The sequence below is a fragment of the Bubalus bubalis genome, chromosome 13, assembly GCF_019923935.1.
Source record: "Bubalus bubalis isolate 160015118507 breed Murrah chromosome 13, NDDB_SH_1, whole genome shotgun sequence".
Classification (NCBI taxonomy): domain Eukaryota; kingdom Metazoa; phylum Chordata; class Mammalia; order Artiodactyla; family Bovidae; genus Bubalus; species Bubalus bubalis.
The window spans coordinates 57,229,836-57,518,193 of NC_059169.1; the positions used below are offsets into that span (position 1 = coordinate 57,229,836).

The 288,358-nt window shown below is 45.4% G+C and overlaps 3 protein-coding genes, 2 long non-coding RNA genes and 1 other non-coding gene across 8 annotated transcripts; 4 read left to right on the forward strand and 2 right to left on the reverse strand.

The window, feature by feature from the left end:
* Window positions 1-60,502: 60,502 nt before the first annotated feature.
* Window positions 60,503-150,449, reverse strand: LNX2 (ligand of numb-protein X 2). 3 transcript variants are annotated; one of them, XM_025262869.3, is made up of 12 exons: window positions 150,291-150,449; window positions 149,275-149,382; window positions 105,328-105,471; window positions 102,629-103,150; window positions 93,003-93,229; window positions 91,342-91,541; window positions 87,238-87,606; window positions 85,049-85,189; window positions 81,164-81,341; window positions 75,670-75,901; window positions 64,404-64,562; window positions 60,503-62,728 (listed from the first exon to the last, which is right to left on the reverse strand). In XM_025262869.3, the coding sequence occupies exons 4-12, from the start codon at window positions 103,033-103,035 to the stop codon at window positions 62,593-62,595; spliced, it is 2,049 nt and encodes a 682-aa protein (XP_025118654.3). In that variant the 5' UTR covers window positions 103,036-103,150; window positions 105,328-105,471; window positions 149,275-149,382; window positions 150,291-150,449; the 3' UTR covers window positions 60,503-62,592. The 3 variants fall into 3 exon arrangements, with proteins under 3 accessions (XP_025118654.3, XP_025118655.3, XP_025118653.3); XM_025262870.3 differs by lacking the exon at window positions 105,328-105,471 and adding an exon at window positions 120,703-120,746; XM_025262868.3 differs by lacking the exons at window positions 105,328-105,471; window positions 149,275-149,382 and having other exon boundaries at window positions 150,291-150,448.
* Window positions 150,450-150,646: 197 nt separating this feature from the next.
* LOC102400385 lies at window positions 150,647-151,723 on the forward strand. The gene is made up of 3 exons (XR_006639895.1): window positions 150,647-150,729; window positions 151,267-151,352; window positions 151,494-151,723. It is a non-coding gene; the product is annotated as an uncharacterized LOC102400385 (transcript).
* Window positions 151,724-152,013: 290 nt separating this feature from the next.
* Window positions 152,014-184,934, forward strand: POLR1D (RNA polymerase I and III subunit D). Its single transcript, XM_045162561.1, has 3 exons — window positions 152,014-152,180; window positions 174,017-174,091; window positions 183,914-184,934. The coding sequence occupies exons 1-3, from the start codon at window positions 152,155-152,157 to the stop codon at window positions 184,176-184,178; spliced, it is 366 nt and encodes a 121-aa protein (XP_045018496.1). The 5' UTR covers window positions 152,014-152,154; the 3' UTR covers window positions 184,179-184,934.
* On the reverse strand, window positions 152,607-161,763 carry LOC123464851. The gene is made up of 2 exons (XR_006639897.1): window positions 161,643-161,763; window positions 152,607-152,651 (listed from the first exon to the last, which is right to left on the reverse strand). It is a non-coding gene; the product is annotated as an uncharacterized LOC123464851 (long non-coding RNA).
* A 9,209-nt stretch (window positions 184,935-194,143) lies between the features above and the next one.
* On the forward strand, window positions 194,144-196,002 carry LOC123464850. The gene is made up of 2 exons (XR_006639896.1): window positions 194,144-195,560; window positions 195,743-196,002. It is a non-coding gene; the product is annotated as an uncharacterized LOC123464850 (long non-coding RNA).
* A 68,158-nt stretch (window positions 196,003-264,160) lies between these two features.
* On the forward strand, window positions 264,161-266,316 carry GSX1 (GS homeobox 1). Its single transcript, XM_006068034.4, has 2 exons — window positions 264,161-264,625; window positions 265,080-266,316. Exons 1-2 carry the CDS (start codon window positions 264,214-264,216, stop codon window positions 265,460-265,462), a joined length of 795 nt encoding a protein of 264 aa, XP_006068096.2. The 5' UTR covers window positions 264,161-264,213; the 3' UTR covers window positions 265,463-266,316.
* The last annotated feature ends 22,042 nt before the right edge of the window (window positions 266,317-288,358 follow it).

The following is a 288,358-nucleotide window of genomic DNA, read 5'->3' on the forward strand; positions in this document are numbered from 1 at the left end:
GCCGGCAGGTGGGCGGCATTGGCCTTCCAAAAGGACGACGACACGGCCGAGCGCTAGGCTGCAGGCCCGCCCCTACGACCCCGTGTTCCCGCCGCAGGTCCCCTCACTCGCGCAGCGCCCCTGGCCTTTGGCTTTACCTGTACCGAGCCGCTGATTGATGAGGTTTGGCGGCAGCAGCCCGCAAGCGGGCTCCCCGGTGAGACCCTCTTCGCCTTCCGTAGTGGGAGGGGCCTCGACTCCCGGCTTTAAAGGGAAGGCGACGTTAGGAGGAGAGCGTTTCCGGCTGGCGGCTTCAAGTCCTCCGACAGAAAAGGGCGCGCAGTGGCCGCTTCCCTGGCTCCAGCCGCCGCAGGTGGTTCGGCGATCGGAGGCCCGCTTCCCCTCGATCCCTTACGTTGGCGCCGACCTCAGTGTAGCTGCGTGCCCAGTGGGCTTACAGCTTGCATACGTCTTTCTTATTTAATAAAATACTACTTTGATAGGATGGTTAATCAGTTCAGTCCAGTTCAGTCGTGTCCGACTCTTTGCGACCCCATGGACTGCAGCACACCAGGGCTCACTGTCCATCACCAACTCCCGGAGTTTACTCAAACTCATGTCCACCCACTCGGTCATCCTCTGTCATCCACTTCTCCTCCTGCCTTCTATCTTTCCCAACATCAGGGTCTTTTCCAGTGAGTCAGTTCTCATCAGGTGGCCAAAGTTTTGGAGTTTCAGCTTCAGCCTCAGTCCTTCCAATGAACATTCAGGACTGCTTTCCTTTAGGATGGACTGGTTTGATCTCCTTGCTGTCCAAGGGACTCTCAAGAGTCTTCTCCAACACCATAGTTCAAAAGCATCAATTCTTCGGCGTTCAGCTTTCTTTAGAGACCAACTCTCACATCCATACATGACTACTAGAAAACCGTAGCTTTGACTAGACAGACCTTTGTTGGCAAAGTAATGTCTCTGCTTTTTAATATGCTATCTAGATTGGTCATAACTTTCCTTCCAAGGAGTAAGCGTCTTTTAATTTCATGGCTGCACTCACCATCTGCAGTGATTTTGGAGCCCAGAAAAATGAAGTCAGCCACTGTTTCCCCAGTCCTGGGTGTTCATTAGTAGGACTGATTTTGAAGCTGAAACTCCAATACTTTGGCCACCTGATGGAAAGAGCTGACTCATTTGAAAAGACCGTGATGCTGGGAAAGATTGAGGGCGGGAGGAGAAGGGGACAACAGAGGATGCAATGGTTGGATGGCATCGCCAACTCAATGGACATGGGTTTGGGTGGACTCTGGGAGTTGGTAATGGACAGGGAGGCCTGGCGTGCTGCAGTTCATGGGGTTGCAAAGAGTCAGACGTGACTGAGTGACTGAACTGAACTAAACTGAGTTGGTCATAGCGTTTCTTCCAAGGAGCGAGCGTCTTTTAATTTCATGGCTGCAGTCAGTGACAGTGACAGGATGGTAACAAGCTATTTCGTAAACATCTTTATACTTACTGTGAGTTTTGGAGCCCTGCCTCAAAGTTCAGGTGGACAGGCAGACTTGGGAAGTAGAGGCTCCCCTTGTTCCCAGGTTAGGGGCGCTAGCCACCTGCAAGAGCACTGGGCCAGGTGGGGAAGGCCCGCATGGCCCGCCACCCAGGAGAGCTCAGAGTGGTCAGCGTGCAACCAAGGGGACACGCGCATGGCAGGTGCTGGCTCCAGGGACAGCTCTAGCCTGGAGGGGCCAAGTACCTGGTCTCTTCCCTCACTGGCTTTGGGGTCCACAAACCTGCAGCCCGCCTGGCCAGGCCTGCCCCTTTGGCCTCTTCTCCATAGGAAAGTCCTCAGTGGCAGTGGGAATCCCTGGCTGGGGCTCTCTGAACCCACCTAGGTAGAGAATCCTCTGGTTTATTTCAGAACCGGTGACTTCTTTAGGGTACTTGTAATCCAGTAGGATGCATCGGTTTATTCTCATTAAATAGCTCCTCAAGCATTACCTCTTTGATCACAGATGAGGAAACTAGGTCAGTCTTGAATAGCTCCTTGAGAGCAATGAGCCAATTTTTTGTTTGCTCATCAAATCACGGGGTCCGGCCCAGAAGGTGAATATGAACAATGAAGTGGTAAACCCAGGAAAAACTATCTGCCTCAAAGGCTGATGGTTAGTATTTGCATATTGACCTTTTTGAAGTTAAATAAGAAAAGTTAAAGTTTCAGTTTCATTTTACCAGGAATATTCTTTAATAACAACGTGGTTACTTACTGTAAGTCTGGGAATGGAGTGACCAGCACAAAACTTGGGAAATAGTGGGTGCTGACCACTGTGCTCCATGCTTTCCTTCTATCAAGTCGTCGTCTGCTGCTGCTGCTGCTAAGTCGCTTCAGTCGTGTCCGACTCAGTGAGACCCCATAGACGGCAGCCCACCAGGCTCCCCCGTCCCTGGGATTTTCCAGGCAAGAACACTGGAGTGGGTTGCCATTTCTTTCTCCAATGCATGAAAGTGAAAAGTGAAAGTGAAGTCGCTCAGTCGTGTCAGACTCTTAGTGACCCCATGGACTGCAGCCTACCAGGCTCCTCCATCCATGGGATTTTCCAGTCAAGAGTACTGGAGTGGGGATCAAGTCGTCTAATCTTCAGGAAAAGCCAATTACCCCATTTCACAAATGGTGGAACGAAGCCTGAAGAAGGTAAGTATTAATGGTTTGCCCAAAGTCTGGCAGCTAATAGACTCAAAAAAAAAAAATCCACCCAGGCAGCCCAGTGTGAGAGTTGGTGTTCTCAATGCTGAATGTCTCTTATGAAAAGAGTGAAGCAGTGGGGTTCAAGTCTGTGAAGATACTAAGTGAAATGTGTGGAACTGAATGAAGAGTTTAATACCCAAACTCAGGACATAACAGTTTGGTGAGATTATGACCAAGTCATCATCAGTAACTGGAGCTTCCTGTCAGCACCCCTTTTGCAGCACCTCTGAAGTACGTGTAGCCAGAGTGGATGCTTTGAGGAGTTTTCTAGACTGCCGGTGTCAGGTGTCTCAACTTCAAGAGACAGACGTTAGTGCTCCTGGAAGGAGATGAGCAGAAAGGGTGGGTGTCACAGACATGCCCTCAGAGAGAGAAACAGGCTCTTTTTATCTCTTCTGAACTCTGCTTTGACCTCAGCTGAAATGGGACCAGACGGCTTTCAAAGAACCATTGAGAGCTTTGGACTCAGCCCCACTGGGGGCCGACTTTAAAGGCCCTTGACTAACGAAAGTAGAGCGGGCAGCTGGCTTTTTCAGGACCCCTCCCTGTATTTATGGCCTCTGCCTGCTAAGGCTCCCTCCTTGGTTTGGGCATGTTATGTGACTAGGCCACAAAGCCCTTGGAAGCTGTCTGATTTGATATGTGCATGGAAGAGGGTTCTCAGTATAGAGAGCTTTCCCAATTGTTATTGTCTCTACCTATAATTCACCAAAAAAACCCTACAAAGCCCAGAATGTAAAATTGTAACTCCATAATATGACTCACATCCTGGTGACTAAAATTCCTACATTCTCCACCACAGCGTAATTTCCACGTTATTTCCTGGTTGGTCCCTGAATGGCACATTTCCTCACATACTGCAGATATTGGTGTTTTTGCCCTGAGGAAGGATTAAAGGAAACAATTCTGTCCCTCTCCTTGCCTGTTAGCTTTCGGAGTCCCTTCTCTTCCCCCGTGATGCAGAGGGAGGCATGGGAGACAGTTGCTTAGCCCTGGTCGTTGAGGTTCAGGAGTCTTTACTCTGTGATTTCATCAAAAGTTATTAACTGTAGACCGTATCTTCATGATGCCCCAGTGACTGCAACAAATTAAGAAGCTAATCTGATAATAGTCCTGTGTTTAGTTTGAAGTTATGTGGATGTGGCAAAGCCTGTCTGGGGTCAAATACTCAGCCTATTCTTCAACAAGTAGCTATTAATGGATTGTAGGTAGTTTATATACCCTCTTCCCGCCATCCATTAGATTGTAAACTCCCATTAGAACTGTTTTGCTAAAACAAAAGAACTGGAGTCTATTACGTGCAAGAACCTGTACAGTGCAGACTGAGTCCAGGGAGAGTGTTGGCTTGAATGGCAGCCACTGTCTCATCTCGGAGCCATTTAGTAACGGAGAAGAGCTGTGCTCTGCTCTCTTGAGCATGTGTTTACAAACTTGTGGAAAGGGGCAGAGAAAGCACGGCATGCTCAGGACTTTGGCTGACAGAGGGTGACTTCAAAACCTCAGCTCTTAACACCTGAAAGCCGGAAGCCTTCTTATGGCATCTCTACCATTATCCCCAGGCAGGACTGCGATGAATCCATTCTGAACATGTAATCAGCTAGACACTTAAAAAACAAAGCACCAAAACCCAGGCAAGAAGACCCAGCCCTCCATCAGGAGCTCATCTCAGTGTTTTAAGGGGCTCAGGGACTCCTTCTTTACGAACCTAAATCCATCCGGCAGCTACTTCTGCTGGTTCCTCAGAAGAGCTGCACCATCTGGTGACCACGTCTGTGTCAAAACCCTTCACATACTCTTAAATTATTATTAGATTCAGAATAAATTTCTTTACCATGTGAAAAGTTTCCCATAACATTAGATTCCAGATTAATCGTTTCTCTTACTGAAAGTGATGGCACCAGACTTCCCTGGTGATCCAGTGATTAAGACTCTGCACTTTCACTGCAGAGGGCACTGGTTCCATCCCTGGTCCAGGAACTAAGATTCCACAGGCTGTGTGATGTGGTCAAGGAAAAAAAGTTATAACACCAATAATTAAAACATGACAGTGGTTGGGAATGACCAAAACAAATTTGTCAAATGAATGAAATTGTGATGAATTTTTTTTAAAAAGTTCTCATGTCTGCCAAGACATGGACGAGATGGTTGGATGGCATTACCGACTCAATGGACATGAGTTTGAGCAAGCTCTGGAAGATGGTGAAGGACAGGGAAGCCTGGCGTGCATGGCATCTATAGGGTTGCAGAGTCGGACGTGACTCAACAGCAGAGTCGGACTCAACAACAGGTCTGCTAAGTAAAAACATGTTTATATATGAAAGGTCCTTTAATTGTCTGTGAGACAGCCTGTTATGCAACCAAATAAAGCAGAAAATCGGTTCAAAATTCTCCTTTGGAGAAACAACAGGGCCATATGCTTCCATTTCAAAGATGTTCCATTCAGGAGTGAGTCAGCTAACTTTGGTCATTTTGAAACACTTGATGAAAATAATTTCTGTTACCATCATGAGACGTCGTGTAGAAACACGAAGAGCTGGTGCAGAAACCCTTAGGAAATGTGCGTTGTCTTGTACTGTGAAGTCAGCCTAAAGCAGGACCAAGTCATGAGTATTCTCTGTGATAAAATTCACTAATGTGTTTAAACACTCACATGAGATCTTCTAGTTACAAGGCTGCTTAAAGAAGTAAGGACTAACAGCAAATATAATGTTAGTGGTGAAACAAACTTGTGCTCCTGCCGCTTCCCATCTTTGAGGGACATGGAATTAAAAAATGGATCATTCCATCTTGGAGAGTCCTCGGCTGCGGAGTTTGATCAGTTCACTGCGGGGAGGAACACGTACAGTCCCACTGTGCGTTTCTGTCATGGGCTGCTTTCTCCCCTGCAAGTTGTTCAGTTGCAAAGATTTTAAAGGGTGATTTGCTGGCAGCCTGGGATGTATCCATGACCTTAGCAAAGTGGAAATGAAAGCTCTCAGTTTTTCTTCTTTTCTTTCTTTTTTTGCAACAGTAAAACTACCAATTTTACAGTCAGTTGAACAGCAATAGATGAATTTGTTTAAAGTCTGTGTTCACAAAGAAAACCTGAACTTCAGTGGCTTGAATGCCTGACGCTGCAGCGCGATCTTTGAAGGGCAGACACTCTTACAGCTTGCTCTAGGCCACTGTCACCTGCTTCTCTGCACAGGTGCCGACCCCTCGGTTGATCCGGGGCCTCCTGGCAGGGGAGCAGGAAAGCTGGGCCTTTGTGTGCTGCAGAGAACGCTTTTCCAAGGCCTGTGCCAGTTTTCTGCAACGGCCACAGGAAGCAGAAGAAAGAAAAGGTTAAGGGCCACAACTAAGGTCAGAGGGGGTTTAAATTTAGTTAACGTTGGCGGTTATAGCTTTTAACAACAGCTTTAAGAAAACTGATTCGAAGATGCAATTTGTTTCTTCTTTGTCAACTGTTAATTTTTTTTTTATCCTATTGATAGTGACAGCTTAACAAAGTTTTTATATGCTAGAGGTTTTCATCCTTTTAGAGGATAAAGGCCTGTTCCTAAAAAGAGATGCAGGTGGAGAACTTTATAAAGCTTCCATGACTTTCAAATTGGGAGCTTTAAAATAGACTCCCTGCTTGGCTGAGTCAAAAATAATCTGTGAGGGATGTTTAAAAAAAAAAATCTCTATTGGAAATGGGGGACTACTTTGGCAGTCCAGATACAGAGGCTCAGATTTCTAGAACCTTCTTTGTATTTTGCTTTCAGCCATTCTAGGATAGTTTTCCAAGTTTTTATTCAAAATTACCAAAGACACCTCCCCTTATCTTTTCATATGTGTATTTCTTTAAATTTAGAGCATGGTATTATTCATTGTATCTCTGTGTGAGCAAAAGAGATGGCCACAGATTTCTGTTCATGCGCTCTATGTTCCCGTCATTCTGTTAGTCCATGTTTTCTATTCAAGGATGGAAATGTTGTGGAAATTAGTCTTTCAAAGGAGAGTCATGTAAACTCTAGCTTCTCAATGGGAAACCCACATCGTTCAATAGGTATGATTACCCAGGGCTGACGTTGAATGTCCTGTATCACACAAAGGCCTTGTGTATTATTTAGCTGCATTTCTACCATATGTAAGAGGCTGGACTCTCTTGGAATGGGTTTCATACATTTATTTAGCTGGAGTTTTAAAATGCTGAGCTTGGGTCTATAGAGCTGTGCTTTCTATTGTATGTTGAGCAGGGTGAATGTGACCTGTACATCCAACTGCTGTCCTGTAAATGCAGCCATGAAATTAAAAGACACTTGCTCCTTGGAAGAAAAGCTATGACCAAACTAGACAGCATATTAAAAAGCAGAGACATCACTTTACCAACAAAGGTCCATATTGTCAAAGCTATGGTTTTTCCAGTAGTTGTATACTTATGTGAGAGTTGGACCAGAAAGAAGGCAGAGCACTGAAGAACTGATGCTTTCAAACTATGGTGCTAGAGAAGACTCATGAGAGTCCCTTGGACAGCAAGGAGACCAAACCAGTTAATTCTAAAGGAAATCAACCCTGGAATATGCATTGGAAGGGCTGATGCTAAAGATGAAGCTCCAATATTTTGGCCGTCTGATGCAAAGAGCTGACTCTTTGGAAAAGACCCCGATGCTGGGAAAGATAGAAGGTAGGAAGAGAAGGGATGAGAAGATGAGATGGTTGGATGGCATCACTGACTCGATGGACATGAGTTTGAGCAAGCTCCAGGAGATGGTGAAGGACAGGGAAGGCAGGCATGCTGCAGTCCATGAGCCTGCAAAGAGTCAGACACAACTAAGTGACTGAACAACAACAACAACAACAACAAATGCATATATTTGACAGCATAACGATTTCCAGTTTGGTGAGGATTCATTTAATTATTATTTTGGAAATGAAATTCTTTGTATAAGAGATGTTAATCTTCCAGATACCTAAGCGTACCTCTCAAGTGAACACAAAACTTCCTAACATTTTGAATAAAAGTGTTTTATAGAATCTATTACAGACTTTACTGCTTTCTGACGCATGGTATAATGAATATTGTTCTCAAGAATGGGAGTATCCTCAGCCATTAAAAAAGGATGAAATAATGCCATTTGCAGCAACATGGATGGACCTAGAGATGGTCATACAGAGTGAAGTCAGAGAAGGAGAAATATCGTATGACATCTCTTATATGTGGAATCTAAAAAGAACTGATAGAAATGAATGTACAAAATAGAAAGAGACCCGAAGACTTAGAGAATGAACTTATGGCTGCCAGGGGGAAGGGATAGTTAAGGAGTTTGGGGTGGACATGTACACAGTGCTATATTTGAAATGGATGACCAACAAGGGTCTACTGTATAGCACAGGGAGCTCTGCTTCATGTTGTGTGGCAGCCTGGATGGGAAGGGAGTTTGTGGGAGAATGGATACATGTCTGTGTGTGGTTGAGTCCCTTCACTGTCTACCTGAAACTGTCACAACATTGTTAATCAGCTATACCCTGATACAAAGTAAAACGTTTAAAATAATAATGAAAAAGAATGGCAGTCTTGCTATGACTACACGTCTCCATATGATGGTGTATATGGCATTCCCATCATAATCAATGCTGCTACATGCCCACACTGGCATGATTTTGAATTTGTGATTCTTCTTTTTATAGAGTTTCTTACTCCTCTCTTGCCATTATATTACCAGCTACCCCCTGTTGCTCTACATGCCTTTGCATCTTTAATAGTTCTAAAGTTCTGCTCAAGGTCAAGTTCAATCTCGTCTGGCCTCATGCAGGGGCCCACCTTATTCCAAGTCAGCCCACACACTGCTGCCAGGGTAATCTTGTTTTAGTAAAAAGCTCTGTTCACACCAGTGCCTTGCTGGAGACACTGCCGGTGATTTTGCACGGCCTGCCTGCTGAAATGGACTGTGAGTTTCCACTGCAGGGTTTCTCACCCTCTGCGATGATCCATTAGCCTTTTGTAGTCGACAAGCTGCTCAATTTGTTTGTTCTGCCCAGACTCCTTTTTCCATCTTGGCTCCTGGACATGACCCCTGAGAGGGGAGCCTCACAGTCCAAATGTCCAGCCTGCAGACCCTCTCCAGTTCTCAGCTCACTGGACCAAGGCAGGACCTACAGCAGAATGGTCCATCCGCCATGACAGTTTGCGGTCAACCTGGGAGATTTGCTGGGTGTCAGAGGGCACTTGGGGCAGAGAAACTAATTCGATATCCATTCTCCTCTCCCAGGTTTTAGCTGAGCACATTTGTTGTTCAGTTGCTCAGTCACGTCCAACTCTTTTCGACCCCATGGACTGGAGCACTCCAGGCTTCCCTGTCCTTCACTCTCTCCCAGAGCTTGCTCAAACTCCTGTCCATTGAGTCAGTGATGCCATCCAACCATCTCATCCTCTGTCATCCCCTTCTCCTCCTGCCCTCAATTTTTCTCAGCATCAAGGTATTTTCCAATGAATTGGCTCTTTGCATCAAGTGGCCAAAGTATTGGAGCTTCACTTTAGCATCAGTCCTTCCAATGCATATTCCAGGGTTGATTTCCTGTAGGATTAACTGGTTTGATCTCCTTGCACTCCAAGGGACTCTCAAGAGTCTTCTCCAACACCACAGTTCAAAAGCGTCAATTCTTCCGTGCTCAGCTTTCTTTGTAGTCCAACTCTCACACCCATACCTGACTACTGGAAAAACTGTAGCTTTAACTAGACAGACCTTTGTTGGCAAAGTAATGTCTCTGCTTTTTAATATGCTGTCTTGGTTTGTCATAGCTTTTCTTCCAAGGAGCAAACGTCTTTTAATTTCGTAGTTGCAGTCATCACCTGCAGTGATTTGGGAGCCCAAGAAATAAAACTGAGCACATAGCTGCCCAGAATAAAGACAACTCGAATCCCCTGGGGCCCACAGGGTTTCATTTCCTGTCTTTGGATAACTCTTAGGCAGATTTTCTTTTTCTTTTTTCTTCCCTTTTAAAAGCATATTATTTATTTCTCTATCTTTAGGCTGCACCACAAGGCTTGTGGGATCTTAGTTCCCCAACTGGGGATCAAACCCGTGCAGTGGAAGCTCAGACTGTTAAGCACTGGACCACCAGGGACATCCTGATGTGGATTTTCTTATCTGTCTGTCGATTGAAACCAAACATCTTTACAGCTTTAACCCTCTTCACCCTCCTCTGCCAAGCAGCCAGACCATGATTTGCTCCTATCTTCCTTGTGTTTTCTGTGTCTGCCATTCACACCCTGCCCTCTTTCTGGAATCCAGCCCAGCACCCTGTCCTCACGGAAACCTCCCTTCACCCAAGTGGGTGAGTTTCTCCGTTCTTCAGATCCTGTTATTTCTCATATGCTTGTTCTGTGCCATTTATTTTTCTCTGTCTCCTAATGCGTTTACGTGGACGTTGGCACATCCCACCCTCTACAGTGTCAGCACCTTCAAGGCTGGGCCCCTTGGTCCCTGTGTCCTGCAGAGAGGCCAGCCTTGGACCTGCATTTCTTTAATGCACATTAAGACTCTGTTGTGGGCTGTGAAGCACACACCTAAGCCTTTTCAGATGGGGGTCTCTGAATAAACTGTAGGAGCTCTGCTGCAGGATTTCATGTCTTCTAGATGTTTCCCCCCTCTCTGCTCTCTTGGAGCTGACAGTCCTTAACCAGAGACCACAGGTGCTGGGTCACAATTTTAGGAGGAAACTTTCTAAACCACTTGGGAAGCTCTCTGAGGTTAGCATCTTTTGTTGAAACAAATTGCTATGTTCAGTAGCATGCCTGCTGAATTAGAAGCATGAACAGTCTATAAACTATTTATGAAAAAAGTCACAGGGAAGCTCAGTGTCTGTAAAGGGGTAATAGCTGGGTCTCCAAACTTTTGTGCTAATTACCATGTTATGGACTCTATAATTGCAACTGACATTCTGTATAATCATCACGCATGTGTGTATACTCAGTTGCTCAGTCGTGTCTGACTCTTCTGACACCATAGAGTATAGCCCACCAGGCTCCCTTGTCTATGAGATTCTCCAGGCAAGAATATTGGAGTGGGTAGCCATTCTCTTCTCCAGGGGATCTTCCTGACCCAGGCATAGAGCTGGGTCTCCTGAATTGGCAGGCGAGTTCTTTACCACTAGTGCCACTTGAGAAGCCCATAGTCATCATAAGAATTGTCCAAGGATTATTAAACCATCAAACATGTATAACCTTGGGTTGACCTTGCTGCCTCTAAAACAGAAAGTTCACAAGGAACTAGAACACCCAGTCTTAATCACTTCTTTAACTTTCTGTATGTGGTTGATGGGTTTTTACGACTGTCGTGGTCAAATGTTTTGATAACATGTAATGCACTCATATTTAAATACTTTGAAATTTTATATTTCATTTCCTCTTTAAATCAAGATCTACCAAGATATTTTCATTTTATTCTATAGTATGCCAGGCTTTTTAAATGGATATAAAGTTGTGTATCTGAAAGTATCAATTTAGATCAAGCTTGTTTGTTATTTAAATTCTTTGTGTACACTTTTCATCTATTTGAATTTTTATTCTCCATAAAAAACAAAAACTATCTAACTATAGAAAAATTTTTTGCAGCTACTTTTTTTCCCCCCATGAATTAGGCATGCAATTGAATCTCTCCCCATTGCCGCCATTTGTATTTTGTGATAAAAACTTGATTAACCTCAGGCCAGAGAAGGCAATGGCACCCCACTCCAGTACTCTTACCTGGAAAATCCCATGGACGGAGGAGCCTGGTAGGCTGCAGTCCATGGGGTCGTGAAGAGTTGGACATGACTGAGCGACTTCACTTTCACTTTCACATGAATCTCATTATAAGAATCAGACATCATATAACAGGTCCATGTGTAATTATAATTGTATCTTTAAATGATCACTATGAGGGCATGCAACAGAATAATGAGAACTAATGAGAAGAAGAACTGCCCTGAAGCATGTGGGATCTTCCCGGACCAGGGATGGAACCCGTGTCTCCTGCACTGGCAGGCGGATTCTTTATCGCTGTACTACCAGGGAAGCCCCCTCCCCGCCCCACATTTCTGCTGCGTCCTATATAGGCTGTGACTGATGGCCTTTCACAACTTCTAGTATCGCCTTTCACACTCAGCCATCATGTCAGGATCCACTGGTGTAGGTGAGTGTTTTACACTAGCAATAGTTTAAGTCATAAATGTTGCCACTGACTTTACTATTTGCAGATTAGAATGGATTTGAAGTTACTCCTTTGCTAATTGGCTGCCAGCTCACTTGCTCTCTCAAGTCGGGGAGAGTCGGCTGCCAAGTTACAGCAGGGGGTGCGTCACTCCCCAGACCTGATTAGGCCAGGCTCTCGCTTCTTGCTGGACTCCCAGAGTGTGGCCAGGGGTGCTCCCATGGGAGCTTTGCACACTTGCAGGGCTGCCGCAGAGGGGGACACCTGTTTTCCTAAGTGTCCAACTCTCTGTGACCCCACAGACTGTAGCCCTCCAGGCTCCTCTCTCCATGGGATTTTCCAGGCAAGAATACTGGAGTGGGTTGCCATTCCCTTCTCCAGGGGATCCTCCTGACCCAGGGATGGAACCCGGGTCTCCCGTATGCAGGGAGACTCTTTACCATCTGAGCCACCAAGGAAGCCCAAAGGTGTTTTTTTTTCCACTGGTGCTGGCATCAGTGGAAGTATACACCCAGACTGAGAGACACATTCATACAGTGAATGTGACAGAGTTGGAGAAGAAAACGCAGGACGGCAGGGATTCAGCGTGGGCAGGAGGTTGGGAGAGCCCCAGGCCGGCACTGGGCCAGGGAGGCTGAGCTGCCAGAGGGTGCACCCAGGGACAGGTGGCAGGGGAGCAGGTTTGCTGCCTCATGAACTGCAGAAACGTGATGGTTGGTGAAAGAAGCCAGTCACAAAGGAACACGTATTGTTTTTCCATTTATAAGAACCATCCCCAAATGACAACTATATGGAGACAAAAAGTAGATGACGCTTACTTAGAGCAGGGGCTGGCAATGGGGAAGGATTGTGAATAGAAAAGTTTTTTCTCTAATTAGGTGATGGAAGCATTTCTAAGATTAGATTGTGGTCATAGTTATACAACTCTATACATTTGCTAAAACTCCATTGTAAAAATGGGTGGACTTTACAGGATGTAAATTTTATGGTGTGTATTCATATTAGGTATCAATAAGGCTATTTTGGGGATGTTCCAGATGGCACAGTGGTAAAGAATCCAGCTGCCAATGCAGGAGACACAAGAGACGCAGGTGCAATCCCTGGGTCAGGAAGATCCCCTGCAGTAAGAAATGGCAGCCCACTCCAGTATTTTTGTATGGAAAATCCCATGGACAGGGGAACCTGGTGGGCAAGTCCATGGGGTTGCAAAGAGTCGGACATGACTGAACACAAGGCTATTTTTAAAAAGCCAAAGGATTTATTATTTTAATAATAATCCAAGCTCTTCTAGGAAAATCTTTATTATATAAAAATATCATTTTACCAAATTTCTGTTCTTAGTATTACATCCATTTTATCTCACTCAGTGACCTGTAAAATGCTCACTGGGATGTTAAATATGAATGGCATTTTAATTTTTCTAAAATTATCATTCTGCAAAAAGGCAGCATGTATTTATTTCAATTCATATGGTATTAGATAGGAATATATTTATTTTCCCCAGTGAGTCAGTATTCCGTGGAATTGAGGGTGGTCAGATTTTATACTTTTGCCTTAGCAATTATGGCATTATAGCAGGATTTTCATAACTTGAAAGTATAATTGGACTGCTGCTGACAGGATACTTTATTACATAAAATGCAAATTAAAATACAGCTACATTTTGCATAAGTTTTGAGTCAGTTTCAGTGAGAGAGATTTTATAAATTCAGCCTGAGTGTAAATAGGATTTCCTTTACAAATTAACCTGTATAAACAGTAATGCTTATTATTCCACAAGAACATAGGTTTCATATTTTCTCCACCAGTTGTCTAAACATTCTCATCAGAGGAGGCTGCACTTGAGTTGACCCTTCATATCCAAAGTGTGTGCGTGTCCAGGGCGCTCTGTGGACACTGGGCCTGGACATCGGTCCTGCAGATCCCACAAAAATCTCTATGGTCATCAGACTCTTTAGGGAAAATCTTGTCTTGCTGGTCGGCAGGTCTCCCTCCTGGTGCTGTTATTGAATCATTCTCACCTGCCCTGAGGACCCCTTCCTAAGAGGGAATCAGGCCTCAGAGGCCAGGAACTGTTTGGTGAACTGTGTCCCTAATTCCACAACAGAACGCCCCATGGGCTTCCTGAGGGGGGCAGCACACACAACCATTAGCAAAGCCATGCACAAGAAAGCTGTGCAGGAGGGGCTCTGACCACAGCAAGGGTTTGTCAATCAAGCACCAACACTGAGAAAAACAGCCCAGACAAAGGGAGTGCACAGGGCTCAAACCACCCTGGGAAGCAACTTCCTGAAGTCCAGCACCTGGAAGTAGTAACCTACCCCTACCCCCACCTGCTCCCCACCCCCCGGCCACCACACACACAGCCCCAGGCCTGGGGATGCCCTTGGTGTAGCCCAGCATGTTTCATTGGACTTGGTACTGTATTCACTGGACGTGGTGTTGTTCAGTCCCTGGATGTGGCATTGTGTAGTCCCTGGACGTGGCGTTGTATATTCACTGGATGTGGTGCTGTGTATTCACTGGACATGGTGTTGTGTAGTCACTGGACGTGGGTTTGCAGTCCCTGGATGCAGTGCTGTGTATTCACTGGACATGGTATTGTGTAGTCACTGGACATGGTGTTGTGTAGTCACTGGAGGCGGTGTTGTGTAGTCATTGGACGTGGTGTTTGCAGTCCCTGGATGTGGCATTGTGTAGTCCCTGGACGTGGCGTGTATTCACTGGACATGGTGTTGTGTATTCACTGGATGTGGTGCTGTGTATTCACTGGACGCAGCGTTGTGTAGTCACTGGACATGGTGTTGTGTAGTCACTGGACGCGGTGTTGTGTAGTCACTGGACACGGTGTTGTGTAGTCACTGGACGCAGTGTTGTGTGGTCACTGGATGCGGTGTTGTGTAGTCACTGGATGTCTAATTTGCAGCTTCAGCTTCTTGGAAAGGACACTGTAACTTAGCCCCAGCTGGGTGACCAGCCTTGTATACAGATCCAGGAGGGGCAAGATGCCAGCCATTTGGGGGCTCAGCCACCGAGGACCCCCCAGCACTTCCCACCCCCTGCTCTTCCTGGCTGGCATGGGTCTGCTGCACCCCACTGCCACCACCTGGGGCTGTGGCTTTTCCTGCCTCCGTGGCCAGGGCTGGGTCCCAGCTGCTCTGCGAATCCTTCCCTGACATTCTTTTCTGAGGTCGCCTACTCACTGGTCTTATTGATAGAGGGATTCTGTTTTGTTTTTGAGAATTCTGAGTCAGAAAACTAAGCCTTGACACCTAGGAGTCCTGGTCTGAATCAAGGCCCCCTGTAGGTCCTACCTGACCCCGGCCTGAAGGCTGAATGGCTTCAGGGCATTAGTAATAATAATGATATAATATGTGATATATCTACACACACATATATGTATACTGCCTACTGTGTGTGCCAGCCGCCCTTCTAAACATGTTACATCTATTGACTCATTTAGTTCTCATAAAAACTTTCTGATTAAGTACTACTCTTGTTGTTATATCAGTTCAGTTCAGTCGCTCAGTCATGTCTAACTCTTTGCGACCCCATGGACTGCAGCACACCAGGTCTCCCTGTCCATCTCCAACTCCTGGAGCTTGCTCAAACTCATGTCCATCGAGTCGGTGATTCCATCCAACCATCTCATCCTCTGTCATCCCCTTCGCCTTGTTCTTATATATTCTTTCATAAATAAGGATGCTGAGACAAGAGAGTTTAAGTAACTTGACCAAGATCATACAGCTAATTAACAGCAGAGCTGGGATTAGAACCTCAGAGGTTTGTCTCCAGAGTTCATGCTCTTGCCTACTGTACTACCAGTGAGAGTTAAAATAATATTTTATCTATGTATTTCATTTTATGTGGTATTTTATCTATGTAATAATAAAAATAGTGACATTATCAAATTGATTATACACCTATGTCTGACTTAAAGTGAGTTATAATCCCAGAACTTCCTTTAAAAACTTGTAGGGAGGTGATACTGAAAATCATTTAGAGAGGAATATTTATGTTAGTTTATACTTTATTTTCAAAATTCTTTGTCTTCCGTGTGGAGGACAGAGCTCTGTTGGGAGATTTATTTGCCAACTCCATCTTTTACCTCCTAAGGTTCCTTGAGAAGTTAGTTTTTTTAAATATAAATTCATTTATTTTAATTGGAGGCTAATTATTTTACAATATTGTAGTGGTTTTGCCATACATTGACATGAATCAAGTTAGTTTTAAATCTCTGGACCCTTGCTTCTTCATCCTTAAAATGGGATAATATTGTCAAAGAGTGCAAGGATAAAACAGGATAAATTATTTTGGAAACTATAAAGCGGCATAGAAATGTAAAGATATTCTTCATTTCCTGATCCCAGGTCCCCTCGAAATACTTACCTCTGAGCATTTGCTGGGCATGAACTGATAAGGGGATAAGCTAGGTGGACCAGTGCTACTCCAGGTGTGGTGTGGGGACCAGTAACACTAGCAGCCCCTGGAAGCTCCTCGGAAACGTTGTTTCGCGGTTTGTTCTCAGGTTTACCGATTCAGAAATTGATTGTGGGCACGGAGTCCGCAGTCATGCTTAACAAGCCCTCCAGGTGATTCTGATTCACGCCAAGGTTCGAGCAGCACTGGTGTGGAGTACGTTTAGTCCATTCGTCAACAGATATTGATGGAGTATCTCTAGAAGGGGCCGGTGGCTGGGTCTGGAGGGTACGACAGAGATGGTCTCCTCAAAGAGGTCCTTCTCTGTGAACCCCTTCTCATCCTTCAAGATGCTGCTCCAGGGCCCCCTGGAGGCCCCACTGTCCCTGGTGGGCGGGGCATGTGGGCCGCCTCTTTGTGGCCCCACCTTCTCCTCCACCCGTCCTCCCACCTGGAGGTCCAGCCTCCGAACTGCTCCTCCCAATCGCTCTGTGTTCGGTGTGGCCTCCGTGCTCCTGAGCTCCCTGGCCTCTGCCCGGGCAGCCTTCCCTCTCCTCCTCCTCCATCCTCCCGGGGGCTCAAAGGAGGCCTCCCTGCCCTCCAATAAGTCAGCCACGTGTCCGTCCCTCTGCACCCACTGTGTGCCTCCACCAGGTCTTTCTCAGGTCATAAGGTAAGGCGTTTTGTGTCCAGTTTTCCCCTAAACTAGAAGCCTGTGTTTTAAATTTCTAGATCTCTGGAGCTTGATAACGTTCACGGCGGGAAGACCCAGGAGGTAGTGGGAGACAAAGCAGGGAAGTGGGGCAGGAGGGTTGGCGGAGAGCGGCGTTTGCCTTTTTCTTTGGAAGGCATCACCTCCATTCACCTGTTGTGCAAACCGGGTGATTTTGTCTTCCACGTGGAAGGAACCTTTCAAAGCCCAACTCTTGAAATGACCCACAAATGTAATTAAACTCTAGCTGTTTCTTTCGCGTCTTCTACCTATAAAGCACGTGGTAGCTGCAGTGAATGGTCCTGCCCTCAGGCAGCTCCCCATGGAACAGAAAAACACAGGGCCCAGCACCCCCGACCCAGCCAGAGGGGTTTTTTTTTTTTATTAGTTGGCCACTTGGAACCCTCCGGAAGACATTCTAAGTCTTCGCAGCCTTCCTAAACATAGGGCTGGTGCCCCGACTCTCTGCTAAGTCCCCTGTTCATTCTAGAAGTTTGTGCTGGGAGCCCTGGCTGGGTGTGCAGTCCTGCAATCCTGGTTGCCTGTGCAGGGGCTGCTCTTTTGTTTGGAGTTGGGAAGTGAGAGGAAGATGGTGGTGGGGAGATGATGTGGAGGAGACGGGGGTCGGTGGGGGAGGCGGGAGGGCCCCAGGGTGGGGTGATAAAACAGAGTTATGTTTCCAGAAGCACTGCGGTTCATTTGAAATATTGATTCCTGTGGGGAGGTCACAGCCCAGCCTTTGTGGTGCTTTCAGAGGAGCTATTTATACATTTTGGTCTTTGTTTTGGAGTCAACTCCTATATTGGTGACACTCTGGCTTTGCTGAAGTAGTGTTTAAAAAAGAAAGTAGTAATTACTAACTTCATCCATGGAACAAAAGCTTTCTCATAAGCGTCTACTCCCACTGCTCGGGGAGGGCAGCTGGAATCCTATTCCTCTCTAGCTAAAGCAGCGTTCTTGGAATAAATTAAATAAAGACTCACATGCCCTTGAAATCTTGAGTTTTTGGGCCCATATAATGACTTTTCAGGCTTCCCTGGTGTCTCAGATGGTAAAGAATTTGTCTGCAATGCAGGAGACCCAGCCACTGATCTCCCTATGGGCCTGTGCATGGCCATCCACGAGCAGGCTTGGCACAGACCACGGCCAGGCCATGATGCCGCTTAAGTGGAAGGCAGGAAAGAGTGTGAAGAGTACATGAGCACCATACATAACACTACACGGCAGTGTCTTTGGTGTTAAGTGAAGAAAATTTAAAATGCGTGTGTGTGTGTTAGTCTCTTGGTCACGTCTGACTCTTTCTGATCCAATGGACTGTAGCCCGCCAGGCTCCTCTGTCCATGGGACTTCCCAGGCAAGAGTACTGGAGTGAAAATGCATGCATATGATGACAAAAATAAGTAAAAATGTTATCATGTGGACCACAAATGAGATAGTATCTTTCAGTGACCCAGTTCCAGGGACTGGCAGAGTTAGAATGCTCCAGAGGGAGGCAAGGGTAAGTGCTCTTCCACAGGTGGTTCATCAGAACTGAGGATGTGGGGGACTTCAGGGTAAGTCCCAGGGAGAATGGGCCCCGGGTATGTTAGAACCTTAGGAAGTAAAGTCAGGAAGGTCCTGGGGAGTGTTTCCTTAGCGAATCTTTATTTTGTGGACCATCAGTGTGCTGAGAATTCTTTAGGTAGCCGTGCCTGCTAAGTGATTGCCCCAGGTTTCAGCATCTGTAAAATGTAAAGCTTCAGTCTCCCCTAAACAAATGTTACATCCTTTTCTGACCTTTAATCACAGGAATTATTAAGGGTGATGCATTGTATCTTTTTATAATTTTGTATAAGAGAGAAATTAGTAGAGTCTAGATTATCTTTGTGATAAAATAAGGATCAGTTGAGTCACTCAGTCACGTCCGACTCTTTGCGACCCCATGGACTGCAGCACGCCAGGCCTCCCTGTTCATCACCATCTCCCAGAGCTTGCTCAAACTCATGTCCATCAAGTCGGTGATGCCACCCAACCATCTCATCCTATGTCATCCCCTTCCCCTCATGCCTTCGATTTTTTCCAGCATCAGGGTCTTTTCCAATGAGTTGGCTCTTTGCATGAGGTGGCCAGAGTATTGGAGTTTCAGCTTTATCATCAGTCCTTTCAATGGATATTCAGGACTGATTTCCTTTGGGATGGACTGGTTGGATCTCCTTGTAGTCCAAGGGACTCTCAAGAGTCTTCTCCAACATCATAGTTCAAAAGCATCAATTCTTTGGCACTCAGCTTTCTTTATGGTCCAACTCTGACATCCATGCATGACTACTGGAAAAACCATAGCCTTGACTAGACGGACCTTTGTTGGCAAAGTAATGTCTCTGCTTTTTAATATGCTGTCTAGGTTGGTCATAGCTTTTCTTCCAAGGAGCAAGCATCTTTTAATTTCATGGCTTCAGTCACCATCTGCAGTGATTTTAGAGCCTAAGAAAATAAAGTCTGTCACTGTTTCCATTGTTTCCCCATCTATTTGCCATGAAGAGATGGGACCAGATGCCATGATCCTAGTTTTTTGAATGTTGAGTTTTAAGCCAGTTTTTTTTTTTACTCTCTTCTTTATTTAACACTAGTGTGTTATTTGGAGAAGGCAATGGCACCCCACTCCAGTACTCTTGCCTGGAAAATCCCATGGATGGAGGAGCCTGGTAGGCTGCAGTCCGTGGAGTCGCTAGGAGTTGGACATGACTGAGAGACTTCACTTTCACTTTTCACTTTCATGCATTGGAGAAGGAAATGGCAACCCACTCCAGTATCCTTGCCTGGAGGATCCCAGGGATGGAGGAGCCTGGTGGGCTGCTGTCTATGGGGTTGCACAGAGTCGGACACTGAAGCAACTTAGCAGCAGCAGCAGCGTGTTATTATGCCAGACTTGAGGCTAGTGTTAAATAAGGACGTTATTTAACTAGTGTTAAAATAAGGATGATCAGGATGAAATTCATAGTTTGACTTTGGAGAGTATTTTATTGGGAGACTACTAATTCTTTTTTTAAATTTAATTGATTTATTTTTGTCTGCACTGGGTCTTTGTTGCTGTGCATGGGCTTTCTCTAGTTGCTGTGAGCGGGGTCTACTCTTCGTTGTGGTGCCAGGGCCTTTTATCGTGGTGGTTTCTCTTGTTGCAGAGCTCAGGCTCTAGAGCATTCGGGCTTCAGTAGTTGCAGCACATGGGCTCAGTAGTGTGGATCCTGGCCTCTGGAGCACAGGCTCTTGCATCATGTGGAATCTTCCTGGACCAGGGATCAAACCCATGTCTTTTGCACTGATAGGCACATTCTTTGCCTACTGAGCCACCAGGGAAGCCCTGGAGGATATTTTTGTTTCAAAATAATTTTTTTTTAAGGTTGAGGCAAATCACTACCTTTAAGTCAAATAATGAAAACAATTCATTCATTGCTCAAATCATGGGCACCCACTACCTGCCAGTGTTCTAGAAGCTGTGCACACCACACAGAGGACCTGTGTAGGCACGTCGGAACTCAGCTGCCCCACCCCGAGTTTGAAGCTTGAAGAGAATGAGTAAGTGTCTCAGGGTTGGGCCAGCTGCAGCTTGCTGTTTCATTGTGGTTCTGACTTCCCGTTTGGAAGGTAGTTAGCGAAGTAGGGTACAGTTGATTCCAGCATCCAGGAAAAGACAGATATCGGAGACAGAGAAAGGGCAGTGGCTGTGGGGGGCTTGGGAGAGGAAGGGATACATAGCAGAGCTCAGAGGATGCTGAGGGCAGTGAGAATACTCCGTGACCCCGTGATGGTGGGTCCATGTTCTTATACCCACAAGATGGACCCCACCAAGGGTGAAGCCAGCTAAACACTGGACTTTGGGTGTTGATGAGGTTGATTGATGTAGGTTCATTGATTGTAACAAAGGCACCACTCTGGTGGGGGTGTTGATAGTGGGGAAGGCCCTGGCTGTGTGGGGATGGGAATTCTCTACTTTCTGCTCAGTTCTGCTGTGAACCTTAAAACTGCTTTAAAAATGTATGTGTGTGTTGGGGGTGGGGTGCTCAGTTGTGTCTGACTCTTTGTGACCCCATGGACTGTAGCTCACCAGGCTCCTCTGTCCATGGGATTCTCCAGGCAAGAATACTGGAAGGGTTGCCATTTCCTTCTCCAGGGGATCTTCTCGACTCAGGGATTGAACCTGTGTCTCCTGCACTGGCAGGCTGGTTCTTTTACTGCTGAGGCACCAGGGAAGCTCGCTCTAAAAAAATAGTCTATTGCAAAAACAAAACAAAACCTCAACAATGTGGAGTTCAAACCAATCTTTAATGATGGGTTAGAATATTCTGTGTTTATTATTTATGTTCATACATATATGTATGACATATGAAGTTCTCAATCAAAATAGTTAATCAGCAAAAGAAGAAACAGTTCAGAAAAGATGAGCTAGTCAGGTTTAGATGGCAGCCACCCTACTGTGTGGAATAATGCAGATCTGAATTTGGCTAACAACCTGACTGTAAGGACAGAGAGAAGTGTTTGTCTGGATACCAAGGTCTGAGCACCCTGGCTGTGGTTGAAGCCCCATGGAGCACTGGAAGCTGGGCACGGTATCTGCATTGCAGTGGAGGGAACTCCAGTGGCCCCCTGGACCGCCTTGGACTCATTGGATTCTCAAGGCACAGCAGGTGGGGTCCTTGGGTCCAGCAGCATCGGTGTCCCTGGGGCTTGTTGGAAGTGCAGGGACTCAGGCTCTGCCCCAGCCCTGCAGGGTCAGAATCTACGTGAAGTGTGAGATGCTCGGCTGGGGCCTCACCAGGAGCAAAGCCGAGCCTGTGGAGTTGGGGGCTGGACCTGCACAGCTCACAGTGCTTCCTGACCTTCCAGAGAGCACCTGTCTCCACGGGAGCCCAATGATAAGGGAGTACTAACCACTGGGCCTCCCTGTGGACGGCTGCTCCTTGGGTGTGGGGGACCCTGGGTTTCAACACGGCCCTGTTTACTAGAATCCACAGTATCCTCCTTGAAGTGGTCACTCTGAGACTCACCCCAGGAGACTGGCTCTGTGGGCACAGAACCCAAGAGCTGAAATGATCTTATCTTAAAGAAAACACTGAGATTGCTGCCTGAAAGGAGCTTTGGATCTTATCTGCAGAAGGCTTGTCTGTGTAAACAGCTACAACTGGAGACATCTGCTCCTTTAGGTGAAGTTTCCTGTGACCCTACCTCTGCAGCTCAGAGCTCTGTGGGGCCTTGTGGTTTTCTATCACTATCCTTCAAGGGGCGTTTCAGGTGGTGCTAGTGGTAAAGAACCTGCCTGCAATGCAGGAGACCTGGGTTTGATCCCTGGGTCAGGAAGATCCTCTGGAGACGGGAATGGCAACCCATTCCAGTGTTCTTGTCTGGAGAATCCCATGGACAGAGGAGCCTGGTGGGCTACAAGGTCACAAAGAGTTGGACACGTCTGAAGTGGCTTAGCAGGCATGAGCATCCTCCCAACCTTCTGGAAGATAAGAAGCCCCTCCTAACCTGTACATGTGGCTAGACTCCCTCCCTGCAAGCCTCTACTAGGAGCAATACCTCTTATGAGTACTTGCCAAAGCTCTCGCAGCCAGAGGGGATGGAAGTGGATGGAAAGCCAGGTCTGGGTGCAGAGCTTTGGAACATCTGCTGTAATTCTTCTGAGCGTGAGTGAGGGCACTGTGGGGGAGGGGCCAGAGCACACTTGCTCCCCTAAGTGCCGCCCACCTGCGGTGCTGCTTCCCAGGGAGGGAAGGGTGGGAGAAGGCTCTGAGTTTCCGGGCACCTTGCGCCTTCGTGACCTGAACCCTTCCCCTCGCCTCCATCAGCAGTCCCCCATAGATGCTAATGCTAACAGGAACAAGTGTGGGGAGGCAGAGGGTGGGGCAGCTGGTGGAAATCCTCGCCAGAGGATTTGACATTGAACTTGACCATTGAACTGTTCCTGCCATGAGGAAGACCCAGGTGATGGCAGAATGGCACCCCTGGTTTGGGGCATCCTTTCCCATTCTCCCTGGCACTGTTCTCCCGAGGGTGAACTGAGAGAGCCCAGAGCATCTGCAAGCCTCAAGCCTGGGGCACTGGGCTCCATGGAGAGCAGTGCCCTGGGGGGTTACCAGGCATCAGGAGAGCAAAGGTTAGTATCGATAAAAACACACAGACGACTGCAGAATGAGGAATGTAAGGCGAACGCAAGCCGGGCATTCGGGTAGAGAAGGATTTGTTAAAGGAAGAAAGGAAGAAAGTGACTGGCTTTAGAGGGAAACCAGTGCCCTCCCTTTACAGCCAAGCCTTCTTATACGCTATCAATGGGAAATCGTGCCCAGAAGGGAGGGGGCCTTAGTTTATCTTTAGCCTGCAGCTGGGGTCTTGTGGTCACGTAGTCAAAGGGGTCTCACAGTCGGGTGGTCACGTAGTCTTGAGAAACTGGCACCAGCAGGGAGAAACAGGATATCGCCTTAAGGAAAAAACAGGATGCCCACCAGGGCAATGTGGCCACTGTGACTTCATCCCTTGTTTGTCAGGTCACCACAATGGGCCATTTTTAAACTATATGCTATGAGCCCCTTGCGAACCCTAACAAGGAGCGCGGTTGGAAATGCTGGTGTGGAGCTTGCAAGCGTTGGTCGGTGAGGGAGAAACCGTGAACTCGCTATTTCAGACGCTTCTTTCAGATTCAGGGCTGACAAAGGAAGCTGGGTTATGTGGGGCATCTCCACTGGGATTTCCTTTTTGAATATCAGCCGGTCAGCTTCCTTCTATGCAAATCATTTTGAGCATTTATCCTGCTTTTCATTAACACACTCTCCCTGGCCATCACCCCAGCCTCTCTCCTCTGAAACATTTCACAGGCGAGAAAAACTCAACAGTGGTGTGGGGCAGATACTGCGTTTGTGGAGTTTGAGTTTTTATTCTGTCTTCTCTGGCTGCAATATGTTATTATATACTATGTCCACACCCAAGAAGCTTTTTTTTTTTTTTTTTTTCAGTGAAGAACAAAACAGAGTCACAGACAAGAGAACAGACTTGTGGTTGCCAAGGGGGAAAAGGGTGGAGGAGGGATGGAGGGGTGGAGTGGGAGCTTGGGGTTAGTAGGTGTGAAATGTTGTATGTAGAGTACATGAAAAGCCAGGTCCTGCGGTATAGCACAGGCAACTATATTCAATGTCCTGTGTGTGTGTTAGTCGCTCAGTCGTGTCCGACTCTTTGTGACCCCAGTGGACTGTAGCCCACCAGGCTCCTCTGTCCATGAGATTCTCCAGGCAAGAATACTGGAGTGGGTAGCTATTCCCTTCTACCAGGGACCTTCCCGACCCAGGGATCGAACCTGGGTGTCCTGCATTGCAGGCGGATTCTTTATCGCCTGAGCCACCGGGATGTAATGATCCATAATGGAGAGGAATATGGGGGGAGGGGAGTGGGGGAGGAGGACAAAATAAAGCTGAGATTAGCTACTCCTGGGTCAAAAAGCCCCAGAATCTCAAGGGAGATCTGAATTCTCCCAGCAGCGTGCTCTACAGGATGCTACTCTTGTCACCCCTCTGATGGGCCAGACACTAGGTAGCACATGAAGATAACTTGTGCAGGAGATGTGCTCATTGCTAAAGACAGTTACTGAGGACCTGTCAAAAGGCAGGAACAATTTTAAGGCTTTTGGAAAAAATTGACCAGTTGTCCTTCAGAAATATTGTACCAAGTATATATTCTCATCAGCAGGGTATAATAACAATTTCATGGACTCTTTACCAATATTGCTTATTTTAAGTTTCAAAAACTTAGCCAACTTGCAAAACAGAAGGATATTTGAGGGTAGCAGTTCATTAATGATGAAGTCAAGCATTTTTTCCCAGATGCTTGTTTTTGGCTATTATGAAGATATTTATTTGAGACTGTAAAACAACTTTTGGCTATTTATATTACTTTTGAATGTTGTTCTACTCTATAAATCCTTTACTAATTTTTCTCACAGAGACTTAATATTTTTCTTGTTGATTTTTGTGAGCTTTTTATATGTGAAAGATACTAATTCCTTATCCTAGTTAATTCAAATATTCTCCCAGTTTCCCTTTTGCTTTTCAACTGTGCTTTTTGACATGCATTCAGTTATTTGCCTTAAAATTTTCTTACTTTGTTATGAATAATTTTTAATTTATAAAAGTTAAAGTAAAAATATTTTAATTGTCAAAAACAATTTGTCTTAAAATTTCTTGCTTTATGCTTATATAAGTTTTTTCCTTGCTTTATTGAGATATTATTAATGTAAAAGATACACACATTTAAAGTGTACAGTGTGATAATTTGACACACATTTACTGTGAAATAATTACCATAATAATGTTAGTTAAGACCTCCATTGGCTTACATAATTACCTTGTGTGTGGGGTGGGGGGTGAGGAACAATAGTTAAGATCAACTCTTAACTTCCTGACATATCCTATAGTACTGTTAATTATAGTTGTTGTTAAATAAGTTCTTATCTATTTAGATATCAGATGTGTACATTTCTCATGTCTTTTTGTTTATATTTTACGCCATATTCCCCCTCTCCAAATAAGTAATAAATTTTACAATACTGAAACATAAGTCCTGAGCTCAAATCCTGGCCTAGTCATGAATTCCTATGTGACTCTAGGCAAGTTAATGCATCTATTTTATAAATAGTAGTGTGTATCTATTGGAGAAGGCAATAGTGACCCACTCCAGTACTCTTGCCTGGAAAATCCCATGGATGGAGGAGCCTGGTAGGCTGCAGTCCATGGGGTCGCCAAGAGTCGGACACGACTGAGCGACTTCGCTTTCACTTTTTCCTTTCATGCATTGGAGAAGGAAATGGCAACCCACTCCAGAGTTCTTGCCTGGAGAATCCCAGGGACGGGGGAGCCTGGTGGGCTGCCGTCTATGGGGTCGCACAGCGACTTAGCAGCAGCAGCAGTCTCTCAGTCGTGTGGGGTGCCATCACCTTCTCCGAGTGTGTATCTATTAACCCCAAATTCCTAATTTATCCCTCCCCCTTCCCCTTTCAGTAACCATAAATTTGTTTTCTGTGTCTGTGAGTCTATTTCTGTTTTGTAAATAAGTTCATTTGTATCAGTTTTTAAGATTCCACATGTCAGCAGTATCATATGTTGTCTTTCTCTGTCTGACTTATTTCACTTAGTATGAAAATGGACCTTATGATGGATCTTAGTCTAGGTCCATCCATTTTGCTGTAAATGGCATTATTTCATTCTTTTTTATGACTGAGTGATATCGTGAGTCTGAGTGAACTCCAGGAGTTGGTGATGGACAGGGAGGCCTGGCGTACTGTGATTCATGGGGTCGCAAAGAGTCGGACACGACTGAGCGACTGAACTGAACTGATATTGTATTATATATATGTACCACATCTTCATCCATTCCTCTGTCCATGGGCATTTAGGCTGCTTCCATGTCTTGGCTATTTTAAATAGTGCTGCTATGAACATAAGGGTGCTTGAATCTTTTTAGAATTTTTCTAAAATTGAAGGATAGTGGATTTACAATGTTGTGTTAATTACTACTATATAGCAAAGTGATTCAGTTATACATATACATGCATATATATACACATGCATTCCTGCTTTTTAAAATATTCTTTTCCATTATGGTTTATCATAGGATATTGAATATAGTTCTCTGTGCTCTATAGTAGGATTTGTTGTTTATCCATTTTGATATAAACCCTTAGATCTGCTCACCCCAGCCTTTCTCTCCATCCCTCTCCCAAGCCCCGCCCCCTTGGCAACCAAAATGTGTTCTCTAAGTCAGTGATTCTGTTATAGCTTCACAGACAGGATCATTTGTGTCATATTTTAATTCCACATATAAGCGATATCATATGATATTTGTTCTTTCTCTTTATGACTTAGTTCACTTGGGATGATAATCTCTAGTTGCATCCATGTTGCTGCAGATGGCATTCTTTTGTTCTTTTTTATGGCTGTGTAATATTCCATGGTATATACGCACCACATCTTCTTTATCCGCTCATCTGTTGATGGATCTTTAGGTTGTTTCCATGTCTTGGCTGTTGTGAATAGTGCTGCTGTGAACATGGGGGTGCATATATCTTTTTAAAATAATTTTTATTTAGTTAGTTATGTTTGGCCGTGTTGGGTCTTTGTTGCTGTGTGGGCTTTTCTCTAGTTGTGGAGGCTACTCTCTAGTTGCGGTGCTCGGGCTTCTCATTGCCATGGCTTCTCTTGCTGCAGAGCATGGGCTCTGGGGCTGGCGGGTTACATTTACATTTGCGGGTTAGCAGTTACAGTTCCCAGGCTCTAGAGCACAGGCTCAAGAGCTGTGGCCCTTGGGCTTAGTTGCTCTGCAGAATGTGGGATCTTCCCAGGTCAGGGATCAAACCCATGTCTCCTGCATTGGCAGGTGGATTCTTCACCACTGAGCCACCAGAGAATCCCCATATATGTTTCTGAATTAGAATTTTATCTGGAATATATGCCCAGGAGTGAGATGGCTGGATCATATGCAATTCTATTCTTAGTTTTTTAAGGAACCTCCATACTGTTTCCACAATGGCTGCACCAATTTACATTCCCACCAACACTGTGGTGGGGGGGTCCCTTTTTGTCCATAACAAGGGCTGTAGTTTTAATAACTTTGCAAAGTTATGGAACCCCCAATCACAGTAAAAAACAAAACAAAACAAAACTGATTTTCATCAAATACCGATTCTGTTTTGATCACAAATATCTTCACAAATAAGACAACCTTAAAATGTTCTGTAATGTGGTGTGACACCGTTATTCTGGTGCTTACCAGGAAGTGGAGTCGACTCTTCAAATTGTACTTTATTCACCAGAAATAGGGACTTCTTTTTGCATCCTGTGAGGAGCCGTGACATGATGACAAGACACCCTAGCGCTGGCCAAAACCACAAAGCTCCATATTTTTGGATCCATGTGGATATTTTAAAAGTAAACCCCAGCCGTAACAAACAGCCTTCCCTCCTGGGGCCCAGCCCATGGGCCCTCTGTGCCCTCCAGGTCCCCTTCGCTGTTCAGGCCTCAGGCCCTTTGCTCTGGTTCCACTTTGGTGTCTTCTTTATACCTGAGACCCAGCACTGTGTGGGGGAACGGGTGCTCACAGAGGTGTTTCCTGACACCCCTTTAAACATTCTGTGTGCCCAGCTCGTATTTCCCTTTGGCTGCAAATAAGAGTATTTGCTGAATGCTCCTGAAACCAGAAAGATAAGTATTGTTTATATAAAAAACAAGGCGGCGGGCAGCACAGGGATTGGTTGGCACCTCAGTAAAGTCATGGAGTTCTGGCCCCTTCTGCCGTCCTTGGGGTGCAGTTTGCTTTGTGGACACAAGTATCGGCTTCTTATCCAAGAAAGAAGGAAGGGAGTCAAGCTTTCTCTCTCTCTCCCTTCATCTCTCTTTCTTATAGAAGCTCCCCACCCCCGTGTTTCTCCGGGCACCTCACTGCCCATCTTGGGCCAGGTGCCCCACCTTAGTTTAAATAATGTCAAGGAGAAAAGGAGATGAGCAAGGCTCTTAGACCAGTGGACAGAGCTCACCATTGACCAGACCACATGGTTCTATGCATAAGAAAAGGGGACTAGTTATCTGGAAGGAAGGTCATCTCCAGTCAGCTGAGGATCACTTTTTTTCTTGCCTTTTCCTTGAAGGTAGACCAAACATCCCAAGGCGGGCAAAGGTCCTGCCTTCTGTGTCTTTGTTGTCCTGTCTTTGAGTGGCTTGTCTGAAGGAAAGCTAAATAGATAGTTTGAAAATCATAAGTCCTGGGGCTTCCCTGCTGGCTCAGTGCTAAAGAATCCGCGTGCCAATGCAGGAGATTTGAGTTCAATTTCTGCTCCAGGAAGATCCCAAATGCCATGGAGCAACTAAGTCTGTGCGCCACAACTACTGAGCCTGTGTTCCAGAGCCCAGCAGCCACTACTACTGTGCCCTAGAGCCCGTGCTCTGCAAACAGAAAAGCCACCACAACGAGAAGCCCACACACTGCAACGAGCGAAAAGCCCGAGCTGCAACAAGGACCCAGCACAGCCAAAAATTAATAAGTAAATAGATAAATAAAATGATTAAAACTATATATGTTCTGATATCATACTCAGCAGTAAAAAGACAAAATTATTGATAGATGCAATGACGGATGGATGTCACAGAGGGTTTTGTTATGTTGAGCGAAAGAAGCCAGACACTAAACAGTGCATCCTCCATGGCTCACCTCTCACGTAGATCTAGAACAAGAGAAAGTGCTTTTAGGGAAAAAAACTCAGAACATGGTGACCTCGGAGAAGCGTGAGGATTACCCAGGAAGGGATACAAGGAAATTTTCTGGGAGAAGGCAGTGTTCTGTTTTGTGACACAGGTGTGCTTCCCAGGTGGCTTAGTGATGAAAAATCTGCCTGCAGGAGATGCGAGAGATGTGGGTTCGATCCCTGGGTCGGGAAGATCCCCTGGAGAAGGAAAGGGCAGCCCACTCCAGTGTTCTTGCCTGGAAAGTTCCATAGACAGAGGAGCCTGGTGGGCTACAGTCCATACCGTCGCGAAGAGTCAGACACGACTGAGGACGCACACATACCTGAATTACAAGCTGTGTGCATTTCAACAGACATACATTTCACAATCGCCTTTGGGGTGGGCTTGGGGGGAAATGTGTGGATGAAACTAGAATGGCAGGATGTTGCTGGATGATGGGATCCTTCGTCATTTGTTTTTGTTTATGTGTTGAGTTTTTCAAAATTAAAAAAAAATAAGTATTTTCTCCTATTTCTTTCATTCCACCTGGGTCTTTAGTGTGAATTCCTCTCACTGAGGTCCTTCTCTGTGAACATCTGGGTCAGTGGGCAGAGGATGGGGTGCAGACTCTGCCTCCAACACACCCTGAACCTTTGCAGCTTGCAGCCTGTGGACATCTTGAAGCTGAGACGGTGGCTCCTCTGTGTGTCCGGCCCAGTGCACAGAGCCCTGCCAGAGGGGGCGCTCACAAAATAAATATTTCAATAAATGAATAAGTTAACAGGAGAGTTAAGCCTCTTGGTTTAAGCCTCTTAAACCGCCTGGAGGGACTGAGATGAGAAACTGGCCCCAGAGAGCAGAGTGGCACATCAAAGGAATCATTTCAACAATCCCAGACTCTTGTATCTTCCCAAACATAGAAAAGAGAGGTAAATTCCTTACCTTGAGACATCTGGTTTTCTTTAGTTAGCAGGAATCTTTTGCTGTTTCGACTACCTGCTCTCTGTTGCAAAAACTCTGATCTGTCCTGAGCAGTCCCTCAGAACTACCCAAGACGCTGTGTCCTGGGCTTAAGTCCTCAGTTTCGTCCACTGAGTAAAACACCATTCTCAACTTTTAGGTTGTGCATCTTTTTTTTCAGCTGACATTTTCCTTTTTTTTTTTTTAACTTTTTTATTGAAGTGTAGTTGATTTACAATGTGTGAATTTCTGCTGTACAGTTGAGTGACTCAGTTATACATATATATACTTTTAAAATTATTTCATTATTTTATTTACTTATTTGTATTTTGGCTATCCTGGGTCTTCATCGCTGTGTGCAGGCTTTCTCTAGCTGCGGCGAGCTGGGGCCACTCTCCGGCTGTGGTGCCCGCGCTTCTCATTGAGGTGGCTTCTCTTGTTTCAGAGCATAGGCTCTAGGAGGCTTGAGCTCAGTAGTCAGGGTGCGTGGGCCCTAGAGTGCAGGCTCAGTAGTTGTGAATGGGCTTATTTGCTCCACAGCATATGGGATCTTCCCTGGACCAAGGATCGAACCTGTGTCACCTGCATTGGCAGGCAGATTCGTTACCACTGGACCACCGACACTTCAGTGGGAAGCTTTGGAAATACGTCTAATCCTTCCTCACCCTTCATGATCTCTGCTTTCTGCTGGATGAGAAGGGCCTGTCGGACCACCTGGATGGTGGGGAAGAGGAGATCAGAGGAAGCCATGAACGGAAGCTTGGCTGTTCCATCCTAAGTTTATTTCTTAACTCATCCCAGCCCCACGGCTAAGCTACAGCAGTGTTGGCTGGATGCTCGGTCCTCTCCTCGCTGGAAGTATTTCCTGCTGAGATAACAGCTGTCCGGGCCTCCCACAGAGAAGGACAAGGCCGCCAGCCTGAAAGCGGTCCGAACAGTGATTTGGTTCCAGCATCCAAGGGTTCTTCTGCCTCTGCTGTTTTCTCTTTTTAAATCCGATAAAGCTAAGGCAGGAGCAAATCTTACTGTAATAGGAAAAAATGAAAACAACCCACCACAACCCAGCCCTTGGGCCTGTGGTTTCAGTAATTAGCTCAATGTGTTAATGAGAGTCTTCAGGGAGAACGGCATTAATTAATGGGTGAATCTCACTGTAATAAATGTATAGGCAATTTTCTAAATGCAGATGGCCGAGTCTGCCCTGATGGTCTACCTAGAGCCACTCAATACGGTAAGTGTTGGAGGAAAGTGGTCCATTTGTGAAATACTTCATGATCCTGATTAGGAGTGAAATCGTGCTGGTGTTTGCTCTCCTCTGTATTATTAGTCTCTCTGGGCTGTGGACCCATTCTTCCCCCACCTCTGTTGCGTTCTAAGGCTTTTTATTGCTCCCCTTGTCCTGAATGGGGAGACATGTCTCTCCTTCCTGGGGGGCTGAGCTGGACCTCCCTGCTTTGTGGGCTTTCTTTCTTGGTTTCTCAGCCCCAAGCCGGCCGGGGGTCTTTATCTCCTCTTTCTGTGAATACCATAAGTGGCTAGGATGTGGTCCAGTTGGGGATCAAGACACCATTTTAGAAAAAGTAGCTTCCAGGATATGTGACACTCCAAAGCCACCATTTCTTTAAGAAAACATTTGCTATTAGTTGGTTACAGACACTTAAAAGAGACCAGTAAGGGGACCTCCCTGGTGGCGAGTGGATAAGAATCCGCCTGCCAGCGCAGGGGACGCAGGTTTGACCCCTGGTCTGGGAAGATTCCACATGCCGTGGAGCAGCTAAGCCCATGTGCCACAGCCATTGAACCTGTGCTCGAGAGTCTGGAACCTTAAGAGCTGAGCCCATGCTCCCCAACAAGAGAAGACACAGCACTGAGAAGCCCACACACTCAGTGAACAGTAGCCCCAGCTCACCCCAGTGAGAGAGAGCCGGCGAGCAGCAATGAAGACCCACCGCAGCAAAAACAAATAAATACATAAATTAATTAATTAAAAAATTTAAAACATAGTAAGGACAGGGCACGAAGAAATGAATTCCTCTTTCCTTTTCACTAACCCTCTGGGTCAGATTTGCCTTCTGGCTTCACTTTAGAACCTGGGCTCAGATTTAAGAGTGTTTCCAGGCCTGCCTTTGGACCTGGCTGTCTCCTCAGGCTTCTCTTGGGCACACCACGGGGACGTCACAGCCACATTCCAATTCAACTGCTCTGGATCAATAAACTTGAAAAATGACAAGAAGTCAGAATTCATCGCCACCATTATCTAGACGATAAATCTGTTTAACAAATCTCTATGCACAAGATTCAAATTAATTGGAAAACCCAGTTAAACAGAAATGGCTTGGCTTGGCTTTCGACTCCGTGTTTTAAGAATCAAAATGGGAAACTGCTGGATGGTCACTGTCGTTGCTTAGGACGAAGACCACCTGTTTGCCCCTGGACCAACTCCTTCTTCACTGGGCGTTTCCCACACTCACTGCAGACACTGAGTCACCATCCTGTGCTTGGTGAACCTGGGAGGATGTTCAGGAGATGATGGAGTGATGGTGGTGGAGGATGGAGGATGTTCTGAGGCTCTTGCGCCTGCCAGTCTCTGTCTGACGCCCCCTGGAGGGAAGCTGAAGCAGCACATTCCAGGAACACCTGTTTGTACATGAGGTGGGATTCCCCCACCCCCACCCACAATGAGGAGTAAACTAAATCAATCAGACCTTGTGTCTGATGAAAGGATTCTGAATCCAGCACAAAAATCCAGGACAGTCACAGAAACTGTATGGTCCTGGAATCAACACATTATTTTAAAAAGCTTTTTGTTTCGTATTGGGGTGTAGCTGATGAACAATATTGAGCTCATTTCAGATGAACAACGGAGGAACTCAGCCATACATATCCATATCTCCATTCTCCCACAGACTCCCCTCCCATCCAGGCTGCCACAGAACTCAGAGCAGAGTTGCGTGTGCTATGCAGTAGGTCCTGGTTGGTTATCAATGAATTTTTTTTTAAGCACCAAAATGGAATTTGAGATTATGGAGCACTCACAGCCCAGATGAGAAGAGGTAGACTGAAGGGATTGGGATACTTGTTTCAAGCCAACTGGACAGAGTGGAAGGAGGCCCAGACCAGCTCCCAGCCTCCAGAGGAGCACACAGGTCTCCTTGACCCGGGAGGGGGCTGAGGCTCCCCGCTTACTGTTTTCTTGCCAGCCCTGAGGTGTGCACCCTTCTGGGGCCTGGCCACTGATGCACTGGCCTCGCTGCGCTGGACCTGGCCTAAGCCTCGTCTTTGGAGTCAACAGGTTGCTAAATTTAGACAGGAGCAGCAGATTTAGCAAAGTGAAGAAGCCAGCATGGCCAAGCCAGGCCCTCAGGGGCTTAACCGGATGTAGTCCGTGTGCCTGCCACAGCCTCCCACCCAGTGCCTGGGTCCTGGGGAGGCTGGGAGGCAGCAATCCACGTAGCAGTTACTGTGGGCTGAGAAGAAAGAGGCAAGTCTAACTCCCTCCTGTGCCGGTGGTTACTGGAAGCCGAACACGTGACAAACGGTGTTAAGAAAATCCTTGCTGGGAGTTTGAAGAGACACTGTGTGCAGGACCAGGAGACAATCAGCCTCCCGCCTCCCGCTCCCCGGACCCTCCAACCAGAACCAGGTGTGTGCCGTCCCCTCTGCTATGAGAAAGCAAGGACCACGGACACTCAGCCTCCAAGCCTGGGCTGTGTCGCACATGCTTGCTGATCTGTTCTGAACAGTTCCATGACCCGAGTGAGCATTGAGAGGGAGACCATTGCCAGTCCACTCCTGGACCACATTCAAGTACCACGGAAACAGTGCGGACCTGTGCTGGGCACCCAGCCAGAGAGCTTCATCTTTTACCATAATTCTTTTATTCAACAAATCTGTGACCGTCCACCTTCTTATCCCCCCAGGCACCAGTGCTGAGGATAAGACAGTGGGGAATGTGGATGCTCTTCCTGACCTCATGGAGCACATGGTCCAGTGGCGGAGAGCAGGTAAAACGATTAAGTCACAAGGCCCCTTTTGCTTGTCCGATGAATATACCCAGTGATTTGTTACAGGGGCTTTTGGGTGCTAAGGGGACAGGTCTGTCTCCCTGAGGCCAGGACCAAGGATCTAGCCAGACTGCAGGCCCTAGATGGCAGAGGAATTGAGGGTACTTTACAGAGTTAGACTGCCTAGGTTACAGTCTTGTCCCTGTCCCTCACCGTGCTGCGGTGACCTCTGCCAAGTCTACCGTGCACATCTGAGCCTGTTCCCTCCATGTAGAAGTGTGCCCAGCGCCTGGCCTCTGATGGGGCCATGTCTGTGCTGGTGTCCAGTGCCAACTGGGTGTCTGGCACACAGGAAGTGTTAACTGTTGGCTTGCCAAGAGATCTTGGCCTGAAGTTTTAGTTTACTGAGGGCAGTTCAGTTTATTTGCTTAACAGTAACAACAATCTTGGCAGCTAGGGGGCCTGGTAGGTGATCAGGGAATATGATTGCAGAGTTCAGGCTGGAAGGGCAGGCAGGTCAATGGCTGTCGCAAAGAGAGGGGTGGCCCTGGACCCCAGGGCTGCCCCGAGACTCTGTTCGGCAGTTCCTGAGACTGCAGACTGGGGGTACCTGGGGCAGCAAGAGAGAGGAGTGCTGGAAGCTACTGTGATTATGAAATCAGAGCGCTTTCCTGACTTTTCCGTCTCTTGTTCACCTTTAGGCGGAAAAACTGAACCGGGGCCGGGCTCACTCCTGTGTCTGAGCCTGGCTTCTCAGAGGAAGACAGGACAGGATGTTTTCCTCTCATTTTCACTGGAAGTGTGAGGAGTGAGGATGCCCGTCCTGAGCATGTCCTGAGGAGAGTTTAAGTTCCTAGTTTAGGTTCTAAAACTGCAATCTGAGCCCATTAGAGAGAGCCTGGGCTGCTGACTCGCACGGGAAAACAGTGCATTAGCCTATTTCCTTCCCGTAAAGACCTGTGAAAGCCAGTGTGATTTTTGCAGAATGAGGTTATTGCAGCCAGTAATCAGCTCGGGCAGCACCAGCAGGCCTGAAATCAAGCAGATGGGGTCAAGGCAGGCCTGTGTGCTGGAAAGGGGGAGCAGGGAAGGAGGCTGTCTGCCTGGTGTGGGACGTGAGCGAATTTATCTGCATAGTCACAGTCACCCGAGGGCGTCGGGATCAGCCCCATTTTACAGACAGGGAAGCTGAGGCTCAACCCTCTTGGATTCTGGTCCCTGGCACTGGGAGTAGAGCAGCCTGAGGGAGGAAAAGCCTCCCAAACGAGATGGCCCAGGCTTGAATCCCTCCTCCACACCCACTGGCCAGGTGATCTGGGGTTGCATGTTCTTGATTTGTGGGAACCTCAGTTTCCTCAGGGGCAGAAGGGAAGAGAGAATGGACGTTGACAGTGGAGACTGGAGTGTGAGTTTGAACGGGGTGTGGAGACAAACGTCCTAAGTAACGTGGTTGGCTGGTCACGCTGTCCCTCTTCCGTTTGAGGCCCTCTTCTCTGTGTCTTCTTAGCCGTTCTGTTGTTGTGTGAACATCTCACATGCTTTGAGTTCTTTAGAGACCTGGAATATTTGTTGGTGTCCCATGTGTTAGAATCCCGAATGCCCGAACCCTTGTCTCAGCTGGAAGAGGGTAAAGATGGTGGGTCTGGCCAATGGGCAGTTATTGAGTGATATCCACAGAGCAGCCCACCCCCTCCATCCCATCCCTCTGGGCCATCACAGAGCACCAAGATAAGCTCGCTGTGTTATATATAGCAGCTTCCTACTAGCTATCTATATGATAGTGTATATGTGTCAATGCTACGCTCCCAATTCGTCCCACCCTCTCCTTTCCCCGCTGTGTTCACAAATTTGTTCTCTATGTCTGTGCCTCTATTCCTTCCCTGCACATAGGGTCATCATACCATTTTTCTAGATTCCATATATGTGTTACTATACAATCTTCGTTTTCCTTTTTCCGATTTACTTCACTCTGAGTGACAGACTCTATGTCCATCCACGTCTCTACAGATGACCCAATTTCATTCCTTTTTATGCCTGAGTAATATTCCATTGTATGTATGCATCACAACTTTATCCATTCATCAGTTGATGGACCTTTAGGTGGCTTCCATGTCCTGGCTACTGTAAACAGTGCTGCAGTGAACACTGGGGTACATGTGTTTTTTTGAATTATGTTTTTCTCAAGGCATATGCCCAGCAGTGGGATTACTGGGTCATATGATAGTTCTACGTTTATTTTTTTTTTTAGGAACCTCCATACTGTTCTCCATAGTGGCTATATCAATTTGCATTTGCACCAACAATGCAAGAGGGTTTTCTTTTCTCCACCTCCTCTCCAGCACTTATTGTTTGATTTTTTAAATGATGACCATTCTGACCACTGTAGGGTGATACTTTTTGTAGTTTTGATTTGCATTTCTCTAACAATGAGCGACATTGAGCATCTTTTCATGTGTTTTTTGGCCATCTGTATGTCTTCTTTGGAAAAATGTTTATTTAGGTTTTAAACCCATTTTTGGATTGGATTGCTTGTTTTTTTTAATATTGATCTGCATGAGCTGCTCATGCATTTTAGAGAGTAATCCTTTGTCAGTTCAACAAGGTATTCTCAGCTCCTCTAAGTGGCATTCCTCCGGGCCCAAGGAAGCGACCTCAGAAGGCTTAGCAGGCCGGCGTGCCTGGGAACGGGGTGCGGGGGTGCACTCCCATGCCATCCACTTGGTGGTTGCCCTACTCGCTCGAGGGTGTTCTCTGCAGAGCTTTTCACCTGGTGGGTCACTGTCCCGTCTGGAGCTCCTTGAAATGAAGACCGTCCGTGCCCGCATGGTCCTCTCATTGTTGTCTCTGGTCTGTTTACTCCCGACTCTCTTTGGGGAGGAAAATGCTAGAAACCACATCGTAATGGGCCAATTAGTCCCAGTGCTGTGCGGTGTTGACTGTTTAGTTACCACCATATTGTGTACAGAACTAATTGTGGTGAAAGCAAATGAATGGTCAGGAAACAAACAGGCTACTAGAAAATAATTACTTGGAGTGTTTCTCTTTAGTACCTGTGCAGGGAATTCATTATAGTCAACAGCCTCTAAGCTGCTCGAAATAGTGGTATTTGTCATTTTCATAGAAACTTGATAATGACATTAATTTATCTTAATGGCCTGTTCTATTGTTATAAATAGTAAAATTAGCTCAAATTGTCTTGCTTCTGCTGGTTTTGGATGGCTGCAGAGGGCCCCACAGCCGCCGACGAGTAGATAATTTGGTGTACTTGACAGATTTCCAATAATTTGTTATGTGGAACATGAGTAATGCTAGTACCATTAATGTTCATTTTCCTCTAAATTCATTACTGCCCTTTTCCCTTTTATCTTTTTTAATGTCTGGGCCATTTTTCTGTATTTCAAGTGGAGCCACAGAGCCTATTCGTATTCAGCCAGCTATTAACATTCTGCACATAGCGAGCATCCCATAGAAAACAACTCTTTATGAAATGATGAGCCCGGTCGCTCTTTATGACAGAAAAACAGGCAGAAATGGGGTGCTTACTGGTATCAGGGCCTGGGTGTAATTAAGTCAAATGTAATTTTAAAGAAATTTAAATGTTTTCATTTTATGGCAAAGGTAAAATATACTCAAGGGAGACTCTAAGAAGGTGTAAATGCATTAACCACACTTACACCTCCCTTCCACATCACTCTTGTCTCAACTTCCCCGGGGCATTTATCAAAGGTGAGCAGGCAGTGTTTCCTAACAAATTCCATTGTAATTAACCCCTAAGAAATAGGACGACTCATTTCATTTCTGTAAGCAGATATGTTGACATAATATCTGAAACAAATGTGAAGGCTCTTTATCATCTGGAAAACTCCTACGATTTGGTTTGTTCGCTTTTTCCAGATCTTTGTCTGTATTTCTCCCATTTACTGGGAGAGATCATAAAATCAGTTGCTTCTGTCCCTCAGCATTTTCTAAGTATGCATCCTCTTCTTTTGTGTCATCATGTGAAGGCTTTCAAATAATAGTCCGATTAGAGCTTTTTATCATTTTAATAATGGATATATTATGGTTCAGTTCAGTTCGTTGTTCAGTCATGTCCGACTCTTTGTGACCCCGTGGACTACAGCACGCCAGGCTTCCTTGTCCATCACCAACTCCCGGAGCTTGCTCAAACTCATGTCCATTGAGTCAGTGATGCCATCCAACCATCTTATCCTCTGTCGTCCCCTTCTCCTCTTGCCTTCAATCTTTCCCAGCATCAGGGTCTTTTCCAGTAAGTTGGGTCTTCACATCAGGTGGCCAAAGTATTGGAGTTTCAGCTTCAGCATCAGTCCTTCCAATGAATATTTAGGACTCATTTCTTTGAGGATTGACTGGCTGGATCTCCTTGCAGTCCAAGGGACTCTCAAGAGGCTTCTCTAACACCACAGTGCAAAAGCATCAATTCTTTGGCACTCAGCTCTCTTTATGGTGCAACTCTCACATCCATACATGACTCTTGGAAAAACCATAGCTTTGACTAGACGGACCTTAGCATGAAAAAAAAGTGTGCACTGTTTACTCTGGACAAGAGAAAAGCCACTGCAATTCCAGGTGGGTTTCTTTTTCCATCCTGGGCAGGTATGTGCTAATTCCTAGCCTGAGTGCCTTGACCCACCCCAGGTTGAAATGCCCATGTTTGGTGAGAAACAGGCTTTGTATTAAAGCTGCATCTTTTTTTAAAAAAAGAAACCTGACCAAAAAGAAAGACTGACTTTCTCAGGATGCTTTCTTTTCAAGATGAGGGGGATGCTCCTTGCTGTGTCTATGCAGAGCTCACCCCAGGCTAGCACGGTTCTACGGGAGATGCCAAGGAAAGAAGATGCACTGAGTTTTTAAAATGAGACGCAGGACACATCTGTCAAACCCACAGTCCCCAAAATTATGACTTTCTCGCTGAAATAGCAAATCAACATTTAAAGAACCTTTCCTGGTTCCTAGTCCCTTTCATGGGACAAGATGATTTCTTTTCTCCACGGATACAAACAGATTTTAAAATCGGCTTGTTCAATAAAATCACCCAGATGCACTCCTGAGTGTATGTAGGCCCAGGCCCTGCAAACCCTGGAGAGGAATGACAGATAATGTACTAATAATGTGATGTATCGGGCGGGGGGGGGGGGGGCGATTCATAAAATATTTATCCTAAAGCAGAAAATGTGTCTGTCTGCCTTGTTCATTTATCAAATAATAGTTTAGGGGAATTAGGTACCAGCTGAATCCCTTAGTCAGTGTGGTTGGTCTCACCCAGAGTCCATTAGACCAGGTCATGTATCTGCTGAGGACGAGGCATCCTGTCAGCAGGGGTGCATAATGGATCATGCAAGAGAAATGGGATTAGGCAATTGAATAATTAGAGGAGCGCCCACCAGCACGGTTCTAAGTAAAGGGCCGCAGGGATTTCCATTAGAAACCTCCATTTCACTGGTTAGAAATCCATCTGGGAAAATTTGACCAATGCTGAAAGTTGGAGCCCAGTGCGGAACTAAGGAAAAAGAATCTCCCCCAGGGAGTATTCTGGCACCCAAATGCCAAAGTAGGGGTGATCTAGGAGACAAGATGCTGGCGAGCCTTGAGCCTTGCCCCCTTCCTCCACCTGAGTAGGTCTCCCAAGCACCTGATTTGACGGAATTGAGCATTTCCCTAGAGAAGGGGGGGTCTGATCTGCTCCTCTGTCCTCAGGCTTGGAGCCCTCGGCCATGCCTTAGGGAAGGGCTGTGCTGTGAAGGCTGTAGCCTGGGGTTATACAACTTATACAACCGTATTCTGTCACCCTCCAAGGGCGAGACCGCCAACACTGAACATGGTGCCTGGCACATAAAGGCTGCTCAAAAATATTTAATGAGTGGGCCTCCCTGGTGGTCCAGTGGTTAAGAATCCACCCTCTGGTGCCAAGGACACAGGTTCAATCCCTGGTCTGGAAAGATCCCACATGCCATGGGGCAACTTAGCTGTGTGTCACAACTACCGAAGCCTGTGTGCCTAGAGCCCATGCTGTGCTTAGTTGCTCAGTCCTATCGGACTCTCTGTGACCCCAGGGACTGTAGCCTGCCAGGCTGGCTCTGTCCGTAGGGATGCTCCAGGCAAGAATACTGGACTGGCCCTTCTCCAGGGAATCTTCCCAACCCACGGATTGAACCCAGGTCTCCCACATTGCAGGCAAATTCTTTACCATCTGAGCTAGCAGAGAGCCCATGCTCCATCACAATAGAGGCCATCATGATGAGAAGCCCACACACCTCAACTAGAAGGTAACCCCGGCTCGCTGCAACTAGAGAAAGCCTGCATGCAGCTAAAAACATCTAGCCCAACCAAAAATAAAAACAAATATTTTAAGATATATATCTGATAAGTAAACAGCAGATGATTTTGACCTTTGCTGAATTCAGTGAGACACAAGAGAAGACAAACTGCAAAGGTGGCCCCACGCTTGACAGAGAAGTCAGTGAAAGTCGCTCGGTCGTGTTCGACTCTTTGCAACCCCGTGGACTATACAGTCCATGGAATTCTCCAGGACAGAATACTGGAGTGGGTAGCCTTTCCCTTCTTCAGTGGATCTTCCCAACCCAGGAATCGAACTGGGGTCTCCTGCATTGCAGGCAGGTTCTTTACCAACTGAGCTGTCAGGGAAGATCAGAAGCTTTTCTGCAGATACAGGCTGAGAAGAGAGTAAAATCTCAGGGCTCTTTTTAAGAAATGCAGAATGCATTTCCTCACTCAGGATGTATGGGGCAGCTACAACATGCTGGGATACAACATGAAATGCAGGCTCCCATCTAAGGAGCATTGTGTCCACTGGGGGGATGCCATGCCAGGAGAGAGGACTGTCCCCCATGCAGGGAGCCTGGGCAGGAGTCCCGCTGGTCTGGAGGACCCCAGGAGTCCAAGCCCACCTGTGTGCTGTGATGCCCGCACAAACATTCCAATGTCTTTTTAGTCCAAAGGTGTTGAGCTTTATTCCAAAAGCCACTGCTGGAAGGAGAGAAGATGTTTATTAAAGCTGCCACTATATGCAGAGGGAAAGGCAAACTCTCCTGGCCTGGGGTGGCCTCTGATCGGCTAGGGGGCCTGGGCCAAGACACCGACCTTAGGCTTTAAGCCCAGTCTCCCCAGTGTCTGGGGAGTTGACCTGTCAGCCCTCAGGTTCCTGGGATCCAGAGAAGGTCAGGGGCCCGAGTGTGCGGTGAACGTGGACTCTGAGCATATGCGGTTTGCTTTGCCCATCCCCTGGACACTAACACCAACCCTGCGGCTCTCATTCGTCAGACACATACACCTTATCGTCCACCACACGTGTTTGAGTTTGGTCACACTGGTTCTGTTTTATATTATAGAGAATGAGACTTAAGAAGGTGCAGCAATTTGCTCTCATCTGACAGTAAGTAATGACATAAGTGGGACTGGAACTCAGGTCTGCCTGGCACAGGGGCCTTTGGGCCTCGGGATTTGTTCAGCCTGCATAGAGGGGAAGTCCTGCATGACTGGGGACATGCTGGCCGCGTGCATATGACAGTCTCTGTGTGCCAAGCTCTGCCTGGTGGGGACATTCCCAGGCACAGGTGTTCCCAGGAGATGCCGCTGGAGACCTTCTCAGTGTGTGCAACCCATCTCCTGGATCCTTTTCGTCCTGAAAGCCAAACCCTGCAACTCCCCGTTCCATTCCCCCCAGACCCTGGCACCCACCATTCTTTCTGCCTCTGTGAACTTGACTACTCTAGGGACCTCATATAAGCGGAATCACACATTATTTGTCCTTTTGTGTCCAGCTTACTTCACTGAGCATCATGTCCTCAGGATTTATCCACTGTGTAGCCTCTGTCTAGATTTCCTTCCTTTTTTAAGGCTGAGTAATATTCCATTGTGTGTTCACACCACAGTTTGCTTATCTGTTCATCTGTTGATGGACACTTTGGTGGCTTCTACCTCTTGATTACCATGAACAATGCTGCTACACACACACACACACACACACACATATACATATATATATATATATATGCTTTCTTAGATTCTTTTCCCTTATAGGTTATTACCAAATAACCTCGTTTATCTATTTTATATATAGTAGTGTGTATGTGTTAATCCCATCCTCTTAATTTATCCCCGCCTCCACCCTTCCCCTTTGGCAATCATCAGTTCGTTTTCCATGTCTGTGGGTTTTAGCAGGGCTTTCGAAGATTAACTGTTTGAACAACTGGGTTGAGGTTCTGTCCTCACTGTGGGGTGAGTGGAGGAGCAGTGTGGGTTCAAGAGCCTGGGTGTGGACTGATGCTGTGGGGGTGAATCCCACCTCTGCTGCCAGAGCTGCTATGTGACTTTGGGCAAAAGTTTATTCACCCTCTTGGCGACTCAGTTGCTTCATCCATAAAATGGGAAAGCAATAGAACATGCCTCTTGAAGTTGTTAATAGGATTAAATAAGTTATTGCACTTTTAGAATAACCCCTGACACTAAGTACATCAATACTTACTAAATATTGGCTATTATTGTCACTCAGTTTCTGCAATGATGTTTATTAAAAATTGCTCCCTTCCCCTTTGTTTTCTTTTTCCAGCTGATCCTAGTAGTTTAGGGCATGTATCTGGAATCTATGCTTTATTTGGTTGGTTATTTTTTCTGTTCTTAAGCCAATGTCACTGTCCTATTGATTATCATTTGGTTATATATTTTATAATTATCTGGGAAGTGAGTTCTGATTCTGGAGAATTTTATTTTCCTTCCCCAATGGACTGTTCTTAGCTACTTAATTTTTCAGTTGGATTCTTAGTAAAATTCCTGTGAAAATTTTTAATTAGTTTTTGAACTGTAGACTTTTTAATTAATTTTAACACAATGTAAAGGTTACTCTCCATTTACAGTTATTACAAAGTATTGGCTATACTTCCCATTGTGTATAATACATCCTATCTTACACCCAGGAGTTTGAACTTTATCTGTAACTAATTGTAGTTTTAAAAATCTTTACTGTGTTGTATCTTCGTAGCTTGAAATAGAACCCAACACCCAACTTTTTAAAACTTCCTTTATTTCTCTCACAAGAATTTTATATTTTTCTTTCAACAGATCTTGAAATTGCCACAGTATGTTAATTTCTAAGCATTTTTTTTTTTTTTTTTTTGCTGTACCACACAGCATGTGGGATCTTAGTTCCCCAACCAGGGATTGAATCTGTGCCCTCTGCATTGGAAGCACAGAGTCTTAACCACTGGACCACCAGGGAAGTCCCCTTCCAAGCATATTCTTAAAGGTTCTGTGAAGGGGATTGCCTCATTCACTATGTTTTCTGTTTATCTCTTGTATATTAGAAAGCCACTGATTGTCGTAGATTTCTGTCAGTGTGTCGATTCTGGGAACCTGAATTACTTCCAGTAGTTTTCTGTTGGTGGTGGAGACAGCAAATTACAGTGTGTAGAACATGGGCTTTGGAGCAGACCAGTCAGACGTACATATATCTCCTCTCGTGACCTCTGTGAGACAGTTAGGGCAAACAGCATCTTCCCTGAGTGATGGGGGCAGCAATAGCTAGGAGGCCTTGTGCTGGAACTCTGGAACTTCTTTCTTTTTCAAAAACCATGTAAGCTACTGGGTAGACACTGAAAAGAATCAAAAGTAGCGTCTCAAAGAGATGTTTATACCTGATGTTCAGAGCAGCATTTTCCACGGTAACTAAGAGGTAGAAGAACTCAAGTGTCCCCGGATGATGGATAAACAAGATGTGGTCTATCCATACAGCAGAATATTGTTCAGCTTTAAAGAGGAAGGAAATTCTGACACATGCAAAAACATGGATGAACTCTGAGGACATTGTGCTCAGTGAAACAAGCCAGTCATAAAAGATGAATACTGTAAAATTCCACTTACACGAGGTACCTAGAGTCATCAAATTCATAGAGACAGAAAATAGAGTTGTGACTGCCAGGGGCTGGGGGAGTGGGGATATGGAGTTGTGTTTAATGGGAACAAAGTTTCACTTCTGCAAGATGCAAAGCATTCTGGAGATAGATGGTGGGGATGGTTGCCCAACAACATGACTGTACTTAAGGCCATTGAACTGTACACTTAAAAATGGTCAAGATGGGGAATTTCGTTATGTGTATTTTATCAAAATTAGAAAATAATTCTTCAACATTGTAAGTCAACTATACTCCAATAAAAAATTTTTTTAAGTAATTCTTTTAAAAATATCATAGGGCTTCTCCGGTGGCTCAGTGGTAAAGGATCCACCTGCCAATACAGGAAACACGGGTTCGATCCCTGGTCCGGGAAGATCCCACATGCTGCAGAGCAACTAAGCTTGGGCACCAAACTACTGAGCCTGTTTCCTAGAGCCCATGCTCTGCAATAAGAGAAACCACCGCAACGAGAAGCCTGTCACCGCGACTAGAGAGCAGCCCCCACTTGCTGCGGCTAGAGAAAAAGCTGCATAGCAACGAAGACCTAGCAGTCAAAAATAAATGGGTTAATTTTTTTAATAAGTAAATAATTTTTTAAAACATCATAGAAGCTGAAATTCATTCTGGAAACACATCCTTAGCAGATGGGAGTTAGTGCAATGAAACACACACTGTGCCTCAAAAAAATGTAGAGCTCAGGTCCACGAACAAACATGCAGTTGTGCAGTTTGCTGGTATGCAAGAAAAGGAATCATGTTTGCCCCTTCCTTAGGTTAGGCTGAATCTAAAACTTGACGTAGGCGTAAAGAATCAAGAATAGACAAAGAATTCTCAAAGAAGGAAAAAACAGAGGGACTTTCAGATCAAATATAAAGTCTCATTATATAGCTATAACCATAAGAAAAGAACGACATCGCCCCCCCTCCCCATGTGACACCACGCCCAGAGGTAACTTCTGATGAAGAAAGACTTAAACATGAGAAGCAAAACTTAAATAAGTGCATGAGGCAGTGTAACCTAGGCATACAGAAGAATCCCGTCAAAAATTCCCTCAAAGTACTAATTATATATGAAAAGATTGTAAATGCAACTACATTAAAATTAAGATCTCCAGGCATGAAAAGACGACATAAAGGAACTTTATATGAAATTCACAGTGGCATCCTGGCTTGGCTCTTGAAATGGCAAAAGGACATTGCTGGGGAAAGTGGTGAAGTCTGAGTGAGGTCAGGAGGACTTTGGGAGGCGGGCAGCCAGATGAGAGCCTGGAGCCCTGTCATAGCAACCAGGGGGACTGGAGTGCCAGGTACAGGAACACCGCCTCTGTCACCCTATCTGCTGCAGAGCAGGGTGGTGGACCAGGGTCTGCTGAAACAGTAGGGAAGGAGGTTCCAAAGTTTCCAGCACAGCATCTGTGCCCCAGAGGGGATTCGTAACCAAACACCTCCGGCAGCACCAGGCCACAATCTTCCCTGTGACTTTTTTCTGCTCAGAAGGACTGAAAGACACCTCCAGCGATGCGGGCTCCACAGCTAACAATGGATTAATGGGAGTGATAAATAAACAATGCTAAATCATGTCAGTTGTGTCTGACTCTTTGCAACCCCGTGGACTGTAGTCCACCAGGCTCCTCTGTCCGTGGGATCCTGCATGCAAGAATACTGGAGTAGGTAGCCATTTTCTCCTCCAGGGGATCTTCCCAACCCGGGGATCAAACCCACGTCCCTTACATCTCCTGCACTGGCAGGTGGGTTCTTGACTACTAGCACCACATGGGAAGCCCGTGTATGTGTGTGTGTGTGTGTGTGTGTGTGTGTGTGTGTGCCACAATTTCTTTACCCGTGCATCCACTAATGGAGGCATAATTGGTTGCACCAATTTACATTCCCACCAACAGTTCACAAGGGTTCCCTTTTCTCCATATCTTCACCAATACTGATTTCTTGTTTTTTGAGATATTAGCCTTCTGACAGGTGTGAGGTAAGATCTAATTGCAATTAGGATTTGCATTTTTCCCAATGATTAGTGGTCTTAGGCATATTTTCATGTACGTCTTGGCTAAGGGACTCTCAAGAGTCTTCTCCAACACTGGAGTTCAAAAGCATCAATTCTTCGGTGTTCAGATTTCCTTATGGTCCATCTCTCACATCCTTACATGACTACTGGAAAAACCATAGCTTTGACTAGACGGACTTTTGTCGGCAAAGTGATGTCTCTGCTTTTTAATATGCTGTCTATGTTGGTCATACGGAGAAGGCAATGGCACCCCACTCCAGTACTCTTGCCTGGAAAATCCCATGGATGGAGGAGCCTGGTAGGCTGCAGTCCATGGGGTCGCTAAGAGTCGGACACGACTGAGTGACTTCACTTTCACTTTTCACTTTCATGCATTGAAGAAGGAAATGGCAACCCCACTCCAGTATTCTTGCCTGGAGAATCCCAGGGATGGGGGAGCCTAGTGGGCTGCCATCTATGGGGTTGCACAGAGTCCAACACGACTGAAATGACTTAGCAGCAGCAGCAGCAGCAGGTTGGTCATAACTTTTCTTCCAAGGAGCAAGCGTCTTTTGATTTCATGGCTGCAGTCACCATCTGCAGTGATTTTGGAGCCGAACTTGAGCTTTTTCATTGTCAGAGGAGGTCCATCTATTTGCAGGCCTCCATGCCCCATGCTCAGTGACTTACCTTCCTTGTCTGGCAGAGTAACAGGCAGACCCAGGCGTCATTACTCATCTGTTAAATAGTTCAGTTTTTATTTTGGAGGAACACTGAGTGTACATAAGAAAGGTTTGCATAGCATGAATTATTTTCCCATTGGAGATTCAGCAACTCACTCAAATGGCTTCCCAACCCACATTGTACTGAAGTATCCTGTTTGTTCCATTAAACTATTCACGGGGAGTCAACCGGGGAGCTGCTGTTATTAATTTCAATGGAAAGCTAAAAGGCGGTTCATTTTCTGTAATTGCAGGCCCACGGCCTAAAGAGCCAGCAGAAGCTTTTAATCTGAGGCATTTTCCGAGGAGGATGATCAGAATTACATGGAACGTCTTTTGAAGGTGCATAATTATGAAAACCTCAATCACATTGCCATTCAAAGAGCCCCAACTATAGATGCGGGGAACTCGCATGCCGGGAACGAGGCAAATTGCGGTCCTGGAGACTCAGGACGGAGACGCGTCCACGGGGAAGGTCGGCAGTGTTTGCACACCTTGCTGTCTCTTGCACTGTGAGGATGTGAGCTCTCGGTACCGCTCCGGAGGAGGATGGAGTGCAGCGTTCCCGTCTGGAAGATCCCCGCCGCCCGGGTGCGCACGTGCGGTCCCTCCGAGGCCTGGCCTCCTGGTCCCCGCGACGCCGGGGTCACAGGCGCTCAGGCGGGCAGGGGGGTGGGGGGGAGCGTCGCCCTCCGTTGGCTGCCATGCCAGGAGCACAGACCTCTCCCCGCCCCCAAAGAAGGAAGGACGCTAAGAGCGCAGGGGGGCGTCCCGCTGCAGCCACCTCGCTGCCTCCACTCCTGTGGGGAGGAGGAACCACGTGCAGGAGAGACGTCCGCGCTCATTCGGAACTGAAATTCAATTTACACACCACACACACACACACACACCCCACACCCCACACACGCACACACAGACCTGCCACAGGAGCGGCCCAGCAAGGGGGCCACAGACATGGGGCGTGCCCCTGACTCCCCCCGCAGGCCTGCCAGCCCTGCGCCCCAGTTCAACCTTCCTTCCCTGCCTCCCTAGGCGGGTGATGCTCAGGCCTTGGGCGGTGCAAAGTCAGTAAGGGTCACTGAACCAGCTGCGATCCAGGGTGGAGGGAAGCTGAGGGACAAACAGGAGAAAACGCGGGGGATCCGCAGGGATTGTCTCAGGCAGGTCTCCCAGGAGAGCAGGGGTCAAGCCCCACAGGCAGCTGGAGACCAGCAGGTGATGGGTCCGCAGCCTTAACCTAAGTTAGGCTAAGGAAAAGTGAAGAAAAAAAAGTGAAGGAGTGAGTCACTCAGTTGTGTCCTACTCTTTGTGACCCTGTTGTCTGTAGCCCATCAGGATCCTCTGTCCATGGAATTCTCCAGGCAAGAATACTGGAGTGGGTTGCCACACCAGTAAAGATCCTCCAGGGGATCTTTCCCACCCAGGGTTCAAATCCGAATCTCTCACTGTCTCCTGCATTGGCAGGCGGGTTTTTTACCATCTGAGCCACCAGGGAAGCCCTGCTGACTCCTCAGGTCACTGAATAAAGTCCAGATTCCTTAGCCTGGTGGCTCAGACCATAAAGAATCGGCCTGCCATGCAGAAGACCTGTGTTGGATCCCTGGGTTGGAAAGATCCCCTGGAGGAGGGCATGGCAACCCACTCCAATATTCTTGCCTGGAGAATCCCATGGACAGAAAAGCCTGGTAGGTTACAGCCTATGGGATCTCAAAGAGTCAGACACGACTGAGTGACTAACACTGAGGAGCCAGCAGCAGCTTTCGAGCTGGGGAGTGATTGACCAGGTCTGGCCGGGCCTTGGCTGTCACCACGGCGGCACGCAGGGAGGGGGCAGTTTCTCCACCATGCAGCTGGGGAAATATGAGGCAAACACTCACGCCCATGGGTGCTCAGTGGAAAATGTTTTTCAGGTGGCTGCTACTGCTGCTAAAGTCACTTCAGTCGTGTCCGACTCTGTGTGACCCCATAGACATCAGCCCACGAGGCTCCCCCGTCCCTGGGATTCTCCAGGCAAGAACACTGGAGTGGGTTGCCATTTCCTTCTCCAGCGCAGGAAAGTGAAAAGTGAGAGTGAAGTCGCTCAGTCGTGTCCGACTCTTAGCGACCCCATGGACTGCAGCCCACCAGGTTCCTTCATCCATGGGATTTTCCAGGCAAGAGTACTAGAGTGGGGTGCCATTGCCTTCTCCATTTTCAGGTGGAGATGGCTATATTTCTGCAGTTCTCCAGGTCTTATACTGCATTTCAGTGTCAGGTTCTTCATGTGTGCAATCTCGGAGTTCTGAAGTATGCTTGAGGCTTTCCAAGACACGGTTAAGGTCAGTGCTAAGAGCAGAGGTTGAGAAGAGGCCTCCAAGGACATTCTCCTGGTTAGAAATTAAAATGAGACATTTTGACAGCAAAGAGCTCCGATATGCAGGATGGGCTGAACTCTTTAGGTTGGACACTATAAACCAAGAAAGCCAATCTTTTTCAGAATCAAGGACAAGAGGCAGTTACAACATAGACTTAGCATAGTTTGCAACCTTGCTGCTCTCCTTCTCAGCAGAACTTTAACTCCTGGCTTCTCCGAGCTCCAGCAGAACAGGACCATCTTTTCTTCTGACTTGGTCTGTATTTTTCCATTTGCCAGTTTGGGGCAAATAAGCCATTGGACCTCAGTTTTCTTCAGCTGTGAAATGGGAATAATCTGTACTGAACAGACCCCATAAGGTGCCTCTGAGAATCAAATGGAAAATGTGTGATACATGCAGAAAGTATGAAAGTGAAGCTATGATATGTATGAAAAATTATTAGACGTGTGGGCTTCATTGGTGTCTTGCACTTGAACGTGTGGAGAGACAAAAACCAGCGAATTTGCCTAGAAATGATGTCCGAATGGGTAAGCGAAAATAGATACACCACACCTGTGTTTCCTGTGCAGACTCACAGTTCCAGTTTCAAATGGCCAGTGACAGCTTTTTTTTTTTTCCTCACTTCCAAACTTTTCTGTTGGTTGCTTTGTTGCTGTTAAAATGTCAAACATCCCTTACTCCCTTCTGTTCCCTTATTTCCATACGTTCTTCCTTGTTTGCTGGACAGTTTGAAAGAAGATCCCAGATGTCATGTCATTTTGTCCACAGATACCTGCATGTCCGCCAAATGTCTTGCCAGTGCAGCCCGCATCTTCCTTGGGGGGCTCTATCCCCTCCCTTGCCCTCAGCCCTGGGTCTTCCCAGCCTCAGCCCACTGTGGAGTGTGTTCTCATAAAAGTCACCGAGGATGTGATCCAGAGATGGCATCACAGTCTCATCCTCTGCTTCCCACCCTGGTGAATGGAAATGGGTGAGCCAGGCACTGTCGGGTGTGGCAACCGACCCCCACTCCTGCAGGAGCTCACAGCCCCTGGGGGCACAGCCCGAAGGACCAAGGGCACTGGAGGGACAAGCAGGAACGGTGAGGGGCGGGCAGGGCTGCAGGCGGGGGGTCAGAACTGGACAGGCCATTCTGCAAGCCTGGCATTGGGGCTGGGCTGGAAGTATCCGCAGGGCTTGAGGGGCTGGGCTGGGGTGTCCGTGGAGGGGTCAGTGCAAGCACAGCCCGGCCAGGGCAGATCTCGGCAACACGTAGGGAACAGGATGCAGGTCTGTGATTCCAGGTGCGTGAGTGATCCTGCAGATCAGTGCATCGTGTTCAGGAAACACGCACTATTTGGGGAGTAGACGAAAGCTTGAGTTCAAAGGAATCTACAGTAGAGAACTCACTTGCAGCACGATTCCTGCTCATTCTCTCGGTGTCAAGGCGGCATCACCTCTTTGCGACATGCTTCACCGTTCTACACGCACCATCTCTAGAGAGGGCAGCCATCTAGTGAGGTGAGTGGTGTTCTCCTTTGACACATGAGACGCTGAGGTCAGAGGTTGAGAACTGCCCCCTCTTCTTGGGGAGGCAGTGGCCACAGCAGATCTAGGGCTCTGGCTCCATCCCCTGTGAGGAGCAGATACCCTCGCTCTAGGTTAGTGTCGTGTGTGGACCGGCCTCCGTCGGTGCTCCTGCTGCAGAGCCTGAGTAAGAAGTGTGTGTGTGTGGCGGGGGGAGGGGGGTCCACAGCATGCCCCAAGCTGGAGCCTCTACGTCACCACTGCTGTCCTGGAGTGAGGTCGCCTGTGAAGGGATAGAAGCTTCCCGTGGTCAGTACACAGTTGACACATAGCACCCAACCTGCAACAGCAGCCCTGTGTGTCTCCTTAGAGAGACCTCCCCGACCCCCTCTCCACCCAGTGCATTTCCATCTCATGTTCTCCAGGTACCTGGCTTAACTGTCTTCATAGCATTCATCACCATCTAAAATTACTTTATCCCTTCATTTGATTGTTTGTTATTCCCCTCTGTAGAATATAAGCTCAGGAGGTAGCTTTGTGTTGGTAACTGGTGGATTCTGAGCATAGTACCTGGCCTACGGTAGATGCTCAATAAATATTTTCTGGGTGAAAAGAGGAATCAGTATTTTTTGTATGGTACCTGCCTGATATTCATTTAGATATTAAAAGTAGATATTCATTTAGATATTAAATGGAGAGACTCACACCCCAAATTTCCCAAATACACCCAAATTTCCACACTTTAGCTGGGAAGAGGGACAGGGACAAACTCTAATAAACTCTAATAAAAAAGCCACTTACACTTAGAAATGAAGTAGTGAGGTCCCTGTCATGGGAACATTCAAGCAGGTGTTAGATAACCATTTTATAGACGTGATTCCCATACCAGAAACAATTTTAAGGTTCTATGATTTGGGGGTCAATAGTGGGGAGAATCCCAGGGACGGGGGAGCCTGGTGGGCTGCCGTCTCTGGGGTCGCACAGAGTCGGACACGACTGAAGCGACTTAGCAGCAGCAGCAGCAGCAGCAGGGATAGACTTTAGTATATAGGGTGTGGGGACTTGATAGACACAAGGACATAATATTCTTTGAAATGACTTTATGGATGAGAGTGAACCATGGGTCAGTTCAGTTCAGTTGCTCAGTCATGTCCAACTCTTTGCAACCCTATGGACTAAGCTCGCCAGGCCTCTCTGTCCATCACCAACTCCCAGAGTTTGTTCAAGCTCGTGTCCATTGAGTCAGTGATGCCATTCAACCATCTCATCTTCTGTCGTCCCCTTCTCCTCCTGCCCTCAATCTTTCCCAGCATCAGGGTCTTTTCTAATGAGTCGGCTCTTCGCATCAGGTAGCCAAAGTATTGGAGTTTCAGCTTCAGCATCAGTCCTTCCAATGAACATTCAGGACTGATCTCCTTTAGGATGGACTGGTTGGATCTCCTTGCTGTCCAAGGGACTCTTAAGAGTCTTCTCCAACACCACAGTTCAAAAGCATCAATTCTTCGGCACTCAGCTTTCTTTATAGTCCAACTCTCACATCCACACATGACTACTGGAAAAACCATAGCTTTGAAGACAGACATTTGTTGGCAAAGGAATGTCTCTGCTGTTTAATATGCTGTCTAGGTTGCTCTTCAAAGGAGCAAGCGTCTTTTAATTTCATGCAGTCACCATCTGCAGTGATTTTGGAGCCCCCCAAAATAAAGTCTGTCACTGTTTCCACTGTTTCCCCATATATTTGCCATGAAGTGATGGGACCAGATGCCATGATCTTAGTTTTCTGAATGTTGAGCTTTAAGCCAACTTGTTCACCCTCCTCTTTCACTTTCATCAAGAGGCTCTAGCTCTTCTTCGCTTTCTGCCATAAGGGTGGTGTCATCTGCATATCTGAGGTTACTGATATTTCTTCTGGCAATCTTGATTCCAGCTTGTGCTTCATCCAGCCCAGCGTTTCTCATGATGTACTCTGCATATAAGTTAAATAAGCAGGGTGACAATATGCAGCCTTGACGTACTCCTTTCCCAATTTAGAACCAGTCTGTTGTTCTATGTCCAGTTCTAACTGTTGCTTCCTGACCTGCATACAGATTTCTCAAGAGGCAGGTCAGGTGGTCTGGTATTACCATCTCTTTCAGAATTTTCCACAGTTTATTGCAGTCCACACAGTAAAAGGCTTTGGCATAGTCAATAAAGCAGAAATAGATGTTTTTCTGAAATTCTCTAGCTTTTTCAATGAGCCAACAGATGTTGGCAATTTGATCTCTGGTTCCTCTGCCTTTTCTAAAACCAGCTTGAACATCTGGAAATTCATGGTTCATGTACTGTTGAAGCCTGGCCTGGAGAATTTTGAGCATTACTTTACTAGCGTGTGAGATGATTGCAATTGTGTGTGTGGTAGTTTGAGCATTCTTTGGCATTGCCTTTCTTTGGGATTGGAATGAAAACTGACCTTTTCCAGTCCTGTAGCCCCTGCTGAGTTTTCCAAATTTGCTGGCATACTGAGTGCAGCATCATCTTTTAGGATTTGAAATAGCTCAACTGGAATTCCATCACCTCCACTAGCTTTGTTCATAGTGATGATTCCTAAGGCCCACTTGACTTTGCATTCTAGGATGTCTGGCTCTAGGTGAGTGATCACACCATCGTGATTATCTGGGTCATGAAGATCTTTTTTGTATAGTTCTGTGTATTCTTGCTACGTCTTCTTAGTATCTTCTGCTTCTGTTAGGTCCATACCATTTCTGTCTTTTATTGTGCCCATCTTTGCATCAAATGTTCCCTTGGTATCCCTAATTTTCTTGAAGAGATCTGTAGTCTTTCCTGTTCTATTGTTGTCCTTTATTGCTTTGCACTGATCACTGAGGAAGGCTTTCTTATCTCTCTTTGCTATTCTTTGGAACTCTGCATTCAAATGGGTGTATCTTTCCTTTTCTCCTTTGCTTTTCACTCTCTTCTTTTCACAGCTATTTGTAAGGCCTCCTCAGACAACCATCTTGCTTTTTTGCATTTCTTTTTCTTGGGAATGGTCTTGATCCCTGTCTCCTATACAATGTCACAAACCTCCCTCCATAGTTCTTCAGGCACTCTATCAGATCTAATCCCTTGAATCTATTTCTCACATCTACTGTATAATCATAAGAGATTTGATTTAGGTCATACCTGAATGGTCTAGTGGTTTTCCCTACTTTCTTCAATTTAAGTCTGAATTTGGCAATAATTCCAAGATCATGATCCAGAGTTCATGATCTGAGCCACAGTCAGCTCCCAGTCTTGTTTTTGCTGACTGTATAGAGCTTCTCCATCTTTGGCTGCAAAGAATATAATTAATCTGATTTCTGTATTGACCATCTGGTGATGTCCACATGTAGAGTCTTCTCTTGTGTTGTTGGAAGAGGGTTTTCTTGGCAAAACTCTATTAAGCCTTTGCCCTGCTTCATTCTGTACTCCAAGGCCAAATTTGCCTCTTACTCCAGGTGTTTCTTAACTCTCTACTTTTGCATTCCAGCCCCTTAATGAAAAGGACATCTTTTTTGGGTGTTAATTCTAGAAGGTTTTGTAGGTCATCATAGATCCATTCAACTTTAGCTTCTTCAGCATTACTGGTCGGGGCATAGACTTGGATTACTGTGATATTGAATGGTTTGCCTTGGAAACGAACAGAGATCATTCTGTTGTTTTTGAGATTGCGTGGAAGATTGCATTTCGGACTCTTTAGGCCTGCGCAGAACTGTAAACCTCACCTTCCAATCACCTTTCCCCTTGCCCACAGCCCCCACGCCCGAGCGCCTACCTTTCCATCCCTCTTCACGTGAACACCTCACCCCTCGCCTTCGGTGGAACAGGTCTGAGGCTTGGTCTGCCATCTTCTTGCTTCGATACCTTGTGGATAACCCCCACTTGGCTGCACACCCCGGCGTCCCTGTGTTGTGGCTCCCCATGTGGCAGGCACCCGGACCTGGTTCATTTCTGTAACAAGGTGAGACAGGAGCTCTTTTTCCCTGAGAACATTTATAAATTATGCGCAGGCCAACTCTGCTGTTGGCTGGGTCCACAGGCTGGGTCCCAGGAGCAGGAGGCTGGGGAGGGTGTGGATCTGCACAAACGGCCCGGGGAGAGGCAGGGGCCAGTCCACACCTCCCGTGACCTTGGACACTCTCAGGTTGGTTCTGAGTCCTGGGCGACAGAGTACTGTTTCATTGAATCTAAGCAAAGTGGAGAAAAACTTTGCTTTTTAACAGCTGCCTCCACTCTTGGAGCCTCCCGTTGGGTAGTCGTTGCTTCTCTTCCATCAGAGTCTAAGCAGCAGCGCTTGCCCGGCCTTTCTAGGACTGGTGACCAGTCTGTGGGCAGTGCCAGGAGGTGTGGTTGTTGGTTCATCCCTAAACCCGAAGCTCTTGGGGAAGCAGGTGAGAACTGATCGAAGTTGGTAAATAGGCCAGCTTTCATGACTTGCAGGTGAGAGGGAACAGAGCTGGGGGAGTTTTCTGTGCTCACTGCGGGGTGGGGGTGTGTGTGTGTGCAGCGCCCTCCGGGTGGGAAGTGTGCCCCGGCCCACGGGCAGGGGTGGCAGGGCCCCCATGGGCTGCTGGTCTGCTGCGCTGAAGAAGTTTCTCCATCTCTTGCTTAGCTCTGTACAGACAGACCCTGGGCCCTGAGCGTCTGTACCTTACTTCCAGAGAGGTTCCACGTTGCCATAGAAACTAATTGGTAGCTTAGTTAAATGGCACAGATTTACACTACAAAATAGCAAAGAGCTTTCTAATAAGGACTCTGAGGAGCTGAAACCTTCCCTTCAGGCAAAGAGACTGACAGGAAAAGCTCCCTTTCTGAATTCCCAGCCTGCGACTAGGCGGCAGTCTAGTGACTTGACTCCACCAAGCTGGTGGAGTCTCTAGGGCTTCGTGTATCACCGAGTGCAGACAAACAGAGGAGAGTCTGGGTTATGAAAGAGGTAGTCAGGTGTTCTAAGGCAGTGATTCAGACCCGTCTGTGTCTCATGCACACATAGGTGCTAGATAAAATTCTTCTTTAAAAAAACCACGTGGAAAAGAGACCCTTCAATCACTTGAAGGTGCTTGGGTATTTAAGGCAATTTAACCAGTGTATGTCTGCATGCAGCTTCAACACCCCGCCCTCCACTTATCTGACACCTTGACTTCACTTGGCACTTTAAGAACAGTTATCTTACTTAAGCTCTAAGCTTTAATACTGCAAACTGGTTAAATCTGAATGAATGGAGTTTCACTCTACATGGTAGAGTTTACTGCACCACTAGAGTTTCAGGCAGGATAAATGGGATGATGCGGCCTTAGAAGCTATCCAGGGTGGTTAACTTCAGATTTCATTTTAACTATCCATTTGAGAGGCTTCCCTGGTGGTTCAGTGGTAAAGAATACACCTGCCAGTGCAGGAGATGCACGTTCAACCCTTCAGTTGGGAAGATCCCCTGGAGAAAGGAATGGTAACCCACTGTAGTATTTTTGCCTGGAGAACCCCATGGACAGAGGAGCCTGGGAGGGCTACAGTCAATGGGGTCACAAAGAGCCAGACGCGACTGAGCACGCATGCACACATCCATTTGAGAAATCATAAAGCAGCAGTCCACTTTAACACGCAGGAGAATGGAAATCGGGAAGGTGCAGCAATAGAATTTGGAGGCGCCGTGGTCTTGTAGGGCTCCGTGGTCTGAAAACCAACCCTCCAGATCTGCCTCCCGACTCTTCCTATGGGACCTGTCTCTGGGCTTAACACAAGCTGTCCTTGCTCTGGACAAGCTGCTGACAATGATCTATGCAACTGCCCCCTCCCCCGCATCCCCTGCAAATGAAAAAACTGCTTTAGTGACTTCATACAGCTTGGAAGCTGGCAACGAAGTGACCACGGCACTGCACTCACACTTCTCTGAAACCTCTCCTGACATCTGGGCTGTAGCACCAGCTGCCAGATCGTCTAGGTCAGCAGTCCCCAACCTTTTTGGCATCAAGGACTGATTTTGTAGATGACAATTTTTTTTTTTTTAAATTTATTTCCTTTTGGCTGTCCTGAGTCTTCATTGCTGTGGGTGGGTTTTCCCTAGTTGCCACAAGAGGGGGCTACTCTTCTCACCTAGGCCGCTTCTCTTGTAGAGCATGGGCTCTAGGCCCATGGGTGTTGTTTCTCTGGGGCGTGTGGAATCTTCCCAGACCAGGGATGAAACCCGTGTCCCCTGCATTGGCAGGCAGATTTCTTTCCACTATGCCACCAGGGAAGTCCCATGGAGGACAATCTTTCCACAGACTAGGGTAGGGAGGTGGTTTTGGGATGATTCAAACATTTATTGTGCAATTTATTTCTATTGTTATTACATGGGCTCCACTTCAGATCATCAGGCATTAGATGCTGGACGCTGGGGACCTCTGGGCTGGGTCAATATGTTGCCTTTATTCCCCTTCTGGCCTGTTTCCTGCATGTGTTCTTTTTTTTTTTTTTTTTAAGGTATAATTGTCCTGCAACTTTAGCTTCAGGTGTACAAGATTTGACATTTGTATACATTGCAGAATGACCACAGTAAGTCTTGTTAATGTCATCACTGTGCATGGTTAGAACATTTTTCCCTGTGAGGAGAACTTTTAAGATCTACTTGCTCAGCAGCTCTCAAATAGAGAAATAGTATTAACTATAGTCGCCATGCTGCACTTTCCATCCTCATGACTTATTTTTAAATATTTTTTTAAATTTTATTTTGGAATATAGTGGGGCTTCCCAGGTGGTGCTAGTGGTAAAGAACCCACCTGCCAATGCAGGAGACATAAGAGATGTGGGTTTGATCCCTGGGTCAGGAAGATCCCTTGAAGGAGGGCATGGCAACCCACTCCAGTATTCTTGCCTAGAGAATCCCATGAACAGAGGAGCCTAGCGGGCTACAGTCCATGGGGTCACAGAGAGTTGGACACGACTGAAACGACTTAGCACACATAGGTTGTTTTACAGTGTCGTTTCTGCTGTATCAACACAGTGAATCAGCTATGTGTATACAAATATCCCCTCCCTCTGAAGCCTCCCCCGCCCCCCGACTTATTTTACAACTCCAAGTTTACACCGTTTGATCCCTTTCACCTGTTTCTCCCACACCTGCACCCCAACTCGGGCAGTCTGTTTTAACATTCCACATATGAGATGGTTTGGTATTTGTTTTCTCTCTGACTTATTTCACTTAGCAAGATGCCCTTGGGGGTCCATCCATGCTGCCCCATATGGGAAGATCTATTTATTACAGCTGAACCATATTTCACTGTTTACATACACCGTCTTCAGCCACTGATGGACAGGTAGGTGGTTTACAGGTCTTGGCTTTTGTGAATAGTGTGGTGGTGAAGATGGGGGTGTCAGTAATTTTTCTCCTCGTGTTCCTTGTGGGACATGATGGTAATAAGAACCACTACTAATGGTAGAACTACTACTCACGGTGCTGGTGTCAGCTTTTCTGTATTTCATGTAGTTATAAACTAAATCTAAACAAATCCTGTCTGTTCAGAACAATCATAACGATGAACTGGAGAAGACAAGGAGGGACCACAACAGTGGTCCCCATGTTAGACTGCAGGGGTGACTGGAGTCGACAGTACAGGAGGGACAGAGCTTGGGGGTGGAGGGAGGCTTGGAGGGAAGAGCACTTCACTGTGAGAAGCCGGACACACTTGGGCCAGGAGGTCAAGGGCAGCAGCGGGGTTCATAAACCCTGTTGACAGCAGGTACCTTCGACGGGACATGGGGACATGGTGCTCTTACTACCCCAAACCACAACCCACCTAATCACGAGGAACAGCAGACAATGCTGATGGAGCATGTTCTACAATGTCCCTGACCATCCTCTTCAACACTTTCAAGAGCCTCCTAAACAAGGGAAGTCGAGAGGAGCCTCACAGCCAAGGAAAGCCTAAGGAGACTTGACAACTGGTGGTTCATGGGACCCTGAAGCAGAAAAGCCCAGGAGGCCCACATTTTCCCTCTGGGATAACTTGGGTTCTTCAGAAGGTACAGAATCTGGTATTTAATGTCTAGTTTTAAAAACTGCTTGATCTGCCTGATAAGTTTTCCAGTGCACATCCATGTCTGTTAAAAGTTTTGTTGTCGCTCAGTTGTGTCCAACTCTTTGCGACGCCATGGACTGCAGCACACCAGGCCTCCCTGTCCTTCACCATCTCCAGGAGTTTGCTCAAACTCACGTCCATTGAGTCAGTGATGCCATGCAACCATCTCACCCTTGGTCAACCCTTTCTCCTCCTGCCCTCAATCTGTCCCAGCATCAGGGTCTTTTCCAGTGAGTCGGCTAGTAAAATCTTTTAGAAGACAGGAGCTCACCCTGAGAGATTGATAATGATTTCTCAAGTTGATGTCACTTGAGCCAGGCCAGCCACAGTGATGCAGGAAGGTAGGGGGTGGGTATGGGTGGTGGGTTAGCAGAGAGGCAGAGAAGGCCAGGGCCAGGTGTTGGGGAGCCTGTCACGTGGGGCTGTCATTCTGACAACACAGAACCAGTGGTCTTGTGAACGGGGTGAGGACGTGGTCGGTGATGACTGGGGTTGGGGTTTAAAGTTACGCTGATGGAGGGGAGTCTGGATTTAAAGAGTGGAAGCAGGCAAGTGCTTGGGAAAACATGTTTCAGGTTTGGAATTCAGGGGCCCTATAGCAGTAGGGCTTCCCTGGTGGCTCAGAGGTTAAAGCATCTGCCTGCAATGCAGGAGACCTAGGTTCAATCCCTGGGTCGGGAAGATCCCCTGGAGAAGGAAATGGCAACCCACTCCAGTATTCTTGCCTGGAAAATCCCATGGGCAGAGGAGCCTGGTGGGCTACAGTCCACGGTGGGTGGCAAAGAGTCAGACACGACTAAGCGACTTCACTTCACATAGGAGTAGGATGCTTGGTCTACAGACTATAGGAGTTACAGGGCATCAGCGTGTTCAGAATGCCAAGGTGGCGATCAAAGATGGTGCTTAGAACTATGCCTGGAAGTAGGTGATCGGAGCCATAAATACCAACACAAAGGCCTGCTGAGAGTCATCACATGGAGGTTCATTCTCTTGAAAGTGGGGAGTGGAGATGGAAGTGGGCAGCATTCAAGCTATGCCTCCAAATATGGGACCATGTGAGCAGGCAGAGAAGGGACAGCATTACAGGGACACAAGAGGGAAGATGACCAGCGTGCGTGAGGGTGGGACCTGGGGCACCTGCTGGAGTGATGGGGGTAAGTGTGGCTGCAGAGCCATAGAAATCCTGACTGAGGTTGGACCAGAGGCCTCGGTTTGAGCTTACTAGGAAACTGGGAACCAACTTTCAAATAAAAATAACCTTTTTTTTTAAATGCAGGCAGTACCCAAAGTTCTATAAGGATGGAAACCCCAGTGAGGACCACCTGAGAGGTGCTGTGAGAGGAAGGGGTAAGGAGACCAGCGTTGCGTCCAACAGAAATGCAAGGTGAGCCACCCTCGAGATTTACTTTCCTAGTAACCACATTCAAAAAATAACAAGTTGGTGAGGTTAATAACTTTATATTACACAATACATCCAGGGTATTCGCACTTCCGCACGTGGCACCTGCCACGTTTCTGGTGCTCAGTGGCTGCCATCCAGAGGTCTGGCACAGGCTGACAGCCCGACAGTCAGAAGGGAGCGAGTGGGCTCCGCCTTCGGCAGTGATGATCAGAAGACGGGTGTGTGATCCCGAGGCGTCAAGCTTGGGATGCTGTAGTGTGACGCAATGCCACAAACAAAAGTAAGGAGCACACGAGTCTGCACCTGCGGTGCAAGAAAAGACAGTGCTGCGCTTGTGGAAAGGATGATTTTTATTTCCATCCTAAATGATTATCACATTATTATTTAAACACATTTGAAAAATCCTGAAGTAATGTAAACTGAAGGCACAGAACAAATCAACACATTTAACTGAAGCTTGAGATGAGGGAATTCGAGTATTTTTTTTCAGTAACAATAAATTATGAACAAGTATCCATCACCAAACATCATTCTGACCAAAAGCTCTGGTCTTTCATAGTAAAATCAAATTAGCTTAAGTTGACTTCAAGATTTCCACAGTAAAATAATATTGGAAAAAAGTCGCCTTTCAAAATACTCATTTGACCCCTGGGTCCGCTGTAAGCCTTTTACTTATAACAAAGTGGTAGTCAGGATGTTTGCTGATGGACTGCCACTCGCCAAGGATGACACATTCTTTTAAAATGTTTTAAAAAATAGCAAAACGGGCTACAAAATTCTGTTTGGGGAACAGGGGAAAAAAAACCCAAAAAACTTGTTCCATGTCAATTAGAGTAACCAGCAGCAATACCAGACTGCTTCAGAAGCCAGTCACCATAGGACAGTGACCGGCCGCAGGGGCCTTCCATCTGTCTTGGTTCCCTATTGCCCTTAGAGTGTCGTAACAGTCATTGTTGCCATTTCTTGTTTAGTAAAGAGATATGTTTAAAAAAACAATTTAAAAACTAACTGGAATAATCTGTGACACGCTACAGAAACGATGCGATGGCTAGGTTTTAAAGTAACATGGTCATGCTTCACAATATACTGTAGTGTTCTAAAATACATTCTCTGATCATTAACACCGTTTATTACAGAGGGCACTTGTAAATTAGCTCAGATTCTGAACTAGGTTTATAAATGAAACTTTTCAAGTATGCATAATATCCATAAGGTAGAGACTTTCCTCTTATTCACTCCATGTGTTCTTCCAGGGGACAACTGTGATGATTAAAGGATAAACAAAATGGGCTGGTCAGTTTTCAAAAACATGTCAAAAAACATGAGACAGTCTAGTGATCAAGGACTGACTGAAAAGTTTTTTTTTAAAATCTGGAGTAGGTGGTTTCAGACATTAATATCTTTCAGACTTTTTCCTGAAACAAGTAAGTGTATAACATAAGTAAAGCAATAATGGGGGAAAATAAGGGCTTCTAAAACACTCAAGAGAATAAAATTTAAAAGGCCTATCTTCTACTTAGCTGTGATATATGAGTGTGCATTTAATAGCAATATGCCTTTATTTTTATCATCTAATTGCATAAATCACAAAAACATTCCCAGCCAAGTTTGCTGATAGAAGTATAATACAAACTCTAGAAAATGATTTTTAGCAAAAACTGCTTCAAAATTTTCCTACATAACAAAACATTCCTTTGGAAATGAAATCTTTTAGACTGTCAAGTAAATGCAGCTTTTACCATCTCTAGCACTAAACTATAATTACCTCCCAAATTCTTTTTTCATTGGATAATATTATCTTTTATTCTGCAGTATTCTAATAATGGTACATTATTTAAAAAAAAATGCCTTTAGTGGTCTCAGACTTATGTCTTCATCTATGAGTACTGAGATGAAAGTAGATACAAAATAAGCCAGAAAAATGACCTTTTAAACAGTATAGTTTGAAATGTTGGCACAGATGAAAATGGGGAGCGGCTTTTCCACACTGAGCAGGCGGCCACTCATGGCACTGGCCACCCAAGTGACAGCCCACTTGGCCTGTCTCGGGCACATGAAACTCATTTTATGACTCAGTGACTGAAAACAGAGCTACTGGAAGCCACCTGATGCAGCCAGCTGGCTCACGGTTTGGGCAGACTTCATTCTTTATGACAGCTCACATTCTGACAACTGAGAACCTGGATTCTGAAAATGTGACCCCACGAGGGTTAGGGGAAGACGGGTTCTGAGCTGAGAGAAATGTGACAAACTCGGGGGAGGAGGCATTTAAATATTAATAACAAAAGGACAAGCCTAGTGGGTTTGGCCCTGTGTGTCCCAGCTGCGTCAGCAGGCCCTAACAGAAACTTAACAAAACCAAATGGGTCTCTTTCCAAGACCTAAAAAAAAAGGAAGCTGTTCGACTTAACACCAAATTCAAAATCTACACCAGGCTGCCAGGCCAACAGATGACGGTCAGCGTGACTTTGTTTCTCTGCTCCTTCAGCATGGGGACCAGCGCCGAGTGGCTCATGCCCACGGTCGACAGGCCGTTCACAGCCACGATCATGTCTCCACATCTGGACAACGACAGACAGAAACAGTCACTGTTTTTACGGTATCAGAAATGTTGTCCTGAGATTTGTTTGGCACACTTACCCATTAACTGTCGATGATCAGGCTATATGACTTTCTTTGAGAAATATCTGGGTGATTTTTAAGCCTATGTTGGCTTTCCCTTGTCAACACCCCCGTGCCAGCCTCTCCTGTAACTGGTGGATGATTTCAAAGGAAAGCACAGTAATTTTCACAGAAGCTTAAGCAATGTATAGTTAAGAGAATAAATCTGCTGCCTCCTTTAAAAATATCACATGGTACATTTGGAGGGGGCTGCTATTTTCATTGTTGATTTTTTACAGCCCATTCATTCGAGGCTTCAATTAAATGAGACCCACACCTCTTTCAGCCAAGGATGCTCACTGTCCTTCGGCTGAATTATCACAAATGGATGGTGAATCTGAAGGCCTTTCTATCTTTTATAATTTTTAATCTTTATTTTGAATATGAATATGTTACTTTCTTGTGATCTAGTTCAACTTCTTTTAGGAAGTGGAAGTTAATTAGTCTAAAATTTACACGAGACCCAGACTGGTTGAACCCTTGGCTAAGAGACGGTTTTTTCATCCCCGCCTCCCACTCTTTTCTCTGAAGTGATTTTTCCATCTCTACCAGGTGATAGTGGGGTCTGGAGCACACTGACCCTGATGCATTTTCCTCTATATTCTCGAGCTGTTGTTCTGTGTTTGCAAAATGTAAACTCCCCGATTTGTGCAGCACTCTGACTAGGATGTCAGCATCCACTTTTTAAGAACTGTTTCTTGCATCCAAAATTAGGTCCCAAGAACTTACAGTCACCCCTCTCCTCTGTCTGTATAATCTCTTGATGGAATGCCTCTTTCTTCTCATGGTGCCTGAGCTCTGAGAAAGGCGGCACGGAGGCTGAGAGGGTACTTTTTGCCCAGTGGTGACAACAGCAGGGGCCGAATGGCCAAGACTCCTAGATTAATTGCTGTCAACGACTTCCAGCTATTTGACTATGGGCAGCTTTTTAATCCGAATCTTCAGTGTCTTGCTTATAAAATAGGAACACCAGCAGCACCTACCTCGCGGGCCCATAGCCAGCACCTAGCACCACGCCTGGCACGCACATCATCCATCAATACTGATGAGACCTCTACTACGAATGCAAGGCCCCACACTGGCTGCCAGGGATCTAACACAAAATGTGACAAAATCCCTCCCACGTGGACTTGCATGAATTGAGCGTTATGTTGACATAAGTGCTATAGAGAAAGTCACCTAATGACAGGACTGGACTCAGGTGCTCAGGGCAGCTTCAGGTCACGATGTGTCCGCATGACTCTGCGTTACTGTTAATCTCACAACAGGCACTGACCTGTGGTACCAAGATGCTTCAGTCTAGATCAGGCCTGGCAGATCTGTCTCTGTAAAGGCCCAGATGGTAGGTTACCATCCCGGGCTCTGTGAGTCACTGGTCTCGGGACTGGCCACTTGGCTCTGCCATCACATCTCAGAAGCAGCCCGGGGAGATAGGTAAACGAGGGAACGTGGGTATGTTCCAATAAAACTTAATTACAAGGATGGACAACAGGCTGGACTTGGGAGCTGACCTTGGTCTAGACCGTGTCCATCACAGTAAATGCAAACCACATCATTAAACACAATAAGACTCACTTTAATCTTCCATCGTAATAAGCAGGGGTCCCCAGGACGATGGTTTTGATGAAAAAAGGCTGATTGGTGTGGTTCTCTTCGTATCCGCCGACAATACTAAAGCCCCAGCTTCCCAAGTAGCTTCTTCGTAAGACTATGTCATGGCAGCTATGAAGGGCACTGTCAACACAGAGACCAAGAAAAATTAGTGTGAGGGCCTTTTATAGCCTGTTCATCTTTGTTGTAACTCCACACCATGGTCCGTGCATCCATTACGGACGGGGAGCAACATACAACATGCTAGAACATGTGCTCTGGTTTCTTAGCTCAATGAGAAGCATTTAAAGAACACTGACACCAGTGGGCTGTCATCTGGGGCAACAGCTCTGCTCTCCCTGGTGGGGCGGGGGTGGGGGCGGGGGCCCTTCCACTGTGTGTGCTGGCACGTACACACACCTGCTTATTTGCATTGTTTGATCTTCTGCAGAAGATTCAGAATAATGAAAACAACCTGTACTGTCCTAAAACATCAGGCCAACACATGGGACTCCTCTCTACTGGAAGCCTTTTTACACATTAATGACCAGAGATGTAGTAACACCACAAGCGTGGTGGGATCGCAAAGAGACAGACGCAACTTAGTGACCAAACACCACCACAGTTGATTTATAATGTTGCTTTAGGTATACAGCTAAATATCCCTTGTTGCTATGTTTCCCCTTTGGTAACTGTAAGTTTATTTTTGAATGTCTGTGGGTCTGTCTTGTAAATAAGCTCATTTGTATCATTTTCTTTTTAGATTCCACATATAAGTGACATTATGTGATATTTCTCGTAGTCTGACTTCACTCATGATAATCTCTCGGTCCGTCCATGTGTCAGCAAGTGGCATTCTGTTCTTTTTGTATGGTGAGTAATATTCCACTGTGTTGTGTACCACATTTCATTATGTGTTCCTCTGTAAGTGGACGTTTAAGTTGCTTCCATGTCTTGACCATCGTGAGAAGTGCTGTTGTCAACACAGGAGTGCGTGTATCTTTCTGTATTATAGCTTTGTTTGGATATATCCCCCTAGTGGGATTGCTGGATCCCATGGTAGCTGTTTTTAATTTCTTGAGGAACCTCCATACTGTTCTCCATAGGGGTTGTAGCAGTTTATATTCCCCCCCACAGTGTAGGAACTTTCCTTCTCTCCACACACTCTCCAGCATTTATTAGTAGACTGTTTGATGCTGGTCATTCTGTGAGGTGGTACCTCACTGTATCTTTATTTGCATTTCTCTAATAATTAGTGATGTTGAACACCTTTTCATGTACCTAGTGGCCACCTGTATTTCTTCTTTGGAGAAATGTCTATTTAGATCTTCTGCCCATTTTTTGATTGGGTTGTTCTTTGTTGCTGTTGTTTCAGTGTTTAAGCGGCTTATATCAATACATTTTAGAAATTAAACCTTTGTTGGTCACATGTTTGCAAATATTTTCTCCCATTCTGTAGGTTGTCTTGTTTATGGCTTCCTTCGCTATCCAAAAGCTTGTAAATTTGATTAGGCCCCACTTATTTTTGTTTTTATTCCTATTGCCTTGGGAGACTGACCTAAGAAAACATTGGTATGATCATGTCAAAGTGTGTTTTGCTTATGTTCTCTTCTGAGTTTTATGGTGTCTGGTTTTAAGTCTTCAAGCCATTTTCAGTTTGTTTTGTGTCTGGTGAGTGGATGTGTTCTAACTTCACTGATCTGTATGCAGCTGTCCAACCTTCCCAACAGTACTTGCTGAAGAGACTCTTCCTCATTGTACACTCTCGCCCCCTTGGTTGGAGGTTACCTGGTTGTAGGTATGCAGGTTTATTTCTGGGCTCTGTTCTGCTCCATGACCCATGTGTGTTTTTGTACCACTACCATGCTGTTTCAAGCACTGCAGCTTTGTAGTATTGTCTGATGTCTGAAGGACTATGCCTCCTGCCTTGTTATTTTTCTTCAGTATTGCTTTAGCAATTCTGGTATTTTATGGTTCTATATGAATTTTAGGATTATTTGTTCTAATCCTATGAAAAATGTCATGGGTAATTTGATAGGGATAGCATTAAATCTGTAGATTGCTTTGGGTAGTATGGCCACTTAAACACATTATTGACCAGAGACGTATTAATATGTCTTTTGTCACACAAAAGTATATTTGACCAGAGACATTTCAATATTCACTTACATAACAAATTGCCAGCCACAGGTGGTGGTGGTGTTCAGCTGCCCAGCTGTGTCCGACTCTTTGAGACCCATGAACTGCAGCACGCCAGGCCTCCCTGACCCTCACCATCTTCTGAAGTTTGCCCAAGTTCATGTCCATTGCATTGGTGATGCCATCCAGCCATCTCATCCTCTGACGCCCTCTTTTCCTTCTGCCCTCAGTCTTTACCAGCATCAAGGGCTTTCCCTGGAATTCCCTTGCTTTCTCTATGATCCAATGAATTTGGCAATTTGTTTGGTTTTGGTATCAGAGTGATGGTGACCTCACAGAACGTCTTTGGGAGTGTTCCTTCCTCTTCGGGGTTTTGGAAGAGTTTGAGAAGGTATGGTTTAATTTCTTCTTTGTATGTTTGGTGTGAAGCCATGCGGTCCTGGACTTTTGTTTGCAGGGAGTAGATGGGAGGAGAGTTGAGGGAGAACATATACATGCATATATACGGCTGAGTAACCTTGCTGTGCACCTGAAGCCATCACAACATTCGTAATCGGCTATACACCAATATAAAGTAAAAAGTCTAAGACAGTAAAATTACAGATTCTATTTCACTTCTAGTAATCTAAAATTACCTATTTCTTCTTGATTCAATTTTGGTGGGCTGTATGTTTATAGAAACTTATCTGTTTCTTCTAGATTGTCAAATTTGTTGGTATTTTATTATTCATAGTATTCTCTCATGTTTTTTTGTATTTCTGTGGCATTGGTTGTTATGTCTCCTTTTATATTTCTTATTTTGCTTATTTGGGTTCTCTCTTTTCTTCCTGGTGAGCCTGGCCAGAGATTTGTCAATCTTGTTTATCCTTTCAAAGAACCAGTTCTTGGTGTTGATTTTTTCCTAATTTTTTTTAAATCTCTATTTTATTTCCTCTCTGATCTTTTATTTCCTCCTTTCTGCTAACTTTAGGTTTTGTTTGTTCTTTTTCTAATCTTTTCAAGTGGTAGGTTAGGTTGTTTATTTCAGATTTTTCTTGTTTTCTTGAGGAAGGTCTATATTGCTTTGAACTTCCCTGTAATTTTGCTGCATTCCCAGATTTTGTATGACTGGCTTTCTCTCTCATTTGTCAAGGTATTTTAAAAAACTTCCTCTTTGATTTCCTTGTTGACCCATTGATTTTTTAGTAGCATGTTTAGTTTCCATGTAATTGATTTTTCTTCTTTTCTGTGGTTAATTTCTAGTTTTGTACCATTGTGATCAGAAAAGATGCTTGATATAATTTCTATACTCTTAAATTTCTTGAGGCTTATTTTGTGCCCTTGTATGTGGTTAATTCCTAGAGAATGTGCCATGTGCATATGAAAAGAAAGTGTGTTGTGGGTTTTTTTAAAATGTAATATCCTGAAAATAGAAATTAAGCCTAACTGTTTTGTTGTATCATTCAGGATTTCTGTTGCCTTACTGATTTTCTGTCTAGAAGGTCTATCCATTGATGTCACTAGGGTATCAAAGTCTCCTACTATTATCGTATGCCCATCAGTTTCTCCCTTTATGTCTGCTGGTATTTGTTTTCTGTATTTGGGTGCTCCTGTATTAGAGGCATATATGTTGACGAGTATAAAATCCTGTTCTTGTATTGATCCTTTTATCATTATATAGTGTCCGTCTTTATCTTTCTTTATAGCCTTTAAAGTCTATTTTGTCTGAGTACTACAGCCCCCACTTTCTTGTGATTTGTTGCATGAAATGTTTTTCCACGCCCTCACTTTTAATCTATGTGTCCTCTGCCCTAAAGTGGGTCTCTCATAAGCAGTATATTATAGGCTCTTGTTGTTGTTTTTTTTTTTTATCCAGCTGCCACTCTGTTTGACTAGAGCATTTAGTCCACTGATGTTAAAGGTAATTTACTAAGATATGTATTTTGTTGTTAAATTGATCACTCATGTCTGACTCTTTGCTACGCCACGGACTGCAACGCGCCAGGTTTCCTGTCCTTCACTATCTCCTGGAGTTTGCTCAAACTCATGTCCATTGAATCAGTGATGCTATTTAACCATCTTATCCTCTGTTGCCCCCTTCTCCTCCTGCCTTCAATCTTTCCCAGCATCAGGGCCTTTTCCAATGAGTTGGCTCTCATTGGAAATTTTACAGTTTGTTGTGATCCACACAAAGGCTTTAGCATAGTCAATGAAGCAGAAGTAGATGTTTTTCTGGAATTCCCTTGCTTTTTCTACAATCCAACAAATGATGGCAATTTGATCTCTAGTTCCTCTGCCTTTTCTAAATCTAGCTTGTACATATGGAAGTTCTCGGTTCACATACTGTTGAAGCCTAGCTTGAAGGATTTTGAGCATTACTTTGCTAGCATGTGAAATGAGTACAATTGTGTGGTAGTTTGAACATTCTTTGGCATTGCCCTTCTTTGGGACTGGAATGAAAATTGACCTTTTCCAGTCCTGTGGTCACTGCTGAGTTTTCCAAATTTGCTGGCATATTAAACACAGCACTTTAACAGCATCATCTTTAACGGTTTGAAATAGCTCAGCCTGAATTCCATCACCTCCACTAGCTTTGTTCTTAGTAATGCTTACTAAGATCCACTTGACTTCATACTCCAGGATGTCTGGTTCTAGGTGAGTGATCACACCATCATGGTTATCTGGGTCATTATGATATTTTTTGTACAGTTCTCTATGTATTCTTGCCACCTCTTCTTAGTATTTTCTGCTTCTGTTAGGTCCATACCATTTCTGTCCTTTATTGTGCCCATCTTTGGTCAAAATATTCCCTTGATAGTTCCAATTTTCCTGAAGAGATCTCTAGTCTTTCCCTTTCTATTGTTTTTCTCTATTTCTTTGCAAAGTTCACTTAAGAAGATTTTATCTCTCGTTATTCTCTGGAACTCTGCATTCAGATGGATATATCTTTCCTTTTCTCTTTTGTCTTTCACTTCTCTTATTTTCTCAGCTATCTGTAAGGCCTCCTCAACCAACCATTTTAGCTTTTTGCATTTCTTTTTCTTGGGAATGGTTTTGATCACTGCCTCCTGCACAATGTTATGAACCTCTGTCCATAGTTCTTCTGGCACTCTATCAGATCTAATCCCTTGAATCTATTTGTCACTTCCACTGTATAATCATAAGGGATTTGATTTAGGTCATCCCTGAATGGCCTAGTGGTTTTCCCTATTTTCTTTAATTTAAACCTGAATTTGTCAATAAGGAATTTATGATCTGAACTACAGTAAGCTCCTGGTCTTGTTTTTGCTGACTCTACAGAGTGTCTCCATCTTTGGCTGCAAAGAATATAATCAATCTGATTTCGGTATTGACTATCTGGTGATGTCTATGTGTAGAGTCATCTCTTGTGTAGATGGAAGAGGGTGTTTGCTATAACCAGTGCGTTCTCTTGACAAAACTCTGTTAGCCTTTGCCCTGCTTCATTTTTTATTCCAAGGCCAAACTTGCCTATTACTCCAGGCAACCCTTGACTTCCAACTTTTGCATTCCAATCTCCTATGATGAAAAGGACATCATTTTTTATTTTTATTTTTTTTTTTTTTTGGTGTTCTAAAAGGTCATTATAGAACTGTCCAAGTTCAACTTTTTTGACATTAGTGGTTGGGGCACAGACTGGGATTACTGTGATACTGAATGGTTTGCCTTGGAAACGAGCAGAGATCATTCTGTCATTTTTGAGACTGCACCCAAGTACTGCATTTTGGACTCTTTTGTTGACTATGACAGCTACTCCATTTCTTCTAAGGGATTCTTGTCCACAGTAGTAGACATAATATTTATTGTAGTATATATGTATTTATTGTCATCTTAAACTTTGTTTTCCCATTGATTTTATATTTCTTCTTTGTCCCTTGTTTTTTCTTTTTGTTTTTCCTTTTGTGGTTTTTCTTTTGTATTATATTTACATTCTCTTCTTTCTGGTTTCTGTCAATCTATTTTATATTTTTGATTTGTGGTTATCTTTTTTCAAGTATGTTACCCACTTCCTATATCTATTTGCCTTAGACTGGTAGTCATACAGCCTCAAATTCATTTTAGAGGGAAAAAAAAAAATCTACATTTAATTACTCTCCTCCCCCACATTTTATATAATTTTGATGACCTCTTTTATATCTTCGTGTTCATTCTTTTGTTGTTCAGTGTGGTCATCACTTTCATGGAATTATTTTTTATTTCTTTTTTTAACATATTATCGACTGGGGGGGGGTTCTTTGCAGAAATTTAACACCTGTGCTAGCAATTTGTTATGTAAGTGAAGATTGAAACACCTGCATTTGAGTAAACTCAAATCGTATCAGCAACTTTTTTTGCACTTAATGTATTTATTTGAAACTTTGTACATGTCCTACTGTAAAGCTTTCTAGTATTTCATTAAAGCATGGCAGGCAGTGTGGCAGATTCCTCTGTTCAGGGGATCACAACATCTATTACAAAAACATAAGTGTTTCACTGTGCTTTTCCCTGAAAAAGCAGATGCTACACTTTCTGGTGGCTTTTTTTTTTTTTTTTTTTAGTCCTATGGGTGGTATTTCCTCTAGAATATGTTCTTTTATCTTCCACAATAGTAAACAAAGTGGATCTTTGAGAAGGGTTCTTTTAGAAACACAAAATTTCGTGATGCATCAGTTTTGAAAGGATCTGCCTGCCAATTCAGGAGACATAAGAGGAGTGGGTTCGATCCTTGGGTCAGGAAGACCCCCTGGAGAAGGAATGGCAACCCACTCCAATAAAGTTGCCTGGAAAATTCCATGGACAGAGGAGCCTTGCAGGCTACAGTCCAAGGGGCCACAGAAAGTTGGACACAACTGAGCACATTAATTGTATTATTCTCTAAAAACATATGTCTCTGGTCAATGATATGTTAATCTGTGTACTGGCTTATATAAGTGATTTATTTTCCACTTATGATTTTCTCTTTCCTGTAGATTGTTACTTTTTTCTATTTAGAGAAGACCTTTCGATCTTTCCTTTCAGATATGTTTTCAGTTCAGTCGCTCAGTTGTGTCCAACTCTTTGCAACCGCATGGACTGTAGCACACCAGGATTCCCTGTCCATCACCAACTCCTGGAGCTTGCTCAAACTCATGTCCATCGAGTTGGTGATGCCATCCAACCATCTCATCTCTGTCATCACCTTCTCCTCCTGCATTCAATCTTTCCCAGCATCAGGGTCTTTTCCAGTGAGTCAGTTTTTTGCATCAGGTGGCCAAAGTATTGGAGTTTCGGATATGTTTAGTATTGCCGTATTCTTTAGTTTTTGCTTGTATGAGAAATCCTTTCTCTCCCTCTGTTCTAAATGATAATCTTCCTGGGGAGAGCATCCTGGGTGGTATGGTTTTCTCTTTTCAGGACTTTTGAATTTATCTTGCCACTCCCTTGCCTGCTGCCATTTCTGCAGAGAAGTCAGTTGATAGCTTTGTGGGGGTTCCCTTGTAATCAACTTTTTCTCTTGCTGCCTTTGGGATCCAATCTTTAACTTCTGTCATTTGTATTATACTACGTCTTGGTGTAGATCTGTTTGGGTTTAGATTGTTTGCAACCCTCTGTGATCCCTGAACCTGAGTATCTATTTCCTTCTTTAGGTTTGGGATATTTTCAGCCATAATTTCTTCAAATACATTTTGATTTCATTTTCTTTCTTCCCCTACCAGAGTCCCTACTATGAGTAGACTGGCACACTTTATATTACCCCATGGCACTCTTTATTGCTTTCACTCCATGCCCCCCTCCCCCCTACTTGGCTCTCTGCTGTCTTGACTGGGTAATTTCCATTATTCTTTCTTCCAGGCCATTTATTCATTCTTCTGCATTATTCATTCTGCTATTCATTGCCTTCAGCTCAGCTTTTGTCTCTGCAAATGAGCTTTCTTATTTTTCTCGGTTTTTCTTTATATTTCATTTTTACAGTACTCTGCATTTCTGTCCATAGCCTTTCTTAATTCCTTCAATATTTTCATCATCTCCTTTTTAAAACTGGTGTCTATTAGACTGAAGAGGCTTTCATTGTTTGTTCTTTCAGGGGAATACTCTTGGCCTTTTAACGGGAAATGGTTCCTGTGCTTTATTTTACCTCTACTTCTCTTATTCTGAGTTTAGGAGAAACTGTGGTCTTGGGGGCCTATTTATATGAGGGGGCATCCCTGTGTCACTTGTGAAGGTTTAATATATTTGGTGCGAGGGCTGTCTTTAGCATGGATGCCTGCCGCCTCTCCTCAGCATGTGCCGGTCGTGTCCCCTTGATGGGGGTGTACAGATGCAGTGGCTGGCCTGCTCCTGGAGTTGCTGGTGGCAGGGGTGGTTTGGGTGCACCCCCAGAGCACACGGTGGGCGTGGAGGCAGCTCGAGACCACTCCTGGAGTCCCAGGGGAGCAGCGATGGTGGTTTGTGGCTGTTTCTGGCATCTGGGCAGGTGGTGGCTCACATGATGGTGTCTTGCGACCACACCTGGAGTCCGAGAGGGAGATGGCAGCAGCTGTGACCCTCCTGGTGTCTGGGCGGGCAGCAGTGGTGGCTCATGGCGGCTCCTGCATCCTGTGCAGGCTGTGTCCTGCCCTCTGCAAGTGTGCATATGGGGAAAATGGCGGGTCTTGCCCCTCGCCTTGCACATCCCCAGACACTGGCACCTGGTCTCAAGGGTGGCCAGCCGTCCTCCGTGTACACCCTCTGCAGTCGCAGCAGATGCCTACCACTCCCTGGCTGTTTCTGCACAGCCAACCCCAGTCCTCTCCCGGGTCTCATTTCTGAAGCCCAAGATTCTCTTTGCCCTTTCAGCTCTCTGAGGTCGTCTGCCAGCATCCAGCAGGCACTCTGTGAGACTCAATCCATGTGCAGATGCATTTTTGATGTGTTTGTGGGAGAAGGTGAGCTTCAGGTCCTTCTACTCCACCATCTTGACCACTTATCTGTTTTTCGTTCTCAGGATTGCTCTGGCTATTCGAGGCCTTTGTGCTTCCATACGAATTTTAAAACTTTTTGTTCTAGTTCTGTGAAAAATGCCACTGATAGACATTGCATTGAATCTGTTTATTGCCTTGTACTATATTGTGTATTTCTCACCTAAAATCTTTGTTACTGTTCCTGGCACATCAGAAAATGCTCTGAACACAGGAAGAAGTGCTGACCCCAAAACTAGCCTGGGATAACAGAAAAGGGGAGCTACAAGTAGCAGGGGTGTTTCTTCAGGACTTCACTGGTCCTGTCCTGTCCAGAGGCAGAGGTACCTGTTCAGAACTGCTCAGCATGAGGGCACAACTTCACACAAAGACTTTTGGGATAAGTGTTTATAATCAGTTAGGCTCTTTCTCAGGGCCAACACCTCACAACTTAGATGGCATGTCTGTAGGAATTGAAAAGCATTATAGCTATGTTGACTTTTTAATGGGCGGAAAGATCACTTTTGGTGCTTGAAATAAACCTATGAAGCAGTTAATCATCTCTGTTGTAAAAAAAAAAAATCTTTCTCCACAAGAGCCCTATAGGTCTCTGTGACAGTAATTCTATAACAATTTTGGGCCTTCTTTTTTTTCCGCTTCTAACTAAGTTCAATAATGTTCTTACTTTTTTCTGTTATTCTTTATGTGAAAATACTTTATAAACCGTACAGCACCATATAAATGCTAACTATTAGTAATTTATTCCAAATGAAACCAGATGGCTCAGAAACTGGTACATTCTTACTACTTAAAGAATCAATCATTTTCACACTGGGTTAAAAGAATGTTCTGTCATAGTTCAATTTCAGTATTCTTCTCTACAGTAAGAACCTAAACTGAGCTGGAGAAGAAGATGATAATGTAATGGGCATCCTCTCTGCCTCAGTACCAAACCACACAGCCATGGTCTGGAGGTCCCAAACGTCTCATGACCAGACACTAACCAGCTGAAGAATGTCCTGGCTGGTCAGCTGGTCAAAACCCGTGACCTCTTTCTAACAGGGGTTAAGAGCACGTACTCGTGAACATCAGTGATTTGGCCTACAGACTCTCTATGTCCAGTAAAAACTCAGTTTTATATTCCTTTTAAGGAAGAGTTAAAAGGAGTAAGAAAGGGCTTTTAGAACAGCTCTGGGACAGGAAGACACTTTGACCTGGTTTTCCCAGTGGAGAATACACCCGAGTCTCAGCATATGTCAGAGTGAAGGTAAAGGACAGTCTTCTGAGCAAGGAGAATGAACGCCCACTCTCACGGTGGCCCACGTGGGAGCCTCTAGTAGCATGTGTCAGCACCTCCCAGCAGCGTGTCAGAGTAAGGCTGGTAAAGGACAGTCTTCTGAGCAGGAGACCGAACGCCCACTCTCACGGCAGCCCACGTGGGAGCCTCTAGTAGGGGTCATTTTTATAAGCATATGTAAATCTCTTCAGCTTAGTTCTTATTGTTAAATTTACCTTTTTGACTCTAATAACCTAAGAAAAACTGGGGGCTTCCCAGGTGGTTCAGTGGTAAAGAATCTGCCTACCAATGCAGGAGACATGGGTTTGTTCCCAGGGTCGAGAAGTTCCCCTGGAGTAGGAAATAGCAACCTACTCCATTATTCTTGCCTGGGAAATCCCATGGACAGAGGAGCCTGGTCTACAAACCATGGGGTCACAAAGCACGAAGAAAAACTGACCTGATTTGAAGTCGTAGCTGCTGCTGCTGCTAAGTCGCTTCAGTCATGTCCGACTCTGGACAACCCCATAGACGGCAGCCCACCAGGCTCCTCTGTCCCTGGGATTCTCCAGGCAAAAATACTGGAGTGGGTTGCCATTTCCTTCTCCAATGCATGCATGCGACCCCACAGATGGCAGCCCACCAGGCTCCTCCATCCCTGGGATTCTCCAGGCAAAAATACTGGAGTGGGTTGCCATTTTCTTCTCCAATGCATGCATGCATGCATGCTAAGTCACTTCAGTCATGTCCGACTCTGTGAGACCCCACAGATGGCAACCCTCCAGGTTCCCCTGTCCACAGGATTCTCTAGACAAGAACACTGGAGTGGGTTGTTACTTTTATCTAACTAAAGCCTCTTTCCTTCCTCATTAACTTGCTGTGCTACACCCTGATAAAGGCTGTAATGACAATTTTCCATAAAAGAACAGAAAAGCCTCAGCACCTGGGCAGCCCGAGCCACATGACCCACGATGGGGACCAGCTAGCGTCGTACTCGTTCTCGCTGACGGCGCTGAGTGGCTCGTCCAGGCCCTGGGCAGCCTCCTCCACCACCTGCACCTCCAGCGCTTTCAGGGCCACTGTGGGGGATGTGGCACTGGCTTTCAGCATCGCCACAGCCTCACTGTGGCTTAAATTGGTCAAATCAATGCCATTGATGTTCAACAAGATGTCACCTGTTCAAATGAAGAAACAAGGAAAATGAGTTACCAAGTAATTACTTCCCTATGAATCCTGTTATCTGTAAACTAATCAACAAAGGTTAGGTCCAAAATCTCTGATGAGATAAGAGACCATTTTTCTCTTCTTTGTAATTCTAGAATACTGAGGAAAAATCCAGTTCACAGAGAACACTCCCAAACAATTCAAAAAAATTTTTTTTAATGTAGTAATATACAGGAAAAGTTGTGGCTGTGGGATTCAGTTGGGTTCATATTGTCAGCGCTGGTGTAGCAGCAGACAGGCCCTGGACACTGTCATTTCTCTATCTACAGTTCCTTCCAATTAAGAAAATGATTTGATCTTTTGCCCTTAGAAATGGATTTTTAATACATTCTAGTTTATATTTATACAGTTTTATACATCTAGACAGGTCTACATAGCTCACGCAGTGCAAACCTATCAGAGTATGTACAGAGGGTATCCTTGGGCCAACACAAATGAAATTCATGATTCGAACATGTCCTGCTTGAGGAAGAAAAACTGTCTGTTGCTAGGCTGAGTAATATAATGAAAAAGAGCAATGCAGCTTATATAAAAGGTTAGGAAGGAAAGGATTAGTTTTATAAGCAGCACAAACATTTGTACTAAGAAAGTCCACAGTAATCCTCTCCCAATTCATCATTTTTCAGATTATTAAAGCAAACATTCTCTTTGTAGAAAATTAAATATATATATATAAACAAATAAAATTACCTCAAATTCCACAACAGAATGAATAACTTTAAAAAAACAGCCTTATAAAGATACAATTCATATACCATTCAATTAAAGTCTGTAATTTTATGGTTTTATAGTCAGAGATGTACAACAATCACATGTCATTTTTAGAACATTTTTATTACCACCTCCAAAACCCTGTACCACTAGTCTTAAACAACTACTAATCTATTTTCTATCTCTAAAGATAGATATATAGACATATAATCTGGATATTTCATATATATGGAATCATGTAGTCTTTTGTGACTGGCTTCTTTTACTTAGCATGTTTCCAAGATTCATTTCTACTATACAATAGAATGTGGGAATACATCATTCTTTTTTATGGCTAATTAATATTCCATTGTATGGATGAATCACATTCTCTTCATCCATTCACTAGTAAATGGACATTTGGGATGTTTTTACTTTTTGGCTATTATGGAAAGTACTGCTATAAACCTTCATGTACAAGTTTTTTGTGAACACGTTTTCATTTTTCTAGGAATGGAATTGCTGGGTCATATGAGAACTGTTTAACTTTTGAAAGAACTGCTAAACTGTTTTACAAAACAATCGTACCATTCTGTATTCTTATTGGCAAATTATAAGTCAGTTTCTTTACATCCTTGCCAATGTTTGTTATTGTCTTTTTAAACTATATTCATCCTAGTGATGAATTTGCATTTCCCTAATAACTAGTGTCACTGAGCATCTTTTCAAATGATTATTGGCCATTTGTGTATCTTCTTGGGAGTAATGACTATTCAGATCCTTTACCCATTTTAATATTGGTTTATCTATTATTGAGTTATAAAGGTTCTATAAGTACTCTAGATACAAGCCCTTGATCAGATACATGATTTATAGATATTTTCTCCGATTCTGTGGGTTGTTTTTTCACTTTAATGATGTATTCTTTGCAGCACAAAAATCTGTGATTTTGATAAAGTTCAGTTTACTGTTTTAGATTTTTAGTTGATTTACAATGTCATGTTAATTTCAGGTGTACAGCACTGATTCAGTTTTATATATATAAATACATAGATCTTGAGCATCTTTTCACATGCCTTTTGGTCATCTAATGTCTTCTTTGGAGAAATATCTGTTTAGATTATCATCTGCATGTTTTTTGATCGTTTTGTTGTTTAGTTTTTGATATCTGAGCTGTTTGTATATTTTGGAGATTAACCCCTTGTTGGCTGTATCGTTTGCAAATATTTCCTCCCATTCTGTAGGTAGTCTTTCTGTTTCGTTTATGGTTTCCTTTGCTGTGCAAATCTTTTAAGTTTAATTAGATCTCAATTGTCTTTATTACCATTACTGCAGGCGATGGATCCAGACATTGCTTCAGTTTTCATCAGTGTTCTGCCTATGTTTTCCTCTAGGAGTTTTATAGTATCCAGTCTTACATTTAGTCTTTAACTCATTTTGAGTTTATTTCTATATATGGTGTTAGAGAGTGTTCTCAATTCATTCTTTTACATGTAGCTGTCCAGTTTTCCAAGCACCACTTACTGATGAGACTGTCTTTTCTCCAGTGTATATTTTTCCCTCCTTTGTAACTGACTATAGGTATGTAATTAATTGACTATAGCATTTATTTCTGGGCTGTCCTGTTTCATTGATCTATATTTCTCTTCTGTGCCAGTGTCATACTGTTTTGATTACTGTACCTTTGTAGTATAGTCTGAGTTCAGGCAGCCTGATTCCGCCAGCTCTGCTTTTTTCTCAAGGTTGCTTTAACTATTCCAGATATTTTGTGTTTCCAGATTTTTACAGTTTTTTGTTCTAGTTCTGTGAAAAATGCCATTGGTAATCTGATAGGAATTGCACTGAATCTGAAAATAAACTCCTTTTGACAATACTGATTCTTCCAATCAAAGAACATGGTATCCATCTCTCCATCTGTCTCATTTTTGATTTCTGTCATCAGCATCTTATAGCTTTTAGAGTACAGGTGTTTTGCCTCCTTGAACAGTGAAAGTGTTATTCACTCAGTCGTGTCTGACTCTTTATGATCCCACGGACTGTAGTGTGCCAACCTTCTCTGTCCATGTGATTTCCCAAGCAAGAATACTGGAGTGGGTTGCCATTTCCTTTTCTAGGGGATATTCCCAACCCAGGGATTGAACCCTGGCCTCCTGCATTGCAGGAAGATTCTTTACTGTCTGAACCACCAGGGAAACTCGTTAGGTAGGTTTATTCTTGGGTATTTTATTCTTTTTGATGTGATGGTAAATGGGATTGTTCCCTTCTCTTTTTTTTATCTTTCATTGTTAGAGTTTGGGAGTGTTTCTTCCTCTGCAGGTAATAGACTTATTTCAGTGTATAGAATTGCAACAGATTTCTGTGCACTAATTTTGTATCCTGCTACTTTACTGAATTCACTGAAAACTACTCCAATAGTTTTCTGGTAGCACGTTTAGGACTTTCTAAATATTAATATGTCATCTGCAAAAAGTGACAGTTTTACTTTTTTTCCAATTTAGAGTCCTTCTATCAGACTGTTGTAGCCTGGACTTTCAAAACTATATTCAATAAAAATGGTAAGAGTGGACAACCATGTCTTGTTCCTAATTTTAGACAGAATGCTTCCAGCTTTTCACCACTGAATTTGTTAGCTCTGGGTCTGTCACATATTGTCTTTATTATGTTGAGGTAGGTTCCCTCTATGCTCATTTTCTGGAAAGTTTTACCATAAATGGGTGTTGCATTTTGTCAAAAGCTTGTTCTACATTTACTGAAATGATCATATAGTTTCTATCCTTCAATTTGTTAATGTTTATCAACCTGATTGATTTGCAGATATTGAAAAATCCTTGTACCCCTGGGATAAATCTCACTTGATCATGGTATATGATCCTTTAAATGTATTGTTCAATTTGCTAGTCTTTTGTTAAGGACTTTTGAGTCTATGTTCATTAGTGGTACTGGTCTGTAATTTTTATTTTTTTGTGGTATTTTTGTCTGGTTTTAGTATCAGGGTGACAATGGCTACACTGAGTTTGGGAGTGTTTCTTCCTCTGCAGTTATTTGTAATAATTTCTGAAGAACAGGTGCTAACTCTTGTCTAAATGTTTGACAGAATTCCCCTATGAAGTCACTTGGTAATAGACTTATTTACTGGGAGTTTTTTTTCTGACATTCAATTTCAGTACCTGTAATCAGTCTGTTCATATTTTCTATATCATCCCGGTTCGGTCTTAGGAAATTGTACTTCTCTTAAGAATTTGTCCATTTCTCCTAGATTGTCCATCTTATTGGCTTATAGTTGCTAGTGTAGTCTCTAAAGTCCTTTGTATTTGTATATCTGTGGTGTTGGCTGTTAACTTCTTTCTCATTTCTAATTTTACTGATTTAGGCCCTCTCCATTTTTTCCTGCTGAGCCTGGAAAAAAGTTTATCAATTTTGTTCATATTTTCAAAGAACAAGCTTTTAGTTTCACTGATCTTTTCTACTGTTTTTAAGATAACCATTGATTAATCTATTGCCTAATCAAAGCCATGAGGATTTACATTTGATTTTCTTCTAAAAGTTTGACCTCTTACATTTAGGTCTTGGATCAGTTAATTTTTATATATGGTGTAAGGTAGGGCTCCAACTTCACTTTTGGAAAATAGCTTTTAAGATTTACTTTTCCATATGAAACAAACCAAATATATTGAGAATGCTATTTTTACAACTACCACCCCCCATACAAATTATATAGTTTTGACTGTTGTTTAGTTGCTAAGTCATGTTGAAATCTTGTGACCCTCATGGACTATAGGCTCCTTCTATCAATGGGATTTCCCAGGCAAGAATATTGGAGTGGGTTGCCATTTCCTTCTTTAGTAGTATTGACAGGGGTTGTGAAATTGTGAATGAATTAATCCCTAAAACCACTACCTTTTTATTAAGTTTATCTTCTGCTCGACCTCTTCTGTGAGCTTCCTCCCACTCAGACACTTTAATAGTCAGCAAGTGTATTTCTGCTGGCAGTTAGTAAAATCAAGAGAGATAATCTTTCCAAGTATCTAGTCTGCCATAATGCTGGGAACATAAATCTCTTAGAGGATCTTTTCCAACATAAAGTAACCCAACAGTCTGAGTAACTGTTAGAAAGTAACAGAACCATTATTAAGCTCCAGCAATTTCCCTTTACATTAGGAATTTTTCTAACCTTATAGAAGCCTAATGCTTCCATATGTAAAGCAGTGGTCCCCAGTCTTTCAGGCACCAGGGACCAGTTTCACGCAAGACAGTTTTTCCACTGGGATTGGGGACCGGGGGATGGTTTGGGATGATTCAAGCACATTACATAATAAATGTATTTATTATGTACTTTATTTCTATTATTACATCAGTTCCATCTCAGATCATCAGGCATTAGATCCTGGAGGCCAGAGATTCTTGATGCAAGGGATATTTTAAGAAGCTATGCTTAAGAGAAACCTTTGTTAGATATACTTTATTTGTAAGAATGAAAGCTGAATTTGAGAGATGTGGTGAAACTGTCCAAGCCCCTAGCTTACCTCTCTTGATTCTGCCATCACGTGCAAGGCAGCCATGAGGTGGCACACTGGTCACAAAGATGGGCAGTTCCCCACTCTTACTTCCTCGGCCTCCAGCTACTGTCATCCCAAGGGACTCATGTGGTTCTTTCTTTATAGTAATGTGTTTTTCTTGGCATGTTACACACTGGGCAAGATCCTAAATGTGAGAGGAAAAACTTATTGGATAATAAATAATATATATAGGCAAAGTAAAGACAGCTGAAGTAAAAATTTATGTGGCAATTATAAAGACATTAAAAAAAATCACTATAGCATTGAAATTTAATACACAGTTCTTCACAGGCACAGGAACCCTGTGGATCACAATGGCAAACTCTGGACTACTGTCTCTTCACATGACTGTACATGGAACTGAAACACTCAGGGCTGCTGACACAGGCAAGTCCAAGTAAAACAAGCTCATCATTTGTATATAGTTACCATGAGCTCCCAGGTCGGATCAATCTACAAAAGTAAATAATGCACTTGAATTTTAAGATCCTGAAGAGAAGCCAATTAATTTTACTTCCATTTTTCTCTTATATTCTTTGAGAGAAAAGTTGACAGTAGTATTAAAGTGTGGATTTTACTAACTGCCAAAAACAAAAAAGCTACATACTTATCTTCTGATTCTGACTAACAAAGGTTATCAGAGCACTCAGTCATGAAGCAGATGCAAATATACCTTCAAACCTTTTATGAAAAACTAAAAGGATATAAAATAATTGAATTTTTGAAGTTAATGACAGGGAAATAAATCCCCAATGAACTACATTCTCAAGGAAAAGCTATTTTTATTGACATCTGTTACTGTTACTTATTACTGAGATACTCTTGATAACCAATTTTCTTTTGAAAATAGAATTCAATAAAATCAAGGTACATATATATAATAGGAATATTAAAACAATATTGAAGGCTTACTGTGTGCAAATCATGGCTTTTATGCATTATTGTTTAAGTTTACTTGTTTTTGGCTGTGCTGGGTCTTCATTGCTACACAGGCTTTTCTTTAGTTGTGGCAAGTGGAGGCTACTCTTCATTATGGTGCAGGAGCTTCTCATTGTGGTGGTTTCTCTTGTTGCAGAGCACAGGCCCTAGAGCACAGCCTCAACAGTTGTGGTGCATGGGCTTAGTGGCACATGGGATCTTCTCAGATCAGGGATCAAACCCGTCTCTCCTGCATTAGCAGGCGGATTCTTTACCACTGAGCCACCAGGGAAGCGCTATATACATTATTTAATTTAATCTTCACTGTGGTCTTCAAAGTAAGTGTACTATTGCCCCCCCTCCACCCCACTTTTATGGATGAGGAAACAGCTCAGCTCTTGTAACTTGTCCCAAATCATACAGCTCTTTAAGTCCCTGCACAGGGATTTGAGCAGATGCAAATATTTGAACATGTGCACATAATATGATGCACTCCGTATACATATGTTTGTGTGCGCCCACACCACACCACTACTATCCCACAGGGAAAGCTAATGTAAGAAGGTTTCCAACATTTAGCAACTATGAGAAAATGCAGGTAAGAATTAACATTATTAACAATATCAACAATAGAAATATGAGTTTATGGTTACAGAACTGTAGCACTCCTTTAATGACATGATTTGAAAACACTGACATGTACCTGTTAATCCAGCCCCTGAAACTGCAGGCCCATTTCCCTTTCTCTGATCCTAGAACACATATAACTCTTGAAATTTTACTTAAGGGAGCTACTTGCAAGAACTGGCTAGCACTCCTAGAAAATGTTATGACCTAGTAGAAAACTTGGAAATGTCTTAAGCCTGTTTAAAGGTATGAAATCTATCTTAGTATCCTTCAAAAATGGACAAAACCCACTTTGTTAAGACAATTCCTGTAAATTCAGTAGTCTTGAGTATATTTACAAGCAATTTTGGCTTTCAGGTATTTAATCAATTAGTTGTTTTAGTTGTCTAGAGGGCTCAGAAATACAATTTCTCCTTGGGAATGCAACCAAACCAAACTTTAAAGATTATACTCAGTATACTTCAGTTAAAGTACTAAATCATACAAATGTTTATCTAAGCAGCTAGAGGCCTAGTAGCAGGCTCATGTATGCTGTGATTTTTACAATGATTATAATCATCTGAACAGGGTTTTTTGGGTGAATTTGTGTTTGTTTTCCTAGGAGACCCTTTTTCCAAATCAGGATTTTATATAACAAATGCAGTATTTTCGTAGTAAATAGCTAGCACTTTAAAGTATACTTCATATGGTTGTTCTAACCAATCAGATTTGCAGAGTACACAGTAATGCTAAACTTATTCCATTTAAAATGTTGTCATGTAAGTTCAGTTCAGTTGCTCAGTCGTGTCTGACTCTGCGACCCCACAGACCACAGCACTACAGGCCTCCCTGTCCATCACCAACTCCTGGAGTTTACTCAAACTCCTGTCCATTGAGTTGGTGATGCCATCCAACCATCTCATCCTCTGTCATCCCCTTCTCCTCTCGCCTTCAATTTTTCTCAGCATCAGGGTCTTTTCAAATGCATCAGTCAGTTGTCATATAACATTAAAGACAACAAGAGTTAGCAGGAGAGTTAATAAAAAAAAATATTTGCCCCAAATAAAATAAGCAGAGTTTTCTATATGAATGTTGGAACGACCAAGTACAGTTTTTTATGTGTCTTAAAATTATGTACATACACTCATATCTCAAATTACCATAAAATTCAATGATATAAAATTCAAAAATAGATTCAGTAATCTATTTTTGCCTTATGATTTTTTAGGAATATACATTATATGCATAAAGCAAGGACAAGCCATATGAAACAACTATTTGAAATTCCTACTAAAAACAGTAAGTCCTTTTTCATGGTCATCACCATGAAGGCGAAATTACAGGTTTCCTTCATATACTTCAATTTCAGTTCAGAAATGAGAACGAGCCTGTGGGTACAATTTCTTACAAGTATAAACTAAACCAGAAACCAGTGACAAGTCTGTACTTAAGCTAGGAAACCAGGATACACCTGACAGGCCAAAAATACTTCTGCTGTTAAGGGGTGCTTTTCTCAGGGTCCCTGCGACATTCCAAAGGTAAGTATTCTCTCAAATACTCTCCTTACACTAAGAAGTCATTTGAACACACAGGGAACTTCCTGTGGTTTTAAGCAGACCAACAGATGTTTTTGTTTAATAAAGAAATTAATTTTACTTAAAGAGATTGACTGTGGAAGCTCATTTAGCAAGAAGGAACTACAAACCCTCTTTAAATTTCTGCAACTTAAGTGAGACAGTATCAAAATTCTCAACACAAGTAAAAGACCTTGGAATATGTTACAAAACCAGTGAAATACTGAAGAAGCAGGGATAAAACATACAGGAATTTTAAAAAGATTTAGGGTAGTCTTCCTCTTCTAGAATAGTCTTCCTATTCTAGAAGTTAAAATTATATGCTATACATGTAGCTATCAAAATTTATGAGTTATGTGTTTAATATTCACATGTCTAATTCTGTTTTAGGCAAGCTACCTACAGTTGCTAAGTACAGGCTGTCAATCATTGTCTTCATTATGCCTTTGCAATTATGTAAACTTTATATTTAAATGAGCAAGTTAAGTCCCACTTTCAAACAGAACTAAACAAACCAAAGATATTTCTGGACAATTACTTCTCATTAATCACCTGGCAGGAGGCCTTCCCCACCAAGAAACTAATGACTGAGGGGCTGAGACAGGCACTCTCCAAGGTGGCAGGATGCACACAATGCACAAACACTTCTGTGCACCTTCTCCAGGAGTGCACAGCCCTCATTAGAGTCTCACCAGCTTGTAATGACTTATCCTTGGAGGGTGGATGAATTCAGAACCATGAGCAGGCGCCTCACCTTATGCGAGCTGGGTCTATTGTAAGGCAGCGTCTGTGTGTGGTGCTGGCTGCTGCTCTGAGTTCCTGCCTCTCGGACGGTGCTTCCAGGCTGCGGTTTCCCTGGTCTGGCAATTGTTAAACTCACCCTCTCCCCGCTGGCCTGGAGGAAATACAGACACAGCCACCAGTCATTACCAATGTTTCTCATTTCACAGAGCACAGGTACTTCCCATCACTGCGCCAGCGCCTTGCCTGGGGTGGCTGCGAGTGCCTGGTGGCAGGAGGAAGGGAGCTGGTCTTGTGAGCTTGTGGTTCAAGGTGTCTGCCGCTGAAATACACACACAGCTCTTGGACAGACCCCCCCAGAACCCCCTCCCCAACAACCCAGGCAGAGCAGTCCACCTCCCCAAGGAGGTGTTCTTCCTCCCCAGGACTTCTTGAAGGGTAACTCTCTTTTAAAATGAAAACAAAACATGCAAGTCTGTCAACAGGAGATGACTGAGTCAATCAGCTGGTGAAGATCAGGACATAGTTCTACACTTACTTTCATAGTTAGGATGTTCACAACATACTGCAGACACAAAGCTGCGAATTCAGAACTCTGTGGACATATACACTCAGGAGTTTGTAAGGATGTTCTCCAAACAATGTTGACATTGCCTGCAGTGTTTAGTGCAAATTCAATTTTAACATATTTTCAATATTTTATCTTCAGTATTTTATTTCCACTTTAGACACAGAATCTATGTTATTTTTACAATCCTCAATAAGATGATTGGAAGTGAAAGTTGCTCAGTTGTGGCTGACTCTTTGTGACCACACGAACTGTAGCCTGCCAGGCTCCTCTGCCCATGGAATTCTCCAGGGGATCTTGCCAACCCAGGGATCTAACCCATTCATTTTTCTCAAAAAGAAACTTAAATTGAGCAACTTGAGTTTTCTATGCCTTGGGGAAAAAAAATCACAACACAAATTATGATGTAACTATTTAAATTATAAAAATCCAAATAAATGTATTACTGATGAAAAACTTTAAGTGTGTTTTCTACCTGTGTAACTATATTTTCCACATTTTGGTTAGAAATTTAGAACACTGCCTGAGACACAGTCAATATATATTTCTCTCTTCCTGGCTATCTTACTGAACTAACTTCTCACTTCAAAAAGCATATCCAACTCACTCATTTCCTTTAACAAATTTCCAAACTGGGTTAACTACCCACCCCCCCCCCACACACAAGATAAACTGTTCTCAGCAGGGCAGCAGCTGATGCGACCCACAGGTATAGCCCCTGGTGCCCTGAGTGCTGCCTCTGATGTGAGGGAATGTCAAGGCATTCGATTTCTTTAAGCTTGACGTCTATGAAATAAGACCAATGCCTGAACCTCCTGTCAGTGCAGTATGGCTGTGAGCATGTTTCCTGAAGGCTACATTTAACCAAAAAGTGGGGAAAAAAAAAGGAGTAGGTTAAAGAGGAAGTGAAACCTTCTCTTAGTCTTAAAACCTCACTGTTATTTGATTCTATGTACATATACATATTTCATGACTATCAACCTACCTTAATTTCAGATATTCAATTAACAGATGCTTGGTTTCCACTGCAATATGTGTTGTGCCTGCTTAAAAAAACCCATTTTGCTTAAGCCCCCTGCCTCCCCACTCCCCCTTAGATGCCATGGCATCCTAGAACCTAAAGATCTTCTCTGGTTTTTAACTCATCTGTTTTGATGCTGTTACTGAAAACACATTTCTTTTCTCTAATAATGACTACCTACTTCCAGAAAATATTATATTTAAAAAAAAAAGGCACTATAGAGATACTCTGAATAGTAAGTTACCTTCCCCTATTTTTATGGACTGAGAAGTGCAGGGGAGTGGAGACACCAGGTGAGTCGCACCCTCGGTGACTACAGCCCCTGGGGTCTTGCTCCCACAAGTCCACATGTGAAGTGTGGACACCACCACCAGCCACCTGACACCAAAGGGCCTTTAGAAACAGCCCACCTAGGTGGTCACGGGGGTGCAGATCAGCTGGGAAGAGGCAGGACTAGCGTGGATTAGACAGTGTGGAAGAATTTAGGTGGCCCGGCTGGATGGTGAGGTGACGTCGCACCACCCCGGACGGATCGCTGTTACCTGCTGGTGAGAACGCGCACTGAGCTCTGAGGGGAGACTGGGCAAGCGCAGTGGGCGTGGGCAGGGCTCACCTGGATGATCTGGGCAGCCAGCTCAGGTGTCCCGTGCTTCAGGTCGTGGCCATTGATAGCTAGCACCCGGTCGTTGCTGCTCAGCCGGCCGTCCTGGGCCGCCAGCCCGCCTTCCAACAGGTCAAGGATGAAGACGCCCGGCTCGTCGGTTCTGCGCACGAGTTTGATGCCTAGCTGCTCAGCAGAGTCCCGCTTGTGCAGCACCACCGGGAAGACCTCCTCCCGGGGCGAGCCGCCCTCGGGGTGGCCGTGCGCACGGCTTCCGAAGCGCCTCTCGCGAAGCACGGTGAGCTGCAGAGTGCTGCAGGGCTGCGACAGCACGGCCCGGGCATAGTTGTGTGACACACTGCTGATGTTGTAGTTGTTGACCTGGAAAGAAGGCATTAGGACAACTCTCATTTTGCCAAGTTGTGGAAATGTGCAACATTTCTAAAGGAGACCAACCTTGTGAAAAACATATACAGTCATTACTTACAAAGAACGCTTTATAAAGACATTCTAAAAGACAGACTTCCTAAAATTAACTTAAAATGAAGAGCAGTATGTAGAGATTGGTAGTTTAGATCACAGCCTTTAATGATAGCTGGATAACCTGTGGTGGATTTCAGAGCTTGTTTGAGTGTCTCATGTGTAAAATGTGTTTACCACTATCCATTCCACCGAGTCAGGATGAGCCTAACTAGTCAACAATGGTATGGCAAGGGGTGATGAAAGACTAGCTGTAGTGGAACAGAAATGGAAGGTCTACTGGATTATAAGTTTGCTTGATCAAATGAAATCCACTTAAGTTAGAGAAAATAAACTTAAGGAAACTGATGCATTCCAAATGTATCTCATTTCAGATGAGTGACTTTTACTTTAAAGCAGATAATCATAATTTCACTCTAATTCTTTGGCTCACAAGTGTAATGTATCTAACAAACATAAGCATAATTTTGTACTCACAGAACACTTATTAAACTTTGTAACTCTGAAATAAGTACAGTGACTGATCCTTAGACATGTAACATCACTAAGAAAATACACTCAGCTCCAGTTGTTTACCCAGTGGGAGGAGATTAGCTCTTGTATTTTTCACAGTGAGAGCTGTTCCCAACCCAACGCAACAGTGAGGGGGATAAGGCTCTGGCTGAGGTAGGTGTGATCACCTGAACTCCTTACATTTTTTTCATGTTAATCTACATGAAGCAAGGCCTCCCCACTTCCTGTTAATCTAGGGTTGATAGTTCTGAACACTATTACCTTGAAATTTTGTTTATTTTGGCCTGTTGATGTCTTTAAAACTTCAAATTCATAGGTATCGTACACAAACTTGCTGTTCTCCCAAATCTGAGACTTTTGTGCATTTGGTAGCTACCCAAGCCCTCAATAAGAACACTTTATAACACGGGATCAAGTACATAATTAAAGCAGTGTCTAAAAAGACTAGTCGGCCATGGATCTATGATTCAAAAACCATTCTTTCTGTCTATTCAGCTAAGAGCGACCTAGCTCTCAGCTCACGTTTGTCTTTCTTGCATTCAGATATCACATGACTCTGGCCAAAACCCAGTCGTAGGCATGCGAAAGCATATACCCTCTTAACTAGCCTTGAGCAGTAGGTGTGGAATATCCCACAAGGGAAAAAGGTTTTCCCTCATGAATGTGTGGTTGCTGGAAAATGCAGAGAAAGAAGAGACCAAATAAATAATTGTTTCTAGGCTTTGTAAAAGCAGTGCCAGAAGAGTAAACTCTACCATTTTGGTTAAATGTGGTTTGTACCAGTGTAATCAACACATGGGGCTTCCCTGGTGGCTCAGACAGTAAAGACTCTGCCTGCAGTATGAGAGACCCGGGTTCGATCCCTGGGTCGGGAAGATCCCCTGGAGAAGGTAATGGCAACCCACTCCAGTATTCTTTCTGGAGAACCCCATGGACAGAGGAGCCAGGCAGGCTATAGTCCATGGGGTCACAAAGAGTCAGACATAACTGAGTGACTCACACTTTCACTTCACTTTCAATCAACACATGGCTGTGGTTATTTTCCTTTAAAACTGAACATGCCTCAATCATTGATGATAACTCCAACTGAGAACACTCATTCTTCATAATGCTTTTAAAAGTTGTATTATCTTTAATTGTGACACTGATGTAATTTATACCTGCAGTATTTCTTTCCTTCCAACTGCTCAAAAGGCTGCATCACAAAAGGCCCTGAAGGTATATGGGTCTCCTAGTCAAAGAGCCTATTTAGCAGAAGAAGGTGTGTGTTTAATGTGGGAAAACCAAAGCCACACCTGTTACTGCAAATAGTTTGCTAAAATAAAAGCACAGGCTTGGAGCTCTTTGCTCTATAAATATACCATCTTCACAACTCTCGGGTATTTTAAAATTGGGCTCCCTGTATTATTTATGTAGCTCATACAAAGATGGAGATAACCAGATAGTAACAAATTCCAAGAAGCCTCCTTTCCCAGTATTTACTTCTGCTGCTGCTGCTGCTGCTAAGTCGCTTCAGTTGTGTCCGACTCTGCGACCCCATGGACTGCAGCCTACCAGGCTCCTCCGTCCATGGGATTTTCCAGGCAAGAGTACTGGAATGGGTTGCCATTTCACTTCTGAGTGACCATTAATAAATACTCCACGTGGGTGAGGGGTGTGGCTTTACTTACTGGTTCCAGCACAACCAGTCAAGAGGCCAAGCAGAAGTCAGGGCCCACAGTAGCAGAGATCCTTTTGAATTCATTAATCAAGTTATGTGTTCATACTTTTGTTACCAATTTGAATCATTAAACTGGATTTCAGATGACTATTACTAGAGTTATTAGTATTATGCCTCCATAAACAACAGTGCCTTGGAATTTCTACAGTGTAAATGTATATAGCTTTGAGTTAATTTTCAAAAAATATAGTCAATAATTTCAGATAACTGTAATGTTGAGTTATAAGGATTCAGTTATATTACTTAACACAATTCTCTAAAACAGAGGAGTAAAAAGTCTACTGCCCAACTATATTAGCTAACAAAGCCTAAAAAACTATTTAACCTCAGTTGTAATCAAACAAATGCAAATGAAAACAAAGTATTTATTTTTACCTTTAAAATTTAGAAAAAGAGTACCTAATGCTAGTATATCACTATTGGCAAAAAAGAAAACAGAAAAACCCATGTACACTTATTAACAGAATGGCTGGCAGTTGGAGAAAATGGGACAAAAAAAAGACAATATATGAGCTGCAGAAAAGGGCAGCTGGGCTCTTTTCTTTTCCTGAACCGCCCGCATGTCAGGATGTGGGGGCAGCCCGCGGACCCAGCCTCGGGGCTGGGAGTACAGGTGAGGTACCCACAGGTTTTGCCAGCCTTGTACAGCTAGAGACTAATGTCATAAGGTGAGAGCAATCACAGCTGTGCAGTCAAGAGTGAGCTTACTGGTAAACACTGCACAGTCAAGAAGCTGAGTTTACATAAGCAGGACTGTGACGCTTCCTGTACCCTGTTTCTTCTTAGTATTTCTAAACAAAACCCTGCTGGAAAGTTCCGTCTGTATCAGCTGTGCTAAGGGTTTGGGGCCCAAGTGTTACAGTGGGGATAACATACCTGAGGGGCAGCATACACCTAGGGGTGGGGAAATTCCTAGAGGTTCCAGGTTTACTTCAATAAAGGAGGTGGTTATGCCTGGCAGGATGTTAGAGCCACATCCACTCCATCAGGGTGGCTGCGGTCACACAGAAAAGACAAGTCCACTTACACAGTGCACTGTCCTGATGTGCCAAGTGATGAATGGAGCAATGAAGGTGGTCAGTGGCTCACATAAGGAGAGGGGAGAAGGGCTAAGCAGAACTGGAAGGACGAAGGTGGACAAGCCAGCACCAGGCTGGAACTTCATCCCACACAGAAGCCTCACCTCCCTCTCCCCTTAGCCTTAAGGCTAAGAAAACACCACCTGTCCCGAGCCAGCTCTTGGGAAAGGGGAGAAATTGCAAACAAATTCTGACACACTTTGCATATAAAAACAGCAAAACTCACTTACATACAACGCAGGTCCCACAGTACCACAATGTTGTTCTAATCTCATGAGTAAGAACGAGAAAGCGCCAAGGTGACAGAGGAATTAAAACGAGTACCTGAAGAATCTGGTCCCCAGCAAGGAGGCGTCCGTCTTTGGCGATCACCCCATCTCGGTAGACTTCCTGGATGACAATGTTAATCAGTGGCGTTTCGTTGCCACCCACAATACTAATTCCTAGCCGAATAAAAGGATTAGACCGGTGGATTTCGATGGTGGTGATTTCACCTTCTGGTAAGCTAAGTGGTTGTGGTGTGGCTGCCAAGTTAAAAGTGAGAGAAAAATAGATGGAAAGAGAAACATTTTATATCTTGATTATCTTCAGGCAAAGAAGTCATATTACATTAACAGCTATGCAATACCACTGGATAAGAAAACAGAATGACAAACAATATCTGTGTGCTAAGATTATCTGAACATTTCTTCTCCTAAAGGTGATCAGTAAATTATTGCAACCAGCTACTACGTACCAGATCATGAGGGGTGACACAGAGATCTGAAAGTTGTATTAAGAGAGCATCACCTCATCCTAACTGATGAGACAGTCTGGAGGGTGGTATGTGTGAAAGTCACTCACTTGTGTCCAACTCTTTGCGACCCCATGGACTGTATAGTCCATGGAATTCTCAAGGCCAGAATACTAGAGTGGGTTGCCTTTCCCTTCTCCAGGGAATCTTCCCAACCCAGGAATTAAACCCAGGTCTTCCGTATTGCAGGTGGATTCTTTACCAGCTAAGCCACAAGGGAAGCCCAAGAATACTGGAGTGGGTAGCCTATCCCTTCTCCAGCAGATCTTCCTGACCCAAGAACTGAACTGGGGTATCCTGCATTGCAGGCAGATTCTTTACCAACTGAGCTATGAAGGAAGCCCCTGGAGGGTGGAACAAATGTCAACAGTGCACAGCAGTATAAAGAAAAGACAGTTCTCATATGTGGTCACCACAGGGTGAGAGGGAAGTCACACAGGCCCTGAGAAAGGGAGCATCTTAAAAAGGGGTTATGGCTGTGGCAGGCAAAATCTGAATTTGTATGAACTTCTTCAAGCAAAGTATATTTAACAGTAATTTAAGTATTTAAAAGTAAATACCCAGGGCCAACCACCAAGCTATGCCCAGGAGCCACGACTATAGGCTTTCCCAGCAGGCGGGAGTCGAGGGGGCCACCAGAGCATCGCAGCAGTCAGAGGAGTGGCCTCAGCGTCAGAGACACACCCAGTCCTTCTCTGGCCGCACATGCTGACCGAGCAGTCTCTCCAGACTCTCCCTGATACAACCTCCTCACGGCACTGACACAGGTTTTGGGTCAGTTAGTGGATGGAGAGGGTCTGGCACGAAGCCTGACACAAGAGGCACTTAACTGGGGTCATTATTTTCGTTGCTCTTGATGTTGTTGTTTTCTTAGTCAAGAAGTGACAAGCAAACGTTTGAACACAAACACAGTAAGAAGCAGTTTAACGACCAGTGAATCTTGGACTGAATATAAGAGGGAGTGGAAAGGTCCCCTTTCTCGGGCTAAGTTCCACATCCTGCTTCTAAGCTGCAAGCTGTTAGAACTATACCCCTAAAAGGGTGACTTCTGTGGTATGTGAACCATATCTCAGAGTTAATTGTTTAAAGAGGAAAACAACACATGTGGGAGGGCAGCGGGGAGAGGTGGGAAGGAAGGAAGGAACGCCTGATTTGAGACAAGGTGGAGAACAGAGGCGGGGGCGGCACGTACTGTCCCCAGCCGGGCTCTCCTCAAAGGCGGGATTGTCCAGGCCGGGCTCCTCAGTCCAGGAGGGAAGGGATGCCGATGTCAGGGTCCGCCCTGAGCAGTCCGTTTCGGGTGATAAAGCAGCTGGAAGGTCTATGACAGTGGTTCCATTTTCATTCTCGATCTCCATCTGAGTCTTACTAGTTTTTCGTTTCTCTAGGGCAGCTCTCCGATGAGAAGCTCCAGGGCATCTAGAAAGACAACAGCAGGTGGTTTCCAGCCGGTGTGAAAGGGAAAAAAAAAATGACTAATAGTTTGTACCCCAACTAAACAACAGCAAAGGCTTCTATGCAAAAAGCACCTAGAAGTACCCGCAAGCAGTACATAATTCTGATCTTAATTTACACAGAAACTAAGTTCTTACCACTCCATGCAGCAAATTTAAAACAAGGCATCTGCACAAACAAGGGTTTGGTATATCTCAAAGAATACTTCAGTAAGAAGCTGTGTTTAGGAATATATTAGTACCAGAAATACATACATAGTATACAGCACTACAGTAGTCTCTGCCCTATGAGGGCTGTCCTGAGGCTCCAGTTAATCCCCCTTTTCACAGGGTAGATGGCTGAACCGCAGTAGTAGGAATGAGCACCTTTCTCCACATGCCACCGGCACCCTGCCTCAGACCCTGAGCACTGCTGGCCTCTGCTCTTGCAGCCAACACTGCACCTCACCCGCTAGGAGCAGAGATCCACATGAAGCTTCACCAGCTGCGGGAAGCTCAGCCAAGGCTCAGACTACCTACTTTATGACAGACACGGAAGCAGGTGAAAACATACCTCCTGGTTTGTAAAAGCAAAGCTGCAACAGGGGAATTACAGGTATGCTATGAAACCTAAAGAAGGTATTTCTAAGTTCTGGGGCAACTTCCATAAGTACCAAGAAATAAGAACTGTTACTTGGCTTGTTTTGACTTATTTAGGCAAACAAAGGGGGCAAGATACATGCTTGTTTAAACATTTAAAGAAAGTCTTATACACACACTGGAAATGCTGCAAGGTGCCAGCTCTTGTCCACATGATGCCTCAACAAGACACAGGATGAATAATGAATGCCGTCTGAGGAGTGAGCAGGAGGAGTCAGGCATCTGTGAAGGAGAGAGCCAGGCACACACCCCTAGACCCTGACACGACTCCACAGACCCCATCGACTCTCCTACTGGGGGAAGAAGTTTAGAAAAGGTGGGGCAGGGTAGACGACAGTCTTGTGTTCAGGACTGCAGTCCTTCATTCAATGACAGCATTCTTAAAAAATCTAAAATTTCAAACAAATTAAGTATAGAATTAAATTCAATTAAAGTACAGAATTCAATTAAAAGTAGAAGCTATTCTCTAAGGATATGAGTAATACACAGAGAAGGCAATGGCACCCCACTCCAGTACTCCTGCCTGGAAAATCCCATGGACGGAGGAGCCTGGTAGGCTGCAGTCCATGGGGTCGCTAGGAGTCGGACACAACTGAGCGACTTCACTTTCACTTTTCACTTTCATGCATTGGAGAAGGAAATGGCAACCCACTCCAGTGTTCTTGCCTAGAGAATCCCAGGGACGGGGGAGCCTGGTGGGCTGCCGTCTATGGGGTCGCACAGAGTCGGACACGACTGAAGTGACTTAGCAGCAGCAGCAGCATGAGTAATACAATTTCCCACATGAACCGAAGATTTATTTTAGGTCCTGGATTTCAAGGTTTGGAGAAGGTCATTATGCAGTCTCTCTGTTCGGCACTCTCTCCTGACTCGCATTCCCTTCACCTTGCTTCTAAGGGGCACAGTGGATGTTCTGCACTGCACTGCGGGGCAGCGCTCCACTGAGTGTTTCTGTAAGGGCCTGGTGAATATTTTTGAAAATTATATCACTGAAAAGATTACTTCTGTCGAGAAGTAATTAGAATTTAATTAGAAATTCATTTTTTAAATATTTTACTCAAAAAATTGACACAAAAAAACAGAATCATAAAAATACTTATAACTAAGATAGGTAAAGATTTAGTTCTCAAAATATATATCATACACAAATATTACACAGACTAGAAAAAAGGACTAGGAACAGGAATTGAAGAGGAAATACAAACAATATGAACACCTGGGAATTAGCCTAACGAATGACTAAAAAAATCCTACAAAGTAAATAATCATAAAGGCTAAGAAATAGTTATTAAATATGTTATTAATATTAAATATTAAAAAGCAAAACAAAGTTGCTAGAGAGGTAAAGAAACGGGTCTATATAAGTTCCCAGTAGGAGAGCAAATTGGTAACAGGAATTAAAGACATTAAACATGATGCCATACAAACATACAAAAGAATAAGCCTGCCTAGCATCAGAAGAAAGTTAGAGAGGGAACCTTTGGGAACACCCATGTTTAAATACGATGAACCAGCTGAGTAGATGGAGATAGAACAACCACATAAGAGCAGCAACAAAGAAAAAGCAGCCAAGTGTGTCAATGCCATGAAGGGGCAAATAAGATAAGGGCCACAGCACTGGTTTGATCTGGAAATGAGAAGGTCATGGTGACCTTAGAGAGAACACTTTCAGTGACGAGGGTAGATGCACAGACCAAACACATGCAGCTCTGTTAACAAAATACATGCATTCCACAAAATCTGCACAGAGCTTAGGGAAAAGAGGGCTGGGGCAGACCATGCAAAACCAGGGTGTCTGGGGATGGGGATGGTGCTAGTGGGTACAGGGCTTCTTTCTGGGGTGTTGACACGTTCTAAAAGTTAGACTGTGATGATGGTTACATAGTTCTGTGAATATACTAAAAACCACTGAATTGTACACTTCAAAAATAGCTGAAGTTTATGGTAGATGAAATATATATCAATAAAACTAATTTTTAAACAAAAATTAGGGAGCGAATAGACCACAGCAAAGCTGACACAGGTGGCCAGAGTCAGTGTCCCTCCCATCTGTAAACATTTGGACCTGAAAGAGAAAGAAGACACCAGCATGTGTTGAGTGTCTAAGCTGTGCCTGCTGCTGTGTAGATGTTATGGACAGTATTTCACTGAATCCTCACAAGCGCTCTATTATCCCCATTTTACAAATGGGAAACCTGAACTAAGCCAAAACCACAGAGCTATCAAATTATAGAGTCAAAACCCAAACTCAGATCTGACTTCAAACATGCCTGCTCTTTATAGTGGATCATACCCAGTTCATTCTTACGGAGTCCCATCTCTGTGCCTTAAGAAAACATAAATTGCATTCCTTTCACAAACTTCTACCTAGAAACACAGTCATAGAACGTTAGACTAAGAAAGGCCTTGGTAACACAAAACTCACAAGCAACAACAAAACCTCTGCTTTTCAAATGGTGCATTTAACAATAACAACACAAACCGCAACTGGCACCAGGAGGCAGGTAACTGAGTACACTAGGAGGCTAGTGTGGACGCTATTGTACATGATTAAAAACAGCAGAAAACAAGTGCACACTGATCCAAGTTACATGCCCTGAACAAGATGGGGGTAGGTGTGCACTCAGTGCAGGTGGAAGGGGAACCCTGAGACAGTGGGGGGCCCTCACCAAGGGCACTGGACACAATGTGACTGGCCACAGGCCGAGCACTTGTCCCTCCCCAGGGAAGGCCCTCTACATGCAGGTGTGTCTTTAAAATTTTCCTAAATAAATCCCAAAGGCTCTTGCAGCAGCCAGAGCAAACTGAGGGACTTCTTTCCTACTGAAGGTTGTAATTTCACTCCCCTATTCTGGCTCTCCTTATGGAGGAAAATCACATATGAACTAGCTTGATTTATGGCATAGTGGCACCATTCCCTGATATACGATGACTCACTTTAGGAGATGCAGAGTGTAGCAGAACACACTGTATTAGTAGTAGCAGTGTTAGTGGTGGTGGGGTTGGCGGGGGGGAGTGGGGGGGGGAGTGGCAGCGGCAGGAACAGGCAGGAACAGTAGACGTAAGATAAAATAACACATGATTAAGTGCCAGCACAATGCCAGGCACTTAACGAAGCTCAATGAATATGAGCATCTTAGAACCAATAAAAATGATAAAAATAGTTACGGATTATAGCATGCAAAAATCAATTTAAATGGCATTAGTAAAACTGTTAGATTGGGGTATCCGAAAAGCCTCTCCTCCATAAAGCCATGCGAACACTGGGAAAAATTGTTCAGTACGAACTATTACTGAACTCTGGAAATAAGCCAGGGTTCAGTAGCAATCTGGAATGCATTTATTTAAGAAAAATGACAGTTTCAGCAGAAGGTACATGTGAGCTAAATTTTTGTGTACCAGTGAAATCAAGTCCATACTAATCTGAACTGGACTGTTGAAGTTAATATGTTAATTGTAATCCCTTAGGCAACCACTAAGAAAACAATTCAAAAAACAGGTATGAACAGAAACGACAAAGGAATTAAAATGGCATTCTTGGAAATATCTATTTAACAAGAACAGGGGAAAAAGTAGATGAACCTTTAGAGAAACTGAAAAGAAATGATATATATAAACAAATAACAAAATAAAAAATATATAAATTCTATCTTGTTGGTAATTACCAACAAGATAGAATCAAATATAAATAAATTAAACACTCCAATCAAAAACCAGTAATTGGCAGGATGGATTAAAAAGACAAACAGGATCCAACTATATACTGTCTACAAGAGACACATTTCAAAGATACAAATAGGTTTAAATCAGAAGGAGAGAAAAAAATATACAAGCAAACAACATAAAGAGTTGAATGGGTATACTAATTTCAGACAACGGAGACTTTAAGACAAAAATACTTTCTAGTGACAAAGAACATTCTACAATAATGAAAAGGGTTTGATTTTTCACAAAACTATAACAATTATAAACAAACACAATAGCAGACCCTCAAAGTATTTACATGAAGTTCAAAATGACAGAATTAGAGGAAAAAAATAATAGTCTTTAAAAAAAGGAAAAAAAAGTCTAAGACGTCTCTATTCCACTTTCAATAATGAATAGAATAATTAGACATAAGGAAAAGAATAGAGACTTTTAACAATATTATATATCAACTAGACCTATGATAAATCTATAGAACACTCCACCCATCAACAGTAGAACACACCTTGTGTACAAATGGAATATTTTCCAAGACAGACTGTGTGCCAGGCCACTAAAAACAAAAAGCCTCAATAAAATTTAAAGTATTAAATCATACACATGCTCTCCAATGACAATTAATTCAAATTGGATCAAAGACCCAAATGTAAGAGCTAAAAGCGTAAAAGTCTTAGAAGAAAACATAGGCGCAAAACTTCATTACCTGGGATTAGGCAGTGGTTTTTTAGCTATGACACCAGAACTACAAGCAAAGAAAGAAAAGATAAAATGGACTTCATAAAAATTAAACTTGTTTGTCCTTCAAAGGGCACAGGAAAATGAAAAGGCAACTGACAGAAAAAGAGAAAATACTTGCAAACCACATATTTAATAAGGGTCAGGAATACACAGAGACTGTTTAAAACTTACAAAAAGACAATCACTTTTAAAATGGACTAGTGACGTTAAGCATTTATTCATGAGCTTATGGGCCATTTACATATCTTCTCTGGAGAAATATCTACCTAAATCCTTTGACCATTTAAAATTGTATTGAGTTTTTGTTCAGTTGTAAGAACTCTTTATATATTCTGGATACTAGACCCTTACTGGATACGATTTACAAATATATATCTGTTTTTTACATCATGTAGGACAAAAAAATGCTGGTGAGCATGTGCTAGACACATACTTCTCTCCAAGTTACAAACTGAATTTAAAAGAGCAATCTTCTCTCAGCGTACCATAACCCTTAAAAGGTTCAAAACCATGTTAACTAGAGAAACTCTCAGCACAGAAAGACTTCTTTGTAAGTTTTTCTCTGCATTGTACATTCTTTTAGAATACTGTTAAACTCAAGTTCTAAGAGGAAAAGAAAAAATGGTTCTGAATTTTGCCATAAACTAGGGCACAAATGATCAATTTTTAAAAAATTATCACTTACAATTACCATAAGCTTTAAATGTTAAATTGCTGAGGATAAGGCAGGATGGGGTTGAGAGGGGAAGAGGAATCCTCACAGTTGATGTTGCTTGGCAGAACTTCATAAGGCAATTACTAAAATGTTACATGCGTCATACAGTATATGGAATATTTCTTGAGGGCTTTAGTTCTCCCTTCAAAGATGAGCACTTTCCCATATCTTTTAAAATTCTTCATTGTTTTCCTAATATATAATCAGTTAATAACTAGTAATTTTATTTAAAAATACAGTCATCTTTCACAAATGTTTTACTCTTAGCCCTAGGACAAAATGTCAGCTGTTCTCAAACTGAAGCAGATTTCTTAAGAGTAGAATTTTGTTCAAATAGGGAAGGTAATTTTGCACTCAAAACTACCAGATTTAACAAACTATTTCTACTAATAAAATTATCATAATTCTGTCTCTCATGACATCACCCTTATTGCTAGTTTGTGCTGGTTTTATATGACTGCACATTTTTTGTTCTCTCCCCACAAAGGGAAGTTTATGCCTCAAATCTGGGGGGTCTTATGACTGACGGCATAAGGGATGCTATGTGACTTGAAGGCTAGACCATACAAGGCCATGCAGCTTCTCCAAATTTATTGGAACCCATGTGAGAACTTAACATAGCTGGAGGCCATTGTGCTGGAGAGGCACCTGGAGGCTCTCCTGTGGACGAGTTCTGCCTGAGCCCATGCCTCCTGTGACCTCCATCAATGTGCCAGACATGTGAATGAAGCTTCTGTCCTGGATGTAAACACTCCAGTGCCAACGGCTGCAGTCCTGGGCTTTCAGTTCTCAGCTGTGGCCCAGAATGGACAGAGCAGAGACAAGCCAGCCCTGCTATGCCCTGAGTCCCTGGGACTCACCGAATCCATGAGTGGAATATGTTTCCATGTGCTCACTGTTTTTATCTGGTTATATTTGCAGTGGTTGGTTTCTTACCAATACTGACATTTAACATTTGTGAGGTCAGTCAGGCAATAGGTAAGTGAAATCAGGGTCTTCCCTGGTGGCTCAACAGTAAACAATCTGCCTGCCAATGCAAGAGATACTGGTTTGATCCCTGGGTCGGGAAGATCTCTGAAGAAGGAAATGACAACCCACTCCAGCGTTCTTGCTTGGGAAATCCCATAGACAGAGGAGCTTGGTGGACATGGGGTTGCAAGAGTCAAATATGACTTAGCAACCAAACAATAGATAACCAGAACACAGATTAACAACTTAACTGAACAAACGTTAGTTCTAATTTTGATAATCAGCAGTCAATCTTAGCTCTTTACATCAAACAAGTCACCTCACCTTTTTAAATCATTCACCTTTTTCAGTGTTATCTTTCAAAACACAAGCCTAACACACTTTGGAAATGATTAAATGAGTAGCTCAAATATTAATAAGCACACTTGGAAAATGGAACTTTCAACTGGACATAACTGCTTAGCTTTTATCAACCTATAAGTGAAGGGACAGTTTGCAGTTCCCAAGTTTTTACATCATCAACATAAAAGTTTGACAGAAAAAATTCATGATACTTCAACTACATATTAAATTCTTGTATGCATTTTAAGTAAACATTCCTACAATAATTGTGTAATTTTTATCTTACTGCTATCAAAATAATTAACTGAGACTCTGTTCAGTTCCTCTAATATCCCAAAACTGATGTTCATAAGAGCCAGAAAAGAAACATTTCCTAAAAAGAATACTTCTACTGAGAGAAAACGGAAAAGCCTAAAATCTTCAACCTCAGCCACAACTAGGCCTGAACCAGACAGTAGACTCAAAAGTCTGGGTCAGTTTCCAGGAAGCCTCTGTTATTGTGTTCAGATTCTATGCCTGCTGGTGATCAAAGATAAACACCACATGCATTTTCAAAAGTGTACACATTTATCCCACTCTTAGTTCAGTGGAGCTTAAGTTTAAGCAATTCCTTTGTAAATCTTCTCATTCTTTCTCATAAATGTAAGTTATTTCTAATGAGTACACTCATTGTATAACACTGATATTTAGGATCAGAATGAACACATATTCACATATATATCAAACGTTTACTACCACACAGCAGAGAATGGGATTCACCCTGCGTAAGGCCAGCATGGTATGGCAGAACAGTAAGCAGGAACACTGAAGTTTAAGTCTAACCATGCTTTTACCTATCTCCAACTCTCTGTGACTCAGTTTCCTGATTTATAAAGTGAGGGGATGAACTTAGATTCAACTCTATGATTTCAAGTGTAGTATAGTGACAAGCTGTTCTATACCAGACATATACTATATTATTTCTAAATCCAGTATCTTACATTAAGCCTTGTTATTCACAGTTACTGCAGATTTACACTGCACAAGTGGTTTAACTATGAAATGTAGACATCAATACATTTATTTTGGTCATTTTATATGATTCTATCTAAGAAAAGGTAAGTTTTAACCCTTCCCAAAGTGTATAAACAATTTTAAAGAACAAGTCTTTTATTAAAGTCAAATGATTAAAACTCACTAAACAATCAGCTGAACAGATTACTTCACCCTTTAAAAAGCCTTTGTTAGTAGAACAAAAACCCCTACTAAAATGTTTCCAACCTCTAGTTCTTGTTCAGTCTAGTTCCTGAACACAGAATTTTATAAGATTTTAAAGAATGGAATCATGGGTACAGGCAGACCTCATTTTATCGCACGTCCTTTACTGTGCTTCAAAGATACTCCGTGTTTTACAAATTGTGGCAGTCCTGTGTGTCATCAGATGATGGCTTTCTTTGCTAGCAGTAAAGGATTTTCAATCAAGGTGGGTACATTTTTACCTAATGCTGTTGAACCCTTCCTAGAGCACAGCACAGTGTAAACATAACTTCTTTCATAAGCACTCGGAAACCAAAGAGTTCCTGTGACCCGCGGTGTTATGCTCCCTGATGTTCGCTTTATAGTGGTGGTCCGGAACCCAACCCGCAACATCTCTGAGGTGTGCCTATGCCCATTTCCATGTTGTAGCAATGTTGTCATTTTTAACAGCTGCATAGTATCCCGATGCACTGATGTACCACTGTTAAGTAATTAGCTTGACCCCAATTTATTGAACTCTGCACAAGGTTGCAATGAACGTCTTTATATACAATGTTCCCTCCTTTTGAATTATGTCCTTAGGATGAAATGCTAGGTAAGATGATACTGACAGTTCCAGTTTTGAAATAAACTGTGAAACTGCCTTGCATATCCTGCTACCCATGTGAATGTAACAACTTCATATTATACCACCAAAAACACTGATAGGGGGACTTCCCTGGTGGGGGCCTGGGTTTGATCCCTGGTCAGGGAACTAGATCCCGCATGCTGCAACTAAGAGTTGCAATGGACACAACATGGCCACAACTAAGGTCCCAAACAGCCGAATAAATAAGTAAATATTATTTAAAAAAAAATACTGATAGGTATAAAATGGTACTTTCTGTTTAAAAAAAAATACTGATAGGTATAAAATGGTACTTTCTGTCTGTAGGTTTTATATTCATGTTTCTGATTTCTGTCTGCTTGTGCAGCCTTTCCACAAAGCCTAGAGCCGCGCTCTCCCTTTCTCTCGCTCACCTGTTCTTAAGATGGCCTTCCAGGTCACAGCGCTGCATCACATCATGGCACACTGAAGAAAACGGACATGAAATCAACAATTTGTCCAGGAGTTTATGAACCAGAATGCTAGACTTCTTACACGACTTAAAGTGGAGTTTCTTCCGGTCCAGCGGACAGAAATCCTTCTCCTGTAGGAAGTTTCTGAGGCACTTGCAGCAGAAGGTATGTCCACAGGGAGTGTCCAGCGGCTGCAGCAGAGGCTGAAGGCAGATATGGCAGACCAGGTCGTCATCCACTTCATCCTGGTAATTGTACAGGTGGTTTTCCCGCGTCCAGTGCTGCTGGCCACATTCGAAACACAAAGGGTTGAAGGAGGAGGATGAGGTCTGTTCCACAGACCCCATCTCGTCACTTGTGGTTCCCATTGTGAATCAACTGCAGCAATTTCTGTGTCTTCATATGCTGGACTTCCACCAAAGGTTTGGTTTCCTTTACAAGTCAGTGATGCTGTCCTTTAAAACCCAGGCTTGGTTTTCTAAACTAGACAAAGCAAAATAACCAAAAAAGTAATTAATATCAATCAACATAGGTTAAAAGAATCAACATAATATTAGCAGTTAACATTTTAATAAAAATTTTACTAAAAAATTTTTAGTAAAAAATTAAAATTTAGGTCATGTAATAAATTAGCCATTAAAACATTAAAAAAAAAAGAAATTAACTAGTTTGCTTGTTGGCTAAGAAGAATGACTTAACCATGCCAAGTCATTGGTAAGAAAAGAATTCAGGATTAAAAGCAGAGAAGTCATATTTATATATGATGTAATACAGGAATCACATGTTCTACTGACTGAAATCACTCAAGACTTCACTGTTTAATGGTAGTTTTAATGCCAATTAATCTGTACAGTATGCTAACAGTGCAAATTGAGGTATATTATATGTAACATCTTTGCATTTGCTATCCCAGTCATGGCTCCCTGCTTCTGATGGATTTTTACACATTTACAGTGCCATCCCAAAGATGGTGTCTTTGGAAGGATAAGTCAGTATCTGTGAAAAAATGACCTTTGCTCTACACTGTTTAGGAAAAAATGGATTTCAAAGAACGTATGTATGATTATAATATTCTCCCTCTAATACAGATTTTGTCTGTATTGGTAGACATGGCATATATGAATGACATCTTGGCAAACTCCAATATATGCCATTAGGAGAAAAAAACCTGCTATAATTCAATTACAGAGATAAGCTATGTTATAAATGTCAATCTCAGCTCATATTATTCCACACACCCACTGGTTCTGGCTTACTCAGCACAGGGGTGTGTGTGTATGTGTGTGTACATGTATGTGTCTCCTCTGAGACTGCAGCCCACTCCAGTGCAGGGCCAGCAGGGAAGGTTCCATACCTCTTGCTACTGCAGGACCAGGGGTTAAAAGTTCACCTCCAAAGGCAGCAGCTATATTAACTCTGAATATTTACAGACCCTGGTAGGTGCCAAACACTGAACAGGGAGAGAGGGGATGTAGGGAGAGGATGGTTAAGAAAGCTCAGTGTGAAAACTAAAGGCACTAAAACTTCTAAGAAAGTTGTGGACAGGACACTATGCGAACACAGAGAAAGTGGAGAAGAACTGGTATCTAACTCAGTTTGGTTTTGTGGCTGCTGGGCGGTGGCAGGAATCAGTGGCCAGAGGAGAAAATGGACAAGGGCAGCTCGACTAAGTCACACGTGAACTGGCACAGCAATTTGGGCACGTGAGCAGGTGAAATGGCAAAGACAAGAAAGGAATTCAAGGTAGGGCGGTCCTGAAACCTGGGGTCCGGTACCAGATGAGAAAGAGCAGACAGCATGTTAATGCTGCTGGCATTTGTCTCTGTGATAATTCTCCCCTGATCATCCATATATATGTGTGTGTGTGTGTGTGTGTGTGTGTGTGTATATATGTATATATATATATGTATATATATATATATATATGCTATTGTATTTCTTTGTGGAGTATTTATCAGAAAAACAATATTAACATTTTAAGAGATTTAACAAGAACTGCCATGAACTATGAGGGAGTGGAACAAGATTCAGTTGGCATAGCTGATTCAGATCAACTGTGTTTTCAAAAGCAATTTAATACAATAATAATAGTAGCCTGTGATCTTAAACAACCAGGACAGCATTAAGATAGCAAACACTTCTCATATTCTGTAACTCATGGGCCTTACTCTGAGCACCATAACTTTTGTCAGTACGAGGTATGTGAGATAGCAAGAAAATCCATATATCCCTTGCTCTTCTTGGTTTGTAATAGCATTCACGCTAATTTTTTCTCAAGAAAATATACTGCAATTCTGACCTCCCACATAATGACTAAGGAAGCATTTCTCTTAAGACACTTTATATTTTAGTTATTTGCTAAATCTCTAAATAACTTTTAGTTCTTTATTTTTATTTTATCACAAAACCTTTTCATGAGGAAAAATAACACGCTCCCATTTAAAATTCCAAATAACAATTGCATCATCACAGCCAGCCCAGAAATACCTCCATGGTACCATGACACGAATGTTAATTGAAAATTTATAAGGGATAAATCACTAACATGCTCATGTAAGTATGGATTAGAGAGTGTCAAGACCATAGACCCTAGAAAGTTAAGAGTACATATACCCTGGAGCCAGTCTGCAAGGTGTTCAAACCCTTGTTCAGTCACTTACCAGCCCTGTGGCCTGACTGGACTTCTCTGTGGCTGTTTCCTGCTCACAAGTAAAATGAGGTGAGTGACGGTGCCGATCTCAGAGGGGTGATACACAGAACAAACAGGCACGTAATATGTGCTGTTCAGATATGAGCTCTCACTACTATTATCAAAGATAAAGGAATAAACGTTCAGACAGATTTTATGATTGGCTCAAAGCCACACAACTTACAATTACTTAGTAAGAGAGAAGGAAAATAAATCCAGTTCCTTCTTGTTTCAAAATAACCCAATAGTAATTGGCTACCACCGGTGGCTCAGTGGTCAAGAATCTGCCTGCAATGCAGGAGGAGTGGGTTCAATCCCTGGGCGGGAAGATTCCCTTGAAGAGGAAATGGCTGTCCACTCCAGTCTTCTTGCCTGGAGAATCTCATGGACAGAGGAGCCTGGTGGGCTACAGTCCATAGCATTGCGAAGAGATGGACACAACTTAGCAACTGAACAACATTAAGTAATTACATGAAAGAAGAAAGGTATCTCATGAAAGTCTTAGTGTATGAATTTTGTGAAGACCAGGGAGCCTGAGCCTGCTTTGCCAACCCCCAGCCCAACTCCTCTCCTTACAGCCCAGGACTTAATTCTACTTTGGGAGCAAGTCCATGATAATGGCTCTTACAGCATTTCACACTGCCATCCCTCACTAACTGTGAGCTCCTCACAACCTGGGCCTCCCACAGGGGTGAACCTCCGTAAATGTGGAGCGACCAACTGAGTAACAAAATGTTTGTTCACTCCTGCTAGTTAGGTGGCTATAAATACACTTATACATACAGAAGCATATGCCCATGTTTAATTTTGATTTCAGATATTCTATGAGCAGGATCTGAAATATTAAAATACAAGTTAAATACTAGTTTTAAATACTCTCCAAAACATAAAGACAAAATGTCGCAAAATGTGTATCTTCACAAGCTACATTATTTGTATCTAGTATTCCAGGAACACAGTATACAGATTAGTCAGTTCAGTTGCTCAGTCGTGTCCAACCCCATGGGGTCTTTGTGACCCCATGAACCACAGCACGCCAGGCCTCCCTGACCATCACCAACTCCCAGAATTCACCCAAACTCATGTCTATCGAGTCGGTAATCCCATCCAGCCATCTCATCCTCTGTCGTTCCCTTCTCCTCCTGCCCCCAATCCCTCCCAGCATCAGAGTCTTTTCCAATGAGTCAACTCTTCACATGAGGTGGCCAAAGTACTGGAGTCTCAGTTTCAGCATCAGTCCTTCCAATGAATACCCAGGACTGATCTCCTTTAGGATGGACCGGTTAGATCTCCTTGCAGTCCAAGGGACTCTCACAAGTCTTCTCCAACACCACACTTCAAAAGCATCAATTCTTCAGTGCTCAGCTTTCTTTATAGTCCAACTCTCACATCCATACATGACCACAGGAAAAACCATAGCCTTGACTAGACGGACCTTTGGTGGCAAAGTAATGTCTCTGCTTTTGAATATGCTATCTAGGTTGGTCATAACTTTCCTTCCAAGGAGTAAGCGTCTTTTAATTTCATGGCTGCAATCACCATCTGCAGTGATTCTGGAGCCCCAAAAAATAAAGTCTGACATTGTGTCCACTGTTTCCCCATCTATTTGCCATGAAATGATGGGACCAGATGCCATGATCTTAGTTTTCTGAATGTTGAGCTTTAAGCCAACTTTTTCACTCTCCTCTTTCACTTTCATCAAGAGACTCTTTAGTTCTTCTCCATTTTCTGCCATAAGGGTGGTGTCATCTGCATATCTGAGGTTATTGATATTTCTCCCAGCAATCTTGATTCCAGTTTGTGCTTCTTCCAGCCCAGTGTTTCTCATGATGTATTCTGCATATAAGTTAAATAAGCAGGGTGACAATATACAGCCTTGACGTACTCCTTTTCCTATTTGGAACCAGTCTGTTGTTCCATGTCCAGTTCTAACTATTGCTTCCTGACCTGCATAAAGGTTTCTCAAGAGGCAGGTCAGGTGGTCTGGTATTCCCATCTCTTTCAGAATTTTCCACAGTTTATTGTGATCCACATAGTCAAAGGCTTTGGCATAGTCAATAAAGCAGAAATAGATGTTTTTCTGGAATTCTCTTGCTTTTTTGATGATCCAGCAGATGTTGGCAATTTGATCCGTGAACAGTATCAAAAGGCAAAAAGATAGGACACTGAAAGATGAACTCCCCAGGTCAGTAGGTGCCCAATATGCTACTGGGGATCAGTGCAGAAATAACTCCAGAAAGAATGAAGGGATGGAGCCAGAGCAAAAACAACACACAGCTACAGATGTGACTGGTGATAGAAGCAAGGTCTGATGCTGTAAAGAGCAATATTGCATAGGAACCTGGAATGTTAGGTCAATGAATCAAGGCAAATTGGAAGTGGTGAAACAGGAGATGGCAAGAGTGAATATCGACATTCTAGGAAACAGCAAACTAATGGACTGGAATGGGTGAATTTAACTCAGATGACCATTATATCTACTACTGTGGGCAGGAATCCCTTAGAAGAAATGGAGTAGCCATCATAGTCAACAAAAGAGTCCGAAATGCAGTACTTGGATGCAATCTCAAAAAAGACAGAATGATCTCTGTTCATTTCCAAGGCAAACTATTCAATATCACGGTAATCCAAGTCTATGCCCCAACCAGTAATGCTGAAGAAGCTGAAGTTGAACGGTTCTATGAAGACCTACAAGACCTTTTAGAACTAACACCCAAAAAAGATGTTCTTTTCATTACAGGGGACTGGAATGCAAAAGTAGGGAGTCAAGAAACACCTGGAGTAACAGGTAAATTTGGCCTTGGAGTACAGAATGAAGCAGGGCAAAAACACTATTATAGTGTTTTGCCAAGAGAACGCACTGGTCATAGCCAACACCCTCTTCCAACAACACAAGAGAAGACTCTACACATGGACATCACCAGATGGACAACACTGAAATCAGATTGATTATATTCTCTGAAGTAAATAGATGGATGCTATTAAACTGGCTGGGAATATTACAACACATTTAAATAGCACTGGAGAGGGAGTTATAAGACTGTTTACCACCTAACTCCAGTCACTATTAATATGCTTGCTGTTCCTGGTTTATGAGACAAGACTATCCTGGTACATCTTAGAAACTCAGATGGAGAGTAGTTTTCAGTTAATCTGCACACTCCCAAACTATGTTATTCAGATAATTTCTCTTACTGTTACTTTTCATTTAGGCTGAAAGGGTCCTCATTGGCCCTAACCTGGACGATCCAGCCCAGGATAAAAGATGATAAGGTAAGAGTTAGCACGAAAGTATGGCTGGGGTGGGACAGGACACAACACGTCACCGGTTCCTCTGACATAGCTGAGAAAACCTCTCCTGTCTCAGCTCTGCCTGTCTCAGCTCTGCCTCTACCTCCTGTCAGATCCCATCAGGCTCCTTCCTGCTCTCAGGACCACGGCCTGCCCTCCTGTTCCTGCTGCTCTGTACACACGCCTTCCTCTTAGCAGTTACTACCTTTGCATGCTTGTTTATCTGTCTTTGGGCTTCCCTGGTGACTCAGATGGTAAAGAATCTGCCTGCAATGCAGGAGACCAGAGTCAGGAAGATCCCCTGGAGGAGGAAATGGCAATCCACTCCAGTATTCTTGCCTGGAAAAATCCCATGGACAGAGGAGCCTGGCGGGCTGTTACAGTCCATGGGGTTGCAAACGGTCTGACACGACTGAGCGATTAACACTTTCACACTTTTAGCTGTCTTCTCACCTCTTGGAGGGTAAAGACAGTATCTGCTTTCTCTCTTGTATTCCCATGTGTCAGCACATACTATGCAATAAAAAAACTGAGACTGAGCCTGAAGTACAGTCCTGAGATTTATATAACTATTACATAACTATGTAAATATATGAGAAAATCTTGTATTAACCTGTGGTACTGCAAGTAGTCAACATACTGGACCCTGCACTATGACCATAAACACACTAGGAATAAGGTATTACTTCCTTTAATCTTCAAAAGTCTAAGGAAAAATTGCCTCTTTTTTTGGCTTGATGATATCAATACCACAAAATCTTCTTGTATTGTCTATGTTACATATCAGCTCACACAGCTAACTTTGTATAAAGCCGCAGTTGTCAACCTTTCACACCTAAGGATCCCTTTATCCACCCTGGACAAGTCTGGCTATTTCCAAAAAAACTCCAAAACTACCATGCAATCCAGCAACTGCACTCCTGAACATTTATCTCAAAGAAATGAAAACTTACGTTCGCTCAAATACGGGTTCAGCCTTATCTGTAATAAACCCAATTCAGAAACAACCCAGGTGTTCTTCAACAGGTGACACGCCACATGACACAGCTCAGCAGTAAAGAAGAATGAACTACTGACGTGCACACCAGTTTGGATGGACCTTAGAGAATTATGCGGGTGAGGAAGCTGATCTGAGAAGGCTGCATACTCTATTATTCCATGTATATAACATTCTTGAAATGACAATGCAACTAAGTTAATTAAAATGTTTATGTTTATTCATCTGTTAATAAAACAATAAAGCTCACTTTTACACATTAACATTTTTATGAAAAATAACTTTTTTTCAAAATTAAAGAACACAGTGAGGGGAGGCCCTGTTTATGAAGCATGTATTTTGCAGATCTGAAGTCTTGTGAGCTCACCTGTCAAGTTTCCTCTGGAAACTCTACTGGACCCTCATGAGAGACAGAGTGAAAAGGGAAGGAAACATCTTAGCGTTCCTGGGAAAACAGTTTTGGCCTTGTAGACCCACTGAACACAGGGTGTCCTGGGTCACACGTGGACATGTGGCACAGAGTACTGAAGGGTTCTGACACCCTCTTCCATAAGAAGAGCTCCCAGTCAGCAACCAACACAACTTTTTAAAAAGACAAAAATCGAAAAAGGCAAGATGTTGGAGGTGAGTGCATGCTGGATAAGTCTGCCTGTCCTAGAATGGAGCTCTCTCGCCAGAGCCTTCTACCCTAAAGATGTGTGTCTGGATATTTCTCTGTACGTACGGAGTACTTTGCATATTCTATGAGACCCTAACAGAAAGTCTATTCTTCAATTAATTAAAATTTATTTCCTACTGCAAGACATGAGGAAAAACCCAAATACCAGTTTCCAACAACTCCACATCTGTAATTTATAATTCTCTCATTGTCAACATAAAAGTGTGATTCAGCACACTCAGTGATATGCCTCCTTTTTCCTTTTTATGAAGTAGAAATGCCTGAAAAACCATTTTAAAATTCTTAAGATGCTACTTGTAGTTAGATGTACCCTATTTAGTAAGCTAGAAAATTAATAAGCTAAGAAAAAAATGCTGGAGGCTATGAAACTTAGGCTCTGAATTCCATGCCAGCTGGGTAATTAGGTCACTACACAATTCATTTTCATTCACCACATGTTTATCCCGAGTCTACTAGATGCTGGAATTACAGAGAGATTCTGGTATCTTGGCTTCTTGTCTGTGTACTACCAGCTTTGTTTAAAGAGTAACTGACCATACACATACACACACACATGGAGTTTAAATCTTGCTCCATCCTTCTCATGATTTTATATCTTTTTATACACAATAAAATACTTACTGATATGTTGTATTTATCTTCTGGTCCTGACAACTGTTATTGTTCTTTGATAACTTTAATAGTCTCCTAAGTATTTTATAAAAAGGAGGTAAATTGTGGCTGCCAAAGACTTTGCAAATTTCAAACATCCTTCTGCCTTTAGTTCTTCTAATTTTGAACCACTAAGCTATGAAAACTTTTCTAATGCAAAAACCAGACCGATTACCTACACAATTCCTGTAGGCTCAGAGAGTTATACTTCTAAAAATTATACTAAATGATGTTAGAGTAATTTTAAAACAGAACTGATATAAAACTATTTCAAAAAGGAAACACACCATATGGAACACTAAACATTTCCAAACAGGTAAGACACACTCCCACAACACGTGACAGCTTCACAGCAGAGCTCAGCACAGCACCAGCTGACCAAGATGGTTGCCTAACATCTTAAAGACATCACAAATTCAGGAGTCGCACACTACAGAAATGACGCGGTGGGGGTGTATGAGGGGAAGCAGTTTGCATAGGTTTAGCTTTATTGCATGTGATGTTTACCAGCTGGATATAGTTTTATACTTATTTATTATGACATTCAAAATCACTGTGGATGGTGACTATAGTCACCAAATTAAAAGACGCTTGCTCCTAGGATACAACAAACATAGACAGTGCATTAAAAAATAGAGACATCACTTTGCTGATAAAGGTCCATAAAGTCAAAGCTATGGTTTTTCCAGTAATCATGTCTGGATATTAGAGTTAGACCATAAGGAAGGCTGAGCGTTGAAGAATTGATGCTTTAAAACTGTGGTGTTGGAGAAGACTCTTTAGAGTCCCTTCAACTGCAAGGAGATCAAACCAGTCAATCCTAAAGAAAATCAACCCTGAATATTCATTGAAAGGACTGATGCTGAAGCTTGAGCTTCAATACTTTGGCCACCTGATGCGAAAAGCTGACTCACTGGAAAAGACTCTGATGCTGAGAAAGACTGAGGGCAGGAAAAGAAGGGGACAACAGAGGATAAAATGGTTAGACAGCATCACTGACTCAATGGACATGAATTTGAGCAAAGTCCAGGAGGTAGTGAAGGACAGGAAGCCTGGTGTGCTGCAGTCCATGGGGTTGCAAAGAGTCAGACATAACTGAGCAACTGAACAACAACAATATAACATTCAAAGGCAAATGTTCTAATTGTAATAAATTAAATGATTGATTTTCTTCTTAAGGGTGAAAACTTTCAAACATTTATCTTCTTGCACTAAGTTTAGAAAACATTTGTTCTCAAGTGATTGATAAAATTCTTATTTTCCAGGTCTTTTCAGTCCCTAATTTCTTTAAGTGTGGACCAGAACTCCTCCATCAACTCTGTGATCCAAGGAAGCCAAGGGCATCAGAAAGAGCACTGCTGGAGGTTTGAAATCTGGCTCCACCCACCAGTCACTAGCAACATGACACCATAACATGGCACAGCAATTAGAAGTTTATAAACCTCAACTTCCTCTTGTTAGAAATAGCATCTTGCTTATGGCACAGGATTAGTGTGAGGCTAAAAATGTTACACTCCCAGAAAACCCTCCCACAGACCACAAGGCATTGTAACACAAACTTCGGAGTAGATTAAGGCCTGTAAGGGACAACGCAGATAAGAGCGGACAGCTGGCTGCTGGGTGGCCCGGGCTCCTTCCACTAGACTGGTCACAGGAGGAAAGCATCTGATGCTCGGCTCTGAGACCAGCAACCAGGCTGTCCCGCTCAGCCCTCCTCCTCTCTAGGCTTCCCCTCTCTCTCCCTACAGACCAGTGGGCCACACCAGACAGGCTCTAAGTTACCTACAGGTCCCTCATTCCATGATTCTAGAAATGTGCTTGAGCACACATTTGTTCCCAAAGGACAAACATTTTTCTTTACTGTTACCCAGCGCTGTAATTCGGAGAAGGCAATGGCACCCCACTCCAGTACTCTTGCCTGGAAAATCCCATGGACAGAGGAGCCTGGTAGGCTGCAGTCCATGGGGTCGCTAAGAGTTGGGCACGACTGAGCGACTTCCCTTTCATTTTTCACTTTCATGCATTGGAGAAGGAAACGGCAACCCACACCAGTGTTCTTGCCTGGAGAATCCCAGGGACAGAGGAGCCTAGTGGGCTGCTGTCTACGGGGTCGCACAGAGTCGGACACGACTGAAGCGACTTAGCAGCAGCAGCAGCAGCGCTGTAATTACTGTAAAGATGATATAAATCCAAAGCTTATCAGGAGGTTTTTTTGAGTTTCTTTTTTGTTTTTTTATTTTGTTTGATTTTTATAGTACCAGACACTTATCTCCTGACCTGAAAGTTTCTCTTTTTGCAGACAAGTCTATGTACAAGAGAGGAGGGCTAGATATAGAACTGGACATCTCCCTATGTTTATTATGGTGCTACAACGTCTGATGCTATAGTGCTGTAAGACAAAAATAACTTCTTCCTGGCTCCCAGAAAAATGCCATTTAGGAGACACAGGTACATCTATCTGAAGGACTAATACAGTTAGCTTGTCTTTTTTTTTTTTTTTTAAAGACAAGTGTAGGTAATTGTCAGTAGTATAAACACATGGTTTTAGATGGCAGATTTTGCTCCAGAGTTAATCTCGTATTTTCCCATTAAAGAAACATCTGAAGCTACAGAAAAAGGACAAACTCTTCAGCATTACTTTCTTCGATAAATGCAAAGAAATCAGCAGGACACTTACTCCTCTGTGATCAAGCCCACACAATAAAATAAATGAAATGGAACTAAATCACAGACAGGATAGGTTTTATGGTGGTGGTATTACTAATAATTAAGATTCCCAGGCTTCATTATCTTAACTGTGAGCAAGATATAAGAAATTTAAATGCTCCAGCTTTCTAAGCTCATTTAGGGACATTGATAATTAAAAGAATAGATGCTATTTAAGATGCTCAGTTTGTCCCAGTTATCCAGTTATACTTCAATACATACAAGAATGATCAGCTCAAGACAAGACTGGTCCAGACTCTGGACCAGACTCAAAGGACCATCACTGAGTGGCCAGATCTGGTACTTTCTCAGGACCAGGTGACATGCCACGGTGTCAGGCACAGGGACCACAGCCTTGCTGGCCTTGGTGTGTATCCAGAATGACTCTCGTGTGTTCCCAGAGGTCGTTCTAATGATTAAAATGAGTTCTTTGAGTTAAAGACAGTTCCAATACTGAGAAAAATAAAAAGGGATATCTTCATGTGATGAGACTCTTGGTCCAGACTCAGCTGTGTCACAGATAAAACCACCCTCCAAAGTACAACTGCCTACATCACATGACGGGAAATGTCTGTGCCATAAAGCCAGCAACTGTTAAGGGGCTGTGCTGTGTTAGGATGATCAACAATGCACCCTAAATTACATTAGTTTCCCAAGTTTCAGAAACAGAGTCAAACAAAATCCCAGGTTTTACATGTTTTGTAGTTATTATCTGCCTTTCTGACATTTCCACTAGGAAACTTTAACAAACAAAATATTCAAAAGCAAACTACTCATCTCCATCTCCCTAACCTCCAATCCCAACCTCCTTTTCAATCTCCCCTCCTCCCTCCTTTCCATCCCTTCATCCGTCTGTCTGTCTGTCCAGGAGTTACTGAGAATCTTCTATGAGCCAGGCACTGTTCTAGGGCCAGGCATTCAGCCCTGAACAAAAACAAAAATCCCTTCCCTTGTGAAGTTTACATTCTGGGTGGGGGCTGGGGAGAAGACAGACAACACACACACAAAATAAATAAAATACTGGGAGAAGGAGGGCTTTTTAAACAGGGTAATCAGGGAAAAACTCACTATGAAGGTGACACCTGAGTTAACGCCACAAGGATGTAACTAGAAAGCCACTAAGCCACATAGTTAATATCTGGTATAGAACATTTATTATAGACATAAACATTCTATACCAGATATTAACTATGTGGCTTATTAATAGTAAGGATAAAGGCCCCGAGCTGACAAGGTGCCTGGTATGTCCAGGGAATAGTCAGGAGGCCCGTGTGGATGAGAGACACAAGCAGAGAGAAGGAAACGCAGCAGACCCTAACAGAGGGTCACTTTTACATGTTATGTAGTTTTACATACATAAAAATCTGGATCGCTCTGGCTGCTACGCTGAGAATAATCTGAAAGGACCAGAGGCAGAAGCAAGCAGGAACCTACTAAAATACTCTAAGAGATGACAGTGGACTGAACCAGGGTGCACACAGTAGAGAGTGGGAAGTGACCCAATTCTGGATCTACTTTGAAGGCAGATTGCTATGATTTGCTGATGAATAAAATGTGTGTGTGGGCTGCCGGTGGCAGAAGTCAAGGATGATGCCAAGGCTTTTGGTCTGAACTGGAAAGACAGAATTAACACATCTGACATGGGAAAGTCTGTAAGAGAGCAGGTTTAATGGGTATGGCCAAATTCAAACAGGTTCTATTGGAAATGCCTGTTAGACCTCTAAGTAGACACACAGAGTAGGCAGTTAAGTATACAAGTCCAGTTCAAGCGAGAGGACTGGGCTGGTGATATAAATTTAGGAAGCATCAGTGTGTAGATGGTACAGAAAGCCATTCAACTGGGAGAGATCACCAAAGAGGAGTGGATTAGTCTAAGGAGAAGAGAAGGGGTCTGAGGACTGGGCCATGGGGCATGTTCGGTATGGTAAGGCCTGGGAGAGAAGGAGGAACCAAACCGAGCAGGAGTGGTCAGTGCAGAAGATCAGGAGAGCGTGGTGCCGACCAAATGTACAAAGTATTTCAAGGAGGACGGAAAGATTAGCTGTGTAAGATGTGAGAGGCAAGTAAAATAAGATTAGGACTGATAATTAATCAAGCATGGGATTTAGCAACACAGCATTCACCAGTGACCTCGACAGGGGTTTGGTGGACCAGGCATTTCCCAGAAATGCTTCCTGGGAAAGAGTTCAAGAGACCACCTGGAAAAGAGGGATGAGAGCACCGACAATCGTTTTGAGAAACTGTGCAATATAAGAAAGGGAAATTCTGTATCCTGGGAGGAACTGAGACTCTACTGGGGATCCCCTCAATAGTTAACAAAGACGTACAAGTTCATTATTTGCACCTACACATCCCTAGTTACTTCCTTCTTGGGTCAGACTTCTCCTTCACTTGGGCTCAATATTCCATTCTTTTTGGCAACCTTTGTCACTTATTTCATCTTTCTTCAACCTCTTCTAATGTTTTCCCTTCCACATAAAAGAAGTTTACATTTCAATAACTTGAACAATGAAAACAAAATACTCCCCTACAGTTACTACCCTTTTCCCCACCTTCATTTCACCTCCAATATTTCTGAAATACACGACCATGCTTGCAGTCTCCATTTCCTGATCCGAAGGGCCTCTACCCTCTCCGAGTGCTGAGGCTGATTCCACTCATGGTCGTCGTGACTGGCTGCCAACTCCAATGGTCACCTCCCAGTTCTGAATTGTACTTGCTCTCTCTGCACCATCATTGATTTCCCTCTCCTTGAAATTCTTTGCTCCGCTGTCTACATTATGCCACTCGGCTCTGGTTTTCTTACTACATATCACTCTTTTATGACAGCTGTCCGATTTTTTTTTTTTTTTTAGGCAAACTCTAAAAAATTTAAATTGTTGGGCCAAGAGAAAAAGTCTTCTGATTCACTTCATTAAACTGCTCTCCAACATGGTGAACAAAATTTTGATTCCTACTAGCCGTCTATGGGGTTGCACAGGGTCGGACACGACTGAAGCGACTTAGCAGCAGCAGCCCTAGTATGCTAACTTCTCCCAAACTCTTTTCAGTTTTCAGTTCAGTCGCTCAGTAATGTCCAACTCTTTGTGACCCCATGAACCGCAACACATCAGGCCTCCCTGTCCATCACCAACTCCCAACTCCTGGAGTTCACCCAAACTCATGTCCATTGAGTCGGTGATGCCATCCAACCACCTCATCCTCTGTCGTCCCCTTCTCTTCTCGCCCTCAATCTTTCCCAGCATCAGGGTCTTTTCCAATGAGTCAGCTCTTCCTATTAAGTGGCCAAAGTACTGGAGGTTCACCTTCAACATCAGTCCTTCCAATGAACACCCAGGACTGATCTCCTTCAGGATGGACTGGTTGGATCTCCTTGCAGTCTAAGGGACTCTCAAGAGTCTTCTAATCCTGATTACTTTTATTTTTTAAACGTTTATAAATCTGACAGTTGAAATACAAAATAACACCTCATTTTTTCTTTAATTAGCATCTCTTTGAGTCTAGTTAAATTTATGATTATTATACTTATTTCTCTATGGAGTGCCTCTATATCCTTGGCCTCATTTTTTTCCTATTGAATAGTGGTGTTTTTCTCAATTGATACGAACAATATATTAAGATAACAATCCTTTATCACATTATTATAACTACTTTTCCTCCTATTTGCTTTTAGTTGTCTACAGGCATTAAAAAGTTGTCAACTTTAATGTAATTGAATGCGTTCATTTTCCTCTTTAAAAATTCCCCCACTACTCTTAACCCCTCCTCTATAACAAGATGAGGGCTTCCCTGGGGCTCAGTGGTAAGGAATCTGCCTGCCAGTGCAGGAGATGCAGGAGACACAGGTTTGATCCCAGGGTCAGGAAGATCCCTGGAGGAGGAAATGGCTACCCACTCTAGTATTCTTGCCTGGGAAATCCCATGGACAGAGGAGCCTGACAGGCTACAGTCCGTGGGGTCACAGAGTTGTACACAACTGAGTGAGTGAGCACACTCACATATAACAAAATGAGATGAAGATTTGCCTCTATATTCTTCATTTGCATAGTTTATTTTAAAACATAACACTCAATTCAACTGGAATGCAGTATGAAAACATTTTTGTCTCCCAGTAGATAAGTAACTGTCCTAATTCTTGTATGTCTAACTCACACTTATGTTCAGAAGCCATATCATTACTTCTCCCTAACCAATACTATTACTGTGGTTGCTAACAACCCTTCTAGACTCCTAGCATCCTGTAACCAGGGCCAGGGAATCCGGGGTCTCTCACCCACTGCCTGATCCCCTCCCTCTCCCCAACCCTCACTGGTCACCAGGTTCCTATCGATTCCACCTCCAGAATGTGTTACCCCTGCCTCCTCTCCCCCGGTTCCCACCACTGCTCTGTTATCCACTGCACTGGCTCCCTGAGCCATCACTCAAGGCTTTGCAAGCTTCTTCCTCTCCCATCATGCTTTACGACACTGGCATCCAAGCACCAGTGATATTACTGTCCCTGCTGAGTACTCTTTTGGAGCCCCAACTGCTTCTACAAAATGAAAGCCGAAGTCTCAACTTGGTGCCTACGCCCTTGGGATCTGGCTGCTGTACTTTCCTCTCCTGACACAATTCCACATGTTCTGTGCATGACCCCTGCCCTCAGCATGCTGTTCTCTGCCTGGAATGTCCTTGCCTACCCTGCTGGTCTGCAGAACCCCATGCATTTAAGGACCAGCTCAAGAGACCCTTGGCTACGAAGCTCTTCCTGATCCACCAGAACATAATTACGCACCTGTCCCTTACGCAGTGCGTCATTACTACAGTCGCTGTGTTCTTCCTCACTGCTGGGGTGAGCAAGCGCTTGCTTGCATGGGTCTTCTCTACAGACCAAGTGTCCCTTTAAAGACAGCAATCAGACATGTACATACTGCTGTATTTAAAACACATTACCAACAAGGACCTACTATACAGCACAGGGAACTCTGTCCAGTATCCTGTAATAACCTAAATGGGAAAAGAATTAGGAAAAGAATAGATACACGTATAGATATAACTGAATCACTATGCTGTACACCCCAAACTAACACAACATTGTTAAACAACTACACTCCAATATAACATAAAAATTAAAAAAACAACAGCAATAAGAATCAAGCCTCATCTCTATAACCCTGGCATTTGGAGCACTCCTGACAGACAAAGTATGTGGTTAATCTCAAGAAACGCAGAGGGGATGAATGAACAAATTTCCTCAAATGTCGCCTGCCCCACCAAATCCCGATCCTTTTCTAGCATTTTTATTCCCACTGTGTCTGTCCTAATTCAGGTTCCTATGACTTCTTGACTATTTCCTGCCTGCCTGCCTGCCCTTTCACCTCTCCATCACTAAGGTGATCTCTACACAACTATGATTCTATCATTCCCCTCCAGAAAAAAATCTGATTCTAGGAGAGAGATCAGGGCTTCCCTCATAGTTCAGTTGGTAAAGAATCCGTGTGCAAAGCAGGAGACCCCGGTTCAATTCCTGGGTAGGGAAGATCCGCTGGAGAAGGGATAGGCTACCCACTCCAGTATTCTTAGGCGTCCCTGATGGCTCAGCTGGTCAAGAATCTGCCTGCAATGTGGGAGACCTGGATTTGATCCCTGGGTTGGGAAGATCCCCTGGAGAAGGGAACAGCTACCCATTCCAGTATTCTGGCCCGGAGAATTCCATGGACTATACAGTTCATGGGGTCGCAGAGTTGGACACAACTGAGCAACTTTCACTTTCAGGAGAGCAATCAGGCATCTTAACAGGATCTGTCTGTCTCTGTTACCCCACATGAATGCTCTAGCTGGATGCTGCTGCAAACCATTCCCTGATCACATGCCTCACCCCATCATGCTCCCAGCAACCGGGGAGCTGGGAACTCCTCTCTGACAGGATGGGTTCTTCCTGATATGGTTCCTTCCTGTCTCCCTCAATCCCCTCCTCTCCACGCCCCACACCACACTCCCCTCACCAATTTCTCAAGGCCTCTTTTTTCTTATATGCATACTTCCTTATCTTCTTAGAGCAGACATAACTTTTTATCTAACAATTCATTACCATAAATGGTGCTATAAATAAGTCAATTTTAGTTTTTCATTTTTCTGCCACGCCCCTCAAAGCCTGTCCTCACACAAATACACCCCCCAAACTCTCCACCTGTTGCTGCTAATCTGTTCTAGGCTGGTCATTCAGATACTCCAACCCATCAGGAACCATGCGTTAAAAAGCAGCCAGTGGTGAGGTCTGGGAAAGGAGCAGAGTTCATGGCTTCAGTGCTGCAAACTGGACACACACCTCTATCGATGGCTCTGCTCAGTCTCTTCCCTCACTCTGTCCACGGCCTAAGTGAGCCACTCACAGACCAAGGTGCCAACTTTGAGATTTACTGTGAGACATGTAAGTGCCAAACCAAGAGACTGAACAAATCACGTTCTCACTTGTTGATGAGCCCCTTACTCTCAATTATATCTATAACCGTTTGATGGTCTTTGCCACTACAGAGTCACCATTCATTGCCTCAACCTACTTTTACAGTATTTTACACTTTACAGATTTTACCTATGAGATTCACCATTTCAGATACAACGTAAGGCGAGAGATTACAGGAGGAGGAAACTCGCTTCAAATCATACTGCAAAAAAGGGTTATAAATGTTAAATGTTAAAAATGTTCATAATCAACATCCATTTTAAAATACAAGATGCAGATTCTTGTTAGAATTCTCAAAGACAGTTCCTGAACTTGTCCTTAAGTATTTTCTTTGTCGTCCTGATAAGGGCCTCCAACTTTTAAGAAATGATAATAATTATCATTAAATATTTCAGTGGTTTTATCACTAACATTGAGACATTTAAACAAGGACAACCTAAGAAACAAGAGATTCCATAATTCTTGACTGTTCTTAAATCTTAGCTCTAAATAAAATCTAATGGTCTTGTTGAAAGAACACTTCTTGAAATTTTAGAATTAAATTGTACATATAAAATAGCTATCTGACATAGTCACTTACCACTCCTCCAAAACTTATATATTGTTGCTTCTTTCTTCAAATTTCTGTATTTAGAGAACTGAGTTAGGATTTTTTTTAACTTTAAAATATGTTGCTTAGCAGTCCAATATGAGAAACTGTTCTGTTTCTAGAAACAATCTGACTGAATCTGGATTAATTTATAAACAATTACACAGACACACACACACACACACTTTAACACTTTTAGGGAAAAAAACTAACTTAGGATAGGTGTTCAACATAAGCTACTAAAACATGAATTAAGCAGAACATTTTTCTCTAATTATTGGAACCTTATATCATTTCCCCTATGTACTAAAAATATTCAGAATTCATTATAACACTTCAAAATGCATCTTCACTCTTAAGAGTGCCTATAGTCTTGACTAGCAGGAAACCTAGTTTGCAAAAAACAAAACTTATCCATATTTCCTAGGTCTTTACTTAAATACAGAAGTTCAAAAACTGTACTTTCCTTAAAAAAAAAAAAAAAAAATCAACCAATGGATTCACCTAAACACTTACTTCATACTACAAACTATCTCATATTCAGGTCATTTCCTGTTATTAAGCATGTCCTAATATTTCAAATCCTGGAAGATGATGCTGTGAAAGTGCTGCACTCAATATGCTAGCAAATTTGGAAAACTCACCATGGCCACAGAACTGGAAAAGGTCAGTTTTCATTCCAATCCCAAAGAAAGGCAATGCCAAAGAATGCTCAAACTACCACACAATTGCACTCATCTCACACGCTAGTTAAGTAATGCTCAACATTCTCCAAGCCAGGCTTCAGCAATACGTGAACCATGAACTTCCAGATGTTCAAGGTGGTTTTAGAAAAGGCAGAGGAACCAGAAATCAAATTGCCAACATCCGCTGGATCATCAAAAAAGCAAGAGAGTTCCAGAAAAACATCTATTTCTGCTTTATTGAATATGCCAAAGCCTTTGACTGTGTGGATCACAATAAACTGTGGAAAATTCTGAAAGAGATGGGAATACCAGACCACCTGACCCGCCTCGTGAGAAACCTATATATAGGTCAGGAAGCAACAGTTAGAACTGGACATGGAACAACAGACTGGTTCCAAATAGGAAAAGGAATATGTCAAGGCTGTATATTGTCACCTGGCTTATTTAACTTATATGCAGAGTACATCATGAGAAACGCTGGGCTGGAAGATGTACAAGCTGGAATCAAGATTGCCGGGAGAAATATCAGTAACCTCAGATGTGCAGATGACACCACCCTTATGGCAGAAAGTGAAGAGGAACTAAAAGGCCTCTTGATGAAAGTCAAAGAGGAGAGTGAAAAAGTTGGCTTAAAGCTCAACATTCAGAAAACGAAGATCATGGCATCTGGTCCCATCACTTCATGGGAAATAGATGGGGAAACAGTGGAAACAGTGTCAGACTTTATTTTTGGGGGCTCCAAAATCATTGCAGATGGTGAACGCAGCCATGAAATTAAAAGACGCTTACTCCTTGGAAGGAAAGTTATGACCAACCTAGATAGCATATTCAAAAGCAGAGACATTACTTTGCCAACAAAGGTCTGTCTAGTCAAGGCTATGGTTTTGCCAGGGGTCATGTATGGATGTGAAAGTTGGACTGTGAAGAAAGCTGAGTGCCAAAGAATTGCTGCTTTTGAAGTGTGGTGTTGGAGAAGACTCTTGAGAGTCCCTTGGACTGCAAGGAGATCCAACCAGTCCATCCTAAAGGAGACCAATCCTGGGTGTTCTTTGGAAGGAATGATGCTAAAGTTGAAACTCCAATACTTTGGCCACCTCATGCAAAGAGTTGACTCACTGGAAAAGACTCTGATGCTGGGAAGGATTGGGGGCAGGAGAAGGGGACAACAGAGGATGAGATGGCTGGATGGCATCACTGACTCAATGGACGTGAGTTTGAGTGAACTCCGGGAGTTGGTGATCGACAGGGAGGCCTGGCGTGCTGCAATTCATGGGGCTGCAAAGAGTTGGACACGACTGAGCAACTGAACTGAACTGAACACGGTATAAATAGCTCAATACCATATGCTTATTGCTTTCCTAGATGCTGACTGTGTCCTTTTAGCTGTATTTTGCAGTGGCTGGAGAAGTTCAAAAATACCCATGAGAAAGCACCGTGTGGTAGATGTATATGGTTGGGTCGATGTGGGGGAGTACAGTGCACCATATGTAAAATATTATTTAATTATATAACAGCTCATAGTTAGGCTGTGTACTATTTTTAAAGTAGATGAAATGCTATTAACTACTCAAATGTAAATAGAAAATACTAGCTGTAGAGTGCTTAATAATTGAAAAGGGCAATAGATGAGTCAGTCTTTACACAATATAATTTACAAGTGCTCAGACTTATGAATATCAAATTTCAAAGTTAGAGGAGAAAATAAAAAGGTATAGCAATGATATTACTGAGTAGTGAATTACTGATTTTGTAGAACATTCTCCCTCAAACACTATCATCTTCTTTTAGCTACTCAGGCAACTGCCCTCCTTTTAAGGGGTGGTGGTGGTTTAGTCGCCAAGTCATGTCCAACTCTTGTGACCCCATGGACTGGGAACCTACCAGGCTCCTTTGTCCATGGGATTCTCCAGGCAAGAATACTGGAGTGAGTTGCATTTCCTTCTCCAGGGAATCCTCCTGACCCAGGAATCAAACCCAGGTCTCCTGCATTGCAAGCCGATTCTTTACAGAGAGCTAGAATAGGGAATGATTACATTTATCACTTTAAAATATTTACTTAAAGATTTTAAAGCCATCTATTATACCCATTTACATCAGTTAACTATAAATCATTGGCCAACTGGTCAAAAAAAATGAACTATGTTAGACTTTAATATATCCTTTCTATAATTTAAAACTCAGCATGTAGAACATTAAAAGCAGTACTGACTGAGATGTACATCACAAGTGACTGACTTTCTTATGTTTACCTATATGTGTTTTCAAAGTTTTCTAAGATGGCCATGTATAACTTGTACAATAAAAATTGTTTGTTTATTTAAGAAGCAATGCATACTCTCCAAATTAATGGAAAAAAAACAAAGTGTGAAACTGGTCAATGAAAAAGGGAAAGAAAGAGCACCTGCACAGGGACAGGGGCAGACAGGCGTCCCTGGCTTCCCAGTAAGTGTGCAGCACCCCGCAAGCCGACGGCAGGAGCACCATGCGGCTGCGGCAGATGGGTGTTCACAGTCTCTTCAGCAGGGTTATTTCCTTCAAATGCCAAACAGAAAATGTCTGCATTTAAACTCTCTCCAAAGCGGTAGATTTCAGTTAACATATCACATGAGGTGTTTGTTACAAGAGGACGGGTTAGACCACAAAGACATCTCAGAGGAAGGAAATCACAGAAAATGGCCCTTTCCGACTCCAGGAAGCTCCCTATCCCCATAAGTGCTTTGTCTAGAAGTCCACGCACTCGGAGGACACCACCCAAGTAGCCGGGCATGTGACTGTGACCAGAAGCCACCCCTCCCCACTTCCGCAGGAGAAGTAACTGTGAAGGTCCAGAATTAGGCCAAATGCCCAAGACTGCTGTGACAAGAGGTCATTTAGTTGTATCTAGCCTTTTTACATAAAAAGGATTCACCAGATTTGTGGAATTCTATCTGTGAAGATGTCTCTACTGAGAACTAAGGGTCCAATTTTGACCCTCTCCATGCCAATGAAAAGCATAATAGTCAAGAGAACATCTTTGATCAACTCAAAAGGGTCATGCCCAGTTATCCTATACCCTTAAGACCGTATCCTCCAAACACTAACTTTTGAGCCTTTTTACATCTCAGATATAACTGCAACAACCTACTGTTACTATTCTTGGACCATTCCAGTCCACTCAGCACTAACCCCAATCACCAACAGCCCAATAACATTAATTAATTCACACCCTCACCACAATTTCCACATTTCCAATAATGTTGCCTAACTACTTCTATTCATATTCATTGGAAGGACTGATGTTGAAGCTCCAATACTTTAGCCACCTGATGGGAAGAGCTGGCTCACTGGAAAAGACCCTGATGTTGGGAAAGAGTGAGGGCAGGGGAAGAGGGTGGCAGAAGATGAGATGGTGTTAGATAGAATCACCAATTCAGTAGACATGACTTTGAGCCAACTCTGGGAGATTGTGAAGGACAGAAAACCCTGGTGTGCTGCAGTCCACAAGGTCGCAGAGAGTCAGACATGACCTAGCAACTGAACTACTTCTATTAAAAATATATATTATGTAAAGTATTTAAAGTATATATTACATTACCAATGATAACTTCTGTTAAGTATAAGAAAACCAGGTTTTCAAAAGTAAAGGTGTTAAAATGGTAGATGTTATTTTATTTCAAGTTAAATAATTCTACCCATATACAGAAACAAAAAGGAAATTTCTGGCTTCTGAGAAATGTACTAGTCTTTCAAATTATCATCTCAGGATATTGCTTCTGAATGGATTGAGCATTTTGTGGCCACTGATGTTATACTTTAGTCAATTAAACTGCACCTAACAAATATTTACTGAGTGCCCACTCTGTGCTAGGCTGGGTACTTGGCAAATAAAATTGAATATCTATCTGTGATTCTATTAATCAAACAGTTTTTTAAGTCTCTATTTTCAACATATTGTGTATGTTTTACAGTAGTTTTCAAGAAAACTAACAGAATTGATCAAAATTGGAAATAATAAAAGAAAAGCTTCAGATTTATTTGTGGTTCTTGCCAGATAAATTGTTTTCCATGTACACCCTTTTCATTTTAATTCATTTCACTGGAGTATGGAAAGTAGATAGACACTCAAGTTAAAATGGGTATAAAATGAAAACCTTTGGTTTACAGAACAATATTAGAACAAAGGTCAAATATTCATTAAACAAAAATATATTTTCAATTATATACTATTTATTTTTACTTATAAATTGTGAGGATGACTCAATCTACATGATTGAAGTTCTAGCACACAGAATTAAAGATTCGTTATTATTACACAACTCTCTACTTTTAACAAAGCTCGATCAACTATTTCTAAAAAAACTCTAAAGGAAAAGACAGTGAGAAGGAAAGGATCCTATGAAGGTACATGAGACATACATGTGATTAATTAATTGTCTCATACATTTTGTTTTCTTAACCGTTTTTTTCCTTTTCTATGTCCTTTCCTTCCTCCATTTCAATACTACCTTTTCCACCCTTACCTATTTCCTTTTGAAACAAAACCTCTTAAAGGAAATAAATCTCTATCAAGTGATACAGAACAGTCAAAGGAAAAGTGAATTTGCGCAGGGTTTTAGGATGTGGAAATAAAAGAAAAGAGTGGCAAGAGGGTAAAAGAAGGGGTTCGCAAACCAAAACCATCACAGACGTATCCAAGAAAATAGACCTGTAAGTGAACTTTTCTCCTATGTTCCATCAAAATATACATATGTTCCCTATAATTCAGGTGAGTTTCTCAGTCATAAATCTAAGAATTTCCTACTCTCTCCCCAATTTACACGTCCATTTACTGTTTTAATCTGTGAATTATACTCTGCTGAAAATAAAAGTTCTTTCAAGATTTAAAAAAAAAAGAAAAAAAATGTCCATCCTCAGCAGGAGTGTGGTCTGAGCCCCAGCCTTCTGCTTTAAACAACCAGGGCTATGGGCTAGACAATCCATTAAGCTTCTTTCAGCTCAAACACTCCAGGAAGCACACTGATGGGTGCGGAGTGGGGGACTGTTCAGGAGAGGCGTCACAGCATTGTTTACAACCAAAGGCAAACACTGTGCTCAACACCAAGGGACCATATACCTGAGTGAAATGTCAATCAATGTCCGATAACCTCAACGAAAACACAGTGTAGTCAGAAAAAGACTGAGAAGCAGGCAACTAAAATGAGAATGAGTGAAAGGAACTAGAACATGTGATGGGACAGAATTATTAGGATTTCTGCTGTTAGACAAAAGGGATATGACTCATGTCATAAAGAAACACAGTCTTAACAGGGATTAATGGGGGCAATTTTGACATCTAGAAGGAATGGGTTTCAGGAGATAATTGTAAGAGCTAATATTTATTTACCCTCCATCAGGCATGGCATTAACTAAACTGGGGAATTAACAGATTCAATCCTCATGATAACCCTGAGTTTGATATCATCAGCATCCCCACTTCTCAGATGAGGTAACTGAAAGTAAGAAACATTAAGTTGCCCAAGAGCCCAAAGCTAGTAACTGATGCAACCACGATTCAAATCAGGCACTCTGACTCCAGAGCTATAATTTTAAAAGTACATACTGTACTTAATTAAGTACAAAGTAAATATGTAGAGGTGGCACACACTCTCTGGTATATACACACACATAAATGTATACACAGACATACATATGTTAATGGGTTTCCCTGGTGGCTCAGTGGTAAAAGAATCTGCCTACAATGCAAGAGATGCAGGTTTGATCCCTGGGTCAGGAAGATCCCCTGGAGGAGGAAACAGCAACCCACTCCAGCATTCTTCACTGGAAAATTCTATGCACAGAGGAGCCTGGTGGGCTATAGTCCATGGGGTCACAAAGAGATGGACACAGCTGAGCACACATGCACGCACATATAGTCCTACAAATAAATGGATGATGGACCTATAGGAAAATAATTTATCTTCTGCTGTTCGCATCTGGGAGGCTTGTTTCCAGAAGAAAACACATGCTGCTATTTATAGAAGGGCCAGAATGCTGGATGGACCTGATTTCTTAATCTCACAGGAATTTTCCACAATTTTATATTTTAATTTTTACCATAATAAAACTTTCAAAATTGACATTCCTTTTTACAAGCACAAAATTAAAATACCTTTGTGTTTCTGCATTCAGATATCAAAATCAATCTGAATAAATATAACCATAGAGCATCTCCATTTTTGAGCTGTTCATCAATCTTTCTAAACACTTTCTGGAAAACATTCACTTATATCTGCAGTGGAGCACAAGGCTCTGAATGCCTTCTTAAATAAAAGGGTGGCCAGTCAGCCGTCTGTATAGGTAGATTCTGCATCTGCAGATTCACTGAAACCAATCAACGTCAGGTGGAAAATATCCAAGTAAACAAATTTCAGAAAGTCCCCAAAAGGAAAACTTGAATTTACTGCAAACCAGCAATTATTTATACAGCTTTTTCATTGTATTTATAACTATTCATATACCATTATACCATCTGGAAATGATGTGAGGTATATGGGAGGATGCGTACAGTATTATATGCAAGTACTATGCCATTTTATATCAGGGACTTGAGAACCCCTGGATTTTGGTGACCTTGGGGGTCCTGGAACCAGTCCTCATGGGTACTGAGAGAGTACTATGTGAGGGTTTTAACTATGTTTAGAGCTTTCTTCCTGTGCCTTTATAGTACAAAAGGAGCCTTTACACTTCCTCATGGCAACGACGCTGCCATCCAAGGCCATCTACTACTACTGTGTATATTAATGTCTCAAAATCTATATTCCCTTCTTTTTTTTTTTTTTTGCCAATAGCTCTGGGTTACATAATTTGAGATACAACTATCTCTATTCCCTACTAGCATCCTCAGTGCAGTCTGACCTTAAGATTCCCAGTAAGAGAAGTTCACTTATTTTACAGACAATATAATTCTGTTCTAACAATGTAAATGTCAACTAAAACACTTATTTACAAAGCATTCATTAAGAAAGAAAACAAAAAAAAGGAAAGAAAACAAGTGACAAACAATACAAATGAAAGCAAACAACAAAGGTATCTAGTCAGAACAATCCTTGTGTTTTAGCAACTCTTTGCTCTCTGGCAGACTATTTTAATAAAGAGCTTCAAAAGAATATCTGGAAAAAAAGTGAATAGTTGACAACTTTCCTCAAATTTTTACACTTGGGATGGTAAACTCGAGAAACACAGATCTAAATATTTAAGTTTCTGGGTGTTGGTTAACAATGGCAGCAAACATCACCCAGAGACTATTACAGCAGCCCAATCTTTTGCTTCCTGTTTCCATGGAAACCGACTGAAGGCAAAGAACATAACAGTAAAACATAATGCATTTTTTTAATTCACCTTGTTGACCCCTTTACTTTACTAAACATGGCACATAACAGGTACAGAAACTGACTGCCAGAAAATTCACAATTCATTCAACCCATATTTGTCAGTCATGCTGCCTGCCACGCACCGGGTGACTGTGGAGCACTCACAGTGCCTGCCCTCACAGAGCTTCTCCAGTGCAGACACCAGGCATCCAGGGACAGAGATGTGTAAGAGCCAGGAAGAGTACATAATGTGTTATTAGGAAAGCGTGACAAGGAGGCTCAAAGTACTTGAATGTCAAGGAAACAGAAAGAAAGCTCATTAGAAGGTGTGAGGAAAGCTGGGGAGTCTGCGGGACACAAGTAACTCACAAAGCGCCATGGACAATGTTAAGGATTCAGGTGTTTATCCTATAAACAGAAAGCAGCAAATGAAGGGTTACTTATGGAGACTGACACGATGAGATCTGCATTCCCGATATACTAATGGATGGGGAGTCTGGTTAAAAAGCCAGCAGAGTAAAAAGCCAATTTGAACTCATACGGTGGAGGTGTAAAGGGAGCAGTCTGAGAGATTTAGAAGGTTAGATGGATGAATTAGATATTGGGGGAGCAGGGCTGAGGGCAAGAGAAAATGTCTGGGTCATTCTCGGGCTTTTAAAACAGAGAGCGGGCAGTGCCATTCCCTAGGGTCTGGTGGAGGAGAGGTCATAACATAGTGTGACATGACTGTGAGAGACAGCCATCCTAACCAGGACCCAGGTCCCATGGGCAGGCAAGAAGACAGGTCTGCACGAGGGATGTACGGAGTTTTTAGTATATGGAGGCACTGAGGCCATGAAAAGTAGGTATAAGGTCATTGAGGACAGAGGGTAGTGAGAGAACAGGGAAAGGACCAGTAAACCTCAATACTTACTAATGTCACCTTCTGACTTGTGTTTTGTAACAAACATCCACTGTGGACTGTTAAGTATACCTCAAGAGCAACATAAAAGAATATAATTGATCTTGAGCTTATTCAACCTGTCCATCTAAATTATTTGGTAAAGAAAAGGATCAGGAAGATCATCAGGCAGACAAGGACCTGCTGCTGCTGCTAAGTCGCTTCAGTCGTGTCCAACTCTGTGTGACCCCAGAGACAGCATCCCATCCCTGGGATTCTCCAGGCAAGAACACTGCAGTGGGTTCCCATTGCCTTCTCCAATGCATGAAAGTGAAAAGTGAAAGTGAAGTCGCTTAGTCGTCCAACTCTTTGTGACCCCATGGACCGCAGGCTACCAGGCTCCTCCGTTCATGGGAGTTTCCAGGCAAGAGTACTGGAGTGGGGTGCCATTGCCTTCTCCGCAGGCAAGGACCAGAGACGCCTAAATCACACTATACTTACAGGACTGAGAAAACAAATAGGAGTCACAAAACAAAACTATGTGGGGGGAGGTGTCTTCCTTCATAGTTTGATAAAACAAAATACATACCTAGTTGTCTCAGAGATAGCATAACATGTTCAGAATCAAACCCAAGATCATTTTCACCAAAACTCAGTCCCCTCTAGTGAATAAGGTCCCCAGCACTGGTTATGTGGTCATGGAGAGTGTCTGTCACTCAGTTGTGTCTGACTCTTTGAGACCCCATGGACTGTAGCCCGCCAGGCTCTTCTGAATATGGGATTCTCCAGGCAAGGATACTGGAGTCGGTAGTTATTCCCTTCTTCAGGGGATCTACCTGACCCACGGATAGAAGCCGGGTCTCCTGCACTGCAGGCGGATTCTCTACCCTCTGGGACAAAGGAATCCAGAGACTTAGAGGCTGTCTGTGATGCGGCCCTCACCCTCACCTCCCGCAACTGGCCCATTACAAAGTCCTACCAATTTCACTCTGCAGAACTTTGTTCTGACTTAACTTTCTAACTTTTATATCTTACAATCCTCACTGATTTCACTTCTCCAATCCACAAATTTTCTCACTTCCTTTTAAGTATCATGCACTATATACTATACATAGTGTCATGTGTATCCATATACTATACGAGGATAAAAAGTGTATCTGACAGATTAAGAAGAGCCGTCCCTCAGAGCACTGACCACCTAACCAGCAGGTAACCATTACATAACGACACGGAGTCATAGAAGCCTAGCTGTGAACTCACCAGGCAGGAAAGAAGCCCCCAAACAAGGGCTGTACATGCCGGGGATGCACATGGGTGGGCGTCTCCGTGCAGGGTGCTTCAGGCTCCCAGTAGGGTGACAGCCAGAGCTGTCATTCAAACGGTAGTTATTGCAATGATTCATATTTGCAGTTCTACAGTTCTGCCCAATAACACCTCACAACCAAAAGGAAGGCTGTATACAGTTAAAATATTAAAGCCTTCTAGGGTGATAGTCTTAAATCACTAAAACAATTTATTTTTTCCCCCTCCACATCTAACACTGTATTCTAATCGAATTCAATGAAAAGACTGCTTTCCCCCCTCTACTTTTAGAATAAAATCAATGTTCTCAACACTTCTCAAACTGCAAAGTATCCTAAGAGTGCCCACTACAAATGTTAATGCTGTAAATATACAACCTATAGAACTGATGAACACTGTAAGATGCACCAAGACATTTCAAATCAGCAAGGAGATTTGCTAAACAAGTAGTTTTTAATTCACCATAATTTTTACCAAATAGGCTCTAATAACTAAGTTTTTTAGCAAAATATAAAATGTACTAAACAACTACTTTTCCATGGCTGTAGAAATCAGCAAATGCTCCATTTTCTCTTACGTCATCATAAAGATAATTAAATTTTTAAAAAGGAATAAGCAACAGGGTATGATGTATAGTTTAAAAAAAGTTCAAATAATCTTTTTTTTCCTAGAATCATAATCAGCAGAGAAAAGCTCTGCATGGTAATGTTTACATGTTTCTCAAGAGAAACAATTTTTCTTGAAGTGAAGTGAAGTGAAGTCACTCAGTCGTGTCCGACTCTTTGCTACCCTGTGGAGTGTAGCCTACCAGGCTCCTCCGTCCATGGGATTCTCCAGGAAAGAATACTGGAGTGGGTTGCCATTTCCTTCTCCAGGGGATCTTCCCGACGCAGGGATTGAACCCGGGTCTCCCGCATTGCAGGCAGACACTTTAACCTCTGAGCCACCACATGTTTCTCAAGAGAAACAATTTTTCTTAATGTAATATAATTCAGATGAGACCAACAAATGACCGAGTTAAATTTCAAAAAGACTAGCAACAAGATCAGATCAGATCAGTCGCTCAGTCACGTCCAGCTCTTTGCGACCCCATGAATCGCAGCACGCCAGGCCTCCTTGTCCATCACCAACTCCCGGAGTTCACCCAGACTCACGTCCATCGAGTCAGCGATGCCATCCAGCCATCTCATCCTCTGTCGTCCCCTCTCCTCCTGCCCCCAATCCCTCCCAGCATCAGAGTCTTTTCCAATGAGTCACCTCCTCGCATGAGGTGGCCAAAGTACTGGAGTTTCAGCTTTAGCATCATTCCTTCCAAAGAAATCCCAGGGCTGATCTCCTTCAGAATGGACTGGTTGGATCTCCTTGCAGTCCAAGGGACTCTCAAGAGTCTTCTCCAACACCACAGTTCAAAAGCATCAATTCTTCGGTGCTCAGCCTTCTTCACAGTCCAACTTTCACATCCATACATGACCACAGGAAAAACCATAGCCTTGACTAGACGGACCTTTGGTGGCAAAGTAATGTCTCTGCTTTTGAATATGCTATCTAGGTTGGTCATAACTTTCCTTCCAAGGAGTAAGCGTCTTTTAATTTCATGGCTGCAGTCACCATCTGTAGTGATTTTGGAGCCCAGAAAAATAAAGCCTGACACTGTTTCCACTGTTTCCCCATCTATTTCCCATGAAGTGATGGGACCAGATGCCATGATCTTCGTTTTCTGAATGTTGAGCTTTAAGCCAACTTTTTCACTCTCCATTTTCACTTTCATCAAGAGGCTTTTGAGTTCCTCTTCACTTTCTGCCATAAGGGTGGTGTCATCTGCATATCTGAGGTTATTGATATTTCTCCCGGCAATCTTGATTCCAGTTTGTGTTTCTTCCAGCCCAGCGTTTCTCATGATGTACTCTGCATAGAAGTTAAATAAACAGGGTGACAATATACAGCCTTGACGAACTCCTTTTCCTATTTGAAACCAGTCTGTTAGCTAATTTAAATCAAGGTACAGAACAGTATGTGTTTAAAAATGTCTGTACAGATACACACATGGGTTTATAGGTGTAAAGCATGGCTAGAGAGAAAAAACTAGTGATAGTCAACTTTGGAGGAGCTGGGTTGTTGGAAAGAAGTGCAAGTATCACTTTCATTAAGTATCTATTTGTACAGACTGACTTTATGTGCGTGGGGGTATGCCATGGCAGGAGCATGTACAAAAGGAGATAAAGTCAGAAGTAGGGCTTCCCAGGCGGCTCAGTGGTAAAGAATCCTCCTGCAATGCAGGAGACGAGGGTTCAACCCCTGTGTCAGGAAAATCCCCTGGAAAAGGAAATGGCAACCCACTCCAGAATTCTTGCCTAGGAAATCCCATGGACAGAGGGGCCTGGCAGGCTACAGTCCATGGGGTTGGACATGACTGAGTGACCTAAACAATAATAAATTCTAGCAGCCACGCTTGGTTGTCACATACATGAAATTAAAAAGCTAAGTGAACAAACAAGATGTCCACATCAAAAATAAAAACAATTTTATGAAGCACTAAAAATGAAGTAGTATCCCCAAGATAATGCCTTTTCTTCACTGCTTCATCTGTTTCAAAAATAAGTAAAACACAAGCCTAATATTAAAGTACTGTATTTATCTACAAAGTGACTTTATATCCTAAGAAAGGGAGAAATGCAGTGACTGCTGCATAGTAAGAATCTTTTTCAGGATCCACAACATAGTTTATACCTATTCTGCTTAAGCTCTTTGAAATGTCCAGGGTTGTAACACTTTTCTAAGAATCAACATACAGCTGTAATAACACCAGGAGATACAGACGACTTTGTGTTTTCTTGTATTTACTTGCATTAATTAGTGCTGCTCAGGGGAAATCTGCTATTGCATTCTTTGTTTCTAAAAATGCTCTGCAACGTCAACTGATGAGTCATGGGTCACACTGAAAACTCTTCTGTACCAAAAAAAGCAGGGCATGAACGTCTTACACATCAACCGTAAAGACAGTCTCACCAGCTGATATATAAAGTGACACAGACGATGGATTTTCGAAATGATGTGAGAACTTTAAAATAAAACTGCAAAGATTGATAAAATCATTTTCCCTTGATCCCTTTCCTAATAACTGGCAGGCTCTGTTTTTCCTAATTCAGAACCTACAAACAGTAAGTGCTGTTGAGAGACTGACAGGTACAAAGTCAACAAAGCCTCAGCTCCATGCAGAGCCAGATTATCTGAGACACAGTTTTCCAGATGCCCTGCTTCTCCTCTTCCTTCCTTCCCACTTCTGCTTTGAAGTCATTTGACCGGGTAAAAAATCTCCAGGAGAGGGTACGAAAGGGCAAGAAACAGATGGGACTACTGGTGTCCTTTGGGCAGTGTTAGCAAGAAGTTTTCCTGGTGAAGAAGACGACTAATAGCAGAAATATTAATAGCTGAACCTGAAGACCAGCTGTAGCTTTTAGCCACCGGTGTAACAGATCGCTGAGATCTGACCACACTGTCTGATTTTCTTCCCAGCATTTGTCACTATGCTTCTCATTAATCTGCCTGCCCCACTGCCCCACTGTAAGAACAGGGATCCCACTTTGTCTTGTTCACTGAACTGTCTTACCACCTAGAACAGTGCCTGGCGTGTAACAGACATTCAATAAATAGTCAGCAGGAGAAAAGACACCTCAGCTGTCTCCAGACCAACAGTCATAAAAATACTGAAATTTGCTCGAGACTACTCTTTACCTTTGTTGCTATTTAGCCGCTCAGTTGTGTCCAACTCTTTGCAACCCTATGAACTGTAGCCTGCCAGGCTCCTCTGTCCATGGGATTTCCCAGGCAAGGTCACTGGACTGGGCTGCCATGCCCTCCTCCAGGGGATCTTCTGGACCCAGGATTGAACCTGTATCTCCTGCATTAGCAGGTGGGTTCTTTACCACTGAGCCACCAGGGTGGCTCCCACTCTTTACCTACAATTTATAACTGTAATGATATATCAACTTTCACCTTGCCACAATACTCTCTATGCTTATGTTTTACCATTTATATACCATATTTGCATCAAAATATAGTAACTGTAATAAAACTGTTATCTGATTCATCTCAATTTCTGATTTTTTTCAATTCTCTTTTAAGAAAATAGAAAGACATTCTTTAAGATGGTGATGTTACTACTTTAATATTGAATTACAAATATTATCAAGAACATCAAGCTTTATCTCCCACATAGATTATCTTTCCTTAAATCCTAGTATGCTGTGAGAGCAATCTGTTTTCTATTAACAGAGCAATTTTGTTTTCAAGAAGCTCAAGTAACCAAGAATAATTCTTTATGGACACGTAAAGAACTCTGTACTATGAATAAGCGTTTTCAGAACTACCTAATCGTCTATTTTGCTTTCTTCCAGGATCAGGTTTGATTTACTGCCTCTGAATCCAAACTATAAAGAAGGAAAATTAAGTCACATTGTCACAGACTAAAATCACACTGAGCAACTTTATAACATGTAAACATTTTATAAGAAAAAAGTTAATACACATTAGATATAAGCTGAGACTTTATCATCCTTCTGTATCCTACAGAATGGTTTCATTAAAAAATTTTTTTAGTCCTCTGTGTAAACAGCTAACATATATTAAAACTCACCATCCAGATTTTCAGAATAAGTCCTGAAAGTTTTCTTAATGTTATTATATACCTTCAAAGGGTTTCCCTGGTGGCTCAGTGGTAAAAAAAAAAACTGCCTGCCAATGCAGGAGACGCAAGAGAGACAGGTTCGATTCCTGGGTTGGGAAGATCCCCTGGAGTAGGAAGTAACAACCCACTACAGTATTCTTGCCTGGGAAATTCCATGGACAGACGAGCCTGGTGGTCTACAGTCCACAGGGCCACAAAAGAGTCAGACACAAATTATTAAACAACAACAAAACCTTCAAAGGTGGACACATCATTCAAAGATGCTGACTAATATACTCCATATACCTGGAAAAAGAACAGGTCAGAGACCCAGAAAAACTATATCTATTTTTAACAAACTCTGAAATTAGTCTATTGAAGTATCAATTAATGTATCTCATCTATAATGAAAGCACAGAGCCTAAAATTAGAGAAATTAATGAGATTAATAAATATTTCATATGAGATCTAATTGTGATGGATACTTCTGAAATCTTACCAAAGGGCCCCTGACAGAATGGTCTTAAAAGGCAGACTACTGACCTTACATATTTAGTAAAAGAGACACAGAAAGCAACCATATGCAGTCTGATACCTGGCTCCTTCCCAATCACCTTAAGCAGCTTCAGCTAGCCTTAGGCTGCTGTTTCCATACTGGTGTCTCTCACAAGTATAAGATACAAAAAGGAAACAGAAATTCCAGTTGAAAAGCCATTAAACTTTGCAGCAGGCCCTTGGCATCTGTGGTCTCCTAGTGTTCTTGCCTGGAGAATCCCAGGGATGGGGGAGCCTGGTGGGCTGCCATCTATGGGGTCGCACAGAGTCGGACACGACTGAAGCGACTTAGCAGCAGCAGCAGCAGCCTCAGGCCGGGTAGTACTGCAGCACTATTTATTGAGAAGAAAAATCCACAAATAAGTGGGCCCACACAGCTCAAACCCCTGTTGTTCAAGGGCCACCTGTAGTAAGTACCATTTGAGAACTGTGTCCTTCATCAATGTCATCCATTTCCTCCTCCCACTAAAACGATTCCATGTATTTCAGACCTTTTGCTTTTACATACTGTCTCAAAAATATGTTCAAAATATTTTGTTTGGATCCTTACTTACACCGTATCCAAAATACGATTCATCTGGATTTTAAAAACTATGAAACTCCTAGAACAAAATATAGGGAGAATGTTCCATGACATCAGATTTGATAGAGATTTCTTGAATAGGACACCAAAAGCACAGGAAATAAAAGCAAAAATTGACAAATAGGATTATATCAAACTTTAAAACAAAAGACACACCAATGAAGTGAAAAGGCATTCACAAATTTGTATCTGATAAAGTGTTAATATCCAAACACAGAAAGAATGCCTACAAATCAACAACAAAAATAAAATAACACAATTTAATAATGGGCCAAAGACTTGAATAGACATTTCCCCAAAGATGATCTACAAGTGGTCAACAAGCATAATGAGAAGATGCTCAACATCACTAATCAGAGAAATGCAAATGAAAACCACAATGAGATACCTCTAAATACCTGTTAAGATAGTTACTACTGAAAAAATCAGGATAAAAGGTTGGTAAGGATGCAGAGAAAGTGGAACTCTTGAGTCCTGTTGTTGAGATTTTACAACTGTATAGCAGCTATAGAAAACTACTTTAAAAAAAATTAAAAGTAGAACTACCACATGATTCAGCAAATCCACGTCTAGGACTGAAAGAACTGGGATTCAAAAGAACTGAAAGCAGGATCTCAAAGAAAGATCTGTACACTCATGTTCACTGCAGCACTCATCACAACAGCCAAGAGACGGAAGCAACCCAAATATCCATCAACAGAGGAAGGGTATAGACATAGAGAAGAATATTCAACCTTCCGAAGGAAGAAAATCCTATTACATACTACATCATGGATGAATTGTGAGGTCATTATACTATATGAAGTGAAGGAAGCCAGTTTCAAAAAGACAAATACTATATGGTTCTAATTACCTGAGGTATTTAAAGCAATCAAATTCATATAAATGGAAAACAGAATGATGGTTACCAGGGACAAAGTGGGAGGCAGAAACGGGGAGCTGTTGTTAAGGGTCCAGAGTTTCAGTTCTGCAAAATGAGAACGTTCTGGAACCATGCTGTACAACAATGTGAACACACCTCAGACTCCTGACCTGCACTTAAAGTGGTCAAGATGGTCAATTTTATGCGACATGGTTTTTTTTACCACAATAAAAACTGAAGCAGTATAAAATACTTTTGTTAGATTATTATTATCTTGATAAGATTCCTTTTACTTTGCACACTGAAAATTTAGTATATGCACTAAGATCAGTTCAGTCAACTCACTCATGTCCGACTCTTTGCAACCCCACAGACTGCAGCAAGCCAGGTTTCCCTGTTCATCACCAACTCCCAAAGCTTGCTTAAACTCATGTCCATTGAGTCAGTGATGCCATCCAACCATCTCATCTTCTGTCATCTCCTTCTCCTGCCTTCAATCTTTCCCAGCATCAGGGTCTTTTCCAGTGAGTCAGTTCTTTGCATCAGGTGGCCAAAGTATTGGAGTTTCAGTTTCAGCATTAGTCCTTCCAATGAATATTCAGGACTGATTTCCTTTAGGATGGATTGGCTGGATCTCCTTGCAGGCCAAGGGACTCTCAAGAGTCTTCTCCAACATCACAGTTCAAAAGCATCAGTTCTTCATCGCTCAGCTTTTCTTATAATCCAGCACTCACATCCATAAATGACTACTGGAAAAACCATAACTTTGACTATACGGACCTTTGTTGGCAAAGTAACATCTCTGCTTTCTAATATGCTATCTAGGTTGGTCATAGCTTTTCTTCCAAGGAGCAAGCGTCTTTTAATTTCATGGCTGTAGTCATCATTTGCAGTGATTTTGGAGCCCCCAAAAATAGTCTCTCTCTGTTTCCACTGTTTCCTCATCTACTTGCCATGAAGTGATGGGACCAAATGTCATGATCTTAGTTTTCTGAATGTTGAGTTTTAAGCCAACTTTTTCACTCTCCTCTTTCACTTTCATCAAGAGGCTCTTTAGTTCCTCTTCACTTTCTGCCATAAGGGTGGTGTCATCTGCATATCTGAGGTTATTGATATTTCTCCTGGCAATCTTGATTCCAGCTTGTGCTTCATCCAGCCCAGTGTTTCGCATAATATACTCAGCATAGAAGTTAAATTAGCAGGGTGACAATATACAACCTTGACATACTCCTTTCCCGATTTGGAACTGTCTGTTGTTCCATGTCCAGCTCTAACTGTTGCTTCTTGACAACAGCTGAGAAACCTGTATACTGATTTCTCTGAAGGCAGATAAGGTGGTCTGGTATTCCCATCTCTTGAAGAATTTTCCATAGCTTGTTGTGATCCATCAGTCAAAGGCTTTGGCATAGTCAATAAAGCAGAAATAGATATTTTTCTGGAACTCTCTTGCTTTTTTGATGATCCAATGGATGTTGACAATTTTATCTCTGATTCCTCTGCCTTTTCTAAATCCAGCTTGAACATCTGGAAGTTCACAGTTCACATACTGTTGAAGCCTGGCTTGGAGAATTTTGAGCATTACTTTGCTAGTGTGTGAGATGAGTGCGATTGTGCGGTAATTTGAACATTCTTTGGCACTGCCTTTCTTTGGGATTGGAATGAAAACTGACCTTTTCCAGTCCTGTGGCCACTGCTGAGTTTTCCAAATTTGCTGACATATTGAGTGCAACACTGTAACAGCATCATCTTTTAGGATTTGAAGCAGCTCAACTGGAATTCCATCACCTCCACTAGCTTTGTTCATAGTGATGCCTCCTAAGGCCCACTTGACTTCACATTCTAGGATGTCTGGCTCTAGGTGAGTGATCACACCGTTGTGGTTATCTGGGTCATGAAGATCTTTTTTGTATAGTTCTTCTGTGTATTCTTGCCACCTCTTCTTAATACCTTTTGCTTCTTAGGTCCATACCATTTCTGTCCTTTATTGTGCCCATCTTTGCAAGAAGTGTTCCCTTCGTATCACTAATTTTCTTGAAGAGATAGGCTATACGTGTAAAATATAGTTGAGGCTTAAACAACAAAAGTTTGAACTACATGGGTCCACTTACAGCTTGCTTTCAACAGCAAATACTACAGTACTGCACGGTCTGCATTTGAAATCATCAGATACAGAGCACTGTGGACAGGGAGGGTTGACCCTAAGTTGTACATGGACTTTCAACTGCCTGGGAAGATCAGTGCCCTTCATCCCCACGTTGTTCAAGGGATAATAAACCGTATAACCATATTTCAAATACATAATATGAAAAAGTCAAATCTTATTAATTATATATATCAATATAATTATATTGACATGTTAACACATTATACATTTTAAATATTAAATTGCAAAATATTTCATTACTTTTTAGGAACAATAACTAGAGGAGATGTAAGGTCAATGGTACTTGTTTTACAAGTTTGGAACTGGAGTATATTTGTAGGTGAAAAAGCCATCAGGGAGAAAGAGACTCAGTACAGAAGGGGGTTGATGAAGGTCTCCTAAAAGAGACTCTGAAGGATGGGATCATGGGCACATGGAAAAATGAGCCTTTAACACAACTGAGACTTATTCAGACAAGCTGGAAAAGAGAGGGACAGAAATCTGCTAAAGCAAACCAGGTGCTCACGAACTGATCAGATTATCTGCAGGCTGCAAAAGAGAGGGTTTGATAAAAGGTTTCTGAATGAGGACAGTCTAGAATCATTCACGAGAAACGAAGAACAAGAGCCTGATTAGGGCCAACAGGGCCCACATGACCCGGCCCTACCTACCTCCCAGGCCCTATCTCCCATTGCACTTTCCCAACTTTCTGCTACCCACCTCCTCACCCTCCTGCAAAGTGCCACCCTCCTCTGCTGCTTCCTCTGAGAAGGCTTTACCTGTAACATCTACACAACCAGATATCGGTTCAAAGACAACTTCCTCGGGGTGGTTCCAGGGACAGCCAGCTCCCCAGAGACTCGATTAGTTTCCCTTGTTATACCCCTGACAACACCCCACAACACCCCATACCACAGGTACCCAACCAAAGATGAACCACACCTACCATGTTAAATGTTCCAGCAGCCAAGTGAATGAACTAGTTTGAATATTTTATTTCACCCAATATATCCAGGTTATCATTTCAACCTGTAATCAATATAAAACTTACTGAGCTATTTTAACATTTTGGGTACTAAGTCTTCAAAATCGGGAAGGGGGCAGTGACAGCACATCTCAGTTCAGATCAGGAACGTTTCAGGAGCTGCGCATGCAGGTGCCTACCGTGCTGGACAGCATAGCTCTCTCTCTCGTCAAAGCACTTACCGTATTTGTGACTATAATGTGTGCTGCTATTTGCCGAATGTCCATCTCCTCCAGAATGTAAGCTCTGTGAGATACTCTGGCCCGCTGAACTCTGAGCTCAGTGTCGCAGCACTCAGTAGGTGCCAAATAAAGGGAACTGCCTGAGGGGAATGTAGGGGAGGGGCCGTTTGAGAAGTGATTCCCTGAGCCTGGCCTTCTAACAGGATTGCCAAAATAACTCAGGGAGAAGCAGAGTTAATGAAGCAGGCACAGAACAAAAGCAAGTTCAAGCGAAGCTAAGGTGCCAGGGAGACATATTCCAGGTGCTTAAATATAGATCCCACAGATGTTAATACAACAGGATGGGAGGTGGGATAAACAGGATGGCAGGCAAACTGTCCCTGCCCAAAGGGCACCGAAGAGGGACTGTGGGTGTGAGACAGCTGGAAGGACAGGCTCAGAGGCTGCGGTCAGAGGTAAGGGTACAGAAACATAAGGTCTAATGTGGAGAACTGGGGGAATGTCCAAGGACAGTGGAAGTGAAGGTCGAGGAGAAGAGGAGACAAGGTACTTGAAGTCAGAGGTGTTCGTCATGCTCTGAGATGATGTGGGGGTGGCCATGGAGGGTGGAGGCTTGAAGTGGGATCTCAGTTCCCTGAACAGGAATCAAACCCAGACTGTGGCAGTGAAAGCACCAAATCGTCACCACTAGACCACCAGGGACTACTGGCCAGAAGCAGGGTACTGGCTCTTGCCTTCTTTGCAAAGGAATTTTAGCAAAAAGACGGAAAAAAGAGAAACTGATAAATTGTTTATTAGAAAAATACATGCAGGTGAGCTCAGAGAAAGAGTCAAGTGCTTTTGGGGTGGCTTGTTGTTTAGTCACATCAGAGTCCTTTCTAATGAGCTGGCTCTTCACTTTGGCCACCTGATGCAAAGAGCTGACTCATTAGAAAAGACCCTGATGCTGGGAAAGACTGAAGACAAAAGGATGAGACTGTTGGATAGCATCACCAACTCAACGGACATGAGTTTGAGCAAACTCTGGGAGATGGTGAAGGACAGGGAAGCCTGGCATGCTACAGTCCATAATTGCAAAAAGTAGGACATGACTCAGTGACCGAACAAACCATGTCCAACTCTTTTGTGATCCCATGGACTGTAGCCCACCAAGCTCCTCTATCCATGGGATTTCCCAGGTGGGATTTCCCAGGCAAGATTTCCCACTAGAGTGGGTAGCCATTCCCTTCTCCGGGGGATCTTCCCGACTCAAGGATTGAACCTGTGCCTCCTGCATTGCAGGCAGATCCTTTACCTCTGAGCCACCTGGGAAGCCCTGGTTGCTATATGGAGGCAGTTTTCTGGGTCTTTGTTTCCCTCCGGCCAATTACCTTGCTTTAACCCCACACTTGGTCTGACTCATGGCCCTCCCCTGTGTGTCTGTGTATCTTTTAGCCAAGATGGATTCCAGCGTGAAGGTCTCTGGGAGGTTGACTGGACATATTATGGGCTAGTGTCCCCCTCCCTTGAGGACCCTTTCTGCGCATGTGTAATCTGGGATACTGCCTTGACCCCAAGAATGAGGAATGTGCGACCTCCATACCTAGCCAGGGTTCAGCCCTTCTCTGCTCCTGCCATCACTGTTGTCTTGGCGTCCACAGGAGACTAAATCCAGCTGCTTATCCTGTTCCTGTTATTATCTTTGTCTCAAAGCATAAACAGGAGGCTAGTTGTAAATGTCTAACCCAGGGTCCATCTATCTTCTGCCTCAGAATGATTAACTCTGACTTAACATCTTTTAAGATTTTAACCTTTCCAAGGGCAGAGAATGTTTTGTGTCCCACACAGCCCAGTGTCAATCCCATCATGTACGCTGCTTGTTGAATACAATTAAATTGGAAGTCTACAAACATTAAAATCATGTGGAAGAAAAGTGGAAATAGAATAAAACAATGAAATAAGACATAAGGACTTCAATTTATTTGCTCAATAATTAGATAGTTCAATTGAACAGGATTAAGAACTCTGATAAAGGATTAATTTTTAATTTTGGTAGCCAAAATCCCTATCTGAGGGGTAAAGGGGGCACGGGGTACAAATATATACCAGACTTACTTCACTTTTATCAGTAAAACAAAGTGATAACCAACAGAGCCTTTGGGAGCTTTATTAAAGCCAAGTAGACACCTGTTTATAGTTGGTAAAGAAACTGCCTGCAATGCAGGAGGACCAGGTTCAATCCCTGGGTCGGAAAGATCCCCTAGAGAAGAAAATGGCAAACCACTCCAGTATTCTTGCCTGGAGAATCCCATGGACAGAGGAGCCTGGCAGGCTACAGTCCATGGGGTTGCAAGAGTCAGACACTACTTAGCTACTAAACCACCAACACCAGACACCTATTCTACATAAGATACAGGTCCTCACAGTTTGTTTATAAACATTTTTTTACAATGCCCCCTATTACATACTTTAGGGAAATGTGGTATTTAAAAGAACTCTAAGATTACTTGGATGCAATCTCAAAAACGACAGAATGATCTCTGTTCATTTCCAAGGCACACCATTCAATATCACAGTAATCCAAGTCTATGCCCCAACCAGTAATGCTGAAGAAGCTGAAGTTGAACGGTTCTATGAAGACCTACAAGACCCTTTAGAACTAACACCCAAAAAAGATGCCCTTTTCATTATAGGGGACTGGAATGCAAAAGTAGGAAGTCAAGAAACACCTGGAGTAACAGGCAAATTTGGCCTTGGAATTCGGAATGAAGCAGGGCAAAGGCTAATAGAGTTTTGCCAAGAAAATGCACTGGTCATAACAAACACCCTCTTCCAACAACACAAGAGAAGACTCTACACATGGACATCACCAGATGGTCAACACCGAAATCAGATTGATCATATTCTTTGCAGCGAAAAATGGAGAAGCTCTATACAGTCAGCAAAAACAAGACCAGGAGCTGACTGTAGCTCAGATCATGAACTCCTTATTGCCAAATTCAGACTTAAATTGAAGAAAGTAGGGAAAACCACTAGACCATTCAGGTATGACCTAAATCAAATCCCTTATGATTATACAGTGGAAGTGAGAAATAGATTTAAGGGACTAGATCTGATAGATAGAGTGCCTGATGAACTATGGATGGAGGTTTGTGACATTGTACAGGAGACAGGGATCAAGACCATCCCCAAGGAAAAGAAATGCAAAAAAGCAAAATGGCTGTCTGGGGAGGCCTTACAAATAGCTGTGAAAAGAAGAGAAGCAAAAAGCAAAGGAGAAAAGGAAAGATATAAGCATCTGAATGCAGAGTTCCAAAGAATAACAAGGAGAGATAAGAAAGCCTTCTTCAGCGATCAATGCAAAGAAATAGAGGAAAACAACAGAATGGGAAAGACTAGAGATCTCTTCAAGAAAATTAGAGATACCAAGGGAACATTTCATGCAAAGATGGGCTCGATAAAGGACCGAAATGGTATGGACCTAACAAAAGCAGAAGATATTAAGAGGTGGCAAGAATACACAGAAGAACTGTACAAAAAAGATCTTCACGACCAAGATAATCACGATGGTGTGATCAGTGACCTAGAGCCAGACATCCTGGAATGTGAAGTCAAGTGGGCCTTAGAAAGCATCACTACAAACAAAGCTAGTGGAGGTGATGGAATTCCAGTTGAGCTATTCCAAATCCTCAAAGATGATGCTGTGAAAGTGCTGCACTCAATATGCCAGCAAATTTGGAAAACTCAGCAGTGGCCACAGGACTGGAAAAGGTCAGTTTTCATTCCAATCCCAAAGAAAGGCAATGCCAAAGAATGCTCAAATTACCGCACAATTGCACTCATCTCACACGCTAGTAAAGTAATGCTCAAAATTCTCCAAGCCAGGCTTCAGCAATACGTGAACCGTGAACTTCCTGATGTTAAAGCTGGTTTTAGAAAAGGCAGAGGAACCAGAGATCAAATTGCCAACATCCGATGGATCATGGAAAAAGCAAGAGAATTCCAGAAAAACATCTATTTCTGCTTTATTGACTATGCCAAAGCCTTTTACTGTGTGGACTGCAATAAACTGTGGAAAATTCTGAAAGAGATGGGAATACCAGACCACCTGATCTGCCTCTTGAGAAATTTGTATGCAGGTCAGGAAGCAACAGTTGGAACTGGACATGGAACAACAGACTGGTTCCAAATAGGAAAAGGAGTACGTCAAGGCTGTATATTGTCACCCTGCTAATTTAACTTCTATGCAGAGTACATCATGAGAAACGCTGGACTGGAAGAAGAGCAAGCTGGAATCAACATTGCAGGGAGAAATATCAATAACCTCAGATATGCAGATGACACCACCCTTATGGCAGAAAGTGAAGAGGAACTCAAAAGCCTCCTGATGAAAGTGAAAGGGGAGAGTGAAAAAGTTGGCTTAAAGGTCAACATTCAGGAAACGAAGATCATGGCATCTGGTCCCATCACTTCATGGGAAATAGATGGGGAAACAGTGGAAACAGTGTCAGACTTTATTTTTCTGGGCTCCAAAATCACTACAGATGGTGACTGCAGCCATGAAATTAAAAGACGCTTACTCCTTGGAAGGAAAGTTATGACCAACCTAGATAGCATATTCAAAAGCAGAGACATTACTTTGCCACCAAAGGTCCGTCTAGTCAAGGCTATGGTTTTTCCAGTGGTCATGTATGGATGTGAGAGTTGGACTGTGAAGAAGGCTGAGCACCGAAGAATTGATGCTTTTGAAGTGTGGTGTTGGAGAAGACTCTTGAGAGTCCCTTGGACTGCAAGGAGATCCAACCAGTCCATTCTGAAGGAGATCAGCCCTGGGATTTCTTTGGAAGGAATGATGCTAAAGCTGTAACTCCAGTACTTTGGCCACCTCATGCGAGGAGGTGACTCATTGGAAAAGACTCTGATGCTGGGAGGGATTGGGGGCAGGAGGAGAAGGGGACGACAGAGGATGAGATGGCTGGATGGCATCGCTGACTCGATGGACGTGAGTCTGGGTGAACTCCGGGAGTTGGTGATGGACAGGGAGGCCTGGCGTGCTGTGATTCATGGGGTTGCAAAGAGCTGGACACAACTGAGCGACTGAACTGAACTGAAGATTACTCTTTGGGTCGCAAAGAGCCGGACACGACTGAACAACTGAACTGAACTGAAGGTTACTCTTTCAATAGAGGAAACAAAACTTATTTTGTTTACATGCAAATGGAATGCTTTTTAAGTGGACACATGGTAGTTTATGCTTATACATACAGTAAGCACGTAAATACACGATATATGTAATTCCTATAGTATACTTAGGCATATATATTCTGTGTAGGTAAAGTTTTAGTCGCCCATCACCTATTTTCTGCATTTGTTTCTAATTCTCATTTTGCCTTCCCGGTCCAATTTTGAGAAACAAAATTCTCCACATAATTACTCTGATGAAGGACCCTGATCATCAGAAAGAATAGAAGGAGACCTCAAGGGTGGGGAAATTAAGGTTTAAACTGTGCTTGGCCCTCTCTACCCACAACACTTCTGCTCCTTTCATCTCTTATCTGGTCTGGAGTTTTACTAATAAGAGGACAAAATGACGATACAGGTGTCATCAGTTTAGCTCTGAACAAGGCAATACCCCTACAGAAACCTTTCTTCCCAACTACACCCCACAACAATCACAGTAAAAGGGGAGAAAAAGGGAATCATGCAAATAAATTACAGCAGCTGGCACTAAAATCACTGAATCATAATGGCCATAAATTCTGTTCCGGTATCTTCTATAAGAACATAGAGTACTTTAAGCAGCTTGGCTGGCTCAAATGCCTCTTTTGTTTTCCCTCTGACCAATGACTGTTCCAAAGATTTCAGTATGTCTGTGGGCCAAGACAGATCAAAGTCAATGGATCCAATTCATTTATTCATGCCTACATTAGTATCTTTGGTTCTGGGACTTGGGGACTCTACTGCAGTGACCAAATCAGGATACCTGCTCTTACGAAGTGTGCATTCTGAGGACAGAGCCTACATATCTGCCTCTTTAAAAGCACACTGACTGGATGCTTCTATCACCATCACCATAATGTACATCACCAACATTTGCTTCTTAAAAAATTCCTCTTAACAACTTCTCATCAGTGAATACACAAAACAGCCGTTTCTTCTAACTCGACTGACCAAAAAACTTATGTAACCACAGATTTTTTCAGTTTTGTACTTTCTGAGGAAGAGAGACGTATGATAGGAAAGCTGAAGGGGACTGAGTTTGTCAATCTCCCAGGCCCCTTAACAGAATCATTTTAGGCCTGACTAAGTCTTCTACAACTGTACCTGTACATGCAAGATATACACAGATATGTATTTAAAATATGCTTATATACATCTATTTTTAGAACCAACATTACTTCCTAAGTAAACCTATTAGATGAGACCTCTGATTCTTCTAGAAACCTTGGATTTTGATATAGGAAGGTAGGCCTAAAGTGAACTTTGGCCCCAGGAAAAATTAAATGGCTCTGCATAATAAAATTAAAAAGTACCGGGATTTTGAGAGGAGCAATCAAAAAGGAGAAGAGGAGGCAGAGGATGAGGGCAAAGGGCCCACCAGGTTACAGGAGCCTTGAGTTCCCTTGTGATGGTGACCAAAACACATTTTAGAGCTAGAGATGCCCAGCATGTGACAGCAACTCTCCTGGCACTGCAATAATGTAAACTTCCCCACTCCTACCCCCTGCAAATCTCCCTAAAGCTGACCACACTCACAAAGGCTTTATATGAGCTCTTGATCTTTTTATCTTCCATTCTTTCCTAGCTCCTGCCTGACACATCTATCTAATAACGGCATCACAGATTCAACCACCCATGTGTACCTCAGTGGGTTGGTCCCAAACTATCTTCCTTTCCCCATCCCTACCACGACTGTTCCTAACTGTTCCTTCTCGTAACTTCCAGCATTCCACTAGCTCTTTAGTGTCATAACCACTTCAGGAACAACCAATATTTATTGAGCACTTGTAATGTGCTAGGTACTCTGCCAAGGGCATTAATGCGTAATTTCCTTTAATCCTCAAACCCCACTAGACAGGTATACTTCATTTTCTAAATGTTAGGAAACCAAAGTTCAATGAGGACAGTAGTGCTCAGAGTAAGTGATGGAATTCAACCCCGTTCTGACTCCACAGCCAGCTTAACCAGCATACTCCAATGCCCCCAAGTCAAAAACCCTCCGAACCATCCCTCTCTCATTAATCATTCGTAGTCACCTATCTGGTTGGACCAATTATACCTCATGGATGCCACATCATCTCTACTTCCACTGCCTTCATAGAGAACAAAAAACAGCATCTACCAAGTCCTTCCTATGTGCCAAGCACTATTCTAAGTAACATACATGTTTTTCAAGCTTTATTCCCCCAAATCCTATGAAGTGAAGACCCTAAAGAAGAAAGAGGTTACGTAATGAGTGACAGAGCCAGATCCAAACCCAGACAATGTAAACTGAGAAATGCTGAGCACTTAAACCCTCCAGGATTTAAGAGGCCCTGCGCCGGCTCCCTACCTCCCATCTGGACCCCCACCAACCTTCAGCCTGCCGCAGACATCCTTCTGGAAGGCAAATGTTATCATGACATTCTCCTGCTTAAACTTGGCAGCTCCGTATTGCTGACTGGATCAGGTCCAAATTTCTTAATTTGGCACACAAAACCCTTTATGTTCCTGTTCAACCCAGTTCAATAAATATTTGAGTGCCCACTGTAAGCAAGGCCAAGTGCTAAGTGCTCCGAAATGAATAACACATCCCAGGCCCTGACCACGACTTCAACCGCAGACACCATGTTCTTCAGCCAGAGCAACCAGATGCGGCTCTCATAAAGCAACACCCTACACGCTAGTCCCTTTGCAGAGAATGAAAATCCCCCAGCCACCTGAAGAGTAAGTGCAGGTGTGAGGCCTTCCCTAACAAACTCCAGGCAGAAATTCTCCCTCTTTTAAGGTCCCTCAATACCCGCTCAAATCGCTTTCAGGTGGCTGGTCGAAGAGAGGCATATATCGGCTTCCAAACAGCACTGTGAGCCAGTTCAGGGCAAGAGCTGACCCTTGCCAAGCATGTCCAGTTTGCAGAAGACACTCATTTGCTGAATGAAAAAAGAGTAGAAAAAGTATAACCTGATGAGCAAAGGAGAGGAACAAAGTACAGAATTAGGGATGGTAACACACAGGTGGGCCACATTAAAAGCAGCAGCAGTTATTTTGCCCGGGTTACAAACAGGCCTATATTTTTCCTCCTATGGGAAAACTCACGTGCAGGACTTGGACAAGCTAAAAGGCCACAACTTTTGTTATTCGTGGCTCTAGAAAGCTCGGACAGGCCAAAAAGGATACAAGATGAAAGTCCGTTGTCTAAAGGGGTGAGGAGATGGGAATCAAATCTATCCAAGTAAATAATATTGATCTACTGGGATGAACTCAACAGGGCTACGTCACAGTATGCTGCAAGGAAGAGAGAAAAAAAAAATCAAAATCTGTCCTGAGACTAATTTAGAAATTAGTATGACTGCGGCCAGAATGCAAAATTTTAAAAGCGAAGACAGTTGCAATAAACCGAAGCTCACAACTGTTTTCCCCCTTCTGAATCGCCACTGCTTTTCGCTCAACTTCATTTCTGTAATTTAAAAAGCAACCATCTACCAGAGTTAAGCCCAGGCATGAGCGTACTATAGCTCCTGGCATATACTGAACCTCTTGATTCATAACCGTAAATGCACACAGAAACCTCCGAAGAGACGCTACATCTAAGCCGCAAGTCCTTCGTCTAGATCTGGGCATGAGGTTCTGAAAAGCGAGTGAGGTCCTTTCTGAACGGTGCTTTGTGTGCGGCTGCTTCCAAGTCAAGGGCCGTGTTTTCAAATTACCCCCCTCGAGGGTGTCACGTCTCTCTTCCAGCCTCCAGGGAAAGGTGAGAATTCGCGGGCAACAGGCTGGGACGGAGTGTACGACCTCGCCCCGCTCCTTTCAAAGGGGACAAGTCCGGGTAAGGCAGCCGGTGGCTCTCTCACCCACGGCCACAGATACTCAGGGGACAAAAATATCACCCCACCTCTCCCCTCCCTAAAACCAGAGCATACGACGCAAAAAGCTCGGCCACCCGGCGGCCGGGACCCCCAAGATTGTCAGAGCCGAGGCCACCCGCCGGCGCCCGGCAGCCCCGCGCCCTCCTCCCCGGACCCCGTGTCCCCGCAGCCCGGCCCGGCCAGGGGAGCTCGAAGGACGCAGCGGCCGCCCGCCTCCGCCGCCTCCCGGGCGCCGCGACGCCCCACACCCCACACGCCGCCCGCACCTGAGGCGCGGCCGGACCGCGAGCAGGCGCCGAGCGTGGCGGGCAGGGCAAAGTTACTCACCGGGTGAGCCCGGCTCCCGCGCCTCAGCCGAGCGTCGGCTCCGCTTCCGCGGCCCCGCTGAGGGAGCGCGGGGGCCAGCTGGCCTCCGCTCCGCCGGGACCTGGCGCCGCCACCGCCGCCGCAGATTTCCTGGCAAGGAGCAAACTCTAGTCAAGACTTCGCTCCTCAACCGCCCCTGCTGCCTTCCCGCGGGCGAACGCCAGGGCCGAGCCACGCAAGCCGACACGCACCCCGGCCAATTGGCAGCGGCACAGGGCGGGGAGGGGGCGGGCCACAGGGCGGCTCCGCCTATCCGAGAGCGCGGAGGGCGGGCCGGGCCCGGGCCGTCACTCCGGGTTAGAGTGAGCCCGCTCCGCCCCCCCCCCGCCGCGCGCCCTCCCTCCACCCTCCCAACCCCAGCCATCCCCTCTGCTGTCCGCCTTGAAGCCCCCGGCACCGGGTCAGTGCCGCCTCTGCGCTCACTACCGACCGCGCGAGGACAGGGGAACAGCTGGGGGAGGCGGAGAACATCTAGGGGGTCGGGGTGGGGTAAGGAGAACAGGTGGCGCCGGAAAGCTGGACTGTGGGCGTGTCGGGCGAGAGGACAGCGGGGGTCGGGGTGGGGGGAAGGGACGGGAGCTGGCGGGGGGGAGGGGGGACAGGAAGGGAGAAGGGGGGTTTTTGGTAAAGAACACCTGAGGGGTCGAGGCGCGGAAAGCGAGTCTGGGTGGTGAAAGGCTGCCGAGGCGGGGGCACGAGCACCTGGGAACGAAGGTGAGAGGGAGGTTCCGCGGGTGAGGTTGAAGAGGCCAAAAGGGTGAAAAGGAAAGGACGTGTCCAAAGCGAGGCAGGACGTACTCCAGGGAGAGAAAAAGATCCAGGAAGGAAAGGATGGGGATGCGAGATGGGGACGGTTTACATCCAAACTCGCTCATCCTCACCCCCACTCCCGCCTCCCCCCCGGCAAAAATAAACAAACGCTTGTCCTTTGACCCAGTTGAGCTGTGAAACCATTCAAGATCGCGGATGAGACAAATACCGTCTTACACGTGCATCTTGTACTGTTGTGAAATTCATCAAAAGGTATCGATCAACTATAGCTGTCCGTTGTCCCCGGAAAGGCCTCCCGGGGCTGGCGGGGTCCAGCTGGGATTAATCCCGTCCCCCATGGGGCCAAGATCTTCCCCGGTGGCCCAGATGGTAAAGAATCCGCCTGCAATGCAGGAGACCTGGATTCGATCCCTGGGTCGGGAAGATTCCCCGGAGAAAGGTATGGCAATACTCCACTCCAGTATTCTTGCCTGGAGAACCCATGGATAGAGGAGCCTGGCGGACTACAGTTCGTGGGGCGCAAAGAGCCGGACATGACTGAAGCGACTGACAATGCTACACTGCCAGGGGGCCAGCAGCAAGTCAGAAAGAGGCTTGATCCTGGCCCCAGGGGGAAAAGGGGATCTGAGGGAGTCAGGTAAGGCCCCGCCCCGTCTGCCATCACCTTAGGGGGCAAGTGCCAAGGGCCGAGCTCTGGCGCCCACAGGCAGGTCTCGGCCTCGGGGCGGGGCAGGAGCCCGGTTCCACCTGTCTGCCACCACCGGTTCGGGGGGCGGGCTCACTCAGCAGCTCAGGTGAGCGGCTCAGGCTCGGCCTCCACCCTCCTCGCGCCGGGGGCGGGGCAGGGGCGGGGCCAGGGGCGGAGCCTTCACGCCCCGCCCAGCAGCCGGGCCCTGCCGCGCCGCTGCGGCTCCTCCCTTCTCCTTCCGTCCGCACTTCTTCCGTCGGTTCTTCCTTCCTGCCTGTCTGCCTGCCGCGCCCGCACGCTTCGAGGCATGGGGCAGAGCCTCCGGCCCGCCCGCGCCACCTGAGGATCCCGGAAGCCGCCCCCGCCATGGAAGAGGACCAGGAGCTGGAGAGGTAACGGCCGAGGGGGTGGGGAGGGCGGGAGGAGCGGGCATTGCAGGGCCCTGGGAGCCGGCGGCTGGCTAGGGCCTCCGCCTCCGCGGCCCGGCCTGGCAGCGAGGGCCTGACCGGGAGGACGGGCGAGGAGGGGGCGCGGTGGGCGCGCCAGGGTGGGGAACGGGGCCCCGGATTGGGAAGGGGTGGAGGAGGGGAGAGCTGGATTGCTTGAGTGGAGACGCTCAGTGCACTAGATACCAAGGAGGGAAGACGGGTTGTTAAAGCGGAGTTCAGTCCCCAACGGCCCATCCCCGTTAGGAACAGCCAGAGTCAGTAAAAGATACCGTTCCCCGAGTGATGGGCTTGGCCTGTGGGCCAGGCCCAGGCCACTCCTCTGGGCCGAGCGCTAATTGGTCGTCTCTGTGCGCCGAGTTCTTTTTTTTCCCCGTGCTTGGAGACTCTTCTCAGACTTTCTAGTTTCCGTACCTCCTGTAAACGGAAACCGTAGTTGGAAAACTGCATGTTGATGAAGTTTAGTTTCTGTTTTTATCATCTGCGTTTTCCCCCACGCCTTTCAACTCCCCTTTTCATCCTTTAGCAGGACCCACCCTATTCTAATCCTGCCCCTCTTCTTGTGACTCTACCAAAAGAATATTTTAGTAAACTTTTTGTTGAAGGACACTCCCCTTGGTCGTCATGTGGACGGCCAAATGGAGTAGGGAGAAACTGGAGGCAGTAAATTATTTAGTGGTAGAATAGGTGGAGGCAGGAGAAGATAATAATAAGGGCTAATGCTAATAGTTCTGTGTAATTGAGCAGTAACCTGTTGCAATTGTGATAGATTAAAAAAAAAAAGCTAGTTTCAAAACCGTACTCAGTATGATCTCATTTTTATAAAAACTATGTGTGTAGAAAAATGTCTGGAGTGAAGACCTCAATGGCTGAAGGCGAGAGGAAGACAGCCCTGGAGATGGTCCAGGCGGCTGGGACAGATAGACACTGTGTGACATTTGTGTTGCACGAGGAGGACCATACCCTAGGAAATTCTCTTCGGTACATGATCATGAAGAACCCGGAAGTGGAATTCTGTGGTTACACTACAACCCATCCTTCAGAGAGCAAAATTAACTTGCGCATACAGACCCGAGGTGCCCTCCCCGCGGTCGAGCCCTTTCAGAGAGGCCTGACTGACCTCATGAATGTCTGCCAGCATGTGCTTGACAAGTTCGAGGCCAGCATAAAGGAATATAAAGATCAAAAGGCCAGCAGAAACGAAGCCACATTCTAGTCCCTCACGCACCATACAGGGAGAACTGACCTCTAGGATATTCTGTATGTGCTCTTGGCAAAAGAAGTAAAAGATTGTGGTGACAGCACGATGTGACCTGCAGAAAGGCCTGCTTCTAGTTCATAACTCATCTGAGCTGTTGGAGTCCCTGCGAGAAACTGTATTCTTCTAATAAATTCCCTCTTGTACTCAAACTGATTTGAGTGGTTTCTGTTCCTTTGTTCTGGACCTGGACTCTTAGGATTTTGTGGGGGTTTTTTCCTTTTAATTGAACCAAGGTTTAAAGTGAGGAAACAGATAACCAGGCACCTAGAGAAAGACCTTGATGGAGGAAATTAAAAGGATTTCCCTCCCCTAGTCACAGGAGAGGGAAAGATGCTGTAGAGCAGTGGTCCCAACCCCTTGGGTACCAGGGACCGATTTTGTGGAAGACATATTTTTCCACGGACCGCAGATGGGAAGGATGGTCTCAGAATGATTTGAGAGCATTGCATTTATTGTGCACTTTATTTCTAATCTAATGCTGCTGCTGATCTGACAGGAGGTACCCGCCTGAGGCAGGGAGGTTCGAGACCCTATGTCATAGAGCATGACCCCACATAGGCTGTGGATGGTTTATAAAAGAAAGGTGGGAGTGAGGGGAAGACTTGGCCTCTTCCTAGATATTTTTTAGTAATTTATGAGAATTGCATCCTTTGCTATGATTGGCAGATTGTGCAAGGGAGGAAAATAATTTGAGAGAATTCTGGTTTCATGTGAGAGAAGTTAGGTGGTCTCAGGCTTCATCTTTATGGTAGTGTTTAGAGGAAGATTCCAGCTTAGTGCTGTAATTTCAGGACCCTAATATAAGAGGAGACAACTGGGATGACCAGATAACATTTTCAGTTCTGGGTAGGTATCTCAGTATAGCCCAAGGTTCCATGAAAAGAAACAGTATTTGAGAGAAAGTAAAGACAGGAGGAAAATTGAATGTGCAGAAAATGATTTTTGGGGAAACCTAAAATACTGGTGAATCACACTAAAGAACTGCCCTACTTAACCTCTTCAACCTTGTGTCTTATACCTGTCCTACCCCAATTTGAATGATAATTCAGCCTACATATCTGTCAACCTTAGAACCTCAGCACCCCACCCCGGCCCCACCCTAGTAATCTGAGAGGGGAATCTGCTTTAGCTATGGAAGTCAGAGAGGATCTCCCAGAGGTCACAGGAAGAGAAGGAGCTGGCCGTGCAAAAAAAGAAAAGCATTCTGGGGGAGTAGCACTTGCAGAACTCTGAAGCAGAACACCAGTGGTCTGAGGAATCAAAGGCCTTGAAAGGAGATCTGCATGTCTAGAGCAGGGCAAGCAGGGAGGACAAAGGCTTGTGATAGGCTCCAGGGGAAGAGCTCTGGGGCAGAGGCTTTGGAAAGTACAAGGGGAAGGCATCTGGGAATCTGACGACAGTGTGGTGGAATGGACTGTGGAGAGGCCAGGGTAGAAGCAGACGAACTATAAGAGCTGTAAGGTCCAAAAGCTAGTGATGGAGACGAGTGGATTTGAGATATGTTTGTGAGCCAAATGGTACAGAATTGGTAGACCTCAGGAAGTGGGTGTAGAAGATGAGGAAAGAGAAGGATGATTTCCACCTAGATTTGAGGCTAAATTTATTGAAATGGGAAATTCGTTGGGAGGTAGAGTGATGGAAAACTTGGGTTGCAGGGATCGGATTGGTTGGGAGGTGGAGAATCAGAAGTTCCATCTTGAATGAGGTAATCAGTAGATATGAGTTGAAGGCCATCAAAGAGATTCAAGTCGAGATCAGCTTTGTTAGTTCTTGCCACAAAGATGAGGTAAATGCATAAAAACTGGAGTGATAAAGAAGAGAGTCCAAACCAAGCCTTGGGCAAGCTCAGTATTTAAAGGTTGGTAGATCAACCAGTGAGGTGGTGGGGAAGCCTGTAGAAAGTCAAGTTGTGGAAGACAACGCTCTCAAAGAGAAGAGTGATGAATGAGTCACATGAGGACAGAAAAAATGTCAGCTGAAATTAACAGAGAAGTCACTGGGCAGCTGGCAGCATTAGTTTAGTGCCTACAAAGGCTAAATATTAACCCTGGTAACAGAAGAATGGCTTCGTTTGGGGTTTCCAATAAAGAAAATACACTGTAGGACATTAGAGGCTAAATTTAAGTGGGAGCAGGAGTGGGTGGGGAAAGATCAAAAGTTCCGGGGCAAGGACAGGGAACATTCTCCTAGGGTGACAGACAGTAAGAAACAATTAACAGAAAGCCAATGTCAGCATAAGGAACCTAGCACTTGAAGACACAGGGAAGTCCTAAAGGGATCAGTGGGAAATGATCAAACACTTATTTGCCTCTTCAAAAGTTCTGCCTATGAGTAGTTCAGTGAGGACCAGAAACAGGATAACTTAAATGAAGTTTAATACCTATGAGCCAAGACCTGTTAGGAGATGAAGGCCAAATTTAATTAATTAGTGGACACAGCAGTGCAGAATGGTGACAGTAGGCTGAAGTAATCAGTAACAGTACCCGTGGGGGATGTACCCGCTGGTGGCCACCCGCCACATCTTGTGGCCTTTTTACTCCTAAAAGGGCTCATCACTCATGGTTTGGCATGGAGTCTTGAATCTGTTTGTTGTTTAGTCACTTCAGTCTTGTCCGACTCTTTGCGACCCCAAGAACTGTAGCCCACCAGGCTCCTCTGTCCATGAGATTTCCCAGGCAAGAATACTGGAGAGGATTTCCTCCTTCAGGGGATCTTCCTGATCCAGGGATCAAACCCACGTCTTCTGCATTGGCAGGCAGATTCTTTTACCACTGAGCCACCAGGGAAACTGAAGTGAAAGTGAAAGTTGCTCAGTTGTGTTTGACTCTCTGCGACCCCATGGACACAGTCCATGGAATTCTCCAGGCCAGAATACTGGAGTGGGTAGCCTTTTCCTTCTCCAGGGGATCTTCCCAACTCAGAGATTGAACCCAGGTCTCCTGCTTTGCAGGCAGATTCTTTACCAGCTGAGCCACCAGGCAAGCCCAGCCCTAAACACAGGTTCTTACAAAAACACCTTCACAAGGCAGGTGTGTGAAAGGAAAAAACAGGGCAGGGCAGGGCAGGCAGGATAACCAAGAGTCCTGGAGACCAGAGAAGAATCTTTGCAAAAAGTTTGTCAGAACCTAAGGGAAGGCAGAATTGGTCTATGAGAAAGTGAGGGAGATTGATATGAATCATGTATTTACTTAACTGAAAAAACTTACTCAGTATTTCTGATTTACAAACAGCAATAATATCAATGGTTCAAGCTCAAATTCTGTTCATCTATAAAATATCTATGCCTTTTAAAGAGGCAATTATTAAATAAAATGATTATATGCTAAAGGCTTTTTTAATATATAACAACTTGAGTACTTGCCAAGCACTTCCCACTTTCAAAGCACTTTACAAATTATTTATAAATTGCATACAGTTGCAACATCTAAGTGTTCTAATTGGTCATTATAACGCATAGGTGCCTGTAGAACCTCTGTGGAGATGAAAAGGTGTCTACCTAGAAAGTGGTCCAATCAGTGTCATTCTGAACCAGTGTCTCACATTTTTAGAAATAATGAAAGCACACCAAGTTCTGTGGCCACCATTCCTCACCCTTCTTTTTGTTTCCCTTAAACATGTTGTTAAGACTATAGGTAGTCTCCAGATCACTAATGTCATCTTTTCCTATAAGCAAAATTTAGAACCAGAGAACGTTTGTACTAGCCCTCAAACTGGGCTTCCAGGAAATTTGCCCAAATCCACCAGTCTGCTTTCAAGTACTTATGGCCCCAGATCTAGCCCTTCTGTGCTCAGATTCTTAATGCTGGTTTTTCTTTTGCCATTTGAAAGTGTATAACCCAGGTGGTGCTAGTGGTAAAGAATCCACCTGCCAGTGCAGGAGACATAAGAGATACGGGTTCAATCCCTGGGTCAGGAAAATTTCCCTGAAAGAGGGTATGGCAACCCACTCCAGTATTCTTGCCTAGAGAATCCCATGGGCAGAGGAGCCTGGTGAGCTACAGTCCATGGGGTTGCAGAGTCGGACAGGACTGAACAAGTAAAGAACAACAGCAAGTACGTACCTAGTAGTGGTATCAGTCCTGAGAAATGGTGGAGATAAGAGAATACGAGTCTGCCCTCCAAAGCCCCCTGATTTTGAAGAGGACAGACAAGAGCCATACACATGAAAAAGGTAGCCAACTGCATTTACAGTGAAGCGCCCTAATGTGCAGTGTAGGGCATTACCTGCTGAACACAGAATGGAACTGGTGAGGGACACTCCTGTAGCAGAGATCGTTCCATGCGCATGCAGCCTGCCCGCCACTACCCTGGGCCCTGGAGAAATTAAACCACACAGGCAGTGTGCCTTCCAATAACTCATGGAGCACTGAAGCAGGCAAACCTGTGAAAGAATTAGCGCTCCAAGATAAACGGTTTCCTTTTTCCCAGTGTAAAGAAGCCATTACCGATTCTCAAGCTAGGGAATGCCCATGCAGGATGGACGAGGGGGAGGAAACGTGGGAAGACAGTGTGGATCAGGGGGCATTTGTACCAGTCCAGGTGTAATGTAAGGAGAGTACCATTGTAGACGTGGAGGTAAAAAGATGGATACCAGAAAGCTGGTGGAAAAAAATAACGTGGAGCCAGAGTCCGCCAGGGAAGCAGGTGAGAGGCTGTGCACAGCCCCGGTCCTTCAGCCCAGCGTTTTGCTACCACTGCCCCCCAACCAAAACCAGCACGGCGGGATTCGTGAGCTCCTCTCCCCACCTGTCCTTGCTGACGAGTCCACCCTTAACCTCCTTCCCTGCCTGTCAGAAGAGCTGCCTTTAACAAGGTCTAGACTCCAGGGCTACAGATGTGGACACTGAGGGTGGGGAGAGGAAGTCGGGCAGTGAGCTGACCAGCCCTTGCTGCCCTCTGCCCATACCACGCGGCTCTCCTCAAAGGGAGCATCGCCATTCATTCATTCATTCGTTCGTTTGGCAAAATGAGCACAGTTTAGACGCAGACATGGTTTAGGTACCAGATGGACAGCAGGGAACAAGGTGTCCCATGTACAGTTTGTTTTCTGATGGCAGAAGTAGAAAATAAAGAACTAGTGCATCCATAAATGCACCATGTAATTAAGGTAGTGATGTAAATGGGAAGCGGAGGAGTCATGGGCTTGGGGGAGAAGGCACTCAGAGTCTGAATATCTAAGAAAGGCTTTTCTGAGGTGGTGACCTGAGCAGAGAAAAGGAGAGACCGTGGAAAAATGAGAATACACTCGGAATTTCCTGGGCGATAAACTAAAGTTACTCAGCCAAGAAAAAGCAGAATGATGAACCTTTTCAAAGGAATAAACTTTCAGCATTGGATGTGTGTGTAGTTTTTATTAGTACCCAAATTCATATCATTTATCTTTAATCTGTGTATTAATTACTAGTAATGATAGTAAAGAATCTGAGTTACTGTGTGGGGCAGTAGGGTATGGTCGCAGTTTGGGATCCACGGATAGGTGTATGTGTATTAAGAGAGTTGACCTTAATTTCGGTTTCGGCATTTTTGAGAGAAGCACATCTTTCTTAGAAGCAGAAGTGAACGTGCTTGGAATCCTGCACCCCTTTTCAGGCTAAATAACTGTGAGTTAAGAGCTCACACTGTTGGAATCACGCTGCCTGAGTCTTGGTCTCGGTGCTACGCTTTTTAGCTGTGTTACCCCAGACAAGCTGTTTGACCTCTCTGTGCCTGAGTTTTTTCACCTGTAAGATTGGGACAACAATACTTACCATACAGGGATATTCTGAATATTAATTTAGATAATAGAGTCAAAGTGCTTAGGATAGTATCTGGCCCATATAGCATGCTTTCAATTAGTGTTAGCTGTTGATATTATTGGGCTTCCCTGGTGGCTCAGAGGGTAAAGCATCTGCCTACAATGTAGTAAACCTGGGTTCGATCCCTGGGTTGGGAAGATTCCCTGGAGAAGGAAACGGTAACCCACTCTAGTACTCTTGCCTGGAAAATCCCATGGACGGAGGAGCCTGGTAGGCTGCAGTCCATGGGGTCACAAAGAGTCGGACACGAACTGAGCAACTTCACTTTCACTTTTCACTTTCATGCATGGAGAAGGAAATGGCAACCCACTCCAGTGTTCTTGCCTGGAGAATCCCAGGGACCGGGGAGCCTGGTGGGCTGCTGTCTATGGGGTTGCCCAGAGTCGGACACGACTAAAGCAACTTAGCAGCAGTGTGGAAGGTTATTAGTATGCTAAAGCCATTGCTTTTTTTAAAAAGATAGTTTAAATAAAATAGCATTCCTAATATAATTGAATATAGGTAAAAATCGAAGATAAGTGGATTGTTTCTTCTTTTCCTGAAGAAATTAAGATTCTAATGGAACACGCACAGTCTTCCTTAAGCTGTAAGACAGAGATTAAGCAGGAAGGAAAAGTAAGTTCCATAGCAGATGGATTCCTGGTTTGGTGCCAAGTACGTGAATACTGATGGGGAATCAGGGTTCAAGCTATATGCTAGCCAAGCATCTAATTGCATAAAATGTAATATATTGGTATTTTATCTGCCAGTGCTCCATAGATTCCATGTTTGCTATGTAAGACTCTTAATAAATGTCAAAAAGAAAAGCTACCACCCACGTGCTCTTCTTAGTTTACATGCTAACTTGGGTCAGATGTCAGAGCAAGTGCAGATAAAGCCCAGAACAGTTCTGTCCAAAGGGCTCCTGGAGAAGATGAAGCTGCCCGGAGCATCTAGTCAGACGGGCTAGACCGGCTGGCTTTTAACAACAGTTTGTGGTTTGGAGGTTTGGGTTTTTGTTTTTTTCTTTTTTAAGGGTGAAAGAGGCTTTCTTCCTAGGGGCCTCTTTGGACAGGACTGTGTAGAGGTGAAGTGTAAGGACTCTGAAGGCAGGGCCTGGTTGTCATCTCTGCTTCACTGCTTCCTAACTCGCAAATGTGTGAAAGAGCAGCATAGCCTTTCGGAGCCTGGGTCCTCTCATCTGTAAAACAGAGCTAGTAGTAATACTTACTTTACAGGGTTATGGTGAAGTGTAAATGCCCTAAAGCACTCAGCACAGTTCCTCGTAAACTTAAGTACTCAATCATTAGCCATTACTGTTACCATTGTCATGTTGGCCGCGTTGAAGACAATCAGTGGTGGCTAGAACAGCTGCCTTCTAGAACTGGGCATGTCTCTATTCGCGGGGTCCCTGCCTGTTTCTTCTCGCCACATGGCCAGCTGGGACCGCAGGCCATGCTGGCCTTCCCGTTTCTTTCAGATTTGCCTGGAGTGTTCCATCTCAGGGCCTTGGTGCTTGCCCTTGACTTCACCAGCCCCTCTTCCCCAAGTCTTCACCCGGCTGTGTCTTTCCAGAGTACTTGCTCAGGCCATCCTTGACCACTGTGTCAGTTACCCATTGCTGTGTAACAGATTGTCCTAAAACTCAGCAACAAGGAATCTAATTGGAGCTAAGGTAGAAAAATCTGACTCAGGACTTCTTGCAAGGCTGCAATCAAGGCATCATCTGGGCTGCAGCTTCTCAAGGCCTGAACAGGGATGATTAATTTCCAAGCTCGCTCACGTGGGACAGCCTTGCTCCAGGGCAGCTGGCTTCCCCCAGAGCAACAGATCTGGGAAAGAGGGAGAATGCAAGATGGAAGCTGAGTCTTCATACCCCATCTCAGCAGCGACAGCCCACCACGTCCACCCTGTTCTGTCTGAGAGAAGTGGGTCCAGCTCCTACTGGGGGGAGGGGATTGTACACAGACAGGAATACCAAGAGGTGGGGATCCCCAAGACCATCTCAGAGGCCACCGACCCACAGCTGCCTTCTCCAGGATAACACGTGTGCATCCATCCAGACCGCCCTCACTGTCTGTCCCTTGACCCGGCTTCATTCCTCCCTGGTCCTCACGTTAACTGACGTCATATTCTGTATCTCTCTGTTTATCGTCTAATTCCACTTGAACATCGACTTCCAGAAGGCAAGGGCTCTTTACCTGTTTGCCTTTGTGTCCCCAGCACTTGAAACAGGCCAGGCAGGCAGCAGGCTTTCATTCATGCTAGGCCAGTGAATGAATGACTGCGTGCGTGACTTGAGTGTGAGTGAGCACGACTGCCCCGGCAGGGAGGGAAAGCTGTGATCACGCTGACATGACCATGTACACTCACAAGCTGACACTTGCAAACTCAGCCAGGACAGTGACAAGCTCCAAGAAGAAAAGGAATTCTCGACAAGCAAGGAAGCAGACCCATCCTGTGGCTTCCAAGGGAGGAAGGGCTGAGGCGTGAGCATCACGGAGCAGCTCAGTGAAGGTGGCCATGCTTGGTGACCCCACTCTCTGATGTCTTCGAGAGAGCCTTAGGTGCTGACCTCCCTCACCACCTCTCCCATGGCGTGTTTGGTACCTTTCCTCCTGTTGGTATAAAACATTCATTACAAGAGCGAATAGAAGATGGGCATCCTGCACTTTTAATTGCACTGAATCTGAATTTGTGAGGCTGAGATAACTATAAGCTCAGGGATTGCAAACCACCAGCTGGTAGTTGATGGTCTTTAGCGTCCTCTGTCCATACGGAGATGAGCACATGCTGGGATGGGCGGGAGGAGTTCATTAGGCAGAAGGTGGTCGTGAAGGGAGCAGGCAGAGGCGGAGGACCTGCTCCTGGTGGAGCAGTCTGCACAGGAGGAACCAAGCGGATCTCACACACACTGATGGGGCGGAGGAGTGCAGAGAGCTCACCCGAGCCTAGCCGAGTGGGCTCTGTTGTTTTCTCTGGGTCTGGAAAGGAAAGGAAATGGCTCCCACTGAGTGCGTCGCACAGTCGTGAGCACTGACCCCCAAGGCAGTGGCGGCTGGTTTTGTGAGTGCCTGCTCTACACTTTACACACCTACTGCATGGCACCAGATTTGGGGAGTTCGCTGATCAATAACACTTCAAAGAATGAAACCTAATAGGGTGAACTGTTGTAGAGTTGCATAGTTTTATTTCGCCGTTGAAAATCAACTTTGTTCTGGTTCAAAATTGTCAGAAACCCCAGTCACTATGTGGCCTGACAGCACGTGGAGGCCTGCAGGGTGTGTTTTCACCCCCTCCGACAGTCGGTCGGGCAGTTTGGTTCTGACACGGTCAGCCTGGAGGTGGTATCAGAGCGCGCTCAGACCTTCAAGGCTCTCCTGCCCACCCCCGCTTCAGACGCTGGTTGCAAATCCAGGGTATTACTCGTGCTTCTGACCTACTGGCTGAAAGTTCCCATGACCCTTTCCCTGGGCTCAGTTAATTCATTCGAGTGGGTCACAGATTTCAGAGAAACGTTTACTCCCTTTTATCGGTTTACTATAAAGGATACAGATGAAGAAGGACATGGGGCAAGGCCTGTGGGAAGGGGTGGGAGTTTCCATGCCCTTCCTGGGCACTCCACCTCTCCTCAAATCTCCATGCAGTCACCAACCGGAAGTTGGAGAATCTAAAGAGAACCAGAAGTTCTCCACACCCTGTCCTTTCAGGGTTTTACTGAGGCTTCACTCCACAGACACGACTGATTAAATCATTGGCCCCTGGTGGCTGAACTTCATCTCTAGCCCCTCTCTCCTTCCCAGGGGTCTGTGGATGGGACTGACAGTTCCCAGTCTCTAATCACTAGTTGGTTGCCCTGGGTGACCAGCCCCCATCCCCAGGTGGTGGTTCAGTCACAGAGTCGTGTCCAACTCTTTGCGGCCCCATGGACTGCAGCACACCCGGGGCCTCTGTCCTCCACTCTCGCCTGGAGTTTGCTCAAACTCAGGTCCATTGAGTGGTAATGCTATCCTACAGCTCACCCTCTGCCACGGCCCCTTCTCCTGCCCTCAGGAATCGGGGGAAAACCAAACATACACTTCTTTCAGTAAATCAGCATACCGTAAGACCAAAACAGAATTAAATTACGCATTCTGTAATTTGACATCTGTTATGCCATGTTCATCACATTGGCTCCACACTAAGACAACAGAGTCTTCAGTTTTCTCTTGGATCTTCAAAGGACTTGGTCCACAACTCTTAATGTCTCACCACCACTTGGTAAATTATATGGGATCTCAGAATGAATTTTAATTGGAGCTTAGATTTCAAGATAAGGGTCACGTATCATAGAGATGCCTGATCTAAAATCATTTCAGATCCCGTTTTGCTTGCTTACTGTGTTCTGCATACTTGCATACTTAAGCATAAATCCCAGTGCTTGGAATACTTAACAGGTTTTTTATTCAGAAGTGATTAATATACAGTTGGGGAAATAAGTATCAATTATCATCTCATTCCCTGAAGATAAAGAAAGGCGACTATTCTCATCTAGTTCAGTGTCCATCAAAGTAAAAGAGTCCAACTTATGTTCTCCACAGACCTTGTAATCTAAGCCTTCAGAACTTGGTTCTATGATTGTTCTCCTAGTTTTTTGTTTGTCTACATGGCAAACACGGTACTTTGTCATCAAATGGATGAGAAAAAAATGGGGATTCTAGGGCCTTACGATTAGAAACTATTCTGCTGCTGACACATCACTAAACACCCAGGAAATGCAAACTAAAACCACGTGAGATCCTACCTCCCATCCAGCAGAATGACTGTGATCAAAAAGACAAGAAATAACAAGTGCTGGTTGAGGATGTGTTAAAAGAGAACCCTCCTGCATGGCTAGTGGGAATATAAATCAGTGCAGCCACCGTGGAAAATGGTGTGATGTTTCTTCGAAAAATTAAAAGTACAACTACCATCAGCCCAGCAGTTCCAGTCCTAGGTATTTATCCAAAGAAAATGAAAACATTGATTCAAAAAGATATATGCACCCCTATTTCATTGCAACATTATTTACAATAGCCAAGATACAGAAGCAACCTTAGTGCCCATTGATAGATGACTGGGTAAAGAAGATGTGTGTGTGTGTGTGTGTGTACATACACACACAGTGGAATATTATTCAGCCATAAAAAAGAATGGAGTCTTGGTGTTTGTAACAACATGCATGGATCTAGAAGATAATATGAAATAAGTCAGAGGAGGACAAATATTGTGTGATTTCACTTATATGCAATCTAAAACATGCAGCAGATGAACAAACATAACTAAACAGAATCAGAGTCATGATACAGAGTAAAAACAAGTAATTGCCAGAGAGGAGGGATCTGGGGAAGGGAGAGAAAATAGGTGAAGGCTATCAAGAGGTATAAACTTTTAGTTACAAGATGAATGAGTCACATTATGAAATGCACAGTATGGAAATACAGTCAGTAATTATGTACTGTCTTTGGTGACAGATGACAACTAGGCTTATCATGGTGATCATTTTGAAATGTTTAAAAATATCAAATCACTGTGTTTATGCCAGGAACTAACATAGTGTCGTAGATCAATTCTACTTCAAAAACAAACTCAGAAAAAAATGATCAGATTTCTGGTTTCCAGAGGCAGGAGGTGAGGGGAGGAGAATTGGATGAAGGCGGTGAAGGTACAAAATTCTAGTTATAGGATAAATAAGAACCAGGGGTGTAAGTACAGCATGACAATGATAATTTAACAATGCTGTGTTATATATGAAAGTTGCTAAGAGTAAATCCTAAGAGTTCTCATCACAAGGAAAAAACTTTTTTCCATTTTTTTTTTAACATTGCCTCTGTATGAGATGATGGATGTTCCCTGAATTTATGGTCATCGTTTCATGATGATGTATATGAGTCAGAGCAGTACATTGTACATCTTAAATTTATATGGTGCTGCATGTCAATTATATCTTAATAAAATGAAGAGAAAAGAACCTATTCTACTGAAAATGTCAGTCTTTAAAAGTGTCAGCCTACAGGTGTGTCACTGCCTGCTGCCCAGACTTGTAGCAGTCAGGGGTTCCCTTTCTGTTTTCTTGTTGTAATAAGTTGGTCCCCATCTGAGGGGAGTGTGCTTCATAGCAAGCCAGGACATGAAGAATCCAGCTAGGCTTATTTCTAGCCAAAAGCAGACACGTAACAGTGACTGTAAAGTAAGAAGACCAGCCAGGTGGAAAAACCAGTTTAAATCTCCTTCAAAGTAGATGGCGTTTTTCCCATTTATAGAAAAAGAAACTGAGGCCTGGAGAAGTTAAGTAACCGTGCTGAGTCTGCACAGCTAGTAAGTGGATATGAACGCAGGGCAGCCCAAGCCCTGAGGTCCAGCTGACTGTGTCCACGGTGTTGCCTGCAGACCTCCCACAGGTTCACAGGAAGACAGCAAAGCTCTGTTGGAGTTTATGTTCCAAGAGGTCAGTTTGAGAGATGGCACTGTTGGCAAGTAACCCTTGTTGACTTCTAAGTTCAAGCTGAAACATGTTGGAAATGGGGCTGTTTTCTGTTAACCTTAACCATGAAAAGAGTCACTTGAGTTAGAGACTATCTGGTCAAGAACCTGGCTTCCCAGATGGCACAATGGTGAAGAACCCACCTGCCAATGTAGGAGACCGAAGAGATGGGGGTTCGATCCCTGGGTCGGGAAGATCCCCTGAAGGAGGAAATGGCAACTCCCTCCAGAATTCTTGCATGGGAAATCCCATGGGCAGAGGAGCCTGGTGGGCTACGGTCCATGGGGTCGCAGAGTCGGACATGACTGACAGACTGAATGCACAAAACTTGGTTCATGAAAACATCATTTTCCTTACTATTAAACTTCATGGGTATCATCTTTAAATACATTAACTTGTAATCAATGTTACACCAAAGCAGCACTTAAGTTGAGTCACTCGTTGAGTCACTCGGCCGTGTCCGACAAAGCAGCACTTGATCATCCTCAAATGTAGAAAACATCTTCATGGATGGGATACAATCAGGGTGTGTGTGAGCTGAAGGCTGTCTGGATGTGGAGTCAGAGCTGTCCAGGTCAGACCAGGTGTTCCCTGACCCGCTGACCCCGGACGAGGGAGCCTCCCTGAGCCTTCCTGGTCTAACGGATAAAGGGAACAATAGCTTTTAAAAGTTCTTCTGAGGGTCAGTGAGATAATATGTTCTGCTATTAATCACTATGCACCTGATAGATGCTATTATATAGTATTTTTGTGTTTTAGTTAACAGTTTAACGTAACAATCGATACTGTAGACCCACACTTAAAATTATTCTTAAAACCTTACATTTGTTCAGTCCTTTATAGTTACAGAATAATTATATAACTGTATTTGATCCTCATATAAACTCTGAAAGGGTAGTAGAAATATCTTCATTTTATAGATGACGTACGTAACCAAGATGACAAGGTCACAGAGTCAGTGAGGGCAGCAGTGGAATCACCCTCTCTCCACGCATTGTGGCTGCTTCCTCATTTTTTTAAGGTGACCCGAACATGTCCTTGATTCAGACCTAAGAAGAGGGAACTGCTGACTCCCTCTTCTAAGAGTGTCGAGAGATGTGGTAGAGAACGTATCAAGGTACCTCTGCTCAGTCTGAACTTTCCAGGTGAGAGGCTCTGCTCTGAAGGGTGAACTGTCCAGAGTATGTCCCCGTGTTGGTCACGTCCTCCAGGGAGTTGTCCAGCTCCTGACTTTGCACAGAGCAGACGTAGTTCTCCAGTGAACACACTGAACTGTTGGAAAGGCTGAAGAACCAGGAGCACCAGCTTTCTTTTTGTACACATGGGATAGGACCTTTCACATTATGTGCTTCTGGTCAGGGAGTTCATTGGTCATGGCCATGTGAGGGCTTTGTGTGCCCACTGGGTCTGCCCATCTCCCTATCGGCCCCTTAAAATCTCACTCAGTGTCATGAGGGGATTTGGGGAGCTCTGTCAAGCAGGCTGGTGATTTTGATATCAGGTACACTGTACACAGAAAATCTCCTCCCACTTTATTAACCACAGAAAGATAGAATTTCCTTCATATTCTTTGCATTGATAAACAATCCCTCAGCTTCTCATCAAAACAGAATTATGTTCCCTGGAAATCCAGTGGTCAAGAATCCCCCTGGGAATGCAGGGGACACAGGTTCGAACTCCGGTTGGGGAGCTAAAATTCCACAGGCCCAGGAGCAACTAAGACCCAATGCAGCCAAATAAATAAATACTTAAAAATAAAACAAAAAGCCAGAATTGTGCAGCAGATAAAAATTAACATTCTGGAAGTTTTTCTTTACAGAGAATAAATGGAAGGAGATAATTGAGACTAAAATAAAAATGCTGTGGCAAATTCAGATACCTAAGTGAACCCTGTCCCTCCCAAGGAACATCAATACAAAGAAAGTCCTTTACACGTCTCATCTCTTGAGTTCTCCTAACGCCTCCGTGAGCAGGGCTTAGTCTGCTTTCACGGAGAGGAAAGGTGCTCAGAGAAGGTCCTCAACTGGCCCAGAGCACCCAGCGGCTGGTGGGGCTAGCTCCCACCGTACCGCACTGTCCTCCAAGGTAAAACACAGTTTCCACAGTAAAAGCTTTTGATTTGTCATGCTTTGACGTTATTAATTTAGGTCCTTTTACATAGGTTTCCATTTTTATATGACTAAGCAATCATAGCAAATTATTCAAGTAACATTTTCCAGGCTGGGTGAGTTTCAGTCAGAACTACACCTGAATAGCAGCCAGTGCTGGTCCTCGCAGTGTTACACTCCAAAGGTAATGTTGGACTTACGGTCTATCTTGTCCTAATTTCTCCCCAGGATGACAAACATGCCATCTAGCTTCTAGGGAGAAGACAATAATTGTGAATCAAATAATTGTGAATTAAACCCCCCCCCCAAAAAAAAATACCAGGTAACTAGTTTAGGCAAGTTCTTAACCTCTAAACCATAATCTCCTTGGCTTTATCCAGTGAGCCATCTAAGTTAAGTAGTACACTGAACTGCAATAAACATTTTCCTCAACAAGACACTACTCCCCAAGTTAGGTCTGTGTGTCTAACCGCTCAGTTCCATGAACTGTATTATAGGACTCGAGAGTTTTCCCCCAAAGCACTTGTATGTATATTAAGTAAGTTTTTGGTTTTTGTTTTAATGGGTTTTAAAATTGCCTTGTCCTACTTAAATACATTGTTAGATACATTAGCCCCTGGAAATCAACTTGAAAACTTGACACTAGAGGTTTACAAGAACATACTGGTTGTTTTCAATAAATTATTTTGTACTGTAGATCCTCCCATTTAGTTACTGATGTGGAAGATGCCTGTGCGTGTGTGTACTGTTCGTTTTCAGAAACTCTCCCTGCCAGTTTAGTAGGGTGAAGCACCATCTCAACGTTCTCCTTGATCCCTGGAGTGTGAAAGACAGGGCACTCCTGGCACTCCGGAGGTGGCAGGGTGTGGAGGTCCACACAGCGGGGTGGGGGAGCACTCACTGCCTTGGAGTGGGCCGTACCCTCTGTCTTCATCTCTTGCCTTGTCCTGAAAGGCCCCAGGCAGCTGTTGAACCTGAGCTGTTACCTGAAAAACACAGGCTTTCTCTCCCTCCCATCTCATCATGCACTGAGGGACTTCTAAGAATTAGAAGCATCAGTATGTTTTCTTCCTGGGTTCCACATTGCTTAATTCCACTGTAATGAAAACAGTTTTTAAAGAGCAGGCGTTGAGTAGAAAATCCTACACATTCTGGAACATTCTCTCTGTCTTCTCCAGTCCTTGGCTCTTAGCTCCAAGGATAGTTTATAATCGTTTGATGAATCAGACATCCACAAGGGGTGGACAGCTTGTCTTCGGCAGACTGCTGCAGCCTTGACACCACTCAAGGAAACAGCTTCCGCGGGCTGACCAGGCTTTCCACCGCACAGGCCACATTCAGGGCCAAGAGCCAAGGACTCTGAAGCGCCGTCCAGGACGGTCTGCAAGAGCCTTGGTCTCTGGTGTGAAACGAAGCACTTTTAAGATTAAGAGTGATTTATAGACCACACTTTCAGTGAGGTGGTGTTTCTGGTATGTGGTGTGTTTATCAAAGGACAGCATTCCAAATGTCAGCCCTTGTTAAAGCTGTAGAGGCAAACCTTTGAGGCTTTATACTGGAATATTTTCTTTTGTATCAACTGTTGTGATTTTTTTTTCCTTTTTGCATTTGAAACAGCTATTCGGTGAGAGATGACAAAAATGTTTGTCATTGGGTAAGAGACCTCAATAATTATTTTGACTTTATGTCCTTTGACCAAGTTTATTTCTCCCAACTAGTCTTTTTGTGGAAGGTGTATATACTTTTAAGCTTAACTGACCTATTGAACAGGCATGTTGTTCCTGGCATGGTGTGATTGATAGGCTTTTCTAGTCAGAACTGACTAATTTCTAAGGTAGTTCTCTGCCATCCCCATCCCATCTCCACAGAGTTTTTCCAGTAAGAGCTGCTTTTCTTCATAACACACACGATATGTTATTTAGTCGCTCAGTCATGTCCCACTCTTTTTCGACCCCATGGCCTATAGCCCACCAAGCTCCTCTGTCCATGCGATTTCCCAGGCAAGAAAACTAGAGTGGGTTACCATTCCCTTCCCCAGGGGATCTTCTGATCCAGGGATCGAACCCCAGTCTCCTGCATTGGGCAGGCGGATTCTTTACTGCTGAGCCACTGGGGAAACCCCATACACAGCTTACCATGGCACATTTAACTCAGTCTTATAATTGGAACTGAAAATGAGTCACTGTATTTTCTGTGTGTGTATTTTCACTGTATTTTCTTAATCAGGACTTAAGAATAGATATTTGTAGAAATGCTACTTTGACGATGAGGTGATTCCTGTGGTGAGATGTTTTGTGAACTGAGAAATCAGGTTTCCCTCTAAAAAAATAAACTATTAGGAATTGGTCCCCATGTCACCTGAAGAAGTCATCTCGCAGTAATAACACCCCACCCTCAGAGGCCACCCCGGATGGGGAGGTGTGGACGTTTGAGAAGGTCCACGTCCAGGTGAAGGGCCGGGAGCTCGCCCTCATGGCAGCAGTGCTTGTCGTGAGCACAGAACACGTGCGGCCACCCCTCTCCTTGCTTCCTCTCGCTCAGCTGAGCTGTGTGAGGCTGGGGTCTCGCCTTCCCATACCTCAGCTAGCCTTGGAGTCAGCTAAGGGTCAGCTAGCTGCCTGGGTTCACGTCCCAGCACCAGTTTCTCCAGTTTTTCTTATCCTCCCCTTATCACTGAAATAGTAGTCTCTTAGAGCAGTCGTGAGGGTGAAGTGTAAGATACATGGTCCACTGTCAGTTTTCATCATATTCCTGGGGTGCATGTTAAGAGCTTATCTAGTATGTTGATATTCAAAGGAGAGTCTCCTTGAACCTGCACAGCCCCAAGTATCACAGACACATGCGAGTCCCCTGCCGGGGCAGCTCCCAGCCCAGGAAACACCCTCCTTGTGTTCCGACATGTGTCCTCAAGTGAAGAAACAGTGGGGTCTGTGGCTATGTGGGGCTGTGCTCTGTTGACCTCAGAGCGGATACTGCCTCAGAGTCCAGGAAGGATTTGAGCCACAAGTGATCTAAAGAGAAAAGACACATGAGCATGTCAAGATCTTCTTATCAGCATGAATGCAGTAGGTTTTGCCATAAGGAAATATCATTTCCCAATCGAGCCAAGTTTCCATTTGCTTGCTTGTCTCAGGATTTCAGGTCAGTGTTCTGGAGGTTCTCATGACTTGACTTTGTTCAGTATAAGGAATAGTTATACTTGGAGACTGACTAGTATTTGTAATGTTAAATCAGATTACTCAAGCATTTGTCTGAGTCCATAACACTTTCTTTCACCATTTCTCAATAAAGTATGTGCAGATGTCTTTTTTGAGCAATTACTTGATATTTAGCTTCTCTGGTATTACTTCTTTTAAAATCTCATTTTCTTGTGTTCATTATTTAACTTCTGTTGTTTCCTTGTAGTTGCCTTGAATATCTCGCCTTTTGTCTGGGCATAGGAACATGCCCAGGGCATGCCCAAAGGGCATATACCCTTTGTCTATACTGACACAGTTAACATTCAGTCAAGTTATGTGAATAAAAAGGAACACAGACCCAGATAAAACTCAAAACTAATTTGTTTGACTTTGGACTTTAAGACGATTTTGCACCAGATTTGCGTCCCCACTTGGATTTTATTTAAGCCGCTATTATGATCAGTTTACATTCCGTAAGCATGTACCAGCTGGCTAATGGAACGAACAGGCAGGCCTGAGGAAGCCGCACTCGGATGGAAATTGGCTATGGATGATACACACATGGATCATCGAAAATTGACTGCAGTTTGTCCCTATGCCCAGAAAGCTGTCTGCTTAATGATCTGGCTTCCTTGGACTTCTTGTCTCCATTGCACTGTCTGTTCTAATACAATGAATTTGTTTTACAAAGAAACCTTTAGGATGTGTAAATGATCTAAGTATAAAATTATGGCACTTAATTTTGTATCTGAAATTTCATTGTTCAAGTTCTCCTTGTACTTAGTTCTTGTATATTCTCCTGTTTGCTTTTCCTATACTTTAATTGCAGTTTATAACTCCTGCTTCACGATCTCATTAAAAACTATCTTGTTTCATGATGCCGATGCTTGGTCATCTTTGATCATTTCAGTATCTGGCCTCTATGATAATGTGCAGTAGGAACTGACTTTGTTATTTCCTTACCCAGGAATTCGTTAGTCAAGAGTTCCAGGGAAAACAGCAGAGGCTACAGGAGTGAGGAAAAATACTTGACTTTTTTTTTCCTCCTTGATTTTGAAGGTGATGTTGTTATTTCAAGGACAAAACACAGGACAGCTGGGAGCTGTCGTTTTCCTGTTCGGAAGGAAAGCCCTGCAGCAGGAGCATGTGAGGAGTCAGGGGTGTGAGGCGCCAGAAGGTCCGCATTCCCAGGACCAAGTCTGAGCCCCCGGGGTCCCTCCTCCCCTCTCCAGCTCTCTGAATGAGTGTGAAGCAGTGGCAGCTCTGTCAGATCCCTTTTCTTCTTTTCCATTTATTTTGTGCCTTTTAATGATAAAGAGAAAACGACTTCTCCAGGTCTTGCCATGCCAGTGCTTGTGGAGGAGACAGGAAGTACAAGCAGATGGAGGCAGGCAGCCTTAAACACGCTGGGCCTTTTGTTCTGTTCCTCTTCCTCCTGCTCTCTGTGTCCCCACTACCTCCTTCCTCATCTGAAAACTGGTATTGACAACTACATAGTCATGTTCAGATAGGGCAGTACTTTGTAAACTGTAGAGCTCGGAGCAACATGAGTTGCTCCATGTTGCAATTACTGGGTCCGCCCCAGTCAAAGGCAGCCTGCTGGGCCTGCGTCGCAGCCCACCTGTCACCATCTCCCATCACTCGTGAGCTGGTACATGCCAGGTGGTCCTTCTCATACTCATACCTTCTTTTCTCTTGGACTGTTATCATAAATCAGAAGGTATCCTTAATTGTGGCAGATCAGGTTAACAGCAGCGCTGGAGACAGTTTTAAGAGGAATGACAACTACAGAAGAATCAATCCAACCACATCCTCTTGAAAGTGCCTGGATGGGTCTTCAGGATTTGGGCAAGGGTCCTGACTGAGCATTGTCTCCTGCAGATGGATGGCATTTCCACTGTATCACCACACAAAGTGGCTTTTGTAGGCGTGTATAGAAAGCCAGGCAGACGTTTTACCAGTTTTTATGGGAGAATGCATCCTGGCTCGTTTGTTCATGACTGGGGCCCTGCACAAGCAAGTTCTCTCCCTAATGATTTTCAGTGTTTCTGCTGTCAGGAGGGAAGACTCATGTGGATCCAAGGATGACTGACTTCCTAGTTGTTTTTGTTTGTTGGTTTTTTGAAAACTACCTCTCTAATTGATGGGAAGGTAGGGGTGTATTTGGAATATTTTTACCTTTTGATTACTATTATTTTTTGTTTACATCTATAAGGGTGAAGTAGGGATCTCTGTTTTGGAGCCAGACAGGATAAAATTTTCCTGAAATGCCCTATGAGGCAAAGCCCTCAGATCACATCAGTAGGATATATTATTATTTTAAGGAGATGGAAGAAGGCTGTGTGGTGACCAGCTGCACTTAGTATTCCCGGCAGCAGGGGGCTGGGCTGTGACCCCTGGTTTGAGTCCAGGGGTGAGAAGTGGGCAAGTTGGTCCGTGTTTCTGTTTTTCATCAGCCCATCAGTGGGCCCTCCCAGGATGGACCAGAAAGCATCCAGCTGCTGAGTTAGCTGAAATGACATTTTCTGAAGATCTCACTATTAATAGGAGTGTATTAAAACATATGTAAGTTATGTTAATATAAAAATAGCCAGATATATCTGCTGAGGACTAAGAGGGTGGTGAAACAGTTTTAAAGAATACTGTTTGAAACCTGGAGGTAAATACGGAGAAACAGATAAAAAGGAGTTGAAGTTGAAGTTTTTGGTGGGTAGGGAAGGGTGATGCCTTCAATTTTTTCTTCATTATTTTTCTTCTTTATGGAAAGGATTTCTTTTTAATTTTTATGTATTCAAAACTGTCAACCATTTAAGAAAATTTTTAAAATTTGTCCCCCAATTTTGAAGTTTTATGCCTCAAAAGCTGTTCCTTTCCCAGAGTCACATATGTGGGATATATAGATTTTCAGAATATAGAGGGGTGACGACCTCTCAAATTTCTTCCTTTTTTTCCTACCAGGAAAGCGATAGAAGAGCTGCTGAAAGAGGCAAAACGTGGGAAAACAAGAGCAGAAACAATGGGACCAATGGGCTGGTAAGTACTTGAGTCATCATCCTAAAAATTTAAAGATATGTAAATATACATTAAAGAGAAAAGTTTGCATTAGCATGCAGAGGGAATGTAGAACCATGGGTGTAGAGGCGATCACCCAGAGACAGGTGGTGGAGGAAGAACACTGCTGAGTGCTGTGGCCAAGGAACAGTGGGCAGAGGGGTGCGGGCCAAGAACACCTGCCATGGTGTCAACACCCTCCCGCCCACAAGTCCCCGAGAGATGGGTCGACCCTGCTGTGCCTGAGGCCACCAGAGTGCGAGTAATATTACGTCCGTGTTCGTTGTTGAAGAATTTCTGACTTAACTATAGTCCTCAATAAAGTAAAATTTACTTGTAAAAATTCTAATTTTAAGTATTTTGGTTTTGTGACAGTTCAGCTGTGTACAACAAAAGTTTAACCTTTGCGTTTTTTTTTTTTTTTTTTTACTAAACAGAGCTTGTTAAAACTTAATATAAACAAAGGAAGAATTTAACCTTAAAAACCACATCTACTCTTCTCAGTGTTACTTTAGCAATAGCATTTGCATCCAATAAATATGCTGACTTAGATGTTTTATCTACAATTTAAAATTCGCTCTAATGGAATGCTGTTAAACAGTGTAAAATGTAAAAATGGGATGGGAGTACAAGCTAGGTGTCTATGGATTTGACTCTTACAAGAACAGGGCCTACATCAGATACAAACCAAGGTTAAAGTCAAAGAAACGGAGGGAAAAGGCAATTCGTAAAAATCAAGCAACATAAAATAAATGGACCTAAATGTGCCATATAGTAGACAGCTTAGCCACACACAGAGGAACTATTTCAGGTGATCTGTGAAACTTGACTGTATTTCCAAAAGACAGACAAGAACTAGAAAGAAACTTTAAATTGTTTCTCTAGTCATCACATTGTTAGTAATAATGTTGATACTGTTATTCTGAAAATACTCTATAGTAGGATAAAGCGAGTAAGTAAATATTTATTTGTTAGAGATACTAAGGTTTTTAGTATAAAAGCTACAAATATAAAATTAAAGACATAAAAATCCATAACCCTAAATTTTAATTGGTAATACCATTATGAAGTTGTGCTAGATTTTCACTTTAGAAGAGAAAGAAAGGGCTTCCCTGATGGCCCAGTGGTGAAGAATCCACCTGCCAATGCAGAGGACACGGATTTGATCCCAGGTCCAGGAAGATCCCACGTGCCATGGGGTAGCTAAGCTGGTGCACTGTAGCTCTGAGCCCACTCCCTAGAGCCCAGGAGCCACAACTACTGAAGCCCATCACCCTGGAACCTGAGTTCCACAACAGGAGAAGCATGGCAATGAGGAGCCCGTGCACTGCAACTCAAGAGTAGCCCCTTTTTGCCACAACTGGAGAAAACCCACACATAGCAACAAACACCCAACGCAGCCATAAATAAATAATGTAAAAAAGAGAGAGAGGAATAAGCTTTTCTAACTCTGTCCACAGAAAGGCCCTAGAAACAATGACCTTCCACTCGGTAGCAGTGAGTACCCCCCAGCACCCGGAGATGGCATATAATACTATAGTGGTGTATACAAGGCCATGTCTCACTGACAGGAGCCAGAGATCCTTAGAGAAATAACTGGCTGCAGATCCGAGGCTGAGCCTGGAGTCAGCTGAGCTGCACGCGAGCTGGCACAGCCTCCTCACAGCCTCCAGCACCACCCGCACTCCCTGTGCCAACTGCACATTCAGGGAGTTCCCAGAGCAACCCTCAGCCTCAGTGATCTGCTAGAAAAACTCATGTAATTCACAGAAAGCTATTATACTTACGGTTACAGTTTATTACAAGGAAAGCATACAGATTAAAATCTGCCAAAGTAAGAAATGCAAAGGGCATGGTCTGGGGAGGTTCCAGACACAGAGTTGCTATTGCCCACCCCCCATGGAGTCAGGACAGTTACCACGACCCCCCAACCCTATGACCAGCATTAACCTATGACAGTGTACTTGGCATTCTGCCAACCAGGGAAGCGACCCTGAGCCTCAGGTGTCCAAAGTTTTCACTGGAGTTCCTCTCTGTAGGATGATTGATAGATTGCTCACATGACTGATCTCAGTCTCTTGCCCACCAGTGCCCCAGTAACCCAGATCCCCACCCTGAATCATGTGGACTGTCTCTCTGGCATGGGCAGCCCTCACGGTCAGGTGTGGCCAGCTCCACCCCAAGCAGAGACGATTTTATCAGGTATGACGTTGCCTCCCAGAATTGATATTACCTCCCAGAAGCCAGGGCAAAGTCCAGACCACTCTGTGGGCAAGACCACTGTTTACTGTGCAGTCAGGACACATATAAAACCGAGCCAGAAAACCTTATCATATCAGAAAGCAAAACTTTCAAAGACTACAGTAGTCAGGTCAGAAAGACTGGGAACCAACTTGAAAGGCCTCCTGCTAATTGAATCATCAAAAAATAAAGCTGTAGTGGCAGAGATACCTAAAACATGTCACAATCCATAAGGTCATAACAATAATCACATCAGGAAACTCAGTGGTCCCTGTTGGATGATGCTAAGGAACCGAACCATTGTTTGTATAACTGGTAAGCAATGAGAAAGAACCAAGTATTTATCCTTTTGCTTGTACAAATTATACATCAAAGTTATATAACAACTGATGAAAGAAAACTTCTTTATAGAATTGCAACTGTTAAATGTGGAACTGCAGAATAAGATTATCATCATTTGTATTCTCAAGAACTCCATCATAACCATCATAAGACAATCTAATTTAAGAATAGACAAAAGATTTGAATAAACATTTCACCAAAAATGATATCAAATTGGCCAATATCTTTTCATTGGCATATGAAAAGATCCTCAAATCAGTTACTAGGAAAACGCAAATTAAAACCACAGTTTTTCACTACAAATGCACTAGACTGACTAAAATTTAAAAAGACGGACAGCAGCAGATAAAGAGGAGGATGTGGAATAACTAGAATGCTCACACATTGTTGGCAGAAATGTAAAGTCATACAGCCACTTGGAGAACAACTGGCAGTTTCTTACAATACGCACTCACAGAATTATTCTTCTAACCGCTGACCAGAGGATTGACAATGTAAGCCCACACACAAATCTGTCCAGTAATGTCCACGGCAGTTTTACTCGTGATAGCTCAAAACTGGAAACAGCCCAAATGCCCATCAGCTGATGTGTGGACACACCCTGGTGATGCCCATACATACCATACTAGTCAGTAACACAAAGGAGCAGAGCTGCTGATAACATACTGCATGGATGAGTCTCAGATGCACCGCGCTCATGAAAGAAACCAGACTCAATACATGACACCGTGTAAGATTCCATTTATATGACCCGGAGAAAAGCCAGACCCAGAGGGACAGAACCCACTCATCGCTTGCCAAGAGGTGGGGGCCAAAGGACTGCATTTACTGCCCAGCTTTTCTGGGTGATGGAAGTGTTCTGCATCTTGATTGTTGTGATTATAACATGACTACACACATTCATCAAGACTCATCACGCTATTTACTTAAAAGGATAAATGTGATTCTGTGTAAGCAGACAGTAAATATGTCTGCTTATACAGAAGACAGACGTATAAATTTATGATTTAAAAATTTGATTATTTAAATGATTTAAAAATAAAAAGAATGTCATTATTCTACAATCCCTAATGATAGACTGAATCTAGGCAAAGCTCTGTCTATGACTTGCTAAATCTATCAGAGGAGAAGCTGATGGGGAACCTTCTGATGAGTGGGTCAGGCTGATGACACTGGACTCATCCATCGATCCTTATACCACAGAAAGGTGCAATAGGAAGAGAGTACCACCACTATGAGACATCCTTGTAAAGAACCTGAATCTGATCAAGTCTCTAGTGAGAACTACTAGTTGGCAGGAAATAGAGGTCAGAGGAACATACTCAATGACTATAGAGATAAAATTACAGAAATGAAAAATATGAGGAATTCTACAGGACAAACAAACCAGTTGCTTAAACAAATGAATTCCATGGCAAAAAGGGAGGAGGAGTACCCCATGAATTAATAGATCTGAGACAACTCTAAGTGTAACCTTGTCTGCATTCTTATCCAGACTCATTGAAACAAAAGGTATGTAATGATACAAGGAATTGATGTTGACTTCTGTTTAGCTGTGATTATAGTACTGCTATTATTTTTTTAAGCTGTTATCTTTCAGAAATCCATTCTTACGTTTTTATGGATGCAGTGATATAATAAACTGCAAAGATCGAGTGTGGATCAATCTGTATGTATGTAATCATTATAGCAGATACCCAAAAGGAGCAACTGGTCAACTACTGGTGGGCGGTGGTCTGCTTTTCTAAGCATCTATAAGGTTTTTACATTTGCTCTAAAATTTAAAATAGAACTAGAGCAAGTGACACTCTTTTTTTCCTCTTGGATATTCCGTAAGAGAGATCTCAAGTGAGGCAGTTGAGCTGTTGCCAGAAAGAGATTGCTGAACTAGAGAAAATGCAAGTGGGATGAACTTTTTTTTATATCATAAAGAAAGAAACCATTTGGTGCTATGTACTTCCTTGGACATATTTCAGCAAAAAGAATCTCTTGAGAAGCTGTTCTTGACAGATGCCTTAGAGAAGCTGAAGTATTGGCCCGTGTGACTTCCTTTCAGTCAACATAAAGGAATTTATAAGCACAAATTTCAGAAATTTGCTCAGCTTCATGTTCTACAAAGCTGTATTTATTTGGTCCCATTCACTTTGGCTGATCCTAGCCCAGTGTAATAATCGAGTCCAGTGCCCAGGTAACTTCCGCCTTAGACATGGAGAGGCTTGTACTTTGCTACAAAAAGTCCCAAAGGTTGGATTTGACAGAAAACGATTCTCCAGTTTTCATAACGCAGTTGTTTTAAGGGGAATGATATTTTGGGTGCTTTTCTGTTTCGCTTGGGGTCAATCTGGTGACATGGGTGAGCACTCCTACATTTTCTGATATTTTATGTCAGTAGCGAATCATTTCCCCGGCCTTGAGCCAGTCACGCAGTGTCTTTATTCATTTAAACGTCTGAGGGGACCAGCACTGCCCCTCCTCGTCCTGGGCCCAGTGGTTGTCGTCTGTTAGCACACAGGACGCTGGGCATCCCGCCCCTGCCTCCCACGTTCACCCCCCTTCCTGCCCGGTTACAAAAGTGGGTGGGGAGCCCCGAAGGAGCGACCGTCAGCTCACACAGTGGCGGAGACGACCTGTATGGCTGAGGGAGCAGGGGCCCAGGGGCCATGCCCTGTCGTACGTTCCAGAGCCCCCGCTGCTCACACCCCTGCTCTGACCCTCTCCTTGTCCCACCTTCTGTCCCTCCTAGCCATCGCCTCAAACATAGGCAGCCTGGGATGTATTTTTGCTGCAGGACCTAGCATAATGCCTTACACATGAAAGAGCCTCCGATTTTTAGAAATCAATACTGCAGTTACAGATGCACATATGTGTCGGCTAGTCATTACTTTTAGGTGTAGTGTTGGAGGCGGAGTGTATTGAAAACCTACCTCATTACAGAAAAGCTGTCAGCTCGCTGGTCGCCAGGGCTGCTCCCTTTGGGACAGACGCACAGAAGATGGTATGTGGCGTCGGGTAGGCTCGGAACACTGGCCCTGCGGGAGCCCAGCTGAGTCTGACACAGACGAGGACAGGGGCACAGAACACCCTGGACACACGTGACTTGGAGATCTGTGAAGTGCATCAGGCCATGGGAGATGATGGTGGTTCTTCCTCTGTTTAGGGAAGCAGGGCCATGGGGTCAGGGAGGCGGGCTCCATGCATTGTACCCTGATCCAGTCCTTTGTTTTGCTGCCAAAGCCCTTCCCATACAGCATTTTATTTTCCATTCTGCACCTCCTTTGCGTGCTTTCAGATGTACCTCTGAGGTAACAGCCGCAGAAAGAAGCCCAGCTACAATCGCCACAGCCCAAGGAGCCAGGTGATCCTGGATCTTGAGCCTGCAGTTGGTAACAACTCAGCTCGCCTAAGGCGCCACAGTCACCATAACCGCCCACGGTGCCACAGGTGCTAATCTGGCAATCAAATGCCTCAGCCGCCTGAGAAGTTCTAGTAGAGTGTTATAATCCCTATAGCTGCACTGCTCATCCTTAATTACTCTGCATTACTCGCAAGCATACAAAGAAAAGTGCAGAATGGAAGATAAAATGCTGTGTGCCTGCATGGGAAGGGCTTTGGCAGCAAAACAAAGGACTGGATCAGGGTACAAGGCATGGAGCCCGCCTCCCTGACCCCAAGGCTCTACTTCCCTAAACAGAGAAAGAACCACCATCATCTCCCCCGGCCTGACGCATTCGCAGATCTCCAAGTCACGTGTGTCCAGGGCGTTCTGCGCCCCCTCCTTGTCTGTGTCAGACTCACCTGGGCTCCCGCACGGCCAGGGTCTCGAGCCCACCCGACGCCACATACTATCAGTTTCTATGCATCTGTCCCGAAGGGAGGACCCCCCTGCTGGCTACTAACTGGGGTCGTGCCGGAAGGATGGACTCTGGAGTCAGAGCCCTGGTTCCCGTCCAGGCTCCATGCCCTCCCAGCTCAGGACCCACAAGCGTGCAGCCTCCTGTGCATCTGTCAGAGAGGCAATGGCGGGAGAGATGGAGGGAGGCGACGCTGGTGACAGGAATTGCCCGTCAGTATGGTCTCCACCCTCCTGGTTCTCACTGGCGAGTGGTCACGTACCACTTATTCGATGGGTCACATTCATGAAAGTCTTTTAGAAATTGACATGGCAGCTCTACGTCTGCAGAGTGTTGGATATTACTACCTCTGTCCAAAGTATTAAAATCAGAAAGAAAAAAAAAAACATTTATCTTCCCCCTGCTGTTCTCTGCACTTGTTTGAAACAAGGCTGTCATGAAAAACAAAACAAAACAATCAAGAAAAACAGTTGACTGTTTTTCATGAGTGGAGTCTGATTACTGCCAGGAGAAAGTGCCTCATTTTTGTGAAGGAGATTCCGTAGCACGCCTACTTGGGAAATGGGGAGAGCAGGCTGAAGAGCTGACACTCCTGGCCTCGGTCCATCTCAGTCTCTGCCAGGGCAGGCGAGACCCCTCCTCTCAGGCTCTGCATCAGCAGCTTTGAAAGCAGAAGGAAGTTGCTTCACTTTTTGGTTTAACATGGATAGAACGCCAGGTCTTGAGTCTGACGCTGCTGTCATGGGTACTTTCTAAAGCAGTTTTAACGCATCTCATTCTATTTATAGAATTTCATATCCATTTATGTTGTTAGCACCTTAAATCTGGCTCTCCCCATGTGAGCTAGTATAACTTTCTAAAATCAAAAATGAACCAAAAATAAGAGTAACCAGCCAGGGTGAGAAGGTTGACATTGTGGGGTCACAGCTCCTCAGGAAAGCAGCTGCACACCCCGTGGCCCCCACCCTCATCCCCGGCACAGCCAGTGACAGAGCCGCTGCAGACACGCCCAGCAGCCAGGCCTGTGCCCACGCCCCAGGGCTCACACTTTCCCCGCAATGCTGACATGGAAGAGGCTTCAGGACAGTTGAGGATCTAAGACTAGCGTATCGTGTCATCTCAAATACAGAAAAAGTGGCACTAAAAGAGAGCTGAGACACAAGAAGTCAGAGAGCAATGAAATAATTTCCTAATGTGGTGAAGGAGAGAACGGTCATTTTCCAAAGGGTCAACAAACGTAGAGAACATGAGACACTCCAAACAGGAAGGGCCCTTTGAGATCACACATCACTCCAGCCTCCAGTGTTATTGTATCTGAGGAGTACCTATAGATGGAGTTTATGGGTCATTAGGAAATGCAGATAACAAGCTCAGAGGTCATGCCCACTGGCCCACTGGCTCTGACATCAGTGGAGAATTGAGGTGTCCTGGAGAGTGACGCTTGCAGATATAGAAGCTTAACCATTTTAAGCACCAAAACTTTAAAACTGTAACCATTTTTATGAACATTTCTGTAAAATATCTTATTTTTTTCTTGATGGCTCAAGGTTTTTTTTTTTTTAATAATTTTTTTTTCATTGAGAGACATCAGATATTCTATGTTCTTAATTAACTTACTATCTCAGGTGATTTGAGACTTAGTTGTCTTGAGTTTCCATCCTGGACAAATCCTGAATATATGAATTTGAGTGCTATATATATTCTCTTTCATGAAAGGAGAATGAACAGTAATAACATTACTTTACATTATTACTGTAATGAATAGTAATAAGAAGGGTCCACAGTCCCTTGTTTAAAGCCCTCAGATCCAGAGAAGTTTCTTAGAAAGGTACCTTAGCACAGACAGCGTGCACGACAACTACCCCCATGGTATGTGTTCAGCACACAGTCATCTCCCCAGCAAAGCAAATGAATGTTACCCCAAAGGGGACACAGACTAGAAATAAGTGCCCAGCGTCAGATTAGGTCAGGTCTGGCTGCCAAATAAGTTGTGTCCAAAAAAGGACTTGGTTTTCAAATTTTGGAATCATGCATAAGAAATCACAGACACACAGGTACCATTTATCAGGAATTTGCTCTATGCCAGGCACTGTGCTAAGTGCTTCGTGGGTTATCTCACTCAACTCCTGCAATAGATGGGTGATTCTGTTAACAAATAGAAAACTGAAGCACAGAGGTATCTGGTAACTCTCAGGATCCCAAAGCCAGTGAAGCCGAAGGGCTAGGGTATGTACCAGAGCAAACCTCTACTGAGTGCCTGTTACCTACCAGGCATTGTTGTGAGCGCACATTCAGCCTCCATCAACCTGCCCTCTAACTCGGTCACTATGATGGTCCCCATTTAACAGAGAATGGGCAACAGGGAGATGATCTGACATGCCCAAGGTCCACTCTGATAGACAGTGTGACCCCAGAGCACATGTGTGCACCGCATTGTATGAGTTCGTTGCAGAAGAAAAACTGGTGATGAGATTCAGCAAAATTAATTACTATGTTACAGACCAGAGCTCAAGGCCAAGAGAGAGGTTCAAGTTTTCACTGTGTGCGGTTTTTGTTTGTGTAGCCAAATGAAAGATTGGCTACACCTGAAAAACAAATACTGCATATGTAAATATGTGTCAACATGTAAATTAATGATATGATCAGTGACATCCTTCCTCCTGGGTGAACTTGAATCATGAAGTCCCTGACATGTACATGGCCCAGAAGTTCGCCTGGAGGGGAGATGTGTGGCCAGAGCTCCCTGGCAGAGCAGGGTTCTGAAACAGAAAGTCCTTAATTAGAAACTGAGTTTTTCAGAGGGTAAAAGGTGGTTATTGCATTTTAATAGACTCTTTAGATTATTATTTTTTTATTTCTAGAGTAGATCATGTAGATCCAGTATTCAGGGTATAGCAGGAGATACTTTTTTTGTTCCTCACAGAGGGATTTACCCCTATTCTTTGATATTTAAAAGCGGGCCACCATAAACATAAATCTGCATTTTGAGTTAATGCCTAGTCAAATCAGGTGTTACGGTAAAGGAGATAAATGACTCAGGAATTTAAAAAAGGAATTAAATGACTCAGGTGATGTGTGTTGTGGTCAGTACCTGTACACACATTGTGTGTATTCCTTGGCTTAATTAGTCCCAGCCTGGAAGACAGGGTCAAGGTCTTCAGACAGGGTCCAGCCAGTCTGTCTGGGAATTCTCAGTGTTCTGGGTTTTCCCCCTTGTACTCGGAGTTTACACTAGGTGGCATGCAAGGAAAGCTGAACAAATTCAGAAACTTGACTCCGGGGAAGCAAGATTTTTTGGCACAGGCCCTGATGGGAGGGTTCGGCTCTGGAGTCCACATTTGATTTGTGATTGTTCTCTCTTTGCCCCCAGGATGAAGTGTCCTCTTGCCGGGACAAATAAAAGATTTCTAATTAACACAATTAAGAACACCCTGCCCTCCCACAAAGAGCAAGACCATGAACAAAAAGAGGACAGCAAGGAACCGGCGAAAAGCCAGAGCCAGAAGGAGGAAGGGCGCCAGAAGCACCGGTCTCACCCGTACAAGCACAGCGTCCACACCCGGCGCTCGCCGCCTGGGAAGCGGGGGAAGCGGGGTGGCCACGAGAAATCGCAGTCGCGGTCCAGCAAGCGGTGAGGTGGGGGCCCGGGGCCCAGCGAGACCCTCCCAGTGCCCGGGCCTGGGGTGGTGCGGAGACACCAGGACGGGTTTACAGCAGGGCCTCCGTCCTGATGGCGGATAGTCACCCGAGGCTCCACGAAGGAAGGAGCACAGCGACGTCCTGGCAGGTTTAAGCGGCTTCGGCGGTGTAATATACATTCGTCTGGGTTTTCTTCTGTCTTGTTTGGAAGTTGGTTTCAAAATAAATCTAGAACTTAGAAGTTTTTGGAGATTATTAAAACTAGTTCCAGTTTTTGTTTTTGTTTTTTGATGTGCTGCACTTGTGGTCTTTTCTCAGAATTTCTCAAAACAGAAAGATACTTGTCGATCCTATACTTTTTAGGGGTGATGATTTTAGAAACCTGGCCAGTGACCATATTTATGAAAAGCTGTAGCCCTTATTTACCCAGAAATTCTTGAGAGCTCTGCACCCATTGACCTTTAAATGAACAACGTAGGAAAATCTCAAAATCCTTTTGAATTTAGCGCCTCCCCCCACCATCAATAACCAGGGGTTAAAAAACTCTCTCTTTCCTTGTGCATTTTCAAACTCATTCCTGAGATAGAACAATATGTACGTTTTAAGTGGTGCTTTTAAAAGAACCTTCTAAAGTTAAAATTCCTATTATTTTCGTGCTATGTCTTATTTAGCTAAAGACGTACGATGCCATTCTTAGGTGTTGTACAGTTGTTTCAGAAATCTGAATTTTAAATAAAAGTGTGTTTACAATGCCTTTTTTCTGTTTTTTTCAATATCAGTGTGGCTCTGTTTTTAACATACAGTTATCATTACTCACACCTGTATTCTTCCTTTTATACTCAGAAAAATGTCACCAAGCACGCTCTTCCCCCATCCACGAAAGGAAGAAGAATCTCTGTTCACACCACCTCCCACCTCCCAAAGCATCTGAGCTTATGCCTGGCTGCTCCCAGATAATCACTTGACGCAGCCCTGCTCCCTGCTTCCCAGCAGCAGAAAAAAGCCCTTTCTAAGTGCTAGAAAGGAGACCGTCCGCAAAGTCAGCTTCAGGGTGTTCAACGGACCCACTCTGCCCCCGCCGCAGAGCCGCCTGCCACACCTGTTCAGCCTGCTCTGAGTCCAAAGCCTGGGGCTCAGACCCAAAGCTTCTGCACAGCCCTGTTCCCCGAGAACCCAGCCTCACCCCCATGACTTTGTACAAACACCCTTTCCTCTCAAACACTGAAAAGGGACGGTTTGGTTCATATGACTTTATCCAAGTCCAGTTACACATTAGCCTGTATCATTTGTGCTAAATTTGAAATGTTTTGTACTTAAACATCTATTAGAGACAGCACAGAGTTGTGGTTTTTAAACACTTCTAATTAAGTAAAAGTTGAACTCTCTCATTTGTCTATGTGCCCTGAAGTTAGAGCACACTGGCAAGCTCATTGTTCTGAAAAAGGGGATGATCATGATAAGCATGTTCTTCCCCTCGACAGTAAAGGAAGTGCTTCAGCCTCATCACACTTACCTTTCTCAGACAGCTGTTAAAGGACAAGCATTCCTCAAAACCATTTTCCCCTTAAAAACCTCCACCCCACTTCTGAAATTTTTATTAGAGTCTTTAAAACTTTCATCAGGGCTTCCCAGGTGGCTCAGTGGGTAAAGAATCTGTCTGCAATGCAGGAGATGCAGGTTTGATCCCTGGGTTGGGAAGATCCCCTGGAGAAGGGCATGGCAACCCACTCCAGTGTTCTTGCCTAGAGAATCCCATGGGCAGAGGAGCCTGGAGGGCTACAGTCCATGAGATCGAAAAAGAGTCAGACACAACTGAGTGACTAACACTTTCACTTTTTACTTTTCTCTGAAAAACCTATACACCTATGCTTTGACCTCTGATGGGCAAAATAGATCTCAGAGCTGAGAGGTTGTTCCTGGGTTATAATCCTGAATTCGGCTTGAATAAAATTTTTCATTTCTTTTCTAGATTGATGTTTTTAATTTTTTTTTAATTTTTTTTTAATTGGAGGATAATGCTTTACAACACTGTGATGGCTTCTGCCATACAACAACATTAATCAGCCGTAAGTATATACGTGTTTCCCCTCTGGAACCTCCCTGTCACCCCCTATACCATCCCAGATTGTTGACAATAAGCATACAATCCAATTCAACTGCAATTTTAAAACCTAGCAAGTTTTAATAAGTTTTCTCTAAAATTTAGATGGGACTGCAAAGGACCTAGAGTAACCAAAACCATTTTGGAAAAAAAAAAAAAAAACAACGCTGGAGGACTTGCTCTATCTCACTTCGAGGCTTATTATAAATTTACAGTAATTTGGAGAATGTGGCATTGACATCAAAATGGACAAACAGATCACTGGAACAGACAGAGAGTCCAGAAACCGACTGTACATGTATGTTACAATGACTTTTGACAAAAGCGAAAAAGTAAGTTGGTGGGGGGTGCACTTCTAGGATGACAGGATGAGGACTTCTGCAGAGGGGCTCCCAGTGAAAACTATCTAAGAAACAATTATTTAAAGTCTCCAGAAATGATACTAAGGGCACTGCAGCACATACACTTTTTTGTATAAGTCAACAAAGATATAGTAATAGTGATAGTCTGGTTTTTTAATCACACCCACTCCCTCCCCTCTCCCAGTTCAGTGGCACAGAAACCCCACTCCAGACTTGCGCGGCCCAGAACACAAATCTCGCTCTGCCCCCAGCATGTAGGCTGTTCTCCCAGAGGGCGGGATGCCAGCATTTCTCATCGTGTCCCCAGACACCCGTTGTTGAGACTAAGTTCTGAGCAAGAGTGGCCAGGAGATGAGGCTGCCTCCTCCCATCTGGTTCCCATTGGGACACAGACTCTATCTGTCACAAAGCCACTGGGAGTTCTGAGTCCCTGATCACCCTCGCCCCGGCTCATGAGACAGTTGTTTCCACGTTAAGAAGACCTGAAGCCACTGCACCCACCTCCGCCTCCTGCTCAGTTCCTAAGGTGGGGGTATAACAGATAGAAGCACATCACTGTCCATATACCACTTCCCAGTTCCAGAGCCCTGGCTCAGAGATTTTTCTGGAGGAGGAAACAGGCTATAAACAGATAGCTCCTAGCCTCTTCCCAGAGAAACTGACTTTGTTTGCCAAAGAACATGGAGAAGTTCGCGCGTAATGATGCATTCAAAAACTGGAGATTGTGGTGAGAAATAAGAGGATATTGGTAGATTTGTTGAAGACAGAAGCTAAACTGAAGATTGTTAGTTTGCAGTAGAGAACTTGGGGTGGGAGCGGGGCGCTGGGAGTAGCTCTCCTAGGATAATAACAAATATCAAACACTGATCTCAGGAACTATTTGGTTTAGTCTCTGGAACAACTGATGCCTTAGAGCATTGTTGAAAACAATAGAGCAATTATCCTACAAGTTGTGGAGCTTAACAGCTAGGTGCGATCAGGGGAAAAGACAGCCAAAAAGAAGCCCTGCCAATGCACTGTCATCCAGGGCAGCTGGGCACACTCAAGGCTGCACACCATTGGTTGAGAAGCAACATCAAAGGTTTAACACTCCATGTGTTTGTGTAAAATAGACTTCACTGAAATAAAAGTCACTAAACAAGCAATGGAGAAGGAAATGGCAACCCACTCCAGTATTCTTGCCTGGAGAATCCCATGGACGGAGGAGCCTGGTGGGCTACAGTCCACGGGGTCGCAAAGAGTCAAACATGACTGAGTGACTTCACTTCACTTTCACTTAAGCAATCAAGTAAATGGAAGGGGGGACCAGAACCCAGAATTTCTATCCTAAACTATCTAAAATGTCCAATTTCCAACAAAATGTATGAGACATACAAAGAAACAGAAAAACATGACTTATACATGGTGGGGGGGGCGGTGGTGGGCGGGGGAAGCCGACAACACAAATTGCCCGTGAGAGTGACCAGATGTTGGATTTAACAGTTAATGGAGACTTCAAGTAGTTATAAATACAGTGTGTTCAAATAACTAGTGGAAACCATGGTTTACAAAATAAAGGAAGGTATGCTGACAATGTTACATCAAATAGCTAGTACCAATAAAGAGATACAAACTTTTAAAGAACCAAATAAAAATTCTGGACTTAAAAAGTACAATTGAAATGAAAAATTAACTAGAGAGGACCAAATTCTTGCAGAACAATTTACAAACCTGAAGTTGACAGAGACTTTGCAAGCCAAAGAACAAAGAGGAAAAAAAGAATGAAGAAAAATGAATAGAGCCTCAAGAAATGTGGAATGCCATTAAGTACATCAAGATGCATGTAAGATGATCCTCTACATAGAAAACCCTAAAGACTCCACCAGAAAATTACTAGAACTAATCAATGACTATAGTAAAGTTGCAGGATATAAAATCAACACACAGAAATCACTTGCATTCCTATACACTAATAATGAGAAAACAGAAAGAGAAATTAAGGAAACAATTCCATTCACCATTGCAATGGAAAGAATAAAATACTTAGGAATATATCTACCTAAAGAAACTAAAGACCTATATATAGAAAACTATAAAACACTGGTGAAAGAAATCAAAGAGGACACTAACAGATGGAGAAATATACCATGTTCATGGATTGGAAGAATCAATATAGTGAAAATGAGTATACTACCCAAAGCAATCTATAGATTCAATGCAATCCCTATCAAGCTACCAACAGCATTCTTCACAGAGCTAGAACAAATAATTTCACAATTTGTATGGAAATACAAAAAACCTCGAATAGCCAAAGCGATCTTGAGAAAGAAGAATGGAACTGGAGGAATCAACCTACCTGACTTCAGGCTCTACTACAAAGCCACAGTCATCAAGACAGTATGGTACTGGCACAAAGACAGAAATATAGATCAATGGAACAAAATAGAAAGCCCAGAGATAAATCCACGCACATATGGACACCTTATCTTTGACAAAGGAGGCAAGAATATACAATGGATTAAAGACAATCTCTTTAACAAGTGGTGCTGGGAAATCTGGTCAACCACTTGTAAAAGAATGAAACTAGAACACTTTCTAACACCATACACAAAAATAAACTCAAAATGGATTAAAGATCTAAACGTAAGACCAGAAACTATAAAACTCCTAGAGGAGAACATAGGCAAAACACTCTCTGACATACATCACAGCAGGATCCTCTATGACCCACCTCCCAGAATATTGGAAATAAAAGCAAAAATAAACAAATGGGACCTAATTAACCTTAAAAGCTTCTGCACATCAAAGGAAACTATTAGCAAGGTGAAAAGACAGCCTTCAGAATGGGAGAAGATAATAGCAAATGAAGCAACTGACAAACAACTAATCTCGAGAATATACAAGCAACTCCTCCAGCTCAACTCCAGAAAAATAAATGACCCAATCAAAAAATGGGCCAAAGAACTAAATAGACATTTCTCCAAAGAAGACATACAGATGGCTAACAAACACATGAAAAGATGCTCAACATCACTCATTATCAGAGAAATGCAAATCAAAACCACTATGAGATACCATTTCACACCAGTCAGAGTGGCTGCGATCCAAAAGTCTACAAGTAATAAATGCTGGAGAGGGTGTGGAAAAAAGGGAACCCTCTTACACTGTTGGTGGAAATGCAAACTAGTACAGCCACTATGGAGAACAGTGTGGAGATTCCTTAAAAAACTGGAAATAGAACTGCCTTATGATCCAGCAATCCCACTGCTGGGCATACACACTGAGGAAACCAGAAGGGAAAGAGACACGTGTACCCCAATGTTCATCGCAGCACTGTTTATAATAGCCAGGACATGGAAGCAACCTAGATGTCCATCAGCAGATGAATGGATAAGAAAGCTGTGGTACATATACACAATGGAGTATTACTCAGCCATTAAAAAGAATACATTTGAATCAGTTCTAATGAGGTGGATGAAACTGGAGCCTATTATACAGAGTGAAGTAAGCCAGAAAGAAAAACACCAATACAGTATACTAACGCATATATATGGAATTTAGAAAGATGGTAGCAATAACCCTGTGTACGAGACAGCAAAAGAGACACTGATGTATAGAACAGTCTTATGGACTCTGAGAGAGAGGGAGAGGGCAGGAAGATATGGGAGAATGGCATTGAAACATGTAAAATATCATGTATGAAACAAGTTGCCAGTCCAGGTTCGATGCACGATACTGGATGCTTGGGACTGGTGCACTGGGACGACCCAGAGGGATGGAATGGGGAGGGAGGAGGGAGGAGGGTTCAGGATGGGGAACACATGTATACCTGTGGCAGATTCATTTCGATATTTGGCAAAACTAATACAATTATGTAAAGTTTAAAAATAAAATAAAATTAAAAAATAAATAAAATCAGCAATGACTGGAACCTTATGAATAAAAAAAAAAAGATACATGTAAGAGAAATATCAGAAAAGAAGGAGAAAGAAAACATATGTGAAGATATAATGGTTGAAATCATTCCTAATTTATTGAAAACACTACACATTCAGAAAGCTCCACAAATTCCACAAAGAAATCCACAAAGAGATATGTGACAGTTTGAAAAAAAAGGCTGAAAGGCAAATACAAGGTGAAAATCTTGAGGTTGCAAGAGAAAAAAGACTTTCCATTTGTAAGAAATTCAATAAAGATTAGCAATTGACTTCTCATCAGCAACAGTGGAGGGCAAAAAGCAATGGGATAACATAATCCAAAGGGGGAAAAAAAAAAACCTGTCAATCAAGAATCTGATATAGCAAAGCTATCTTTTAAAAAACAAACAAACAAAAAAGAAGACAAAACAAAGACATTACCCAATAAACAAAAACTTAGGATGGTCGGAGGATATAAATCTTGGCCAGAATAAAAATTTTCAAGTAACTCAAAAAAAAAAAATTGAGAGAGTTTGTTTTTGGCACACACACTATAATTTTTTCACCAAAAGCAGTGACCCCAGAGGGTAATTTGAATTCACATAAATAAACGAGCACTGGTAAATGTCACATAAACCAAGTAGAGAGTGCTTCACCTATTTTAACTAAAAAGTCTCAGTAAAAATGAAGGTTCAGTTCAGTTCAGTCGCTCAGTTGTGTCCAACTCTTTGCGACCCCATGAATCGCAGCACACCAGGCCTCCCTGTCCATCACCAACTCCCGGAGTTCACTCAGACTCACATCCATCAAGTCAGTGATGCCATCCAGCCATCTCATCTTCTGTTGTCCCCTTTCCCTCCTGCCCCCAATCCCTCCCAGCATCAGAGTCTTTTCCAATTAGTCAACTCTTCACACGAGGTGGCCAAAGTACTGGAGTTTCAGCTTTAGCATCATTCCTTCCAAAGAACACCCAGGGCTGATCTCCTTTAGAATGGACTAGTTGGATCTCCTTGCAGTCCAAGGGACTCTCAAGAGTCTTCTCCAACACCACACTTCAAAAGCATCAATTCTTCAGTGCTCAGCTTTCTTCACAGTCCAACTCTCACATCCATACATGGATGTGAGAAAAACACTGGAAAAACCATAGCCTTGACTAGATGGACCTTTGTTGGCAAAGTAATGTCTCTGCTTTTGAATATGCTATCTAGGTTGGTCATAACTTTCCTTCCAAGGAGCAAGCGTCTTTTAATTTCATGGCTGCAGTCACCATCTGCAGTGATTTTGGAGGTAGTGCATCTCAAATGGAAAAGTTACGAAACTAATACATGACACATGAAACAGTGTGCTATTTTTATAAATCCAATGTTAAAGCTTTTGTTGGGCTCAGGGGAGAGGTTATTTCAGGTAACTGAGAATTAGATGTATACTTTGTAATAGAGAGAATACTTTCCTATTCTGAGAATTGTTATGTTTTTAAATGGTTTGAAAAAATAAGACAACCAAGAGTATGCAAGAGAGACCACGTGGGCCTAGAGTCTAAAACATTTATATAGCTCTTTACAGAAACCATTTGCCAACCTCCATTTAAACATTTTAGCTTAAAATATGTATATATACATTTATTCACTTACATAAGGGGGCTTCTCAGATGGCTCAGTGGTAAAGCATATGCCTTCAGTGTAGGAGATATGGGTTTGATTTGTGGATTGGGAAGATTCCCTGGAGAAGGAAATGGCAATCCACTTCAGTATTCTTGCCTGGGAAATCCCATGGACAGAGGAGCCCAGCAGGCTACAGTCCATGGGGTCACAAAAGAGACATGACTTTATGTAATTATAAAATATAGTAAAAATACATCTCTTTTCTCCTCTCTTAAATTATTTGAAAAGCAATTGAAAGAAACAATATGTATTTTTGATCCTGTAACATATAGAAGTGTAATAATTTTGCCAATAACAACATAGATGAGGTGAGTGAGCACAAAGCTAGGTTGACCTAAAACAACATAAGAGTTGTTCTTGAATTCATAAGAATGAATCAAGAGAATCTGAAATGATCAATGGGAAGGTTGATATAACAAAAGCTATAAATATACTTTTAGTCGGCACCAGTGCCACTTGCTCAGTTCTGAGCACCAGACCAGGCAAACTTGGTCCCAAGAGCTGTAAAATGATGGGGTATCAGGGGAGGCCTGAGAATGGGCATTTGCAGCCACTCGAAGGTAAAGTGGACCAGCACACACTCACCCATTCATTCCTGCAGGTCCCTGAATGCCCTGTACCCCTCCTGGGAAGAGACATCTTACATAAACTAGGGGCTACTCTCCACAACGGGAGACAAGCTAGAGTCTGGGGTCCCCATAGACAAAGGGCACAAGATAATGAATGACATTGATAGCTGAGGACAAACCTCCCCAGACAGAGTGAGTCCACCTGCCTGAAGTGAAGCTCCAGGTCTGGGACCAGGGACGGATGGGATGAGCTGTCAGAGAAAGTCCGGTAATAGTCCATCTAAAACCCAGACACACATGACCCAAGAGAAAACAGTACCCTCGCCATCAGGGGGCCTTGTTGGGCACTGACTGCCCCTGTACAAGACCTGATTGGCTAGGGCCTTATTCGACCATTCATTCGGCCTGTAATACCCTGCCTCTTCGCATAAAGAAACCCAGTGGGGAATGCAGGATGGTACAGATTGTTTTGTTGCTGTAAGTCATGCCCAACTCTTTGTGACCCCATAGACTGTAGCCCACCAGGCTCCTCTGTCCATGAAATTTCCCAGGCAAGAATACTGGAATGGGTTGCCATTTCCTTCTCTGGGGGATCTTTCTGACCCAAGGATCGAACCTGAGTCTCCTGGATCTCCTGCATTGGCAGGCAGATTCTTTATCACTGCATCACCAGGGAAGCCCCACAGGACCTCAGGGCAGTAATGAAGCCCCTGAAGAAACACATCCAACAGTCCCTATTCCATACACCCTACTGGCCACTCTCTATCCACCAGGACCTGGTATTCTGTGTTAAGATTTATAAGATGCCTTCTGGGGCTTCCCTGGCAGTCCAGTGGTTAAAACTTTGCCTTCAGATGCAGGGGTTGCAAGTTTGATCCCTGGCCAGGGAACTAAGATCCCAAAATGCCTCTAGAACAAAAAAAATACCTGAAAAAACAGATGCAATATTGTAACAAATTCAATAAAGACTTTAAAGACGATCCACATCCCCACCAAAAAAATCTTTTTTAAAAGCACTTTAAAAAAAAGACACACCTCCTATATTCCATTTGCCCCAAAGTCACACGGAATTTTTGCTTTTGAGTGGCAGGACCCAAAGACTCAACAAAAACAATACTTCCAGACAGTACTGCTCTAAGAATTCAAAAATTCCCTCATCATCTTTGGGGAAACAGCTAAAGGCCTAAAAGATCTACATCTGAAGGAGGGATCACCTCCTCCAAAATGTAGACAACAGTCTGATCACCAGGCCTACTAAGGAAGCTTCGGATAAAAAATACTATAACCACCCCCAAACCACCTAGCCAATAAAGTGTATGCAGTGTCCAAGAAAAGGGTTCAGATATCACAAACCAGGATCACCCACCTGGCAGCATTCTCAACAGAAGGTCAGGGAAGCCCACCTTAGGAGATGGGAGATGCATATGTAGCCTCACCCCTCCTAGAATTAGAAGACTTCTTGGGGGTCTCCTGGGGATGGCAGCACCTGGATCCCCAGCCCTAGTCTAGTAGCTAAGCCTCTACTTGAAATGTTGAATGGAAAGGATGATGATCCTTCTAATGGAAACCAGAATTCAAAGGGGCCTTTCAAGAATTGAAATAGCAATTCCTTCAGGCCCCCGTCCTGGCCCTCCCAGACTGAGCTACTTCAACAGAGATCCAGGAGGCCAGCAGCGGCCAGTTAATGACCACAGGAGATACTTCTTTCCCCAACTGCAGCTTGTCAAGGATAAGGGAGGCTCATCAAAGAACTCACTCCAGGAGGGAAGCCCTATATCATTGGTTAGCAGGGTCACGGTAACTCCTGGCATGAAAGGTATAATCAGTGGGATTGTCGAAACACGCCTGACTCCCTTCTCCACCAAAGCCCCAGATAAGGACCATTCAGATCAGGGGGACATACCCTGGAGAAGACTGACATACTGATCTCATGCTGAGGGCAGCTGGCAATTTCAGGTATCTCTTGGTGCTAGTAAACACATTTTTTGAGTGGATAGAAGAATTCCCCGCTACAATTGAAACAGCAGCTGAAGCAGCTAAGGCAGTAGTAAGAGAGAGAATCCCCAGGTTTGGGCTCCCAGGATCCCTACAACAAATGATGGTCCAGGACTTGAATCTCAAGTGACAAAGGGGATGGCTGGACCTTCCTCTCAGCCCAGAGACCTCAATCAATAGAGAAAATAGATCAAATCAGATCGGGAAACAGGTGTTAGCCAAGCTATGTCAGGAAACTCTGACTGCCCTACTCCACATGCGGTCAGCTCCAGGTTAAGTGCCCTTGAACTTAATGGGAAATGAACTCCCATTTCCATAGCTGGAGAGAAAAGACACCTCAGTCCCCTTGAAATGGAACAACTCAAGTGTGCGCTCCAGTTAGGAGAAACCAGGAAAGCTCTCATGGAATATGGGACCCAGTTGCTGCTTGCACTCACTGACCCAGCCCCAGCCTTCCAGCCAGGAGCCTAGGCGCATCTGAAAATCTGGAAAACCAGCAGCCCGCAAGCCCTGCTCACCCCTAAGTGGAGCAGACGCCACCTGGTGACCTTCACCACCCTCCCTGCTCTGAAGTCGCAGGGGCCACTCCATGGGGACACTATACTCTAGCGAAGAGGCCCCCAAGCCCCAGCCTCCAGAGAAACAAGCTGGGGCCATGGGCCCCTTGACCACTCGCGTGAACCATGCTCTGACCTGGAGCTTCTTTTCCGAAATACCACCAAAATGGGCCAGGGACACTCAGGTGCATCCAGCCCAAAGACCTGGAGTCCTGCCTTTTCAGGAGAATGTGACAGGTAACCACCGGTCTCTTGTTGATATCTGAGCATGTATCTTAAACCATCTCCTTTGTCTCCAAGAGGTTAGACAAATGGGAGTGGAGGGATTCATCACCAGCAAAGCCAATGCACAATTCCAGGAGAATAAAAGCAGAATCTGGGTAATAAAATCAAGTCTGACCTTTTCTTCTTTTCCTCAGTGCTGAGTCTAGTGTCGCTGGCTCACAGGCAGCCATGGACAAAGACCTCGAACCCGGCACTTCAGACCAGGGTTCCTGATGGGTAGTGGCTGCACTTACACCTGGGCTCAGGGCTGTGCGCAAAGAGCCCCGCCCCCTCACTGCTGACCGGGACCCTATAAAGCAGCCCCGCCCACAGCCTACAGGACAGCCTGTGCTCTGGACCAGGAGCTCACACCTCTCTGTTCTCTGATCAGGGAATAAAGCTTTCCTTTGCTTCCGAATCTGACTCAGTCTCGTTCTGTTGACTCAAACAACACCAGGCAGGTGGCCCTCCTTGGGGCCAACTCGGAAGGTTCAGTGACACGTGACTGCTCTTCCCACCTGGCAGCAGAGAGGAAGCACCCTCCCTTCCACTTCTTGGGTGGTGTGAGATGAAGCCACCTAAAACAGAAAATTTAAATAAGTACCAAAGTCTCATAATATAATACCACAAAGTTCCAGGTTGCATTAATAAATTACTCATTATATCAAGAACCAGGTAGATCTCAAACTGAATGAAAAAGACAATCAATAGAGGACAATATCAAGATACCATCGGTAATAGAATTCTCATAGATGTGAAGCGAACATCATAAAAATGCTTCATTGATTATAAGCACTCTGATAGTGAATAAAATAGAGCAGCTCAACAGAGAAATAGAAGGTGTAAGCAAGAGCCAAATAGAAATTATAATAACCAAATTAAAAACTCAATAGTAGGGCTCTACAGCTGAGTGGAGAGCCCAGATGAAAGAATCAGTGAACTGATAGATAGAAATTACCCAAACAGAACAACAGAGAGAAAATTCTGAGGTGAAGAAATGAATCACCAACATATTGCTGGTGGGAATGAAGAATGATTTGGCATTTATATATAAAAATATATTTATATTTATATATATATATTACATGCAACTGCCATATAACCCAGTGATTGCATTTCTAAGTATTTAGCCTAGAGAAATGAAAATTTATGTTCTCACAAAAACCTGTACAAAAATATTTACAGCAGCTTTATTCATAATAGGGGCTTTCCTGGTGGCTCAGATGGTAAAGAATTTGGAGTGTGGGAGACCCAGGTTCAATCCCTGGGGTGGAAAGATCCCCTAGAGAAGGGAATGGCAGTATTCTTGCTTGAAGAAGCCCATGGACAGAGGACCCTGGCAGGCTGAAGTCTATAGGGTCACAAAGAGTCAGACACGACTGAATGACTTTCACTTCACTTATTCATAACAAGCAACAATAAGACCAGATGTCCTTCAATGAGTGAATGGTCAAACAAAAGGCAGTATACATCCACACCATGAAACACTACCCAGCAATGAACAAGAGCAAACTATAGACACATACCCTGGTTGAATTTCCAAGGAATTATGAATGGAAAATCCAATCCTAAAAGGTTGCATATTATGCCACTTATGTGACATTCTTGGAACGACAAAATTATAGGAATGGAGACTAGGTTAGTGGTTGGCAGCAGTTTTAAGGAAAGAGCGAGAGTGAGGAGGATAAAAGAGTGATGAGATATCCTTGTAGTGGTGATGGAAATGCCCCATGCCTTCACTGATGGATGCCCATGTCCTAGTGGTGATATTGTCTAGGGTTTTGCAAGATGTTACCATTGGGAGAAACTGGGTAAAGGGTACAATAGACCCTCTCTGTATGAGATCTTACAACTGCATCTGAATTGATAATTACCCCAAAATGAAAAGTTTAAATGAATTTGTAAAAAAAAAAAAAAAAAAAAAGACAAATCACTGACTAGGAGAGGTTATTTGAAATTTTGTATTTGAAATTTTGTATTGTTCTGTACAATATTCTTAAAGGATATTTTCATTAGATATATAATTGGGGGTTGACATTCTTTTTTCTTCAGCATTTTAAAGATGTGTTTTCACTATTTCTGACCTCATTGGTTCTGGTTAAGTCTGCACCCATGTGAATAATTTTCCTCAGTTCAGTTCAGTCCCTCAGTCATGTCCAACTCTTTGCAACCCCATGGACTGCAGCATGCCAGACTTCCCTGTCCCATCACCAACTCCTGGAGTTTACTCAGACTCATGTCCATTGAGCCGGTGATGGCATCCAACCATCTCATCCGGTCACCCCCTTCTCCTCCCACATTCAATCTTTCCCAGCATCAGGATCTTTTCCAATGAGTCAGTTCTTCACATCCAGTGGCCAAAGTATTCGAGCTTCACCTTCAACATCAGTCCTTCCAATGAATATTCAGGACTGATTTCCTTTAGGATGGACTGGTTGAATCTCCTTGCAGTCCAAGGGACTCTCAAGTCTTCTCCAACACCACAGTTCAAAAGCACCAATTCTTCAACGCTCAGCTTTCTTTATGGTGCAAGTCTCACATCCATACATGACTGCTGGAAAGACCATAGCTTTGACTAGATGGATCTTTTTTGGTAAAATAATGTTTCTGCTTTTTAATATGTTGTCTGGGGTTGTCATAGCTTTTCTTCCAAGGAGCAAGTTTTAATTTCATGGCTGCAGTCACCATCTGCGGTGATTTTGGAGCCCAAGAAAATAGTCTGTCACTCTTTCCACTGTTTCCCCATCTATTTGGGGAATCAGATGCCATAATCTTTGTGTGGTTTTTTATTTGTATTTTATTTTTTTTAATTTTTAATTAAATTACTTTATTTATTTTAATTGGAGGCTAATTACTTTACAATATTGTAGTGGTTTTTGCCATGCATTGACATGAATCGGTCATGGGTGTACATGTGTTCCCATCCTGAACCCCCTCCCACCACCCTCCCCATCCCATCCCTCAGGGTCATCCCAGTGCACCAGGATCTTTGTTTTCTGAATGTTGAGTTTTAAGCCAGGTTTTTCCACTCTTCTCTTTCACTTTCATCAAGAGGCTCTTTAGTTCCTCTTCACTTTCTGCCATGAGGGTGGTGTCATCTGCATATCTGAGGTTATTGATATTTATCCCGGCAATCTTGAGGCTTGTACTTCATCCAGACTGGCATTTTGCATGATGCACCCTGCATGTAAGTTAAATAAGGAGGGTGACAATATAGAGCCTTGACATACTCCTTTCCCAATTTGGAACCAGTCTGTTATTCCATGTCCACTTCTAACTGTTGCTTCTTGATCTGCATACAGATTTCTCAGGAGGCAGGTAAGAGGTTCTGGTAATTTTCCTGCCTTTGAGTAAAGTGTTTTTCTCTCTGTGTTTTTAAGACTTTCTCTTTGGTTTTCATAGATCTCACTGTAATGTGCCTAGATGTGGCTTCCTTTATAAATTTCTTGTTTGGGATATGCTAAATCTCTCATAATTATGAGTTTATATATTTCCACAGATTTGGAAAGTTTTTTCTCACTGTTTCTTCTAATATTTCTTGTGCTTCATTCTCTTTTGTTTTCTCCTTTGGAGAGTCCAAGTCTATGTATGTCAGACTTTTTTGTATTAGTTCATAGTCTCTGAAGCTCTATTAACATTTCTTTTTCAGTTTCTTTTTCTTTTTTTGGAGAAGGGAGGGACTCCTTTTCAGATTGAATGATCTTTTGTTTGTTTTTGGTCACTCTTCGAAGCCTTTACATAGTTGGTATTTTTAGCTTTATTGAGATATCATTGATATATGATAAGCTGCATATATGTTAAGGTATAATTTGATGTGCTTTGGGATATGTTTATACCAATGAAACATCTATCAAGAAGATAAGCAACCTATCTATCACAGTCAGAGTATTCTCATGCCCCTTCTAACCCATCACCCTACTCTCTTCCACAACCTCTGTCCACTGATATCCTTTCTATAACTATAGATTAATTTGCATTTTCTAGAATAATGTTGACTATAGCTTCCCAGGTGGTGCAGTAGTAAAAAATCCAGTGCAGGAGATGCAAGAGATACAGGTTTGATCTCTGGATTGGGAAGATCCCCTAAAGAAGAAAATAGCAGGCCTCTCCAATCTTCTTGCCTGGGAAATCCCATGGACAGAGGAGCCTGGCGGGCTACAGTCCGTGAGATCGCAAAGAGTTGGACACGACTGAGCGACAGAGCATGCACACACACACACACGAGAAGTCCCTAAATCTTGGGGCCTGCCTGATAATGTTATCACAGAAGGAATGTCATGATGATTTCCTCCACTGCACTAACCTGGAGCTGCCTCTCCATAGCCCAGTATTAGGAACATCTCAGGCAAAGAGGTGAAGACAGCTCCCAGGGGACTGGCAAGCTTGGAGGGAAATGGCAGGTGCGGTTTTGTGCGGGATCAACTTAGCTAAGCTGGAGCTGAGTTTCCCAGAATCCCCTTTCTGTATGGTTTTGTTAAGATTGGCTGCAGGGAAACTTGTACATAACTTGAATGGGGAAACTGAAGTAGCACCCTTGAAGCCCAAGATGGAGGGACCTGCGCATGGCTGCCAACATGCAGGCCTCCTTCTCCACGAGGGTGGGGCATGGGGGGCGTGGCTGGGCCTATGGTTCCCCCAGCTCCTCTGAGCTCCAGGCCAGAGCCAGATGCAGCTCAGTAAGGAGAGGGCCAGCTTCTTCCGTGGGTTTCCCAGGCCTCCTGGGTGAGGGACAGGCACAGGTCCAGGTTGTCTTCATGGGTTCTAGTTGGTTCTTGCAGGTCTGGCTTGCCTCTCTGTCCTTTTTCACATCTGGGCTTTTCCCTGACCGCCAGCCCTGCTGGCCTACAGCAAAGTTATGCCCACCACCAGACAACAGAGTCAAGTTTCCCATGGACATTTCACCAGTTCCCATCACTATAAAAACATCCAGTGCCCACAAAAGTCTTTTATTCCACATCACTCGTCATGGCTCTGCTTCTTGAAATGAACCTTGAGTGATATCGCCTGGCAGGCTGCAGTGACCCTGTCTGATTGACGGGAGGGAAGGACCTTTTTCATTGCTTTGGAAAACAAAATTCCAAGTGATGAGCTTACTTAAAAAATTTACAGAGCTCTCAGCAAATAAGTGGACAATTCCTTATTGTTAGAATTATCTCCTAGGAAGCAACTCTTAAGAACCTCAAACTTAAATCTGACACATATTTCTTGATAAACATAGCTACAGGACTTCCTTTAAATACTTTGCAAAAATTCTGGACTTTTAGGAAAATAAAAGAAGTCAACCTCCAATCAAAGTATAACATTAACCTCAAATTATTTCTATTTAGCTATATCCTCCCCCCACACTGCCTTTTACAAAGCCACTTGAGAAATTCCTTTTGACAGGGGATATTATTACAGTTTGTAATGCCCAACATCAGGGCAAGACTTTTTTTCCTCTTTTGTAAAATCAATTTGAGTTATTTACAATGAACTTAAAAACCATGAACTTTAATGAAAAAGCTTGACAGGTTTGATGTATGATAGACTCAAGTTTCAAAAAAAAAAATTTTTTTTTTCTTTTTTTGGCCGTGGAATAAAAACATGGGTCTAGCCACTCGGTCTCTTCTCATAGAGCAGTGAAACAGAGTTGCCTGGTGATTATAAAATTTCTACAGAAAACTAGTTAACAAAAGAGATGTAAATGTTTTTCCATCAATGGAATAATGTAGCCAGAGGGGGCTTCGTTTCTCCCCAACAAATAGAATCGGTTTTTGTGTGTTTGTCTGCAAGCTAGTTACTGATTACATTACGTCGTTTATTCTGTCCAAGTAGCTCCTAATAATTATTTTTCAGGAGAACCACAAAATAGATAGGTACAGCATGCTCTCGCCAAACACTGGATTCTGGCCACAGATGGCTTGACTTACACGATGTTATTCAACACATTCCTTCGGACCTTCCATTGCGGTTGCACCCCAGCTCCTTGTTTTGTTAATGACTTTGCAGTCGTTGTAAGCAGTTTCTCAGAAGTAATCTTCAGCCCAGTGTTTACTTTGACCACTGGCTGTTGATTTAGAAGGAACTCTTTTTTCAAAGGAAATCCCTCCACTTTTCCTGTGCCTACAGGCAAGGCAGAATAATTGTCGTGGCACCCGGCCCCATGCGTTTAGAGCTTTGAAATGATCACAAAATTACTTTTCCCCTTTCATTTATTTTCCTCTTAAATCCTGTTTTACAGTAATCATTCAAATGACTTCACTACATGGTCAGCCAAATAATGGCTTTAGGAGGCTGGCTATTTTAAATAGTGAGGACTAAATAGCCACTTCTCAGTACAAACCTTTTAAAAAGTATTTTTTTAATGAACATGAAATGTCTAGAATATGAATGCAAATGCATCAGAAATGCAATTACACTTTTTCTAAAAACCTTTTATGCAAAAAAAAAGTAGATTTTATTCCTTACTTGTAACTTCCTTAAAGATTGTATTTGTAAATGTCTCCGCATGAAATAAAAAGGAAAAGAATACAGCAAGATTAGAAAGGAAAACATCTTTTAGAATGGTTAGAGATATCTACCTAGTGACTTTCTAATTAATATTAAATTATTGACTTCACAATATAAATATCAAATTAGTTCCTTAGCTGAGAGAATCTCTACACCCTGTGTTATATCGCTTTCATAAATTCTTTGACTCTGTTAAGTCTCTGTATGACGATGTCATTCATTGAGATTAATATTTAAACTACAGAAAGAATAAAACTTGGCTCACTCTAAATTTGTTAGACTTTTCCTTAAACTTGGTAATTTCTGTTCAACAGCCCTTCCCTCCCTGAACTATGACAGTATGCTGTGCTGTGCTAAGTTGCTTCAGCCATGTCCGACTCTTTGCGACCCTACAGACCGTGGCCCGCCAGGCTCCTCTGTCTAGGGCATTCTCCAGGCAAGAATGCTGGAGTGGGTTGCCCATGCCTTCTCCAGGCGATCTTCCTGACCCAGGGATGGAACCCACATCTCTTTCATCTCCTGCATTGGCAGGTAGGCTCTTTACCACTAGCGCCACATGACAACAACCAGTTCAGTTCAGTTACTCAGTTGTCTGACTCTTTGCAACCCCATGGACTGCAGCACACCAGGCTTCCCTATCCATTACAAACTCCCGGAGCTTGCTCAAACTCATGTTCATCAAGTCGGTGATGCCATCCAACCATCTCATCCTCTGTCATCCCCTTCTCCTCCTGCCTTCAACCTTTCCCAGCATCAGGGTCTTCTCCAATGAGTCAGCTCTTTGCATCAGGTGGCCAAAGACAGATAGATGCTGGGTGAGAACATGCCTCTTGACTGGGCTTGGGCGAAGATGGGCTCAGGGAGCCCTTTAATTGCTGAAGTGACTCACAAGTCCTATGATGTCCAAGAGGCTGGTAAAGCTAGAAATACTCAGATATAGTCAGAAGGAATTTAAATAATTGGTTAACTTTGTCATTTAAAAATTGTATTAAAAATTTTGGGGGTCTAAGATAACAAATTTGTGAAATGTTTCATATTTTTTATGTGTGTACGTACAGCTGATTCATATTGTTGTACAGCAGAAGCTAACAACACTATAAAGCTGCTGCTGCTGCTGCTGCAGCTAAGTCACTTCAGTCGTGTCCGACTCTGTGCGACCCCATAGACGGCAGCCCGACAGGCTCCCCTGTCCCTGGGATTCTCCAGGTAAGAACACTGGAGTGGGTTGCCATTTCCTTCTCCAATGCATGAAAGTGAAAAGTGAAAGTGAAGTCGCTCAGTCGTGTCCGACTCTTAGCGACCCCATGGACTGCAGCCTACCAGGCTCCTCCGTCCATGGGATTTTCCAGGCAAGAGTACTGGAGTGGGGTGCCATTGCCTTCTCCGCACTATAAATCTACTTCAATTAAAACATAAATTTAAAAAAATTGGGAGGGGGATAAATGTTTTGTTTGGAAAATGTCCAGATGTAGGAAGAATGCCAGAACTAGAAAATCGCCATTTGGCAGTAATCGTTTCAGTTAAGAATCATCAACTGCTAAAATTCGTGGATGAAAACAACATGAGAAAAAAGATATCTGCACAGTTTCAACATATCTTTGCCCGTGTTGTTATTGTTCAGTTGCTAAGTCGTGTCTGACTCTTTGCGACCCCAAGGACTGCAGCATACCAGGCTCCCCTGTCCTTCACTATCTCCCAGAGTTTGCACAAATTCACGTCCACTGAGTCGGTGATGCCATCCAACCATCAACCATCTCATCCTTTGTCGACCCCTTCTCCTCCTGCCCTCAGTCTTTCCCAGCAAAAGGGTCTTTTCCAGTGAGTAGGCCCATTGCATCAGGTGGCCAAAGTATTGGCGCTTCAGCAACAGTCCTTCCAATGAATATTCAGGGTTGATTTCCTTCAAGATTGACTGGTTTGATCTCCTTGCTGTCCAAGGGACTCTCAAGAATCTTCTCCAGCACCACAAATCGAAAGCATCAATTCTTCAGCACACAGCCTTCTTTATGGTCCAACTCTCACAGCCGTAGATGACTACTGGAAAAACCATAGCTTAGACTATATATCTCCCCCATAGGCTACTTATTAATTACAAATGAGGAAAAGGATTAAATTCCAGTGGAGAAGCCCAGCCTCACTGAAGACAGTTCTTTTGCCTCTTTCCTGTTTGCCCATTTCCATTCCCCTGTAACCTTGAAAGAGCCTAATTAACCTGTTGATACTTTCCTACATAAAAGGAAGAATAAAGAATTAAGTAGTTAAAGAATGACTAGCTCTCTCCCCTCAAGAACACCCTTAGCAATCTTGCAGGCAGATCCTGTGGGCGAGATCACTTGGGAAGACAGAGTCAGCCAGTGTGCTCACAGTGGACAAGGATGCAGAACCCCACCTCCTGCCTTGACGACCACTAAGATTCTTTGCCCGTTAAAACCTGTCGCGGCTGGGACTTCCCTCATGGTCTAGTGGTTAAGAATCTTCCTTGCAATGCAGGGGAGATAGATTCCATCCCTGGTCAGGGCAGTAAGATCCCATATGCCACAGAAGCCCGCCAGACACAACTAAGACAGTCTGTATATTGCAACTGGGACCCACGTGGCAAAATAAATAAATATCAAAACAAAAACTGCGTGACTGAGCAGAAACCTTGGAGATGGTCTCAGGATGTGAGTTCACCTTCTCACTAGCTTGATGACTTTTCTGATTAAAGCACCTTTCCTTTCTGTTGACACCTGCCTCTCCAGTTACTGGATTTGGAGCGGTGAGCAGCCGAACCTGAGTTCCGTAATGTTACCACTTGAACCAGAGGTCCAGGTTAACTTCATGAATCAGGGAACAAAGCAACACATGTGCTTCCGAGGAGACACGGAAGTTTTCTGACAGCCCTACCACAAGTGTGGAACTGAATCTGATCACGGAGAAACATCAGAAACATCCAGATTGGAGGATGTTCTATAAAACAGCTGGCTTGTATTTGTCAGAAGAATCATGAAAGACAAAGACTGGCTGGAGGGCTCCTGATTAAAGATGACCAAATAGACATGGTGACTAAATGCAATTCACTGTGGAAACGACCATCTGAGTCTGACAGAGGGGATACAAAGTTCAGAGATTCAGAGGCTGGCCTACAACATCAGTTTATAATGTGACCCATCTATGGGATCCAAACACAGGCACATGGGTCAAAAATCAAAAACTGATTTTTGTTGGAGGCAATTTTGTATAGTGAAAACCTATGAATTTTAATAGAACAAAAGTCACGGGCTACTGAATACTGTATTGGGCAACACATAGGCTGAGTGGGGAAGTAGAAAAGATGCACACAGGTGGGGACGCCAGAGGAGCTGTCCCTGTCACCCCCTCCAACAGCCCCCTGAATGCTGTGACAGATGATCCTGGCATAGAGTGCGGTTACCACACTGTGTAAGGATCAGCGTTCGCCTGAAACAGCACTGCTATTCACGACAGCCGAGACATGGAAGCAACCTAAATGTGCACCAATAGGCGAATGGATTACGAAGATGTGGTGTATACAGTGGAATACTACTCAAAAAAGATAAAAAATGAAATAAGGCCATTTGCAGCAATACAGATGCACCTAGAGATTATCATACTAAGTGAAGTAAATCAAAAAGAGAAAGACAAATACTGTATGATATTGCTTATACGTGGAATCTAAAATATAACACAAATGAACTTAACTATGAGAGAGAAACAGACTGACAGACACAAAAAACAGACTTGTAGTGGCCAAGGAGAAGGGGCAAAGGGGAGGGGTGGGAGTTTGGGATTAGCAGCTGCAAACTATTACATATAGTGTGGAGACACAACAAGGTCCTGCGGTAGAGCAGAGCAAACTATAGTCAACAGTCTGTGATAAACCATAATAGTAAAAAACATGAAAAAGAATGCAAATCCCTTTGCCATACTGCAGAAATTAACACAACACTGTAAATCAAATACTCTGGAATAACATTTTTTTAATGCATTTCTCTTTCCCACAAATGCCTGAGATGAGGATGAAAGCTTAAAACCTTCATTTTGCAAAGTTTGGAAGTTGTTTTTTGACGTCAGGAAAATAGGAATGTTGGGACCTGAATGCTTTCTTGCTTTGGGACAACCGTTTTAGTCCATTTAATTCTGATTACACTTGGCTTCAATATGAGATTTAAGTGAATTTAGAGTACTTAGCAGTCTCTCTGTTTTTCTATGGCCTTGGTCCCAGACACTTACAAAACATCAGCTGTGCATTTCTGAGAGACAGTTGCACACACAGAGGTCCAGGTCTTGGCAGACCTGCTGGGAAACCGAGACAGATAGAAAGAGAGGACTCGGATCTGTGGTCACGCTCTGCTACAGTATCCAAAAGCAAAACTGCTTCAAGGGAGAGCATTAGACAGTGAGTGTTAAACAAAGTTTCCAGAGCCAAAATATCTACTAAGTGGGGATGCAGTGACTCGTGGTTTCGCATCTAAGGCGGACAGGGAAGACTGTTGGCCGTATGCTGATTCGGTTCTATTTTAGCCATTTCCTTCATCGGTGCCTAATTAGTAGAAACTTCCCCAAAGGAGCTAAGGTTCACTAAGGCTTTTCATTTGCAGGGGAGAGAGAAACTGCTGAAGGGGAGCCTGACAGTGAATTGTTCAAACTATATCTCTGTTCAGTGTGTCCAATACATTCTTGAGGCAGGTGCTCGAATTCACAGGCTCTTTAGAGAGAATTTAGCAGCCCCAGGAATATACTGGGTAAGAAGAAAGGAGGGGCCGGGGGTGGGGTGGGGGAACCCCCAGCATGAGCTGCTAGGAGGGAAAAAGCTAATGGCAGGAACTTGCCTGCCTGCCGGGGAGAGGTGCAGCTGTCAGAGCGCTAAGGTAATGAGTCTCAGACCAAAGTGGATTTTGCAGCAGAACTGTGCTCTCCGATAAATAGCGGAGCTTGAACTCCAGCACCACCCCGCTATTCCGTGGTAATGCCCCCATTTTGGCACTGACTGGGTGGTCTTAAGCCCACTGCCACCCTGGTTACACCGGCCACACCAATCAAGGCCCCGCAGCTGAGACCCTGCCTGACCTGACTCAGGAGCCTCTTTCAAACTCTGATTCGCTCGTCTGTGTGGGATGCTTTTTTCACTACTTTTATTTATGGGATTACATAAATGAGCCATTAAAAATGTAAATCTTCAGGACAGTGGAATAATACAGATTTAAACAATCAGCTCAGGGGCGGTACAGTACAGAAACAGCCCTGCACCCACCCTATCGGCAAATCGTGACTATGGCAACAATAGGGGGTGACGGCAAGGACCAAGGGGAGAGGGACAAAACATCCCACATGGTGGCCGTCACTGGCACCAGAGAAAGATTAGGGTGTTCTTTTTTTTTTTTTTCTAAAAAGAGTATTAGAACAATGATGAAGATGTGCCATTATGATCAACAAAGGAGGGGGCATCCCTCACACGCTGCAGTCAGGCACAGCACAGAGTTGAGAAGTTTATCCCCCCCCATGGCAAAGTATTTAACCCTTTTGTGGCTTTTTTGCAGAAGCTAAGAAAAAAAAGGGAAGGGGATGAGTTGGGACAGAATCACTCTCATCTCCTCGTCCAGTTGTGATACTTTTAGGTTAATGTTTTTAACTCTGTTCCTACAAGTGAAATCTCGGGGAGCCTCCCCTCCGCATAGTCAGACCACAGCCACCGTCGCCATCTTGATGCACTGAAGGGCGGCAGGGCGATGTGGGGTGGTGGGCGACCTGACAACCTGGAGGGCCCCCAAACCGCAGTGGGTCCTGAGGCCCCTCTGCAGAGCTGGAAACCACTGTCCTCTGCCAAGGTCCCTACCCCGCCCCTCCCACGACCATCCTGCGGCTCCGACGTGGAAAGGGGCAGCATACTGGGAAGGGTGCCATGGGGAACACGCAGCACGGTGGGCGAGAGGCCGGGGTACCCAGCGGAGCGGGTGCCCCAGGGAGAGGCGACTTGCTGTGAGCCCAGGTGAGACTCTCCCTCGAGTCACACCCCTGTGGGCAGGTAGGGACAAGGGCCCCTTCAGAGCCTGTCCCCTTATAGTGTGCTCGCTAGCACCCTCAGTCTAGAAGTTCAGGTCGGGCGGGTGACGATTACCGCTGCCTCTGTCCCTTGGAGATCAGCTAGGCCTGACCTCTGCGTCCTGGTCTCCTGAGCAGCCTTTCTCTTGGGGCTGCCTCATTGCCTCTCTGTCTGTATCCCCCAGCCTCCAAATTCACTCTTTGGACCCACCTTCCTCACTGGCTTCTTCTCCTATTGTGCCCTTGTAAACGTCCAGCCAATATCCAGAGAGGTGGCTCGGAGCTATGTAAGATACAGTCCTACTTCCCGAAGCCCAGCCAGACTGGGGAGGACGGGGCCAGTTCGTAGCTCTCTGGGGAGGCTGTGGAGAGAGGACGACATGCACCAAATGAGCCCTCCCACCCAGCTCACTGAAAGCTCCTGATCACAGAACTCTTGGACCTCTGAACTCAGAGGTTGTGATGACCCTCCAGAGAAAGTGTTCTCAACCTCTACCACGCGCTGGGACCATCTCCAGGACATGAGGAAATCCCGAGTCCTGGGTCCAGCCCCAGACTTTCTGATTTGGTCAGCCAGTGCAGAACCCTGGAATCGGGTGGAGAACCAACGGTCTGGAGATAAAACGGCTGTGTGAGAACTGTCTAAATGGGCACAGCGCTTTCATCCTGGGTGTCATAGCAACTGCACTGTCACAGTTTAGGACAGTTGGGCGCAGAGTTGGCAGAGGGGTGTGGACAGCATGCGGGCAGAGCCCTGCAGAGTCGGACGGACTAGCTGGGTTAAGCCAAGTGAATGTGAGCTAACAAAAACCATCACTAAGCAACACAAGTTGGGAATAATATTGCTGATGCTAAATCCATGTGCACCAAAGAGGCTCTGCAGGAGAAGGTTGAGGTTGTATGTGTGTGTACATGTGTATGTGTGTGCGTGCATGCATGCGTGTGTGGCATGTGTGCATGTTCGTGTGTGTGTATGTGAGTGTGCATGTGTGTGCATACATGCGTGTGTGTATGTGTGTTGGGGAGGGTCTGGGATGACAGGATGGATGAAACAGGCAGACAGAGAGGGAAGCACTCACTGGAGGAAAGGCTGAAGTCCCTGCCCCCACTCTGTTGCTCTTTCCCCTCCTGGGGCTTTGGCTTTGGCACTGCTCCGTCCCACCTCCCACTACTGTGTGATGCTTCCCCATCAGCTACAGTAACATGGTCCTACCCAAAGCTCTTCCCCAGAGCCCCATCCGAAAGGCACTCCTGTATTCACAGAGGACACACACAAGACAAAGGGCTCACAAGGAGATGACACATTTTCAAGGTGCACATAGATAGTAAAAGAGGTTAGGAGTGACCATAGTTAACCCTCAGCCATTTACATAAGGAATGGAAAGTCAGGCTACAGAAAATCCAGAGGTATTTTCTAGTAAGTTCTGGAATGCAATCTTTTCTTTATCATACCTGTAACAGCAGATTGGGAATCTTTTGAGGGCAGAGACTATGCTTAATGTTTTTATTCTGGTAAGAAAGGAACTTGCTTGTAATAGGAATGGTGCATTAATCTTTGCTGCACAATAATTATTCAGTTCAGTTCAGTCACTCAGTCATGTCCAACTCTGCAACCCCATGAATCGCAGCACGCCAGGCCTCCCTGTCCATCACCAACTCCCAGAGTTCACCCAAACTCATGTGCGCCGAGTCGGTGATGCCATCCAGCCATCTCATCCTCTGTCATCCCCTTCTCCTCCTGCCCTCAATCCCTCCCAGCATCAGAGTCTTTTCCAATGAGTCAACTCTTCGCATGAGGTGGCCAAAGTACTGGAGTTTCAGCTTTAGCATCAGTCCTTCCAAAGAAATCCCAGAGGAGGGAGGAGGGTTCAGGATGGGGAACACATGTATACCTGTGGTGGATTCATTTCAATATTTGGCAAAACCAATAAAATATTGTAAAGTTTAAAAATAAAATAAAATTAAAAAAAAATAAAAAACAAAGAAATCCCAGGGCTGATCTCCTTTAGAATGGACTGGTTGGATCTCCTTGCAGTCCATGGGACTCTCAAGAGTCTTCTCCAACACTACACTTCAAAAGCATAAATTCTTTGGTGCTCAGCTTTCTTCACAGTCCAACTCTCACATCCATACATGACCACTGGAAAAACCATAGCCTTGACTAGACGGACATTTGTTGGCAAAGTACTGTCTCTGCTTTTGAATACGCTGTCTAGGTGGGTCATAACTTTCCTTCCAAGGAGTAAGCATCTTTTAATTTCATGGCTGCAGTCACCATCTGCAGTGATTTTGGAGCCCAGAAAAATAAAGTCTGACACTGTTTCCACTGTTTCCCCATCTATTTCCCATGAAGTGATGGGACCGGATGCCATGATCTTCGTTTTCTGAATGTTGAGTTTTAAGCCAACTTTTTCACTCTCCTCTTTCACTTTCATCAAGAGGCTTTTTAGTTCCTCTTCACTTTCTGCCATAAGGGTGGTGTTATCTGCATATCTGAGGCTATTGATATTTCTCCCGGCAATCTTGATTCCGTCTTGTGCTTCTTCCAGTCCAGTGTTTCTCATGATGTACTCTGCATATAAGTTAAATAAGCAGGGTGACAATATACAGCCTTAATGTACTCCTTTTCCTATTTGGAACCAGTCTGTTGTTCCATGTCCAGTTCTAACTGTTGCTTCCTGACCTGCATATAGGTTTCTCAAGAGGCAGGTTAGGTGGTCTGGTATTCCCATCTCTTTCAGAATTTTCCACAGTTTATTGTGATCCACACAGTCAAAGGCTTTGGCATAGTCAATAAAGCAGAAATAGATGTTTTCTGGAACTCTCTTGCTTTTTCCGTGATCCAACGGATGTTGGCAATTTGATCTCTGGTTCCTCTGCCTTTTCTAAAACCAGCTTGAACATCTGGAAGTTCATGGTTCATGTATTGCTAAAGCCTGGCTTGGAGAATTTTGAGTATTACTTTACTAGCGTGTGAGATGAGTGCAATTGTGCGGTAGTTTGAGCATTCTTTGGCATTGCCTTTCTTTGGGATTGGAATGAAAACTGACCTTTTCCAGTCCTGTGGCCACTGCTGAGTTTTCCAAATTTGCTGGCATATTGAGTGCAGCACTTTCACAGCATCATCTTTCAGGATTTGAAATAGCTCAACTGGAATTTCATCACCTCCACTAGCTTTGTTCGTAGTGATGCTTTCTAAGGCCCACTTGACTTCACATTCCAGGATGTCTGGCTCTAGGTGAGTGATCACACCATCGTGATTATCTTGGTCGTGAAGATCTTTTTTGTATAGTTCTTCTGTGTATTCTTGCCACCTCTTCTTAATATCTTCTGCTTCTGTTAGGTCCATACCATTTCTGTCCTTTATTGAGCCCATCTTTGCATGAAATGTTCCCTTGGTATCTCTAATTTTCTTGAGAAGCTCTCTAATCTTTCCCATTCTGTTGTTTTCTTCTATTTCTTTGCATTTATCATTGAGGAAGGCTTTCTTATCTCTCCTTGCTATTCTTTGGAACTCTGCATTCAGATGCTTATATCTTTCCTTTTCTCCTTTGCTTTTTGCTTCTCTTCTTTTCACAGCTATTTGTAAGGCCTTCCCAGACAGCCATTTTGCTTTTTTGCATTTCTTTTCCTTGGGGATGGTCTTGATCTCTGTCTCCTGTACAATGTCACGAACCTCCATCCATAGTTCATCAGGCACTTTTTCTATCAGATCTAGTCCCTTAAATCTATTTCTCACTTCCACTGTATAATCATAAGGGATTTGATTTAGGTCATACCTGTATGGTCTAATGGTTTTCCCTACTTTCTTCAATTTAAGTCTGAATTTGGCAATAAGGAGTTCATGATCTGAGCCACAGTCAGCTCCTGGTCTTGTTTTTGCTGACTGTATAGAGCTTCTCCATCTTTGGCTGCAAAGAATATAATCAATCTGATTTCGGTGTTGACCATCTGGTGATGTCCACGTGTAGAGTCTTCTCTTGTGTTGTTGGAAGAGGGTGTTTGCTATGACCAGTGCGTTCTCTTGGCAAAACTCTATTAGTCTTTGCCCTGCTTCATTCCGTATTCCAAGGCCAAATTTGCCTGTTACTCCAGGTGTTTCTTGACTTCCTACTTTTGCATTCCAGTCCCCTATAATGAAAAGGACATCTTTTTTGGGTGTTAGTTCTAAAAGGTCTTGTAGGTCTTTATAGAACCGTTCAACTTCAGCTTCTTCAGCGTTACTGGTTGGGGCATAGGCTTGGATTAAGGGGAAATCGAAACTGCAATGAGGTACCATCTCATACCGATCAGAATGGCCATCATTAAAAAGTCTACAAATAATAAATGTTGGTGAGGGTGTGGAGGAAAGGGAACCCTCCTACACTGTTGGAATGTAAACCGGTGCAGCCACTATGGAAAACAATATGGAGGGTCCTCACAAAATGAAAGCAGAATTGCCATATGATCCAGCAATCCCACTCCCCAGAATATATCTGGAAAAAAACTATAACTGAAAAAGATCCATGCACCTCTATGTTCATAGCAGCACTATTCATAATAGCCAAGATATGGAAAGAGCTTAAATGTCTGTCAGCAGACAGATGGATAGAGAATATGCATAAAGAACATAATGGAATACTATTTGGCCATTAAAATGAGCAAAATAATGCCATTTGCAGCAACATGGATGGACCTAGAGATTATCACACTGAGTGAAGTAAGTCAGAAAGAGAAAGAAAAATACCATATTCCACGTATCACTTATATGTGAAATCTAAAATACCACACAAATAAACATATCTTCAAACAGAAACAGACTCACAGACATAGGGAACAGACTTGCAGCTGCCAGGGGGAGGGGGTGTGGGGGCGATGCATTGAGAACAAGGTCCTACTGTGCAGGACAGAGAACTATATTCAATATCCTACGATTAGTCATAATATTATTTCTGATTATTGTTTATCCATTGTGCATATAATAACATCCACTAACTCTAAATTCTGAAACCACTGCCCACCCCCCAGTCTCCTCCCCTTGGTGGCTACAAGTCTGCTCTCTATGTATGGGCTTCCCTGATAGCTCAGATGGTAAAGAATCGGCCTGCAATGCAGGAGACCCCAGTTCAATTCCTGGGTTGGAAAGCTCCCCTGGAGAAGGGATAGGCTATCCACTCCAGTATTCTTGGGCTTCCCTTGTGGCTCAGCTGGTAAAGAATCTGCCTGCAATGTGGGAGACCTGGGTTCAATACCTGGGTTGGGAAGATCCCCTGGAGAAGGGAAGGCTACCCACTCCGGTATTCTTACCTGGAGAATCCCATGGACAGAGGAGCCTGGTGGGCTTCCGTTCATGGGGTCACAAAGAGTTGCACACGACTAAGTGCCTTTCACTCACGTCACTTACTCCTCAATATGCATAACTGAGTCATTTTGCTGAACAGTAGAAATTAACACAACATTGTAAATCAACTATCCGTTTATAAAATTTAAAAAACCTTTGCTGCATAAATTAAATAAATGATCTACTCACTCAGAAATTGGGGGGGGAGGGGGCTGGACTAGAATACTCCAACTATCCTGAATTCCTTATTTCCAGAAAGCCTTCTGTTCTCTTGGACCTCCACACCTTTGCACTCTTGGTTGCATCTATTTGGAATTCTCTGTCATGTCCTGGCCTCTCTCCCTCCTCCAGGATCCAAATTCCAAACTGCAATCAGCCTCCAGTTTCAGCCAAGTGAGGCTCTCCCTACCATCTGACCCTCCCTCTGCCCTTGGACCCACTCCATCCCCCGGAGCACACTGTTGTGAAGCATCTTTCTGTTTCTCTGTCTCCCACTGAAGTACATGCTCAGTGAGCCTCCAGGACGCTTTTATCTATTGGCCTCAGTGCCTGGCACTGTGGTACATTAATCTATAAATTTTCTGCATAAATGAATGAGTGAACACAGAAATACCTATTAGTTAAGGTGTACATAGTTAAAAATTAACTTAAGAACCCTGGGTCCCTAAGTATAGAAGTTATTGGGCAGTTTACTTTTTGCAAGTGTTGCCTTTCCTATTTTGGTTCTAGTTCAGTTCAGTTCAGTCTCTCAGTCATGTCCAACTCTTTGCGACCCCATGAATTGCAGCACACCAGGCCTCCCTGTCCATCACCAACTCCCGGAGTTCACTCAGACTCATGTCCATAGAGTCGGTGATGTCATCCAGCCATCTCATCCTCTGTCATCCCCTTCTCCTCCTGCCCCCAATCCCTCCCAGCATCAGAGTCTTTTCCATTGAGTCAACTCTTCACATGAGGTGGCCAAAGTATTGGAGTTTCAGTTTTAGCATCAGTCCTTCCAAAGAACACCCAGGACTGATCTCCTTCAGAATGGACTGGTTGGATCTCCTTGCAGTCCATGCGACTCTCAAGAGTCTTCTCCAACACCACAGTTCAAAAGCATCAATTCTTCGGTGCTCAGCTTTCTTCACCATCCAACTCTCACATCCATATATGACCACAGGAAAAACCATAGCCTTGACTAGACGGACCTTTGTTGGCAAAGTAATGTCTCTGCTTTTCAATATGCTATCTAGGTTGGTCATAACTTTTCTTCCAAGGAGTAAGCGTCTTTTAATTTCATGGCTGCAATCACCATCTGCAGTGATTTTGGAGCCCCAAAAAATAAAGTCTAACAGTGTTTCCACTGTTTCCCCATCTATTTGCCATGGATTTTAAATAAATGAATGGATCAAGTTACTGGGATAATAAAAATAACCAGCACATTAGTGCTTTGCATACAGAATACTTCCTACTCCAGACTTTATGTTTGACTTACTTTAGTCTGGATATCCCACACCTTCTGATGAGAGATATCATGATTATTTATTGTTGCTTAAATATATTAATACATCTAATCAATTTTGTACAAAAATCAAAACCATTATGTGAGTTGGAGAAGAGAGGTTTTTTGCTCAATTTAGAGCTTGTACAAAGATATGATTTTTCTATGAAACAACATCAAAAGATATAAGAGGGCTTCCCTGATGGTTCAGTGGTAAAGAATCTGCCTGCCAATGCAGGAGACATGGGTTCAATCCCTGACTTGGGAAGATCCCACATGCCAGGCAGCAACTAAGCCCATGTGCCACAACTACTGAGCCTGCGTCCTGGAGCCCATGTGCTGCAACTGTTAAAGCCGGTGCACGCTGAAGCCCCTGCTCCACAACAGGAGAAGCCCCCGCAATGAGAAGCCTGCACATCGCAATTAGAGAGTAGCCCCTACTTGCTGAAACTAGAGAAAAGTCCTCTCAGCAACAAAGATCTAGCACAGCCAAAAATAAATAAATAAAATTATTTTTTAAAAAGATCTGGGAAACAAAAAACTGTAAGTCTTGAAGAAAGATACTTTCTGTTGAAATTGCTCCTATAAAAGCTTCTTTTCAATCCTATTTTCTATAAATTAGGGCTACAGAGCAGGAAGCAGGATAGCTCATCCAAAACTTTGTGGCCAGAGGCAATCATTTTCATTTTCTAAATGTTTTTCCATGTTGAGAGAAATGAAAACTTCCTTATTATGAAAACCATCCTCTTGGATTCTTCTTCTTTTCAGGTTGGGGAGCATCATTAAGTGATGTGGAGTTCACAAGGCTAAGTTTTTTATTGTGAGCTGAATGGTTTAAAGAGTGAGGATTAGGCCCAAATTGATTTCTTTTTGCTTCTTCAATCCTCGAGTTGGGAGAGAAGCCTTTTGATGATACGATATGAAAAGTGGTGCCTTCTGCCAGGGCTGTGTTAATCTGATGGTGAGGGTGATGGTGATGACGGTGAGAATGGTGAGGATGATGGTGAAGATAGCAATGATCATGGTGAAGACGCTGGTGGTAAAGAAGGGGAAGAAGAAGGAGACAGGGAAAGAAGAGAAGGACGAAGAGCAGAAGAGCTACCTATCCAGCTGTTGTTCATCTCCATTATGCTGCATTTATTGCTGAACCTGATGGCAACACTGATTATTTTTCTTAATATTAGCAATATTGTGAAACTACAGAAGATTCTGGAAGAATTTCTACTTGGTCTTTTGTGATAAGTCAGGAATGTTCACTTGGGTAATGCTCTGTCGTTTTGTCTTGTCCGTTTTCTGGGCCCTGGGCACTTGGCAGGCAAGACGGGAGTTGGGAGCTGTGGTTTTGTAATGACTCCGGAGGGCGGGTTCTGTCCAGGATTTCTCTGCCCCTTTTCACCGAGGAACTTGGATTGATGTGTTTAGTTGTTTATCCAAAAACGAATAAACAAAACGTAGTGACCAGATTGCCTCTTCTTTCTTTATTGTTTACTATTTTGAAGCAATCAACATTTTAAAGTTACCATCAATTCACCTTCTATATTTTGCCTTCTTAAAGAAAAAAAAAAGCTAAAGCCCACTAACTAGTTTAAAAGAGATGATACAAACAAAGCAGGCTTTTTCCTCCCCATGAACTGTGTATATAATTACTTGAATCACGTTGAATTTCACCCATATGCTGGGGAAGGAAAAAAAAACCCAGCAAAAATAACTACTGTGAATTCAAACTGCAAGTGAATGGAACCAGCCTCATTCATAAATGTCATATGAAGCTTTGGTTAAAAAGGCAAGTCTGTCATTCCAGGGACAGCAGCTGTTGTTATGTTGAACAAAATGGATACAAATGGGTATTATTTTAAAGTGAAATGCTTAATTTCAGGCCTAACAAGCACAGTGTCCTCTGTGTAGCCCTGTGTCACACGAGCCGGGGTCTCCGGTAGAGGGCTTGATTGCACAGGACATCAACCTCTCAGGCTGCGGCCGCCGGACCAGCAGACACACTGGCGATGTCTGAGTTACTATGGCAATTGCAAAATGGGGAGGCCTTTTCTTCTTTTCCCCATCTCTGCGTGCAGCCACAGCCTGCTCCTGAATAGGCCACATCTGCAAAAAGTTTTAACACGGTACTCAGATAAAGAAAGGATCCCAAAAATGAGCACTGACCCGTCTCAAAAAATGTTGCAAATTTTACACACAAGAATTGGGGAGCCAGGCCACTTTGCACAGGTTATGTCATAATGCAAACACAAAGGGATAAAAGCACATGAAGGCTTTGGCTGTCAGATACTGAGAGGAGGGAACAGCAGAAGTAAATGACAGCTTAAATGCAGATGTAAGGAGAAAAGTCAAAGATGGGTGACAGAAAGTTACTGGTCAAAGAATAAGGGAGAAATTTCAAACACACACACAAAAAAACAGACAAAAGGGTAAAATACAATAAAATCTATCTATAGAGATTTACTGAGAAAACCCCCCAAAGCATATTCAGCAAATCTTAGAACTATGAAACCCTGTGAAACCAACACATGGCTCTTCAGACGGGGTCTTTGTAGACGTTCGGCATCCCACCACTGTTTCCATGCAACCCATTGCCAGACAAGGGTGTTTTCAGACAACGACAGAGCCTCTGGGGGAACTGGTGGTTTAGACACAGCTTGGAAAAAGGGATGTTTGCTGATAAACACTACAAAAAAGTAGGTATAGACGATCTTTGGAAGCAACCCTTTCTTGGAATGGAGGGATCAGCTTATACTAATTCCTGAGTTGTTTTAGGTGGAAAAGACCCCCACCCCACCAACCTCCACCCCACTACACACTTCAAAATGTGACACTTAGGTTTTACTTGAGTCTCCTCATCTCTCCCTGGTTTCACAGTGATGAGCAGTTTTCCAGAATGGACCTTCCTGCCCATACCTTTGGCATGAGAGGTTCCATCTTTAGGCTTCAGAAGAACACAGCTCATCCCCTATGTTTCCCCCTCCCCCGCTCCAACCCCACCCCATCAGCACAGGGTCAGGGATGAACCATTCTGTCTCAAAAAATCCAAGTTCCTAGAAGAAGCAAAAATACTGAAATTAATCTTCACTTCTTTTAACTTAAAGAGCTATTCAGGGCGTGAAAGCAGTTGGAAAAGACTTGGGTGGGTAGCAGACTGAAAAGTTGCCATTTGCAAGGGTTGAGACTCCAAGGGAAGAATACTCTTAAATAGCATGAACTCCCCACAAAAAGTCCACAGTGCTGAAAGGCGTCCGGAGTCCAGTAAAACTGACACAACATTTCACATTCATTGACTCTTGTTCTTTTGGGGGAGTCTTCGTATGAAGAGAGAGAGACAATGGCAGACAATAGCGCTACCTTATCAAAGTTCAGTCATGCAGCTATTTCAAATACTTTAACTGCTTGTCAATAGGTCTTGCAAGTCTCTGAGATTCTAAACGTTCTGTCACATTTGTGTACTAACCACTTAAAGTTCTGCTAAAGCTTTGTGACCTGGACTGCCTCCTCTTTATGTGGGTCAAAATGCAAGGCAAAGCCATTGTGTCAAACGGCCTTCATTAAATTCATTGATTTGACCTGTATTTTAAAGACCAAAAGTCAAATGGAATGGGAAGTTAAAGTTCCCATACAAAAATCTTCTCCTGGGCACTTGTCGGCTTCCTTGAACTCTCTGGTGTGGAGGCAAAGGACATTGGCGAGGCTCTTTGGAGTCTAGCTTGCAGCTACACAAGTTTTTTGGCGAAAAGTTGGAGTTTGTGTTGCATTTTATGTAAGAACAAAACAAACGCTAAGTTTGAAGGAAGCTATTGTCTTGAACTTGATTTTCTTCCCAAGGAGGTACTGATAGTTTGTCTGCCTTATACAGCATCCTTGCGAGGGTCTGTTCTGTGTTGCTCTGCACAGAGGTCTCTGTTCCTGCTCAGAACTCTCTGAGTGAATTGTCATTCTTTTCATCAATATGCACTTTTTGGACTTAAAATGAGGTTAAATTTTCTTTTGGACGTTTTGAGGCACGTCAGCATTCAAAGCCCTATCTTTTTCTTGTGTGTGTTTTTATGGCTAAAATGGCCACAAACAGTGCTCGTTGAAAACAGGGGGTGGGGTCCTGGTGGAGGGAGTGGGAAGAGGAATTTTCAATAAAAAAAACAGAAAAGGGCCCTTCATCTATGAGTCTACATCAGCCCGCTATTTCTCCTCTCTCTCTCAGTTTTAGCCTTCATCGTTCTCCTTTACTTTCCAATTTAAAAGAATAGAAAACCTGGACTTCTCTGGTGGTCCAGTGGCTAAGAATCTGCCTGCCAATGCAGGGGACATAGGTTTGATCCCTACTCCGGGAAGATCCTACGTGCCGCGGGGCAGCTAGGCCACTGCGCCACAACTACTGAGCCTGAGCTCTTAGGGACCACGAGCCTCAATTGCTGAACCCAAGTGCTGCAATTACGGAAGCTCACACATCCTAGAAGCCGTGCCCCGCAACAGGAGAAGCCCCCACAATGAGAAGCCCAAGCACCACAGCTAGAGAGTAGCCCCCACTCGCCGCAACTAGATAAAGCCCGAGCATCAGTGAAGACCCAGCACAGCCAAAAATAAATAAATAATAAAATTTTTAAAGTGGAGCAGAAAAACCATCCACACATTTCTTTGTAGAAACACAACACAAATCCAACTGTTGGTACCACCTACTAACTACCATAATTCTTGAGATATTTTTTCCCAACTAATTCAATAAACACAATAGGGCCAGGAGAGAAGATGGCAGACACACCATTGACATGTGAACCTCAAGGAAGGTTCAAGACTCAAGGAGTCTGAACCTCAAGGAAACAGTGTGCCTGAGACTGCAGAACGAAGTGGACAATGGGCTCCATGTCAAACCAAGAAGGAGCCAAAAAGCCCAGGGGGTAGATGAATCACTTGTGAAAATCACAAACCTTCTAGGACAGAGTTCTTGAAAGTCACAGAGACATTATCTCTGTGCCCATAAAGCCCTCTTCTAACTGTTGCCGTGGGCAACGATGACCCAGTACAATGACCCAGCGCCACTGTTGAACGAGATATTCTCATCCTCACTCGATAAACCGGGAAACTGAGATCTGAAGGTCAAGTAACTTTTCAAGATCACCTACCGAGGAATAGAACTCAGATGTGTGTGACCACAGAGTCCACACTCAGAGGGAAACTGTAAAATCTTTCAACTGCCAATTCCTATGAACCTGTGAGTTTGGCTGAGAGCTAGGAAAGACTGCTGCTGCTGCTGCTAACTCACTTCAGTCATGTCCGACTCTGTGTGACCCCATAGACGGCAGCCCACCAGGCTCCCCCGTCCCTGGGATTCTCCAGGCAAGAACACTGGAGTGGGTTAGGAAAGACTACATTAGATTAAATACTGGTAAGCACCGACTGGGGGTCACTGCCGTGAGATAAGAGATATTTTCCTGAGGCTACTTTTTATTTTTTATTTTTTTATTTTTATTTTTTTAATTTTATTTTATTTTTAAACTTTACATAACTGTATTAGTTTTGCCAAATATCGAAATGAATCTGCCACAGGTATACATGTGTTCCCCATCCTGAACCCTCCTCCCTCCTCCCTCCCCATTCCATCCCTCTGGGTCGTCCCAGTGTACCAGCCCCAAGCATCCAGTATCGTGCATTGAACCTGGACTGGCAACTCGTTTCATACATGATATTTTACATGTTTCAATGCCATTCTCCCAAATCTTTCCACCCTCTCCCTCTCTCACAGACTCCATAAGACTGTTCTATACATCAGTGTCTCTTTTGCTGTCTCGTACACAGGGTTATTGTTACCATCTTTCTAAATTCCATATATATGCGTTAGTATACTGTATTGGTGTTTTTCTTTCTGGCTTACTTCACTCTGTATAATAGGCTCCAGTTTCATCCACCTCATTAGAACTGATTCAAATGTATTCTTTTTAATGGCTGAATAATACTCCATTGTGTATATGTACCACAGCTTTCTTATCCATTCATCTGCTGATGGACATCTAGGTTGCTTCCATGTCCTGGCTATTATAAACAGTGCTGCGATGAACATACTTTTTAAAATAGAATAAAAGTACATTTCTTGTTCTGTGCTGTGCTTAGTCACTCAGTCATGTCTGACTTTGCAAATCTGTGGACTGTAGCCCACCAGGCTCCTCTGTCCATGGAGATTCTCCAGACAAGAATACTGGAGTGGGTTGCCATGCCCTCCTCCAAGGGATCTTTCCAACCCAGGGATCAAACTCAGGTCTCCCGCATTGCAGGCGGATTCTTTACCGTTGTCTTATGACAGCTGTAAATAGAAGTCAGGAAGGTAAGCCCAGAAAGTAAAGTGTTTGCTGTTTACGTGCGTGCATGCTAAGTCGCTTCAGTCATGTCTGATTCTTTGTGGGCTACCCATGGACAGGCTCCTCTGTCCACGGGATTCTCCAGGCAAGAATACTGGAGTGGATTGCCATTTCCTTCTCCAGGGGATCTTCCTGACCCAGGGATCAAACCCACATCTCTTATGTCTCCTGCATTGTCAGGCAGATTCTTTACCATTGGCACCACCTGGGAAGGAAGCCCTTGCTCTGCTTACCCTCAAAGAAATAGCAAAATTACACCCATGTATGAATCCCCAGAGTATGGTCCTTCTGATGGGGACAGAGAGTGGTCAGATGAGCCCCAAGGGGCATGGGCATGGCCACTGTCCCCTGTCCCTCCTCAGGCTATGTTGCTCTGCTTACCTGGGACCTGTGGTCTCTCCACCTCCTCTAGGACAAAGTCTGGGTTGATTTAACATCTCTGGAAAGTTCCTGCCTTGCTTCATATTTTTCTACAGATCATATTTTCTCCTGGAACACAGTTCTGAGTTCAACATTCATCTTTTGGAGACGAGGACACTTGGGTCTTATGGTTTGTTGCCTCCAGGGCAAGTATATGGCCTGTGTTAAAAAGGCAATTTTTTCCTTTTCCTGCAACTGCATATTTGGATATGTTGCCACTGTTACTAATTTAAGAAACCCAGAGCCAGGCCCGTCTCCTCCTGAATTCCAGAAGAGTCAGGCTTCTGCCCTTGTGGGTTCCAAAGCAAGATCACCCCTGGGGGCCTAGAGGAGAGAGTGTGGCACCGAAGAGGGTAATTCTTGAGTCTTAAAATCTGATGGATTTTGCCCTGCTTGATTTTGGACTCACTTGGGACCCATGACCCCTTTCTTCTTCCTGATTTTTCCCTTTGGGAACAGGAATATCTGTTCAGTGCCTGTTCCACTATAGCATTTTGGAAGCACACAACCCCTGTCCATGGAGAAGGCAATGGGACCCCACTCCAGTACTCTTGCCTGGAAAATCCCATGGACGGAGGAGGCTGGTAGGCTACAGTCCACGGGGTCACGAAGAGTTGGACATGACTGAGCGACTTCACTTTCACTTTTCACTTTCATGCATTGGAGAAGGAAATGGCAACCCATTCCAGTGTTCTTGCCTGGAGAATCCCAGGGACGGGGGAGCCTGGTGGGCTGCCATCTATGGGGTCGCACAGAGTCGGACACAACTGAAGTGACTTAGCAGTAGCAGTAACCCCTGTCCAGTTTCATAGCTGGAGGGAAACTTCACCTCCAGAGGAATCATACCTGAGTCTTACCCATACCTGATTCAGACCATCTTTAGATGAGATTTTGGACTTAGAGTTGATGCTGACATGGGCTGATCTGGGGCTGTGGGGATGGGGGATGTATTTGCATGCAAAGAGGACATGAATTGTAGGGAACCAGAGGGCAGAGAGTTACAGGCTGAATTGTGTCCCCTCTCAATTCATATGTTTGAGTCATAACCTCCAGTATCTCAGAATGTACCTATATTTTGGAGATTTTGTTCTTGTTGCTGTTCAGTTGTTAAGTTGTGTCTGACTCTTTGTGACCCCATGGACTGCAGCATGCCATGCTCCCCTCTCCTTCACTATCTCCTGGAGCTTGCTCAAATTCATGTCCATTGAGTCAGTGATGCTGTCTAACCATCTTATCCTCTGCCACCCTCTTCTCCTCCTGCCTTCAATCTTTCCCAGCTTTGGGATCTTTTCCAATGAATCAGCCCTTCCCATCAGGTGGCCAAAGTACTGGAGCTTCAGCTTCAGCATCAGTTCCTTCCAATGCATATTCAGGGTTGATCTCCTTTAGGATGGACTGGTTTGATCTCCTTGCAGTCCAAAGGACTCTCAAGAGTCTTCAACACCCCAGTTCGAAAGCATTTTGGAGACAAGGTCTTTTAAAGGACAATTTAGTTAATGAGAGGTCACTAGGATGAGCTCTAATCCAACCACGTGGGTGTCCTGATGAGACGGGGGAAATCTGGACCCAGACGTGCACAGAGGGAAAACCACGTGAAGGCCCAGGGAGAAGATGACCGTCTGTAAGTCAAGGAGAGATGCCTCAGAGGACAGCCAACCTGCCATCACCTAATCTCACCCTTCCAGCCTCCAGAACCATGAGAAAATAAATTTCTGTTGTTTAAGGCATCCACTCTGTGGGACTCTCTTATGGCGGCCTTAGTAAACAACTAGACTTGATTCCAATGTCACAGACCAACATTACCTTTTTAAAAATATTCTGACCCATTTCTAGGTTTTTTGTTGTTGTTTGTTTTGTTTATTTTAATGTATTTGGCTGCTTCAGGTCTTAGTGATAGCCTGCAAACTCTTAGTTGTGGCCTATGGGATCTAGTTCCCTGACCAGGGATTGAACCTTTGGTAGAACATATTTTAATACAGGAAAACATTGCAGAGAAAATGCAAATTAGCTATAATCCCATAAGACTGAGAGAATCACTGTTAAAATTCACTCTATTTAAAGGCTGACATCTATCTGTCTATCTGCCTAATAAAACTGGAGTCATCCCATACCTTGCATTTGTACAGTGTGATTTTCACTCAGCATTATATTATGGTGTTTTCCCACATGTTAAACATTCACCAGAGACATTTAATGACTGCACATTTTTCCACCCTGTGTATGTACCATTTTATTCATATATATATATATATATATATAATTCCCCTTTGGACATTCATTTATTCAAATATATTTGTTGAGCATTCTCTATATATTAGGTACTAGCAATATAGTCATAAACGTAACAGATCAAGTCTTTGTCCTCTAAGAGTTACCATTCCAATGCATGAAATGTTGTAAATGAGTAGTTAAATATATAATATGGTGCCAAGTTATGATAATTATATGAAAAAAGATGAAGCAAGGAGTTCTAGGCTAATATAACAGATTAAACACATGCATTCAACTTAAACCCTCTGGAAACACCACTAAAACCATATAAAGTGATTTTTTTTTTTTTTTGAGACATAACCCTGTAGAAGGAACTCGCAGGTGGTCCTTGTGGTAAAGAGCCTGCTTGCCAATGCAGGAGATGAAAGAGATGTTGGTTTGATCTCTGGATCCAGAAGATTCTCTAGAGGAGAGCACAGCAACCCACTCCAGTATTCTCACCTGGAGAATCTCCAGGGACAGGGGAGCCTGATGGGCTACCGTCCCTGGGGTCTCAAAGAGTTGGACATGACTGAAGCGACTGAACACGTAGCAGCAACCCTGTAGAATTCAAGAGAACAGGAGACAAACAAAAGTGAAATTTAGACGTCCTAAACTGGAGAGACAAGCAGCACCAAATGTTGGGAAACTAAACAAGCTGAATCCCTCCATCTACTCCATTTGTATCACAGATCTCTCAAAACGCACAGGGGCTAGAAGCACCAGGTAACTCTGGAACTGGGGGTGAAGGAGAGGAATTGAAACAAAGAGGAGAAAGCATTTAGGAAGCAGCTCTACCCCAGGAGCCCCACAGCCACCCTGCTCCACTTGGCATCAGTCCTCTCCTGTCATAGAAGATGAGATGTTTGCTGTGTGAAGAGGAACTCGGAACCTCCTAATGGTCCAGTGACTAAGACTCTGCGGTCCCCATGCAGGGGGCCTGGGTTCCATCCCATGTCAGGGAACTAGATCCCATGTGACGCCGCTAGAAGACCCTGCATGCCACAACTAGGAGCCCGTGCAGCCGGATAAATAAACAAATAAAAGGGGAGGGGACACATGTATGCCTAGGTTTGATTCATGCTGATGTATGGCAGAAACCAGCACAAAGCTGTAAAGCAATTATCCTCCAGTTAAAAGTAAAGAAATTAATTAAAAACAAATACAAATAAATATATAAAAAAAGAATAACTCTGGACAAGAGGAGGAGACAGTGTGATTCTAAGAATAGGAGGATTAGGTCCACTTGTGCTTAAGGAATGCCAAATGCTAAAGTTCCAGCATTCCCTCTCCACCCTGCTCTGCTTCCCCCACACCCTCACCAGTTACATTCTCCCACCTGGCTCCCAGAACATGCACGGCCAGACTCTAACCCGCCAGATAGGAGACTGGGAAATCTTTTAGTTCAAGGGTTTAAAATAAAGATACGGACATGGGCGGTTCCTCGGCAGTAGATCCAATGAGAGACCACTGTAGGGTGAACCTCAAAGTCAATGGGTCCATTCACAGCCGGAGCTTCCAAACAGCGTTACAGACTCAACTCTAGATCACTAGCACATGTCAAGGACTAACCAACACCCAACAACACCCCAAAATAGGAAAGTCGTTTGGAATGAAACAGACACCAAGAAGAGAGGAATTCTACAAGTTTATCTGAGGATAAAACAGTAGACAAAACTGATAAAACCCTTACCCTCATGAGGGTAAAATCTTTGAAGTAACCCAGGAGGATTTCCTGGCAGTTTGGGCAGGATGAGGCAGGAAACCGTGAGAGGAGGTCAGTTTATTCAGTTGCTCAGTTGTGTCCGACTCTGCGACCCCATGGACCACAGCACACCAGGCCTCCCTGTCCATCACCAACTCCCGGAGTTCACTCAAACTCATGTCCGTTGAGTCGGTGATGCCATCCAGCCATCTCACCCTCTGTCGTCCCCTTCTCCTCCTGCCCCTAATCTTTCCTAGCATCAGGGCATTTTCAAATGACTCAGTTCTTTGCATCAGATGGCAAAGGATTGGAGTTTCAACATCAGTCCCTCCAATGAACACCCAGGACTAATCTCCTTTAGGATGGACTGGTTGGATCTCCTTGCAGTCCAAGGGACTCTCAAGAGTCTTCTCCAACACCACACTTCAAAAGCATCAATTCTTCAACACTCAGCTGTCTTAATGGTCCAAATCTCACGTTCATACATGACTACTGGAAAACCATAGCTTTATCTATACGGACCTTTTTTGGTAAAGTAATGTCTCTCTTTTTTTTTTTTAATATACTGTCTAAGTTGTTTATAACTTTTCTTCCAAGGAGCAAGCGTCTTTTAATTTCATGGCTGCAGTCACCATCTGCAGTGATTTTGGAGCCCCCCAAAATAAAGTCTCTCACTGTTTCCATTGTTTTCCCATCTATTTGCCATGAAGTGATGGGACTGAATACCACAATCTTACTTATTTGAATGTTGAGTTTTAAGCAGGCATTTTTGGCTGAGAGGAGATCAGATTCTGCTATAATCTTGGGGTGGGACTCATAGGATTTGCTAATAAATTCAATGCAGAATATGAAAGAGGGGAATTAATGGTGACTTACAGATGATGCCAAGAGAAGAAAGAATGGAGACTTGAACATGGTTTGAGATCTATAGAAACTGACTTGTCTATTTTACATTCAGGCAGAAATGTCATTAGGCAGAGGCATACAAGTCTGGAGTATAAGGAAGAAGTCCAGACTAGAGACAAAAACTTGGGAGGTCATTATTCTCCCTTCTGTGCCTCTCCATGCCCTGCTCTCTGGATCAGCTAAGGACAACCATTCCATCAGATGAAAGTACTCTGCTGTGGTCTGCAGAGAGCTCTTACAACTCAAAGATAAAAAGACAAATGACCTGATTAAAATCTGGGCAAAGGATCTGAATAGACAGTTCTCCAAAAAGGATATACAAATGGCCAAAAAGCATGTCAGAAGATGTTCAAAGTTGTTAGTTATTAGGAAAATGCAAATAAAAACCACAGTGAGGTACCACTTCACACCCACTAAGTGAAGTGAAAGTCACTCAGTCGTGTCTGACTCTTTGTGACCCCATGGACTATACAGTCCATGGAATTCTCCAGGCCAGAATACTGGAGTGGGTAGCTTTTCCCCTCTCCAGGGGATCTTCCCAACCCAGGGATCGAACCCAGATCTCCCGCATTGCAGGCGGATTCTTTACCAACTGAGTCAGAAGGGAAGCCCTTACACCCACTAGGATGGCTACAATTTAAAAAAAAAAAAAAAGAATAAGTGTTGACAGGGATGTGAAGAAATTGGAACCACTGTACATTGCTAGTGAGAATGTAAAATGTTTCTGCTGCTATGGGGTTAGCAATTTGGGGCTTAAATCTTTTAAAGTTAAATATATAATTACCATGTGATCCAGCACTTTTATTCCTAGGTTTATACCCCCAAATAATTGAAAACAGATACTCAAGCAAGCACCTGTATACACATGTTCATAGCAGCACTCTTCACTGTAGCCGAAAGGGATAAACAGTTCAAATGTCCATCAGCAGATAATGAACAAACAAATTCTGGTAAATACAAACAATGGAATGCGATTCAGCCATAAAAAAGAAAGAAGTGGGCTTCCCTGGTGGTCTAGTGGTTAAGAATCTGCCTGTCAGTGCAGAGGACATGGGTTTGACCCCTGGTGTGGAAAGATCTTACATGCTGAGAAGCACTGCCGTGGGGACTCTGGAATCCAGAGGACTGGGGACTCTGGGACATCCATGGAAGCAGAGGTGTGTTTCAGCCACACTTTGATACCCCCCTCTGGGGGCTGGCCTTGCCCCTCTCATTTAGATCCCTTGTGGCTTCCACCGTGGGCTTCCACCAAGTACTTGGCCCTTGGCCGCCTCCTTCCAAAGGCCACTTCCAGAGCGGCAGGAGCTGGGCTGGGGCTGCCAGCAAATGCGATCAGCATGAAGAGACCCTCTCCTCTTTCTTTTTCTTTGAAGCCGATCCTACTTCATAAACAATTACATTTCACTTCAATATATTTTTTTTCAGTTTTTAAAAATTAATTTTTTTTCCTGGAGTATTTCTCAGAGCCTTTTATTTTTTTTCCCCCAACCTAAAAATTTACCTTTTATTTTATTTTTTAAATTTATTTATTTATTTTAATTGGAGGCTAATTACTTTACAATATGGTAAATATGTATGGTTTTTGCCATACATTGACATGAGTCAGCCATGGGTGTACATGTGTCCCCCATCCTGAACCCCTCCCCCACCTCCCTCCCCATCACATCCCTCAGGGTCATCCCAGTGCACCAGCCCTGAGCACCCTGTCTCATGCATCGAACCTGGACTGGCAATCTGTTTCACATATGATAATATCTGTGTTTCAATGCTATTCTCTCAAATCATTCCACCCTCGCCTTCTCCCACAGAGGCAAAAAGACTGTTCTTTACATCTGTGTCTCTTTTGATGTCTCACATATAGGGTCATCATTACCATCTTTCTAAATTCCATACATATACGTTAGTATACCATATTGATATTTTTCTTTCTGACTTACTTCACTCTGTATAATAGGTTCCAGTTTCATCCACCTCATTAGAACTTATTCAAAAGCATTATTTTTAATGGAGGATAATCGCTTTGCAATATTGTGTTGGTTCCTGCCATGTTAACATGAATCAGCCACTTTCCTTAGAGCTTGTCTGTATGCGCTGGACTTTGTGTCTGAAGCAGCCAGGACTGAAAAATGGGTTCTGCTAGTGGTTTTAAAAGTAACTGCAGACTTCCCTGATGATCCAGTGGTTAAGAATCCACCTGCCAAAGCAGGGGACATGGATTCAATCCCTGATCCGGGAAAATCCCACATGCCACAGAGCACCTAAGCCCGAGCGCCACAACTACTGAAGCCCTCTCACCCTAGAGCCTGTGCTCTCCAACAAGAGAAGCCCCCGTGATGAGCAGCCCCTGCCTGCAACTAGAGAGTAGTCCCCTTGGCTCGCCACAACTAAAGAGAGCCCCTCACTGGGGGGGGGGGGGGGGGGCGGGGCGGGGGGAGGCTGTCCTGGGTGTCGGAGGACACAGGAAAGCACCCTGGCCTCTCTCCATCCCCATTGGATCATAAAGCATCCCCCAGCCCAGCTGACAAGCAAAAATATCCCCCAAATGTTCCTGGGGAAGTTGGGGGCTGGGAGGCTGGCAAAACGTGCTCCTGGTTGAGACCCTCCTGCCCTCAGGTACTCATGCTGCTGGCTCTCTCTCTCTCTCCGCTTTTGCACTAGAGCTCCTGAGAAGTTAAGATCTCTGAGACAAAGCCTGTCTCCACGATGACGCTGCCCAGGCTTCCTGTCACCATTCCCACGTGCCTCGTGATGTACGACCCCCTCTTAGGGAGCTCCGACGGCCCCGGGGGATTCAGCTTCATCATCTGTCAGGCTCCTTTTCAAGAGCATGTGCATCGGAACTCCATGCCCCCATCTCCCAGGAGTGAAGTCCCCCCATACCTCCCCAGACAGACACAAAGCACCCAGAACTCACTCTGCCCTGCTGGACTAAGATGCGGGGTTCCTGATGGAACACATACCCCCAGGAGGCTGTGAAGAGGAATCTGGGGTCTTTTCCTGCTTTTTCTCTTCACTGCTGACTCTCAGTGGAGAGCAATTCCTGGCACCAGTGCCCCCAGCCGTCTAAAGGGAAGCTGGTTCGCAGGTCTCTAAGGTCTGCCCCATCCTCGAGGAGTGTGAAAGTGAGAATGAGGAAAAACATCATTTCTTCTCTCTCTTCCTTAAAAACCAGTTGAACCTTTATTTTCAAGTAGTTAGAATGCACCATACTGGAGAAGGAAATGGCAACTCACTTCAGTATTCATGCCTGGAGAATCCCCATGGACAGAGGAGCCTGACAGGCTACAATCCATGGGGTCGCAAGAGTTGGACACGACTTAGCGACTAAACCACCACCAGAATGCGCCGTATGTGCAAAGTAAAGGCGCTTCACAAATATGAACCCATTCACTCTGGTGGCCCCGTGACCCACCTTTCCCCCACAGGATGAGTCCCTCAAGAGCCCCTCCCCTTGGATGTGGAATTAAAATCAGGAGATCCAAGGTCTCTCTGCACACCACAACATGGTCATCAGGGGCCATGTTTCCCGCTGCGTGACCAAAACAGCAGAGGAAGCCAGTGTGCTGAGAGCAAGAGGAGGAAGACCCAGAGGAGCAGAGATGAGTGGCAGAGAACAGCCTCAAGTTCAAGCCCCAGCTCCCGGTACATTTTTCAAGGCTAGGATGGGTCCTTGTCTCTGGGACTTCTGACCCACTGCTGGATCTTCACAACAGACTCACATTTTGCATTGGACAGTTAAAGTTGGTTTTCATCTGAAAGACAATGAGAGACTGTTGATTACTGAGAACCAAAGCACAACCATTCTAGGGAAGAGAGACACTGATTGGCCCTCTCGTGGCATCCACGTTTCCCATCGACACTCTGAAAAGACTCTAAGATGAAGATTTAGGTGAAGTCAGGATGCAGCTCGTGAAAGCAGAGGCCTAGGGTTCTCTCTTGCCCTTTCAGGAGGGAGCAGAGAAGGAGCAACTGGATGTCAAAGTCTGGGATGAGGAAGCAAGGGAACCAGGCTCCTCTTCTGGGGGAGGCCTCACCCCAGGCCCCGGGGATCGGGGGGATGTGAGGCAGAATGTGAGCAGGTGAGTCAGAAAAGGCAAAATCACAGGGAAGGTGGTGAACCCCAAGACGGGGGAGTGCTTGGCTCTCAGTGCCCGGGGTCAGCGCCCAGCTCAGGCAAGGAGTCCAAAGCACAGAGTCAGAGAAGCAGGGCTGGCCCAGCCATCAGAAACTCTCCTCCAGCTCCTGCAGTCACTGTCCTCAAAGATATGACCATTCATGTAAGTATTCTCTTCCTGCCTGCTTTCAGGTCAGAAAATCGGGCCATGGACTTGATTCATTCATTCCAATGCCTGGAAGCAACAATCAGCAGAAGGGAGCGCCTGTCCTCCAGGTGGAGCTCAGATCCGGCTGGATCAGGGAGACACCTGAGCTCGTCGGTGGATACTGAGCACCTGGCTCCTGGACACAAACCCTTGGTTCACTCGCTGTGTCTGCTGTCCAACCCAAAGCACGTGCTTATTCTTTGACACTTGGTGTTTCATGCATTTATCTGACCAACATTTATTGGAAGTCCTCTATGTTGGAGATATCTATCTGTCAGCACTAGAATAGATGGGAGGCGGGCACCAATTATTTTTATACCAACCCATTTTTCATTGATCCCAGAGGACTTTTTTACTTAAAGACTGAAAGAGAATAATAATAGATGACATGTATTTGGGCTTCCCAGGTGGTGCTAGTGGTAAAGAACTCACCTGCCAATACAGGAGACGTAAGGGACGCCTGTTTGATCCCTGGGTCGAGAAGATGCCCTGGAGGAGGGCATAGCAATCCACTCCAGTATTCCTGCCTGGAGAATACCATGAACAGAGGAGGCTGGTGGGCTACGAGTCCGTGGGGTCACAAAGAGTCGGGTATGACTGAGTACTAAACACCTCTGTGCCTCACCTCACTCCAGATACACAAAGACCTACAGGGAGGGTGCTATTATTACCTCCATCCTACATCCAAGGACAGTGAGTGGAAGGTTAACTCACCCAAGGTCACATAGCTAACAGCTGACAGGGCCTGAATTTGGAAGCAGACAACCTGACCCTACAGCCTGCATTCCCAAATTCTATATTATCATGCAGAGGGGAGCTCAGATCCAGCTGGATCAAGGAGATGCCCAAGCTTGTTGGTGGAGTCTGAGGACCTGGCTCCGGGAAACTGACCTTGTTCCATCCCTGTGCCTATTGTCCAACCCAAAGTGTGATAAGGCGTGAGCGTCACTTGGTGGAAGGAGCCCGGTGGAAAGAAGCCCCGGCCTCCCGCAGATACTCCAACCTTCAAGATTCAGGCAAATGCCCACGGAAATGTCCAGTGGTCACCTCCGTGGCCAATCATCTGGGCTCTCTTTGGAGAAGATGGACTGCATGGGCAATCCATCACGGGCTGCCGGAGCTGCTGGCCACTGGCTCTCCTCGCCTGCACTTATCTCCATAACATCATCCAGTTTTTTAGACTTTTCCTAATTAAGAAAGGTTCCCACCAGCAATAGCAAAAGAAATCCTCACCACCTCTTTCATTATCTCAGCTTTTCTTTCCCTTAATTACTATTGAGCTCCTGGCTGATTAAATTAGTTTGTTGAGGTCCTTTCTGAAATCTTGGGGAAATTATCTAAAAAATCATGAAATCAATTCCCTTACGCTGTTTTAATCTTTTATGCCCCGGGCTCAAAGAAGGATGGGCAGACAAGTGCAGGCCCTCTGAGAAGTGTGCAGCCCTACACTGCTGGCCAGGCTTCCAGGGCCTTTGTGGACCATCTGGGTCAATTTCCTTCCAAGTAAATGAAATGCAAATAAAAATTCCAGCAGTTTTTCAGCTGCCGGCTGCCCAGCTGATTAGCATGACAGAGGCTGGGAGATGAGGCCTGACCCTCTGCACTTCCCCTCATCTCATTAAGTTGTAACTCCGCCGCTGCTGCATTCATGATGTTTATTGACGCTGAAAGGCGTCTTTATCCAAAACTAGCTAAATTCACATTCAGAGTTTTTACTTGGAAGTCTTGCCTGCTTCAGCCTCCACATGAAAGTGAACCTATTGTGGCAGGCCCATGTGTCCTGCTGATTCTGAAACAATCTGGAGGTTTTCCCAAAAAAAAAAAAAAAAAGGTCTATTTCACCGGCTTGTATCCCGCCATCCTCCTCGCCCAGCCTCCGAAGGCGCAGGGGCACCCAGCGCAGGAAGAGGTAGGGGTGCGTGTGGGAGGAATCCTAGAGCCAAGTTCTAGGATGCCGGGGGGCAGGCCCTCGAGAAGGCTCCCTGTTGGGATGACTCCCTCAGCTGTAGGTGCCTGGGTGGAGGCTCTATGATTTCTCACAGGGCCCTGGCTCCGCGGAGACCTCTGGTTGGGTGTGCGGTTCCCTGACCACATCTCCCGTGTCTCCCTCTTGCACGAAGCATTTGAAGGGCCGTGTCCCTCTCTTTCGGGCTTCCCTGGTGGCTCTGCATCCACTGTGTGTGCTTAGTCGCTCAGTCATGTCCAACTCTTGGCGACCCCATGGACTGTAGGTAGCCCACCAGGCTCCTCTGTCCATGGGATTCTCCAGGCAAGAATACTGGAGTGGGTTGCCATTTCCTCCTCCAGGGGATCTTCCCAATCCAGGGATCAAACCTGCGTGGCTGGCATTGTCAGCTGCATTCTTCACCACTGAGCCACCAGGAAAGGCCCCTGCATGCATTACCCACCTAGGACAACATATGAAGACAGTAGCCTCGATTTCTTGCCGGGGCTGGGGATCCTCACTGATTTCTGGCTGGAGTGTTTGCAGGCCTTAGAATGATTCACTCTGGGTCAAGGCCTCCCCCGGTTTTCATTTAAACATATTCCTACAGAGGACTTATGTATACCCCCAGGAGTGCATCCACTCGAGAGGAGGTGGAATTCAAGAAGGTGAGGCAGTGATTATTACTGATAATTCTCTGGTAGGTTATGGTCAACACTCTTCTTTCTGCTGCTGTTGGGTTGTAGGTGGGAGAGAGCTTTGGGATTGTGGCTAATGAATAATCTGTGATGAGTGGCTTTTTGATGTGAAAGCAAAGCCTGAAGACTCTTGTGGGCAGGAGTTTCTGTGGGTGAAGGGGTGGGTGTCCTCCAGTGCCTTCCTGAGACCACCAGCTGCCTAGAAAGCACTTTTTAAGTCAGGTGCACAGCACTGGCCACCATGGCGCTTTCCAGTCTGCAAATCGATCCTGACCTTCACTTCACAGGGTCTATGCCAAGTGTTGTAGTAGTTAACAGTTCTCTTTAAAATCTTCTCCTGCACTGTGTTTTCTTTCAAGGCTGCTTTAGTAATTCAACGGGCTTCCCTGGCAGGCTCAGCTGATAAAGAACCCGCCTGCCAATTCAGGAGACACAAGAGACGTGGGTTCAATCCCTGGGTCAGGAAGATGGCCTGGAGAAGGGAATGGCAGCCCACTCCAGTATTCTTGCCTAGAGAATCCCATGGACAAAGGAGCGTGGGCTATAGTCCATGCATTCGCAAAGAGCTGGACATGACTGAGCACACACGCCTTAGTAACTCAGCAGGTGGGTCACTTTATAGGTTGGTCCCGAGCTCCCTGGCTAACTGATGGTAACCTTTGGTCTCCCCTTCAGCAGGTCAGCAGGAGGGGGTGGGTGGAGCCCAGTCTGAGAGGCAGTGACCAGCGGGGGCTGCAGGAAGGGCCGTCAAATGAGCGTGGCTTGCTTGGCTCAGGATGTCCTGCCAATCCCATGAGGCTTACACCTGGACAGGAGCAAAGGAGGGTGCCAGGGAGTGGCCTGGGCAGACAACAGAGCTATCCCAGGCCAGGCCTCCTGACCATGGGCTGTAAAGCAAGATGGTCAGGTTTGAGGGTCGAGACCATGTCTGGAGGGTGACCGCAGAAATGATGATGGGCGTGGATAATCCAAGTGAGCCTGCCTGAGTCGCTGAGTGGATGCTGCTCTCCAGAAACCTGCTGCTGCTGCTGCTATGTTGCTTCAGTCGTCTCCGACTCTGTGCGACCCCATAGATGGCAGCCCACCAGGCTCCCCCGTCCCTGGGATTCTCCAGGCAAGAACACTGGAGTGGAAAAAAAAAAAAAAAAGAACACTGGAGTGGGCTGCCATTTCCTTCTCCAATGCAGGAAAGTGAAAAGTGAAAGTGAAGTCGCTCAGTCGTGTCCGACTCTTAGCGACCCCATGGATTGCAGCCTACCAGGCTCCTCCGCCCATGGGATTTTCCAGGTAAGAGTACTGGAATGGGGTGCCATTGCCTTCTCTGCCAGAAACCTGCAGAACCCACTAAAAAAGGCACCATCTGAGTAACCACCATAAAAATGTCTACAAATAACAGATGCTGGAGAGGGTGTGCAGAAAAGGGAACCCTCCAGCATGCCTGGTGGGAATGTAAATGGGTGCAACCATGATGAAAAGCAGTATGGAAGTTCCTAAAAAAACTAAGAGTTGCCATATGATCCAGCAATCCCATTTCTGGGCATATACCCAGACAAAACTATAATTAGAAAAGACACAGGCAGCCCTGTGTTCACTGCAACACTGTGCACAGTAGCCAAGACGTGGAAACGACCTTATGTCTGTTGACAGGTGAACAGATAAAGAAGATGTGGTGTGTGCGCGTGCACACACACACACACACACACACATATAACGGAATATTACTCGGCTACCAAAAAGAATGAAATAATGCCATTTGCAGCAGCATGGATGGACCTAGACATAATCATATAAGTAAGTCAGACGAAAACAAATACCATATGATATCATTTATTTGCAGGATCTAAGATATGACACTGATGAACTTATCTACAAAGCAGAAACAGACTCATAGTCATAGAGAACAGCTTTCTGGTTGCCAAGGAGGAGAGGAGTGGAGATGGATGGAGTGGGAGTTTGAGATGAGCAGATGTCAACTATTAGGTATAGACTGGATAAGCAACAGGGTCCAACTGCACAGCATAGGGAACCATAGTCAATATCCCATGATAAACCATAATGGAAAAGACTATGAAAAAGAATATATATATGCATGACTGACTCTGCTGTACAGCAGAAACTAACATAACATTGTAAATCAACTAAAACTTCAATAAAAAAATTTTAAAGGTGCTATCTGACAGGGCATCAGACCCTTCACTTCTCACGATGACCCCTCATGTCACAGATCAGAAAACTTAGACCGGGGATTCACTGTCACAGAGCCAAGGTCAGAAGCCACCCTCAGTGACCCCAGAGTCCGATATTCTTCCCAATGCACTTTCCCGTCTCTTCCACCCCACACATTTCTCACTCAAATGTGGGGCAATTATAGTCTCTCAAAGAAATAAAAACGCCAGCCAGGGGATCTGCACACAGGGCATTCGGCAACCCTGCAGGCACATCTCCTTGATTCTGCCTGCTACGGGCACCTGTGCTGCCTGACGCCGTGTCTGCCTGGCCAGAAAGCAGAAGGCACCGGCACCAGAAGGCAGGATAAAGGCCCCTCGTGCCCTCCCCCATTTCCACAGAGCACTGCTGCAGACCGCTGGGGCACGGGGCTTGGGCTGAGGCCCCAGTTCCCCCATCGGGGCCGTGGCTCTTCTGATCTGCTCTGTGAGCCAGGCTCCACCACGGACCCAGCAGACCAGGCCCCAGCTCTGTTACCTCCCACGCCCTGGCCCTCCCTCACCTGATCACCCCTCACTGTCCATCCTGCGGGAGACAAGATGACAACCGAGTACCACAGGCTGACTCTCAAGGGACAGGTCTCCCCACAGTGGGTCGCAGGGAGCCATTACTTACCAAGCCCTTGAAGGGGAGAATCAGTTTTGACCCAATTATGGGCTTCCCTGATGGTCCAGGGGCTACGACTCCACACTCCCAATGCAGGGGACCCAGGTTGGATCCCTGGTCAGCAAACTAGATCCCATGTGCAGCAGTTAAATCAGAGACACCCGTGTGTTGCAACTAAGACTCGGTGCAGCCAAGCCAATAAATAATTATGACCAAAAACCTTGGCCCCAGTTTGGATCCCAGGCAATAACAGTGCATCCAGTGTACCCTACACAGCCAATCCAGCGGCAACGGTGACAGGCGGACTCTACGCCCAGGCACTGTGTTACATACCTTCCAGCTGTCTTGTGTGTTGAATGAGAAGAGGACATTGTTACTGGATCCAGCACCAACTGGGCCGAGGTCTCCCTCACTCTTTAAAGTGTAGCCACAAATCAACGGCATCAGATCTTCTAGAAGCGTGTTACAGGAGAACCTCGGCCCCCACCCCAGTCCTCCTGCCCAAAACCTGCATTCTAATAAGAAATGATTCTCATGCATTTCAAGTTAGAGAAGCACGGATGCAGGATTCTTTTTAAATCTAGGATAAGGAAAGAGTATGATTTTTGCCCCTCAGGGTTTTTAACTCAAATGAGGCTGTACGTAGAGGACTTCTGGGCAAACTTGGAGCTTCTCAAATTTATGTTTCCTTTATACTTGGTAAGAGGTTTTCCAAGACTTTTTGTAAAGCTTATAATCCCTCTCAAGGTTAAAAAAAAATTATTTATTTATTTGGCTGCACTGAGTCTTAGTTGCAACACGAGGGATCTTCATTGCAACATGTGTCTTTAGTTGAGGCATGTGGGATCTTCATTCCCGGACCAGGAATTGAACCCGTGTCCCCTACATAGGAACCATGGAGTCTTAACCAGCCAGGCAAGTTCCAAGAGAGTAACTACTTTTGATGATTCTTGGAAAGAACATGGATTCTGGCTAGAATCACTAATCGTGCAAAGAGTTTCTCACATTCTCACTTCCACGGCCAGTGTAGAGTTTCCCTTTAAAAGCTGGATAGGAGAATTGTGCAGGAACTTTTTTTGTTATCAAAATAAATAACCATCCCAAATGAATGCATGAATGCACTGTAATGAAATAGCTAAACTCCAAAGAGGTTTTCCTTTAGGGGGATTCAAGGGAAACTATAGCTATTTCATGCAGACACTATTACAATTCTATCAAGAAATTAAGAAGTATACTATTTCCAACTAACATTAAAATATAATTCAATAGAGAGATGAGAAAAGGTTGTTGATTCCTGACATTTTCCAAGCCACATGAAAAGAATTTTCAAGGGACTTCCCTGGTGGTCCAGTGGCTAAGACTCTATGCTCCCAATGTAGGGGGCCTAGGTTCCATCCCTGGTCAGGGAACTGGGTCCCACAACTAAGACCCAGAGCAGCCACAACCAACATCTGGCACAGCCAAATAAATAAGTTTTTTTAAAAGAATTTTTAGAGCAGCAGCTAATGTGGACATGGGATCCAAGGGGATGACAATTTATTCTTTCATAAAACACTTAAAGAGCCTGACTTCAGTTCCAGGTCAGAACCTTTCCCATCTGTCCCCATGTTCCCTTTTACCACGCCAGCCTCCCTTCCAGGGTCCCTATACCAATTGGTGCTTCCTAGTCACTGGGGGGTCCCTAACCCAGAAAACTTCCACTCTTCCTTCCATAAAGTACCTCAGGGTGCAAAATACACACACTCTCTCTCCTCACCCCATCTGAACTCCTGTCTAGCAGCAATGCCTATCCCAGTTAAGAAGTGTTGAGGAAAAATCAGGCTCACTAAGCCAATTCTCTCTAAGGTGTGAATGACTGATAGTCCCATAAACATCCCATAGCTATTTACATTTTAAAAGACCTTATGAACCGTATTGGGGTTTCCCAGGTGACGCTAGTAGTAAAGAACCTGCCTGCCGATGCAGGAGACACAAGAGATATGGGTTCAATCCCTGGGTTGGGAAGATCTCCCTGGAGGAGAGCATGGCAACCCACTCCAGTATTCTTGCTTGGAGAATCCCATGGACAGAGGAGCCTTGAGGGCTACAGTCCATGAGGTCACGAAGAGTCGGACATGACTGAAGTAACAGTATGCATGCAAGAACCCTAGGAAATCTCTATTTGTATGTATTTCCAGCGAGGAATACTTTGGCCACCTGCAGAGAGCCAACTCGTTGGGAAAGATTTGATGCTGGGAAGGATTGAGGGCAGGAGGGGAAGGGGACGACAGTGGATGAGATGGTTGGATGGCATCATTGACTCAATGGACATGAGTTTGAGCAAGCTCCAGGAGATAGTGAAGGACAGGGAAGCCTGGTGGGCTGAAATTCACGGGGTCCCAAAGAGTCAGACACGACTGAGGGACTGAACAACAAGCTAGGGAAGCACAGATTTTTTTAAAAACCACACAAACAATTTTGGAAGTTGTCCAATAAAAGATCAGTCCCTCTCATCACTTAGAATCACTTCATTGGCTCAGTTAAAACCACTGGAGTTTTATTATTATTTATTACATTATCTTCATGGTCGCATGCCTAATGCTTTCCTGGGTCCTGCCATGGAAAAGCAACATGATGAAATAAACTAGGTCTCTGCATGCGAGTCCTGCAAATCTGCTGCTGCCGCTGCTGCTAAGTAACTTCAGTCGTGTCCGACTCTGTGCGACCCCATGGACAGCAGCCCACCAGGCTCCTCTGTCCCTGGGATTCTCCAGGCAAGAATACTGGAGTGGGTTGCCATTTCCTTCTCCTCCTGCAAATCTAGACCAGGACTAAGGGGGTTCTGAGCCCGTCGAGCCTCTCTGCACCCTTGCAGGACCAGCAGAAGTACCCCAGATAGTCAGCTTGGCTGTGTGTGAGCCGCATCTTTGGTGGCATTTAGCAAGACGAGGATGGAGACGAACTCTGACATGTGTAACAGCCCTGCTGCTCCCTGCCCTCCACCTGCTCACAGACTCTGCCGTAGACCCCTAACCCTCTGAGCTGGGGGTCCAGTCCCACTTCCAGAATGCTGGCTTCTGGGTACAGAAGGGAATAGAAGGAACACCAGATGGGTTACACGCTGAAGAACAGCCCTTGAGAGAAGCTTTCATCACTGCTGCCATTCTGTTTACTCAGCATCTACTAAGTGACAAGCACTGTGTGAAGTATTTCATCTCTACACCAGACCTATGACGGAAATCTCCCTCTCCTCATTTCACAGATGATGAAAGTGACACTCAGAGGTAAGCCATTTACCCAAAGCACCACAGCTAGGAGAGGGCAGAGCCACAATTCAACCTAGAGCCGACGAACGCCTGAGCCCCAACTCTTACCCGCCACCTTACAGTAGATGCAGTCAAGGTAATAGCATCATCTCAGAGGCACTTTGTGAGCCGGGCCTGTTTCTCTACTGGAAGAGCGGGCCCAGTGCCTACGGCTCCTGATACCTTCAGGGTCCATGACAAAGTTTTCATCACTTTTTAAATCAGAAGAAAAATTTAACCTTTAGATTGAAAAAACACATATATTTTTAACATATATTTATAGATTCACACAGAGAAAGCGATGGCATTCCACTCCAGTACTCTTGCCTGGAAAATCCCATGGACGGAGGAGCCTGGTGGGCTGCAGTCCATGGGGTGGTGAAGAGTCGGACACAACTGAGCAACTTCACTTTCACTTTTCACTTTCATGCATTGGAGAAGGAAAGGGCAACCCACTCCAGTGTTCTTGCCTGGAGAATCCCAGGGATGGGGGAGCCTGGTGGGCTGCGTCTACGGGGTCACACAGACTCGGACACGACTGAAGTGACTTAGCAGCAGCAGCATAGATTCACAAATACATGTTTTAACATATTTATAGATTCACCTTTATACTAACAGTCATAAAATTATCATCAACATTTTTTTAACGGAGGAAGAGGCTGCAAAGGCAAAAGTTCCAGGGGTCCACAAGAGCCCTAACGCAGCCCTGCTCAGAGCTGGCCTCCCCAGAAGTTTCTGCCGCTGTGCCACTTCTATCACTGTGGACTTTAGGATCAGCCTCAGAAGAGGGTTGCTGTTGTTTAGTCATTAAGTCATGTCTGACTATTTGCAACCCCATGGACTTTAGCCCACCAGGCTCCTCTGTCCATGGGGTTCTCCAGGCAAGAATACTGCTGAGCCACCTGGGAAACCCATAAGAGGGACAACATTATCACCTCTGGTGTCAGAGAGGGCCAGCTGAGCGGAGAAGCTAAGTCCTTCTCTCCAAATCTGGGGTTCAGAGCAGGCAAGCTGATCCCTACCTGGCAGGTCACTGGAGCAAGCGTCTCAAGGGCGTGTGAATTGGTCTGTACACCGCACCTCCAGGGAGGAGCTTTGAAGAAGACCCACGGGTTTATACCCCACCCCCCAGGCCAATCGTCACCCATACTAGGTCTCCTGCAGGAGCCGTCAGTTCACAGATGATCAGACAGGGTAGGCGGCTCTTTGCCAGCAGATCTGAGCCAGGGGCAGGTCTGCTGTTCAAGATGCTGGTCCAGGTGAGGACTGTCATCCAAGCCAGAGCCCCCTCTGCTCGTCTCCAGGAGCCCAACCAGAGAGGGGCCCCAAAGGAATCCATGTGCTTCGGCTTCCTCCAGGGAATAACTCCTCAGATGGCGCCAGCAGTCTGGCAGTGCCCTTTGCAAATTCTTTGCCAACATGAGGCGATTTTCATGCAGACAATACACTCTGGCCTGGAAAAAGCCAGCTTGAGCGCAAAACACTGTATTCCTCTCTCTTCTTTAACCGCAAGGATACGGCACAAAGCTAAAATGGCAGTTTTCAGTCTTTGTATAATAAGAGATGCTGGAATAAGGATGATGTGGCTGTGTGTTAATAAGCATTAATTTAACATCAATAGTCGTGTAGAATGTTTATGCAAGTACATCCCACTTTACACGAACCTCACTTTAGATATGAGGCTCGCCAGGTGGTGCTAGTGGTAAAGAACCTGCCTGCCAAAGCAGGAGACACAGGTTCGATCCCTGGGTCAGGAAGATCCCCTGGAGGAGGGCATGGCAACCCACTCCAGTATTCTTCCCTGGAGAATCCCATGGACAGAGGAGCCTGGTGGGCTACAGTTCATGGAGTCGCACAGATTCAGAGAGAACTGAAGTGACTTAGGATGCATACATGGACTTTCGAAATCTCTGGGTGATTGTAAGTCAAATTTTGCAAATTCAATAATGTGTTCTATATGCCAATGAACTGACTTCTTACCAGAATTCAGAGATGATTGCTTTTGCAAGTTCACCACATTTTGAAGTGCTCGTAACCTTGCCTGTATTTACATATCTTATAAACTCAAATTTTAGGATATCAAATTTTTCTAAATGAATTTCTTGAGTTCAATTCGGACTCTAACCCATAACAGGAATATAAAGTATTAGAATAGGGGCAGTGGAAAATTTTTTTAAAACAATCTCAAGGATAAGAACCAAAAGCTTTGAGGAAAAGGTAATGTAAATGTATTAAGTAAAAAAGAAAAGCTGAGGCTAGCGTCCTGTACTTAGGCCAGAGGGCTTCTCTGACACGGGGATGTGGTCGTGCCCCTCCATGACACAAAGATGCTCAGGAGCCTCCACAGTGTGACAGTCAAGTCCAAGTCCCTCAGGTGGGACTCTCAGGGCCCTTGGTTCTCTGAGCCCATCAGTACACGTGCGGGTCCCGAACCCCCAGGGCTGCCTCTAAGCAACGTTCTTTTCTTCCCTGGAAGGTATGTTGCTTTTGAGTTGTTTTCCCATACACAACACAGATCCCGCCTGGGATCCACTCTCTGTTTTCGAAACAACATCATATTTCTGCAGGTTTGGAGAGCAGCCTGTGCTATGTTTATCCAAACACTGTCACATGAAGAATATGATCCCCCATCAGACTGCCTGAGTTCATCCATTCATTCAGCAAATTGTTAAGCAGCCTGCAATGCAGGAGACCCAAGTTTGATCCCAGGGTCAGGAAGATCCCCTGGAGAAGGAAATGGCAACCCACTCCAGTATTCTTGCCTGGAGAATCCCATGGACAGAGGAGCCCGGACAGTTACAGTCTATGGAGTCAGTAAGTCAGACACGACTGAGTGACTAACAACACAAGCAGACAGCCTAGCCCCCACTCCTGTGCAGACTATTATATTCTAGATGGGGACAGAGTGGATATAACTGAGCTGGCCATTAACAGAGTGCCTCACAGGGACTTCTCTGCTGGTTCAGTGGTTAAGACTCTGCTCTCCCAATGCAGGGGAGCCAGGTTTGACCCCTGATCAGGAAACTAGAGCCTGCATGCTATGACTAGAAAAAGAAAAAGATTTTGCATGCTGCAACTAAGACTTGGCATGGCCAAATACATTTTTTTAAAAAGACAGTGCTTCGTATACCAGGGCTTCACTAGCCCATAACTAGAGAATGATATAAAACTCCATTCTCAGACTTCCTGGTGGTTAAGGGTCCATCTTGCAATGCCGGGGACACTGGTTTGAGTCCTGGTCTGGGAGGATCCCACATGCCTCAGGGCAACTGGGCCAGTGAATCACAACTACTGAAGCCTTCGCACCCTGGGAGCCTGTGCTCCTCAACAAGTGAAGCCACCGCAGTGAGAAGCCTGAGCACCACAGCTCGAGTTGCCCTGACTCTCCACAGCTAGAGGGGCCGGCGTGACACTGAAGACCTAGCACAGCCAACAGTAAATAAATAAATATTAAAATAAGGCTAGATTGAAGGCTGGAGAAGGAGATGGCAACCCACTCCAGTGTCCTTTCTGGAGAATCCCAGGGACAGGGGAGCCTGGTGGGCTGCCGTCTATGGGGTCGCACAAAGTCGGACACGACTGAAGTGACTTAGCATAGCATAGCAGATTGAAGGCAGGAGGAGAAGGGGACAACAGAGGATGAGATGGTTGGATGGCATCACTGACTCAATGGACATGAGCTTGAACAAGCTCTGTGAGATGGTGAAGGACAGGGAAGTCTGGCGTGCTGCAGTCCATGGGGTTGAAAAGAATCAGACACGACTGAGCGACTGAACAACAACATGAGGACATTTTTTAAAAATCCATTCTCAAAAGCTTTGAGCTGGTGAGAAAGGTGACAGACATATGGCCCTAGCTGGAGATGGAGAAACAGACCCTGTTCTCTACTTTGTCATTGTTGCTTCCCGACTCACAGCATGTGAGCTAACATCTCTAATGACCCTATGAAGCTGCTGTCATCTGCATTTTATAGAAAACTAAACTGAGACTTGATGATGTTCAGTTTCATGATAAAATAACACACAGCTAGTAAACTGTGAAGCCAAGATTTAAACTCAGGTATGGATGACCTTGGAGAAGGCGATGGCACCCCACTCCAGTACTCTTGCCTAGAAAATCCATGTATGGAGGAGCCTGTTAGGCTGCAGTCCATGGGGTCGCTAGGAGTCGGACACGACTGAGCGACTTCACTTTCACTTTTCACTTTCATGCATTGGAGAAGGAAATGACAACCCACTCCAGTGTTCTTGCCTGGAGAATCCCAGGGACGGGGGAGCCTGGTGGGCTGCCATCTATGGGGTCACACAGAGTCAGACACAACTGAAGTGACTTAGCAGCAGCAGCAGCAGCATGGATGACCTTAAAGGTTTAATTTTCTTTCAATCTTTTTTCCCTACTACTTTTGAAATTTTTTGTTTTTGTGAAAGTTATATATAGACATAGTTTAGTGAATCTACATATTTCTCACTCATGTCCCTCATCCCCATTTCCTCTCCCTCAAAAAGTAGCCATTTTTACTTTTTTTAGTTGGTTTATTTATATTCACAGCTTTAAGTAACATGTTCTTATTAGTACTTCTTGATGTTTTTTTCAGTTCTAGGCATTGCCAAGTGGCCTCCTTTGCATACTAGGGAGTATAAAGATTTCACTCTCCTTCCTCCTATCCTGTCAATGTAGTGTTTTTAAACACTTTGTCCATAAAGTTCAGGCTGCACATAGTTACGACAAAGCATAAGGACAGAGTGAGAAGTTTGGCAAAAGCTCTTCTCAAAAACTAATGACAAGGGAGGGGACACATGTACACCTATGGCTAATTCATGTTGATATATGGCAGAAATGAAACCAATATTGTAAAGCAATTATCCTTCAATTTAAAATAAGTTAAAAATTTTTTTTAAAATTTAAAACTTAATGACAAAGCTAGGCAAAATGGTCAAAAACAACCATTTCGGGATGCAATCAAAGGCATATAAAACTCGCAAAATACTTTTTCAAGAAAGACCACTGAACTTTGGGAAAGAACACCAGGACTCTGGCCTTTTATCCTGGAGCTGATCCCAACTATCACCTCCTTGTCTCCCCTCCCCCCCAGCTCTGGTTTGGGAGTCTGACCAGGGCAGAGTGGGCCATGACAGCTAGCACCTTCTCCAGCACACAGACCTGACTTGACCGTGAGTAGAATGCAGAAAAAGCCCATGCCACGGGCACTGTCAGAAATGGTAGCAATTCCAGTTCCAAACAAATGGGAAAGGTTAACATCACAGAGAGGCTGAGGTCGGGGCAAATAACATACTGTCAGACTGGCCAGAAACGTAACAGAAAGCTCCACACAAGAAGGCAGCCACGACGGACCCGATGGCCCTGGCAGTCTCGAAAGTGGCACATGTTTGCAGTTCTGAACATGAACAAGGGAGACGGGAGAGGGCCCTCGCTATCACACATCCCTGCTGAACACCAGTTTTTGTGTAAACACAGAAGAGAGACACAGGGACCAGATGAAGAGCAAAATCCAGGGAAGATTTGTAAGTGATCTAAATTTTCAGTATGTTCCCCAACCTCCATACAGATCTATTAGCAAAAGATGGAATTCTTGCAGCCTTAAGGTGTTCAAACACAACCTCTGATCAATCACTGGTGGATCAATAAGTTATACTGACATGGAGATGACCCCTAGGAAGCCAGAATCAAAAACAAAAATAATACTTTAAGTAAAACTGACAAAAAGCATCAGCAGGTGCGCATGGCAAGGGAAATAGACTCTCTGAAATTAGTCAAGTCACCAAGCAAGTGAACAAAGAAACAAACCCCAGCAATAGCAACAACATCTGAAAGGGGCAATGGGTGGAATTTGGATCTAGAGTTGCTATAATATATTATCTGAAATGGGCTTCCCCAGTAGCTCCGTGATAAAGAATCCACCTGCAATGCAGGAGGCACAGGAGACTTGGGTTTGGTCTCTGGTTTGGGAAGATCCCCTGAAGATGGGAATGACAACCCACTTCTGTATTCTTGGCTGGAGAACCCCATGGACAGAGGAGCCGGGTGGGCAACAGTCCATAGAGTCGAAAAAAGTAGAACACAACTGAAATGGCTGAGCACATGCACACATAATCTGAAATATCTAGTTTTCAACAGAAAATTACTTAATACAAAATACACAAACAGGAAAAGGAGATCAATACTTTGAGGCGGGGAGGTGGGGAGTAGTTATTAGAAACTGTCTCTGAGGAATTTCAGGTGTTAAACTTCACAAAGACTTCGAAGTAATTATTATAAGGGGCTTCCCTGATAGCTCAGTTGGTAAAGAATCCATCTGCAATTTCGGAGACCCCAGTTCAATTCCTGGGTTGGGAAGATCCACTGGAGAAGGGATAGGCTACCCAATATTCTTGGGCTCCCCTTATGGCTCAGCTGGTAAAGAATCCTCTGGTAAAGAATTAAACTCAGGGAAATCATGCTTAAAGAATCAAAGGAAAATATAGTGACAATGATTCACCAAAAAGAAATACCAATATAGAGCCAGAATTTACAGAAGAAAGGGGCAGCCGCTCTTTGTTGCGGTGTGCAGTCTTCTCATCGTGGTGGCTTCCTCATCGTGGAACATGGGTGCCAGAGCACACAGCCTTCAGTAATTGTAGCTCTCGGACTCAGTAGCTGCGGCTCACAGGCTTAGATGTCCCATGGCATGAGTGATCTTCCCAGACCAGGGATCAGACCCATGTTCCCTGCATTGCCAGGCAGATTCTTAACCACTGGGCCTCCAGGGAAACCCCTGCTTTTAAGTTTTGTTAGACAGGACCACAGTTGTGTTTAGTCTGGAGATAATTATTACCTACTACTAGGAAAGACCCTTTAGAATAATCCACCAATCCATGCCAGTTGATATCAAATGTGAGTTCTCTGAAATGTATAGTCTGATACATTCTAGGCAGGTGGCTTTCCAATGTCAATCATCTCCCAAATTCTTCTCACTGTGCAACAACACCAAGGGGGTGAAGCCAGCGAGTTCTGAATTGAACAAGGGACTTACAGCACAACAGGGACAAAGGAGCCTTCGGATGCCAGCTTGGTCTAGACCATGGCCACTGCCCTGATCTGGTGGCTGCCTCCAGAGGAAGACTGACCAGGTAGAGAAGGCTGGCATGACAGAGGGCTACAATGGCCCTGCCAACCCCCAAACTGCATCTGTCTCCAGCCAAAGGCCATCTGAGGATGGGGTGGGGACTTGGGTCACTTGGAGGTGATACAGAGACCCCAAGCTGGAGGTGAGAGGTCTTCGGGACCTGACAGCCTTCTGTTTCAACTGACAGCCTTCTGTTTCATCTCGGGAGCTGTGTGAGGGCTCCTGGAATGTCAGTTCCAAGAGATGAAGCCTCCCCAGGACACGAAATGGTTGTTCGACAGAACCTCCGAGGCTGTCTGTGCAACAGTGAGGGGAGAAAATGGGCTTCTATCCTTTTAGCTACAGGAGAAAGCAATGTGGCTTTGTTGTTGCGATGGAGCCCGAGGCCCCCAAGGACCAGGAAGCACCAAGGCCAGCAGAGGAAAGGTATGGAGAACAGATGTTGGCCTTTCTCGCCGCCTCTGTGAGGGAGCAAATGCAGATGCTGAGGGGCTGCCAAGCTTCAAGAGATAAAGGATTCAAGACTGTGTCCCCTCCCACGGACTCTCACTCCAAGGCGGTGGGTAGGGGGGAAGGAGGAGGAAGCTGACCCTTGGCGGGTGTGGGTTCCTGGCCAGTTCAAGTCATCAAAGTTGAAAATTGTCTCCCGATTGTCTGGACTAAACCTTTATGCTGTGGCCACATGGCCAGATTGGGAAGCCCAGGTAGCTTCAGTGATAAAGAACCTGCCTGCCGGTGCAGGAGGCATAAGAAACGTGGGTTCGATCCCTGGGTCAGGAAGATCCCCTGGAGAAGGAAATGGCAAACCCACTCCAGTATTCTTGCCTGGAGAATCCTGCGGACAGAGGAGCCTGGTGGGCTAAAGTCCATGGGGTCACAAAGAGTCAAACATGGCTTAGCAACTGAGCACGCATGTGGCCGGGGACTGAGGATGGTGCACTCTGCCCCCAGTGGCTGTGAGTATGGGCTCAGGTGGCCCACCTGCCTGGAGCTGTGCAGTCCTACAGGTGAAAATGTTAAAGCCAGTTATCATCGCTGGACATTTACCATTTACGACACGTCACTCACTGCCTGAGAAATCTTACGAACATCGTCTCATTTTGTCCATCAACAAATAACGTGCAGGGTCTGTTCTTGCTAGACTGCAGCACTGAGTCCCCACCAGGAACCGACTTGCCTGGTCCCACAACCAGCAGGTGGCAGAGCTGGGATTCAAACGTCTGTCTGTTAAGCCAATGCATTCAACCACTTACCCTCTAGGGGAATCTCTGACTTGATGCTGAGGGATATTCATGGACCAGGGAAACATTTCCTAGGTCTGTTCCCAAAGCAAGTTGCTGGGGGTGAGCCAAGCACAGGGAGAAGATCGCAAGGCAGGCCCTGACCTCCCTGTGACCTGGCAAACAGCGTTCCAGAAAACACCAGTGCTCCGGTTTGGCCCACGATGTTAGCACCGGTTCTCCCCACGTCTGCCAACATCTCCTGCTCTCTAAAAAAGGCTCTCCGAGGCCTTTTTTCTCCCAGCCTTGGTGCCTCCTGACCCTTGCGGGTCTCGGGCTCCACCACATGTAGGGTCCACCACTCCCAGTCCACGAACCAACTCAAACCAGTCCCCAACAGCAGGTGGCATCTGTGGTAACTGGTGTTGGTTTTGTGGCTTCCTCTGTAACTGGTGAGCCCAGGGGCCAGGAGGGAGGAACCAAGGCCCTGTGGGAGGCATCTCTCCCCTCCCTCCCTGCCCTCCTAGGCCTGCTCACTCTTTAGGACCCAGTTCCTGCCTTGCCAGAAGTAGAACTGCATCCCAGGCAGAAAGGCTCTTTGAAAACAGAGCCACGTGTGTGTGAGGGTGTGAGAGAGGGAAGGAGGGGAGTGCGCTCACCCTTCTAAGGAAATGCACTTCACAGGAGGACTAGAAACCAAAGTGTCCCGTGAGAAACATGGATGGTCTGACCACGCTGTGTGTCTTTTTGGTTTTGGAGGCAAACCACCCTCCACAGCTGGGGCAGCAAGCCGTCTCCCTCCCAGAGCCCAGCGATCTCTCTAGCTGCAGCATCTTTACGCCACTGTTACTTTGCTGGAGAAGAAGAGAAACCCCATGGTGGGACAGGGCTGAGAGCAGGCCTGGGGTCCCATGAGTGCCAGGCCATCAGCTTGGAGTCCAGCCCGGTGCACAAAGGGGCTTGGCCCTGCCACCCCGAGCCTACAGGGCAGTCTGTTGAGTGGGTCAGGGCTCAGCTCTTGCAGCTGCTGGTGAGGGAGGAGCTCTGAGGAGGGAGCCGGTGTGGGCAGGTGGGGGGCTGGCAGTGCACCCCCACCTCCTCTGGAGCCAGAGAAAGAGCCCAGAACCTCACAGGACAGGTACAGCTATGTTTTCCCAGCCACTCACGCGGGACCCTGAACAGTATCTCTGAGCCTCGGTGTCCTCATCTCCAGAGCAGAGCCCACGGCTTAGCTGGTGGGGCTGTTTGGAGGCACAAAGGTGACGATGCAGGACGGTGGCCAGGCACAGAGTCCTGCTGACGGCGGCGCTCACGAGCACACGCCCTCTTCCCACCACCTCGGGGCTGTCTGGGCTCACTGAGTCACAGACCCCATGCCACGACCACTGGCTCGGCTGCATCCCGCCCGCCTCGTGTCCCTTCTCCTTTTAGTGCCAGCAAGGTGGTGGGAGGGTGCAGAGGGGCCCGTGGGCATGTGCATAGGCTGCCAAGTGCTCTTCCTGTCCCCTTCCCAGCCTGACTCTCTGCCCTTCCTCCTCGTCTCCAGGACCGGACCTCTGTCCCTGCCTCTCAGTCCCCTCTGCAAGGACACCCGGGGCTGGCACACTCTTGCCTCATGGGACTGGAGATGTGAGGGGCTGGGGGGTTTAGAAGCCGTCAAGGAGGCTGGAGGAACAGACAAAGGGATCACATGCAGCAAGCCCGGCAGGTCCATTGCTTGTGCATTTCTGCACCTTTGCTGTTGAGGTAGATGAGAAGCTGCTTTGCTGTGTGCATGGCCTCCTCCTTTGTTCTCCTCTTGGGTCGGTGGAATCAGCCATCATTACTGTGCTTGTTGGAAGCATTGTTATCATCAGGTCTTGGGGCCACACGGGTGCCCCAGACACTCAAGGTAAGTGAGAGCCCAAGGAAGCCCTTCCAGAATACGAAATTCTGTCCTAAGGAAGTCTTGGAGATGCTCTGTTTACAGGACTGCCCGAGCCCTGGGCAGAGCTGCGTCCTTGCAGCGTCCTCTGGGGCCGGCACACATCTGCCGTTTGTCCACCCAAGCATCCTTGGGAGAAGCGCCTGCCTCTTTACGGCCCCTTGGGCTGAAGGGCATCTCCCTGCAGGCTGCCCCAGAGGACTTCAGTGCTTTAGCCTAGAGAGGAACTTTTTAACCACCTCCTCCCCTCCCCCAGGGTAGCCTCTCCTTCTAACCTCAAGTTGCCCCTTTTGAGGGGCTCTGCGGAAGCTGGGGGTACACGGGAGGACACAGTGGTGGCAGCCTTCAGGACTGCATTTACAGCTGCCCCAGAGGAGTCTCCGGCTGCCCCAGAGGGACCCCCACGACAGGGGGCCAGTTCTGTTTCCCCTCTCTACGCAGGAGGCTTACCAAACCCTGGATGGGCTACTTCCTCTGACTGTCCAGCCCTCGCTGGTCCAGTCTCACCCGACAGGCTGCCCTGCCCATCACAGAAACAGCGCAGGGCTTCCCAGCAAACTGTAAAGTGACTGCTGAGAAAGCTCGGACCTGGGCAAGCGCAGCAGGCCTGCCTCATTCATGGCAGCTCAGACCTTCAGACTGGATCTCCATCCATCATTACCTCCTGCCATGGGAGAGCCCAGAACCTGAGCTCCAGGCCTGGCCGCTCCTGGAGTCACATGGACAGCGACCAGCAGCTCCCTTTGTCCTCCGGCCTTTGCAGGAAATGGGCCTCATTCTCACATTTGTTCCCAAAGGGGAGTCCAGACTAGGGGGAAAACCTCCAAATCTCTATTGATTGTGCCTAATGGAGGGAGGTTCATTTGTAGTCTCTGCCCTTAGCTGTTACTAAAGAAAATAGAAATTATTTTCATATTTCTGATCAGTGGCAGGGGGATAAAAACCTTCCGCTTTATTTCTCTTTTTGTGAAATGTGACTACTGGGCCTTTGGGAAGGACTGACATCAAAGGCTATTGGAAAGGGAGAGACTAGTTAGAGCTCATGGATGTATTGAGTCCACAATCAAACATGTCAGCCTCACAGAGTCCATAAGAAAAGGGGAAACTATCTCAAGGTGAAAAAGGGAGACTGCTCTGAAAAGGCGTTGAGAATCAGATTACAGATGGAAAAAGGTAAATCACCCTTCAGAAAATGTTCTTGAAAAATGTGGACTCACCGTTCTGAGAAAGATTTTGTCCTAAATACTGTTTTATTCCTTAGCCCTGACGCTGATTAAAGTAAATACCAGTTAACTGAAAAGAATGAAAGATGCGCATGGAAAAGAAAACACCGCTAGTAAGAGCCCCCGGCTAAGGAGGGAGAATGAAGGAGGAAGGACAGAGTGGAGCCTGCAGGGACATTCTGCAGAGAGGAAAGGGGGGCTTCAGGGGAAGCGGGCTGCAGGGACCCCCAGAAGGCTTGGGAGGGCACTGGACTTCCTGGGGTGGGGTGCGAGTCAAGCTAGTTCAACCAAACATTAAAAGAAAATATGTGCCTGGCAGGCTGCAGGGTTTCTGAACCCTCAGGTGGCAAATCTTGAGTCAACCTCACTTAAAAGCCCATCCTATAGAACATGCTGTAGCACACAGGGAGCTCAGCTCAGTGCTCTGTGCGGACCTGGGCGGGGGGGATGCAGGGGGAGGTGGGAGGGAGACCCAAGAGGGAGGGAATATGTGTATATGTACAGCTGATTCACCTTGTTGTACAGCAGAAACTAACACAACATTGTAAAGCAATTACACTCCAATAACAAAAACCCTGTCTACAATTCTCACCACCCCTGCTATGGATTGAATGTTTCTGTCCCCCCAAAATTCACACGCTGAAACCCTAACTTCTAATGCAATGGTATTTGGAGGTAGGGCTTCTGGGCCATCGTTAGGTCATGAGAATGAAGACTTCACGGTTGGATTAACACCCTAATAAGAAGAGTGGAGAAGGCAATGGCACCCCACTCCAGTACTCTTGCCTGGAAAATCCCATGGATGGAGGAGCCTGGTGGGCTGCAGTCCATGGGGTCGCTAAGAGTCGGACACGACTGAGCAACTTCACTTTCACTTTTCACTTTCATGCACTGGAGAAGGAAATGGCAACCCACTCCAGTGTTCTTGCCTAGAGAATCCCAGGGACAGAGGAATCTGGTGGGCTGCCGTCTATGGGGTCACACACAGTCGAACACGATTGAAGTGACTTAGCACCAGCAGCACCAAGAAGAGACAGGGCTTCCCTGGTGGCTCAGCTGTAAAGAATCTGCCTGCAATGCAGAGACCTGGGTTCGATTCCTGAGTTGGGAAGATCCCCTGGGGGAGGGCATGGCAACCCGCTCCAGGATTCTGGCCTGGAGAATTTCCTGGACTGTATAGTCCATGGGGTCACAAAGACCCGGACACAAGTGAGCGACAGAAGAGAACCTGCTTTCTCTCTCCTTCTGCTTGACACCATCTGAGGACAGAATGAGAAGACAGCTGTCTGCAAATCAGAAAGAGGACCCTCACCAAGAACCTAACCCTGCTGGCACCCGGACCTCAGACTTCCAGGCTCCAGGATGTGAGAAAACAAATGTGTGTTGTGTAAGCCCACACAGACGGTGACACCCCAACCACAGTCTCTGAATCAGAGGCGCCTCCTCCTTCTCCCTCGTGCGGTCCCAGTACTCGTCAGGGACATGAGTGACTGCCTGACCTGATCCTCACCCTGCCCCTCTTCCCCACTCCCTCCAGGAAGGATGGCATGTCAGGGAAATCCAGGTGGAGCTCCCAGGAAGCTTTGGTTCCTGACAAGAAGCCTGTGGCCACTCTTTGTCTGTCTCCTTCTTCTCCCCACTGCCTGGAACGTGGTGAGGTGTGGAGCGCAGCCTTCTGCCCGCCACGAGGGGAAAATGTGAACACGAAAGGCAACAGACCACAAATGCTGGGGAGGACACATAAGAAAAGCCTAGATTCCCTAACAGCGTAACTGCATAGCTTCTCCACACGGTGTTTGCATGAAAAAAACAACATCCTATGTGTTTAAACCACTGTCAGATTTTTTTTGTCCTTTGTATCCTTTGTATTCCTAAGGGGCCCAGTGCCACCCCTCAGAACCCTGGAGAGCATTCCTTAAGTTATCCAGGTCCTTTAACTCTTTCAGAAAAGTGAAAGTGTTAGTTACAGAGTCATGTCTGACTCTTTGTGACCCCATAGACTGTAGCCCACCAGGCTCCTCTGTCCATGGGATTCTCCAGGCAAGAATACTGGAGAGGGTTGCCATGCCATCTTCTCGATCCAGGGATCGAACCCAAGTCTCCTGCACTGCAGGCAGATTCTTTACCGTCTGAGCCACTCAGAGATGGAGGCCTAAGGAAGACTGTCTTGCTCATGACAGTCTGTTCAGCCCCAGTGGGGACTGAGCAGGGCTGACAGGGGCCTTGAATTCTCCTTCCGTGCCCTAGTAGACATTCTCTGAAACAGAATCTCAGGACTCTAAGAGCACCTCCTGTATTTTACAGGAAGATTCATGAGGTAATTCGTGGCATCTGTGTCTGGGAACGGTATTGTCTGGATAAATAAAATTGCCCTACATAGAGCCCCCAAACTAGACTTTTCTTGTCTTAAAAAGTCTGGAGAGTGATGGAGACATACTCTGTCTCCCAGGGAATCCTATACCTGGTAGTACCTTTTGCAACATCACACCTCAAACAAACAAGACCCCCATGGCTGGGCCATGACACACAGTCCTCCAGGAGTCTGCCTGAGCAGACCCAGAATTGCAGGTGGGATGCCAGGAGCCTGCTGGCCTGGGCTTTGCACCCAAGGGGACAGTGGCGCCAGTGTTGCAAACTCAACCTAACAAACCCAAACCTGCCTTGTTATCTGGGGAGGGTGGATGAGGGCCTAAATGAATGAGCTTCCTGCCTCTGGGGACCACATTCATCATTCATCTATGGCCACATCCATGCCTCCTCCAGTGGAAAATTCAGATCTGGTGCAAATCTTAGTAAGTCCAAACGTAAACCTATTCTTTGAGATCTTTTCCCCAATAGATAATTTTTAAACCGTTTCGGACAAGAAAGAAAAAGGCTAGTGTTTGGGTCACAGCCTCCAACATTATTTACAGACTCTCAGGTGGATTTTTGTGTCCATCTATCCCACTTCACACTTAAAAAATAAGCATCCCTCCCCACCTCAGCATCTCGCAAACCTTGGTTAACTCCAGCATGTGTCCATCTATGCATGGATGTCTAGAAGGAATACATTTTCTGCCACGTTGACGCAGTTACATCTCTAGCCCTTATTTTTAACCCAGCCCCGTTTCAGCATCAATTTATATGGAGAGAGAGTACCTGGACATTTAAATCCATCAAAAAGGAGTAAATGAGCATTTCAGATGCATCTATCAAGAGGCAATGCCCCTTCTCTCCATCATTGTGGGGCTTTGTCAGCCGCCCATCAGATGAATGTCCGGGTAAGTGTTTATTAATCACGCTCGCGCGCTGATGGGCCTGAACACTCTGCGGCTCGACGTCTCTGACACGTACAAAGTATGCGGTTGGGTTTCTTCTATCTGTCTCGATCACAGTTGCTTACTTTGTTAAAGTTAATTTCCACTCATTTCTGGCTTTGATGGGAAGATTCCTTTATCAATTCAATTCATGTGTGTTGTCTGCAATCAAAGCAATATTGTCTGCTAATGCGAGTCCGGCCTGTGTTCTCTCTCTCCATTTTATGCTAACGCCTGTCTTCCGCTGGTCCTGCACGGACAGCGCCGGAAGCGCTCTCTCCCTGCCCTTCGGAGGCAGGCGGCAGCAAGGACTGGACCGGCAGCCATCTCCTCCTTCCCGGCTTAGAGAAACCATCAGCTCCTCCTCTCCCCAGGAATTATCCGGGTTGCAAACCAAGTCAGACGGGGGACTTCCCCGGTGGCCCACTGGTTAAGACTCCGAGCTTCCAATACAGGGGGCCTGGGTTCGATCCCTGGTCAGGGAACTAGATCCCACATGCTACAACTAAGCATCAGCACAGCCAAATAAATTTAAGAAAAGAAAAGAAAAACCAGTCAGTGGGAACAAGAAGATAATGAGAGACACGGAATGACAATTTGGTATTCCTACCACCAGCCGTGAGACCAGTCTTACTCTGAAGCCCAACATTCTTTACACACCAGGCCCCTCAACAAGCTCTCCCTCAACTGTCCGTCCAGCCTCATAAATTCATTATGTCCCCAACATATACTCTTGTGCATCTTCTCATACTGTCCTTTCCAACTCCTCTCTCTTCCCCATCTCATCCCTCCATGTGCAGCCCATGCATCTAAGTCTTGACAGCTTCCCTGGTGGCTCAGATGGTTAAACAACCTGCCTGCCATGCAGGAGACCTGGATTTGATCCCTGGGTTGGGAAGATCTCCTGGAGGAGGACATGGCAACACACTCCAGTGTTCTTGCCTGGGAAATCCCATGGACAGAGGAGCCTGGCGGGCTGCAGTCTGTGGGGTCGTAAAGAGTGGGACACGACTGAGTGACTGACACTTTTACTTTCAGTCTAAGTCCTGTCCTTCCTGAAAGACAGAGTCAAGCCTCCCCTCCTCAGACATACGCTTCCTCCTGGCCCCAGGCCACAAGAACTCTTCTCTGAATGCTTCCAGAAGTAAAACTCACTGGGACTACACCGGCACACACACCTTGCGCCGTGTGGGGCTAGCACACAGAGGAGTGAGCGGGACCAGGCGGTGGAGTCAGGCAGACCCAAGCCTGAATCTGCGGCAAGTAAGGCTTGACAAATAAGTATTTTTTTAAAAAAAGAAGAAGTGGTATCTTCTTGCTATCCCAGAAGAGAACCAGCTAGCCTTAGCACTAAGGCTCTTGCTGGTAGTAACTGCCCCATGATAGTGGCCTTCACTTAATAGCTAGAGAAGGCAAAGAAAGTGACTCTTCTTAGGGAGTCAGTTTGTTCACAAACTCTACATTGTTAGCTAGAAACAGGACTTCTCTCCGAGGTCCAGGGCCCACCCAGAGCAGATCCATGAGTCAACAATTCTCCGTGGAGCCTAACTTTAATTTTCTTCCTTTTTTTTTTAACAAGGCATTAGCCTTTTGCTACAAAATGACACAGAGATCTGTACAGTTACAATTACTCAAGTAGCAATGCCAGACACAATGTTCTCTGTGGGAATTAAGAACCAGAGTTCTGGAACTTCCCTGGTGGTCCAGCAGCTAAGACTCTGTACTCCCAATGCAGGGGACCCAGGTCAGGGGATCAAGCCACAGGCCAAGACAAAGACTGAAGCTCCTGTGTGCCGCAACCAAGGACCAGTGAAGCCAAATAAGTGAATTTAATTTTAAAAAAGACTTCCTCTTCCCATGACCATCTCTTTCAGCAGACCCCTGTCCCTCCCTACATGCACTGCCTTTCCTCTGCTCCTAAACACAATGCCTCCACTTGCACAGAATTCCACTTCCTCTCACCTTTTTAGAGTCTGAGCTCTTGAGGTTCCCTCTTTCTCTCTTATATCAATTTCTAAATATTATAGAGGTCCTGGAGGATGAGGAACACTAGCCACCATATCCTTTGGAATCATACATGACTGCAAGACTGCAGGGCTGCAGAACCCACTGGTGGACTGGGGTAGAAATACCCAGCTCCCTGTCAGGGGTAAGGACATCACTATGAAAAGTCCAGAGCAGCTCCTGCAAGACCCAAGGTCTCCTGGTACGCCTGCCGTGCTCCCGCCCCTTCCTCTCTTCCAAAACGTAGTGAATGCCCAGTCAGCATCCATCACCTGCTCACTGTGCCTCTGAGAAACCGCGGGCCAAGTACTTTACTGAACAAAACAAGAGCTTGGCAGTGTTAGTCGGGAGTGGGGTTTGGGGTGATGGTCATAGGAGCCCCCAGACCTTCTCAGTTGATCTACTCTGCAGGATACACCACAGAATGTCATACCAGCTGTAAACAAGCCCTCAGCTCTTTCCCATCCAGTGGCCTCTTTGCTATCCTGCTGTTTCTGAGCCAAAGGCTTTCAAAAGCTTGGGGGAGGAGATGTGTCCCGGGTTTGCTCTGGTGAAAACGGGGGGAGAAGAGAGGGTGTGGAGACACCTGCACAGTCAAAGGAGTGCTCCACCGTCACTGGGTTTATTGCTTTATGCTGCCACCTGTCTGATCTTTGAGCCGGGAGCTCCCCTTGGCAGAGAAAGGAAGGCAGACGGGACAGGAAACACTTACACTGCAAGGTCTCAAAACCAAGTCTCCTGCTGGAAATCTCACTTCAGGCCACAGACCAGCCCGTCCTTGTGACTCAAGAGTCACTGTCATCCATTAGGGGGAAACAGGGATTTATTCTAAAGGCCGTGCTTAAAGGTAAGGAGTTCACTCATCCATGGAAAACTATTTGAAGTGAGACTGGTTCTGCTTGTTGCAAACCCTTCGAGTTTTCTTTAAATCTACAAACACTTCCTATTGAAGTCCTCAGTAAGAGGAGCCACATTCACCCTCCAGGTCCCTGAGTAGGAGAATACCCTCATCCTGCAGAAATCATCTTTGCTTCCATTGATCTCAAGGGGGAAGAGAAAAGGAAAATGTTTACGGTGAGTTACTCATACTGGACAATCCATGCCAAGAGAGGGCCTCACTGAACACTCCTGCAGCCTGTCGCTCTGGAAAGAAAACAGCGTGTGGTGGGCATCAGAGTAGGTGCCAGCTAACAGCCTGGCCTGTGGGCACTGAAGGCCAACCTTCAAGGCCAACCCTTGAAGGCTGTCCAGAAAAATCATATGGGAGAGGGAGCCCAGAGCCCCCACAAGATTCAAATAGAACCACTGATACTTTTTTTTTAACACAGGATTGCATTACTTTTTAAATAATTTTATCTTTTGGCTGTGCAGGCTCTTCATTGCTTCATGGGCTTTTCTCTAGTTGTGGTAAGCAGAGCCTACTCTCTCGTTGTGGCATGTAGGCTTCTCATTGCGGTGGCTTCTCTTGTTGGGGTGCATGGACTCTAGGGCACAGGCTCAATAGTTAGGGAGCACGGGTTTAGTTGTTCCGCACCACGTGGAATCTTACTGGGCCAGGGATTGAACCCGTGTCCTCTGCATTAGTAGGTGGATTCTTTACTACTGAGCCACCGGGGAAGCCGAGAAGCTCTGATTCTTGGTATGAACTGCCTTCACCTGCACCCACTAACCAGAAAAGCTGATAGCATTCAAGATATGCGTGCATCATCTTTAATCTTTACAAGGAAGGTGAGGGATCATTCTCATTTTATTATAAGAAAGCTAAAGCTCCGAGAGCTTCTGAAACCTTGCAGTGCTCATCAAGATGCAGCTGTGGTATGTGTGTGCTCAGTTGCTCGGTTGTGTCCAGCTCTTTGGGACCCCCATGGAGCACAGCCCGTCAGGCTCCTCTGTCCATGGGATTCTCCAGGCAAGAATGCTGGAGTGGGTTGCCATGCCTTTCTCCAGGGGATCTTCTCGACTCAGGGAACCTGAGTTTCTTGCATCTCTTGCATTGGCAGGTGGGTTCTTTACCACTAGCACTATCTGTGGTGCATTGAACAGGGGCAAAGAAAGGACAGCTCCTTTATGGCCATTAGCACCCACGGTAAACATTTACTCAACATATCAGCAGGAGGAGAGGGGACGACAGAGGATGAGTGGTTGGATGGCATTACTGACTCAATGGACATGAGTTTGAGTAAACTCCAGGAGTTGATGATGGACAGGGAGGCCTGGCGTGCTGTGGTCCACGGGGTTGCAAAGAGCTGGACACGACTGAGTGACTGAACTGAACAACATATCTAACATGCCACGTACTGTGACAAAGGTTGGTGATACCTATGTAAGTAAGTCTTTATCCCTGTCCTGACAGCTTTCTAATCTAGTTGGGAAAAAAAAAAACAAACAGGAGGACATCACAGCTGCTTTGACATGATTCCCATTGATTCCTTATTTGGGCTTGATTCTTATTATCTGGCTGGATCAGGGCTTAGGGACCATATTGTGCTGTGCTTAGTCGCTCAGTCGTGTCTGACTCTTTGCAACCCCATGAGCTGCCAGGCTCCTCTGTCCATGGGATTTCCCAGGCAAGAACACTGGAGTGGGTTGCCATGCCCTCCTCCAGGGGATCTTCCCAACCCAATCACACCCAGGTCTCCTGTGTCTCCTACATTGCAGAAGATCCTTTACTGCCTGAGCCAGCAGGGCAGCCCAGGGACCATATTAACTATGATTAAATACAGCCAGATGTAATAAAAAATTCAAGTAATAGTTTAAAAGATAAACATCTTTCACTTACAACCGAAGAAGTAGGTAAAGCAGCTCCTGGATCCTCAAAGACTCTGGTTCTTGCCATCTTTCCACTCCATTATTCCCAGCATGAAGCTCTATCTTCAGGATTATTTTCTGGTTTAGGATGGATGCAAAACTTCCCTGACTTTGAAAGAGCCTTTCTCCACTTGTCTCTTTAAATATGGGTGTTCCTAGGAATACATCTACAATCGTGTTTCTTCTCTGTACCTTCCCACCCCCAAGCTCATCCATCCTAACACTAAGGCTACCATTTTGGTCTATGTTAGTACCAAATCTCTCTTTCCATCTCTGATCTCTCTGCTCAGCTTTAGACTCACATTTTCACCATGGGGCATCAGCAGAAGACTCTGCGGTTACGGATGAAAATGCAACATGTCCAAATATGACATCAAGTTGCAGCTTCATGAGTAAAAATGGGCCCTGCTCTGACGGTCCCTGTCTCTGCCTGTGGTATTACCACCCTCCCATCCCCTCAGACCAAGCGATGTGTGTGACTCCCTCTCTCATGCCCCTCCAACACACACACACAAACACACACACACCCCTAACTGATCTTATCCATTCCCTTCTCTCAAATGTTTCCCCTTTCTGACCCTCCTGCCTCCACCCCTGCCCAGGTGGTCATTATCCATCACTTGAACTGATATAATTTTCTCTTTGTGTGTTTTCCCTCCCTCCGTTCACTGGATAGTTCAATAAACATTCATTTGCAAGCTGACTCTATTAGATTGCACTCTGGCTTTTCTCTGTCCCCATCAACAGGACCTACTGCTGCTGCCAGTTAGGTCTCAAGTTCAGATCTGACTCTGTTACTACCCTTGCTTAACGCTCTCCATGTAGGATCAAGTACAGAGCTCTTATGGTGACCCTTCATGGCCTGGCCTCCACTCCCCGACCACACCCGGGTCCAGGCACCTCTCCTCACCCCTGCGGTGGATGGACAGCACTCCTGCCTCCCATGTGCACTCATCACTCCCTGGGAGGTCTGGCGGCCTCGGTCCCCTCAGCTCCACTGAGCAGGCTGCTTTCTCAAGTGGTCTGAGTCACCACCAGCCTAGTCAAGGGAGCAGCCTCTCCCATAACAATGAGAATCCCCCCTCCACAGAGAGCACAGACGCTGTCACTGCTAATTCCAGAGCATACACTGCATCGCTCTCTTTCTGACCAGTCTTTTCTCCGATACATCACGGAAGGACCTAGATGACAACCCTAGCCTTGAGCTACCAAAGGTTCATCCAGCTTCTCAGAGCAGGACAACAGAGCTACCTGGAAGGGAACCATCCTGCCTCTCTGCAGGCCATCTTGCTTACAGATCTGCCTTTCCCTCAACAGACACATGGACTTCCTGTCCTGTTTGAGCCCTGGGGAGGGTGTGGTGGCTGGGAGAGGGTCAGCAGTCCCTGCAGGTCAGTCACCCTGGCCACACTCCTAAGTGTCCACGGTACTAAGCAGACAAACCAGCATATCTTCTTCCCCAAGCCACCTCCCAAGTCAGGCCACTTTCTTTCCTTTTTTTATGCAGGAAATATATACTGAACACCTACTATGTGCCAGGAACAACTGTTCTGAGTTGGGATACAGTACAGCAATGCACAAGACAGACAAACAACCAGTCCTCAGTGGAGCAGACATGTGGGGAGGGGGCAGGGGCAGGGAGCAGAAAATCTAATGCCTCAAGGACACAGTGGCAAGGTGTTTATAGAGCAAGCAACACTGTGGGGAGCGCTGGAGAAGAGGGTAGGTATTTTTAAGCAGGGTCCTTAGCCTTCCCAAGAAGGAAAATGACATTCGAAGAAATTTGTGAATGAGATAAGGTAACAAGAGTCTGCCCCACTCCACTCCACTCCACCCACCCCTCACAATCTGTGCAGTTTTTGCTGCATATATCTTAGAACTACATTTCCAGGAGAAAGATGATGTGTTCTCTATACCGACAGGAAAGGAGGCAGTCTGAAAGTAAAAGAAAAGACCAGCATGGCAGAAATGATTCCATGTTGAACTGTCCCTAATGGACACTTGAAAACCCGCTGGGGGGCCGAGTAGGGCCCAAAGGCGAGAGGCTCCCCGGGGGCCCCTCTCCCAGGCTGTCAGGCTAATCCCACCACCTCCTCACATCCCCACCCCACCCTGCTGAAGGCAGCTCAGGGAGGCGCCTGGAAGGAAACAGCGGTACAGCCGCCCCGCCTGCAGCCAGGGAACAGGGGACCCCGGACCTGGCTCTAGCCAGGCGAGGACACAGGCCTCCAGGGCCGGCCAAAGGGCACTGGGCACCCTCGCTGGGCTGCACTCAGCTCCCTGAGGCTGGCATCCCTCTGTTCTTGCCCGGCCCGCAGGGCTGGCCTTCTCCAGGGGCCCAGAACTTTTTTTCCTGACATTACCCAACTCCTGGGGTGCAGCCAGCGGCCCAGGACCGCAAAGCAGGGAGTCCCCTTTCCAGCCCACAACCTGACCAGTTTAGGGATGGGGGATTAAGTGTGTGCTCTTTCCAGGCTTCCCAAAAACACTCTTCTCAAGGATGCTATTCTGCTTGGGCCCGGCTCTCTCCCGCACTGAGTTGCACAACAAACCATTTAAACATTTCAGCACAAAACCCAATCCATTGTGGGCTGCACATTAAAAAGTGTTATTCGCTTTGAAGTTTTTGTCTAATGGCTCTAAACTGAAAGAAAATGTTTTCCTATTACTTAATTCAATCATAGCGGAGAGACTTGGTAAAAAGCCCACGGATTCTGCCCCAAAGTGTGACAGAGTTCTCTTTGTGTTTGCTTATCCTCTGCTGTCACACACTTTAATTCGCCTCTCTTTATCTGGCATTCAAAACTTTCTTCAATGACATTCAATAAGGTCCAGAGGCTGGAGGGAAAAAAAAAAAAAACTGGTTATTCCCCCCCACACCCCCAGATATTCTTTCCCAGTAGCTTTGGCCTTGCTCACATTCAGGGGCTCTTAACCCCTTCCTCCCCGGGCATGGGCTGCAGTCCCTGGAGAGAGCTCCTCACTGACCCTTTGCGGGCTCCCAGCTGCCCCTTTCAGGCTTCCGGGTCCTACCTGCACCCTGCACCTCTCCCACCCACCTCTGCGCAGAAAAGAGGCCCTCTCCCAGCTCTAGTATCTTTCTGGGCCCAGTCTTCGATGTCCTGGCCAGCCCAAATTTTCCAGGGAGCAATTAGAACTGGCATTAAGCTGGACTGATGCACCCTGGCTTGTCCGCCAACACCTCCCCCCCCCCAAGGTGGGGAGCCTTGGGGAAGAGACCTTGGAGTTGAGGGATGCCGCTGGCCCCCCAGGCGGATCGATCCATCAGGGAAGCTCCGAGTCCTTACTCTTCCTGCTAGGGGACAGGCCCTCCATCTCGATTATTTCTCCCCTGCCCCTCTCTTTTATGGAATCTGTTATTTCTCCTCAAATAAACTCTCTTTGCTTTTTGATCAGCTATCATCTGCTGCTGTTTCTACCGCAGAGCTGTCTCGGATGATGAAAAGCTGTGCGAAGACTTCCATTCGGGCCGTCTTATTTCGTGCACTGATTCCCCGTTCGGAAAGCTTCCCTCTCCATCTCTAGCAATTCCTTTCAGGGCTCAGAGCAGGTGACTGCAGCGACTCGTTTCCAATAAAATCAAAAGTAAACATCTTCCTCAAAAAGTCTCAGGCTGTACATTCGAAAAATGTATGCTAATATCCCATTGTATGGGAAAAGCTCCTGCCTGAAGTAGCTTGGAGCCCAGAGGACGATTTTAGAAGCTGAAGCTGTGTACACAATGCCAGGCGTTTGCAGTTGTTTAACCACTGTGTGACCAGAAAGAAGAGACTGACACAGGTGACAGGAGCAGGTCTTGGGGAGAGAGAAAGTCTGGTAGAGCATGGCCAGAGTCAGCAGAAGCTGGGCACAGAGCTGCCCCTGGAGCCGCTGCTCCTTTAGGGCTAACTTCGGGGAAGGCAACCACTTCCCAGCACACCCGCGGGTCTGTTGGGGCACGGGCCAGTGGAAAGAGCGCCCACAATCTCCATTTCCGGTGTTGTGTAAGATCTAGGTCTTTGCCGGCCAGGGTCTCCTCCCATTCCCTGTCTCTGTCCGCGATTCTCCGTGGCTAATTTCCTCTTTACAGCCACGATCATCTCCCAAACAAAGACTAAGGCGTTACAGGCAGCATCAAAGTTAAGAGAATTTGAGAAACTTAGCGAAAAGAGGGACAGCGATGCGGCTAATGCTGGATAGCAAATACCGAGCCCAGCGACGCCACCCCTGCAGGAGCCCTGCTCCTTCTGCTTCCCGTACCCGGCGAGGGGAAGGAATTCCACAGGTGGAAATAGTGGCCAGCCGTGGGGACGCTCGCGGGGTGCACAACCGAGCTGATTAAACCCAGTGGAGGCAGCCTGATCTTGGGGAAGGCGGGGGGCGAGGGAGAAAGGATAGCAGAACGGGGACCCGGACCGAGTCCCGCAGAAAACATGGGGGTGTGCGCGCATGGGGAGATCTGTGGAAGCAAGGGTGCAAAATCAGTAAGATAAACGGGCCGATCGCCAATGCAAAGTCAAAGGGGAGTAAGGAATAAAGAGAAAGAAAAGAATATTAAATCGCAGGAGAATGAGAAAATAAACCCGCAAAAGGGAGAGGAGGGGGCGAGGGCGCCTGTTACGGCGTGGGTGGGGTTGACAAGAATAGAGTACATTATGCAGTTCATTTAGTTAACAAGTGAAATAATGAGGAAGCGTGCAGAGTGAATGCCAAGAGAAAAGGCACAAAAACCCTATTGAGAGGCCCCGGCCGCTCCTGGCGTAGCCCATCACATGGCAATAGTCCTATTTAAGCGGCGCCGCTGGCGCCTTTCAGCACCACTAGTGCTGGCCAGCACCCCGCGCTCTCTGGGCGGCGCCTCCAGCCGCGGCCTCCCCGGAACGGGCAGCTGCGCGCGGCCGCGGCCCGGACGAGCGCGCGGGGAGCCCCGGGGTCCGCGGGGCGCCGGGAGCAGGCCGGCGGCGGGGCGGCCGCGCGCCGGGGCCATGCCGCGCTCCTTCCTTGTGGACTCGCTGGTGCTGCGCGAGGCCGGCGAGAAGAAGGCGCCGGAGGGCAGCCCGCCGCCGCTCTTCCCCTACGCGGTGCCGCCGCCGCACGCCCTGCACGGCCTCTCCCCGGGCGCCTGCCACGCGCGCAAGGCCGGGCTGCTGTGCGTGTGCCCGCTCTGCGTCACCGCCTCCCAGCTGCACGGGCCCCCCGGGCCGCCCGCGCTGCCCCTGCTCAAGGCGTCCTTCCCGCCCTTCGGCTCGCAATACTGCCACGCGCCCCTGGGCCGCCAGCACTCGGCCGTGTCGCCCGGGGTCGCTCACGGCCCCGCCGCCGCCGCCGCCGCCGCCGCGCTCTACCAGACCTCGTACTCGCTCCCCGACCCCAGGCAGTTCCACTGCATCTCCGTGGGTAAGCCGCGCGGCGGCGGGGGGGGGGGGGGGCAGGGAGGGGACAGACCAAAGTTGGCCAGACGGGGATAGGGGATGAGGACCCTGGGCTCCTGGGGGCGATCATGTCGGGCGTCTGAGGGGGACACTCTGGGTGGCGTGCTGCTGGAGAGCTGGGACTGGACCCCGGCAGGGTGAGAGAGGCAGGAAGTCCCGATCCTAGCGGAAACTTCCAGGAGGGAACGAGGGCTGGGGCGCAGGGCGTTCCATGGAGTGCGGGGCCCGGTGACTGGTGGAGTACCAGGGTCCCTAGGCTTGGCGAGGAGGCCGACAGCTATTAGCTGCCGTGCATTGTGTTGGGGCGAAGGGGTGGAAGAGAGACCAGAATCCCGGGATTCTGACGGCTGCCCACCGGAGGATGGGGCCCACGGCGCCGAGGTCTGATGGCTTGCGTCTCTGCGCCCCACCCCCTCCAGACAGCAGCTCGAACCCGCTGCCCAGCAGCAAGAGGATGCGTACGGCGTTCACCAGCACGCAGCTGCTAGAGCTGGAGCGCGAGTTCGCCGCCAACATGTACCTGTCCCGCCTGCGCCGCATCGAGATCGCGACCTACCTGAATCTGTCGGAGAAGCAAGTGAAGATCTGGTTCCAGAACCGCCGGGTGAAGCACAAGAAGGAGGGCAAGGGCAGCAACCACCGCGGCGGCGGCGGCGGGGGCGCGGGGGCGGGCGAGGGCGCACCGCAGGGCTGCAAGTGCGCGTCGCTCTCCTCCGCTAAATGCTCCGAGGACGACGATGAAGTGCCCATGTCTCCGTCCTCTTCGGGGAAGGATGACCGCGATCTCACGGTCACTCCCTAGGTGCACGCCTCCCCAGGGAGTCCACCCCAGACACTCCCCGCGCGTGGCTCCAAGACTGGTCCTTGGACACGGCACTGTTTCCCAGGCACCCACTGCCTAAGGCGGTCGCGCACGGACGTAGCGCGATTTTGCAGGGGTCTTCCGTCCTGGGAAGAGTCAAGAGCTTGGCTGACCTGACCTTGTTGTCCCCACCCCAGGGCGCGCGGCTATCCAAAGCGGACTCCCAGCTATGAACACACCGCAAGCGCGCGAATCTTTCTCGGCCAGGCGACAGAGCGGCCCGGCCCAGCCCAGCGCCTTGCCGGCGGCCGGCGCCTCCTCGCCCGCCAGCTCCGGACTGGCTCAGGCTTTCTCGCTTCCTCGGCTCTTCTCCACCCTGGGCCAAGCTCGGCCTTTCACCTCTAGGGTGCCCATTCGCTCCTCCCTCTTTTTTTTTTTTTTTTTTTTTTTTTGTCTTTCCCTCCCCACCTCTTTGCTACGGTGATTAATCCACTTCCCCCAACCGCCATACACACTTAGGAACTCCTGGGTTTTGGTGTTTTTCTTTTCCTTTCTCCTCCCCTCCCGCAGAGCCCCCTTGAAGTTCATCGTTCGTTTGTCGCCCCCCATCCGACCCTGCTGTGCTCATGGCTCTTCTTCCACGAGAGAAACTGCCTGTCGGGAAGCCGGTTCACTTTGTCTTGGAGTCGCTCTGCGTTTCCCCCAGAGTCCCCCTGTCTGCCTCTGAGGACACTCGTCTCCCATACCCCAGCCCTGCCCCGGCCTAGCTTGTCATTGTAAGGTCTCTGTAATGCCAGAAGATATTTATTTATTTATTTATGTACAAAATTTTAAATAAACTTTTTTTTTTCCTTAGAAATCCACATAGCTCTGGATCCCAAGCCAGGTTGGGGCTTCCTGCTGGGGCCGGTCGGGGCTGGGTGGTGGAGTCCGGCTCCATCCCTCACCTTGCTGCCCACCAGCCCCTCTCTACACCCTCAGCACCCCCACCCCCACCCCCGACTCCGTCTTCTGTGCCCACTGGCCGGGTGCGCTCCCTGGTCTCAGTCTGGTTCCGGCAAGGTGCACCCCCGCATTAGGGAGTCCAGTCCCATGGGAAGGAAGGACTCTGCCCGCCCTGTGCCTTTCGTCCTGACCCCTCCAACGCCCCCATTCCGCCTAGGGTTTGGCCCCACCTCCAGGCCAACCGGTCGGTTTGCCAGTCCCCACCGCCATCCCCAAGGTCAAGGAGTCGGTGAACTTAGTTCTCTGCTGAGCTCGGATTGATAACTTGTTATCAATCTTTTTTAAAAATCTGTCTTACTTGTTAGGGGCAAATTCCCAGCGAAATGGTGCGACCTCCTCTCGGGAAGGTCCTCACGCTTTGCAAATTTCCTTAGCGTGGGCTCTGCTCCCAAGCCGCGGTTTCGGAGGACCCAGAGGATCCTGAGCCCGGGTTCCCGCGAGGGGCCCGAGTAGCCGGTGCAGATGGCTCCAAGACCTTACGTTCTCATCTATTCTTAATAACCCCACAGCCCCCGACGACTTAGAATCCACACCCCAGCCCTCCTGTGGAGATAAGCTGGGGTTTTACGCATTACACGGAGGAGAGACTCGGGAGGTTCGCGGGTCCCGCTGCGCGCACGGCACGTGGCCACCGGAGCCAGGTGTTTCTGTTCAGGAAATCGAGAACGGGAAACAGCGGATCCGGATTCTCAAGACCCGCGCCCACCCTCCCCCCCACGCCAAACTCCCACCCCGCCCGGTCCTGGAAGCCTGGGTCACTTCTTTTCCTGCCAGAAATCTCCACCACACACGCCCACACGCACAGCCCGAAGAGAGCCGGACTCCGCGTTCTTAAGCAAATACAGGCGTCCCTTTCCGAGAAAGGCGCTGCTGTGCTCAGCACACGTGCGGGTCATTTCTAAAACCTTCGCGCTTTTCCTTTCAGATAAAGCACATGCGGGGCTCACTCTCCAGGTCTCCTAGAGCAGAGGTGGCTGCGATCTGGCTCCCCACAGAGAGGCCACTCCAGGTTCCTCCTGCAGCCGACGCCTGGATGGTGTCCCAGGCAGAGGAAAGTCTGTCCCGTGCGCCTTCTGGCACCCTCCCCCGTGCCCCCCGTATCCCCCATCTGTCTGAACCCCAGTCTCACTGAAGACCGGTTCTCCGCCCTCTCAGGAGGGTACAGCACAAACCAGCTACAAGCCGAACCCAGGATGCTTTACGGCAGACCGTGAACAAAATAGCAACTAATGTGTTACTATCCATGCTTCTGACGCTCTCCGAGTTTTGCGCGGCTGACCGGCTGATCTAAGAGCCCTTGGATAGTGAAGTTTCGATCCCTTAGCTCGAGTGCAACCCGCCAGTCTGTCTGCCTTGAAACTCTGGGACCCGGCAGCAGGAGGGCCCCCCTGGCCCCGGTCCACCGTGGATCCGGAGGGCTCGCTTTGGGCCAGCCCCTTCCCTGGATCATGGGAAGGGGGCGGGCGGGGGGGGGGGGAGGGCGCACCTGAGACCGGCTCTCCGCTGGCACACCCCTGGACCAGAACTGATGTGGGAGATGGGTGGGCCAGGGGGCCTGGGGGATGGGGTTGGCGTGGGGAGGGTCGGGAGGTATGTTGCTTGGAGAGACGGAAATGGAGCTTGGAAAGCCGTGAAGAGGCTGGATCGCTCCCCCGCCGCCCGCCTCAAGCTACCCCGACTCCTTCAGTGTTGGATCCACGCAGGGGCTCCTCCTGTCCCAGCTGCTCTCAGAAGCCCCACATCCAGGGCTGCGCGCCGGGTCCGCGCGGCTACAGTTCTCACCGGAGGGCTATCGCGCCTTCCTTCCTCTCGGCTTTCTCTACCCAGGACTTCATTTTCCCATCCTGCTCCCAGAAAACCGGCTTGTTCGCTTTCTGGGAATAAATGCAGCCTCCTTGTGGCGGTGCCAGCGGTGACCAAGGCGGCGACAGGGGCGCAGCGCGGGAGAGCGCGGACAGGGCTGCGGCGGCGAGCAGGGGCGGCTACCGGCTTCTGAGTCCAACGTGCTTTAGTGTCCAACCCTCCTCACCCTGCTGTCTCTGTCGGCCTCGGTCCAGATCTACTCTGCTGCCTGGGTTGGGGCGCCAAGGCACCGCGCGCCTACAGACACGGAGCTTCTTACTTGGGAAGCCAGGATCCAGCCCCGTTAACCACCACTCTATTTTGAGCTGTAATTTGGGATAGCAAGGCAAATTGTGAAATTAAAATCAAACTTGAGTTATCAGGATGAAATTTCCTGGAAATTATCATCGAGTGTGAGTAATCCACATACAGACCCCTGGTTTATTTCGGGGACAGCACCTTCCTTTTCTCTGTGGTTTAGTGACTAGGAGTCTGGACACCAGATCCAAGTGATCAGCTTTGCAAGTGGCCAGTTGGGTGATCTTGGGCAAGGCACTGGTTCTTCCTAAGCCTCAGTTTCGTCACTGGTAAACGGGGATTTTCTTTGCAGGGTTATCATGCACTGTTACAGGACTGAATTCACCTAAAATACTAAGCACGAGGTCTGCCAAGTTTCAATAAATGTTGACTAATCTTGCTGTGGTTGTCACTTTTCCTGCCTATAGCTGTGCCTGGGGTATGCTGAGTTATTTACCGAATGCCGGAAAATGACCCCTCTCACACAGGCTGCCACCTGAACCTAACACAGAGGCTGGAGAACACACACAAATACAAATGTTTCCAGCACTCCCTCAAGTCAGTCTGTCGTTCAGAGAACAACCAATAATGGCCAGGAACTGCCCAGGCGCTGAGACTCACTCTCCACCTGCATTTACACCAGTTTCTCAATTTCCCACTACTGACATTTTGGGCTAAAATATGTCTCTGTGAGGACCATCCTGTGCACTGTGGGATGTTTCACAGCATCTCTGGCCTCCACCCACCAGACGCTAGAAGCACCCTTCCCCCTGTGGTGACAACCAACAATGTCTCCAGACACTGTTCCCAGATGCCCCCTGGGGGGACATTTCTGTCTGAGACCCACTCTTCAGGTTGAGAAGCACTGATTTAGACTTGTGTCTTTTCTGCTGACGTTAGCTAGTCTGCAGCGACCAGCATTTGGTAGCCTAGCTCCAAGTACTTCTCTCCTTCCCTTCATCCATCCCTCACGGAATAGTTGAACCTTCTCCATTGCGGGCTCTGGACTCTGAACTCAGGAGGGGCTTGAGAGGATCAAGAGGAAAGAGAAGGTGGTGGGGTGTTGGGGGAGAGACCACAGATGCCTGGGAGCAGGCTGGCTAGCCCTGGACGTCTGGCTTGAAAGGGTGGATCCGTCTGGAGGCGTGCTGGGTGACCGGAGTGGAAGGGCCTCTAGGCCTCTCCAAGAACCCGCTATCCTGTGGTCCTGTGACCTGTGGACAGCTGGGCTCCCTCTTCAGTCATGTCCGCTGGTACCCACAGGACTACACTTTGGGGGGAAGATGTCAGGAGCCCAGGTGGAATCCCCTTCTATCAAGGACACACACTGACCACCACCACCACCAAGGTGGTTCTTCTGGATCACAAACCGTGTCTGTTTTGCCAGGGTCTGCAAGTCTGAAGCTAGAAAGCAATTCTTTTTTACCTAGGCCTCCCATACCTGGTTCAACACAAGGACCCCTGAGAGCAGTGTCCACTGAGCACATCATTTACTTTTTCTGAGAAAAGGCTCTGGAAGGGCAAAGAGCAGGAAGTCCCTGGGGACATCTAGAGCCAAAAAAAAAGAGTTGCCTGGGCCATGGGCCCCGAGACTGGGCTCTGGGGGTGAGAGAGGTGCTGTCGGACAATTCAGAAGCAGACTCACCCACAAAGTGAGGAAGGGGCTGATTGCAGTGGAGCAGCAACCCCACCCCCGAGGGTCTCCCCAGTCTTGTATGTGGTGATCACAGGTGGACTCCTAGTTGTTGTCGTTGTCACTCAGTCGTGTCCAACTCTGCGACCCCATGGACTGTAGCACGGCAGGCCTCCCGGTCCTCACTATCTCCTAGAGTTTGCCCAAGTTCATGTTCGTTGAGTCAGTGATGCCTCCAACCATCTCATCCTCTGCTGCCTTCTTCTTCTTTTCCTTTTTGCCTTTGATCTTACCCAGCATCAGGTCTTTTCCAATACTGACATCCTAATAAAGTGTGCGTGTGTGTGTGTGTGTGTGTGTGTGTGTGTGTGTGTGCTGGAGATGCTGAAATGAAAGGAAGATAAAGAAACGTGGAGGAGAACCAGGTCACCCTGAAGCTGGACACCCAGCTTCAGGGCATCCTGTCACAATGAACCCAAGCCCTGGTGGTCCTATGGTAGAACTCTCCCTAGAAATGACCAAGACATCCCAGGCCTTGGTCTTGACACCTCACAGCCTGGTGTCCAACCTCCATCTGTGAGCGAACTTTCCTTCCCAGCTCAGGAGGAAGTGCCGCCCAAGGCATCTATTTCAGGCAAGAGTGGGTGAGGGGATAGAGAAGCTACGGTACATATATACAAGGAAATACTACTAAGCCATGAAAAGGAATGTGTTTGAGTCCATTCTAATGAGGTGGATGAACCTAGAGCCTATCATACAGAGTGAAGTAAGCCAGAAAGAGGAAAATGAATATTGTATATTAACACATATATATGGAATCTAGAAAGATTGTACTGATGAACCTATTCACAAAGCAGCAATGGAGACACAAACATAGACAACAGACTTATGGGCAAGGTCGGGGGGAGAGGGGGAGATGAACGGAGAGAGCAGTATGGGTGCATATACACTAACATACGTAAACAGACAGCCAGTGGAAATTTGCTGTGTGACTCAGGGCTCTAGAACAACCTAGAGGGGTGGGAATGCCTGGGAGGTGGGAGGGAGGTTCAAGAGGGAGGGGACATATGTACACCAATGGCTAAGTCATGTTGCTATATGGCAGAAATCAAACCAATATTGTAAAGCAATTATCAATCAATTAAAAATAAATAAATATAATTTTAAAAAATAGAGCAGGTAAGAAAGGTGCCACCACAGTCAGGGGACTGGACACAAGTTCTGGGCACAGCTCAGGGGCCCTGCAGTAAGGAGCTTCCCTTGCTGGTCTCACTGGACCCCAGGCTTTTGCATCAGGAGAGGAAAGGGCCACTTCCATAAGCTCCCTGTCCCCGGTGAGGGCCAGAGAGAAGCAGAGGTCTGCTGCCTTGATGCCCCGATGCTGAGAATGTCTCGAGTGGCTCTGTTATGGGCTGAATTGTGTTGCCCCACACTCCCAGTGTGCAGCCTGACCCCTTAACCCTCAGAATGCAAGCAAGCTTGGAGATGGGGGTCTTTGAAGAGGTGATTACGGTTAGATGAGCTTGTAAAGGTGGGGCCCCAATCTGAGACAAGAGGTGTCCTCCTACGAAGAGGACGAGACAGCGGACAGCCACTCAGAATGACAAGCCTGTGAAGACGTGTGTTTGCTAAGTCGCTTCCGTCGTGTCCGACTCTTTTACAACCCCATGGACTGTAGCTTGCCGAACTCCTCTGTCCACGGGATTCTCTAGGCAAGAATTTTGGAGTGGGTTGCCATTTCCTTCTCCAGGGGATCTTCCTGACCCAGGGATCGAAACTGCGTCTCTTGCAGCTCCTGCGTTGGCAGGTGGATTCTTAACCACTGAGCCATGGGGGAAGCCCCAGGGGGAAGGCAAATGGAGGAGAGAGGCCTCAGGAGAAACTGACCCTGCCAACACCTTGATCCAAGACCTCCAGCAGCTGTAATGGAGAGAAGATAAACTTCTGTTGTGAAGCCACGCAGTCTGTGTGCGGCATTTTGTACAGCAACCCTAGGAGACTAAGACAAATTCTGATTCAGGTGAGGGCTCTCTAGGCTTACCCCCCGCCACAAAAGTAAGGATATAAGAAGAGTGAGGTGCCTAGGGCACTGTGCTGGGAGTCAGGCCCCTCAGAGGCGGCTTCGCCTTGGATACCTGAGGTCCACACCCAATTATGCCACCAACTTTGCACAAATCATGATCTTTCTGGATCTTGGCCTCCTTTTCTCTCAAGTCAGGGGGTACCAGTGACATCAGCGGGGTTTTCCCTTTTTCTGACCAAGACTGTGTCCCTTCTTTCTTTTTTTTTATTCTAAATGTTTATTTACTTATTTATTGATTTAATTTTGGCTACATTGTGTCTTGGTTGCAGCACATGGAATTTTCACTGCAATGCAGGGGCTTCTCTCTAGTTGCCGCGAGAGGGCCTAGTTACCCTGCCGCACGACGGACCTTAGCGCCCTGACCAGGGATCGAACCTGCATCCCCTGCATTAACCACTGGACCACCAGGGAAGTCCGCCTCCCACACTTTCTAATAAACATAGGGATATTGTCAAATGTAAATTATGGGGGGGAAAAAAGGAAGCACCCACTGAGACAGACATTCACACATTGAAGGACTTCCTCATAGCCAGGCACCCATGTTCCACAACAGAACCCAGCGAGGACCAGATATTTGCTGCTGGGCATAGGACCTGGACCCAACATTTTCCCCAGAAGTCTGAATTTGGAGGGGAGTGACTCAGAGATGGATGTTTCAGCTAGAGATTATTTCCCATGACTGTGAAGCTAAGAGCCTCTGAGTCATGGCAGTGGTGGAGCGAACTGTCCAGCGAGCCCCAGAGGCCACATCCAATCAGACTGCCTGGTGCTGAGACCTTGGCTGTCTCTTCCATCCCTTCCTGCCTGGTTTCCAGGCCATTTCACACCAGCTTTCCCATTGATTCTGTGAACTATCGGATGGCTTTCATTCAACACCTTTTCTGCTTAGGTAGTGGGAATTTGTTTCTGTTGTCTGCAACCGAGATCTCTGAGTGATTCAGGAACCCATGCCACATCAGAGCTGTTTAGATCCTGCACAGGACCAGGACCAGACCTGGGACAAGCGTGACTATTCTATCCCTGGAATAGAGGCAGTCTCTGACCAGCGCTGCTGCACGTAGGAGTCCCTGGACCAGGGCTTTTAGGCTGGTGTCCATGCATCCCCCTTGAAGGCACTGGGGCAGTTAGACCTATGTGGATGGTTTCAGAATTCAACGTCCAGGTGTGAGGGCATGAGTCGCAGGTGGTGCATGAGCTGGCCTCACCCTGGAGCAGCGCTGGGCTTCCTTGGATGGGGGGCGCAGCAGGGGTGGTGGAGCCCCCTCCCACTTTCACAGCTGCAGGGAAGCTGTGCTCAGGTGTGCACGGGGACTCAGCACATGACCTCTCCATCCATCCTGCCTGGTCAGGCCCTCTGAGGTGGCCGTCCCCCTTGGACACACTCATTGAACTGCTCAGTCTGTGGGGTGCTTTGCTTCTACCAGGGAAGAATCTACCAGCTCTCTAAGATGCTCCATGCTAGTTAAGACTGTCCTGGGACTTCTCTGGTTGTCCAGCAGTTAAGACTTCTCACTCCCAATGCAGGGGACCTGGGCTTGATCCTTGGTCCGGAAACTAGATACCTTGCACTGCAGCTAAGACCCAGCACAACCAAATAAATAAAAGTATTTTTTTTAATGTTGTAGAGGCACTCAATAACTCTACTCATCACAGTCCTTTTTATCATGTGTGTCAGAAACTGACTTCAAGCTACTTTAGGCTAAAAGGTGTCTTGTCGGTTCACTGAACCAATTAAGTTCCTAGAGAGTGCAGCTGTCCTCAGGGGCTCCAGAGACACGACAACCCGAGGAGACGGCTCACCCCCTCCCCTGCCCTTGGCTTCGCTCCTCTCTGGCCACTAGGTTCCCTCCTTTCCTGCTGTGGGGGTTCTGTCCTTGCAGGTGGGAGTGTGGGGCTGGGAGCGGGCAAAATGTGGCAATGGCCACAGCCAGCTCCAGGCTCACCTCACCCCAGCTGAACGGCACTTCTGCCCAGAGTCCTGTGGTGACGGCCAGAGTGGCAGGCAGGGGTTGTCCAAGGTGGCAACCCTAGAGGTGACCATCCTAACCACAGGGCAGCTCTGCTCAGACCATGTGTCAATCCCGTGGCTGTGGGCAGGGATGGCGTCAGGTGGATTCTATGACAGGAGTAGGGAAACGGGGCTCGTTAACATTGTCTGTTGAGGCAAACAGCCTGGTTCCCTATTTCACACAACTAGGGGCTCTCAGACAACACGGCCTCCCTTGCCTACCCAGTCCGAAGGCCAAGCCTAGTGCCTGCAGAAGTGATTTCAAAAATAAAACAACAGACCGCTTTAAAAAGTTACCTTGGACACAAAATCTGACTTTTCCTACACAACACATTCCCATCTGGCTTTCCTAAGGGACTCTTGCATTGCTTTCCACCAGGGACAGGAAGGCAGAAAGGTGTCCTGCTCCACTCCCCAAGCCCAGCCCCACTCCTGAGAGCTTGCAGGATTACCAACTCCCATCGCTTTTGCTTTTTACTGTTATACACTCTCAACACTGGAAAATTGCACATACTTATGTGTGTTTCTGTCACCCATGCAGCAATGCCCAGTGCCCCGAGAGGGATGTCTTCATGGGAGCCAGAATGCAAAGGGATTCTGGCTGTGAGAAACCCGACCAGTTAAACACTCTCTGATCCTGGCTCCCTCTCTGCTGGGCTCTCACAGCCTCTGTTCTATCTCTGCCATGCGATTTCCCTTCATAACCTTGGCCCAGCACACCAAACCTAATATGACACACACTGGGTAACCACAACCCCCCTGGCCCACCAGCATCTTTTAATTAAAATGTTAATTAAATATCAACCCCACTTCAGCCCAGAAAGAAGGGTTTAAACTCTAAAAGGATTCTGAAATTCTTTCATCATCTTAAGGCATTTTGGGGATACGGTTTGTATGAAAGATGCTTCAGAAAATGAAGTTGTCATGTATTGTACGTATAAATAAACCTTTCAGCTCCCTGGCAGAACCCAAGCTCAGTGAGGCTGGAAAAGCATTCTGGGTATTGGCATGCAAATGAGCATGTCAACAGCGGTTACGGGGCACCTCGGAGCGGTAAACAAGCCGATTGTCATGGGAAATGTAGTCGGCGCTGCTCTGTTTGAAACTGTTTTGCAAATCCCTTGTTTGGTTAGATTTCTGAACGTCGAGTTTGTGAACTCAATAATACAGCTTAATACCAAATTCCCAGTCACACCGTCTTTAGACGCCTGACAGCGCCGTGCACACCATAAAGGGCCGCACAAGCCGGCGTGCCCAATCGGGCTTGGAATGCACACACGGAAGGCCGAAGGGAGCTGTAGGCCGCCGACGGAATAGGACCAGCGTGAAGACGGTGGGTGCATGGACCGCTCGATCAGCAATTGGGGGGTGGGTGTGGACGGTGTGCCAACCCTCCATCCCTGGCTGCGCCATGCCTCGGCCCAGGCTCACTTTCTCCAGAGCTGTGCCTTCTCCCATTCCGACAGGCCAACTCCCTCCTCAGCCTCCTCTGGGAAGCCTCCTAGGCCTTCCCTGCGGCGGGACCAGCCCGTCCATCTCAGGAAGGGTCCATCTCATTCATGCAATGAATGCATCAGTGTGTTTTCCCTGCTGGGCCTGGCTCTCCCCCGACCCCCGCTGTGGCTCCCAACCTAAGCGGTGCTCCTCGAAGCAAGACGCTGGGTCTGACCCCTCTGAGTCCCCGTTCCGTGCCCCTGCTGCTGCAACCCAGCCTCTGCACCTCCCTCTCGCTGGCCCCCTGCTTGCTGGAGGGAGGGCTCTGCTCCCCGTCCAACTCCCTGCCCACCGTTCCTTCCAAACCCACGCCAAGGCTTTTGTCAGTGACCTCAGAACCCACTTCTCTGAAGAGCCCCCTGTCCGGGAGGCCAGCCCTGAAGACTCCTTTGCTGGAAAAGGACATCCGCCCCCCAACAGTCACCCAACAGCCTGTGATCTCAGGAGCAGGTGCATGTGGTGGACAGTGGGCAGCCCACAGGGAGAGCAGCTGCCTGGTGAACCCCCCACTGACTGTGGAGACGTGCCCCGAAGCACCACAAGGGAAATAGGCCGTGCTGCCCTTGTGGGGTACAGGTTTGGTCGTGGAGCCGAAACTGTCCTACAGGGTCTCACTCAGAAACAACTGAGGTCCCTGTCTGAATCTGCCTCCACATCTGCCTGTCTCCTCTGGTCACTCCCATCACCCACTGTGATGGGGTGAACAGTATCCCCCCAAATTCACAGGTGGAAGCTCTGACCCCCGGGGGCTCAGAAGGTGGCTGTATTTGGAGCGAGGGCCTTGAGAGAGGTGATGAAGTTAAAAACAAGACTATGGGTGCAGCCCCTAACCCATCCTGACTGGTGTTCTTATTAGAAGAGGAGCTCTAGGCACAGACACACCACACCCACAGTGGCAAGCCATGTGGACACAGTGAGAAGGCACCGCCTGCAAGACAAGCACAGAGGCCTCAGGAGGAACCAGCCCTGCCGAGCCCTGATCTCGGGCCTCCGGCCTCCAGACTGCGAGGACATAAACGTCTGCTGCTTAAGCCCCTCAGCCTGCGGTGCTCCGTCCTGGCAGCCCGAGCCACTAAGACACCCAGCACACATACACATCTTCTCTTCATGCAGAGAAGAGACAGAACAGAAAAGCAGAAGGATACAGTAGACCTGAAAAGCACTATCAACCAATTCAACACAATTAAGATTTATACAGTTTTCACATAACAGCAGGATACAAATTCTATTCAAGTTCCCATAGACCATAGAACCTGGAGACACTGTAACATATCCAAGGACATAAAGCAAGGTGCAAAAATTTCATAGTCTGAAATCAGAGATACCAAGAGAACATTTCACGCCAAGATGGGCACAATAAAGGACAGAAATGGTATGGACCTAACAGAAGCAGAAGATATTAAGAAGACGTGGCAAGAATACACAGAAGAACTATACAAAAAAGATCTTCATGACCCAGATAACCATGACAATGTGATCACTCACCTAGAGCCAGATATCCTGGAATGCAAAGTCAAGTGGGCCTTAGGAAATATCACTATGAACAAAGCTAGTGAAGGTAATGGAATTCCAGTTGCACTATTTCAAATCCTAAAAGATGATGCTGTGAAAGTGCTGCACTCAATATGGCAGCAAATTTGGAAAACTTAGCCGTGGCCACAGGACTGGAAAAGGGCAGTTTTCATTCCAATCCCAAAGAAGGGCAATTGCCAAAGAATGCTCAAACTACCACACAACTGCACTCATCTCACACGCGAGCAAAGTAATGCTCAAAATTTTCCAAGCCAGGCTGCAACAGTATGTGAACCATGAACTTCCAGATGTTCAAGCTGGATTTAGAAAAGGCAGAGGAACCAGGTAACAAATTACCCACATCTGTCACATCATAGAAAAAGCAAGAGAATTCCAGAAAAATATCCGTTTTATTGACTATGCCAAAGCTTTTGACGCAACAAACTGTGGAATATTCTTCAAGAGATGTGAATACCAGACCACCTTACCTACCTCCTGAGAAATCTGTATGCAGGTCAAGAAGCAACAGTTAGAACTGGACATGGAACAACAGACTGGTTCCAAATAGGAAAAGGAGTACATCAAGGCTATATATTGTCACCCTGCTTATTTAACTTATATGCAGAGTACATCATGAGAAATGCCAGGCTGGATGAAGCACAAACTGGAATCAAGATTGCCAGGAGTAATATCAATAACCTCAGATATGCAGATGACACCACCCTTATGGCAGAAAATGAAGAAGAACTAAAGAGCCTCTTAATGAAGGTGAAAGAGGAGAGTGAAAAAGTTGGCTTAAAGCTCAACATTCAGAAAACTAAGATCATGGGATCCAGTCCCATCACTTCATGGCAAATTGATGGGGAAACAGTGGAAACAGTGGCTGACTTTATTTTTCTGGGCTCCAAAATCACTGCAGATGGTGACTGTAGCCATAAAATTAAGACTCTTGCTCCTTGGAAGAAAAACTATGACCAACCAACCTAGATAGCATTTTAAGCAGCAGAGACATTACTTTGCTAACAAAGGTCCATCTAGTCAAAGCTATGGTTTTTCCAGTAGTCATGTATGGATGTGAGAGTTGGACTATAAAGAAAGCTGAGCGCCAAAGAATTGATGTTTTTAAACTGTGGTGTTGGAGAAGACTCTTGAGAGTCCCTTGGACTGCAAGGAGATCCAACCAGTCAATCCTAAAGGAAATCAGTCCTGAATATTCATTGGAAGGACTGATGCTGAAGCTGAATCTCCAATACTTTGGCCAATTGATGCAAAGAACTGACTCATTGGAAGAGACCCTGATCTGGGCAAGATTGAAGGCAGAAGGAGAAGGGGACGACAGAGGATGAGATGGTTGGATGGCATCACTCACTTGATGAACATGAGTTTGAGTAGGATCTGGGAGTTGGTGATGGACAGGGAAGCCTGGTGTGCTACAGTCCATGGGGTCACAAAGAGTCGGACATGACTGAGCCGCTGAACTGAACAGACTGAAATGTATTGAAATCATACAGCATCTGTTCTCTTATTGCTGTGAAATCTAATCCTCAGCCAGATGTGGGAGTTCTGACAGGGCTGCCTGGGTGTGAAACGCCACATGAGCTGCTCCTCCTGGGGTGTGTGGCCCTTCCCAGGAGTGCCCAGGCAGGGCCAGATAGACACGGAGCCCTGATGCCTCTACAAAACTCCCCCACCAACTCAGACTCCCTGCCCTGATCATGCATCTGCTTCCTCATCAAGGACCTGCCGAGCACAACTAGTCTATGTATCCAGTAACGGTGAGAAAAACTATCCTGAGAGGAAGCTTACATCTGAGAGGGGGACAAAGACTGTAAGCAAATCACCACAAATTAGAGAAAAAGCCACAGTCCAGTGAAGAAAGCAGGAGAAAAACTTGACCAGGACTGGGAGGGACCTGAGATCTTGAGGATGGAAAGGAGTAAACTAGGCCAAGGTCTAGGTGTGGAAGGAAGTCACGCCGAGGGCAGCCCATGCAGAGGACCTGGGGTCACAAGGCACGAGGCTCTCTGCCAGAGCCAGGAGGCCCAGGGGTGAGAGGGCAAAGGGCAGGTGTGTGCCTAGTACTGAACCTGGTTAGCTGGACTAAGGCTTGAGGCTTTCGTTCTAAGAGCAGTGGAGGGACTTCCCTGGTGGTCAGTGCTTAAGAGTCCGCCTCGCAATGTGGGGGATGCAGGTTTGAGCCCTTGTTCAGGAAGCTCCCACATGTTGCAGAGCAACTGCCGGGCCTGCACTCCACAACTAGAGTCTGTGCTGCAGTGAAAGATCTTACACGATGCAACTAAGACCAGAGGCAGCAAATAAATAAACAAAAATATTTTTTAAAAAGAGCAGTGGAACCCATTGTAGAGTTTTAAGCAGAGGCTTGACTCAATCACACCTGTCTTTTGAAGGGTTCACCTTGGCTGCAGCATGGAAAACCGATGGGAGGGAGGCAAGAGTCTTTAGGGGGAAGCCAGCAGGTGTTGTCGAGACCGTTCTTGCTGTTCTTGCAGGGACAAACCTGGACGAAAACAAAATCACCTCCCATGTGACCTGAGAGTCCCAGAAAGGGGTCCCTTCACTCTGTCCAGAAAGTTCTCTCTCATCTGCCTGCTGCAGAGCTAGGTTCTTCCATGAAAGGCCTGCTCTTTGAAGTCAAAGCCTGGAGCCCTGGTACGTGCAAACGTTCCTGCAGGACAACGCCAGCCTGCGTGGTCAGCTTGGACAAGTTACCAGAAATGAGTACAGTGAACAAGCACTTGCCAGGAAGGCAAGATCTCAGAACCGAGCTTCCCTGGGCCAATGCTAGACCAGGCCCACGTGTGGGAGGCAGGAGAGAGTTCCAGAGAGCTGGGAGCATGGGCAGTGCAGCCAGGAGAAGAAAGGGGTTGAATCCTTAATCCTTCGAGCTGTTTACTATTATTATCTCTATTTCAGACATAAGCTTCATGTCAGAGAAGCTGAGCAACTTGCCTCAGGTCATCACACAGCCCAGAGCTGTTAAGAGTCAGGACACAGGCGGGGGCCCTAGGTCCAAGACTGTGTCCACCTCAACTGCAGTTCTTGGGAGCCCACTCTGGAGAATCCAGGCAGCAGCCCCATGGAGGAGGAGCGTGAGGGTTAACCCAAACCCCACTGGCAAGGCACTGGCACACAGGAAAGCGCAATGAACACTCATCAAATGAATCCCCATCATCACAGGGGAAACTGTGCGCTTGCTTGGTAAACAGTAAGCCCTGGATCTCAGGGGAGTTTGAATAGCTCCAGTCGCTTTAATGGAAAGAGTTCCTCAAATGTGTTAGTGTTAGTTGCTTAGTTGTGTCCAACTCTTTGCAACCCCAGGGACTGTAGCCTGCCAGGCTCCTCTGTCCATGGGATTTCCCAGGCAAGAATACTGGAGTGGGTTGCCATTTCCTTCTCCAGGGGATCTTCCTGACCCAGGGATCAAACCCTTGAACCTGCTTCTCCTGCATTGGCAGGCAGATTCTTTACCACTGAGCCACCAGGGAAGCCCTCAAACGTGCCCACTGAAAGGCAAACACAACTATCTGGACCTGTATCTCAGCCCTAAAATCTTTTAAACCCACACATATTCACCAAACACACTCTACCATGCTCTTCCAATGCACCAGACCAGTGGTTTTAAAGATACAGCAGTAATCAGAATGGACAAGGTCACTGCTTTCAGACCAGTGGGTGAAAGAAGCCCCCAAAGTAATAAATAAACAAGATAGAGAAATGGGTGTGTTACAAAGAACATGGGAGTTATGGAGGAGCCATTTTCAGTAGACTGGTCAGAGGAGCCTTTGCCAAAAAGGAACATTCACTGGAAACTTGAATAATGAGCAGGAGATGGAGGTGGCAAGAGCTGGAAGAGAGACGTTCCACGTGGAAAGCCCAGAGTGTGCAAAGGCCCTGGGGCAGAGAGAGACTTGAGCAGTGCCAGGTAGAGAAAGAAGGTTCATCTAGCAAGAGGCATAGAGGGGCTCCAGCTGGAAAAGCAGGATGAGGTCACATGACAAGGAGACTTAAGGGCAGGTAAGCAAGTTAGATTTTCTTTTTAAAATTAATTTTTCTTATTCTTTCTTTGGTCCACGATGTTGTTGTTGTTCAGTTGCTAAGTCATGTCCAACTCTTGGTGACCCCATGGACCACAGCACACCAGGCTTCCCTGTCCTTCACTATCTCCTGGAGTTTCCTAAAACTCATGTCCACTGAGTCAGTGATGCCATCCAACCGTCTCATTCTCTGTTGTCCCCTTCTCCTCCTGCCTTCAATCTTTCCCAGCATCAGGGTCTTTTCCAATGAGTTGGCTCTTCACATCAGGTAGACAAAGTATTGGAGTTTCAGCATCAGTTCTTCCAGTGACTATTCAGGGTTGATTTCCTTTAGGATTGACTGGTTTGATCTTCTTGCAGTCCAAGGGACTCTCAAGAGTCTTCTCCAACACCACAGTTCAAAAGCATCAATTCTTCAGAGCTCAGACTTCCTTATGTCCAGCTCTCACATCTGTACATGACTACTGGAAAAAGCATTAATACAGTTTTTCCATATAAGGTTCTAACTGTTTCTTCTTGACCCACATACAGGATTCTCAGGAGACAGGTAAGGTGGTCTGCTAGTCCCATCTCTTTAAGAATTTTCCACAGTTTGTTGTGATCCATAACAGTTAAAGGCTTTAGCATAGTCAATGAAGCAGATGTTTTTCTGGAATCCCTTGCTTTCTCTATGATCCAACAAATGTTGGCAATTTGATTTCTGGTTTCTCTGCATTTCCTAAATCCACCTTGTACATTTGGAATTTCTTAGTTCACATACTGCTGAAGCCTAGCTTGAAGGATTTTGAGCGTAAACTTCCTAGCATGCAAAATAAAGACAATTGTCCAGTAGTTTGAACATTCTTTGACATTGCCCTTCTTTGGGATTGGAATGAAAACTGACTTTTTCCAGTCCAGTGGCCACTGTTGAGCTTTCCAAATTTGCTGGCATATTGAGTGCAGCACTTTGACAGCATCATCCTTTAGGATTTGAAATAGCTCAGCTGGAATTCCATCACCTCCACTAGCTCCATTTGTAGCAATGCTTCCTAAGGCCCACTTGACTTTACACACGAGGATGTCTGGCTCAAGGTGAGTGACCACACCATCATGGTTGGTTATCTGGGTCATTAAGACCTTTTTTGTATAGCTCTTCTGTGTATTCTTGCCACTTCATCTTAATCTCCTCTGTCTCTGTTAGGTCTTTACCATTTCTGTCCTTTACCATGCCCATCTTTGCATGAAATGTTTCCTTGATCTCTCTAATTTTCTTGAAGAAATCTCTAGTCTTTCCCATTCTCTTGTTTTCCTCTACTTCTTTGCATTGTTCATTGAAGAAGGCCTTCTTGTCTCTCCTTGCTATTCTCTAGAACTCTGCATTTGGTTGAGCATATCCTTCCCTTTTGCCCTTCATGGCTCTCTGATGATCTTTTATCTATTTATTTTTTGCCTTATGGCATGTGGGATCTTAATTCCCCAACCAGGGATTGAACCGGTGCCCCATGCATTGGAAGCGTGGACTCTTAACCGCTGGACCGCCAGCGAAGTCTGCATTGGTTTGTTCTTAGCAAGGGAGTGAAATCGTCTGATTAGTGTTTCTGAAAGGCTGCTCTGAGGACAGAGTGTAGGACAGCTAGATTAGAAGGAGGGCGACCAGTTAGGGGGCAGGTGACGTCGGTATTGCAGGGCAGAGCTCGAGGCAGAGGGGCCAGAGAGGGCCGTGAAGGTGGGCAGTGTGGTGATAGGATGTGCTCGAGGGGTGAAGACAGTGCTGGCTATTGGGTTAGACGTGAGAACAGGAGCAGAATACTGAGCGATGAATGGATTTCTGGCCTGAGCCGCTGGACGAATGGTCCCATCGCCTCCTGAGCTGGAGAAGACAGGGGAGAGGTAGGTCAGGGTGGGGAAGGATAGGGTGGGGGGAGTCTTCCACGGGCTCTGCTTTGGCCATGTTACATTAACAAAACCCATCAGACGTCTGAGTGGAGAGGCTGAGGAGACAGCTGGCACAGGCATTCACAGCTCTGTCAGCAGAAAGGAAAGGAAATAAGGACAAAAAGGGAAAAGAGATTCCGAGATGAGAAGGAGCTGGTAAGAGAAGAAACGTGGTTGTTCACAAGGACGACCTTGCCTCCTGTTACAACTTCCTGTCCAAATGCCCTTGTGGTGTGCTGGGCGCCGCACAGGGTACTGAGTAGTTAATATGAGATGCCAATTTGAGAGTCACGAGAAAGGTCAGTCTGGAGACCCTGGACTGAGCGAGGTGGAGAAGAGGACAGAGGATGGGGAGCTGAAGAGTTCCCAGTGCTTGGAGCCCATGGAGGCCATGGGAAGGACCAGGGAGGGGAGCTCAAGCCCTCTGTGGGGATCGCGACCTCAGCCCTGTTAGCAAAGCGGTTGGGGGCCGCCCTGCACACTGCAGGACTCTCCGCAGCAGCCCAACCTCCACCCGCAGACACCACAGCGCCTCCTCCCTGAGTTGTGACCACCAGAATGCCTCCAGATGCGGCCAAATGTCCCTTGGGGGCAAACTCACCTCTGGCTAAGAAACCTAAGTTAGCGAGAAAGAGCGGGCATTGGGAGGGGGTGACGCACCTGCGGGTGGAGAATGTGGGCTCGGGTCAGACCACCTCAGGCTCTGCACCTCATCCACCTCCTGTGGGCAGTGGACCCGGTTTATCTATGAGACAAGGAGAGGGGCACCACCTTACTCAGAGGGGAGAGGGACACACCAACACACTTGGAATCAAGCCCGGCACGTTGTTAACAGGTGTGGTGGTGTTAAGTCACTAAGTCAAGTCTGACTCTTTGCAACACCATGGACTACAAACTTCCCCAACCTTCACCATCTCCCGGAGTTCACTCAAACTCATGTCCATCGAGTTGGTGATGCCATCCAACCATCTCACCCTCTGTCACCCCTTCTGCCCTCAGTCTTTCCCAGCATCAGGGTCTCTTCCAATGAGTCGGCTCTTCGCATCAGGTGGCCAAGTTAGTAAGTTATATCACAAAGTGCTGTGATGGGAGAAGAACTAGGAGTGTGTACACACACATCACACTAGACACATGCCACACACACAGACACACCTCACACACACATACACACATCACACATCACATACATGCACACACACATGCAGGCACTGGAGGGGTCCCTGGCCATAGTCGCAGATGTTCCAGGCCAGCACCCACAGGAGGAAGCCTCATCACCACTGCGCCCTGGACGGGGGTCAGCATTTAGCAGGGAAAGGGCTTTGGTACCCAGGATGGGGAGTCCCAGGAAGAGGGACGAGTGGACGAGTCCATGGCGCCAGAAGAAGAGGTTGGCACTTGCAGGAAGTGACAGGCGGCTTAGCGTGAGGACAGGCCAAAGAACACCCTCGGGCTGTGGGGCACTGGGGTTGGAGGCAGAGAAGAGAGGAGAAACATGGCCTGAGAGAGAAGCCAGATGCCACGCGTAGGAGCTGGGCATCGCTGAGTCGACGAGAAGCCACTCGGTGTCGGACTGACCCACGACCTGAGAGCGTGAAGGATGGTCCTGGAGGGGAACAGATGGAGGGGCTGATTCTCCGAGACAACCTTCGCTCCTGGTGTCCCCTGACCCAGCGGGCGACCCCTTCCTATCTCCGTGGCTGACTCTCCTCTGCTTAGCCAGCCCTTCTCCCATCCTGGAACTTTCTCCTTCCTTTACACTCTTTTCAACCCCCTGACTTTAAAAGCCATCATGTTCCAAAGTGAGTCATTTATTCATTCAACAAACCCCGAGCCAGTTATTTGTCAGGCATTGTTTTCAGCGCTCAGGTTACCACAGTGAATGAGACAGACAACACTCCTGCCCTCCTGGAGTTCCTCTTCTACTTCGGGGAGGTGGGCAATAAACAATAAACACAAAAAAATAAGTTGTCTGAATGCAAGAGAGAGTGTGGAGAAAAGGGAACCCTCCTAACTGTTGGTGGGAAGAGAAGTTGGTGCAAGACTATGGAGAACAGCAAGGAGGTTCCTCAAGAAGTTAAAAATAGAGTTACAGCAGGATTCTGCAATCCCACACCTGGGCACATATCTGGACAATGCTATAATTTGAAAAGATATATCCACCCCTGTGTTCACAGCAGCACTATTTACAACAGCCAAGACATGGAGACAACCTAAGTGTCTTTCGATGGACGAATGGATAGAGATGTGGTGCACACACACAATGGAATACTACTCAGCCATGAAAAAGGATGAAATAATATCATCTGCAGCAACATACATGGAGCTGGAGATTATCATACTAAGTGAAGTAAGTCAGACAGAGAAAGATAAATATCATATGGTATCACTTCCACGTGGAAACTCAAACACGACACAAATAAGCATAACTATGAAGCAGAAACGGACTCACAGACATAGAACAGACTCGAGGTGGTCATGGGGGAGGGTGGGTGTGGGGGGGATGGGCTGGGAGGCTGGGGTTAGCAGACGCAAGCTATTACACACAGGACGGATAAACAATGAGGTCCTACCGTGCAGCACAGGGAGCTCCAGTCAACATCCTGGGATAAACCATAATGGAAGAGAACATGAAAAAGAATGCACAACATATGTATAACTGAGTCACTCTGCTGTACAGCAGAAACTAACACTATACTGTAAGTCAACTGTACTCCAAAAAAAAGTTCAGTTCAGTTCAGTCGCTCAGTCGTGTCCGATTCTTTGCGACCCCGTGAACGCAGCACGCCAGGCCTCCCTGTCCATCACCAACTCCCAGAGTTTACCCAAACTCATGTCCATTGAGTCGGTGATGCCATCCCGCCATCTCATCCTCTGTTGTCCCCTTCTCCTCCTGCCCCCAATCCCTCCCGGCATCAGGGTCTTTTCCAATGAGTCAACTCTTCACATGAGGTGGCCAAAGTATTGGAGTTTCAGCTTCAACATCAGTCCTTCCAATGAACACCCAGGACTGATCTCCTTTCGGATGGACTGGTTGGATCTCCTTGCAGTCCAAGGGACTCTCAAGAGTCTTCTCCAACACCACAGTTCAAAAGCATCAGTTCTTCAGTGCTCAGCTTTCTTCACAGTCCTAGTTTTTATCCACTATGGATGGTGATGGATGCAGCGGGGGAAGTCATAGACTGCTGAGTTCTGAGGGTGCAGGGGAAACCCCCCTGAGTAGCTAGGCCCTGAGCAAAGTCCTGAAGGAGATGCAGGTTTAGGTCTGTGGATCTCAGGGTGAAGGGAGAAGCCAGGGCAGGACCTCTGGCAGGAAATGAGAATCCAGAGGGGATTAGGGGGTGTAGAGAGAGGATGGGAGGTGCTAGGGGTAAAGAACACAGCTGCCAATGCAGGAGACATAAGAGACTGGGGTTAGATCCCTGGGTTGGGAATATCCCTTGGAGGAGGGAAGAGCAACTCATTTCAGTATTCTTGCCTGGAGAATCCCACGGACAGAGGAGCCTGGCAGGCTGCAGTCCATGGGGTCGCAAAGAGTCAGGCACGACTGAGCAGCTTAGCAGGCATGCAGAGAGGATGGGCAGCTCTCACAGGGCTTCACCCCACCTCTGAGCTGCGGGGACCCCCAGACAGGCTTCCCATCTCAAGAGGCAGCACCACCCACCCTGGCCAGCTGCTCAAGCTGGGAAATGCCAGGCACCCTGCATCTCAGGCCCTCACCCAGCCCATCACAACACCGCCATTCCCACCTACCCTAAGCACCCAGAATCTGTTCCTCGTCTTTTCTCCTCACGGCCACCAGCCTCTCTCCAGCCACTTAGACGGTCTCCTCACCAGGCTCCCGGGCTCCATCCCCTGCCAGAACAAGCCTGGGATGCAGATCGGGCCTCTCTGGAAGCCTTCCCAGGACTTCATGATCGCTGGACTCCAAATCCCTTCCTGCAGCCTCCCTCTGAGCTCAGTCAGGTCCACCCTGCCCAGGCTCATCCCCGCCTCCACTCCCATGCTCTCCTGCCTTACCCAGTCTGCTCCCACGGTCTCCTCTCTCTTTCCCAGACCCAGACCTCTCTTCCCACCTCAGGGCCCTGCACATGCTGTTCCCTCTGCCTATAACACCCTTCCCAGCATCCCTCCCTCCCTCATCACTTTCTGCAAATCCTTTGATCTTAGCTAAAGTGTCCGCTCCCTCCAGGGGCACTGACAGCTGTCCCCACAGGGCTCTCACTCCCCTTGTTCCCTGTCATTGCTCACATGCTTTCTCATCCTTCTTGAAAGGTTAGTTAGATATTTGTTTGTGTCCATCATGTCCGGTTGCCTGCAGCTCAGAGACATGGCAGGTCTGCCTATTGCACGTGCGCGCACGCGCGCACACACACACACACACACACATATCACTGAAAGAATTAGGGAGCAGGTGCAGTGGTCCCACTGCAAAATATGGTGGTCTGAGTCTCAGAGACAGAAGAAGTGGGTGGGCTTCAAGATCCTGGAAAAAGTGCATCCTGGTGTCGGCTTGGATATGCCCCCCAGAACCACCGTGAACCCATCAGGAGACAGCAGGACCACCGGGGCCCACCTGGGCATTCCCACAAGATCCAGCCCCTCCACCCACCTGTCTCCTTCCTGCCCCCTGCCCCCAGGCACATCAAACCCATCGGTCCTGCAGGGAAGCGGAAAGGGGGCAAGGGACTTAGATGGGGGTCAGATATTTACATTCCCGGGGCCTGTTTCCTCCTAGGGCCAAGACCTAGGAGAGATCTGCACAACCCTGCTGCTCGTTCATCCAACAAACACTTACTGAGCGAATAACACACACCAGCAACCATGCTGAGCATGGAGAGTACAGTTCCCAGTTTACAGAAAGCAGAAGCAGTCTTGCACCCTGGCCTCCGAGTCCAGCTAGACTTCAATACCTCCTGGGGCCTCCACTGTGAAGAGAGTCCCTACTAAAAGGCCATGGAAAATTTAAATAACACAGAGGATATCAAAGTGCTGCCAGCCAAGGGACTTGAGAAAAGGAGGGAGTGTGTAGGGCCCTGGGGGAGGCCACTGTTCA

Coding starts and splice junctions, on each gene's coding strand:
- LNX2 (XM_025262869.3), bottom strand. CDS start 103,035: ATGGGAACCACAAGTGACGAGATGGGGTCTGTGGAACAGACCTCATCC. Junction 93,230..102,628: donor GAAGGCCATCTTAAGAACAG/GTGAGCGAGAGA, acceptor TTGTCTTTCTAG/ATGCCCTGGAGCTTCTCATC. Junction 81,342..85,048: donor ATAGACCCAGCTCGCATAAG/GTGAGGCGCCTG, acceptor TCTCACATTTAG/GATCTTGCCCAGTGTGTAAC.
- POLR1D (XM_045162561.1), top strand. CDS start 152,155: ATGGAAGAGGACCAGGAGCTGGAGAG. Junction 152,181..174,016: donor GAGGACCAGGAGCTGGAGAG/GTAACGGCCGAG, acceptor TTTTCCTACCAG/GAAAGCGATAGAAGAGCTGC. Junction 174,092..183,913: donor ACAATGGGACCAATGGGCTG/GTAAGTACTTGA, acceptor CTTTGCCCCCAG/GATGAAGTGTCCTCTTGCCG.
- GSX1 (XM_006068034.4), top strand. CDS start 264,214: ATGCCGCGCTCCTTCCTTGTGGACTCGCTGGTGCTGCGCGAGGCCGGC. Junction 264,626..265,079: donor GTTCCACTGCATCTCCGTGG/GTAAGCCGCGCG, acceptor CACCCCCTCCAG/ACAGCAGCTCGAACCCGCTG.